General features: G+C 39.6%; 3 protein-coding genes across 9 annotated transcripts; 2 read left to right on the plus strand and 1 right to left on the minus strand.

Moving 5' to 3' along the window:
* The first annotated feature begins 4,017 nt into the window (after positions 1–4,017).
* On the plus strand, positions 4,018–185,835 carry LOC121959634 (membrane-associated guanylate kinase, WW and PDZ domain-containing protein 3). The gene is given in 22 exon segments (XM_042509055.1): positions 4,018–4,885; positions 123,720–123,836; positions 138,079–138,198; positions 145,879–146,085; positions 150,475–150,643; positions 153,668–153,747; positions 155,299–155,356; positions 156,894–157,000; positions 164,316–164,507; positions 166,986–167,633; positions 170,177–170,208; positions 170,873–171,038; positions 171,142–171,236; positions 172,151–172,358; positions 173,073–173,239; positions 173,241–173,256; positions 174,421–174,606; positions 175,388–175,484; positions 176,864–176,969; positions 177,525–177,662; positions 180,398–180,536; positions 181,828–185,835. Coding segments are annotated over 22 exon segments (4,443 nt in total). The 5' UTR covers positions 4,018–4,578; the 3' UTR covers positions 182,916–185,835.
* Positions 185,836–191,580: 5,745 nt separating this feature from the next.
* Positions 191,581–204,125, plus strand: im:7151449 (complement decay-accelerating factor, GPI-anchored). 7 transcript variants are annotated; one of them, XM_042509092.1, is made up of 13 exons: positions 191,582–191,790; positions 193,115–193,300; positions 194,884–194,983; positions 195,501–195,571; positions 196,511–196,693; positions 199,164–199,244; positions 199,553–199,651; positions 199,851–199,925; positions 201,779–201,817; positions 201,898–201,939; positions 202,025–202,076; positions 202,925–203,000; positions 203,814–203,900. In XM_042509092.1, exons 1-12 carry the CDS (start codon positions 191,709–191,711, stop codon positions 202,980–202,982), a joined length of 1,068 nt encoding a protein of 355 aa, XP_042365026.1. In that variant the 5' UTR covers positions 191,582–191,708; the 3' UTR covers positions 202,983–203,000; positions 203,814–203,900. The 7 variants fall into 7 exon arrangements, with proteins under 7 accessions (XP_042365010.1, XP_042365046.1, XP_042365026.1 ...); XM_042509068.1 differs by lacking the exon at positions 202,925–203,000 and having other exon boundaries at positions 202,069–202,076; positions 203,814–204,125; XM_042509102.1 differs by lacking the exon at positions 202,925–203,000 and having other exon boundaries at positions 203,814–203,932.
* A 29,087-nt stretch (positions 204,126–233,212) lies between these two features.
* On the minus strand, positions 233,213–260,143 carry si:ch211-286o17.1 (hematopoietic progenitor cell antigen CD34). The gene is made up of 8 exons (XM_042496938.1): positions 259,961–260,143; positions 245,198–245,305; positions 244,482–244,729; positions 243,610–243,699; positions 241,181–241,301; positions 239,786–239,838; positions 238,082–238,231; positions 233,213–235,597 (listed from the first exon to the last, which is right to left on the minus strand). The coding sequence occupies exons 1-8, from the start codon at positions 260,037–260,039 to the stop codon at positions 235,409–235,411; spliced, it is 1,038 nt and encodes a 345-aa protein (XP_042352872.1). The 5' UTR covers positions 260,040–260,143; the 3' UTR covers positions 233,213–235,408.
* Positions 260,144–274,813: the final 14,670 nt, after the last annotated feature.

The raw sequence follows: 274,813 nt of genomic DNA on the forward strand, positions 1-274,813 counted from the left end.
TAAGCTGGGTAGAGCAATGGTCGTCCTGCAGTGTTTTTATTGGTAAAATGACCAAAATGTTTCCTCGTTCATCAAAAAAATCAAGTTCTCTGCCAAAGAGTGATTGTTTCAAATTTCTATGACAGTGTGTGTTTTTACTGACAGCAGGAGGGCTTAAAGAAAAATGAGATAAAATGTTCTTGCAGGATTTGATTTAGGTTGCATGTAATTCCAGGCACCAGTGACCTTAACCACAACATGATTTCTGGGCACACCATGGGAGCGATTTAAAAGGCCAAGCCATCTATAATCTGGATTTGGTCATGTCAAGCCAACACAAAGCCGGCTAATATGGGCCTTAAAAAACTGTTAGTCCATCATCAGTCTTGACGTTAAGAAAAAGACCTCATTTTTAAAAATCCCTCCTACATAAATCCAGCAGAATCCCAGGAAACATCAGATATGAGCTGAATCTGACTGTGCTTCAGCCTTTTAAAGTCTGCAGTTTGTTTGGGTCCCCGCTCCACTCCCCACTTCCCATCAAAGACATGATAGCATTGTTAATCATCCTCTACAAGGCGATGAATTATTCAGCGCGGCGTCCAGGGTGGCGACTGTGTATTTAAAAACAGACTTCTAATGCATCACAGCCAGAGAACAGAAACTACTGCTGCTTCATAAATACTACAGAAGGTGTGTTCCCCGCTTCCAGATATAAAGTTAATTAACTCGACGACATGGCGTTGACGTATGACTGTCCTGTGAGTCAGCACGCCCCAAATTGTCAAAATCCATCATGCTGCAATGGAGAGGTTTTTGCGACAGCAAACTGTGCGTCGTTTGTAACGTGCTGTGAAACACGATCAGTAATCTCCAGAGATGAGGTGACATTCACAAAGTTTAATTAACTTTCAAAGCTACTCTTTAAAACACCTCTTCAGTTTTGCATCATCTTAAATTTCCCATTGAGCTCCAGCAACTCTTAGCATGAAACCAACAAGACATAGAAGTAAAGGAGCTAGACAGGGCCGTAATCACTTACTTAACATTCGGGGGGGCCGTTTCCAATTGACACATTCTTTGATCCCACCTTTCAAGTTGGTCTAGGGGGAATTTTCCCCAGGGATACATTTTAGAAATCAAGAGCTAAAATGACTATTTTAGAGCATTTTGAAACAAAAATCCTCAATTGGTGTTCTCAACATTTTGTTCGGTGTTGTTTCACAGGGCCAGCATATGATTAAGGGCTGATCAAGTGCACACACTATGGCATTTTTAGCGGCTTTTTTCAATTACCAATTCAATTCTTCACTACATTTTTTATGGCGTACTCATGGGTGGCTAATGACACAATGGGCAAGACACACAGGCTTTACAGTGATTTAACATCTTTTTGTTGTTGTTTTGTGTCTTTTTGTTGTCAATTTGCATATTTTTGTTGTTGTTTTGTGACTTTTTGAGGTTATTTTGAGACTCTTTGCAGTGGTTTAAGTATATTTGTAGTCATTTGGTGTCTCTTTTTAGTTGTTTTTTTGTCTCTTTGAGGTCATTTTGAATCTTTGCAGTTGCTTTGTGTATCTTTAAAGTCATTTTTAATAGTTGTTTTTGCTTGTTTTGAATTGAATTGTTATCATCCTGAGTTTTATTGTAGTTTCTCTACATCTCTTTGTGGCCTTTCATCTCTCTGTGGTCATTCTGAATCTCATTTCAGCTGTTTTGTGTCTCTAATCTTATTTATTTGCCCACGTTCATATTCGTTTTAAGTCTCTTTGTTGTTGCTTTCGGTCTCTTTGAAATAGTTTTGAATATCTTAGCTTTTTTGTATCTCTTTGTAGTTGTTTTAACCCTTTTCTTTGCTGTTTTGAGTCTCTTTGTAGTTTCTTTCGGTCTCATTGTTGTAATTTTGAATCTCACTGCAGTTGTTCTGTGTCTCTGTAGTAATCATGCACCTCCTTTTGATTGTTTTCTGTCTCTCTGAGGTCATCTTGAGTCTCTGTAGATGCTTTGTGTCTCTTTCAGGTCATTTTGTGTTTCTTCATAGTTGTTTGTGCCTCTTTATAGTAATTTTATGTCTCTTAAGTTCTTTTGCTCCTTTTTGAAGTGTCTATGAGACTCGTTGCAGCTGTTTTGTAACTCGTAAATGTTTTGTGTCTCTTTGTGATCATAATAAGTCTCTTCCAGGCCTGTACGTGTCTCTAGAGAGACATTTTGCAGGTTATGGCTGGGATGTCCCTGACACTTTGGGCCTTTGCCAGGTAGGAAAATTAGTAGGTAATTCTTCCATAGATATACTAACACTTAAAACAAACTTGACAGACAGAGACATTGCTCAAGTTTTTTATGCCCTTTTCTGTAATGCATGAAAGTGATGAAATAAAGAGACAGTACAGTGTTTGACATTGACTGTACCACAGCAGTCGAGCAGCTTCTGCTCAGTTACTGCGACACCACTTGCACAAACCACAAGCACACCTGCAGAACGCCATAACAATAGAACCAGTATTAATAATAATGACAATTTGTTTAGTTTATTTATGATTATGATTACATTTGCTGATTATTATTTTTGGAGCATGGTGCATGGTTGCCTGTTGTAGCAAAGCAAAAAATGTATTTTCTTTTTGTTTTTATCAATGTTTTGGGGACCTCTTGAGCATAATTTAACATCCCCTCCTAATATATATTATAAACACTGCTTCGAGCTGTTGTAACTCATAAATAGCATGAAACCAACACACATAAGTTATGTAAATATTTGCGCTCATTCAAAAACCTGTGCTCTGAGGCCATGAAGTTTGTAGGCTTTGCATGTAGGTGGAGTTTCCCCTGGAATAAAATGTCAGATTTTTTGCATTGGACCCACTTAATTGATGATAATATATGCATGGACACAGCACTGCGGCGAAGCTTTTTCTGCGTAAACAATTGGAAAATAAAGCTGTAGCTTACAGTCTAATGATAACCAGTGATCAAAGCAACTCGTCTTATAGGTCATGTTTAGAGAAATGCAGTTAGATGCACTTGAGCATGAAGGTATGCAGGTATGCATAACTGTAAATCAGAGACCTGAGGGACGGATGAACTGGAGCAGTAAATTGCTTTGATGTCTCTGAGTGTATCGGTAGGTGGCGCTGTGGAGACACTTATTATGCTCAACCCGGATGTCCTCCCAAAGAGTACTTACCTAACTCTGTACAAATTAAGAGTCTTAATTAGGTGTAATTTGCTCTGCACGCTTAATATTAGGATTACATGCTCTGTGTATTTTTAGTTAGACATTTATTCCACCTAATATCCAAGACATGTCCTGCAAATGTTTTAAAAAAAACAACAACTTCAGATTCACACAGATGGAATATATTTTAGACAGGGACTTAAATGATAATAAGTAACAATATTTGTAACAATATGGAAGAAAAATTAAAAAAACTTATTTATTCAGTGTGTACATGTAATGATCCTCTGGACTGATTTTTAGTCGAATCACTAAAGACATATTGGCAAGAACATATCACTCAAAGAGCCCGATTTATTACTAATTTTCAAAAATCCAAATGTCTCCAAGAATGAATAGTATAAATTGAATTTGCTGTTATTTTAGCTAAATTATACTTTCAGAAAATTACATTTTTAAAGAAATTACCCCATATATAAAAAAACAGATCTAAATACATAGCTCTTTCTGTTTGTTTTATTTATTTTATTTTATTTTTGCCTGTCTTGTTTGTACTTACTTGTCTCATTATTTTAATATTTTGAATTGACCACTGAATGTACTATTTTCAAAAGTATTAATATATTTTCAAAAATATTAAGAAAATGTTAAGAAAAAAGTTAGTGAGCTTTAGAGGATTCATACAATATGTTTATTTTTATCTTTCTTTTTTTTTCATTTAGTACCTCAACCCACCGGAGGGTGGAGCCAGCATGAGCATCTACTAAACACTCCTGCTGCTGCTGAGCGTAAAAGGGGCGTTACGGAGCTTGGCAACATCTCTCTTGGCGGTGCCAGGTGTGTTCAAACCTGTAGCAGACAAACGCTCGTAGTGTCTCTCAGCACAGTCACCATGGGCTGGATCTCACCCGCATAAACCGCCAAACGGTGCTCGCTGCCGCTCGTCTTCTATTTTCAGCCTGCCCACAGGTATATGAGGGATTTCTCGTTGACGCACTACATTTCAGCGACAGACGGTCTACCGCCGTGCGAGTAAAATACACTCTGTTTACATTTAGTTTGGACTGCTCGGCGTCGGGAGGCGACACGAGGCGAAGCGAGGCGCGGACGTGGTTTCAGAGTGGCCATGGAGAGCGTGAAATCCCCTTTTTAACAACCTCGCCGCTATCAACTCTCCTGTTTTACGCACAAGGAGCGTTTGGAATTATTGCAACCCAGGGTAGCTGTGCGCACAAACCCGTGGCATGACAGACCTGCGCGGGGGTGAAAATCATCCTCCTAAATGTCAAGAAGATGAAATCTCCAGCAGCAGGTCGGGAGAATAACTCAGGAGGGTTTATTAGGCCGCGTCACTTCGCGTTCATTTAACAACAGCAAACCGAGGCGACTGTAACCAGTTTTCAAAATAAAAAAAGGGAGTAACCATGTCCAGGACACTGAAGAAGAAGAAACACTGGTCCAGTAAAGTGGTGGAGTGCGCGGTGTCATGGGGGAACCTGGGGGACTTTGGCTCCGTGGTGGAGGTCCTCGGGGGAGCAGAGCTGGGACAGTTCCCGTACCTGGGCCAGATGAAGCTGGACGTGCTGGTGTGCCACGTCGGGAAGCTGCCCTACTACGGGGACGTTTTGCTGGAGGTGAACGGGACGCCCGTGAGTGGACTTACAAACCGCGACACCCTGGCCGTCATCCGCCACTTTCGGGAGCCGATTCGCTTGAAGACCGTCAAACCAGGTGCGCCCCCTTCCTCCACCCCCTCTGCTTTCTTTTCCCACCGCTGCTGTGTGTCACCTGAGCTGTGTTTGTAAGACGAGCGTTTTGATATGTTGCATCCACTACACACAACACCCCTCATGATCATACAAGCACACAACATCCTCAAATTAATATTCAAATAACATTACCTTATACAGACTCCCTCCTCATATAACTTGCATTATATCACTGTGATATATGCACGGATGGATTATGAGACGGTGGGCCCCTGGGCACAGACATGCAAGAGGCCCCACCACCTCTCCTCCATAGGCAACATACACAGACTTTGTATATGTTTTGAAAACACATCTTTCTGTGGTTTTGTTTCATTTTTTTGTGTCTGTGATTGTTTTGCCCCCCATTTTAGTCATTTTGAGTCTCTGTAGATATTTTCTGTCTCTTTAAAGTCGTTTGAAACCCTGCTGTCGTCATTCTGAATATTTTTGAATTAGTTTTACCTCTTTTTTTAGCCATTTATCTCTGAGTGGTCATTTTGTGTCCTTGTAGTTGTTTGGAGTCTCTTTGTAGTTGCTTTCAATCTCTTTGAGTCATTCTGAATCTGGTTATTGTCATTTTGAGTGTGTTTTTTGTTGCTTTGACTCTCTTTGCAGCCATTTATGTTTCTGTGGTCATTTTGAATCTCTCAGCTGTTTTGCGTCTCTTTGTGGTTGTTCTCTGTCTCTTTGAAGACATTTTGAACCCCCTTGTAGTCATTTCAAGAAAGTGTGTGGTTGCTTTGTCTCCCTCTGTAGCCATTTATCTCCTATTTTGCAGTCATTTTGTGTCTCTTTGTGGTTGTTTTCCCCCATTTTAGTCATTTTTGGAGTTGATTTCCATCTCTTTGAAGTCATTTTTTAATCTTATAGTATTTGTGGGTATGTTTGTAGTAGCTTTGCCTCTTTTTGTACCCACGTATGTCTTTGTGGCCAATTTAAATCTCTTTGCAGCTGTTTTGTGTCTTTTTGTAGTCGTTTTACGTTTCTTTGTGCGATACACAAAGCGACCCCCTCCATTAGTAATCATGTTGAGTCTCTACGTAGTTACTTTTAAGTAGTTTCCTTACTTATCTGTGTAGCCATTCACCTATTTGTGGTCAGTTTTAATCATTTGAAAGTTGCTTTCTGTCTCTTTAAAGTCATTCTGAATTTGGCTTAGATTAGGCTTAGGGTGTTTGTGGTCGCTTTGCCTCTTTGTAGCCATTTATGTCTTTGGTCATTTTGAATCTCTTTGCAGCTGTTTTGCTTCTTTTTTTGGTTGTTTTGCCTCCCTTTTTAGTCATTTTCTACCTCTTTATAGTTTCTTTCCATCTCTTCAGAGTCATTTTGAATCTGGTTATTGTAATTTTGAGTATGTTTGTAGTTGCTTTGCCTCTCTTTGCAGTCATATGTTTATTTATGGTCATTTTGAATCTCTTTGCAGCTGTTTTGCATCTCTTTTTGGTCATTTTGTGTATCTTTGTGGTTGTTTCTACCCATTCATGCAAAGAGGAATGCATACATGTCAGCTAAAGCTGACAAAACCGCTGCAAAAATAGTATGAAAAATGTGCATAATGTGAGTTCTACCCACTGCTACATCCCTGCACACTTCCCAGAGGACATCCCAGACTTCCACTGTAAACCACTACTGTCCCATAACATCTAATTGGCCAGTTCTCTCACCACTTTCTCGGGGAGATCGAATAGTGATAATGGTGATAAGGGCATGTAGCCCAGTTGGAGCCATCTCGGCTAAGTGCACTTACATGCATAGAAATAAGGCCTAATTACATCCTCCATTATTCAGGCTACTCTGCTGCCCATTGGCCACAGAAGCCAGAGTGGTTAGCTGTGCTGTACGCTGTCGTCCTATCACTCCAGCTCTCCAAGTGTGCTGGCTGCAACATCCAATCACTCTGACAATGAGACACTGCGACGGCTTGGCGACACTGAGGTCCTCAGGTTGGGGGTTTTACAGCTCTAGAGATCCAGTTGTGTGTTTACTGATAAGGGAGATGGCTGTACTTTGCTTGTATGCTGAAGCTGGAATGTCTAAACAACAACTGAGACTGTTCAAAAGGTTACATCAGCAGCGGCAGCAGCTGAGCCCCAGGACCTCAGGCCAGGATCCCTGAAGATCATCTGTGTGTGTGCACATGCCCACTTATGGTGTGTGTCTCGTGTGCAGTCATTCCTTGGAGTTTTCCTGCGTTTTTTTAAATGAATATTTTATTGATTTGTCTATCTTTTATAAGCAAACAAGAGATGAAAGCAAAAATGTTTTCCCAGATTTATGAGTCCTGCGCCTATTGTGTGTGCATGAAGGTGTGCGTATTTCATGGCTCTAAACTCCCCAGAGCTCCTAACACCACACTCTCTGCCCCACTAACCAAGGATGATTAATAAAGGGCAGGGAGGAAGGAGAGAGAGAAAGAGACACAAAGAAACAAGAGGGAGAGCGAGAGGCATGGGGGGAGAGAGACATAAAGAGAGATGGGGAGAAAATCGGCTCTGCCTTTGGCTGCAGGCTTAACTCCCACACACGGCTCTTTTTTTCCCTTTAAAGCTCACAGGGAAGTAAAAGGTGGCGAAGATGGCAAAATTCCTCATCACCTATTTCTTCACTGTCACTCTTACCTGTCTGGCCTATTTGTCCATATTCTATTTTAGTCATATGTGATGTTACAAGCAGCGTGGATCAGCTTTTTGGTGTTCTGCACTTAAAAAAAAAAAAGGCCTCACAAATCGCCCCCTGGCGTCAGCGTACAGATGGGGTTGTTACATTGTATTATTACATATTGTGCATGTGTGTACGTCTGCTGCGCTGTGTGTGTATACATTCCTGTGTGGTAGCCTCATGTTTTAATTCACACCTCTTGCATAATTGAGTTAGCGAGTGGATTTTCTCCACTCTGATGGAGGCAGTGGGCCTAGAGGATCAGCTGTTAGCAGGAAGCCCGGGAATCTGCGATGACATGACGGCGGCCGGCAGCGACGGACAGCCTCGCTGGGTCTACCAGATGTTCCCTCTGTGCTCTTTCTGAGATCCTCTTGTGCTCTGCTTGCCTTGCCCTCTGGAGCTGGTGTGCTTCCCATGCTGCTGCTCCTGCTGCTGACAGCTGGGGAGGAGCTAGGAGGGGAGAGTGTGCAGAGATGCAAAAGCAGAGATGGGGATTCGAGGATAGAGCGAGACAGGATGCAAGTCTCTATGGAAGCTATTATCTATCTCAGCCATTGATCGAATGGAATGTGAGAGTTGCACACAGCACTTCACTTACTTTTCTGCTGCTTCTGGTGCATCATATATTCTCCAGGGACTGCCAAGAGGCGTCTCTCAAATGCATACATCCTCACATACTTAGAGCTTTGAAATGATGATGTTCACACCAAGCCTACGCCAAGACTTCACAATGTACCATGAGGTGAATGTGCCTATTTCCTTGGTATCTTTGATTAAGCTGGAAGATGCCTCTATTAAAAGCTCAGTGGCTCTGTGCTCGGTACAGCGATCTATTTCTGCCGGATCCTCCAGCTAAGGATCGGAAAAGATGCCTGATGAAAAGGTTCATGAATGGCATCGCAGAATTTCCGTTTTCGCTTCTCAGTTATTTTCTGCTGTGCCTCTATATGTTTCCATGTCAATCACTTTGCAATCAAAACATACATACAACCTGTAGCCCTTTATATGCAGCTGAATGGATGATGGCGCTAACATCAAATGAATAATTTGCCAGTGCAGTGCCGGAGCCAGTGAAGCAAGCTCTCTTTCGTCTTTGCGATGATTATTATTAGCTGTGTGACTGTATGAAGCTCATGAATACAAGCCCTCTCAACCCAGTCAAAAGTATAATTGTTGGCAATGTATGTTTATCAAAGTCAAAGTCAAAGTCAGCTTTATTGTCAATTCTGCAGTATGTACAAGACAAACAGAGGATTGAAATTGCGTTACTCTCAACTCTCTGTGACAGAGAGTAGACATAAATATATATATATTTAAAAAGAGATAAATAAAAACTGTACAATACAAACAATGACACATTAAAAAATAGTTATAGTAGTGCAAATGTATATGGTAGTGCAATTAGAAAGAAAGAATTTAGCTTATCGGCTGGTGGTGATTAAAGTGACTGTGTGTTGTTTTCCTGAGGGGAGGAGTTCACTTCGGTGAGAAACATACAAACATGTATGTATGCAAACATACAGAAGAGCAGTTGTTAAATTTGTACTTTTATAACAGATATGTTGAATCTCTATGTTTCAGTTTTTAATTTTATTTGTGACAACTCTGTGGTTAGACAGGCACAAAAAACACTTGGTTATGGTTAGGAAAACGGCATGTTTTGGCTTAAAATAACTGCTTTTGTTACCTCAAACATGGCTGGTAATGGCTAGAAATGTCACGTTCTTGAAAAAAATTAGCTGACTTTGTCACTACAAACATGGCTGAACATGTCCTGAACTCCCAGAAAACACCCTCTTTTGATGCCAAATAAAGCTGGAAATATTCTGAACTTTCATTATAAAAACACCTACTTTTGTCATATAAATACGGATGGAAATGTCTTGAAATCTTTGTAAAAAGCACCCGCTTTTGTCACTGCAAACACAGATGGAAATCTCCCGACCTCTTATTAACAAATACCTATATTTGTCGGCCTTGAACGAATCCACCATGCCGTTCTCCTGATGAGAAATTCCTCTGATATACATGCCATCTGATTTACGTACAGCCTCATATGATTTTGGAAATGTTACATATCCATGGTTTGCAGAACCTACAATGCTTAACATTTTATTCTAGTGTCTGGGCTGACCCTTAAAAATTAACAGTTTTAAATGGTTTTATGATATTAAATCTAGTCCTAAAATGTAAATGCAGTCACCAGATTTCAGGTATGTGTGAATGAAATGGTTAGTAATTGAAATACTCCAACACCTTTGGGGTGCTGGAATAACAGCATTTTTATCGGAAGTCATTTTTCTTTATTGATTTTAATGGTCGATAATTGCTGATGTGCTAATGAGAACATATTAAGTCTGCACAATGGCATAATTCATCCGTTTCTGTAAGGTACTGAGTTTCCGAGGCAAATTCTGCTCTTAATTACCTTTGAATTTTGAAGTGATATTGCATGACTGAATTTGCATAAAGCCACAGTGGATTCTGCAATTGGTAGCAATTTGTTTTGAGTTGCCTGCTTCTGCTAACGCATCATCATATTTTCTATTACCTGCTGATCATGCCAATAGAGAAGAATACAGAGTGACATGAGCCCCTAAGCCCCTGTATCAAACGGCAATAGTGTGTGTGGGTTAATCACATTAATGCACCTCTCATATCAGGAAGTGCCTCTCAATGGAATCATCCTCTTGACAGGCGATGCTTTGTCACTGCAAAGAGATTTGTAGTCGGGCGCAAAAAAAAAATGGGGATTGAGAGCGAGAGTGGGAATACAGCAGCCCAGAGAGCCTGGTCAAATAACTAGAGACATCTGTTCTCGCCTTAGAGATGCTTCTGACAATCAGCTGAATAGAGCAGGAGAGCCATCATGTACACTGAGCCTTTGGCACGGAACTCATAACAAAGTAATTTAAGGCTGAATGAGCTCTTCACGTACTGATTATGAGTGTTTTTTATGCAGATTCAATCAGAACAAGAGCCAGATATTCGACTATTCGCATATTTGTTAATTGTGTAGGTATTAGGATATTTTATATATATATATAAATAAATATATATATATATTTTTTTTTTTTTTCACAGCGCTCTGTCACACGTTGTCTCTGATTCAGAGTTGATTAATATATGAGCATTTATGTAGGTCCATAATTATATTATTTTTCCATGATAAAAAAAGCTGAGCATATCAGGGTTTCCCACGCATAAATTTAGTTGTATATTTTAGGTGTCAAATAATTGGTCGTTGAGAATATAATCAAATGGGAAATTTAATCAGTCAATTGACAGGCTATGCAATGCTGTTAAAGTTTATGCAATATGTCCCTGTGAGCTTTGATTTCATTTTATTTTAGTGTTGTCCATCATTTTTCCAACCTACCTTAGATGAAACCAGCTGTGCGCCATTGAAACTACACACCCTGCGGTCAAGCGCTGGGTCTAAAAGTTTGCTTTCACTGGCCTCTGCAGCAGCTGCTCCTCTAATCTGATCCATTGATCTCACCTTATCAGCTCTGATCGATCCAACCTCAAACTGATTGGTTGATCCAAACTCAACAAACTGCTGCTGAGAGGAAAAAAACTCATGAAGAGTTCCACCTGTGCGGCGTTTGCCGAAGAATCTCCAAATATAGAGAACTGACACAGAATAATCACAAAGGGACATACACACAAAAAAAGTTGAGAGATTTTATTTCTGTGGAAAACACTGCATAGATAGAACCTCTGTCAACCAAACCTCTTGAGATCACAAACATGTATTAAACAACACCAAACATTAACAATACAACAATAATCCTGTCAAAGAAACAGGATCCTTAAAAATGAATGATATTGTTTATTTGAACTGAAAGACACGTGTTGCAGTGCTATGTCATTCATCTCATCCACAAATGGAAAAAATGCCTGGCAGAGTCCTTCTCGAGTATTTGGGCCAGCCCTAGATTCAATAAGACACCAGCTATGTTTTGTTTTTCTAAGATCTGTTTAGGCTTGGGCACTGATCCTGCTGCTCTGCGACTGGATTATCGACTGTTTGGTGCTTACGAGGCTACTTTTGCGCCTCTTTGTGATTTTAATTGCACTGTTGCCTTGTATGCATGTTACTGTATGTTGTCTGCAAATGTCTTGATAATGTTTTCTAGGCCAGGTGTCCCTTGGAAAAAGAACATTGTTAATCTCATTGGTGCCAACTGGCAAGATAAAGGATGAATGGGGAAACGAGACACGCAGACAAAATGATTATAGTACACACAATAAACTGTAGGTGGTAGTGAATCCTCGTGTGCCTCATTAATAATTTACACTCTAGGTAACACAGAGTTTAAAAATGAAACTTTGCAAACCTCTACTAGACGTTCATATGAAATTTAAGCAGAAGATTGCGTCAGGCGCTCCTCTGCAACTGTATTTATTAAAACACCACAGCTCAGATGTGCCTCTATTGTATTTGGAAGAGCTTAAAGGACCATACTGCTGTTTTTGAATGTTTCAGTCTATTAACTGCAAATATGTATACTCTATATTGCTGCTGACCGTTTTCTAAAGCACACTGCAGTGTTTTAGATTGCTCAGTGTGTTTTTCTTACCTTCTATGCCTCTAAAGTTTTCACTTCATTTCACTGCCAAAATGAAAATCAGCCAGCAGAAACCCTTATTTAGGTGAATACAATATCTGCTTTTATTGTTGTCATAGTTATTATTGTGTAGCAATAGCATCGATTTTTTTCATTCACAGCTGCACTTCCACACAATCACAATCTAACTTTGAGGAAAATAAAGCAGACATTATGTTCACGCTGATGGATTATTTAACTCATGAAAGTTTGAGGTCTGTGCAAGCTGATATTTAATAATAAATAGCTACCTGAAACGAAAACAAAAAAAGTTAGAATCTACCACTTTAAAGATTAGTCCATGCAGGTGCAGGAGATACGACCCAATCGTGAGAGTAAATATTGGCAACGTACATTTATGCAAACCAAGCATGGCTTGAAACACTTGGTTTTGTTAGCACTCTCATAGCAACCACTCTCTGTAACGCTGTTCCTGCAGGAAATATCTCGGTTAAAAAAAAAAAAGCCCTTAGCACAATCCCAGCAGGATATACATTGATGTCTCAAAAAAAGCAATTGCTTTTTGTAGCATTATCCTAGCCGGAAATGCAGTGATGTTTCTGTAAAAAGTAACCACTTTTTTTTTTTGCAAAAAACCACTCATGTTTGGTGGCCAAAAAGCTACTGGAAACAACCAGTTTTGGTGGCACCACACCATCTGGATGCATTGATGTCTAAGCAAAAACAAATGCCTTTTTGTGCATCAGAAAATGCAGCAATGTCTTGGTAAAAAAAACAAAAAAAACAACAGATTTTCTTGGCTCTGTGCTCAGTGGGAACACAGTGACAGATTGCTAAAAACCTTGTTTGGTGGCATGCTGCAGATTTTTAAAAAACAACTGGTTCTGTTGTCTGCTCGTCACAAACAGTGCTCTGCTGGTGTCAAAACCATCCACCATCCCCTCCATCGCCCGATGACAAAGTCAGCTCATATACTACGTGATTTTAAAAACGTTAATCTGATACATATGAAACTTACAAACTGTTACTTCTGGCGACTGGGCTGGGTGATTCTACAGTCATTATACTTAAAACCTCATCCAGTTTTTTGATACAAGAAGCACAGCAGCAAACACGTGATCACCCCCCCGTTTTGTTAACATCACCATGCCACTGGCATGTCACTACTCTCATCAGCCAGCGTGGGTTGTTTGTGCTGCACAGGGATGCTTGAGTAAGACTGTCAAACCCTAAATCCAAGACGGTTGCCACAGCACCGGAGCATGACAATTAGCAGAAGTGTCGCTCCAGCGCTGGATTGTCTCAGCCTCCAAACCTCGCCTCATTATTGTCTTACTAACTTTCATAGCTGTCTCTCTGCACGCTCCTTCCACTGTTCACTTTGAATCCAAAAAACAATGCTATTAGGGGAGGTAAAATCTTCAACTGAATATTGTCATTCTTGTCTTGGCTATGAAGCATTTTGATTACATATTTATTGTTTACCTTTACCAAATCCTATGAAAACACATTTGTCATAATAGGCAAATACCATAAAAACTTGGGTCACACTTTTTTTAAATACTCATATGAGACTCTAATAGGTGGAAAGATGGATACATCTGTTTTCCTGTCCATTTTATTTCTTTCTTTGTAACCACTTCATGCTTTTTGTATCTGTTTGGCCTTCCACTGTATCATCCTACAAAGCATTTTGTTGATATACAGCTTGTTTGTCCTCTGTGACTCCCATCAAGCATCTCCCGTGTGTGCCTGAGGCAGCTGTCAGACTTGTAGTGAAGTGCTGCCGCCTTACCACACACACACACACACACACACACACACACACACACACACACACACACACACACATACACACACATACACACACATCTAAAAGTACACTGTGCAAAATGTCCATCTTGACACATAATTTAATTTAAAACTGAGACCTGAAATCATGTTTTGTACATAAGGCTGAAATTGATTACGTTTTGGTGTTTGCGGACAAAACACAATTAACAAAGGTGAAGGAGTCAATTTAGATAATTAAATTTTATCCCATATGTTGATCTGCATCAGAAACAACTCTTACTTTTCTATTTTTTTTTTCCTTGAGGGAATTTCTGTAAATTAGGCACAAATATCCACTTGGACTCAAGGATCACCTGATTAGATTTTGGTGGTTGTAGGTCAAAGGTCAAGGTTACTTTGACCTTGCATCCTTGTCATTCTTGTAAATGTTGTATCTCATGAACACCTGGAGAGAATTTCTTAAAATACGGCACAAATTTTTAACCTGACACAAGAATCAGCTCATTAGATTTTGGTCATCAAAGGTCAAGGTCACACTGACCTTGCATTCTTGTGAAAGTGATATGTCAAGAACACCTTCAGGGAGTTTCTTCAAATTTGACACAAATGTTCACCTGGAGTCAGCAGTAAACTGATAACAATCTGGTCATTGAAGGTCAAAGATCAAGGTCATGGTGACCTCAAAAAATGTGTTTTTGGCCAGAAATCAGGAATTCATATGCTCAAATTCCACACAAATTTCTAAAAGGATGTCATAATGAAGTGCTAAAATGTTATATCCAAGAGGTCAAAGGTCAACTGTGACATCATAATGTCCATTACTCAATGTCATAAGTCAGGAACAGAAGGGGAGACATTTGGTCCAACAATAAATTACTGACACTAATCTTCTGTGCTGCCAGGGGGAAGATGTGTGTGAAGCATCTGTGTTTTCACAGACATGGATGTTACCTGGAAGCACGACTTGACTGGTGGGCGGACGCATACAACCGTGTGGCGATATATCTAGTTTTTAAGATATCAAGACTCCTGGGATTAATTAGTTTTTTAGCAGGGCGATACTGCACCAGTTTCTCATCCCACTGTTGCATAGCAGAGCTGCCAACATCCCATAGCATCCTGTTTGAGAACCCACTCTCTCTCATGCCTCGCAGTGTGTTTGTGGGGGCAGGGGAGGAGGGGGGGGGTCAGTGGGAGGAGGTGTAATGCGACTGCAAAACAAACAAGCGTAAAGTTGCTCCCAACCCTACTCCAAGTCCTCAATAATTCATCTATACTAGAGCTGGATACTCCATTGATGTGAATGTGTCTGTGTGTGCATGGTAACTGGTGATTTTAGAGTAAAGAGGTAGGCTACAGTCAAAAAGCATAGCATGACTCCCGGTTCCCGGCACACTCTCATTATTCCGACTTTAATCAAATTGGTGCTGCTCTTCTCACACACTCCAGCGGCACCTGCAACAATCGCAACATAAATAGCATGCTTGATGAGATGATTTGGAGTTGGAAGTCTATATTTTGAAGTTGATTACAAGTGTGTTTCACCATGATTGCCTTGTGCAGATGTAAAATGTATGCGCAGTTTTGCTTCATGGATGTCGGTTCAGCTTATATTATGTATTATTATGGTACAGAGGTGGGTAGAACAGCTGGCAAACCACGATTTCTAGTTGATTTTAGCATACTGGCAAACCAGCATCCTAAGACACTATGAATCGCATTTTCTGATAAGCATTAACTTCTTTTTGTCATACACCGTGTCTGCCTATAATCACGTCAGTTTGTCGCTGCTGGATTCTGCTAACAAAAGGGGAAAAAAAGGGTGGTAAAACTGAGCGTAAATGTGTTTATCCACCAAAACCCTTGTTTATATGCACTGAACTAGAAGGAAATCCTCGTCATTTTGTCCTGAGGCCATCTATAGAAGGAAGTGTTTTCAGCATGCAACAAAAAGAAAAGCTTCTATCACAGAGCGCAGACTGGGAATTGCGAGACGTCAGTGAAGAGCATGCTACGGTGGTCGCAGGAAGCTGAGAGTGGTGGACACAAGTCATCATGGCAGTCTTTAATGAGCAATGAGATTGTGTGTGTGTGTGTGTGTGTGTGTGAGAGTGAGAGAGAGACAGAGAGAGGGGGTGGTGAGAGGTCATTTTAGTGCAAGCAAACAGCACAAGCTATGTTCATAGGCTTAATGCTCAATTTTGATTATTTCATTTATCCAGTTCTCTGATTTGATTGGACCCATATGTAACATCAGTGTGAGCGATCTCACATGCAACCAATAACACACGTGCGCATTGGAGCACCAAAAACGTCATTTGGAAGATGAATTACATGGTGGTACAAGGCATATCTCTTGAATGATCACTATAATAGAAAGGTCCAATAATGTCACTCCGAATAATAATAAAAATAATCCATGTGCCTCTTTTTGGGAGTTTGTAGTATATTTGTGGATAAACGGGACCCTTAGAGCAATAGGCAGTTTTTGGAGGGTTATGGGCTTTTGGTCAACTTCCTCTTTTAGCAGCTATTGCTGGTACTTCTGGAAAGAGAGGTGTGGGTGTAGCCATGAGACGAGTCAGGAGTAGTGTGGTCACAGTGTGACAATGAAAGGACTCATACAGTAGGCAGGCTGTCCCCATCAGAGAGCTTCTGGCATTTGGGCTTCTCTGTGGATAGCCGTCTTTGGATTGGAGAGAATTACGGCTTCAAGTAAAAATCCTAGGATGCCGAAGGAATGACCCACCTTACTGTGACTCTGATTGGCTTAATCTGACATTCGCACCCAAACTTAAACTAATTTCACTTCTCTTGCCAAAATCGAACCAATCCAATCAATGAAGGCAACGAGTAGCCACTCATAGTGAGACAAGGGCAGGTCAATCCTTCGCTATCCTAGGATTCGCAAATTTGCGCCCCTGCCTCCCTGTCCTTGGATAGGTTGATGAAAATGGATGGATGGCTCTATTGGTTCTATTGACGTAATTCTATTTACAGCCGCCTTGGTCTGCGCAGTGAAGTATGATGTGGAAAAAACACCAGTGTTTGGCATAAACATGAATTCCAATCCGACCGTTCGCACAGAGGTCGCATCTCACATGACCAGTGATCAAATATGTGCTGGATTAAGGATTTCTGTGTCCAAACTACTACGAAAAAAACATCAGTAACACGTGGTAGCAAAATAATCAGAGTTGGGCAACATTTATTTCTAATGTGAATAGAGCCTTAATCTCTCCATTTCGAAAGTAGGCTACATGGCCCATTATGGGGAAGATGCATCTTAAAATGGGAGAATTAATTCTTTAATTGCATTGTCTATAGTAGCTTACAGTAGCATAAAGCATGTAAAGCATACAAACAGCAATTGGGTGCTTACAGTATGTTGAATTTCCTGTGGGATGTATTTGTTGTAATCAGTGGGAGGTTCTAGGGGATTTCAGTTCCTCAGTGCCTTCACTCGCTGTTCCAATTAAAGGCAGCGTTGTCATCTTAAATGCCTGTTAGCGCTCATATTGCAATATAATGACTCATTCTAATCCTGTCCCAGTAAATATGTATTTATTAGGGTGGTCATAAAATCGTTTATTACATTTTAGTTGTATCTAGGGCTCTGGAAGATTTGCAGTTGGGGGTGGGTTTCACTGAATAGACGAGGAGTAATGGCTACAGAAAGTGGTTATTTTTGCTTTGACCTGCATCCTGTTTGCCCTCATTACCCACTGTTCTTTCCGCTCGCTTTGTGGAGGCCGCTTCTTTTTCTCCACTCCCATCCGCCCATCACTGTCAGATATCCACCGTACCTGAGATACAAATTTGTCATTCATCACTCTTTTCTAAAATGTCTCGCATATCTATAATAGAGTTGTGCTTCCATACAGTACTTGTCCAGATACTCGGTGTACAACCCCTGAAGCTGCTCGTATCATAAAAATGGATTTAGTGTTATCACTTTATCCCCTTGAAAGCACAGAACCCCCTAAATATGTAATCGGCAAAATGGGATCATAACAGGTGCTCAAAAATCCCCCAAAAGATGTCTATACGTGATAGAGCTACAATCTGATCTGAAAATACGGGTTTTTGTCCCTAATGCGATTTTTTTTTCTGCTCTTTTCCTGCCGTCTCGCTCCAGAGTGCATCAGTCACATCCTGTAACTGTGAATTGTGGTGTGTGAGTGTGTGTGTTTGTCGTCTTTTTGTGGGTCGTCTTTTTGTCGAGTGTCGTCTCTGTCAGTGTCTGAGAGGAGATTGGAAGGGACGGCTGGTGAGGAGTCACTCCTCCGAGAGCCTTGTTTATTTTACCACAGGCGCAGCAGCCATACGGCGGCTGACTGACCCAGGACTGTCATGAAGGACGTTATCTTTATGCAACGATGATTGCTACACGTCTCTGCTCCTCGGCTGCGTTCAGCGATTGTACACTTGGCCGGCGTGTCACTCCCCCACTTTCCTATTATCCAGATGTGCATTATCCTCCAACTGGTGTTTATCACTGCAAGATAGGGGCTCAGGTCACCTCTAGACAGCTCACAGGTAATGGGCCCTGACATCTGAATTAGTCTGCTCTTTCAAAGGGTGATTAGCAAGCAGCTTAGGATTCTGGGAGGGTGTTGATAGGCAGACATAAACAGGCGGGGCGATGGGCCGGCGGGGGTGCTGCTTCTCCGCGGGTGATGATGGGAGGCTGGCTAGTAATACAGCTCATCATGAGGTGGTCACGGTGTGGTTCTGCGGAAGACAGAGGGTGGGGTGGAGGGGGTAACACGGGCCCGTGCGATTATGCTTTTGCACTGGTGATTTAACCACTTGAAAGTATCTTATTTTCATTAGCTGATATTGCAGTGTGAACAGTGCTGCCCTCATAAATGTTATGAATAGCAGAGCTTTCAAATTTTACACCAAAAGCTTCCTCTGTGTCTTGCCTGTGTGATGGGCTGGCCCAGCTGTTCTGCTTACCCCCCTCTCTTCCCCGGCTCTTTTATTATTCCTTGGCCGTGTGATTCTCTGTGTGCTTGTGGCGGCAGGGGAACGGCTGGCTTTGTAGAATCTTAATAGCGGCGAGCGAGCGCCAAGCTTTCCATTCGCTGCTTGCTGCAGGCGTGTGACTGAATGCCAATGAGACATTAGGGTTGAGGCGGGATGGATCGGGCCAGGCTATGGCAGGCGGGATCTGAGAGGCTTGTAGAGCCCTTTACCAGGTGAGGAGCGCCTGTGTCTGCTCCCAGAGGCTGCACAGCGAGATGCGCTCCGTGTCCCGGGGTTATCTCAGCGCACCTAATCGCCAGGATGCGCCCTCTCTTGTGCTTTTCTGTCAAGAGGGAGATAATCTAAGTGCAGTCTGTTCGACTTTGACTTTGCGCCGCTTCCCCTGTAACATACTGCCCCAGAAAGAGAGGCTGTTAGATTAGACCTGTTAGATTCTGATTCAGTAATGACACAATGATAAATGACACAGAAGCACTCTGTTCCACACAGTCTGTGCTAAAGCTACAGAGATATTATATATCAGTGCTTCCCTTATTCTTCAGGGACCCCTTTTTTATCACAGAGTCAACTGACAACCTCTGACTAAGTGATGACATATTTTATTGATATTTCATATCATATTACATAGGGCTGCCCCCTGGAAGTCAAAGATTCACATAATCTGTTGGAAACCCCTCAGTTGACTGAGATTCTTCAAGTTGTTTTTGTTCAAGGTTTTTTGTCAGTCAGTGTGTGGTGTACTTCTGGTGACAATTTGGTCCTCCGATTTAGCAGCAGAGTGAGCTCTCCTCACTTTCATGTTTCTTTCTGTTAAAGGCATCTGCGGACTCAGACCCAGTGTGAGTCTGAGTGAGACAGGGACAAGACTTTTGGTCAATATCTAGTGCACTGTAAAATCTGACAAGTTGATTTAATGTGCTATATATCTGTATTCTGCTGCTTGCAAACCAGTCAGTCATGTTTGTATTCTCCTAAAGAAAACAGATCTTCTGACTTCATTACCAGCAAAATCCTCTTTGTCATGATCAAGCCAGACTAACTTGGTTTACTGAAGTTGCTGACACTCAAAAATAGGGTTGACCGATATTTTTTTTTCAGGGTTGATATCAATATTATCAGTCAATGAGACTTATAACCGATATTTGGAACCGATATGCATTTACAATGAAAATGAAAATCTTTGTAAATATTTAGAATATCGAATATAGCAAACTCCAACACAAAACTTTGTTTAAATGCCTTTAACAAATGTTTCAACAAAACTAAACATTTCAACATCATATACAGCTAGTTCCCAGCAGCTTTTTATATAAAGTCAAGTGAAAATTTAAACAAAAAACAAATACATAAAAATAGCTCGTAGTGAAAGTAAGTTACTAAAAGTTCCTGCTGACACATTCAGTGCACTTTTTAATTAATTTTATCAGTGATCATTAGAATAAAACGCCAATACAGATAATCAGGTGACCCCTCCCTCCCCAGGTGACCATATACTTCTCCTCTCTTCGATGATGTTATTTGCACCTCCCCTTTGGGTCAGGCTGGCTGTTAAATTATGATATTTTTCTCAATTTTCAGTTTACAACAGCATCTAATATTTGCCCATTTCTGTCTAATATTCACCCATGTGATGTTTTATTAAAGCCTTCTTTGTAATAACACTGTTTGATACTGCAGCTTTTATTCAGATATAATCGCCTCTTGTTTGTTGATCACCACAAATAATTTATTATTGCCTGTGTATGATTTTATGATGACTGAATAAACAATCCATCACTGGAGATGGCATTATAAAACCTAATAACTTTTTCATACCTCATATATCATACATTGCCTCGCCTGGCTGCTAGGTTGCAGTGCAGTACGAATCCTGAATCACCTGCATCAGGCAGACGATGACTGAAGTGTGTGTCTGAGTGCGTGTGTGTACGTGTCTGTGTCTGTGTCTGTGTCTGTGTCTGTGTGTGTGTGTGTGTGTGTGTGTGTGTGTGTGTGGATATGTGTGTTATGTCACATCTTGAACATGACATCTCCTTAATTATGAAGGTTACACAAAGAACACAGGCTGTTGACAACACACTACCTGTTAGTGTACGATGAATGGAGAGCTGCAAGGCACACACGTGCCACACACACACACACACACACACACACACACACACACACACACACACACAGACATCAGCACATTAATCTGTCTCTTTTCACAGCATGCACATGGTTCTCCACATGACGCAGATGTTGCTAACAGTGGGATGGAGTGATGGGTGGATGCAGAAGCCCCAGTCACCCAGTCACTGCCTAATCTGATTACAGACGGCTTCACACAGTCGTCCCGACTGACGAAGCGAGGGCATCAGGGAATGGACAGATGGACGAGCCATGGCTGTTAACAGCTGTGGTTAACTCTGTGTTGTGTAATGTACAGTTGTGTTGTTCAGGAAGAGGAGGGCGTGTGATGGCATTCCACTGAATTATATTATAACCGCACTTTCACCAGGACTGTGCGGCATTACAGTTTTGAGCTTTTTGTGGCAGAATTTATCCTACGAGTTCTGCACCCTAATATCTTATTTCAATGTTATTACTTCAAACTTGGCTTCTCTAAACCACATTTCCCATCATTTGTTTATGCAGCAGGTGTAGTAGGCGATCATCTTTATTTACAATGTGACACTGATATTTAAAGGTACACTATGCAGGATTTGTCGGTTTGTGTTTGTAAACAACATTCAGACTTGGCCCCTCCTCCTTACACTGGTTGTGTGTATGCTGCGGGCTACGGTTGAAGGAACGTAACATCTGCATTTTTGCCTTTAATTGATAGGACAGTATGAGTGGGAAAGGGGGAGACAGAGGGGATGACATGCAGCAAAGGGGCAAGGCTGGAATTGAACTGGCGGCCACTGTGGCGAGTACACAGCCTCTAAACATGGGGCACCTGCTCGACCCACTGAGCCACAGGCGCCCCAGGAAATGAGTTAAAATGAGATATTTAAACTAAACTCAGTGCTTATTGTAAGTGTCACAATGGTCAAGTTATTGTTCATTACAGTAATTTTGGAGTTATTGATCGTACATCGTACAGAGGGAAAATACGTACAAATACGATAATTATCGTGCATCTGGTAACACTGATCTTGCATATTATAATCATATCTCTCTCCTATGTTTCTATCAGACTGCATACAGCAAGTTTCACCATTGATTAATTAAACTAAACAAAATCAAGAAGCAGCGGGGCTCGTGCTGACTCACATCAGGTCCATTATGTTCCTTAGCCTCTCTAAAATAAGACCTTGCAGCAGTTTGTAAGAGTAGCAAGCAGAGCTGAGTGTTCGCAGCTGGTGCTGGAGGAGCTCGCTGTCAGATTTGAAATAACTAGTCGATTACTGCAGCAGACTGATTAAGATGTTTAAACAATTCATAGCAGCATTTTCACAGTTATCACACAAACAATATTAGTCTTAAAGTGACATTTGTAATATGTACTTCGATTTTGTGCTGCTATGCTCACACACTGTTACTAGCTGCAGCATGAATCCAACACAGCCTTTTGCAATAAAGCAGCAAAAGCTAGCAATGCTCTACTCTGATCTGCTCACTTGCTAACTCTGCTGTAACACTGAACCATGTAGTGCAACTGCTCACCTGCTGACAGACCAATCATGTCTTCAGGAGTGCTTCTTTTGACTAAATAAACGTGCTCGGGCCTCAAGCCTGCGCTTCAGGCTGGAAGCAGGAGTCTCCTGTTGTTGGCAGCTCGGAACCACAGCGTCTATTCCCAAAGGGGCTCATTCCCCTGAGAGTACAGATGCCGGGAATTACTGCTTCACTTTATCAAATTAAAAAGACTCGCTGCGCGCACTAATATACATAATGTAAGCTGATGTCTTGGATTTGTTCAGTCAGTGTTTGTGTGCTCGGCAATATCAGTTTGCTAACATTACGAGGTTGGTAGCTGGTCTTGCGGGTCATGTGAAAGCTGTCTGCTGATTCTGATGTTATGCCGTTAGTGCTACAACGTGAAATCAATTTTCATTGATAGTAATTATGAATTAACTCTTGCTGAGGAATAGCTTATTTTTATTTTGTTATGTGATGTACATTATGAGGCTTTGCATGCTTTTAATGTAGATTGTGATGGAATAGAAATATTTTATTGTTAAGGGCGGATTATGAGACAGTGGGCCCCTGTGTAACAGATATGCAAAGGGCCCCACCACCTCTCATACATAGTAGTTAGACATACAAACTTTGTGATGATTTTGTGGTCAGTTTGTTTTTGTAGTTGTTATGCATCTTGTCACATATTTGTGATACTCTGTGGTCATTTTGGTAGTTTTGTATCTTTCGGGGTAATTTTGTGTCTGTGTTTTTGTCATCTTGTGCCTTTTATAGTTTATTTTGTGTCTCTTTGTGTTTGTGGTACCAATTTTTGTAGTCATTTTCTGTCTTTTTGTGGTTGTTTTGTGTCTCTTTAAGGTTATTTTGTGTCTTTCTTGTGTTGCTTGATAGTTGTTTTGCATTTGTTTTGCACTTTTTTATAGTAATTTTGTGTCTCTGAGGTAATTTTATGTCTTATTGGGGTGAAATGTGTCTTCCTGAGGTAATTGTGTTTTTTGGGGTCATCTTGTGATGCTTTGTAGTCATTTTTTGTCTCTTTGTGCTTATTTTATTGCTTTTTATAGTTATTTTGTGTATCTAATGTGCCGCTTTATAGTAATTTTGTGTTCGTTCTGCTGTTTTTTTTTTGTAGTTTTATGTCTGAGGTGATTTTGTGTCTTATTGAGGTAGTTCTGTTTCTTTTGAGGTAATATGTTATGTTTTTGGTTATCTTGTGTTGTTATGTAGTTATTTTGTTTTACCTATGTTTGTTATTATTTCTAATGGCTGAGATAATTTTTGTGTGTCTTTGAAGTTATATTTAGTCAGTGTTCATTTTGCCCTTTTTTGTAGTTATTTTGTGTCTCTTTGAGGTAATTCTGTTTTTCTTTGGGGTAATTTTGTTCTTTTTTTGGTTGTCTTGTGTTGCTTTGTGGTCTTTTTGTGGTTATTTTAAGTCTCCTCCTGTTCAGAATGTGTCCATTTGAGTGACATTTTGCAGGTGAAGGCCAGGGGGCCCCCTGACACTTTGGGCCCCTTGGCTTTGCCCCGTAGGCTCGTTTAGTAATCCATCCATCTTTCTATGTATAAGGGGAATTCGTCTCAAGACATTTTTCTATCCAGGTTGTTTTTCTTATTTTACAGATTTCCTGTTCTCTTGCTGAAAACTCAGCAGCTCTTCTCCCTAAAAAAGTGAAATTATACCAGCCCGCTATGATAAAACTGATTCCCTCCTCTTTGATTGCGGCTTTTAGGGTTGAGGTCGATTCCCTGCAGTCTGTTTAAAATGCTATGTTAAACTGTGATTCATTTCTTATGTATAAAGCATTCATTCTTTATTAGTTCATTAGGATGACGAGCTTTTTGCTCATCATTTGATTTTTTTGCTCTGAGTGATTTTGAAAGAAAATAATTCTATGTGAAGTTGTCCAGCGAAATCATGATAATGCTGCTCAAAGCACTAATTTCTCAAATGAATCTGCAAGTGTTAAACGATGAAGTAAAAAATGCATTGCAGTGGACAGAGAGAGACCTACGGATGTGATATAACTGCTTTAAAAGCAAACAGTCTCTAATACCAATCTTCATTAAATGTGACAGTCATGACCACTTCTCTGGGGATCGTGAAAGCTTTCTTGCCGTGTTTAAGCTTTAAAGACAGTCAGCAACAATGAATTCTGGGACTCAGACTATCTTAAGCACCACATTTCTGACTAATTCAGACTCATAAATATGAAGGAAGCTTTCCCAAAGTGGCCTTTATAAATAATGATATAGCAGTGACTAAGCCTACGCATGTCCGCAGAAGCAGACCGGCCTCAGCATGCAAGGTACAATGATGAGTCAGGAATTTACTTTTTTGGAAAATTTTTATCTCAGAGCATGGAAATAAACAATGGCTGACATCTACAGGATCTGAGCTGATGCAAACAAATTCACATAATCAAGTAAAACAGGTTTTTTTGGGGGGGAAACCTGCAGTATTTATTTGTTCCCAGACTCAACATAAAAGTTTGTTTCTGAGGTAAAACCCTACAATAAGCCTTTGAAAAAAAGTTTTCACAGAGTGGATTAAAAGAGAGACAGTCATCAATTAAAATCCAGTTTGACACCACACTGCTGCTGCTTCCCTTTTGTGTGCTTACAATATGTGAGAGCTTTGAAGGTTTGTTTCTCACTGTGGAGTACAACTTCTTTGATTCATCTGCATTTCAAATAAGATCGCTGCAGTATTACTAAATATCAAATGTCTGTTGCATGTATGCATTCAGTGCGGGTGCAGACGAAAATTTGTCAGCATGACTAAATTTAAACGTGTCTGTGTGCAGGCGTCGCTGACAGGCTTTTATCCCGCCTTAGCTGCAAAGTGGCCAAGAAAATTCAACAATTGAACGCTCTCCTCCGTCAACTTTTCCTCCATTGTTCAAGGTCTTGCTGTCCTGTGCTCCGTTGCACTTTAGTCTGTCTGCAACTTCATACGCATCACCAGTGATGCGTTCACAAATTGTGGTTTTACCTTTGAAATTTTGATACAGATCCGTCTGTGTTTCTTTCCTTTTGTCTGACCTTGTGTCGTCTGTACAAGTCGAGGCCTGTTGTGTTACATGGAGTTTTGTCAGTTAACCTTATTGTAAGTTACACGTTTTTTTAGGTCTGAAATATACAGTTTTTTAATACAGTTTTATCACAGTTAACTTACAGATAATCTTATTGATTCTGTCTATTTACTGTTACTATTTTTAAAAAATCCATCACAATTTTTCTAAAATGACATCTTCAACTAGGGATGTACCGAATAATTCAAAGCTTTAGTCATAAATTAATGTTGACATTGTAATCCTAGATGAGCATTTGAATGCAGTTTTTTTGGCTAGTCTAATCCGTCTGTTCAAATCCAGTATTTCTGCACATTTACCGATAAAGATTAGGTCCCACTAATGATGTTAATATAATACTGTTTGATTACACTATCAAGAAAGAAAGTGTATTTTTATTTCCTTTTAGGGTGGTGACATTGGAAAATATGATGACAAACATTCAAAGCTTCATTTGGAAACATTAGGAGAAGCCTCAAATGTCACAAAAAAATCCCCAAAACTAAAAATGACATTTGGTATTGCCCTACAGCCAACAGTCCAAAACACAAAGGTATCCAGGTTATCACCACCAAAGATAAAGATAACAAAATATTATAAGAAAATATTGAGATTTGACAAGCTGAAGCACATAGATTGTTGATATTTTTGTTATAAAAATACTGAGCAAATAATATTCAACAAAATAACTTAGTTTGAAGTTCATGAATTTACAAATACTAATCACAAAATAAACAGATATGCAACTAAGGCTAGGTAATATATTTCTATGATGTCTATATTATGATGTGAGACATGATATCATCTTAGATTTTGTTTTTAAAGGCTGCACTACAGTAAAATGAGGCAATTTATTTTTTAACTTCCCAAACTGTTCTGTTATTTTTCTTTAACCACTTAGTCATTATATTCACATTATGTTTCTGAATGCAGACTGTGTTCATTTTAATGTGAATTAAGTGTTTTTTTTTAACAATATGGGAAGTTTTAAGTTTTAGCTTTTCTCATAAGTTTTTATAAAAGTTCTATTAAAAGGCACAATATCTCAACACATTTTTGTGCCTTTCTTGTGAAAGCTGAACTTTGTAAAACCTATAACATAGTTATCTACCATCTCAACTGATTTTGTTCGTTTTCATACGGGGGGTTAAGGCTGTGCTTTGGCGCTTGGGGCCAGATGATGCAGCGTGGCATCATGATCTCTCCTCTGATTCATTACAGACTCAGCCAGTTTGTGTTTTGACATGGCTGACTCTGACCCTGAGCCCCGGTCTGTCTGGATGGCTGTTTTTATACCTGGCTGAGCAGCCATTGGCGTTCACCCACACATAAATGTACCTACAAACAAATCCAAAAAGACACACTTGCATGCGCACACGCAAACGTGTACATACGCATTTACAGAGCTGTTGGGTTGGACGAGGTGAAGGTCGAAGTCGGTAAAAGGCGTTCCGGCTGTCCATCAAGTAGAAGTTTATTTCCAGGTAATTAGTGTCGGACGATGGGTGAGTTGACTTTGAAATTAGCATCAAAGTCTGACATTAGCTATATTAATTTTGTCACGGTGGATGTGATTGTGGCTGTCTGCAGGTTGACATTTGAACAGTTAATAAAAGCCGAAAAGGCAAACCCTAATACGGAGGCCGGCCGAGACAGTGCTTCTAAAAGTTAATTTAAAATATGGAATGGAATGGAGATGATGAAAATGACATTTTTAGTTCCCTCCAATATTGTATAATGGATGTTCATACCCATCCTCTCCTTGTTTGGCGCTGTCATTTTTAATAATGCATAGAATCACTTATGAGGATACATTTTTGCACATTATTAAATTAAGGGAAATAGAATCTTGCATGCTAGTGAATCACGAATTACAGACTCTCCCCTCCATTGTATTTTACACTTCATATGATATCCAATTAACAAAAAAGAATGAGTTGGAAGCTCATATTGTTTACACACTCCTCAAAACAGCAGCAGCAGCCTTGCTTGAGGAGCCCCGCTGTCTATTGTATGACACTGTTGTTCTCATAAATGTACTTAAAATTACATCATTGTTGTCTGCAGACAAAGTTAATTATACAAACTCCCGCTCGCTTAACAAATGCAATTTGTGTGTTGAATGTGCCAGGAGATGCACATGTCCACTATGACTCCTGAAGCACCAGAACTCATCCACAGAACAAAACATTTTACTTGTGGAGAGATTTGTGAGCAGTAAAAAAAAATTATATTGATAAAAATCCCATTTATGGTCCAGCGTCGCAGATATATATTTCTTTTTTTTGTGAGTCAGATGCCCTGGAAAGACCTCTGCTGTTTGAATTTTTTTGATTGTATTAACAGTAAAAGGATGCCAGATTGAGAGAACAATGCGGCCCGGGAAAATAGTCTGTTTGGCAAGCTCTCTCACACAATGTCCCCGGCTCACAGCCACGTACCAAACCAATTTTGTTACTCCTGCACATAGAAACAAAAATTGATCTGTGTGAATAGACTGGATTGCTGTTGCACTGGAGGGGCCTAACGGGGGGAACACGGGCGAATATATCCACTTATCTGTCCATCTGTCCATCTATCCATCTGTCCGTTCACCCATCCAGCCAGACATCGGTTTCCCTGACAGGGATGTTGCTCACTATGACAGGCTTATTGACAGGCCAGAGAGGAGCTCGGGATTATGGGACTAGAGGACGACACGAGTGCTTGTCAGGCTGATGTGGTGAGGGTGGCTTACACGCTGTCAACAGGCCGAACACACCTCTGTGGCATGTGTGGAATCCATGCGGCTGCACCTCGACGGAGATGGTGTTTTTTGATGAAAACCAGTCGAACCAGTAGCGCCTTTCTTTGGAAGGTCGCTGCCTGCTTTTTATTTATCTGTCTTGCTCAGGACAAGGATAGATGTGTGTGAGTTGGTTTAATTGCATCGCTGACCTTTAAAAAGGGAAGAAAAAGCTATTGAATTAATTAATTTCATGGTCTAGCTGGTAAGCCACTGAGGGAAAAAAAGACACCCTCCTCTGTACATAAAGTGTCTGTTGTAAATTCATCTTGAAGGCCTCGTCAGTAAAGCTCTTATTTAAATAGCAACAAAATTGGCTCATTCTATATTAAGGCAAATTCACATGGAGCGACATGTAGTTTTTTTATTTATTTTTTTAATTAATTGCAGTGTGATTTAAAGGAGTGGCGTTTCAGAAGTACCTGCAGACCATTTCACAGTTTGAAACATACGCATTATAAAGTGGACATGTTGTTTTAAGGAGAACAGGAAGGGATGAAAGACAGAGGGATGGTCTCCGCTGTCACATTAAATGAGCTCTTCCAGTCACACTCAAGATTAATGGCACCTTATTTTCATTTTTATTTTTTCCAACACAATTCTGTGGTTTTTGTTTTGCTTACTCCTTCATTTTTCTCTGCAAGACACAACTCTATATTTGTGTAAGGAGTTTTATGTTAACTTCTCCCACTGCTACTGTCTAACTGATCCTTCTCTTTTATAGTTGTAGACTTTGAAAATACTTTAGTCTGACACACTCTTACATCTAAGAACAGTGTGAGTTTTTAGCCACACACTGTAAGATTTTTGACTGAGACTGGGGCTCTTGTAGGGTCACTATTTGCAAGACTGCAACTAGATTCCTTTTGATATTATTTCCCATGCTGCTCCCAGTGGAAAAGATGACACCAAACTCCCTTTAGAAAATATGACATATTAACAAATTCTCACGTGTCCGCAAAAACACAAAACTCTAGAAACACAGGATAAAAGGAGTCATATAATGACAGTATTCTTGTCAATTCAGCAATATATAATACTATATATGTATATATATGTGTGTGTGTGTGTGTGTGTGTGTGTGTATGTGTGTGTGGTAAACACAGCGCAGGCGAAGCTCTTTTTTTCCTCAGCAGTAGTGTGTGACTCACAGGGTGGATTATTGATCTGTTGATCTGTTCAGAGCTAAGATAAGATGAAATTTTATTGTCCGTTTTCACGGAAATTCATCTTGCATCCACAAGCTCTCAACAATCAACAGAATAGCATAAAAAACACATAAAAACATTGGTAAGGTTGCCCTCCAGCAGTCATCCAAAAGACGATACCGTAAGCGACCATATGCCCCTGCGACAAACACTTCTGATCAGATCAGATTGATGGATGAGAGGAGCAGCTGCTGTGAGTGAAAGCAAACTTTTTGATCCAGCAGAGTGAAGTTTCACTTTCAATGCACCTGATGTTCTTCGGCTTCATCTGTGCACAGAGTATACTCTGAATAACGGAAAAGCGCTCCCAAATGAACAGATCAGCTCCAAAAATAGCGAATGTATTTGTGGCAGCAGACATTTTAATCGTGGTGGGCCGCCATAAATAAATGGATGTGTGGGAAACCCTGACCTTTGCATATTTGCATGAGCCAAGACTAAAAAGTTATGATTATATTAAACATGCTTAATTTTATCAGAACGTCAAGACGAGAAAAAGACTGACTTAAGACCGATCTGACTTTTATGATCTCCTTACACCAAGTGATCGAGATCACAGGAGCCACAACCACAACTCCAATCAAACTGTTATTCCAACAGTGGAAATTTTTGCCTGCAACAGTAAAATTGGATGAAAAGTCATTTATTGTATGGCAATTCTTTGCTACTACTGAACTGTATTATGCATTATGTAAAGCTACTTATGCATCCTCCTAAAAATACCTGCATCTTGACAAACATACTGTCTTATATAGTTAGACGTTTCATGCATGTTGTTGCCCAAAACATGGATGAGTGATCACGTAATTTTTCATCTCCAGCTCCAGGACATGAGCTCCAACCTGACTCTACATATGACTTGCAACACTGAGGGCAGATTTAGCCCCTGGTTATTTGTCAATTCTAATGTTCATTCATGCGAGGACACTAATGCACATTTTGAATGTTGCAGAAGCATTGGCTAATGTCTGTGCCGCTGGTGTTTTAACAGGATTTATGTCTTAATTTGTGTCGCTAATTTGTGTAATTCTTGAGAAAACACCATTTTAAGCGGGCAAGACGGAGACGCAGGTGTGTGTAAATAGAGTGGATTTGTTTGCGGACCGTTTATCCTGAAAGTCGAATTCCACGACATGTCTGAATCACAGGTGTGGAGAAGAACAAGCTGCCTCTACAAGGCCCTGCCTGCCTTTGTGCACAGAATGGGTTGAATCATCTTGTTTTGTAAAGCCCGTGATTAAGGCATTGGTATTCAGATCCACCCAGCCACACCGGCGATGTTTCCCAGCTTCATATTCAAACTGCACCCTCGTACAACAGGTTTAAATCCCTCCTGAATCGTCTTCCCCTCAAACATAAACATGCTAAAAGCTTCCGAACAACATAGTATCCAAAAACAACATAATTTTGATGTATTCGAGGCCCCATTCAGCAGGGTGTGAATATGTAAAGCTAATTCTACAGTCATATTGTGGTAGTGGATTTCACACTGTGAGGCTTCCAGTTTATGTCTGAAAAGCAATTGCAGCAGCGATAGAGCTGGATTTCATTTTGCAGCGGCAGCCAATGCCCTCTTATCGCTCCTTTCACTTTGACGCCTATTATAATAGCTTTACACAGACATGGGAAGAATCCCAGCAGCCTATTACCCCTACCTGCATTCAATTTACGTCAGCTCTGCCTCAAACGCTAACCCCACCCTGCCCCACACCACATCACACACTTTTTTCTTTTATCTGTTTTATAAGATGAAAGGTGGAAAAGGAGAAAAAATCTGAAAAGCAGTGAGTATACATACATATATGTATAATTTATGATGAGATGTTACTTTGATAGCATAGATCAAACATATAAATGCTGCAGATGGCATTTCTTAGAATATAAATATCCAGTATATCCAATACCAAAACCCTGGAGAGATTACAGTATGAGACAGTGAACACCTGAGCGCAGGAAAGTTTGAGGATCCATCGTGGGAAGAGCCACACTGCTTGCAGTACTTGTATTTTGACATTTTTAGGTTAACTGTAACTATAAAGTGTTGTTATTGGTTGAAAACTGCTCCCCAGCTTTGGTATTTTGCTCATGCTGCAGATGACAAATAGAGAGAGACTCTCCAAACTCTGCTGCCACAACATCCTCTTCACAGATAATATACTCAATACTATTCACTGTGCAAATCATTGTGAACCACACTGTAAAATCTGACAAGTCGATCCTAATTAGAAAATAATCCAGTAAACCAACTGCCTTAAAAAAGGTAAGTATTAGGGTTTAGTACCATTAGCATCAGAACAGATACCGGTAGTGGTGCCATCACCTAAAATTCAGACTGAAACTGATTGCCTTAGAGAAATGTAAAATACATATTTTGCGTCATGATAAAGAGGATTTTGCATGTGGTGGATTGAGGATCCATATTATGTATGTAAGTTGGCTAAAGCTTGACTGAATGTTGGTATTTGGGATAAACTGCTATGGGGTCTTGAAATTATAAAGTCAGAGAGAGAAATTCAGCCTGAATATCTCTAGATTAAAAAAAAAACAAAAAACTGTTCAGTTTAAATAGACTAACTTAGTTTACTTAAGTTGCTGTCACTTAATTTCAGTTGTCAGTTTGAAGTTACAACAATTTGAAAAAATGAAGTAAATACAACTCAGTTTAAGGTAAACTAAACCCTCAGATAAAAAGTAAACTTAACTTAAGACAAATAGTTACAGTTACTTACCTTTTTCAAGACAATGGGTTTCTTCAAATTTTTAAAAGTTTGATCAGCTGGTCAGATTTTACAGTGTTACTATCTAAAGTTTGTTGACTTTAGTAAACATTATCCACCATAAGCTACGGCTCATTTAAGTGAGGTTGTAACAGGAAACTCCCCCTGAGCGCTATAAAATGAGTGAGGGCAACTTTTTATTTTCAAGAGGAGGATTGTGTTCTTACCCTCTTTCAGAAGTTTCAGTCTCACCTTTAAGGTACCTTTTAAAGGATTTTGTGGCAGTAATGTGCTGAGCAATGTGCCAATAAAGGCAGTAGAGAGGAAGACTGCTAGCAGGTACACACAAATGTGAACAATCCAGGTTAAAAATGTTCAAGATAATGGCTTTACAGTGTTTTATGAGGAAGGAAATGCACTCGGCATGTTTGTTTGACCTCCAGGATACGCACAAATCATTTTGATGAGTGACACTGACTGTAAACATAAGAGGAAGCCTTTAAAGCAGAGCTGCTCTTCTGTCATTAAGTTTTAAAGTGCTTTACCAATTGTAATGCAGGCCTTGTGTTGCCTAATTATGCACGACGTAACTGTCTTATGAAGCATTACACTTTCAGTAAATCGTTCTTCATTTCAAATGAGTTTCTCAGGATAGATTCTTACATAAAACTTGCAGATTTTAATAGTAGAGTGTAGGACAGAAGAGAATTGACCTTTTTACACAGAGATTCTGCCGATAGCTGTCGTCCACAACACCGCCAGCTCGGCTTCTGTCGCCAGCTGACGCTAGGTCTTCATGAGGAATTTCGAGAGGTTAATAAAGCTCCCGTTTCAACATCATCGAAGTCTTAAACATTGATCCTTAACCTGGCTGGCGGCACACAATTGTTTTTTTTGTTTGTTTTTGATAAACAAGCTTTATTATGTTGCTTTTTATGCACTCTGGCACCTTATTTACATTCAAATTATACATCTTAATCATTGACACTCAAAAAGTGTCAAAACTCTGCAAAACTGCTATCATTAAACATGTATTTTACATAAACAGTGTTGGAGTATAACAACAAGTTATACTTGACAGTACAGTACTTGAGTATTTTCATTTTATACCAGTTTGTAGGCTGCTTCTACTCCTCTTCATTTCAGAGGCAAATATTGTACATTTTACAGCACTTCATTTATGTGACAGCTTTAGTTACTTTCCAGGTTCAGATTATTAATACAGTTATGATTTGTTATTATAGATTAATCTACCCAGCAGCAGACCCATGTTTAAAATGAGCTTTACCTTTACCAGCTGCTACATTAAAGTGATGAACACGTAAGTGCATCAATAATTATGATATATAGATGATATTACTCTGAAATGTGCATAATTTGCATAATGAATATTTTTACTTTACTTTTTTAATTCTAAAACTTTTGCTTGAATGATATTTTGAATGCAGGACTGTTACTTAAAACAGAGTATTTTTACACTGATGCTACTTTTACTTCAGTAAAAGCTCTTGAGTACTTATTCTGCAACTGTATGTTAGTGTATTGGAATATGAAATGGCCTTTTTTAACTCAAAGAGCCTGTTTTCAGACAGCTGATGCAGTGTGGTGTGTGCTCTGTTCACCTCTCCATCATCTGCAGCTGCCTGTCTGTCCCTCTCTGTCTCCGCTCTCACTTTGAGAGGAAAATCCATTTTAACCGAATATGTGTCCCGTGTTAGTTCGTTTTTGATCCACACTGTAACATTATGTGACTTAAGACAACAGCAGCGGCAACACACACACAAAAAATTATTATGCTTCTTTATTTTTTAAAATCCTGTATAATCCATCCTTTACCTAAACAGATATTTAGATATCAATAAATATCAGATCAGATGTTCAAGTTATCATGTTCTGATGGGAAATGTAGCACGGTGGTCATGGACACTGCTGAAAGCTGTCGCAGGTCAAAGACATTTTGATAATGTGGCCTTTTAAACTGCTCTCACATCAGATATCCTTATTTTAGAAACACTTTGTCTGTGGTTCTCTGCAGTTGCAGGAGCACAATAAAAGAAACTGGGCAAATGGGTAAAATTAGCCATCTTGGATAATAAATCCAGGCTCAAGTTTCCATGGTAACAGCAGTGAAGCGTGCTCTGTGAAACCAAAAAGTGAACCAGTCTTATTGAGATAAATCAGACCTCATGCAGGTTTTTACCCGGTGCTGCTCCGTGTTTGTAGCAGCAAGCTGAGATGGGTAGCTGTCGTTGAGACGGCTGACCCCTGGCTTCCCCCTGCCATTCTTACGCATCAGCTTGCACGCAGGAGCTCCTCCCCTTCGTCCGGGTGTTTATGCCCCAGCATTTCTATGGGCTCTCCTGCATTCATCTGTCAGTGGATGCTCTGTGATACGAGGTGGCAGGCCGCAGAGGCACTGAAGCATTTCCGCTCCAAGTGCCCTCTCTCCCCATTTCACCTCTTCTTCTTCTTCTCTTTTCTCTGCAATCATCCTTTTTTATACAGCTCTGTTCTTCTTTTTTACCCATCTGGCCCTTTAACAGACAAGTGCATGCGAACACACATACAGTACACAAATGTATTGTTCTCCGTCTCACACACACACAAACACACACTTTGCATTGCCACGAGGAGCTGTGCTTAGGTATGTGTGTCGAACCACTTGCCCTAGAGTCAAGGAGTGGATCGCTCAAGCATTGCCTGTAAAAGGAAAACAGTATTTCCTTTTCACTTGTAGCTCTTAATGCATGCTTACATTGTGCTCACACAGATGGAACCAAGTGGTGTGCGCATGCATGTGTGTGTGTGTGTGTGTGTGTGTGTGTGTGTGTGTTTGCTGTGTGTAGGTGGGTGAATGAACATGCCCACATGTGTCCTGGGAGCTGACAGAAAGAGAGGGTTGAGGTAAATAGTCCATTGTCTGCTGCGGAGCTGGACGGCAGTGCACTGCTCTTGTCGAAGGAACAGAGAGCCGAGGCGGATAACTGGATGTGCCTCTACCCTACTGTTGATTTAGAGGGAGGCTGTGAGCCACCTCTGGCTAGTTTCTCCTCCTCTCTGAGCCTGTATTTCCAGATCCGAGGTGTGTCATTTCCCAGAACATGTGAGCACCCATCTGCTATGTTTGTGTACTTAGGAGCAGTGGTGGAAGAATTCAGTTAGTTAAAGGGCAGCACCACCTAAATTAAGAATTCCAATATGTTATTTCCATGATTTATAGTTCAATTAGTATTTGGAATTGGAAGAGAGTTGCTCATATTTAATTAATAATTGGCCTCTAGGGATGTGTCATATCATATCATTCACGATAATACTGGTATAACTTTTAACAGAAATTCATATTGTGATAATGGCAATATCCCAAATTGTTGACATAATGTTGTAATACTATTACACATGGCAACAGCAAGCATGGCTGAAGGCATATTTGCTACTGGTTACTGTTGTCGTTTACAAACTAAAGAAATGAGAAATACATTTTTTTTAGTTTTCACTGAATATTTCACTGAAGGCAAACTGTTAAGTTTATGCTGACATGTAACACTATACACTTGTTTTGTTGCATTTTCATGTTCTTGAAAATGATTTTTAAAAAATTCAAATATTTTCCAGTATATTGTCATACCTTAAAGAATATCATAATCACAAAAATCCCCTTAAAAATTTTGTTATTATTTTAGGGAAATGTTGCCCACCCCTATTGGCCTGTCTTGGACCATAGGAATAACGTATGAATTTGGAAAATGGCCCTAGTTTCCCTTCACAGCTATAGAAGGGTTTCCTACAGATTCATTAATTTGTTGCAGCCCGCCATGATCAAAACATCTGCTGCAACATATTGATTTTATATTTATATTTTTTCTTTTTTTTTTAACTGGACCATTAGGACCGCTATTTCAATGTATATATCGTTCAGTTGTACATTGCACCACACTGTGAGTGCAGAGCGTACTCTGGGCACAGATGGAGCGGTAGAATGCCAGGCATAGTGAAAGTGAAACTTAATTGTTAATTGCATTGTGTCTAAAGGTTTGCACCCATATCTTTCCCACTACTATAAAAAGAAGACGCTTTTTCCATATTTGCTGGTACTGTCACTATATTGACAGAGCACAGACTGTGTGTTCCAATACCAATACTATCATACGATATAGTATGGCAAAAAAATATTTAGTATGTCCCAATACAAAGCCAGCCAGATTTTGCAGTATGCAGACCAGCATGCTTTTCTGGCTATTCTGACCCACAATCCCCTGCACATCGTAAGAAGTACTGGGTCGCAAACAGAGGACAGCTGATTAACAAATGATTGACAGCTGTCAGAGGCTGCATTAATGTATGACAGCGCATTACAGTGACTGATGACGAGGAGTCAAATAGTAATATAATTGTATTATGTATTAGGCCTAATTGTTTAAGTGAACGAAATAATCACAGAGATTGAAAAAAAATGACCAAAGCATTAATAGAGAAATGCATATCCAGGCTAATTTTAGTAATATACAATGTTTGAATCCATAATTTATGCAGTTATAACTAAAGGGTTTAACTATAAACATTGCAAAGTAGCAACAGCAGAGCTCTCCTTGATTTCCATTTCTGACGAGCTCAGCAAATGGTGTTTTCTTTGAACTCCATGGAAACGGATGAGCAAGAGGATCAAAGTTCAGGGTGCAGTGTTAGTGCAGTGCTAAAGGACTACAGTTGAAAATAGCTAGATGGCTAACAGTGGCACATTTACATAAATGTTGATGAATGTGTTTTGTCCTTATAAATAAAATATATGAAATGAAAATGAAGTGAAAGAAGTAGTATGTCCCGATTGTGTGCATACTGCATGCAACAGTACATACTATGTAAGGGCAGCCATAGTAGCGACTACAAGTAAATAGAATTAGTGATTCAGAAAGAACCCTAAGTTTGTGTTCTGGCCGCTATGTTTGAAATGGTCAAACAAAAATTACGCATCATCCACCAGCTAGATCACACATTTTCTCATTTTACAGCTGAACAGTACACTAAGATATGTTCCTGAGAACATCTGAGATGAGAAATAAGCAATGAAGTGACAGAATCTTGATTTATATTTAATCAGCGCTGCCTAGTTTGACAGTTTGACTGCAGTTCATGAGCATTGGTTGAAAAGATTGACAGTATTACAGACTCCTCAGCTCTGATTGGTTGTATTCTGTGAGCTGCAATGGATTTTCGCTAATGCCATTCGAAGCAGTAGGAGAGGAGGAGGCACAGATTATCCGTCTTATGTGTTACTGTGTGAATATAGTGACAGTTTCAGCAAATATAACAAAAAGATATTTTCATAAAAGGTACCAACTGTAGCTTTAAGTAAAGTACAAGTACCTTAAAGTTGCACTTAAGTACTGTGTGTATTTACGTACTCTCCACGACTATTTATTACAACCAAATGTCCTTACAAGGGTCAAGAAATTTACATTGCCTCTAGCAGTATTTGCATTCATGTTTAAGGTCAGAATCAGGTTACGCTCAGGCCTCAGTGAATACACTCAATTGATATAGCAGTTATATAACGCTGTGAGTATGTATGCATGTTTAGATGTGCGTGTTGCCGCTGGCGGAGTGAGATCTAACATCTGAAAGCTTTACGTGTTCCCCTGATGGATGACAGAGAGGGAGATGACTCCATCACTTCCACGTTCAGGTCAGTAGTCAGGGGTCGGACTGCGCTTCTCTGAGCTTATACATTAAATAATTTGATGCAGCTCAGTTGTTCAGGAGCCACATCGAGTAACAAGACCTGAGTGAAATGTATTTGAAAATATATGTAGAGTTTTATTTTTAGACAGCTTTGTCGCTGCACTGAAGGTTTCCTGTTATGAGGGAGACAAATGTATTCCAGGAAGTGTAGAAAATCAGATGTGCATTTCCACTGTGGCGTAGCAGAAAATGGCCCATAGTAACAGGGTTAAAACCTGGAAAAGTCATGGAATTTGCAAACAAAAAAGTCATTTGACAGTAAAAATCATGAAAGGTTTTGGTTTTTGTTTTGTGTAATATTTTGTTTTGGTACAATAACCTTCAACGGATAACCATCTGCATAATGAAACGTAATGGCACATATATTTTCTGTAGCTGTCCATGTATCATAGCTCTGATATGCGTCGATGTGTGACAACGTTTTGTTAACATCACATAGTTTTATTTATTTTCTCCCCATTAATTACAGTTCCTTAAAAAGTCATGAAAAAGATTTGAAATTTTGTCCTTAAATATGTCTGGGAACCCATAATACTTGTGTGATGTGACAGATTGAGGTTCGATAGTATCGTATTAAATCTGGTTATCAGAATCCCCTTCATTCTTATATCAAGTCTTTTCAAATTAAGCTGTTAAAATTTTTAAATTGCAAGTTTTAAATTTGGAAAAATCAGATTGACATTCAAAGAATTTGAATAAGAGAAGAGGAGGTAAAAGATAAGGGATTTGTTAGATTTTCAGTTTTTTGTTTTTTTTTTCGGCTTAATGAAGCCGTGAATTTTACCAGCTTGGAAATGTATGCAGAATTTAACTGAAGGTAACCCTGGAGATATGACTGTCAAACACTAGCAGAGGGTCCTGATATTTCTGGCTTTAAAGAAGAAGTTAGAAGTTTTTCTTTTTTAATAAATAAATAAAAAATATGCATTTTTACATGACACAGTGCAAGTAGTTTTCTGGATCCATTTTGTATTCCAAACAAAACTGCAAAAAACATTTTAAATACGTGACCCATTTTTGATGCATGCATCATAAAATGCTCTCAAATGTCAGCCTCAGTTTTTTTTTCACAAAGTTTGTTAGTTATCAAATATATATCCTTCAGTGATGAAAAATCTCATTTCCATCTGCTCTGTCAGGCTGCTCAGATCCTGCTGTAGATTTCACGTCACGTACAATCAGCATGCTTTGAGCCACCGGCTCACATTCAGTCTTTGAAGTAGTCTGCTTTTCCCTTCCCTGGTCCCTTCTCCCAAGCCGATACTTTACCTCCCTCAAAGCTGTGTTCCCATCAGTTCCTGCTCATAACTGGGGCACGGCTGCAATTGTTGTGCAGCATTTTACACTGAATAATGCTGAGTTTGGTAATAAATGCACACATCAGGATTTCCTCTTATGTATGCGCTTTTGAGTCCTGCCATCATGTCTGTGTGTGTGTGTGAGTGTGTGTGAGTGTGTGTATGTGTGTGTGTGTATATATGCAGGCCCAGAGAGAGAAACAAACACACATACTCGCTGCTCTTACCACACAGAAAGATGTCAATGAAAGAAGTCGTGAATTTTTTTTTTTGTCCAGCTCTTGAGAGGGGCTTCTCCCGTGAGGTGCTTGAACGCTGAATCGATCTGTTTACTTCGCTCTCAGACACAGGACTGGTTCAAGTGGAGCTCGAGCTGATGGGAGATCTTTAAGTCAATTGCACCAAACTGAAAATCACTAACTAGTTACGTTAGTTCACTCTCTATGGATGATTGGATGACCTCATTTGAAAACCTTTTAATGTTGAATCATTTCCCTTGCAGAGCATTCAGAATTAGTATATATTTAGTCGGTTCTTTTTTTTTTTTTTTTTTTTATAAAACTATGAGTTATTGCACAACATTTATTGAGCAAAAATGCGAAATACTTCCTTAGTCTAGTCTGGAATGTGAGGCTGCCTCTCTCTGTTATATTCAATGTCAATGAAACTCTTTTTGGTTTTGTTGGCCAGATGAAAAAAGTAATATGACGATGTTACCCTTGGCATTTAGAATTTATGACGGCCTTTTTTTTCTTTTTATTGTTTTTATAAGACATTTAAATGTGTATTATGCAGTAGAGGTGTAATGATAAATCAGTATGATTCAGCAGCCTAGATCCAGGCAGATTATTGTAAGCAGCCAAGAAAAAAAAAAACCTGATGAGGATATTTACTGATATCGTCTCATAACAAAAACAGACTGCTGAATTGTCGCCTAAACATAAGGAGGCACACCGTAAACTAAGTTTCTTACCAAAATTTCCAATGCAGAAAGATTTTTATGCATGTAACAAGCGTAAATTGACACCCTGTCCAAAACTGATGCATGATGGGAACCTAGCACGTCATATTTTGTCGTGAGGGGCCACTTAGTTGGGAATGAGAATGTGTCGCCCTTCAACGAAGAGTTTATTCCTTCAATATCCTCGTAATTACTGCATATTACAGTAAATAAGAAAGTTGTTGTCCATGAATTATGTCTTGCTCAGTAGGGACTTTATCAGGTGGTAAGAATAGTCATTGTCCCTTAATATCACTCAATAAATATGGTCTATTCTTTTATAACAAAAAACAAAATCACAAGTATTAAAAGTGTCCAAATAAGTCTTTAATATGGTCCTTTTTAAAAGTGAAATCCTTCTCATAACTACCTAATTAGAAGTTTGACATTCATTAACCCATGCAAGTTCCCCATACTAATCATATTAAGATATCATAATTCATGTACAATTTCCTTACTTCCTATCAATAAGCAGTAATAAGGTTATTGAAGGAAAACTTTGTTGATGGCCCAGTAGGTGCAGAATATGATCATGCAAAAATAAGTGCCTTTTGAGGACTAATACACTAAAAAGCTATTTAACTGTGTACCTGAATATAAAGTGTTACCAAAAAAACAGAGTTTGCAGAATAATCAATAGTGAAAATAATCTTTAATTGCAGCTCTAACTATTTTTATGTAACGGTGAATGAGCATGCCTTCAGTCCATTGATTAGTTCAGCAGCAGGTATAAATCTTTCCCAAATATGTGAGTGAATATCGGTTCACTGCAGTAACACAACAGCCTTAATCAGACCAGATTTAAGGTTTTACCAATTTTAATCTTGCCATCTAAATCACAGCTGGCCTGTTAGAGCTGCTCATCTGTCCTGGTGGACGCTCTGCTTATTGACTTGTGAGACTCCGTACATGACTCGCATAGCATACGTGTCTAATAGATTTGCAAGGAATCATTTCCAGCTCCGGCTGAAATAATTAAGTTGACATTCTCTCCCCAATGCAATTAACAATGAGCGCTGTCCAATCTGTGACCTGTTAGATGTTTGATTTCATGGACTGCGTCTTACATTACAAACCCGAGATGCAGAGCACTTTCTAACAGGAGGCAGCATGTGAAACTCATCAGGGATACATGGTGTTAAGATGACGCTGCCTGTGAGGCATATCTGGTTCACTTAGCTAATTTTCTTGAGGTGTTGTGAGCTCTGCTTGCTTGTGTACAAATTGCTGTCACATTGCACCGCTGCTGGTGTAAATTTGCAGGCCTGCACGATAGATTGGTTTTTTTGCATTTTTATCGGACTTGACTTGGAGTGAATGTTAGACAAGTTTTTTTAATTAAATCCTGTAATTTATCGTAAAAACAATCAAATGTATGAATGTTCTTTCTTTGTTGTTTTGATCAAATGTACGCATGACTCAGTGACATTTTGTGTGTGTGTGTGTGTGTGTGTGTGTGTGTGTGTGTGTGCGCATGCGTTACCTTGATGTACAGTAGATCAAGCAGCTCCTCAGATCAGATTGAGCGGCTGAGAGCAGGATGCTGTGAAATTCAGATGCACCATGTGCTGGAAGGGAGGCTGCCTCTGATGTATTTTTAGACGGGCTAAATAATGAATGCCTGAAAAGACTGCTAGGACCCCAGCTGCCAAACCTTCCCCCTTTCCTCTGTGCTCACCTGTTCTTTATTTTACGCACCTTGAGAGGGAGGGTAAGGAGGAGGGCGTCTTCAACTCCTCCAAAGCAGCCTCTGTCACCGGCTGTCACTGGGAATGGCAAAAGATCACCAGCACGTCTCATCTGGATTCAGTTTCACTGCTCTCAGAGATCGGGGAATATGTGAGAACTGCCCTCAGTGCAGCTTTAACTCTTTTTGTTTGTATATGTTGGCAGATTTTAGAATTAGCCAATTAAGGCAGTTGACCATCTGGCTAAACTCCCTTCAGTTAAGAAAATCCCTCACCGAAGTTAAGTTTTATTGGTAATAAGTGAAGCCATTTACTTTTCTTGTTTTTTTTGTTTTTCAGTGTTTTAAAAAACAAGAAACACAAAGAGAAAAGTTTTTAAGATGAGCAGATTTATTCGCACAAAAGATGTGATTTTGTGACATTTTGATAATTGATTAATTGTTTAAAACATTTAATCACTGAAGATGCCAAATATTGACATCAGGTACTCACATTTGTGGATTTTCTTCAATTTTATATCCTTATAAATCGAATATCTTTGGATTTTTGACTGTTGATCAGACAAAATAAGTCATTTGAAGACAGGTCGTTGGTTGATTAGAAATTCAGATAGATATTTTCTGTAAGGGTTTACCAAAATTGTTTTTTTTGGGCCGATACCAGTACTGATTATTAATAGTTATAGATATTTAGAACCCATATGCATTCACAAGGAAAATGTAAATCTTTGTAAATTTTTAGAATTTAGAATACAACAAACTCCAACACAAAACTTTAGCAAATTTTTAATCGAAACTGAAACGTTCAACATCATATACAGCAAGTTCCCAGCAACTTTTTCTTATAAAATCAAGTGAAAATTTAAATATTAAATAAATAAATAAAAATAGCTTCCTTAGGGTTTACAAAGTAAAATTTCATCCCATGCTTTTTGCACTTCAATAATTTATCGTATTGGCGAACATTAAAATAAAATACCGATACAGATAATCTGCAAAATGCCAAATATTGGCCCTGATAATCAGCCCGGCCGATAAGTTGTCGACCCCAAATTATCTGAAATTTTATACACTAAACAATCAGCACAGTTGCCAGAAGAAAATGTTGGCATTGTAGGTTTTTACCATTCAAACTGTATGTTATATTAGTATGTTTTATATGTAGGATATCAGCATTTCTGAAATGTTGCAGTATATGAGCTGACTTTTGGCTTTGTTTCCAGCCTGATAGTGACATATAGAGGGGTTGTTTTTTACGGAGACATTGCTTTGTTTCCGGCCATATATAGTGTCATGGCAGAGGGTGTTTATGAGACATTGCTGTTTTTACAGCTGCTGGTATTGTGCCACTAAAATGGAGTACTGTAAGCCAAAGCATGATCGTTTTATAACCATAAGCAAGCGTTTTTTTGTGCCTAAACATAACCACATCATTGTTAAAAGGTAACATTTTAATATATCCACTACATAATAATGTGCAAGTGTAACATATCTATGGTTTGCAGAAATGCACAATGTCAACATTTAGTCAAGTGATTAGACTGAGGTGAAAAAATAATTAAGATCTATCACGAATGAAAATAAGCATGAGCTGCAGCCCTGTTTTTATTCATCAGGCTGATGCAGTAATCGTTTCTCTCCTGCACTGTGTTATTGCACCATTCATACCATTTCAGATCTGTTCTCCCACCCTCCGCTCCACGCATACTCCTCTTTAAAACAGCCCTGGGAGGGATAAGCTGTTTTTACTGAGTAATTGTGATGTTTTTTTTCCCCCCTTCGACATGGATGTGACTAGTTTTTCTGTATCAGCAGAGCTATTTTTAAATAAAAAGTCAAGTAATTCCAATCAATCAAGCTGCACCGCCCCCTCGCACACAGACCAGCCACGGAGTGATGGAGGATCAGATTATAAAGATGCCGTAGGCCTCTGGGCAAGGCGAGGGAAGATCCATGAAGAGAGATGATTAAGAAAGAATGGATGGAAGAATGGGAGATACAGTACTGTGTGTGTGTGTGTGTGTGTGTGTGTGTGTGTGTGCGTGCGTGCGTGCGTGCGTGCCCGCGCAGTATGTGTGTGTGAGGCAAGTGGCAAAGCTGGGCCCTTAGAGGAGGAACCAGGCTGAGCTTCTTCACAAACTAAATGTCTTAAATTCCACTCCATAAATGCTGTGGGGCAGATTAAAGAGATGATTACATAGGCAGCAGGGCACTCATTAAAATATACCACGGATAACAATGGCAGTGTCACCATCTATATTTCAACTGCCATATCACCACCAATTTAGGGTTAAATATAGAAAATGTGAACCTGCTGGTGTGTGGAAAAATATCCTAAGCTGATGAAATTTCTTTTTTTTTATGTATGACATCACCAGAAGACTGTGTTTTTCCTCTTCTTCTGTAATGTGTGAATGGATTTGAAAAAGCCCTGGTTGGGGGCTTCAAACCCTGATTTCTCCGCTGCAAAAGACAAGCTGAGATTCGGTAAATCTCTCATCATGAGCTCATTAGTCAGTGTTGGAGACGAGAGATCAGACATGGTTGCACTGGCTCTGTGGGAGCCCCGGAGGTGTGTGTGTGTGTGTGTGTGTGTGTGTTGCTTGCATGTCAATCACAGTGACTTTCCTCATTTTGATATTCTGTGCAAAGAATCTGTCTCTGTTTTCCTCTGAAAGTAACACTAAACTGTAGTTTGATGGATTTGTCGTTGTTGCCATGGCACCAAGTGGCCAAATAAGGTCAGTCAGGCAGGTTTGAGTCTCTCCACACCTTCATACTGTACCTGTGATGATGTAATAGATGGACAAAATCCACAGCCCTCATTCTGCAGGTCAGACTGCTCTTCAGAGTTCAAGCTGAGCTGATATGAGGCTTCAACAGTCTGATTCAGTCATAACAAGTGGGTTTCCTCTGAAGTTACAGCCTTTTTAGTCCAATGATGGATTGCATACACTGTAGAATAACAGTAGGATGCTGGCAACTACAGCTGCCAGTCGTTAACCGTAATTTTACGTGAATATTTGTTACCCTGAAATTGCTGTAAAAATGCAGCCAAATCCAAACAGTAATGCACATGTAGGAAACACTATCTGGCGTAGTTTACCTTTTAATTATTTTATTTGTGTTTGGTAGTCGTTAAACAATTTCTTTTTATATGTTTGGGTTTTTTTTGTTCACCTTCTTCAGTCTTACTGATACTAATCTGTCTAACTGTTTGTCGTTCTTCTTTTCCCTCTGATTGTCTGAAGTGCTAAATACAGAAATAGTTTTATCAAAATATAATCACTAACACAGACTCAGAAGTATTGGTACAGACACGAAAATGACAAAAAGGAATTCTGTGCCGCTATCATCTAATGATATTTCTCACTTTCATTTTAAATAAACCCTCCAGTTTTCTATCCATATCTTTAAAACGTTGTTTTTCAAAATACAGTATTCTAGTATTATTGTTCTGAATACACTTGACAAGGACTTTTCTATCATTATTTTCTAACCCTGAGGTGTATTTGAGATGTATCTATTCTGCTAAAAATGAAAGGAAACAAACATTGTATTAAAAATATATATGATAGAGGAAAAAAAAGAATATTCACACTCAACCAGGGCATTTTCACAAAACTCCCACAACATCATTATATTCAAAAATAATGAAATCATTATAATGGGACCTACACAATACAACATAAGCCTGTCTGCATCTGCATTTATTAGAATAACAAACAAACACTCCCACAAACAAACAAATGCCCAGATGTCATTACAGTCATGGTCAATCACCACAGTTGTGTTTCATTCTTCAGAGCTTATTAGAATGCATCATGAATCAGTGCAGGAAATCCATACAGTGAACGTTCAAAAGCAGCAATATGTAGCTTGTGTAGTTAGTGAGAAATACTGTGCATGTTGGATAACAGTTTGAACAACCTGCAAACACAAAATTAAACCACTAATGTGCATAAAACCTAAATGAGGCTGAGGGGAGCGATGAACTCAGTAGAAGAGGCTCGTGCTGGGAGACAGCCTGGGCGGGATACCATATAAAAAAACATAATACTAGTACTCTTAAAGTGATACCAATACCAATGGAGTAGTATATATGATGCCTTTTTTCTACTTTATTCTAAACCCATCATGTGAATGGAGTGACATGTACCTTCAAATGTTTTCGTGGCCAACTCCTAGCAGCTCTGACTTCATCACACCACAGATAGTAATGGATTGTAGCTGCTGTTGTAGTGGGCCAGTTACAAGTCACGTTAAATCCAAGAATGCATGTGGTGATAGGCAGCAAGCAAAATTATGCAAACAGTCTTTTTTAAAAGATCAAGTGCTGGGTATTATGTTGTCAGAATAATGTTGAAATATTTTTTGGCTATTGCAATACACAGTTTATATGTCGATATTTTGAAATCTCTAAAATATTGTAGGCTACTTAAATAAAAATTACTAAATGAAGTTAGAGTAGTTAAGTTAAATAAAGTAGCCATGTCATATAATAAAGTTAATTAAAGGTAACTTTATAACAAAGTTCAATAATACACTGTTTAGGGGTTGATGGATTATCGCCCTGGTTGATTATTTTGACCGATATTTGGCATTATCTGTATGGGTATTTTATTTTAATGAACATCAGTAAAGTTTGTTAATTGAAAAATGCAAAGAAAGTATCAGCATGGGAGGAACTTTTACTTTATAAAACCTCAGAGAGCTATTTTCTTTTAAATTTTGGCTTAACTTTATTAAAAAAAAAGTTGCTGGGAACTTGCTCTATGTGTTGTTGAATGTCTCAGGTTTGATTTAACATTTGCTAAAGGCATTAAACAAAGTTTTGTGTTGGAGTTTGTTACGTTCCAAATTCTAAATATTGACAGAAAGATTTACATTTTCATTGTAAATCCATATCATTTCTAAATGTCAGTTGTCAGTCTGATTAACTACTAATAATCAGTATCAGTATTGGCCCTGAAAAACCAGTACCAGCGGACCCCTAATAATGTTATAATAAAGTTTAATAAAGTATTGTTACAATTTAATTAACCAAACCTTAACCTATGGTACTTTTACCTTGAAGGACCCGTCTCATCTTGGGACAGTGTTTTTGCTGCAAGGCTTCCGTTCAGCAGTTAGATTTTAGCAGTTTGCAGAAAGTTAAACTGTTACAACTGCACCTTCAAACGTAAGGAATATTCACTAACTGGAAACAGACTAACAGCTCTTCATTTCATATTCAAGTCACATCGGTGCTCCTTGGTTGCAAAATAGGACTAAATAGTCACAGTCTGGAGCTCTGCAAAAGCCCTGCTTTTTGTGTGTGTCTGTGAGAGGCAGAGAGCGTCAGGAGAGAGCGAGAGAACCAAAACACTAAAGTGAGTCTCAAAAAGTTATGTGAAAATTTATACTCAATGTTCACATTTTGAGCAAGTCGTGATCATTAACCACATTTGATATATTGCCCACCCCGTCTTTAAAAATGTCAGATGAAGCATATGTTGATCAGAAAGCCTTCAGGGAACGTCACAGCGTCTCTCTGGATCAATAGCTACAGTGATTGTTGTGTTTTCTTTGCTCGTAGCAAAGAGAAATCATCAGCTGCTCTTTTCCTCGTTTCACTTTTATCAGCATGACTCCTTTGATCTTTGTTTTTTCCGGATCCATATCTCTGAGGTCAGCTTTTCTCCTTATTATCTCAGTGTCAGCACTTCTCTTGATGTAGTCGAGGAGGCCTGTACGTGTCCTGAGGGCTCTGCCCAACTTTCCAGCCTCACTAGTCAAAGCTAAACACCTGTCACTTCGACACCCGACTTCTGTCCCCTTGTCACCAACAGCACACGTTTTTTTTTGATGGGCCTTGTCCCGGCTATTTAGTGTCAAAGTGTATGAAATGGAAAAGACTTTCCCCTTCCTTTTGCTTTAAATACAAGAACATACAAATGAAGCAGACAATCTTGGATATTTTTCCCATGTCACTTAAGGATCTGTTCAGTTTGGATGTCTTGAATACATTTTTGCTGTGTGATTTATTTAGTGAGGTAATCAAGAAACCTTAATTGTCTTAAAGAAATTAGCTTTAAGTGAGCAGACGAAGCAAACTCTCATCAGACGGTGGTGAGCTCTACAGCTGTTCTGCAGTGATTGGTCTGAAGACAGTTTCAGCTGTAAGAAAATGCATCATGAAAATAGCCACCTTGTACGGTGCATGCTTTAATGCACAAGGGGATATTTGGGGCTATAATCTGCTTATCCCATGATAACATCCCAGAGCTGGCTACTAAGTTAACGTCCTAATACCATAAGAGGAGATTTGCTCGGCTTGGTTACAGTGACCAGCTTTTAGCTCCAAAACCTCTTTACTCTGGCTACAGAATCTTAAGAGTGAGGAGGGAAAACATTTTTGTTTGTGCTAAATATTACTGCATGTCTCCCTAGTGTTTGACTTAGTGCAGCGGAAAACCCAGAGCTCCAAGCCAAAATATTGTACTCTGGGTAAATTCGAAAAGACAGAAGCAGGGAATTGTAAAACAGGCGAGACCAAATTATTATTATTCAAGAACAAGAGCTTGCTTACATTCAACAAAGAGCAAAATAACAAACATCATAATATTCTCAAGACTGGAAAACACATGTCATCATCACAAAGAGCGAGCGGGGTACGGGAAAGTGTAATTGTCTCTTTGTTTTCAGGGCTACATCTCCTTTAATGGTGTCCTTAAATTTAGCTTAAAAAAAAAAACCTGCAGTGTTCTTGTCCCTGCTGCGGTTGCCATAGATACCCAACATGCCCTACAGGACGGAGACATTCACAGAAATATTTAGACACCAGACTGGTTCTATAAGAGCAGAATAAGAGCACACGGATGAAAACACTAAAGAAACGGCGAAGTAGAGACCAAACACCAAAAAACTGAGAGGCTCTCATACTTTAATTACATCATATTTTTGGCATTTTTGTGTTTGTCTTCCAGAGCAGCTAAAAGTGTTCAAGGCTCAGCAAACCTGAAAAAGCTTATGTTAAAAGAAAACTGTATACAGGAGTAGACTTCACTTAGTGCAACAAGTTCAACTAATCCCTGCTCCTTCCACCTTTTCTGTGGACAAGTCTCGCTTTTTCCATCTTGACGAAAGCTTTGCTCATCATTAGCCAACACTGAAATCACAACACTCTTCAGCTTTTCAACCAAAACAGTCATTTCCAGATTTATTGTCAGTACTTTCTATAATTGAATGAAAGGAAAACAGTATTTGGAGATGGATCCCCCCCCCCCAGCCGCTGAGTGGGCATGCAGGACTCCCACATGTTTGATTGACAGCTGAGCCGGCAGCAGCACCAAAACGCAAAGTAAACAAACTTCTGCAAGTAACTGCAGCTTAGAGCCAAGCAGAAACAGTGTTTTTGTTAGCAGCTGTGCAAGCCAAGAAAACACACAAACAGTAGGTGAGTCAATACAACTCCATATTTCCACGGCACATTTCTGCAAAGTAAGAATACACAATGTGGGCATTATTATACAGCACATATGTTGAAACTTTACATTTCACTACATTTCAACAGTTCTGTGGTTAATATTTATGTAAATGTTTTGGTGATATTGGAAATACATTCTAAAGTAGATAAGTTACTGTTAATAGTAGAAAGTATTGGTATCGATATTGAAGATTTTGGCCTTTGCATTACTTTGTATTTCATTAGCAGTGCTATTGAAAAACAGAAAGAACATATTGACATTTGTGCTTCAGCTGAGCAGCTATATGCTCTCCGCCTGCCAGTGAGCTTAAGGCAGGCACTTTTCCCTGGTGGATATTTTGTGTGGTGTTTCGTTCAGCGAGTCAGGATGCAGGAGCAGACATGCTTGTAGATAAGAAAAGGACATTATAAACTCAAATTGTGTTATGTAGAAGGCTGCAGTCTGGCTGTTTGTCACCGTCACCCTGTAACAGAGCGGTCATGTCACTGTTTTATGCAAAAACGGTTAGAATGAACTGATTTGACTATCTGTATTCACAGTTTCTCTGTCTGCATAAAGAAACAAAAGCATTCTGACTAATTTATACACAGGCAGGGAGCATGTCATCAAAACCCCCAAAATATTAAATATAAATTACACCCAAATAGAATTTTTTTTTAGTATCACCATGATATGTACTTCCATTTATTTTGCATTGTTACCTGTTTTAAAACTAAAGAGTTTGTTTTTAAATTGTCATTGTATCTTCTTTATATGAGATCAACTCTCATATTTGCATCTATCTGTTTATATATGTGATTATTTCCTAAAATTTGATCTACTTTGTATGAGCTTATGAGCTTCTCTTATTAACATTTCACCTATTCATATATTAATTCAAAAATATATATATATATTCAAATTTATTTTATTTTTTTTTTACACATGTACCTTCATCTGTTTGTACTGTTATATGAGTCTGATTTAAAAATAAAAAATAATTATCTTTTTTTTTTTTTAATTAAAAACTAATTTCTAAAAATTATTCAGTTTTTAGATTTTTTAATTTATGAAGCACTTTGTGCCTAAGCTTTAAATGTGCTATACATATTATTATTATTATTATTAGTAGTAGTAGTAGTAATAGTAGTAGTAGTATTTATGCAATAAAATATATTTTCAGTCATGATTATTAATTTACTGATATTCAAGTAAAACATAAACCTACTGTGTATTAAAACAAACATTATTTTTATTACATGAATGCTTTAAATTATTATTTTTTTTATTTGCCATTACTGTCAGTCCCACTCTCTGACAGGATCAGGGCTGAATTCAGTCGACTCTGACTTTCATCATAATTCCAGCAGCTCCGTGCTGGCGTACGTCACAGAGGCAGCAGCAGTAGCAGTGGCGGTGTTGTGTCAGGCTATCTGTCTCTTCCAGACAGACTAGCCATGCATGCGGCTCAGAATAGAGCAGCTGGGCTGGCTCTTAGACTGGGCCAGTGAGTGCTGTCTGTGGTCAAAGAAGAGCAGGCAGAGATATACCCTGTTAAGCTGAAGCCAGACACGGCCCTGCTGAGAGCCTGTATCAGCTATTCAGCAAAGCCAGGGCTGTGAGCAGTGGAGAGGCACCGCAGTAATGGGAGACAGATAGAGACAGTCACCAAATAGACAAACTGGATGGAGGACATGACTGGCAGCTCTGGTAGTTTTGAAGGTAGTTGGATAAAGTGGTGGGCGATATATCGGATATACTCGATGTTTTGCAGGGTGTTCCATATATATAAAATGACTATATCCCAAACATCGAGTGTAAAGTGTTATTTTTTTTAAGCCACTTGTGACTTGCTTTGGCTCTCGCTTTCTCCTGTGGCTCCCTTTCCTTTCACAGACACACACACAAAAAGAAAGTCTCACAAACAGGACACGTTGCACACACTCCTCCGCCCATCCAGACCACTTTGTCCTGAGCTATCGTGTGTGAGCAGGCGAGATGTGTTTTTGTATCAGCTGGGCTCCAGACTGCAAGTATTTCGTCACATTTTGCGACCATGGAGCACCAATGCGACTTGCAAATAGAATTATTAAATTAACTGGAGAGCTGTTAGTTTGTTTGCAGCTCTCAGGGAATAAATCTGTTCCACGTTTAAAGGTGCTGCAGCAACATTTTAACTGCTAACATCTAAATGTTGACCGGAAGCTCCAAGTCCACAGCAAAAAAAACTTTCAACCCGAGATGAGGCGGGCGCTTTGAAAAAAAGCACCAGGTTCAGTTTTATTTATCCAACCAACCTGGTCTCTTTGTAAAGCCATCAAATACTGCCGTTTGGTCAGGCATTTCCATATCAGACACAGATAAAAAAGGCATCATCTTGCATTGGTATGGTAGGCCGTTGGACTATGTAATAAAATATAATTAGAATAAAATATAATTAGAATTAGAATAAAATATAATTAGTGTTTGTAGCAAAAGGAAATAAATGTGAATAAGAGTTGTTTTAACATTGTTGTACGTTTATTTGAAAAAGAATAGCGCCGAAACTGAGCCGAAACTGATAATTTCCCATGAAAACTTTTATTTTGAAAAGCCACAATGCATTTAACACGTGTAAATTACAACACAGTCCTGAAATATCAACATATCAACCCAGGACGCCAGGCACATCATATGAGACGTCAAAAGTCCACTGACCAATGCGGTGATATGTGACAAGTTGGGGGTGAGAATGTGTTGATTTATTATTGTATCTATCGACTTTATTTAACGTTATTTTAACAGAAGGCTATAAGTATAAAAGCACTTTATTAAACTTTTTATGACAGTAGCTACTTTATTTAATTTTTGTACCTGTAGTTCATTTTATAATTTTGTATTTTAGTAGTCTACAGTAGTTCAGAGGAGATTTCAAAATATTGAGAAATACATTGTGACTTGCGATATCGCCTAAAAATATCGCCATATTATATTTTAGCCGTATCACCCTTTATTGGATAATCACATAAACAAGAGGAGTTTACAGAAAAATGTGCACACATTCACAGCATACTCATCATTTTTTATTTTTTTATGGCACACAACAACACACACTCATTCTACTCCCACTGTGCATCCTGCAGTGTGTCTTTATGGAGGTTTGAGTTTGAATCTCTGTTGGAGTCTGGACATGCTCGCCGCACCGCAGCGCAGGGCCACAGGTGTCCTGACAGCCATGCCGGCTGATCGATCAATTAGGGGAATAAATAAACTCTGTCCCAGCTTGCTCACTCTATGATTGATTCTCTGCATGCTGCAGATACTTAGAAGAGATTATTGGCTGATTATTTGAGGAGCCACAAACTTGTGTTCCACAAATCTTGTAAAAGCCACCTCTTTATCCAAAATAACATGTGGAAGAAGTGAGGATATTGATCGGTGTGCTGTAATTCAGTCTGATAGTTATTAAAGTGGAGTTGAGTTATGACGGAACTGCCGGTGAACGGAAGAGTCTTCGACATTTCCCTTTGATCTGTGAATCTTTATTCTCCTCGCGTCTCTCTTCCACACGTCCTGATGACTTTTGCACTCTCTGTCTTTCCTTTTCGGTCCTTATCTGTCACATCTATTCCTGTTTATAATCATCTCTTTGTTTCAATTTGGCAACTCAACATAACTGGAATTGAAAAGCTTCACAATGTTTTCTCCCAAAACATTTAAATACCTCAGATAGGAGCTTATCTATGTGACAGAGCCACCCAAATCTGTCTTTGTCACGGAGAAAGGGACGGGGGGAGTTTAAAAACTTTTTCAATTACAGAATTGATTGGTGCTACCTATTTGACTCCAAATGTTCAATGATTTGCTAATTGCCTCCAAACTGATGTGGCTTTGTTTGTCCTAGCTTTATGTATGAGGCACCGTTCTGGACAAAAGTCAAGCCAAATTTATGCGTGGGAGCGATGTGAAGTGGAAGCAGCATGTGAGGGGGTGAAATGTGTAGAGAAAAAGCTTCTGCAAACAAATGAAAGAATCTGTTTTGTACAGTATTTGTTCAATGGAAGTGCATGAGCGCTTGCACGTATATCAGACATGAAAGGAGGAGAGGTTAAATGCTCACACATAGTTACTCAAAGATATTGATGCACCTAGTGCAAATTTTCACCCCCAAATTGCTGATTCCAATACTCAGGTGTCTTATACAATGGTGTGAGACAAGTCGTCTTTTCTTTTTCAAATGAAAATGTACAATAACTTTTTGAACTCATTAGACAACATTTATGCAGAAACATTTAACCCTATCACCAAAGTCCAACGGCAACTTTTTTTTTTTTTTTTAAATCATTACTCATTGTCCTGCAATAATGGTGACTAAAACTTGGTTAAGCTTCATGGCAAAGCTCTAGGACTGTCCTGTATACCATTTTCTGGGCTCCAGAGCTTTGGTAATAATAAACAGCAAATAATCGGAACTTCTGTTGGCGTGAGTGGAGATGTGGTGACAGACACCATGCCGACACCTTGCATCCCTGAGCTTCACAATCAGGTGAGGGAGAATCTTGCACTTAAGGGGTTCACTGTCTGTTGAGAGAGAGACCGTGTGCTTCATGGATTCACTGCCAGGTGAGGGAGAGATGGGATCCCAACCCCCAAAAGTTTTAGCATCAGGTGAGAGAGAGACACTGTATGCCATGGAGCTTCAGTGTAAGTTGAGAGAGACCCTGGTGTACCTCTGACTGCTTGTCAGCAGTTGTGACACTTGTTTGTAAAGTTAAAAAAACACTCTGACAGTTAAGCAATACAGTTATCTGTGTCCAGTGTTCTAAATTAGTCTGTTAAATTTTGTTGTGCATCTGCACCAATGAGTGTCCTCACTATGGAAGACATTGAAATTCACCTCCTCTGTGCTGCAGGACAGAGCTCCACTCAGGATGAGCTGCTGGGTGGAGCTTATTTGTTTGCGTTCGGTGCTGCTCACATCGACATCGTATTTCTCGACTCATGAATAAACCCGTTAATAACCGTTGAGTTAGATGATCATTCCTGTCACTGTGTGTGTGACAGGCGCAGCAGCAGTATCACCAACACTGAAATGGCATTCATACACTTCAAAAAACAAACAAAGCCTAAATTGAAAACCAAATACCTACCCAATTGCCAAATACTCGAATGGCCAAATATTTGGGTCCAGCCCTAGAAAGTTAAGTACTCTTCAAGTTGGGCATTTCCTATGTTTAAGTGACTGATGGGAACAACAGTTTTTGAAAGTGGTCTGGTATTGGGCGAGTGGGCTGCAGACAGCAGCTGGGAAACATTGTGCATCTATATTGTAACTAAGGGCAATTATGCATCGTCAATGTACACCCACTTAAAAGTAAAGTAATTGTTTTTGTCACTGTCAGGCTCAGATTATTATTTAAAGTGTCTGCCTACCTTTCACCTGATCCAGCCTATTTGTTATTTTGTCTAGTCTCGCTCCAAGAGAAATCTTGTTGTTCCAGAAAGATAATAAACAGACTGGATCGAGAGACAGAGGAAGAAAAAAAGATTTATTTTTTGTCAGATACTTATAATAACAGTCTGAGACTGTCAATGGTAAGCATCTATTGAAGATGCACTCGTATGTTGATGCACTTTAAATTACCCCTTAAGATTAGCACGCTACGTGGCTACAACACTGTTACTCAATACAGGACCATTTTCAAAAACTGTCGCTCCCATTTGTCACTTAGACACAGAAGGATGGGAAACGAGGTGGAAAAATGCAGAAGACATTTCGCTTCTTTAAGTGAAGACAGAGGTTGTGGCTAGTCTGACTCTGTCAAGTATTTCTTAAAGAACCTTTTATCCAGGTGCCCAGCACTGGTTACGTGGCTGTCAACATGCTACGCCGATTGTATCTTCAACACACAGATATGAGAGTGATGTAAATTTTCTCATCTAACTCTTAAAAAGGCAGCAAAAAGGCACATTTCCTTTACATTGATATTTAAATTTTCTTTAAATAGTTTTTGTGCAAGCTTTAATCAGATACTTCTATTCTGTGTCTGACAATAATGTCATAAATATTTCACCATAACACAATTTGGATTGCTTTTTTCATAATACACACCTGTGTTGGTCTGCTGTCCAAAAAATACTTGCATTGAAAAATTTCCCTTTTTACTGACTTGTCAGGTCTGAATTGGTAAACCTTGGGTTCCCTGTAAACTTTGATTTTACCACTTCATGCTTTAAATGTGTTTGCTCCACAGGACTGGCAGAAAAGCTATTTCTCTGTATTTTGGCTCATTGGTCAGGCAGGTTGAGTGTGCCACAACCTGCAGATCAAATGTGGTCTGCCACTGTTTATTGCTCTTGACTCTACACAAGTGGAGTCTCTTTATACAACCTTTCATTACATTAACAGAAATAGGACCAAGCGCTCTCTCCTGTAACCTTGACCACGCTGACCAGTCACATCGTAAACAAGCTCTCTCCTGTTTTTTAAGGCATGTTTGTTATTGCTTTGGAGGCTCACACACTCAAGTAATAACATCAGAGCTTTGGCGATTGTCTCTCTTTGGGGCAGACGGCAGACTAATTGGTCCCATCTCCTCTTGAGTAGATGTTCCAGGAGACGGGTGTAATCTCATTAGGCAGAGGCGAGTAGCGACCGCCGGGCTGTCGGGAGAAAAAGGAAGTCCCCTTGTCCATGTTGAGCCGGCCAGAGGCAAATATCCTCCTATGGAGACTGCTAGGGATATGAAAATGGTGTCAGTGAGGAATTGTCAGGCTGACAGCTCAGTGTGTGCGTGCGTGCGTGCGTGCGTGCGTATTCACATGAATCTAAGAACCAGAAATAGATGTTGTTAAACTTTCTGGGCAAAAGCATATCTTTATGATAAACACAGTTGCAGCTAAGGCCTGCTGTCGCCAAAGTGACTTTAACTTCGTGCGACGACCGTTTCTGTCAGGAAACATGCCGAAATCTAAGCTTAAAGTAATAATATTTCATCCAAATCCCTTTATCTTACATGTCTCATTTCACCAAAAATAAACATTTCGCACAAATCACATCATGTAAAAAAACACATTAAATCCTAAACTCCTGCATACATAACAGTAGTGAAGAACCAAGGCTTTTTTTTCGACTTCAGGATTTCATTTTTAACTTTTAGCCTTTAACTTTGAAACTTCAAAGAGTCGGTTTTTAAAATCTAATAACGTCCGCCGGGCCAAGTTACTCATATTATTACTCATGTTCTGGCCGGGCTGCTGCCACTGTTGTGTAGAGTCTATTTGAGAAAACGATTATTATGCCTATATGTACATGTTGCTAATGCTTGTTGTGTGCTGTCTGTGATGATGAGTGTGTGTGTGTGTGTGTGTGTGTGTGTGTTATGTTTAGGCTTTTGTTGAATTTGTTGGTTTTGTGTGATAGGACCAATGACGGGTGGCTGTCATGCGCCAATATTCTGCTGAAGTGCACACACAGCTTGTGTGATGATGCGATTTGTTAGGAGGATTTGCATTTTGCTTAAAATATCAGCTGTTTGTTTTGGTGATTAATAGCACGTCCATGCTGTTTGCTTGTGCATTGGCTTCAATATCCACATTTGGTGTAAATAGAAAAAAAAATGTTATGTATGATGGAGGTGGGGTGATGCATTTTCCCCGAGTCACTCAGAGAGGTTCAGGGAGGGGCAAGATGAAAAAAATCAAATTCACACCCAAGCCCACCCCTCTCCTCTGATAAATAAAAACTAGTCCCTAACTATTTCCATCTTAAGTAAAACTACAGGTGCCAGGAGGCTGAGTAAAGCACAACATTTCTGACAGCATTATTTATGAATCAGCTGTCCAAAGGCTAGTCTCCCAGCTTCGCCAAATTTCTCCTTACCATAATTGTACTTGAAAAACAACCTGCTAAAAGGCTCGTTTACTTGGCAACATTTTAGCTGGAACATTTCATTAGAGTTAAGATGTGACAGGCTATTTTGGTCAGCAAGTTTAATTAAGGCAAAGAGTTTTTTAAAGGAGAAAGTAAAAACAAAACATTAAAATTCCTGGTCTTGCTGCAAACTCATGAATCAAATACTGTGGGGGGAAAAAATGGCCACAATGTGAATATAGAAAGATCGCAGTCTGCGGTGACACTAACTGCATGCAGACTTACAACTAAAGTTGACAACTCTCGTTTCTCATGCGTTTTAAAGTCAGTCTGGAAATGCATTATGCCAATATAAATTACATGCTGCTATGTACGTCTTTGCTGTTTCTTCTACGTGTTTGCACAGGAGATAAAGCAAAAATAGACTTGAGTTGCAAATACTTTCACCATTGAGACATCACTGAGAAAAAGATCCGACTGACACAACTGCATCTCGACAGTTCCTCAATGTAGAGTGAAGAGATTTCACTGAGCCCAAGAACTGCTTTGCAAAAATTCCCCCTTTCCTAAGTACTTTATTTCCTCCAAAATGTGAAGTGTATTCATTGTTGGTTCTACCTCTACAAACACGCTCTTGGTTTTTCCATCAATTATTAATAAATGTGTTTTGCAAAGAGCATACTCCTCAATTTTCTACCGCGGGTCCTGTCGCCACCAATCACTTAGAGATATAGTGTGATCTCCCATTCTTATTTCTAATAAAGCTCCTCTGCATCCCCCTATGTCTGAAGTTATTGCAATGTCAGGGAACCATCATCATCACTAATCATTCTCTCAGCCAGCAGGTCTGACTAAGTACTCGGTTGAAGCTATTAAGGTACTTGTCAACAGCACTTTCCAGAGTGTGCTGCCTTTGGCTTTCAATCTAATCAGTCCTGATAAGAGCCTGCTGACACCACGCAGGATATCTCCTCTTCACCTCCAGCTCATCATACGAGGGCATTAAATGTCTGTTTATCATCACCCACCCGCACGATTAGGCATGACTCCAGTTTTTCTTTTTCATCTCAGTTTTAATTGATTGGGCTCTTATAGGAGGAGGTGTTAATAACCCGCTACCTGTGTTGCTCAGGCACTGAAGAGCCGTGGCTTCATTATAGCGAGCCAAGGACTCCACCAGTGACGTATCTACCTCATTAGACTTCTATCAATCTGACAACAAGGATGGACAGGTGCTGTCTGCTCTGTTTCAGCTGAGATGAAAAGGCAACTAGCATCAGATTACAAACAGGATTTCCTGCAGTCCTTCTCTCTTGGCCTTTTCTCCAAGCTCCTGCCAAAATGATGGCACTTTAATGCCTTTTATCAATCTCATAGCAAATGATAGACGAGTTCAGTCAGGTTCTTCTGTGCTGCTGTTACCTCTTTGACTCCCTGTCTATCTCTTAATCCTTCCAAAATCATTGCATTGGAATACATATAAGCAACCAGACTGGCTCCAAGAAGCCTGTGGCATTTGGTTTTATTTGGAGGCAGAGCTCTTCCAAGTTATTTTCGTCGTATTTGTTTCAGTGTGTTATTTGTCTGTCTGCTAAATACTAGTAGTTAAAATGTAACAGCCAAGTTGTGAAATACAGTTATTTAATGGCTTCATTTGGCAATAGAAGTGGCAAGATAGCCATGGTTGAATGCAGTTTTGTTGGGAAAAGAGAAACAAAACACTTTTGGGTAATATTCATGAAACAGAGCAGAGTGCACGACTGCATGTTGCCAATGGTAACTGGCAGAGACCACTCAGCCTATTAGAGAAGGTACACTAAAATGCCAACAATGCTTTCTACAAGATTCTGGTGCTTATAATAATACACAAGGACTCTAACTACTCTGTGAAGTCAGATTTTACTGCCATGTGGAAATTTTCTTCCAAATGGGAAAAAGTAACCTCTGAATACGCCTTGAATAAGACAAGAATTCGAGAGGTGTTTATCACTCGTCTGCATAAATCAGATATACTCTTTACATACTGTAAAAAAATCTTACTTAAAAACAGTTTTAAAGCTCAGTGCATAACATTTATATTAAAAGGATGTGCATGCAACATTCAGAGCATTAATATAGCAGCATGCGCTATGTAAAGATGTACTGGAGTAATGGCGTCCTAAACAGATTATAAGGTCACACTCCCTCTGTGTGTGTGTGTGTGTGTGTGTGTGTGTGTCTGTGTGTGTGTGTGTGTGTGTGTGTGTGTGCGTGTGTGTGTGTGTGTGTGTGTGTTGAAATTCGAGCTTCTCTGTTGTTTGTTGAAAAAAGATTTAGCTTTTCATTGGTCTACAACTGGGTCCATAAAAAAACAAAACAAAACAAAAAAAAGTACTAACTAACAGCAGAGCAAGAATATGCAGAGTTTGACTAAACTTCTGAAACTCTGAGAATCGGTGAAAATGAATCCTGCTATCTTATCTGCTATCACATGTGTGTCAGCTCAGTTAAAGCAAGAAAACAACCACATCCAAACCATATTAACACCATTTGGAACATGTTTTTCAATACAGTTTGTGGCGTCATTAGGTGCATCAAAGTTACATCTCGCTAAAAAGCTAATGCTAGATGTTACTTGCAGGTCTAAAAGAAATTTTGGGAGTTCAGCATCAATCCTCATCTCTGTACTCACCAAGAGCCGTCTCCAGTGGCAGAAAACACCAATGTTGACTCTTGTTTAGCTTACCTTTTTTCTTTGCAGCCCAATGTGGTTTCTTGGTAGAAGCGGGTGGTTGGGATGGTGATAAAGGTAATTTGCCAAAAGCTTCAGCCATCTTTTGTGATGTAAATAGTTATTTCCTTTAAAAAAAAAAAAAATTCATGAAGATGCACCCCTTGTTTACCGTGCCATTAATCAGGGCGGGGATTCAGGGCAGCTCTACTCCCTATTGCTTCTAAGGTTCAAGAGGTATTATAAGACCAGATGAGCCACAGCTAGCTGGTTAGCATGCTCATTTCAGTAGATATCTCTGCAACAAATATACAATATTTGTCCTTTATCTAACATCAAAACTGATGCTACTCTTGAATGCTAAATGTGCAAAAATGTGAAAACACGAATGACCCTAAACAGCCAGTGTTTGATTTGTCCATTCTAGGCTACTGTAGAGCAACATGGCGGACTCTGTCGAAGAGGACCCACTCTGTGTGTAAATAAAAAAGGCTCATTCTAATGAAATGCAACAATTTTTATTTTCAGGTGATTATAAACTGATGAAAACATACCATAATAAAGCATTTCTGCCAACACATGGCCCTAAATCCTACACACTGGTGCTTTAAATTGAAATTCTGGCCGAATTTTACACATTATACCTTTTAATGAATAATATGCATATTCTCATTAGGCTTAACGACTCATAATATTGTCATAACAGATGAGCATTGATTTAATACATGAGACCCAGCAGTCTGATTCTTTACCATTTACTAAAACCATCATTCAAGTGAACACTCAGTGGTTAATGTGCCAACTTTTTGTGTCTCACATTATCCACACGCATTAATCAGCCAGTCAGTATTATTAAACCTCTATATATGAGCTGCACTTCTTTTACCATAAGAGGTTACTATCATACACTGGGATGGACCTTCCTCCCTCCGCTCCACATCTGAAGAAATGTGTTGTTACCATGGCAACCGCAGCCTTATCACACTTACATGAGCATAATTTAAGCTGCCAACGTTTATTAGAAAATCGCAGAGTTTAAAAGTGCAAGAGGAAACTTGTTGAGGCATCTTATACATTTCTTAACTGGTAATTACTTGTCTGCATAATTATGTGTATGTGTGTACATCACTTACTAATTAGAAGACCACAGCTGAAACCATTAAATACAAGAAAGAATGAATTAAATGGGGTGTGCAATATGCAATTTCAACTGTTTAAGATATAAATGTAAATAATGTTTGAATTAAAAATAATCATGAAATAATGTATAAGTTATATAATTATGAGAACAGCTATGCACAAAACATGAGTGGAATATGATTATCTTAGAAGAAATATATCTGAGGCTTTAACACATGCAAAATTATGAAGGACAGATTTCTAGTGGCACATAAAATATTTTTACACATAACAGTGAACTCAAGTCACATGACTTGGACTCGAGTCAGACCTTAGTCACAAATCTGATGACTTTAAAGGGGACTTGACAAAAACAAAAAATGACAACTGTACTTGGACTTGAGCTTTTTTTTATAAATACTTGAAACATTCCTCCAAACCTAAAGACTGGGGTGTGCCCTGAATCAGTTAATTTACCCCAATCTCCTGAAACATTAACACCATTTATTTCCAGCAAGTTGACATATAATTACGGGATTGACTCGCTTTTGGAGCCAGCCCCGAGTGGCCATTTGAGGAACTGCAGTTTTTGGCATTTCCACATTGGCTTCATTTCTCAGCCTATGAGGTTGCAGCTTGATATCTTCATATGAACAATATCTAATAGAGTAACCATACTGTACAAAACAGTAACCGTTGCTGCTTATAGACTCAAATTAATATTTGTTTCAGCCATGTTTTCATGAAAACCTCAATCCTGTCTATTCTCATTATCACTGTGATAATCAGAACATGTTTGCTATCAAATAAGTATTGACTGATCATAAGTGTTTTGAACTCAGTGCTGTATATTGCTGTATATAAATGGTACAAAGTCATGGAAGACAATACAGATGCCGTGATCTAACACAGTGTCTGTTTGCCGAGGCTTTGACTGTTTGTTCTGGAAATATTGCTCAATCTGACAGTTGCTGTTGGCACAAATAAAGCAGAGCTCAGTATTGCACTTTTGAGGAATGAGGCTGAAGGAGCTGCTTCAGCGAGCTGTGGAGCTGCTGGATTTCCTCGCGTTCAGAACCGAGTTAAGTCCTCACCATCTTCTCTGTTCCTGCCTCCTGGGTGTTCACACCAGATCACATGATTTACCGTACTCATTCTCTCCAGTTTATTCATCCCGCCTGCTGCCTCCACCTCGGTGCTGCTCCTCTACAACAAACTGATCACACACACAGCTGTAAATATTGTAAAACCTGAGCCACCTGAAGACAAATATATGAGTGCTTATGTGTAATAAATCTCAGGTGTTTGCGGATCGGTCACCCTGCTTGGTGACAGGTGTCGGTAGTTTTCTATTCTGTCAGCAGCAAAACTCATTAGAGTCTCTGCAAAAACCCAACAAAAGCCTCCCATAGACTCTTACACTCCACCTCCTGAGCTGCGACTTCTTTTCTTATTTGTATAATAGGCCCACAGGCAATTGTCTCGAGGCACACACACAGCTATTGATTGAAAATTATGTCATTGTTCGGCAGCATTACTGCAAGATTCTCACTGAGCACATGTGCCGAGTTGTGAGGAATTACACTAAAATGGTTATTGCAGTGTTTTTTGGCCCAGATTAGTCCTGTGGAGAAAATAAATCCTTAAAAACAACTTTTTTTTTCCTTTTGCGTCGATGATGTCTTAGCAGTCTTAGGAATTTACTGTAATTCAAATATTATTTAAGGTAGGAATTATAATGCATAGCTCAAATATGAAATTAGTCATCAAGCGAGGTAATTCCTAGGAGAGCTAATAAAAAGATGGCCCTTCTTGCTGGTGAGACATGAGCGTCTGATGGTTATTATTTCCTGTTACTGTTAGAATTAATAAACTTAATTATTGCGTGCAAGAGCATGGCTTTTCCAGTTTAGTGATTTAATTTCACAAGAAAGCAGCTTGCTGCACACACATCCACTACACAAAGCAAAAAGAGAAGCATACCTACACCTGGTGAGTCGATAACCTGCAAGGGTTATGGATTTGGAGGTAATATGAACAGTTGACAGATGGAATGAACTTTACCGGAGCAGCGGTGAATCAAATCAGCAGCACACCAACTCGAGGATTAATTGCCAATTTAGGTTGCGAGTTACTGAAAGCTCCAGTTTCAGAAAGTTATTAGACGGTTTACGAGGATGCTTGTGTACACCCTGGGGACTCTTCTCGGGTGTGATGTGCAGCTCGTGATTCTGCAGGAGTCTTGACAGTTTTGTTTCAAGGAGAGAGCCTGACGAGGCCAAGTGGGCTCGTGTGAGTGGAGTCCACTTTTTGGCTTTCTCGGGTGAGGAAGTTTTTGTAATGATTTGGCCCCAGACGATGTGTTCTGGCCAATCATGAGGATTGTAATGTTCTCAGCAGTGAGTCACCCCCTCCACTTTTGATTGCACATTTTGGAGCAGAGGTCTGGCATGTTGAGACTAAAATGTGCAGAAAACACTGAACTTTTAATTTGCTCATAATAGCCCTGAACATTATTAATTGCTTTTCTCTGTTTGTGTGTGTTTGGGTCCAAACCGTGTGTTTATCTCGTATTTTACTGAAAGTTGTTGTTGTTTGTGTGTCTGTGTGTCACTGGGACATAGACTTTGTTATGCAGCGAGTTTGGATGCCGTTTTCCCTTGACTAATTGTTGCAAGGCTGCATTCTTGGGCCCGGTACTGACTTGTTCATGCCCGTGCTGCTGCTTGTACTCGTTTGTGTGATGATCCACATCGGCTCTTTTCCAGCGTTCGAATTCCACTGAAACATAATTCAGCTAATGTTTGAATATTGGCAGCAGCTGACTCGTGCGCTCGGCTCGTTTGGAGGTGCTGGTGAGAGCAAGCGTTGAGCAGGTGTTTACCAGGTTACAGCAGGCTGATCAGCTCGCAGTGTGAGGAGAACTGAATTGTTAAAGGTGGCTGAGTTGAGGTTTGGCTTCTGTATTTGCCCCGTGTACTATTTATTGCTTGAAAACTTTAACTCTTGTATCGAAAGGCATTATAAATGAAGTTTACTTACTGACCCCATATGAGCCAGTTTGCAGCCTTGGATCCTCATGTGGGGCCCCTCTGGCCTTTCCAAAAGCGAGGCTTAAAACTAAAGGTGACTGTGCTTTTGCCATCAGGGCCCCTCGGCTTTGGAGCGACCTGCCTGAGGAGATAAGGCTCGCAGAGTCAGTGACTTCTTTTAAATCACCTCTTAAAATCCATTTTCATCCATTTATTATGTGATGGCATGTTTTTATTTTTATTTACTTATTATACTATAATTGGTCCTTTTGTTTTAATTTTATCTTAATTCCAACCTAGTTTCGCTTTCTTTTGTTGTATTGCCTTCTAAGTATCCCATTTCTGTTTTTGCTTTGGTTTTCAAAGCACTTTTTAAACTCTGTTCTTAAAGGTGCTTTTAAAAGTTATTATTATTATTATTATTTTATTTTATTTTATTTTTATTATCATCATTATTTACTTGCTTACTTACTAAATTATTTTATCAAATAAATCCAGATTTTTTAAATTTTATATAATATGTTTAAATTGCAGTTTAAACTTAGACAAGTCAACTAGTCCAAAAGAAAGAAAAGACTCAGAAAATAGTCAAAGTTTTAAGGAGTTTTATCTGCAAGGGTAAAAATTGTCTCAAAATCATAATAAACATATCAAAATAAAAAGACCCATTTAAAATTGTTTAACCCATTTCTTTCAATGTCCACATCTTCTTTCAAAAACTGCTGTAATGTGTGACACTTTGCACTGAGCCTCATAAACACTTGACATTTGTAGTTTTAGTGCCGCCTTGTGAAGGTTGCAATATTTAATAATGAGTTTGATCGTGTTTGAATATCTGCAGCAGCTGATTTGTGCCCTCAGCTCATTCAGACGTGCTGGTGAGATGTTGAACAACGTGTTTACAGCAGGCTGATCAGCTCGCAGTGATAGGAGAGTTGTTAAAGGTGGCTGGGTAATCACCAGAGGAGGTCTGCAAACCAAACATGGCTCTGCCTGCTGACTTAGGAGCTGACAAGAATCTTGTCTGTAGCAAAGTTTCATAATGAAGGAGCGTCTTTTTTTCTGTCTTTCTTTCTGGCACGTCTCCTCATTCTGTTGAAATCTTGTATTTCTGCACAGGTGATAAAGCTACAGTTATATTATTAGTGTTACACTCTTTGTAAAATTAGTGGTAGCAGTCTGAATTTCTGAACATTTCAGTCACATTTCCACTCTTGAACTTTAAAAAAGTCCAAAAGTCAAAATTTCTTGAAAAATTCATGTTTTATTAAACACAATATTGTGCTTGAGTCGATAGTTGTTGGCATTTTGCCAGTAGCGCAGTACAGAGAAATTAATAACAGCATAATGCAATTCAATTTGAAGTGAGAAATAAGTTATTTCAAGGTTAAAAATGGCATAATTCAAAGTTAAAAATAGAATAATTCAAAGTAAAAAAATAATATAATTCAAAGTCACAACAATATAATTCAAAAATGAGAGGGATAGAAAGTAACATCAAAATAATAAGCAAAAAATAATAATACAAGTAATTAAAAAGATGAAAAATTATGTCCTAATAACAAGACCCTGGGTTTTAAAAGATGGTTAGTTAAAAGCACTTGTGGATATTAATGTTTTCACTTTACCGAGTCGCCAAGCCCTAATAACTGTTTTCATAATCTACTCTGAATCCTAATCACTGTAGGTTGAAGTTACTCCTCATGGCACCACTTTCAGCCGCAGCGTCAGACCGTAATTCAGCATTGGGTTTGACAGGACCTCTTGCAGTATGTTCCTTAATGTCGTATCTCTCTATATTAGCCTGGAGATCCTCTGCTCCCCCTCTGGGCCTGTACGAGTGCCTTGTCAGGCATCCGTTTTAGCTGCTTGTTGGACCAATTTGTGGCCAGCATTAGGCTTTCATTACAGGCTTCCCAGTGCACGCACACCTTGTAAGATGGGACTTAATTAAGTTTATGCTTTCCCTGGCAGACCCAGGGGCTGGCTGCTTGCTTCTGCTGCCGATTGTTGATTTATGTGGAGTCCTCAAGGACAATCTGCTTCCTCTGCCACAGAGCAGTCCAGAAAACAAACGCTAGTTCATCGCCAGCTGTTTGGGGATCATATCTCCCAAATACTGTCACAATATTCAATGTTTCTTCTTGTCTGGCTTCTTGTTTCCCCCTCCTTTCAAGAGAGTTTACTGAAAAACTTAATCATTCAGTGGAAACACTTGATCCTCTGGTCGCTGGTAAGTATTCTCTGCCTTTAACTCTCAAGTGTTTGTTTTTTTTTTTTTTAAGAAGCCACAGTCAGCCAGTTCCCGTCGTCTTCTCTTGTATCTGAGTTGAGTAGGTAGTATGCAAATGCAGTTTATGTATCTCCGTTTCAGTGTTAAGTGCATGTCATAGCTGTCGTGAACCAGACATACAGAGAGTGATTTCAGATTTTTCTCTGAGCCTGGAGGTCATTGAACTCTTGAGACAGGAAACTCAACCTGATCTTAGCCAGAGTCAAACTTTCACACGGTATATTCTCTGGTGTCAGTATCTGGGAAACATGAATGCAACGCAGCAAACAGATGTGGTGCCGTTCTGATTGACACAGAGTCTCACAAAAAAATTACATCCACAGTCAGAGTGTGAAAGGTTTGGCCTCTGTGTAGATCATGGATGTATTATTACCCTTTAAGTTCTGGGCAAATTGACTCCTTAAGAAGAAATGACCATAAAATTGGCAAGAAATTAGCAAATAAAAAAAAAGTACAAGAAAATTACCTGAAAATCACCACACACAAAAAAAGGAAAACAAAACAAGCAAACAGCAAAACAAAAAAATAATAATAATTGAAAAGTAAAAACAAAAAAAAAAAAAAAAAAAAAAAAACAAAAAAAAAATTTCCGGAAAAAAGTGCTTAAAATTAATTCTGTAAAATAATTTGAAATATATAATTATGTTGATTAGAATTATATTTTTCTGGCAATTTTTCCTCACAAAAAAAATAATTTTCTAAATCTACTAATTTCTTGCAATTTGCAGGACATTCCTTGCCATGTTGCTCATTTCCGTTTTCCCCATATTTTTGACAGAAAATGAAACAAAATTTTAAAAAAAAGACAAAAGACATCTGAAAAAGACATCTGTGAAAGACATCTAAAAACAGCACAAAATGTTGCTCAATGTTGCATGAAGCCAAAAAAGCTTTACTTCTGAGGTATGAAATGACCTGGATCTTCTGCATTATAGAGCAAGTGCACTGGAGACTTATGACGGTTGAGTTCGGCCAAACGGCAAACACCTGCTGACCGAATGGCTAACTTCAAATTAGGTGCTTTGCTAACTTGACTAAGGATAAAATGCTTTAATCTTGCAGATTGTCTAGATTTAAGAAATGTTTGCTGACCAAATGGATCAAATCCCAATATTGAAACAAGTCATTTTGCAGGGGTTGTGATGCTCAGAATAATGCATCCACTGATTTTATTTTTTGTTTTCTTACTCTTTAAAGGCAACTTGGGTACCTGAAAAAGTGCATTATGAATCCAAATTATTATCATTAGTAGAAGTAGTATTATTTTTAATACTATTATTATTATTATTATTATTATTATTATTATTATTATTATTATTACTTTTATTAAAATAAATACAGCAGATGTGTCAGAACAGTGTATTTAACTATTTCTTTAAACAATACAGTTATGGCTGCCAATTTCACATATCTATCAGCAATTTAAATCAACTCCCCAGAATAATTGTTTTGTCGTTGTTTTTCGCATGATGTCACAGTGATTTAGTCTATAAGATTGCATCATATGGAAAGAATAAAGCATTAATCTTTAAAATCAGTTTTAAAGGTACAGTGTTTTTTTCCGTTTTTGTGAATGTGCTGTCTTGTATCTACTTGGCTTCAGCTTTTCCACAAGAGGACCTGCTCCTCGTTCATTATAAAGAAAAAGACATTTGTCCGTGCTGGACTCCTCTTTGATGTGCACTTCCCTTGCTGTCAGCCACAATAAATGAGATTCATCTGAGAAGCCGAGCAAGACAAATAAATCCAATAAGGTTTTGTCACTCACTCTACGTGTCCTTTAGTGACATCCTCTCCTCCTCTTTTCTCCTGCACTCTGTCGCTTTTTGTTCCTCAGTCTCTCTCATTCCTTTTCTCTTCATATCTGCTTCTTTTTATGCACTCGTTGCCACTCCCAAGCAGCAGTTGTTTACCTTTTCAGATGGAAAAACGGTGCTCGGTTTAATAAACAAATGTAGCCCTGCGCCACCCTGCCACCTTGGGGAGTCTTAAAGAGAGCCTGGCTGCTTAGCATTTTTGTGTATTTTGGAAGGTGCTGATGTTTTTGCAGTGCAAAGCCCCAAAAGAGTGACAGAGTAGCAGGATAAGGTCTGCCAGGTGCTGCATGCCTGAAACAACAGCACATCCATCAGCAGCCTTTCTGGCACGTCTGCGGTGCCCTGGTTTGTACTCTGAAGCCTGGCAGGCTGCGAGCTCCTTGCAGGTTGTTGATTTGCCTCATGATGCTGGGCACAAGGTACAAAAGACGCTGGCTTTAAATGCATAGCTGCATCCGATTCAACCATGACATGCCCATGCGACGTTCAAGCACAACCTTGGCATAGGCTCAAGGAGCAGGAACAAACCTGTAGATGAACGAGGGAACACAACAATAAGGAGAGAGTTGGGTCTGTGCCCAAAAGACTCTTTATTCCTTTCGCAGGGTCAATGGCACAACACGTGTTTCCTCACACACAAAAAAAAGGGACTGAGAGGGAGAGGGTAGAGTGCGACAGTTTACAAGTATCGGTGTACAAACTTTGAGCCCATCTGTGATTAAACTGCTTTTCTACACTAATTAGATGTGCTGATGATAACGCAGCTGGGATAAGACTTGAAGGAGTGGAACTCTTTGCAGGCAAGTTAGCTGCTGCTGGTGCAGCTGAGAGGTGAACTGAGAGGAGCTTGTCGTACCTCACTGTGCACTAACATCCCCTAAACACATCTGCAGGAGTCTGGCTGGCCTGTGTCCTCCTCCAGCAGAGATTTCATCTCACTAATTGGCTCTGATGCTCAGGCAGAGTGTCAGAGCTGCTTTTTAGCTGTTAAGGGCTGGTGTTTGATGTCACTAAGGCTGGCGCTGGGCTACATCATACAAATACATTGCACACATTATTGTTTTGAAAATGTTTTTTTTTCACTCTGGCCCACTCATGTGTGACTAACTGATGTCATTTGTTAGTATGGAATGATAATGAAAGTGTTGCAAAATTGGGATATTATAGATGCGTTAACAATATGATTCCTGCTGTAGTACTTGCAATGTTGAAACAATACACTGACATATTCAGCTTTCGCACAGATGCTTTTGTAATAGGCAGGGTGTTAAACATCAATCTTTTGCCAGAAAAAAATGTTGACACCCCTGTTTGGAGCCCAAAAGCCCATGAAATATAACACAGACTGGTTGCTACAAAACACAGATGCTTAGAGCCTAAAAAGCCATCCAAACACCCATGTTTGGAGCCTAAGAACCAGATGAAATATGACAGACTGATCGCTACAAAGCACCAATGTTTGGAGCCTAAAAAGCAGATGGAAAAATACAGATGGATCACTACATAACACCCACATTTACAGCCTAAAAAGCTGATGGAATGAGACTAACGGGTTGCTACAAAACACCCATGTTTTGAGCCCTAAAAGCAGATGGAAAAATACCCTCGGGTTGCCTTAGAGCACTCACATTTGGAGCCGAAAAAGCTGATGAAATCCAACATTAACTGGTCGCTACAAAACACCTGTGTATGGAGCCTTAAAAAGCCACTTGAAACACAGCAATGACTCGCTAAAACACTACAGGTTTTGTTTATTGGACTCAAACAGTGGTCTGCAGTTTGACAGGTGTCTCCTATACTGCATCACTTTAGAAATGTTGATATGATACATATGAAGTGTGCAAATGTATTTGTGCTAGCAGAAACATACAATACCAATACAAAGGAGGTATTTACATTGTAAATCTACTTCAGACAATTGGGCTGTAAACACAAAATCCTAGTGTTAATGCTTAACATTCCTTTAATCATTTTACATCCATTTCCAAAACCTCATTTTAGTTAACATGTCCAAATGTTTTTCTACAAAAAAATCATAATCATAAGAAATAATATAAAAAAATAAGAAAATAGTGTGTACAAGGCATTGAATTGTGCAATGAATCAAAATCTCTATGTTGTGTGATCTCTGGGAGCTTTGCAAAACTTAGTGTAATGAGCCTAACACGTTTTTTTTAGGTGAAAACACTGTAGGCTATAATGATATAAGAATTATAAAAAAAATCTCAATTGAAACAGCAGAAAGTTCTTCAAGCGTGTGTGCACAGGGAAACCACATTGATTTTGTGATTAGCTGCGAGTGTAGAATGTGGATTTAGCTTCCCTCCGCCGGCTCATTGAATAAACCTGATGCGCCGCCTTGCATCTTGGTAAAACAGTAAGAATGTCTCTGAACATATCAAGAGACGCAACACCCACAGAATTTGGAACCATTAATCAGACTGATGAATATGCAAGAGGGGGTGCTGGGATGCAGCCTGCTGCCTGTCTGGCTAACAAGGCTGGCATCCTGCAGCTTCTCTCTGAAAGAAAGATATATCTTTTTCAATGGGCTGAGCTCTGAGCAGCAGGCGTATGTGCTGTCGCTCCCTGTTAGCTGTCTCCCTCACTTCCTCCCGCCTGCTTCTCTCATTCCTCCTCTTTAACGCATGCTGATGCTCGCACTGGCTCGTTCATTCACTCACACCCACTCTCACTCACTCACCAGCAGCGTCACTGGCTATCAATAGTCAGCTATTCTTTGGTTTTACAAGACAGGGATTATGTTGGTGTTTACATGCTCTGCTGTGCAGAGGACCGGTTGCATGAGCACAAAGAAAACTGTGTGTTTGAATGAAGAGAATTGAAAGGACCAAACCACCAGTGGCTTTTCAGGCTTTATTTAATACAGATCACACACACAGAAGATTATTTTTCATACCATGCTGCCATGTTTTACATTATTAAGCATTTTTCCCCCCGACATGCCACACAGCCATTAGTTTCCATTAATTTCCACACAACATGAAAACAAAATATTGCAGCTGACTGTTGAAACTTGCTTGAGTTGTATCATCCATCAAAGTGATCATTAAATCTGCATTCATTTTTCAGGCTTCCCACGGTCATGAATTCCTGGAAAAGTTATGAAATTAGAAAAACTGTTTAACTGTTTTACGTAAAAATCCTAAAGCATGTCTAACATTGCACAAAATAGGTTCCTCGTATTGCTCATTTCATTTTAGAATCTAGTGGTGCTCTGCATGACCATTAAAACGTCACTAGCATCATGTGATACACATAGACCAGACTGGCACTGAGTCATCACCAAGGGGAAAGAAAAACGCTGTCACATCAGGAGATTAAAAAAAAAAAAAAAGGAAAATGCAGAAATCTGTGGTGTAGCGGGAAAGGCTTTCACACTGAGATCTGAGGCACAAAAAATGCTGAATAATCACATAATAATCACTGTCAGTGTGGTACATGTTCAGGATCTTTGGGTTTCAGCCCCCCACAGCAGGGTGCATCCTGGACATTTTACAAAGTACCTTTATGTGTCAGTCTGGTTTACTGGTCTGCAGCTAGTTGGTGGCCACAATTTTTAACAAGTGAATAAAATTAGCAAATGCTAACAATTTGCTTATCTGCAAATACCTAGTTTTATTTGATCAAAGAACAATGCGAAAATTTTGCTGATTCGAGATTCTAAAGTTGTGAGGACTTACTGCTTTTCTGCGTTTGAGTTGGCCAAAAAGACAGAAAGAGTTGACTGTTTGAAAAGGTTGAAAAATTGTGTGCGGAAATTTCTGGATTTTGTGATATTACTTAAAAAAACTAAAGGTTGACTGATAATGTTTTTTCAGGGCCAATGCTGATATTGATTATTAACGATATTTTTGTCAATATTTAAAATTTGAAATAAAACAAACTCCAATACAAGACTTTGTTTAAATACCTTTTAGCAAATGTTTAATCAAAACTGAAACGTTCAACATCAAATACAGCAATTTCCCTGCAACTTTTTTTTAGAATAAAGTCAAGTAAAATTTTGCAAAAAAAATGAATGAATAAAAAAGCACGCCCCTTCTTTCTTTCTTTGCACTATTTATTAAATAATTTCATTGGTGATCATTAAAAAAAATGCAGATGCAGATAAGGAACGATAATCTGTCAACCCCTAAAAAAACAACCAAAAGATGAATCTATGACAATCATTGTTAGGTGCAGCTTTTAAAACTGCACAGCATGCATTCGAAAATTGTCAAAAATGTGTCAGCTATCATTAATGCGTAGTCATCCAAAACCCCTGTGTGGCACTTTAAATGTTAAGTGCCCGACCCATTTTTTCCCCCTCTTCCAACTCCTCCTTGTTAACACTTGTTCTTTTTTTCCAAAAAAAATGACCGAATTCAAATGAACTGCAATCTAACCTTAAATGAATTGAATAGAGCCTTGCTACAAGATGATCAGACTTCATACCAAAGCTCTGTTGCAGCCCTTCCTTCAGGCTACAGTGTGCACATGATGCCTCTGTAGATGCCGATGACCTTTCTGCCCTTAATGTGCTAGTTGTCCAGACAGATAACAGTCATTCCACATCAGCTACATCTGTTGCAACAGTTGCAGATGTAATGTGGAGAGGGCCAGGGAGGGGTCGCCACTGTGTAATAATAAACGTTAGATATGGCTTTAATTGCCGGCATCAGTCAGGGCAGTGTTAACCTGGTTAGAGGGAACAGTCATAAAGCAGATTCATACACCAGCCAATAAGAACTCGGTCCCCCGGGTTCTCCGAGGAATGCTCTTTCTCAGCCGCAGGGCTTTTCTGTGTTATGGACTCCAAAACCTGTGTTATTGAAAACACTATCATCTCCCCTCTGCCTCTGGAGTGTGAGTCACATTAAGACACGTCCTGTAAGCCCGGCTTTCCATGTAAATCACTGAGGATTACATTCAAAGTGACAGAGGGATGATCAATATGCCTGTGTTGTCCTCCTCCCAACCTCACAACATGGCTCTTGTAAGTTCATTGCTTCACATTCTGCAGGAAAAAAAAAACTGACCTACTTAAAGTTGACTCTGTATTTTCTCACTCTTTCTGTGAGGAAGAAGGGGAATCTGGGGGTGGGCAACTGCAGAGCTCATCTCCGATGCATTTGTGTTTCAAACTTGTAACTGGCACATTTTTTTTCTGTGCACGCTCTGTGATGTGTGCATGCCTCCAAATGAAATGAATCACGCTTAAACCAGATGGTACTTTTTTTTTTTTCACCTTCATACAGCTTTTTCTTACTTTTAGTTAAAATCAGCTTATTTACTTCACACGATGTTCATCTTTGACCACGCTCACTTTGAAAGTGTGCCAAGAGAACTTGTTTCTTTCTCAGAACGGGAGATGATAGTGGTTGCGATTCTCTTTGTGGGAGCCAACTGATTTTGATCTATGCCGTCATTGTTTCATCACGATCCGCCAGATGGGCGACCGCAGAGTTGGAATAGCAGCAGGCAGGTGACAGGAGCACCCATTAGTCCCCAATCTTCCTCGACTCGCCACGGCATGAGGGACAGCGCTGTCACCGGGGAGTAAGATCATGTCATAATAGAGAGGCTTTCCTTATAAAAACTGAGCTATCACGAAGTCTGACATGCAGCCTTTAGATGCAGGCTTGAGACGTCATCCATTATGTTGCTGAATGTCCAACATGGATGTAAGGTTGCTCATGCAGACGTCGTGTACACATTCAATCACATAGACTAGAATAAAACCTGTTCGTACATCCGCACACACACACACACACACACACACACACACACACACACACACAGGCATTCATCACTACAGTAGATCCCATTTATTATGGCAGATGGAGTGCCTCTCACTATCTCCACAGACATCTGCTATAGGGAGGAACTGTGTGAAATCTAATGCATCCTCGGGCTGTGATGAATGAGATGGCGAAGAATGTGTTGGTCAGTGCAGAGACAACAGGTTTTAACCCTGCCCTGCATCAGAACCACCACAGGGACAGTGAGCCATCCATCTACATTATATTGCAACCGCTGTGGCTGAGTGCTGAAGTTGAGCTGCAGGTCCTCTACAGATTGGCTCCAAGAAAAATGATCATTGTTGTAAGTTATCTTTAATGTCACTTGTCCTTTCAGCATCTGTCTTGGTGGAAATTTTGAGACTGTAAGGCAGTAATACTCAACTCATGGCCCATGGGACAAATCTGGCCCCCAGCCATTTTTTAATTCACAGTAAAGTGAGGAAGGCAATGTACTGCTGTGAATGGGGGTTAGCAGCAAAACATATTTTAGCTACCTAAAAAAGCTCAACCTAAAAATACATCTGTAAAATATTAAGAGCACACAATATTGAAAGTAATTTTTACTGCTTTATCCTTCTGTCAGACAACTCTTTCTTTTGGCACTACGATTTCTCAACTAGAATTTTTAGGGTTTTCCACACATTAACTTATTTGCGGCAGCCCAACACGATTAAAACATCTGCTGCCACATATTGATTTTATATTTTTGGAGCTGGTGCGTTCATTTGGAGTGCTGCTAAAATGTGCTGTTCTGTTATTATTTCACCACGCTCTCGGAACGCAGAGTGTACTCTGGGCAGACGGAGTAGCAGAATGTTCGGCACAGTGAAAGTGACTTAACTGTTTATTTCACTGGGCCTTTCAGTCATCTCTGCAGAAGCTGCTCCTTTTGTCTATCAGTCTGATTAGCTCTGACGGGATCGACAAATTAATTATCCATCCCAAGACTCAAACTTCTCAAACTGCTGCTGAGGATCTTAATGTATTTATGGATGCCCAAGAACATCCAAATTTTGAGAGGGGACACAGAATGATAAAAAAAAGGGGGACACACCCGCACACGCACACAAGATAAAAAATGACTACAGAATGTTGTTCACTGCGGAGACAAACGATACAATGTTGAATTGTTGTACACAGAAAAAGAACATTTTTAGACAGAGGCTGAACAGGCCCCAAAAAGAGAGCGATAACAGGAAAACAGAAGTTTTATGGTTGAGAAAATGTAGTGCCAAAGCAAACGGCTGTCTGACAGCAAGGTACAGCGCCGAAAATGTTCTCCATATAGCATACACTTGAACTGATATTGATTTTTTTAGGTGGGACATTTTTCAAGGGGTTAAAATAAATTTTGACCCCCACAGCATTCATTTCTTAGCCTCTGTGGTGGTAATCCTGCCTGCTTTACCAAACAGGGATTGTGCAGACTATCTATAGCCATCTACTATGGATTATATACTGGCTACAGATAAGTACCTTATACAGCCCCACTTCAAAAGATCCAAGCTATTTCTTTAAGCAGCTTTACAGCTGGAAAAAATCCTACACTTTATCTTAACATTGATATGAACAACTGCTTCCTGCCAAATGTAGGTAACAGTTAATTGCAGCGAGCACCAGTGACAAGTTTCAAGTCAGTTTGGCAGGTGCAAAATCACAGGCTCTATTTTAAGGGTTTAATCGCAACAACCAGCACCAGCACTTTGTGCAAAAGGACAGTAGTGAGCAGTGAACAAAAGGTTCAGGTTAATTGGGACAAAAAGTGGAGGGTGAAATGATTCATAATTATCTCTTCACCCAGTCACATTACTCTAATACCGTTTAAACAGTTGTACTGAGAGAGGAAAGTCCAGATCAGCTTGTCCTGCTAGAAAAATAAGGTGTTAATATACGAACCTCACATATGCAGAATGCAGTGAAACACACCTTTTACAGCTGAACTTTAGTTTTTGGAGAGACTGAAAAGCTGGACATAATGTTCTCTCTGCATGCTGTACTGATTTCATAGCACCACAGCTAGTTACAGTTTCGGGGTGCTAATTAAGATAAAGGGTTTTATTTGTTGCAAATAACTAAATGTATGTGGCACCAAATGTTGAGTCAACAGAACTATTTTAGAAACTAATTGTGGCTTGTCATTTTTATTTTTAGTAACCACTTTGCCTGATGGTCCTTGATCCAAAAGCTCTTTTGGAAATTTGTTTGTTCTGCACTTCATTGAGGCAATTTGTTGTTTATATTGAGTGAAGCATTCAGTCCAAAAAGAAATACTCTAGACAATAACATATGCATAATTTTCAAACCTAATAATGCAACACTGACACATTGTATTTCATTATGAGTGGAAACCCTGTGGTCTTGACTTGAATATATGGTGATGTATTCTGTTGGTTGTAATTGTGCAGTTGTCATTTGTAGCTGTTTAGGATGGAGGAAAGAGAAGTTTTGGAATATTTTTGAAACTGCATATCCAAGTCCTCTAAATATTGCTTCAGAAGACCATGCGTGGTCAGTGGTCCACCCTGACTAGAGCTGCAATCATCAGTAATGCCAAACTTATCTATTTAACAAAATTAATAATCAATTAATGAAAAATTCACTGATTCCAGCTTCTTAAGTGTGATTATTTTCTGTTTTTTCACTCCACCGTGACACTAAACTGAGTATCTCTGGGTTATGGTGAAAAAAAGCAAACATTTTAGGATGTTGTCTTGGTAAGTAAGTAATTTGATTAAACAAGAAAATAATCAAAAGTGAAAGAGCCTCTTGTAGCCCCTTGTTATGAAACAGGAATTTCTAATTTTGACACAATACCTTGAAAACTATCAATATATATATACATATATATTGATATATATATATATATATATATATATATATATATATATATATATATATATATATATATATATATATATAATATTTATATACCATTTTCAGTACAGGCTTGATGTTTAGGGCATAAAATTAAAAAATTTAAGCTAAAGACAAATATAACAACAATAAACATTGACAATAATTTATCATTTTTACATGAATGAAAACAATATTCTTCTTGTGCACGTTTAGGCCTTAAAGATAGTCACACATTAAAAATACAATTGAGTTCAGTAAAGCAATACCGCGCCGCCTATATGCAACTGGAGCGAAACGGGACGAGTGACGAGAAGACAGCGCTGTGAGTGATTGACAGGGGGCGGGGCTTTGGGACACAGTGGTGCATGTGTCAACCTGCAGCTGGAGAGAAGAGAAGGCTAGAAAATATTATCAATAATACCGATACTGGTGAAGATGAGTATGGAAACCATTTGAAATTTTCGGAACGTATATGTATAAATAAACCATTATTTTTGACTAACCTCTCAGCTTGCGTCTGAGAGGTTAGTGCTTGAGTTCCAAATTGTGGTCGCCAAGTCAATGTCAATTTAACTCTGATCGGGGGCTTTTGTCAAGGGGCTTCAAAAACTGACGCGAGTGGAAAACGGTTTAAGTCGTGCAGTGTGTGAACCAGGCTTCTGCTGTCTGCACAGAAAACCCACATTTGACCATTACAACTTTCTGATCTGTTTTAACCCAACGTATCTCATATCTGGCTTTGTCAGCCACACAGCCAGAAGTCAACATTATTCCACTGCTGCGAAGGGTTGAGTTTGGAGGTTGTTCTGGGCCTTTTGAAACAGGAATGACCACCGGCCAGATTTCAGCTGACCTTAACCTCTTTATGTCTGTTCCTCTGGCGAGGCTGCTAAAACCATAAAAGCGCACAGAGACTCGCAAGTGTTGGCCGGCAAAATTTGTGAATTTGCAGGCTTCATTGCTTGTTAGTTAGTTACGAGATGAGTGTGAGAGGTGCCGTTTCAGTTTAGTCAGCCATGACAGCACTCTCCTTTTCTTTTGCTTAGTACAAATAGACAGCACTCATTTTGTTCTTGTCATTTCTCCATTTGTAGGAGACATTCAGCAAAAAAAGTAATGGAGTCCCTGTGGAGACAGGCAGCCGATATGGCTCTCCTGTGGGGCGAGTTGTACTGGATGGATAATGTCACGGACCGCTGCTTAGAGAGAGGGGGGGGGGGCGATAAGAGGGGCTGTGGGGGTTGAAGAGAGAAAGGGAGATAGAGATGGAAGGAAATGAGAGGGTGCAGGAGTGTGGGACTGCAGGTAGCAATCAAAAGAAAAGAAGAGCGTGAAGCAGCAATGCCATACGTACTGTACATTCACATGCAATTCCTCCCTCGTTTACTTGTTCAGTACTCCACAGTGTTAAGGTGCGTGTATTAAATTAAGCAGAACTGTCAGTGTCACATGCACAGACTGTGCTTATTAACCTTCATGTGCATTTATCGCCGCCTCAAAATGATTTTCTGTCAAATCAGTGATGAGGGGATTTTCCTTGCAGATTGAAACATTTTTCTTTCAACTAAACACCCTAAATCAAAGAGCTGTGTCACAGCTAATGATGTTTCAAATCGCACAATGCATGCATGACTCAATGTTGCACTGGCGCTCATTTTAGAGTCCGAGGTCAAAGACAAAATGTTCACTTTGAATTCCTCTTTTCATTCTGTTTTTTTTTTTTTTTTTTGTCAGCCACAAGAAGGCCCTGAATTCATCATAACGATTTTTTAGCGAGTGAGGAAAAGTGTGGGTGACAGGCAAGCAAGAAACGCTTTGATGACAATATCCGGCGCTCGTTTTGCACCCTTAAAATGTGTGTGCGTTATGTGGCAATATGTGTGTGCATGTGTATTAGTCCCGGGAGAGGCCTTGCAGCAGCGACATACCTCCCAGGCAGCACGTAGAAACGGGGGCGGCATGTGTGTACTTGTTCTCTATTTTCACAGATGGGAAAACATCACTTTACAGGTGACGCACACACACATGCGCACACACACAGTAATGCCTTGCCTTACTGTAGTGGCAGTTAGGGTGTCTATGTGTGTGTGTTTGTGTGTGTGAATAAGTAGGTCATGCATCCAGAGTGAGAAAATAATAGATTCACATTCAACTTAAGTCACAGAAAATGAGTTGGGATTCTATCCCCACTACGAGAAATGTTTTTGAATTACCACAAAGAGCGAGTTGCACGGCACACTCACTGGGACTCAGCTTTGAGCCTACGTCCACGTGCAGTTATTTGTGTGTAACTTCCCGTGTACATGTGGTGATATTGCTGTCTTGTATGTATGGAGTATACGATTATTTCTTGACCTGTGGTCAGAGCTTGTTTTGTGGTTTCTAGGCACCGATTGTTGAGAGGTGAAGGGAGGACAGGGTATGAAGCTCTGATTTGACAGGCTCCATTTTCAAATAAAACGAGTTGCTGGAAATCACAGATTTACAGGGCTGAGCAGAGGAGACATCAGAGTAGGCATTACCTTTTAAGGCACTGTAGTTATGATGAGGACTAAAGAATATTGCAGTGTGTGTGTGTGTGTGTGTGTGTGTGTGTGTGTGTGTGTGTGTGTGTGTGCGTGTGCGTGTGCGTGCGTGCGTGCGTGCATGTGTGTGTGTATGTGTGTGTGTGTTGCATGTGTGCTTTTGTGTAAGAGAGAGAAAGGAGGAAAGAAAGTCAGACGGGCCACAAAGTATGCAAATACCACACATATTTTAATTTGCTTGTAGTGATGAACAGGGGTAGGATAATTAATCAATATTGCAGAATACTATGATGATTTTTTGTAATTTGTGCCTGATACATTGGCCCCAATGTTGTTAAATACTCTCTTGTGATATTTAGGCCGAAAAAGTTCTTCTCTTTTAAGACATTTGAACTCGGCTTATTGCCATTTTATTGCTATTTGACAGTCGTATAATGACATGCATTTTAATGTGTGTCACTGCTGAAGCACTTTGCACTTTATTGCCTCTCAGTTCTTTGTCATACGTTAATGCTTTCCTCACACTACAAGCCACAACAGCATGAACAGCATGATCAGCTACATTACTGCGAATCAGTTTGTAGCATCATGTCACTGGCTTCTAATAAAAAAGACCCATAGGGGAAACTCAGCATAAGGCCTAGTCAAGACATGCATGGGTATTTTTGATGGGTTTGACAGTTTTTTTTTTTTTTTTTTATAGGTGATATAAAACAACTGAAATAAACCGACAGTCAGTCAGACTTCTGTCTTTCAATGCCAAAGTAGAGAGAGACCTAAATAATAATAATAATATGAGCAGTGTCAATGAGGTTTGCATAGAACTGAATAATAATAATAATAATACATTTTTATAGAGTGCTTTTCAAGAGTAACTCAATGACACTTTACAGAAGTAAAAAAAAAATCATAAAATAGAATACATTAAAATACATAATAAAATACACACAACATTAAAATTCATGTGACATTAATTTGGTCTCAGTATGACACCCTGTCAAAATTTGGATTATACAATTTGTACATAATGAGCAGTGTCAATGAGGTTTGCATAGAACTATGAACAGCACACGCTGCAGGCAGTTAAAGCACGCGATTTGGCTCACGCTCCTCAGGGCATACTGGTATGTGACAGGAGGAGCAAACATTTGCCTTTCTTTCTGTATTTGGGAGCAAAAGCAACACAATTTTCAAGAGGAATTTCCATCTAGACATCCACAGCAGCAGGAGGATTTTTTTTTGAATTGGTGAATTGAATTTGTTAGTCATACAACATTTTATGATGGAATGATGTGATGTATTTGTGACTTTGAACATTTTCCTATACCTCAGAGAATTTAGGGTTGTAGACAGAGTGCATGAGGAAATCTGTGTCTGTCTCCTTAAAAATGACAACTTGAACTGACTGATAAGTGCCCCCACCTCACCTGACAGTGTGTGATACATTAAATTAGGACCCTTGACAAACATGAACTCAATAAATCATTCCATCTACTAAAACTGCAGAGGCAGAATTGGGTGCTTTAAAACAGAAAAAAGAAAAAAAAATGGTGTAAAGTCATTAGGAACAAACTTTTATAGTTTTTTCCTAATTAATTCTAAAAAATCATTCAGTGGGTACACATGCATACATATATCACTTTCTAAATGTACGCAAAAGCTCCATAAGTACAGTGTTTTGCAATATAACTGCACCCAATGATAAATGCATGAGGGGTCCACCGATATTGGTTTTTCAGGGCCAATACGATACCCATTATTAGTACTTAATGATACCAATGAGTGATATTTAGAACCAATATGCATTTACAAAAAAAATTTGAATATTTCTGTCAAAGTTTATTATTAAGAATATAACAAACTCCAACACAAAACTTTGAATTAAATTTAAATTCCTTTTAGCAAATGTTTAATCAAAACTGAACCTTTCAAGGTCATATACAGAAAGTTACCAGCACCTTTTTTAATAACTTTAAGTGAAAATTTATATTAAAATCTGTCGACCCTGAAAATACACCCCTTTAAAATGAAACCCAAGTGGTCTGAGACTCTTTCTTGAGCTGCTATGAAGGGTCAGCACATCACAGCTGGACGATGTGACCTGTGCAGACAACTGACCACACACATCATACCTGCGTGCTGTCAGAAGACACTTTTTCAAACCTTGCAACAATGTCACCACACAACATTCAGTGCAGAGTTGCTCTTTTAGAGCTGTGTGTTCGGGCTCCACACACTGATCCTTACAAACACTGTCAAGCTGCTCAGTTGAAGTCTCAGTGAGAGAGACAGCTCTTAAGAGTTTGAAACTGCAGAGGAGCCTGCCAGACCTGATATTCTGTGATTGGCATGGCATTCAGCTACAGAGCCTGAAATATTCTATAGGTGAATGAGAAATTTGTGCTAAAGATGTGCACCGGCTAGCAGAAGTCATTACTTAAGTTTTAACGCCATGGTAAAGATTTTTTTATGCTGTCATGGCCCATATAGGAATAAATTCCAAATGTAAGAGTCCCTTGTTATGGGAAGTGGTAGAGAGTAAAAGACAGCAAAAATTGTAATGTGTCAAACAGTGACAATACACTGTTAAATGAGTTTTCTCTGTCAAAGTAGCGTTGTAGTATTGTTAGAAAATGCCTCTAGGCACCGCCAAATATATCCTGTGATTTTATGCAGTTATTTTGTCAAGTTCACCCAGAAGCGATTGCACCTTAACAAGAACCAGGGTGTGTGTTGAAACTGATCGTGTTGAAGCAGTACGTGCTCACCTTGTATTAAAATGCATAAGGATTCAACTAACAGCTACTCATGTTTGATTATACAGTGTAGGCGAGGATTTCAATTAAAATGCATCTAATTGCATGTGCATACCAGTGGTGGAAAATCAAAGGACTGAAAAAAGAAAGTGTGTGGGAGACAGTTAAAAATTTCCTATAGTGGAGTTTAAAAGCTTCGCTCCTGTAGCGATGCTCCGGGATTGTTAAAAAATAAAAATAAAACATTACAGGAAAGAGGAGTCAAACAGTGGCATTCATTCCCCCTCTACTGCTGCAACTGCTGCGTTATGTTTCATAAATATTTTTTGTATTTTTCTTTGTACTTGAGTTTTCCAGGTGCTTTTTTTTTACTTTCAAGCTGCCAGCAGAGTCTCAGTTGAACCATCCCATATGCAATTATTAGCAAAAAATATACGCATTTTTTCTAATTAGGGTACAAAATGTAATGCAGCTCATTCGTGGCCCTTTCCCGCTTGATATATAGTTAAACAAGTATTTCACTGCTGGGAAGATGTTCTTTTCATAAACTGGGCTGTCTATGCAGAGGAAAGATGTAAATACTTTTGCAATGGGTGCTACATGACCAGACAACCCAGTCTAACTCCCAACTCGTAAAATACTGATGCTTGGTCATTGGCACTCTGCATCAAGCACCTACACAACAAGGCAACCTTTAGCATGAGATGCACTGCGCTGCAGCATTTTTGGTGATCTATGGCAACTAAGGCAGTATAAAGAACAATGAACTATGGGCAAACATACTCCGGACTTCCACCCAAGAGACCACTGTTTGTGTCCAGAGAGAAACCAAAAGTCAATCGAGTTATTTCAAGAACAGTGTGGTGCTTTAATGCATCTAGCATACTATGCTTTTGCGAATATCATCTGACTTATATGACCAATGTTACATAACGAACGTAACTCAAAGTATTGCTTTGAGCAAAGGTTAAATAATTATGTTGGGTTTTTTTTGTTTTAGAGACTGAACTATTGTCTGTTTAAACAGTTTTGTCTCCATTCTTTTAGTGTTTTATTGGCACTACTCATTGGAAAGAGATATGTTTAGGCAAATGTGGTGCGTTATTGGGAATACATTATACATGCAACTCTTTATGTCTCCCCGATTCCATTTAATTAGATAGAAAATCACACAGTGTTGTTGCTTCCCTTTGTTCAAGTTTGATTTTCTCTGAGTTATGATAAATGTTGTTTTGAGTTAGTCAATACCTCCGCTGTGAGCCAGATCAGCTTGTTCTAGTAGAGACTTCTTTTGGAGGGAAAAAGATTTTCTCTCAGCTTTTATCCATACTGTCCTCTGTGTTCTGAGGCAGACAGGTGTAATTGATTGAGAGCTTGGCGTGCTAGACAGAAACTGCGTGTACAGTCCTCTAAAGACTACTTTAAAAAGTTTTAGTTGCTTCACGCTGAAATGACATTTCTCCGTCTCAACGGAGCAGCATCATTATGTAGTGGGCACCATATCTGCAACATAAAGCCTGTATAGCAATGGTTCCCAACTGGTCCAGCCACTGGGTCCAGATTTCTCCTTAGACATTAGTTTAAGAAATGATCACATATTCAATTATATTTGACAAAATGGAAATAGCACATGGGCTTAAAATAAAACATATTGCAAGAATAAAGTGCACATAGTTAAAACCAGGGGTGTTTTAGCATTTCAAGACACTGGGGGCTCAGCCAAACCTTTGCAGAGAAAAAAAAATCATCTTTTTTTTCTTAGAAAACAGGCATGTTTTCTTTTCTTTTTTGAAGTTGTATTTTTGGCAGTGTTTTTTTGCAGTAATTTTTCTAAAAAAAAAAATTGGTGAATATGAAAGAACACATGCCTATCAAACTGCAGGCCTGCTGAAATAAAAATCGTCAGAATGACACCGTTTATCAGAGCCAGAAACTTTAAAAAGAGAAATTATCATTGGATCATCAAATTTACGACGGTCCTTGAACACGTAATGCATTTTCCCCGAGTTACTCAGGGAGGCTAAAGGAAAAATATTTGTAGATTTGGGGAGGGTCAAAAAAAAGAAAAAAGAAACCCACACAGCCGGGTTTTCACAAACTTGGCGTGGTCGCCAGTTGCTTGCCTTCCATACAGAATGGACCCGCAACCCACCAGTTGGGAACCACTGCTGTATAGAATACTTGTTTATGCAACTTGCCAAAAGCCATAAATCATTTCTTTTGTTCTTCCGTAGTTGTTTTGTCCACCGGCAAATAAAATGTCATGTGAGATGTGGAGGCAGTGGGTCCCGGCCCATTTCAGCCAGTATCAGACAGTTAACACCTTAGTCGGACTTAAAGGTCACCTTCCTTACAAATCTCCTCATACATATTCATCCCTGCTCCTCTTGGAGACTTTACCGAGTGAGAGCTTAAGCGTTTCTTTTATCCCCTCATTCCGCCCCCTTAACTGGAGGAAACCAGCCTCTAGTTCACATCCTCGTTCTTCTGGGCTCTCGTCTCTGCTCCTCTGCCAGCCAGCTCCTCCGAGGAGGCTGAGTTAGCACCCTTGGATCGTAAAGCGCCTATTTGGCCTTCAGGAAGAGTGAAGTGAGGAAAGTGGGCTGCCGAGCTCGCTGGCAAAGCGATCTACTCTTCCTCTCCTCTCTCTGCCCTCCACATTACTTTAGCACCGGCAAACTATCCCCTAATTAGCAACTAATCTATTATGGATGAACCTCTAATGCATCTGTAGAAATAACTACACGGCCGTGCCTGCGTGGGTGTTTGTGGGTTTCTGTGCAGATACTCAATCACGCTGCATCAACCATGCATGCACGTTGGTGGTCGTGCGGGCTCTGTGTGCAACGCCAGCATCCGGGGAACGTGTGTGTTATCATGTTTGCACGCATGCGGTTCCAAGCTGTTGGATATCGCCGTCAGCGTCAGTATCTGGTGCTGCCCAGCTCATTAAAAGCACCCTGCACTCAAACCACAGGCAAGAACAGAACAGTAGTGGATAATCTCATGAAAAATGTAGGGGAGCAGCAGCCTTATCTCCCGGGCCCTGTGCTGGGGTGGTTTGTGTGCTGCTCCAGCCCTTTGATGTAGTCCATTGATCTCCCCTTGCTGACATGTTCTCCGGGCCCGTGGCTGCACCAGCCAGAGGGGTGATTAGCCTTATTAGTGTAATGGAGGGGAGTAAAGGGCTTTAGAGGTGGAAAGGATGGAGGAGAGAGCGAAGGAGGAGGAGGAGGGATGTTTGGCCATTGCAGAAGATGATGATCAAGCTCTAGCCCATAAGTTTCTCTTCCTGTAATCAACGTGAGAGAGAGAGAGAGAGAGGAAGGGAGGAGGCCGGCTACAGCACGCCGCTTTGTGACTGGGCTGGGTTAAAGTGCAGCACTGCGGTCCTTTGTTGTGCTGCATTCTTCACTGCCGTGATTTATCTTCTGTCTCGGAGGATGAGTGCTACTGTAGAATGCAGAATTGGTTTTGACTTTCAAGGTGGGGTCGAAGGGATTTGGCCACGTTTGTGCTGAAAACGATGATAAACGCTGGAGCGCTGTGGGTTCAGGCTTAGCTGCCAGCTGGTGCTTCTGAGAGCAGCATGCCACAGCAGACATCATTTAATATGAGGAGAAAGGTCAGCAGCAGGAAACCAAGAAACTGACAGCAGAACGCCACAAGGGGTTTGCTAGTGGACCTGTGGTGACGTCAGTCTTACGTTGGCAGTTCTGTTGAGACATATGGAGAGAAGCATAAGGTTTGGGCGGTATCACTGTATTACGGTGTACCAAAGTATTTAGAAATCCCAAAAGTATGTTTTGCAATAAATTCAGGCACTCTTCTCTTATTAAACTCATTTAGTGCTTCATCCAATAAAACCAAAATGTCTCTCTTCCATGATGAGAGAAAGGTGAATACAAAAGGTGTACAGTTGTATGTCTCCATTTAAAAAGGAAAATTGGTGTAAGAATGTTAGTTTTCTTAACATTTTGTTGGTTTCTATTGTGTATTTATTAGTCTGAAAAGCTTGAAGTAAGTAGCGCACTTGCCTTCGGGCGGGAGGGGGTTGTTAGTGCCACATATACTGTATATCCCGGTGAAATTTCAGGGAGGCTTGGAGGTAGGGATGCACTATGTTATGGGCACATCATCCGAATCGAGAATATACATGTATCAGCATCAGCTAAAATGTGAGTGTGAACATGTACAAAACATCACCCGTAACTTTGAGTATTTTTCTTATTTTGCACAATGGCTGAATAATACATACATTGAATAGCATTGTATGTTATGTCTCCATCTGCTGGAGAGGCATCATTATAAGAGTATGCAGAATATGATGTTAATTCCACGACAGAATGAGGTGGGGATTACAGTGGATATATTAGTTATCAGCCAAATCGGTTGTTGTCATGCATCCCTGTAGGAAGGTATAAATACTACATACTGTTCAAGCCTAAAAAGTATCATGATCTGCTGTACATTGCAGCCTGACACGCACAGTATCACATATTACAGAGATAAACTGTTAACGGCCAATTTAGGCAGATTATTTCAGATAAGCGACTACTGACTGTGTCCTTCTCTCTCTCAAGCAAGAGCCCATTTTGAACCATATCATTTCCTCTGGGCCGTGACCAGCCCGACCACTCCTTCCCTATGACTTTCCCATCATTCACTGCACAAGAACGTGGACAATGAATGTGATTTACTGCCGTGCATTACACTGGCAATCCAGCCAGAGTAGCCGGTCTTAGTGAATTACATTAAGGCGCTTTGGTTACAGTGAGCAAGCTGAGCAGTTCGATATCCCTGCTTTTCAGGCGCTGCACACAGACGCTCCATCAGCCGCCATGAAGCCACACATCTGCCCGGCAGTGGAGACAGTGGCTTGAGAGAGAAGGTCACGGTGGAGTGAAGGAGCAAAGGCTTTAAGGGGAAAAGGAGGGGTTGTTAGCGGTCACAGTCTAGAGGGGATGGGGGACGTCGAAGTTTGACAGACAACCGAGTCGTATCGTCCTTTCCTCTGCTGTCATGTCCCTCTTCGTCCACAGCCATGTTTTTTGGCAGCTGCTCGGGGCTTTTGTGTGCGTGCAGTGTCCTACGAGCGGACATGGTCGTGCCACAGTGCCAAGAGGAAGGGGAGCATCCGGCAGCAGAGAAACACAGCGCATGTCTGTAAGAGTAAAGCAGCCTGTCGCTCATACCTTCAGCATTCTCACCAAAGTTGGCCTCAGGCTTGTTCAGCCTCACAGCGCAGATCGGCACGATCCCCCTGTCCAAACAGTGGAATCGTTGCACAAGTGTGAAAAAAGCCTTCCCAACTGGTGACATCAAACCCTGGGATTGCTTAGTATTATGTGTTGCAGGTAAAACATCATCTTGACATTGTTAAATTATGATATTTTGGGTATTTGTCCACTTGAATAAGACAATTCTCCTTTTTCTTTTTTTAGAATAAATAGCATTTTAATTAATTGAAGACAGACAAATGTATGCACAGTGGAGTGGTAGTTGATAAAGTGTGTGCACTACTATATGGATATGTAGGTTAGCCAAATGGCTTTTTGGCTGATAGGTGGGTATACTTTAAACGGCCAGAAAAAGAGTTGGGTATAACCAGTATACCTGTATATATTCTCCATTACACCGCTGTTAAGGCACATTTAAAGGAGTTTTTGACCACTGGTGGAGCTATGGGGCAACATGTTAACCATAGACTGTATACAGTAATGGATGTAGCTACTGTGATGTCACAAACTAGTTTGTGGACTCCTTTTTGTGAAGCCCTTAGTCTGGCATTTCAGCCGTCGCCATGTTGGTTTTCAGAGCCAGATGTGACCATATTTAGACAAGAGGGTGGAGCTGTGTAGGAGCGGGGAGAAGTCCCTTGATTTTGTTTGTTATTTGCACTTTTACCTGCCTCACCAAGAAGCCCCTGTTGGCATAGGTAGAGATTTGAGGGGGACTGCAGGAGACACCCTCAATATAAGAATGAAAATAGTGGATTACTTAGATTCTGACAAAATTAAAGACCTTTAAACCATAAATTGATGGAGAAAATGCACAAATTAATGCATAAAAAATCACCAAAATGCAGGAAATTAAGTGCTTGATGCTTAACATTTTCTTTCCAAGGACTCCCAAACCCCTTGTTTCATGTGTGTCCCTTAATGTTCAAATGAAACCTATGCCCTTGTCTGTCTGACCAGCCATCAAGACCAAGCAACACTTTCAGCTGTAATCCATAAAATAATAATTTTTAAAATCCCAGCTATCTACTAGTAACTAAGATACAGTGAACACATCAATCTACAGCCTCCTGGTATTTTTAATTCGATTTTACTACATCAAAGAGAATCAACATTAAATGGTGCATTGAGCTGTTTGGCTATTTTCAAAGCTTTTGGGTCAATAATGGGTCTAGTCAGAGGGGTTCGTTTATTCAGTCACATACTTCCACATTCCTCAGTCAAGGTCTGTTTTGGGACCATGAAAAAGATTTCATTTTAAGTTCTATTTTCAGTCTTCTTTGGCTTAACATCTTCCAACGTGACATTTTGTGATACCAATATTTTCAGTCGCTTGACAGAGGACTCTGTAACGATCCATTTCAGGAGGAGCTTTCAACTCATTAGAAAAGCAGATCTCACGAACCAGATTACTCTAGTTCTCATTTAAACCTACTCGAGATGGACTGTTTAAAGGAGAAAGGAAAGACATGACGCATGCACTGTTCAAAAAGAACATCTGTTATCGTGTTGCCATTAAATGCAATTTGATTGCCCGTTTTACCAAATGTACTTTCTAGGGATTAAAAAAAATGTATATTCTGGCCAGTGCGTTATGATCAACCCCCCTCTATCTGCTTTATGTGCTCATGAGCAAAGCCTCTTTTTTTTTTCTCTGTCACTTTCTGTGTCTGCCTCATTCTCACAACCGCATATTCACAGATGATGACACAGTGTGAGAATAAACAAGTCTTCTTCTCTCAGTTGTTTTCACTCTTTCGCTTTGCCCAGTCATGCCCCCACTAACACACACACGCACGCACACACACACACAAACACACATCTCTTTGCCTGTGTTGCTTTATCACCAATAGACCGTGAAGAGAGACCCTTTTTTTAATGAACACAGTAAACACTAACAGGACGACAATCTGTCTCTGCTGGGGACCTTTTCTTTTTTCCAGCAGGCTGCCAACCCCTCGCTGCATCACACCTCAATAATCTCAGGTCAATTGCTTTGACCACAGCACCTGCTGGCTGCGAGATTGCCCGCTATCATTTTAATGGATCGCCACTCTAGATACACTTTAATTACCCCTCACTGCTGACACATTGCGCAGAATGACAGTCTTTTTTAAATGGTTAAAGTGCAAGATAAAGGAAGTTAAAAAGGAGGCCCTCGCTCTTCCGCTTCCGCTTTAAATCTGCATCTGACCGATAGCACGGGGAGTAAATAATTTCTAAAGCATGACATCTTGTTTCTTCTCCCGCAGCACTTTTCTCAGGGCAGCCACACTTGTGCTGTGACAAGATGACAAGCTGTGTCATGGCCCTGTAGCAGGCCATGATTTACACACACACACACACACACACACACACACACACACACACACACACTCACGAGGACATGCAGAGGCCACATGGTAGAAATGTTCACACACTACATGCATACATAGATAAAGATAAACACATAAAGACCTCATGCCCTCGAGCTGTAGACCAGTATCACATACCAGTTTCTGGTACAACACACCCACAAGTGTCAGTGACACACATTGGGCACCGTGGCAACCCCATCTGTCTGGCAGCATCAGCACCACAGTAGGGGAAACATGGGTGGTCTTTTTGCTCTGAACTCAACTGGTCTGTCCCTCCTCCTACCCCCCTCTTGTCCAAAAGAGACGCTTCAATCCGACACTCTGGAGCACTGACTCATTTGGTTTTATTGTACAAGACTGTGTGTTGTTGATGTCACCGCAGGGTGACACAAGTTCAAGTGCCAATAATCTGCTTTTATTTATGAGGTTGACAGACAGACAGGATATTTTATTCTAACAGTATTTCGATTGTGTTCCATACCACCTCCCCCTTTAGGTTTATATTTATAACAGTGTTTACTAGATTTTTTAATGCTGCACTATCAATGCTAAGTCAACTGTAAAAAAGACAGAGATGTGCTTTATGAGACACGATGTGTAATGAATCCTGAAGCCATTTACATGCTGTCGGGTGCTGAACAGAATGGGCAGAGTGGAGAAGAGCTCTGAAGTGTCTCGGAGGAAATTTACTGTTATAACATCGAAGACAAAACACTGAAGGGGCAGGACGTCTTGATAACAGCAGATCATCACTCCACCCTGAACAATGCTTGAGGATCATCCAGCCGTAGCTGCAGCGACAGTATTATTTCCGTGTCGTTGAGGAGTTTGCATGTCAGTGGTGGTGCTGAATAATGAGCGAGTGATGCCAAAGTTGTGTTTTTGTGTGGAAGAGGGAAGAGTTGACATAAGGGAGCAGTCTGTGTTGTGGTGATATGCGCTCATATCGTATTCTGCCTGCGGGAACGTCATCCAAGGCAGATCAGGAAGACTAATTCAAAGGGCTTATGCATGCTTAACAGCACTCTGCTTGGTTTTTAGCAGTTTATTTACACACTGTATCTGTGTGCATAAAACTCTTTTTCCTTTTTCAAGCCGACCTTCAGACCGTTTGTGGGGGACGTTGTTGTCAACATGTTCTTCTTAAACACTTTATTTTCCTTTCAGAACATTTATTTTTATTGGAATTAAGTTGAAAGGGACATTCAGGATTTAAAGTTATACATTTTGAGTCTTTAGAGCAATGAGTGAGCTGGTAATGTGAAGTTGCTCAGGACCCCAAGGACACTCATATGAAACACATTGTCCGTGGTGGAAATCTGAATTGTGCCTGTTTTTATGGGCTGGTCCCTGCTGAATTTTCAACAGCAGCTATAATTTGACTGATGCTGTAAGCAGAGTCAAACAGATTTCTTTAGTAAAATAAAGTATGTGAAGTGCATACTGAATAGCATCCTGCCTCTTCTGGTTCATTAGCACAACATGCTGCCTCCTCAGTAGCTCTACAAGATGCAAATCACACACTTCTCCACCTTGGTTGCCAGATCACAGCACAGTGCTCGCTAAGCTTAAACAAGAAAACTCATCGTTACTGTTCTTCTTGATCCTATTCTTCAGTATTCATTGGTGGTTGAAAGCAAACCTCCAGATGACTTTCGTTTTGGACGGAGCCTCGTCTGCTTGGACTTTTGCCCGGCTGGGCTCCAGATATTCGGCGTTGTGTCCGCCACCGCTTTTGTCTGCACACTGAGAAATGTTTAGTAAAATTAACAGGCCATAAGTGAAGGAGCTCTACGCAATATTCTGAACATATGTTTGATTCAGAGGTTGTCTGCACACAGGTCTAAATATCAGTGCAAGCAGTGCTTACAATAGCAATGGTGCCAGCAGTGTTAGCCGGGGTGAGACGGAGGGTTGGCACTACACATAGATGGGTTACTGAGCTGGTCTGTTGGGTGCAGGCCCAGGGGCCCAAAGTGTCAGGGGGTCACCTTGTTTTCACTTACAAAATGTCACTCAAAGAGACACATATTGTCACAACCTGTAGAGACTCAAACTGACCACAACAAGGCTCAAAACGACTACAAAGACGTGCAAAACATCTGCAAAGAGACATAAAAAACTCACAATCCCAAATACACTCAAAATGACTACAAAGACATGCAAGAATGATTACAAAGACAATCAAAATGACTGCAAAGGGACCCGAAATGACTACAAAGAAACAAAAAAGACTACAAAGACACAAAAATGACTGCAGAATGACACAAAGGGACTCCCAAAGACCGCTAAAAGTAGAAAACAACCATATAGAGACACAAAATTACTACAAAAACATGACTGCAAAAAGTTACAAAATGACTACCAAGAAAGGGAAAATGATTACAGGGATTAATGTAAATGATTACAAATAGATGAAAAGTATCTACAGAGAGACTCAAAGTGACTACAAACAGACAGAAAACAACTACAGTGTACCACAATAAAGAACCCAGAAGCTTGGAGTACAACACACACAGAGGTAGCACGACTTCATTCTCTGCTCAGGACACTGTTACTCCACCATTAAATAAGAGATTTGAGATTTAAAATTTAATTAGTCACATGAAAATGTTGTATTCCTGCATCCCACACACCAAAAATACCAATATGAAGGCTGAGTTGGAGGCACAAATCGAGTCTTCTCTACATTATAGTGTAACCTTGAATGTTTTAGCCCCACAAAGCCTTCACAGTGAGTGTGATGGGTTCTGAAGGTGTGAATTGGAACTTTTAAGGCGACGCCTCACGGGGCGTGATAAATGAGCCTGTATGACATGCAACACCCCAGGGACAATCAGATCCTTAATTGTGTAGAGGGAACGCTGTGCTGGCATGCAAAAACCTGAGTGGTGTTGATTGCACAATACACCACATGCAATCATGTGACACAGAGATCATTATCTTAGCATATTATAATTAATTATAACCAGCAAAATTCATTATGGTCCTGCTTTAGGTGGCTAAATAAATCAAATAACCCTCCCGAAATCCTGAATGTAATCCCTTCCTGAGCTGTATTCACTCCTCTGTGACCCTTGTTGACTTTCTAATTCGTTGTGTAGTGATTTTCTCCACTTGTCATTTCCCTTGAAATTGAAAGAAGCTGTGCTAAGGCTCTGCTGGATGGATAGAAAGAGAAAGCAGTCGAAGGGAGGGGTTGTGGCCGGAGAGTGCCCTGGCATGGGAGGACGGCGATTTGGCAACATCGGCGTTGAGCTGCCTCCCTCTGATCCCCTCTCTCTAATTCTGTCTTCCCACGACAGAGAGCGCCCAGCCCCTGTCTCCCATCCATTATGCATGGATGAGCTTTATTGCATTATGTTTTTTTAGGCTAACACACTTAGCAAGCTTGTAGCATGCACAACCCTTCTCCACCAACTCGGTGAATAATTCAAGGCCAGGGCATTAGGCTTGGAATAGAGGAGCTTAATCAAAGGCTACAGCTTTCAGTGCGGCTCAGCGCCGCCCCATTGGCAGTTGTAACCTCGAGCTTGGCGCAACATAGATTTTTAATAGGAAGTTGAATTAGCAGGCCAGAGGCGGACTTTGTAGGGCTGTGTGAGCTTTGAGGGACTCTTGAGATTGTAGCGCTGTTCAGAAACCTTAGTTTCAGCAAACCTCCTTAGTTTTTATTGTGAGCAGTAAGGAAACCTCGTGCTGCTGAAGCTGCCGTAACGACAATTCAGCTCAGCTCCACCCTCTTTCTATTTCAACTTTAATCCTCAATTCCGATTTATGCTGCATTTTTTTTCAAAGATCATTTGCCTATAAGCACTCTGTGGGAATATTTGCCTACTATTGTGGGTTTATTTAATATGGCTTCATTTCATCTCTTCTTTTCATACAGCTTCTGGGCTGTGGAATGTAATGTTGCAGTAAGATGAAAAAACAAAATGTCAGCTTTTCAGGAATTTCCAAGAACTACCTAGTTTTCAGATTGTAAAGCTTTTTTTTTTTTTTTTTTTTGGTTCAACGAGGGTTTATAAAAATGTTTCTACAAGCTCTCGGGACATGAAAATCTCCCCACCTCAATGGAAGAACTTTGGGATCAAGTCAAAATACACCAAAACACAAAACTGAATTTAAGACACATTTTTCCAGAACAGCAGATGTATAAATCCTTCTTGTCTGTCATATGTCTGACCCAATCTGGCCTATAAGTCTCCGAGGAGAGGGCTGAAACACTTTGCCGTTAGGGCTCTGATTCTCAGTCTGAGCTGGACTGGGCCCAAGCGGACCCGCTGTGTTTGGGCTGGGCTGCGCTGGGCTGCGCTGTGATTTCTCCTTATTTCCCAGAGCTTGAATCGGGGTCAGGTTCTCACCGATTTACCTTTCTTGTTTAGTTGCTTTTTTTCTGACTTAAAAAGAAGGCCATTCGCAAGCATAAATGTCAGGAGCTTTAATGGACGAGAGGGAAAGAGAAATGAAGAGGGAGAGAGACGGCTGAGAGAGGGAAAGTGACGGATCAATCGAGCAATATAACATGACTTATAATAACATGATTTACAGTGCAGTTACACTCAAAATATAATAAGAGATAAGTTTAACCAGAGGAAACAGAGGACCAAGAAGAAGCAGAAGTTGTGTGAGGAAATGTGTTCAGTTTGTAATAAATCTTTTTTTTTTTAACTGGGTTAAAAAAAATTGCGTTTCTAACCAGGCCAGGGTATATGCATGTCCTTAAAAAAATCTTAAAATGTCGTGATTCAGTTTTTATAAATATTAGGCTGTAAAAATCATTAAATAGTCTTGAATCTGAATCTGTGATATCTTAATTGCCACAAACATTTTATCTAATCTAATTTATCCATCTTATAATTTCTTTTTTACAAAATGAGTCAAGCTCTTCTGCATTAAAACTCCACATTTCTGATGTTACAAATCTTTAACACTGAAACTGCTTCTTTGTTGCAAATCTGCGTCTATCAGTTGTCAAAATGTAGATTAACTTATCTCACTTTTATAACCGTATTCTCACATTTAAAAAAAACTATCTCTGCATGGGGGGTACATACAACATTAACCTCCAATACTTGAATAAGAATAGATAATTTCTAAAAAAAAATCTGCTTTAAATTTGGTTAAAAAGTATCCTGAATAGGACTTAGAAAGCATTAAATTAAGTGTCTCATACCTGTAGTGTGGTGAAAACAAAATTAAACCCTGGCGATTTTCAGATCCTTTTCTGGAACATCTCCGTTGCTACCTACTAAAAATAATTTTATTGCTTGCACAAAGCGTCTATAATCAGATCAGTGTCCTTAGCAATCGTCTGCCATTCATAGCAGTGGTCTGCTATTCAAAAATATCAGATAGTGTGGCGTTAAAACACAATTTACAGCGCAGATTGTCATTTAAGGCCTAATAAGCAATAGTTTAAGCTACCTGAGTGGTACAGCATCTGCACTGGCAACACTGCTCTGGTAACTGTCACCTAATGAGCCCGCCTGGCACTCGTAGTGTCACCTGCTGAGAAGTTGTCATGTCGCCCGTCCTCAGCAGACCTCCTCGTCTTGACCCTGACCTGTAACGTGACTCCGTGACTGGTATGAGCCAGCATGCAGCATCAGCCTCAAGTACTCTTTTCCTTTGTCTCTGACCTTTTCTGCTCCACCTTTTCGCTCCTTTATCCATCTAATTTGTATTTTCATTCCTCTTACTCTGCTCCTCTGTCTTGATGTCATTTATTTCCCACTTGACCTCTGACATTACACTTGAAGGCGAGGGGGGAGGTGATAACGGCCCCTAGCACTGCGCCTGCCACACAGTATAGGTAGGGTTTTGACAGTTTGGGACTGCCTTGAAAAAAGATAGTAAACGTAACTGTTATTCTTAATTTATGTTTACTTTAAATTTGCTTAAAATTAGCTTTATTTACTTAATTTTGAGAATTTGTTGCAACTCAAAAATAACATTTGAAATGACCTTGTTCTTTCAAAGTATTTGCTACGTAAGGAAACTAAATTTGTCTGACTTGACTTGATCATGTTTTGCCAACAGTGAAGTCAGTCATATTTGTATTTTCTTAAACATGTTAACTGAACAGAACATTTCCTGACTAGTTTGCAACCAGCAGAATACTGTAAGGCTGCCTTCTTCCAGCCTGAAACTTTAAAGGTTAAACACATAAAATAAGATTATCTACCAAATCAAATTAAAAACTTGACAAAAATAAATCTCAACTTACAAAACAGATATATAGCACTGTAAACTTTGCTAAAACTTGGAAAGATTGGCCTTTTTTAAGTAGCTACAACATCACACAATTAAGTAAATATTATATTTTAAGTAAACTTTACAATTAAATATAAAGTAGACATAAATAATAGTTGTATGTACATACTTTTTTTCAAGGCAATCAGTTTCCAGATTTTTTCAAGTAAAATCAACTTGTCAGATTTTACAGTGCACAAAAACATGTTTATTTATTTATTTATTTATTTTTTACAATTTTTTTCCATCATTGCATGCCTTGTGGCCAAAAAGGTGACCCATCGGGTATTCTCCAGAACTGCCTGCTTAACGGTTCACACAAGCACACAGCTGACCAGTGCTTCTGCTGGGGGGAAGTGAGCAGTTAACTGGTCAGATTGACAAGAAGCTAATGAGCAAATGGTTTTACTTAGTCATTCGCCCGCCCAGATATGACCTCATCCCACAGCAGACTTTTAACGCATGAGTAAGAATTTCTTATTTTCTGTCAGCGTCCATCCATCACTTCTCCCTTTTCCATCTCTTTTACCTTGTATCTACTCCAACCATTTAAAACTAAATCTATCTTGATACTTATATATTTTATTTTTCCAGCCATGTCTTTATCTTCTCCCCCAACCTTTCCCTCTATGCTGCCTCTATCTCTCTCCATCTCCATCTGTCTTTCTCCTCTCTCCCTCTTCTTTTCTCCATTTATTTCCTTTCTCTCTCTCTTGCTTCCTCTGCCTCTCTCTCTCTCTTTCTCTCCTGTAAAACGCATCCAGGCTTCCCTCGGGGGCTAATCCTGTTGGAAACGTTTCAGGGAAAGCGGATTATCTGTCGGAGCGGCATGATTTTTGGAGAAAGTTCACTCACACTTGATTAAATTAATCATTGTCCTCCAAAACCCCTTATGGTCTTTCCTTGTGGATATTGGTGGAGATAAATAACCGTCCTCAAACAGCATAATTCAGCTCTAATTGATTGTGGGGTGGCGTGCGCTCTCTCTCGGTGGAGGGGTGGGTCGTGTGGTCGTTGCGGTGCTGTTGGAGCTAGGGAGTGGGAGGCAGAGCTGTCTGGAGACTATTGGCGAAGCCTTTGTAGGCACAGGGACTATTTTAATCTGGCAGTTTGCAGGTCGATGCAAAATCTTTGACAGCTTGATTTATCCTTGCTTTTTAATTCACCATCGGATTGCTTGAAGGTGGCCCCAGTGTGCTTTTGTTAGAGCTAGACAGAGACTAATGCCTGATTTGGTCTATGCTTTCATAATTTATATAGAGGTGTCAGCATGCGTCATGCTGCCACCGCGGAGATTTGCTGCAGAGCACATTAGAGGGAGGAATTAGTGTATGAATACAGGTGTGTGTGTGTGTGGGGGGGGGGAGCGGGCAATTGTTAGTTTGTTGTTTATAGCCCATGAAGAGCGATGTGGTCAATGAAGCTTCACAGGTAGGAGAGGATACACCACAACCTTGAAATGACAATAAACTTTCCACTTCCTTGCCTACAGCCATCCCTCCCACCCTCCTATAATCTTTCTCTCTCTCTCTCTATCTCTCTCTATCTCTCTCTCTCCTCACACACTCTTTCAAACCAGTACCAGCCTTTCAAAGGGAAGCCTGCCGAGGCTCCATTTAACAAGAATATCCCCTCATTACACAACTGCAGAACCTTAAAAGTTACCATCCGCTAAGTGGTTTCATTTAAGGCAATGAAAAATTCCCTTTCAAAGGAAATAATTACAGCTGGTTCTTCAGGGGGGCATGTAGCAACAGTGTTTATGGTGGATAATTACTATGCAGAGCAATTACTCTACAGCAACAATTGGTAGCTTTACCCCACATGAGTATGGGGATTAGAGCTGTGATCATCCTGGGTGTCGAGCACTCGTCTGGATGTGATTATTGGAAAGGTCTAAGGTTTGGAGTGAATCAGGAGTGAGGATTTTCTGTCTGCCCTCCGTGTGCTGCAGCTATAGTACGAGGAAGGTGTGTGTGTATGTGTTGGCTTTGTGTGTGGCTGTTGCTGAAAATATCTGCTGGTGTAAGCTTTAAAATATAATTTAGTATCATCTATGATATTGGATTTTTTTTCCCTATATCCAATATGCCAGTATATGATGACTCAATATTGATACCAATATCGAGTCTTCTGTAGTGGAATTTTTTATATTATGCATACACTTATCATGATGGTGCACCAGGAGGTGGAGACATAAAAGACAATACTTTTTAATGTATGTTCATATTCATGTTCATTCGTTTTGCAAAGTAAGAAAAATACTTCAGCTTAGGGTTGATTTTTGTACATGTTCACTTTGTCAATAAAATAATAATACTAATAATAAATCGGTTTGTTATATTGGCAGAAATCAGCATGTTAGTCGATTCTGATATTTCATTTTCAAGCCAATATCGGCCAATACGGGTGACGTGCCGATATTATCGTGCATCCTTAAATGCTGCATTCACTAGATCAGGCATAAGGTAGACGCCAGATGGGAAACAGCTTTTGAACAGCACAGGAAAAACAAACAAATAAACAGTCCAAATTGCCCGTCAGTGCATTAGTTGCATTAGTTGCATGATTGCGAAGCATTGCTGGTGGCCTAGTAATGAAGCAGTGATCTTTTTTTTATTATTTGTTGTGACCAAATTGTGAGCATCCATGCGTTTCTATCTCCATCAGACAAATTGCAAACGTCATTGAGATAGTATCATTATTGCCACTGTTTATGCAATCAGCAACAACTGGTGCCATATCAAGGTCATGAAGGATTTCAGCCTTTATTACTCTGCTCCAAGGGGCAAAGGCTCACTATTAAGCAAGGGGTACGGGAAAAAATAAAAAAATAAAAATAAGAAATGGGATTTCTTCAAGAACAGTATCAAAAATGCCCATTTTATGAACCTCTAGGGAAAAAAAATACTTATGCACTCACAACAGCTCTCTGATATGTAGACGTTGATGTATTTGCATGCAAGTGTGTCTGTCACGTTTGTCATGCTTCCCTGCTGCAGCTCAGGTTGCTCTCTGAAAAAGCGGCAGCCCCGAACATCCTTACTCCGCGTCTCCCTGGAGATTCATCACGTTACATCATGATCCACTTGCTCAGCAGACATCCTGCCTGAAATGCCTTTCAGGTTTGGCTCCTCAGGTCTGGATACCATCGTCTGTCTGTTGCATAATTTGTCTGCAGGAAAGATGTTGTCCCTTTTTTTTTTTTTTTTTACTCCCTGCTGATTTCAGCTCCACGCACATACCTGAGGTTGTCTGTCTTCAAGAATCAATGTATCCGCTGCAGATTTACTGTAGACTGCAGAGAAGGGATTCAGACTGCAAAGGATTTGCATGCTTTTTGAACTGGGCCATGTGCAAATGGGGGAGAAAAAATACATTCCGGTGTGTTGTGCACAGCTGCTGATTTACAGAGGTTATGAAAACGCATTGTTTCTACTTCACAGACCACTGCTGCATGCTGCTGCATGCTGCAATGTGGTTTGTGCAGGAATTTTGTGCACATGTATAAAACATAAACGTATATATTTTATATACTTAAACTTGTACTATAGGGATAAATGATTAAATAAAGTTCAGTTCTCAACTTTTGGGAATTCAGTTAAACTATTTACTTTGTGAGGGGGTCAGAAATCTACTCAGCCAGAGTCATTTTTTACCTGCTCTCATGCAAATTATTTTATTTGCAGTTATCAAATTACAAAAGTGACTAAAGGCTGCACAATATGCAAAAAAGATGATATTGTTATTGGGCTGCTCCTCGCTCCCTTACACTTTGGGGCCCTGGGCCTGTGCTCGGTGGGATGTTCAGTAATCCCTGCATGACTAAAACAGTTGGTCATTTAGAAAAGAAGATCAACAGAAAAATAATTATACATTTAGATTATTTTTAAAGCAAAAAATGTGTCAAACCAGCTGCTTTTCTTTTGTTTTTATTGTTGCAACTTAAATTAGACTGTTGATATATTGGACAAAACAAGCAATCTGGTGACAGATATGGGCCTTTTTTTGTTATATTTATAGATCAATCAATTGATAAGTCTGAGAAATGATCAACAGATTAAGGACCAGTGAAAATATTTATGTTGCCTGTATTTATCAACTGGACATTTGCCAGAGGAATATGCAGTGAAGTGAAAAGCAATAATAAATAAATTATGGGCTGCATTTGTTGACTATTTCACTTCTGTATTTCTAAGTTTACTATCCGATATTTACTATCCTCTTATATTCCGTTATTGTCATATTTGATAATAAAGTTGATCAGCCACTAGCATCTTTATCACAGCTCTTTGCTTGCCAAAATTTTTTGTTTTTGATTTATCTGAGTTAGACACGGTTATCTGCGTCTGAGCTTTTCATGCTCATGCAGTCTCTCCCCTCTTTGTAGTGAACAACCTATGTGAGATTATTAACAGGTCACGGCACACACCTGAGCCAGGTTGTCATGGGGTCGTCATGGGGACTGTCGACATCCCCGGCCACCACTAACAGCTTCTCCTCACGTGTTACCTCCTCGTCCATTCAGCTCCAGGCCGTGCTGAATCATTCTCCCTCCTGTCCTGACGGCACGTGTGTGTTTGTGTCTGAGAGCTAACTTTCCCCTAAGCCACAGACATGTCAAAGCTTACCCTCCATGCTTGTCTCCATTGACTTCTCGCCCAGTAAGTGTCAACACAACTGGCAGAAATCCCTCGGCCTCTGCAGCACACTCTCGCCTTCTCTGGCCACTCTCTGTCCTTCTCCCCTCTCGTCCCGCCTCGAAGCACATGACTGATTTCCCTGTGCTCCTCGTCAGAAACACAAAATCTCACGAAATGTCACGTGAGTCAGCCCCAGAACCTTTGGTACAGGCATCTTAACAGCACTTTGTTTGTGTGCTGCAGGTTAACCCTTTGAAACCTGGATTGACATCAGATTTTCTTGTGTTGCATTCAGACACCCTTTGACAAGTATTTAAACCTGAGCGAAGGGTTAATTTTCTTGAAAAACATGAGAAAAGGCAATATGAAAATTGCATGACATTGTTGAGATTTTCAGAGAGAGAGAGAGAATAATGTTTGAAAATCCCCCCCCCAAAATTCTTAAATTTTTACTAATTTTTGTAAATTTTAGGTAATTTCTTGTTAACTAGCTCATTATTTTCCTCCCATGTTTTTGAAAGGATTCCTTCTTCCCTCTCATTTGTCTCCTTCATCTACTGTCTCTTTCTCCCTGCTGGTTCTTCTCTTGCTTTGCTTGTTATAGTATCCATGCCATCCATCCACCCTTTGCAGATGGTTTGGGTTGTTTTAGTATATTCTGTGATTCAATTCAATTAACCCTTTGGAACCTGACAAAATTGGCTTGTTTCTTTAAAAAACATGGGAAGAAGGCAGTAAGCAACTACAGAGGAAATGACCCAACAATTAGTAAGAAATTTGTAAAAAAAAAAAAGTACAAGAAAATTACTGGGAATTTGTATTCCAAAACAATAACATACAACAACCTGTGACCTGCAAAAATATTGTAATAATTTTATAATGTCATTTTAAATGTGTAATTATGATAATTATTAATAGTTTTCTCTAGCCTTTTCCTTTTTCTCTTTTTCTTTTTTTTTTTTTAAATCATTGATTCATTGTTGAATCAATGCTCATTGTTTTTTTCCCCATGTTTTTGAAAGAAATTGCACCAATTTTCTTTGGGTTCAAAAGCTCCAGTAACTGCCTTGTACAGCAGGAAAGCAAATTTGTTTGGATTTTGGATTGTTTGGATTTTGGATTGACCAAACCGACCCTCACCCATTTTAGATACCTCTTAAACCAAAGTTTAACTCACACTATGTCTGCACAGTCACTGGTGAATACAGTTAAATCTTGTCCCTACATAAATACACACATAAAGCAACATTTCTTGTCTGGAGGACTTGGGACAGTCTGGCAGTCCCAGCTGTTTGGCTGCTTTTTGGTTCACAGAAACAATTTTTCGGAGAGCCACCAACAGAGCCTCCATCCCTCAGCACCCAAATCCTGCAATCCCTCAAACTCCCTCAGCCTTTTGCCAATTAGGAGTGCAGCACATTCTGTTTCCAACTGTTTCCCTGCAGACTCCCCAGCTGTAAACGGTAGTTATAGCCAATATGGCCTCATGATGGGGGTGAGCAGTTAATCCCCAACTGCAGAGACAAAAACACACCTCCACAGTCTAATCAGCAGGGGCTGTTTTCACCTGTGACAAAGTTTTTCTGTCACTTTCTCACTCTGTCTAATGTCCTGGCGTAAGGCCGACACGGTCATCCATTCACAGTGTAGGAGGTCAAGGTCTAGATGAATGTCTCACTGTAATTTGTGTGGAAGACTGAGACTAAAATACGGACATCCATGAAGCAGAGATTGATGCAGAGCCTCAATGGCAGCTTGTAACATGAAGCAACAAGACCTGGCATAAATGTTGCGCTTTAGTTATTTTCCCCCAAGTCAGAGCTGATGTAATCTGGGTGTCCTGTCATAAACACCGTGGAGATTTATTTGTGCCATTGTCTTTATTACTTGCATTGTTATAAATGGCTCTCTGGGTCCTCTCAGTCAGCAGGATTAGAGCCCAGGATTAAGATTCTGCACAGTGAGCGAGGGGGTGTGCAGCCAGCGAGAAGAGTTATTGGAATTGCCATCATTATCCTCTGGATATCTCATCATGAACTTCTCACCTCAGTGCTCCTTCAGCTGCACATTACGCTGCATTTGCTGAATGCACACAGCTGCAGAACATTAAATGTACAGATGTTCAAAAGTTCCACTTTTCTCTGCGTTGTTGCTGAACTATAGTTTTTATTGTTTGTTTGTTTTTTAAGAAATTTGGTTTTCTGTTTGCAAAATCTGACTTTTTTTGTTTGCAAAGGGCTGGGCGATATAGAGAGGATCAAATATTTTTGATAAATACTCGATATCGATATTGCAAGCATTGTGGGGTTGACTATTGTTGCTTTCACAAAATATTTAAACAATGCAGTTTTTTGATAAACAAAATGTGAGTGTAATGACTGAGTGGGTAGAGGCTGCTCAGACAGAGCACTTTTTGCAGCTTGCAGCATCTTTTTTTTCTGTTCTTGCGAGGCAACCACTGACTCACCTTAGCATAACTGCTATTTTGATTTAAAGTAAATTCATAAATCTGTGCCTTAATATCAGAATAAGAAATGGGCAGGTTGAGGGCACTGGGGGACTGCTCACAGGGAAACACAGATCCATGTGGTTTATATGAGACCCTCAGAAAGAGGAGAAATCACAGCACCAGCTGGTCTAGGAGCTTTGACTGGATAATGGTCGGTTTAATGCTCATTTTAGGATGAGTCAGGGACAGTTTGACAATCTGCTGTGTATCCTTAGACCTAATTACGGTAATGGTAAAACCTTTGAAAGTAGTTGAGACTGCAGTTTGTTCAGATATGTCTTGTAGGTTGTGTGGGGCAGAAGTGAGCTGACGTTAGCTAAACACTGAATGCTGCCTCTTGGTGTCATCGGTACGACAGAAGGGACACATCTCAATTCAGCTGATTGTACTATTGCAAAAAATGCAAAAAAATGCAAAAAAAATTTTTTCAATTTGAGGCATTCCTACACACACAAGGCACATAGAGGACAACAATATGTGGCGTTCAGAAATGCAAAAGGAGAAAAATGCTTCAGTCTCATTGAATAGAATTACAGAGACCTGCTCCACACCTCTAACAGACAGAGCACTTTTTAGGATCAGGGCCTTACAATATTATGATATCCAGTAACTAACATGCAATCTAGTCTCATATCGCTATATACAATTCTGTTCACCATTCCTAATTCTGAATAATTTTGATTTAAAAATGCATGAATTTGGATGGATGTACATTACAGTACTGCAATAAAATCAACATAGCAGAGACATATAGGGCATTGTCTGTAGTATGTTTTGTTAAAGCTATGGTTTATAACCACAAAGTTCCCACAGATCCTTAAAAGTCTTATAAGACATTAGGTTCTCTAATCTAAATCTAAGGCCTTAATTTTATTAGAATGTCTGAAATCTTTAAAAAAAAGTCTGAGAATTGCTAAGACAGTGGAATTTTATTAAATGTATTTTAATGGTGTTGCATATTAAAATCTTAAAATAATAGGTAATGAGTTATTAATTTAAAGTGGTCTGTGTTGTTGGATAGCGGAACCAACAACAATCAGATTTTGTTTCCGGATTCTCTGAGCAGAGGATGTACTGTCTGTTAGCTGTCGCTTCTTTCTGGATGACATGGGGAAGTGCAAATTCTGCAAAAAAAGTTTTTTCAACTTTGCATGATGGGAGTCAAGAAAGTGGAATGGCACATGCAGAACAAGACACTCAAAATGACCAAGTCAACTGTAACAATAAATGGCAAAATTGTCCAGTAATTAAGTAATTGATGTTGTTTGTTTGTTTGTTTTTTTATTTAATTTTTGTTATTGTAAAATTAGTCTTGAATTTCATTCAAAGCATTAGACTAAAAAGTCCTAAAAAGTTTTTAATCTAACTTGCCTTAAGCAGGAACCCTGCTGTAGTATGTTTTGCACTTTGCCAGAGGTGCTTTTGTGCTCCAAAACTGTGGTTCACAACCAGAGCTCTCACAGAAAATATGCTTTTCAGATTTTGGTCAGTGGAACATTTGAGGATAGTGGATTTACCAAAATTGTAAATATATGACATAGTATAATCATTAAATTAAATCTTCGAATGCAGTCAGCAACGCTTACACTGTGAATGAAATTTCTTCTTCTACAGCCATATCACAATACCTGAGTATGTGTTGTAACTGATGCTGTAGTTTCAGTGGGAGCGTGCGTAAGAGCTGAAATATTTGTGTGGCCCTGCTCTCTCAGCACAATGCACTTTCATAAGATGCCCTGTTGCCCCCAGGATGCTCTTTGCTCACTCAACAATAAAATGCATGGTATTGGAGGCGATGGACTGGCATTTCAGGCGGCACGGAAACGGCGACCTTCGCCTTCCACAAGAAGCCGCAATGATAAAAGAGAAAGTGGTCGCGGAGCTGTAGCCTGGAGAGTAGAATTAGACGGTGTGCTGCACCTTTTATTCACCGCCTAGTCTTTGTATGACGATAAACTCATCCAGATTGACTCGTCCTTCAGTCCAGACCTTGGGAAGTTACTTTTAATGATAGCATGGTGTAATGATCTACAGAACAGAGGAGCTGAGAGTGCTGAGTGACACACAGACTCTCTGTGCACACACACACACACACACACACACACACACACCGTCTTGCTCTCTTTCTTCCTCTGCAAAATCTGGCGAGGCGGCTGCTTTCTGAAAACAAGGGGGCTAGCACATCTCATCACCACAGCAACAATTACGGTTCTATTTCAAGCTTATCTTTGCTTGGGTGTGCATGTCGTTGAATTAATAATATGATCCTCCTCTGTCAATCTGTCAGTCACCTAAACGGCTCACGGAGAGAGGGAGAAACAGAGAGCCAGAGATTTCCCCGATTCCCGTCCTCTGCGCTGCGATGGCCTGCATTAACGAGCACTTTGTAGTTTCACTCTTATCTCCTGCCATTGAGGAAGATGTCTGCGATAGCCCATATTTCTCTCATCATTCCCTGATGGCTGGCAGGATTAATGGCAAAGCTGCATACTCCGGCACTCGACAGCCATCTTGGGTTAAGGATGACTCAGCCCTTTTTCGCCCATTGTAGACTCATTAAACATCAAAAGGAATTCCTGATGAGCTCTGTAGCAGCAATAATGCACAGAATTTGTAACACGGCGTTGGGTAAACAGCATTCAAAGCGGTCCTTAGTGCCTGTTTAAGGCCTTGCTGCTGCATTTCCCACTTAGTGCATCTGCAAGTGTGTTCCCCTGCATGAGACGCTTGTGTTTACGGTGCCTTGGTGGGACATTTTAAGGCAAAAAACAGACTGTGCCATTAGGTCCGAGGCAGATGTAAGCAGCAATATGAGATTAGGATCCAGGCTTTAGTCTCGTGTTCCTGACTGCCTGAGCATGTTGGTCTGCTTCCACCTCATTTCAGTGGCTAATACATTCTCTTTCTTACTGTTTTCTCTCGCTTTCAATAATTGAACACGTCTGGCCGAGTTCTTGCTCCACAAAAAAAAAAAAAAACATGACTTCACTTTTATGGAGACATGATTTGACAACAAGCTTGGGATTAGACAGACCCTCCCACAAGCGGAGAACAACACAGCTCACTTGAGTCACACTTGTTTTTTATTTTAAGATGTAACTTGAAAACTTGTTTCTCTCGAGCAGAAGCAGTGTTTGCATGCATTTGTGCCGCATGTAGTTTTGCATGTGAAACAGGTAGGAGTGGAGAGAGAGACGGGGGTGAATATGAAATGCACACCGTTTACAGCAGCCGTATTTCCAAACCGAGTGGCGTAGAGCCGAGAGGACGTGCATGACCAGAGGGAAAAGCGTGGATTTGAATAAAAGCTGAATGAATCTGATTCATTTGGGAACAATAAACAAACAAGAGCACTCTGATGCCAGTGAGGCTGTCAAGATTCACTTTGGCAAGATTATTAAGAAATCAAAACAACATGTATAGTACAAGATGGATGGATTGTTTTGACTGGAAGAAAAAAAATGGTGGTGCTTATCGATCAAACATGTCACTCAAATCCAAAATATGAAAACGCTTATCTTGCCTGCTGTCAATATCGAAGGGGAAGCCTGTGTGTTGTCTAAAACTTCTGGCAGTGGAAGTTTTAACTCATTTTTTAGCCATGCTAGTGACAGAGATATCCTAACAACTATTGGCTGGATTGCTAATACATTTTGTACAAGCATTCATGGTCCCCTGAAGATGACTCTTACCAAGTTTGGTAATCCTCTGACTCTTTTTCTAGTGTCACCATGAGGTTTACATTTGTGGTGTTAAGTAAATTTTCTTAACAACTGTGGGACAGATTGCCATCAAATTTGATACACACATTCAATCGTTGTTTTTTTGCTGACATTCCTAATCTTTTCCTAACCAACAAAGCAGTTTTGTTGCCCAAACTTAACCACTGACTCCTTCTGAAAAAACATACAACACAGTAGGCTTCCCCAGGAGTCATTTTAGTAACGCCTGGAGCATCTGCCCAAGCCCCAGAATATGTTTAGGTTTAGTTTATTTAAGAAGAGAGCAAATTATTAAATACACAAGGTATAAAAATGCCAGAATTAGGCCAGGAGGCTGTGTTTTTAATCTGTACTCCCTTGGCCAAGGTGTTACACAAGTCTTCTTAAAATAAAACAAAGCAAAAGAACAAAGATATAGAGCATACCGTTTAAAAGACTTCTTTAAACACATCAATAAGAGACAGAAAGAGAATAAAACAAACAATCAGACAAAAAAAAGTCGAGTTGAGATTAGATCAAGTCAGAATATAAGAATTGGCTTTGGACGCCTGTTTGGAGGCCTTGAGTTTGGCATTTTGGCCATCACCATCTTCTTTTGGAGTTAGAAGTGACCATATGTGGGTGTGAGGGTGGAGCTGTGGAGGTGCGAGGGGTAGATCTGACTTATAGACTCTGGTGACACCTCACAGACAGCCTGACACTCAAAGCAGCCCTGCCCTTAAATATGCAATAACTTTAAGCCCTAATAACATTGAAACACGTGAGTTATGTAAAAATTCACCCCCTTACAGCGTAGAGGTACTGCAGTTTTTGGCACTTTAGCGTTGCCTTCATTTTTCAGCCAGGAGGTTGTTGGTTGTGAAATACTTGAAAAACTACTTTCCCATCAGTTGAGTTGCACTTTGAGTTAAATGCTAATTGGAAGTGTTATCATGACTTTGGTGCCTAATCCCAAACCATCATGACAGTCTGTGATGTTGTGTGAACATAGGGATTGTGCTGCTTCATCCCACCACACGTGCATTTGTTGATATAACTGTAACGACATGCTGAAACATCACTGGTTGGCAAGGATTCCTAAAACAACATAGGTTGACGCAGAAGGTCAGTGAGCGACCATCACCATGTAACGAGTTCAGAGTGAAAAGGTGTTTGTGTGGGAGTGAGGGGCAATGGATGAGTCAAACACACACTGGACTTTCACCTAGGAGATCTGTGTTTGTGATACAAAAGTCACTTTGAGTTTTTTCAACCATGTAAAGAAGTTTCTTCCATACTTCACATGACAAAGTCGTCAAGTGACATTGTCGTTAAGATACTGTAAGAAACGTTTTAACCCTTACCATGATTGTTTTTCTACTTCTATAACTATGTAGTTTTGTTGCCGAAATATAAGGCAGTTTTGTTGGCAAAACATATGTTTCCTGTGAAGACAGAAGTTTATTTTTAAAGGCACTGCAGCATGTAAGGGGCAGACATGTACCCGTCCAAATTTGACACGAGAGGGGTACAGAGCCAAGCACAGGGCTTCTGACTAAGCAGCTTTATTTGACGTGTTGGGAGTGAGAACATGTAGACATAACATCTGTTTAACATCAGGATGATTGCAGTTAGTTAGAATTCAGCTGATTTACATGTCAGGAATGTGACATGTGAGTAACTGTCAACTTCACACATACACACCCACAGAGCAAGGGAGAGCACATTTCAGATTTTACTATCAGTGCGGTGCAAACTTTGGTTAGACGGATTAAACGCTCTCTTATTATGAGGTTTTTGCAGACATGTTGTCTGAGCCAGATGCTAAGTGAGGACCCACATGGGATGTAAAGTGTGTTTGTGTGCCTGTGTCTGCGAGTTCATCTTGCAGCTGTCTCATCCTGCACAGACCACATTAATGATAGAACAGAGGCATGGGCCATAGACTGCTCATTAAAGAGAGAGTAGAGGCAGAAAATTTGAAGTGCAGAGGAGCCAGACTGTAGAGGAGTATGAGACAGCAAAAAAAGGGAGATCTAGAGTCTGAAGATTTTAGAGACAAAAACCAGTGAAGTTACGCAAAAAAAACAGCGCAAAATGGAGCAACAACATGACTCAGCACCTGCAGGGCAACACTCCTTCCTCCTTCCTTTCTCTTTCCTCCCCCCACCCTCGGCTCTCTGTCTCTAAGGGACCACGACTTTTTCTTTCCTCTCACATTATCACAGCAGCTCTGGCACTCCTGCTGTTGATGCTGCTAATTCGCACACCCCCGGCTCCCCCACACACCACCTCTGCAGTTCTGCTGAGCTGGGCTGATCTCCTCTTTACCTTAAAGGAGGAAGGTCATCCCTCCATCTCCTGAGTGGTGATGGACAGAGCAGAGGGGGTGGAGGGCAGACGAGAGGAGAGCATATGGTTAGTTAACTTTAATGTTGGAGGCAGATGTCTGTGTACTTGCGAGATCATTGGGCTGGAAATGTGTCATGCTATGATCATACGAGGGGATATTTGTAGTCTTTATTGTCGGGGGGGTTGCGGCTCTGACCTGTGTGGCTTACAGCGTTGGTGGGAAGGGATTTCAGCTTTTTTCCGCTGTTGCCTTTATTGTGATGAAAGAGAACACTCACTGCACATTTAAAATCTCTTCACTAAAATAGCCACAAATCCAATTAAATTCACATTATTTCCACTCCAAAATGCCATTACATATGAGGTTTGTGGACATTTATGGACATATTCAATCAACTGTACAGTGTAGCATAATGCTGAATTAACCCATTTCAGCTAAAACAGCTATATTGTACATATTTGTTATATTATAATATTTTGGAAGTATGTTTTCATTTTTTATCGTAATCTTTCTATTCTATATTGTTGTTCTTGACTCTGCAGCAGCATACTTATTTGTTTCCCTCTTCATTTGTTTATTCTATGTTTATATACACCAAACATCAAGGTTTATTTTTTTGTAATTGAAAATTTATGTTATAATTTTTATTCTAGTTCTAGCTGCTACAACCATGGAAACCACTATTAACATGCTAACAACATTTTGTGTCATGTTCCTAACATAAAACAACATGCTATTTATTTGTTATTCATTATTCTTTTGTGCCAAGGAAACAAATACATGTACACTATAAAAATATAACTGCTTTAAAGTAGCTTATTCAGGCCTCCATTACTCTGCCTTTGAGTGATACACATTTATAAAACAACCTTTATTAATGTAACTTTTCACATGAAAAATTTGACTTTACCCATCACGGATAACATTGCACATTGTTCAGACTGTGATGACTCACTTGAACTTTTTCTGGGCGAAATACTAGCGTTCCCTCTGAGATGGCGCCCGAGGCGGCTGCTTACATGGCCTATGGCAAGCGCCGCCACTGAGAGTTAGACAGGACTGTGTGTACAGCTGTTTTAATGAGACACAAATAAGACTGAAGTGCTGATAAACAGTGTATTATTGTCGATGTGCAGAGCCGTCATCTTGGATTTTGAGGTTCGGGTTGGTGAGGTTCCTTCGACTTTGCGAAACAGAAATATGACTTCAGGGGACATTCCAGTTGAGATGTGCGATTTTAATAATTGCCAATAAAACTAATTTATTAAAAAGTGCAAAGAAAGTGTGTGCATGGGAGGAACTTTTACTTTTTAAAAACCTCACGGAGCTATTTTTATTTATTCATTTTTTATTTAAATTTACACTTAAATTTACAAAAAAGTTGTGGGTGTGTAACTAGTAAATGCATATCTGTTCTATTTAGGAGTTACTGGTCACATTAACTGACCTGAAAAAACAGTATCATTCAACCCCTACCCATAATCCACAGAATTCCCCAAAAAAATGTCAGCCTCTAGTCTGGACTGTAACTAAAGGTGCAACAGTAATCCACACTCTTAATGTCTACTGTCCACACACTGCCTCTGTGTGATTGTGTGTGTCTCTCACACAGAGACAAACAGTCAGAAATAACTGAACATTGTCTCGGAATATAATTTGCCGAAGTCACTCCAGCATCAAAAAATCTAACACAACAAATCTAATCACCTCACTGGATTTTTTTTTTTTTGTTTTGTTGTTTCTTCTCCTCCTTTTTAGTTCATCCGTCTAAGCTGCTTATAGCAGATCTCTGTCCCACTGCTAAAATGAGGTGAAATGACAGAGTGCGTAGAGGGAGAGAGGTTTGGGCGTGTTTGCTGCCTGTTTAACTTTGCATAGCTCTGTAGCCAGCCAGCCAAGCAGACAGACCGGAAACACGGCTGCATGGTGGCCCATCAGGCGTGCTGCTCCGCTCCTCCAATGCTGAATCCCCCAGCTGTTGGAACACTACACATGCCAGTTATATAAGTAGAGGGAATCTAACTGACAGTACTGCATGAGGTGTGAGGTTATAAACCAGGTTTATGGCACACCACTCGCCGTCTTTGCTTCCCTCAGCAGAGTTGGCGAGATGCCCCATGATCCCGGCCTCACGTATCTGAAAAATTGAGCGAAGGTGCTGCTGTAAACTCTCCGCTCAAAGGTGCCCTGAGGCAGTTTTGTCCCCTGAAATGGCAACGGGAAGCTGCAAGGTGAGAGCAGGATGGAGGAGGTTGGGGGAGTGGAGTGGAGGGGAGGAAGGTGTCGGTGCTGACAGGAGAGGAGAGTGATGAGAGGAGCCAGAGCAGAGGTCTTGCAGGTGTTGGTGCCTTAGCAGGGTTCCCGTTTGACTGAGTGCCACAGGGGGAAGAGGAGAGCCTGATGAAGAGGATGTTGGTGAACTGTCATACACCACATGAATGTTGGAGAGGGAGGCCAAGATTTTAGAGTGTGAGGAGGGGGTGGGGGGGCTACAGTAGCATCTTCCTGCCTGCGAGTGTGAGTGAAGCCAAGAGAGAGGGATTTAAAAGCACAGAGTATAAGAGGCACCTCAGGTTAAAATCTCAGAATGTAGAAACAAACAGAAGAAGAACACGCAAAAACAAACTGCCCTGTTATTTTGGGAAATGCTACAATTCTGTGATAACATATTTACCGTGAGAATTCACATAATAGCTCAGTTTCAGTTCTTTTGTCATATTTCTGTAATGTCTGTAATTGTATAGTTGTAACTAATATAAATGCTGAATCAGAGCAATAGTAGTTTTGAAAACAGTATTGACACATGCACAGTGCTATTTCACATAATTATAAATTGATAAAGAAACTACATGTAAATAACTTTATTTAAGCCATTAATTTAGGCTTCTCTTTCCATTTTTTTCTTTTTTTAATTAGTTTCAGTGCTTAAACAATTAAATGTGCAAATTTGCCTGCAGGTTTGTTTGTTTTTATGTCTCCACTGCATTCAGATAACCCATAGATCATTTTACAATAATGAGATAAGAATCAGTTAATAATAATTTTAAAATAGTATATAATAAATATAGAAACAAAAACAAAAATTGAACAAACACACAATACAAAAACATTTTTTGAAAACCGTTGGATATAGGTTAGGTTGGTTATAGGGGTCCGGTGACTTAATTGGAAAAAATCCACACTGTCATTCATTCATTCTTCCATTTTTTTTTAGAAATTTAAGTGTCATATCTTTTTTGGTACACTCGACATGAGATTACAAGTAAGGCTTATTTTGTGACCATAATGTACAAAACAACACGTGGAAAAAGGAAAAGAAAAGAAACAAAAGGAACGCCAACAATCAAAACTAAACATAACATAAAACAATATCCCCTATAAACTGTTCACATCAGAAACTAGACGTTTACAGATTATCTTGTGCTGTATTTCTTTTCTTTCCCCTGACAGTATTGTATATTAAATATCAGCTTCTACTAATTAGTTATGAAAGCAAGTGTTCAAGCAATGTGGATTAATCCTCTATTTTCTAATTACATTAGGCTGTATCACAATATTGTGACTGTCCCCTTGACATGCATTTCCTGCAGCAGCCTGGTGGTTGTCAGGGTTACTCAGCTCACCTGCACTGATTGGCTACTCCACATAAACTGGTGGCAGTCACTCTTTCTTTCTCCTCTGGTCTCACACCTGTTAGAATTTGTTGAATTTACTTTGTCTTTATTTTTTTCTCTTTTAGTCATGTAAAGTTATAGTTAAAACTCATGTGTGGTCAGTTTTGGGAAAACTACTTTGAAAGAATAGCTTTGCTTTGCTTTTCTGGCTAATATAGGAATAATTACCCAAAAAATCAAAGTATACTTTATCACAATAGCGCAAAAGATCCAAAATTGTCATAAATTCATGCAGTTCACTGATTTGCAATTTTGCAGTGATCTATACAACCAGGGGTATTAAAGGGAAGTCAACCGCTGTATAAACAGTATAGAAATATCTCTGCCATTTGACAAATTTATGTAGTTTTAAGGTATATAGTGTCATATTGTCCACCTCTAATTGAAGCTATATGATAATGATGATTCAAACCCACAAGACTCCATGTTCAAATAATGTAATACACATTTCCCACAATTCAGTCAGATATATTTGGTGCTTTTAAAACTTTGATAGTTCTACTAAAATTTAAAATACAGATCTGTTGGTTTGCACAATATTCAGAGACTGTGTTTTCATGAAGAACGGCTGCATCAGCCCAGAGAACGACATGCTCACATTTAAGTGACAAAGCCCTCTACTGGTTGTAGGGATTATGACTCTTGGACGTGGGAGGCAAAGGAAGAAACATTGTGAAGTTGTCATGGAGCCACAAAGTCTGCAGAGGCAGGCGGTAGGGACGGTCGGATGAGTAAACAAAACATCAAACACAGACCACTGTTCATTTCTTGTTTCCTGGTCACTGTTGACGTTGGTTTCTTTTAACCACAACAGCAGTCACAGTTATGTAACCCAGAGAATTATCTTTTGAATTAGATTTGAAAGTCCTTGTGTGCGTCAGTCTGAAGGACAATTAAAAAGAATGTATTTGGAGGACTTGTTGAAGTGTGCAATGGCTGATTCACCAATAGGTCAGAGAGGTTTAGTTCAGAAGTAATGACTTTGTAAAATAAGTCGCTATTTTTATCAGCAAATAAAGTCTGTTTTTCTTCAAATGCTCCACTCGTTACACAATAAAGGTCTTTGAATTAAAGCATACTGTATGTAGCATTACAGCAATTGTCTGGAGGTCCTATGGGTATTTATTAGAGAGTGAAGAAAAGGGAACATGTTCAGCTTAATAAATGTGAGAGAAAGAGATTGCAGTATTTTGCATAAACATTCCAGGCATACACGTACTTTCGAAACGTCTTTGAGCAGAAATGTCTAGAATTCCTGCTGTTGGTATTTCTATGAACTGACCTGCTGCACTGGGAGAGGTATCAGGGAACCGCTTCAACCTGGTGACGTATTCCCTATTTAGAAGACTGTTAATTAAGTGACAGTCAGACAACAGAGATAATGACATCCCCATGGACGTCCCACATGCCTCGGGGAGAATGCCTCAGAATGAAATGTCGCAATAGGAACAAGGCGTATGCTCACATTTTTTCTGTGTTTGGAAAAACACCAATCAATAGAGGAGAAAAATATTCCATACACAGCCATGCCCTTTAAAGAAATAATTTTCGGAAATATATATATATATTTGATTCCTTTCAAAGAGTTAGATTAGAGGACTATTCTCATATATTTGTCAGGTAAATATGAAGCTATACAGCCAGGAGAAGGTTAGCTCCGCTTAGCTTTAAGACTGGAAAAACTGGAAACCGTCTTTATACAAGTTACCACTCCAGGCCAAAAAATAGTCCAGCACACAACCCCCCGTGAAACCGCAACATGTTCTCTTTCAAGGTGCTCTCATGCACTGTTTGTGTGTATACCTACAAAAAAAAAAGATAATGCAGCATTATTTATATTTAACCAATGCAATCATGAGCTAGTAATTTGTGTATCATTAGTGTAATTAAAAAGACTAGTATGAGTATGAGAAGCAAAAGTCCATGTAAGGAGGCAGATTCTGGTGGTGGCTGGACCAAATAAACAGGCTTTACCCTAGAAGTCCAGTGTTTGTGTCCCATGTGAAACCAATTGAACTCTGAGTTATTTCAATGTACATCATCACCATATTTCTTTTTCTTAACATAACTTAACGTTATGTAACTTAACTAACCTAAACCTAACCTATTTAAATTTATGTTAAGTACATTGCTTTGCAGAAGGTACATAACATTACAACGCCAAACCATGTGTCTTTTCTTAAACCTAACTCACCACAGACCTGTGCAACTTAACTTTCCTCAACGTAAGTTAAATTGCATTGAGTATATAGCCTGACATTATGTACATGCTGATGCCAAACCATGTTTCTTTTCCTAAACCTAACCTATATAACTTAAGTTTCCTAAACCTAACCTACATAGCTTTAAGATAAGTATGTAATTTGTTAAATATTTTACAGACTATTGTATAAGGTTACGTCGCCTCTGTGTGCTTTATCACTTATACAGATTCAACAAGATGCGGTATGTTGATAACAAATTTTAAATGACATCTATCTCAGCAAGAAAGCGAAACAGTGTGAGCCATTTCCAAAAATGTGTAAGTGTCCCTTTTAGACTTCTGGGTCTTGATGTTTTGGGTATCAAAACATTCAGATTCAATTTTGTGCAATCATAAAACCTCTAGCTTGCAGTCAAATGATTACATCAGAATGGAAAATAAGCGGTTAGACCACACTGTTTAGATGAATAAGATTTAAACTGATTTGCACCTATTACATTTAGTAATATTAAAAATGCAAAACATGTAATTGACAGCAGCAAGTTTAAACCTCTTCTCATGAGTTCTGTTAAACCTAAAAAAATGACTAACTGATTTAGGAGTACATAAAACAAATTGAGAGAAAGTTGGAGCAGCACCCAAGAAATAAAACTCTCACAAATGAGCTAATGTAATGACACAAACTAAAATTGCTGATGGCAGATTTCTTTTTCCTTCCTTCCTTGCTTAGAGTGATGTGAGTACTTCAGTTTAAAAGTGGCATGATGTGTTTTCAGTCTTACATAATCATTTTCACAAAGTGAATGAGAGCATTTTTTAATGACGCTCACAGAACAACTCTCTTCAAACGGATGCTTGACATGTGCTTGTGTGTGAGAGAGGGCTGTGTCTTGAGCTTGGAGTGTTAATCTAATTCTGTGGCTTCTGAGAGAGGTGTTGGTCTAAGTGAGGATGTTAACAGTCTGTCGCTTCATGAGGGGTGCCAGGCAGGCGCTGCTTCCATCTCTGTAGCTATTTTTTCTCAGAGCCTCCAGTTCTTGAGAAGTTCTGCTGATGCCAGGTGAAGCAGTGCTGGAAGATTCCTGTGGGTGACCTTGGGCTTTTCTGGCGCATCCCTTGCTGTCACTTCATGTAGAAATGACACGGTAGCAGAGGAGAGCAAAGGGTCTTTGGATGAGATGAATCTGAATCAACAGCTTCATATAAAGGTTCAAAGTGTGGCATCTAGTGGTGAGGTTGCAGATTGCAACCAACTGACACTTCTGTGTGCCAGGAACAATGGTGGCCAACTTAAAAACGTAAACGGCCCCATCTAGAGCCAGTGTTTGGTTTGTCTGTTCCAGGGTACGGTTGCATGGCAGAGGACTGGCTCTCTATGTAGATATAAACTAATATATAAATATGAAACGTTTTTTGGTCGATTTCTTTTAAAGCGTGATTTGATATGATTCAAAAATGGAGGTGGGTAGAAGTTGCCACTTTTTTGTGGTAATCTACAAAGTAAACTGAAGTAATATCCAGTTCAAAAAAGCAAGAAAGCAAACAACAGTCCAAACATGGACCTCAAGCTGCTTGAATAACAATATGAATTCAGCCAGACCAGCTCAATCTCCCCGACTGATCAGCAAACTTTTTCTTGCTACAGTTACACAGATAAGACCGCCGGCTGAATTTGATGTGCTACAGCCTCGACTTTGAACTCTGTCTCCGGAGCTCGCTTCTTCACCTGCGATTGTGCTGTGCAACAACCTTTTACCTATTTTAAATTATTAAAAATAAATACATTTTTTAAAAAAGCGCAACATGGCCGTCAATGTCAAAACTGTGGCAGCTGCGACAAATAAATAAATGTATGGGGAAAACTGCAGGGACAGCTATGTGTAGCCAAATAAGTTTACCGCAAAAGGTAGATATTTTTTATTCATTCTTTTGTACAGGCAACATAATGCATTTTAGTAAGTAAGAAAGTAATGTTATTTAATGTAGCACCTTTCACAAAGCAAGGTCACAAAGTGCTTCACTGGAATAAAGTTGTTAAAAATAAGAAAACATCCATTAGTTTGTTTACCACTTTTCTATGCATTGTTTGACGCTGCTGAAATAACAGAAAGATTTACTGACATGTGATGTGCATTGCTTCTGGAAATATGTCTTGTGAAATTCAGTCTCCAGGAGCATATATTTTAACTTTTTTCCCATGCTCTACAGTAAAAAACAAAATAATAATAATCTTAATATTGAATTGCAATACTTAAAAATCACACTACCTATCAAAATATTGAATTGGTAGATAAGCATATTTTCCCAGCCCTAATGAAAATATACATATTGAAATTATATTCCATTTCTGCCAGTATATCTCCCTAAATCCTGCACATTGAACCTTTAAAGAACACCATTTGTTTGATGCATCTAATCCCATCCTACTTGGAGGAAGCCTGGTAATATACTGAAGCCTTATGATGCAACTGACAAGAAATAAATTAGGGACAATATTCTGCCAGCAAATTGATTGCAGTTATAGTGGAATGAAATTAATAATGGAGAAAAAAAAGGAAAAGTTGAGAAAAGAGAGAAAATTAACAGAATTTTAAAGGAAAGTGTAACAGAAAATGTAACAGAAATGAGACCAAATTATGATTTTCCCTTATGAAAGACAGCTATGTTCACCTTCCTTGCTACCTATCAAAATATTGAATTGGTTGAGTGGACGGCTGATGCGGCACAATAGTCCATTTAGTCCCCATCACAGAAAAAATGAGGCCTGCAACAATAGCCGCGTTATCTGTTGGGGGGGGGGGGGGTCTGATGTGACAGCCTCACTAACAGTCTCTGACAGGACCCAGGAAGCCACAAAGGCCGCACTGTAGCTCTGTACTTGTACCGCAATCAACAGATCAGAGCAGTGTGTGTGTGTGTGTGTGTGTGTGTGTGTGTGTGTGTGTGTGTGTGTGTGTGTGTGTGTGTGTGTGTGTGTGCTTTCTCTCCTTTATTTATCCAGTGAAGTGTGACTGAGCATGCTCGCTCTACTGTCTTACAGTCAGACACATCCACACCTGGAAGCTCTACTGTACAGCAACAAACATCCACTGATGGTTGAGGCATGATGTGCGCTTGTGTGTGAGTCACAGAGAGCCCCTGACAACTGTGCGAGGATGTAACCATTCTTTCATCCATCAAAGACAGAGTTTCATCATCACAAATGCATAGTTTTAATCCTACAATTAAGGGTTCGATGTGTAGAGTAATATTTGATGTGAGTGGCTCGTGCTGAGGGAGATTTTAAGAACGGGAAAAGATCAAAAACCAGTCACATCAAGTTTATTTGTAAAGGTCCAATATTACATGCAAAGTCTCAATGGGATTTACATGCCCGCGACATCAATGATTCCTGACCCAGCCCGAGCTTTCAAAGAAAACGAGGAGAACAGCTAAAAAGGAAATTCTAGGACTTTAGGAAGAAAACATAATTTGGAGACACCTCAGGGAGGACATTGAAAGAAGAAGAACTGACACATAGAAATGAAAAAGACATTTGCAAAAGGGAAATAATGATAACCAAGCCGTTCAAAGGATATAGTTTCAGAATATTATCAGCCCGCATGGCAGGGGTTACTTTCTGAATGAGATTCATTCTCTGGGGCTAAAAAATGAAGCCAATGCGTCACAAGAACTGCAGTTCCTTTAATGGCCACTTGAGGCTGACTCCAGAGACCATAACACTTATATTAAACTACACAACTTTACAACTGAAATAAACATGTTTAAAGCGTGGTACAATCAACAGTTTTGGTCTCTCGCTGACTTCAGCATTCAGGGCAACTGTACGGAGGTGAATGTTTAGGTAACTAACATTTTGTCAAGACTTAAAGTTATGCATAATTAAGGGTCCGTGAGTCAGATCCACAGCTCCAGCCTTTCGTCCAAATTTGGTCACTTCTGGCCCCAAAAAACAAAATGGCAATGACCAAAAGGACAAACTGAGCCTTTAAAACAGGAATCGACAAACCATTGGGTCTTTTCACTGTGAGGACATCCATTATCTTTATGCAGTCTATGCACAGGTAGATAATGAGACAATGGACCCTTGGGCAAAGGCCCCACCACCTCTTCTTTACAGGAGTAAGACTCAAAGACTGCGAGGTGCTTTTGCTTCTTTGTTGTTGTTTTGTGACTCCCTGAGGTCATTTCATGTCTTTTTTGCCATTTTGTGTATTTTCACAGTTCATTTGCATCTTTTTGTGGTCATGTTGAGTCTCTTCCTGGCCAATACATGTCAGTGTGTATGACGTTTTGCAGGTTAAGGCCTGGGAAGGGTGCTGACACTTGGTTACCCTGTGTCTGGTAGACCCGTTCAGTCATCCATCCATGAGTCTGTGGTATTTTGTCAGAAACCAAAGTCTTGGAAAATGCAAAAATATTGATCTGCTAGTAGTGCTGCTGAAAGCTATAGAAAATACAACAGATCAAAGTAACAGTCTACAATTCATCCTCTGGGGTACCAAAATGTGTGTACCAAATTTCCTGGCAATCCATCCGATTGTTGAGACTTTTTACTCACTTTGCATGACATCAATGAGAAGAAACAGCGTTCTTAAAAGGATCCAATGGAGATAGGAGTTTTAGTCATAAGCTTTTTAAAATACATTTCATTGGTTGAGAAATAACAAAACCAACTGATTAGATGTTTAGATTAGTGACGCTGTATTTCTGATTTCCTGAGGCTGATGCATCTGCATCCATCCAAGACGCCCATACAGAAAAAGAAAAAGGCACTTATCTAATCACTCATCTTTGGTGGTCTTGCTGTTGCAATTATTGACCATCACAGATGGCAAAATTGACAGCAAATACTTTGCCCCAAAACAGTCTGAGCATCACTGTAAGGCCATTTAACATGCCACAGATATTGGTATTTAGCTTTGGGTAAACTCAGGATAACAAACAGATGGATGATGTAAAATGTTGTTTATGTTTTGTGGCCAAACAGTTGGCACGTTTTTGCTTGAAGACAAGGCTGCTTCACAGATTTAAAGCTAAAGTTTGTTGAATCCTCCTTTGAATGCCACGTCACTAGCTTTTAAGAGAGCATATGGAGCACATGTAGTTTGTTGAAACGGCCATGTTTCCCTATTAATTCCCTTGTGTGCGAGCTGAATGTGAACAACAAGGAAATTCTGGGACAGTTTTGAGATGAAGGTGCCAGATTGGGCCTTGGTTCCCCAGTCTCAGTCTGTTTGCCGGCTCGACCAGCTGTGATGCAGCCCTCTTTGGAGAGGCAGACGGAGAACGGTGCAACCTTTTATTCTGAAAAGCCAGGCCCGCCGGGATGACTGCTCCTAAAACGGCGTCAGATGGCAGCAAGGCCTGTGGACATGAGGGGCATTTTGATGTGAGTCAACAGTGGCCCCCAAAACTTGGAGCGAGAGTAAGTTTAGAACAGGAAAATAATGGGATCTCTGTGGTGTCACAATGATGGCCCATGTTGGTTTCCGTTGTGAATTGAGCAGGAAAAGAGGATTTGAGGGCTGAGAAAGCTTGAAATATTCCCACAGCTCATCATTATTCTATCACCCCTCCGTTGTCAAGTACATCTCCCCTCTCTATTAGCTCATACAGTACATCTACAGTAGCTAGATCCCATCTTTAGTCCTGCCGATTGGTATTCATAGCAATGCAGAAAGGAGTCATGCTGAGCAGAGTTTGGTCTATGTGTGCAACAGAAAGAGAAAAGGAGAATAGGGGCGAGAGATGGGAAAAAAAGTGATTACTTCTGTGTAGTCAAACTGTTTCAAAGCCTACTCTCCCCCGTCTGTCAAGAGATGAGGCTCACGCTGAAGCTGAGGGCAGGCAGACACCGAAGATCTCTTCCTGTTTTCCAAACCCCTCATCATGTTCTCTCAGAGAAAAACTTTTTTCCCGGCTTGTGTATGACGACTATGAAGTCTTCCTCTGCCTCAAACTTTGCATGAACTTGCTTTGTTTTTACAAAGGCTTCTGGGAGTTGAGAGCAAAGGCGAAATCTTTTCAGATATTCTTATGAAAATCTCTGGCGCCTCACTTTTGAGGTTGTGGCATTGCGCATCTTTGGTGAAAAGTTTTTTGAGGCTTGTGTGAGATTGTTCAAACTGTAAAGACAGTCGAGCGTATGGCATCCATCATCTGTCACTTAGCAGTTTGGATTTCAGATTTGTTGCTTCAGATGAGTGAAGGCGGTGATGGCAATGAATTCGGCTCAGTCCGGTTTGTTCTCGGTATTTTTAACAAGCTGTCTTCACTCAGTATGCAAAATAATCAGAAAAGCACTCGAGCACGGTGTTGTGCCGCTCCCTCTACCGCAGCACATTTCTGTTTCTAGGCCAAATATCCTGCTCTAACCTCTCTCGTACCCTAAATCTCCATTTACTCTTAATGATTGAAGTGGATCTAACAGAAGAGATCAGAGTTTAAAAATCTGTTTAACCTTCATCCTGCCCCTCAGCTACAATCTCCCTTCAGTGATCAAACTGGAATTAAAAGGTGAATCAACAAGGATTTAAGCTCTCAGTTGGACAGAGCAGGTGGTCATACATACTGTACAAACAGGCATATACTGCATGTATAATGCTGTGGATAATACTGCAGCCAGGGGCGACAACCCTGTGTGCCAAAAAAATGTTTTCTGATCACTGAGTTTATCCAGGGCTTTGAGAGGGTTATTTATTATATGACCTGCTTACGAGTAACTCGGCGTCACACAATCTGAACAAATACACCTGTACCCGGAGCAACACATTTTTGATTAGATTAGTGCTGGATAACTGTGGCCTACTAAAGCTGACTGCAGACCTCTGCACTGTTAAAATATGAATTGACCAACCATTTATTTGATAATGTTTAGAGATTTCAGTTTTGGTTTATTTTGCTTTCAATAGCACAACACCCATCTAGCCAGAAACTAACTGGCTTATTTTTTTATTATTATTATTTTTTACGATGATTTTTGGGGAGTTTTTTCCTTTAATACAGTACAGCTAAAGAATGACAGGAAAGTGGGTTTGAGAATTAGGATGACACGTTGAACCCGGGCCGCTGCAAAGGACTCGGCCGCTATGGAGCGCACCCTTTACCAGTTTAGTCAGAAGTCGCCCCAAATGATTGATTTTTGAGAAAAAAACGACACAAATCTCATGAAATTTAAGAGCTGTCAGGACTTGAAATTAATACTTGCCCAGGAAGTAAACTCTAAGTTTAGGCGTTCAAGTGTTAATGCCTCATGCTGTTGTCTGATCAGGCAAGTGAAATATATATGTGATGTCTGATATAACTTTTCCAGCCAAACTGTGTGCATGAATCTATCTCATCACCAAGCCTTTAAAAAAGGGCTGATAAGAAAAATCTGACATTTGAAAACTCTGGGATCCAAAAGGTATATGACATAACAATACAATCATGAAATATGTCTAGAAAGCTGTATAGGAGAGACTTACTTTTTTTTTTTTTTTTTTTTTGCCCAGAAGTTAACGCTAACTGGTCTGCAGTTTTTCATTTTGGACAAGTAAGTTTGGTTGTCGGGGAAGCAAAGGGCTAGTGGTTGAGACACAGACGCAGACGCAGACGCAGCCAGCAGCAGGTGTCTCTCAGGCTGTTAGCAGAGTGTGTGTGTGTGTGTGTGTGTGTGTGTGTGTGTGTGTATGCAACTTAGCCAATACACCAACATGCATGTGTATCTGGTAAAAAACACTGTCTGCCATTGCTGCTAATGTTACCCTCATGCACCAGTTTGTACTCACATGGCCATTTTTTTCACATTTAAACTACAGTTTGTATCTTCTATTAAAATGATGTTATGTCAGATTTGCTGAAACTGTCACTATACCGAAAGAAGTGCATGAGACAATTGATATGTGAAAAAAACAATCAAACAGAGCTGAGGAGTTTGTAATGCAGAAACATATTTTAGTGTACCGTTTAACTGTAAAATGAGAAAGTTTGTACCCCCAGCTGCCATGTTGGAAATAGATAATTTTACAGCTAAACGGTGCATTAAATTATGTTTCTGAAAATATTTGAAATACTAGATTTTTCACAGATTATCTGGTTCTTTTATTTAATGCAGTGGGAATATAGTGACAGTTTCAAAAAATATGATAGAAGTTCATTTTTATAGGGTACAAGAGAGGTTACCAACTCCAGCTTTAATGTCGTTTGCACTGCCTTTAATAGGCCCTCACAGAGTTAATAAAATTGTATTGAACTAAATTTAACTGAATATATTTATTTAGGATTTAGGATATTCAGTTTAATTCATCAGAAAATAATCTTTTATATGACATTAGGCACTTATTATCTGTAAAAATACCCGATAATTAAACATCTATTCTGAAAAAGGGGTAACCTTTTGTCAAGTAGAAAAACAGTTTGGTGTATTTGTGAGGGTACACGTCACTTTGATAGATTTCCTTTTGGACATTACCCATTCAGAGAGAGCTCTGGCATTGACCCTCCCCACCTCTCCCTCTGTTTTGGCAGGTAAAGTATTGAACACGGACCTGCGCCACTACCTCAGTCTGCAGTTTCAGAAGGGCTCGCTGGACCACAAGCTCCAACAGATTATACGCGACAACCTCTACCTACGCACCATCCCCTGTAAGTACACCAGACGGGACTGCACACGTAACCCACTCTCAGTGCACTCAAAAACACCTGCAAGCACAAAGCAAACCTGGAACGTACAGTACAGTAACCTACTCTCAGTGCACATATGTGTTTTTGTCTGAAGCATCTTATGGGAATGATGAGGATGTTTTGTATGCAGCTGGAAATCTACTAGATGCAGCGTTAATGCGTTTCTCTTTTTATTACGCCACAGAGGACTGTATAAACAGACACGCACTCACTGCACTCACACATTTCCGTCCTCTCAGCTCTCTGTCACACACTCTAGAAAACATACACGCTTCAATGTCACCATAGCAACCCCATCAAGGACATCACTCTAACCCCCATGCAACTTATTTACTTCTATGCCATATCATCAGAGTGATCAAAGCCATATTCTTTCCATAAATAACCCTGCGTTTTCCCTTGGCTGCTCCGCTCTCCCTCACTGACATTGTGCTCAGCGGGGCCGTCACCGACTATTATTCTTTGCTGAAATCAGTAATGGAATGGTAAATAAAAAGGTTGGTACTGTGGACTGCCAAAAACACTGCAAAAAACAGCATCTGTGTACATTTTCAGAGTAAGAGTAAATCATAACTAATGTAAATGTCAATTGATTGCAATAATCTTCTTAAAATTTTATCATAATATTGCAAAACCACTGTTACCGTCATATATACTATATACTTGTATTACAGGTGTCTACTAGAACATGTTTACATGTTTAATGGTGATGTTTACATGTTGAAAGGCTCCTGAAAAAGCCCAATCTGCTCTTATTGGTCAGAGTTTCCAGTTTTTTGGATGTATTAATAGACCTGGATACACCATTTGAAGCGGGGCCCCGTTCATATCTATGAAAGTTGCTCAGTTGCGCATGAAGCCAAAAAAGTTCTTTAGACATATTACCTGTGTCTTCCACAGTACGGGGCCCTAGAGACTTGGGTCACCTGAGCACAGCTAACTTCTGCCGGCCACATAGCTAACTTTAGGTTTAGTGCCCTGTTTACTTGAATGGGGAGAAAATGATTTAATCTTTCAGCTCTTCTAGACTTATGAAATGTTATCGGACAGAGTAGATCAAACCCCAACAGTCTGATTTACAGATATCTCTTTCACCGTGTAAGTCTATGGGGAAATGTATTTTTGGACACCATGGCATCATGTGATTCCACTTCTGCCCACTATTTAAAATTGGCTTAAAAGCCTGACGCTGTTCCTGGGGGCTTAAATTTTCCATATCCTAATGTCTCTGTACCATCCTTGCAGCCGAGGAATAACTGTAACAGAAAATAGCAGCACTTGCCACTGTGGAAACTCATTCAATAACAGCTTTTAAACACAGCAGGACATGTTCCAGCAGGTATATGATCCAAAAGAGTGGAGAAAATAACCTCATGAGCAGCCAAAATTACATGTGTTCTTGATGGTAGCTACATGTGTACTTATAGCCGAGGAATAACGGTAACAGAAATAGCGGCACTTTATCCTGCTTTAAGAGATTACGTGTTTCACTAACATTAGCATGCAGCTACTCAGTGTACTTGCAGCCGGGGACTGACTACAACAGAGAAAAGTGGGACTTTATTTCATTAAAGCTACCCATCAAAAGCATCTAAATACAACTGAACATGTTCCAGCAGGAATATAATCCCTAATCAGGGAGATATTATAAACATCAGCAACCAAAATCACATGTTTCCCTGATATTAGCATGTAGCTACATGTAGCAGTGTCGTGCAGTAAAGAATGTATGTGACAGAGAAAAGCAGCACTTTTTGAAGTTCAAAATCACCAGTAAAAGCTTAAAATACAATTAAGACATGTCCCTGCAGTATTATGGACCAAAATCTGGGAGACATTTACGACATTGGCAACCAAGGTTAAATGTTTTCCAGGTGTTAGCTTGTAACTACATTTAGCAGTGTACTTGCAACTGGGAAATGGCTGCAATGGAGAACAGTGGCACTATTTCTAAGTTAAAAATCTCTGGACAAACTTATGCAAAACGCGGCATGTTCCAACAGGAATATGATTGGAAATTGGGGAACAATTTACAACATTGTCAATTAGCCTACATGTTTCTGTGATGTGGAGCATGTAGCAGCATAGGCTACATACTGTAAACACTTGCAGTAGACCTACTGCCTAGAGCAGATGACCATATAAATAAATGTTAAATTCAAACATCATCTTTTAGCCACAGTAAGAAAAGAACTGAGAATCTAGAATGGTCTGAAACCTGAAGTTTCTGCTTCAGAGGTTACTTTTTCATACTTACACGTTCAGTATTTCAAAATTTCGCCACATTTAATATGAACATCAGATATTGTAACATTATATAGCCGAGACTATGTGACAGAAAATAAGGAAAATCATATTAGGTCTTCTTTAAAGGAACTGTATATGACATTCAGAACATAGAGATGGCAACAAACAACAATTTATAAAGATATGGTTGAATTATGGCGTCTAAAGTAGAGCATGAAGCATGCTCCTTCTGTGTGTGCTGTAACTTGAGCTTCTCGGTTTTTTGTTATGGTAGCTGGTCCAGCCATGTGTACATGTTAGTGCATGTGAGTTCCTGTGTATCATTTAAATTGTATCTGATATTAATATTGCAAAACAGCTGTTGATCTAATAGTCTGTATAATTACCGGATAGAATTAATTTGGACTGGATAAGTAATTTACAATTTATTTTTGCCTTGCCGACAAAATCATCTGCATCTTCGAAATGTCACTTTCCAGGAGATCTGGGGAAAAAAAAAAAAAACACATTTCACATCACAGCCTGACGTCTCTGTATTTGCTTGGGTTGGGTTTTATATCTGGTTCAATATTGTAATTTTTTTAATGAAAGCATGGAAATTACCAAAATTAGAGTGACACGGCTGTTAGTACAGTAAAGGTGGAAATTAATATCCAGATTAAGGTTTGTGTGGGTTGTGGAAATGCAGGTTATTTGGCACAATGATGCAAAAGCCTCAAAATTTAATTTTCTTGGAAATCCTTTTTTTGTTTTTCAAGTAAACAGCATCTGTCTGCTGCTACTGTTGCTGCTTTACACTCCGACTTTCCATTTATACACAAAGATGATTATCAGCTTAGAAAGGCTAGGTAATTTATATTCCATTTATTATGAGGGGCTGAGCAGCTAACTGAATTTAAGCCGTCTCCTCTCTGACACACTCTGCTGATGTTCAAAGAGATATTGCGATGCGTTTGTAAAGCGCTAGATGACGTGTGGAAAAGAAATTGCCTCAACAGGAGACACGACTGTGATGCAGGATCTGTAATCCTGAAACTGTGATGATGTTCACACAGATATTTCGGCCTAAATATTTCCCATGTCCTGTTGAAGACTGCTCAGAGGAGCGCCATAATTGAGTGTAGTCAAGGTTTTAGTCACATGCAGAGCGACTGCTCCTGAGGCGATGACAGACTCTTAGGCACAGCACTGTCACAAACAAGCAGCATCTCTGCTCTCCACTCCCCAAAGGCTGGAAGTTGCTCTCTGTCTTGTTCGGAGGAGACTCGGATGCACAAGTGTGAAATTTTTTAGGAAGTAAGCTGCTTACCTTTCATGTATATTTAATTTCTTTGGGTTTTTTTTTTCTTCTCATCTTGGAAGGGAAGGAATATCTTGCTTACAGCCCCCCCACCAATTCCTCTTTTTTTCCTTCACTCACTCTCCGTCTTTCTTTCATATACCTGTCAGTTACCTTGTGAGCTTTGCTGTTTCCTGGGCCATCGAGTTCAATTTGAAGTGTTATTGAATTTTTCTTTTCAAAGCTGAGTTGCGCTTGGAGTATCTCAGGGCAGTTTGAGTGGATGGACAAAAGATGATTATAGAGTTTTTCAAAACTCATCAGTGATTTCTCTTCCTAAGGATAATATGGTGGAGTAGTGTTGTCCTGAGCAGAGAAAGAAGTCACTCTCCATTTGTGCTTGTTGTAATCTGAGCTTCTCTGTTCTTTGTCGTGGTAGACGGCAGGCGACGCGTGTAGTCATGTCCCTGTGTGTGTTTCCTACTGACTAATTGCTGCTGCTTTACACTGCGCTTACATGACAGCTACAATTGTTTTATTTTTTAGTTTTTCTACTTATTGCTGCTGCTTTGCACTGCACCTATACAGCAGTTACAGCTATTTGTACTATTGTTATTATTACTGTTATTTTCATTATTATTTTTTTAAATTGTTATTATATTATTTTTCATCATTTTAGTCTTTTTTTTTTTTAATCTCATTGTTTTTCTCCTTTAACACAAATGTAATCACATACATAAACAGTGGTGCCAAAGTTTTCCATATTAAACAAAATTTTCTAAATGTAACTGCTTTTGTAAGATATAATTATTTGACTTATTGGATCCTTATTTTACCCCTTTTTCTTTTGCCTTTTTTTTCATTTGTTGTTGTTGCTCCTCCTTGTTTTCCTTTGATAATTTCTCCAAATCATACCATGGTTTTACCAGTTAATCCACCAATATTTTACACTTTCTGTTTTGTCGTTTGCACCAACAAAATTAAAAATATTGGCAGAGCATCACAGCTGGGTACGCCACCCCCCACCCAGTTTTGTTTTATGGGTAGCAGATATATTGAAACTTTAATTAAATTTCCAATTTTATGTTTTACTAAGGCATTGGTTAAATATGCAGTTGGTACCTTTTAGAAAAATTACTTCTCGTCATTTTCGCTGAAATGATCACTTTATCCACACATAGGTGCAGATAGTCTATTTAAAAAGTCATGCTCCTTGCTCCCATCATCGTGCTTTTAACTGCTAGAGTCCACTGCAGCTGAACAAAAACAACCAGTCAGAGCCAAGGAGTCACTAATGCAGCTGATGATAATAATAATGCATTTATTTATGGGCACCTTTCTAAGTATTCAAGGACATATAATAAGACACAGTTAAAAAAAACAACCCTCAGCAGTGGATTTATAAATCAGAAATTCAAACAAATCAGTAATACACAATGATAAGTTTAGAAAATAACAAGACGAAATTGTAATCATAATAGCTAGGTATAAAATCTTCATTGAAAAGTCATCATCGGTGCAAATATGTGTATCACCACTAGATTGGACTGAATATGCCAAAAATGGGGCAAAACGGCCAAAGGCTCTAGACCCCATGGTAGTCGAGTAGGCAGATGGCGATGTGAGTTGGATTGTACGGGAAGGTGTGAAGATATGGAGGAGCTCAGACAGATACAAAGGAGCTAAGTTATAAAGGGCCTTAAAGGTGAGAAGCAAAATCTTGAAATCGATATTTAACAGGAAGCCAGTGAAGGTGCTGAAGAACAGGACTAATATGATCTATGGAGGGAGCTGAGCTAACGATACAGGCGGCTGAATTCTGGACCAATTGGAATTTATGAAGACACTTGAGGTGGACCAAAGATGACAGAACTGCAAGACTGTGGAACTGTGTTCAAACTGTCAAACAAGGCAGTGCTGAAATATAATCAAGATCGTTTTACTGCTTTGCTCATTTCTCACCTCAGATGTTTCTAGAAACATGTTTTAGCGTACTGTTTAGTAGGATGGCCTGCTCTGGTGACACCTTCATATTTAAGACAATTCTTGGTCTGCTCCCACAGTACCTTTGTGTTTTTATCATGCGAAGAAGTACAGGACAGTACTCATTGCGTTCTTAGGACCTCTTTTTTAGGGCTTTTAGGTATTCTGCATCCTCAGCCTGGAATTTGTTGCAGGATAACTTGAAACTGAGAGAGCTGGTGTCGTTAAATGTCTTTAAATCTAAAATGAAGGTCCTAAAAATAGAGTCTATTGGATGTCGATATTTTTGCCTGCCTGGTTGTACAACTGACTCCTAGATTGTTCTCTTTTAATGCAAATTTTAGTGCTTGTGAATTGTATTTTGTCTGCCTTTGTGTCTCTATCTGCAACTCTGTCTTTTCACTGCTGACTGTCTTGGCCAGGTCTCCCTTGAAAAAGAAATTCTTAATCTCAATAGGACCAACCTGTGGTTAAATAAATGTTAAATAAATACAAAGTTGGTCTGACTGGTGGGTGATGCTTAGTTGTGTCATGACTGTTGTGTCACGGTGTGCAAAAACTCTCAGCAACATTTTACAGCTAAACAGTCACCAACATGTCTTTCTTAAAACGTGAAATAGGCAGTGCAGTAACAAAATCTTGATTTGTATTCGATCAAATTTTTGATTTTTTTTCTTTAATATAGCTAATATAGTCACTTAAAACACAGCTGGACATTGTCACAGTGTCATTAAAAAACACCTGCATTTTTTTACTCATTTAACAGACATCTGCTGCTGTCTGCTGCTTGCCAGCTGACTGTAGGTGACACACCATCAACAATTTCCTCCTCCTGATGAGAAATTCAACTCATACATGTGATCTGGACAACATCATCGAATGAATCATACAAATGTAATAAATCCATGGTCTGCAAAAACCTACTAAGCCAACATTTTTTCCTGGTGATTGGACTGCTGTTAACACTCTTGCCGCTGTTAACAATATTCATGCTGTTACCACCATTAGCTGCTAGCCACCGGCTCAGCCACCTCAATGGTGAGAGCTACGTGCAGACAATCCCAGCTCAGACTCATAGATATGCTCTAAATGTCTCAACTCTTTTAACTACCACCATGCAAACATGACTTCTTTTTTTTCATGTACGATACTGGCATTCGTTGAGGTTTTACGGCCCGCACCCACCATTCATCATCAGCAGCCAGTGGGCTCGCTGCATGAGTCTGACTCTCTAATCCCCGGCTTGAATTACTGTCTTAATGAGCAAGAGACCAGGACTCGCACAGTGACGGCACCTCCATCATTCACTCGCTCGCTTTCAGTCTCCCATCTTTCACCCTCTCTGTTTCACTTTGGCTCTTTCTCTGTTTCAATTACCCCTGCCTGCTTTTATTTTTTTATTTATTTTTTTTATCTTGGTTCACCCTAATTTTCTTTTCTTCCTGTTTGCAGCCTTCATCATGTTTTCAAGTTGGTTTTCCTTCCATGACAAGTGTAAAAATAGAAGAAAATAGAAATTTTAGCCAAGCAAAAGCAATTTAAGGGTATTGGCCTCTGCAAAAAGCAGCAGACAAAACAGATGAAGTAATAGAATAAATCTGCAGGTCTGTTTATTTTACCATTTAAATGAAAAATCTCTCTGTTTAGTAGTCACATTTAAATATAAGGTGCATTAAGATGGCATAAAATTAAGCCCTGCTTTTAGCATCAACACACAAAATATACACATATTTCCCCAAAAATATTTAGAATATTTACTTAATCCAATGATGTTAATGACAGTTAACCTTCTGGGTTTTGGTTTTTGTTTTAAATGCACGTGTGTCCCTTTTTATTATTCTGTGTCCCCTCCAGCTCCAAAAATAAAAAAATCAATTTGTGGCAGTAGGTATTTTAATTGTGACTGCCTCATATAAATCATTGTGTGGGAAACCCAGGCCTTGCTCAAGAATTGTACATACAAATGTAAGATGTGCCTACACTGCCAGCTCAATTTTGTATTATACTCCTGCAGACAACCTTCCAGACTGACATTCACCACAGTGGACCGCAGTGAAAATCAGGCACAAGACAAGGTGTTTGCTGAGTAATGAGCTTGTCTGTTGCTTTTTCTCAACTCCCAAAACTCACTCTTCATCTCCCTGCTCTTACCGCAGTTATTTTGCTCTCTCGCCCTTGATCGTGGTGCACATGTTTGACTTTTCATCTTCTTGGCACCAGAACTTGAGAAATGATTTTCTCATTGTGGAAAATCAATATTTTGGGTCGAAGTGTACAAGGCAGGTTATAGTGGTTTGCCACAAAATTACAATACAAAACAGTTTTGACGGTGTTGAATATCACAAATTATGATAATAAGATATGCTAATATGATAAATACGCAAATCTGAAGTTGGATTGGTATACCCAGAATGTGTGCGACAATCAGGCAGACACCAAAAGGATTAGCAGAGGCGGTTTGTGTCGCTGTGCCAACGCGCCACTTCACTTAACTAGCATCCACGCTGCTGTACTCTCATACAACTGCAGCTGATCTGTCTTGTTTGTGTGTCCGAGCAGCGCCACAGGGTCACTCCTGCTGAGCCGCCGCACTTTGGTGCCATAATGAAAGTATTAGTTTCTACTTTTAGGCCAGTTATGAAACTGAAACGATCAAGTTAAAATAAAAGAGAGAGAGCAAGAGAGAGAGAAGAAAGACAGGCAGCGAGTATGGTGTGTAATGGAGGGATAGGAGAGGAAAGTGAGGAGCAGAGAGACAAAGAGCTCTTTTCTGTCTGTGTGTGTTAAATCCCTGAGTCTCCATCGCTGGGTCTTGGGACGGGCTACGTGTCATCTGGACTCTTACGAAAACGCTGGAGGAGGCTCTCAAGAGCTCAGTGGAGGACAAAAGGAGGGGGATTTTTCTAAGAGGACGGAGAGCTCAGGGTCACATGAAGTCCCTCGGCTCCCCGCTTAGATCAGAGATGGGCAACAAGAGTTTGATCTCACACACAGACTCTCTTTCTCACTAATGCGTGCACACACACACACACACACACCCACACTGCACTGTAGGTACACAGTCATAGAAATGCAGTGATGAAATGATATGAATGATGGGGTGTGCCATATCATATCATTGATGATACCGGTATAGTTTTTATTTTTGATGAAAAAAATTTCACATTGTAATGACGGCAAAATTTTTACATGTTGACATCATATTACTACATATGGCAACAACAAGCTTGGCTGAATGCAAAATGGCCACCGGCCAGGAGATGTGTCATTTTTGATCAATTTTATTTTATGGTCGGTTAATATTACATTTTAGGTTTAAAAAAATGATTTTTTTTGTTAAATGTTTATTACTATTCTCTATTTTACAACATGACAACAGCAGAGTGAGTCAAATGACAGAGTGAGCCTCAGTATCTAAAAAGCAAGCACTTCACAAAAGGACCAAAAGACTTTGTAGTGATCCTCTTTCCTCTCTTGTTCCCTCTTTTCTTTCTCACCATTTCGACAGCAGAGCCCTAAGCCTTTTTTTTTGTTTCTTTTTTTTTGAAGTGCCAACATAAAACTATGCACGAAATCACCATGTTAAATTTATGGCCTGCCATTTCTGACTGACTACCTCTGATGTTCCCATCATGACATCCTCTCAGTCCAGACGGTTGGAAAAATAGGTCTCAGCAGTGCACAGGCGTAAGACCTTGCAAGACTAAAGTGACAATTTGTTTCAGTCCAGGAGAGAAAGACACACTCGCACCACACACACACAGACACATGTAAACACATGGCTTTCACCACTGTGCGTGGCCATAACATTAAAGAAATAGTTTTGATATTTTGGGGAATAGGCTTATTTGCTTTCTTGCAGTTAGATAAGCAGTTTGATGTCTGGCCCCTAAATACAAAGCTACGACCAGCAGCTGGAAAACTTAGGTTAGCATAAAGATGGAAACATGCTCTGTCGAGAAATTCACAGAGCACATTTAAAGCTCGTTTATATCTAAAATTGTTGCAGCCTAGGGAGTTTGAAAGTGAAGCCAGTGTTGAAGCGCAAAAAAACAGCAGTTCCTCCAATGGCCACATGAGGCTGGCTCCAGAAAATGCCCAAACTTTACAACAGAAATAAACATGTTTACAGTCTGATACAAAAAACTGTTTTGGTCTCTAGAGCTAGGGAAAAATACTAAGAAAACTATATGTATAATGATTATAATTACATATTTATTTATTATTATTATTTATTTTTTAATTTTTATTTTAGCTCTTTTTTTTCAGGTCATTTTCTGCTTTTGTTCTGTTACTTCACATTCTTTTTTTTTTTTTTTTTTTTTATTTCCAGCAGGTAATATTTTGTTACTTCTTGCTTATTTCTTGTTTCTTTTTTGGGTTGTTTATTTTTTTAAGTTGCCTTAAATTGCCATTGCCTTTCCATGTTTTTGAAAGAAATCATGCCGATTTGCTCAGGTTTTAAAGGGGGCTAAAAATAGCCCATTAACCCAGATGTTGTGTTTCCATGAATGCAGATCGAAGTCAGAGGCGGTAAAAACCTGTGACTACTGCACAGTCATTTGAGTTGGGTGTGAATGCCGATTATAACCTCTCGCATTACGTTAAAAAGCCAGGTGTTAGCAGTTTCTTTGACTTACTTCTCATCATTGTGAGGTTGCTGGGCAACCAGCGGAAACTCTGGATTGCTTTAAAGGTGCTAGTAGTCAGGTTTTTTTCTTGTTTCCTGTCTTAATGCTAAGCCAAGCACACCAGCTGCTGACTGTAGCCTCATATTTATTTACTTAGACATGAGTGTGGTATTAATTCTTTGATCTTACTCTTGGAAAGAAAACGATTGAGTGTATTCCCAAAAATCTTGAAATATTCCTCACACTGTAACACACACTGCACAATGCAAAAACATCCCCTGCTGTATTAACCAACACTGTGTTTAACTTTGTATTCTGACAGAAAGTCTTTGTTTTATTTGATGAAGCCTCTCTATATTCACACCCCTCTCTTGTCTGGTTTAATTAAGTGCAGTGTTTTCAGCTGCACCTTTTTTCGACATACACTGAGCATTTTGTTTGAACCACCAGTCTCCAACGGTTTATTTGAAGCCATATCCAAATTGTAACGCCTGTTCTGAAAAAAGGAAAGTACGACAGGATGATACAAAGTCCTGCTATAAAGGATTTGCTGCTTTTAGGCGGATGTACCCTCAAAGCTCAGGAAGCCCTCATTATATTGTCAGCGACTGATCCCCAATAGGGGTCTTATGGTATACTGTACAACGGTGTGACATCCAGGATGATGGCTCGGGGAGATGCTTGGCAGGTACATAACTGTGGCTCAAGTAATTGGGCTACAGGGGACATTTTTAGTGACCAAAGCCAGTGCGGGCAGGCAAACAAGTTAGTAATGAGAAGCAGCAGAGGCTGGCATTCTCACACACGATGCAATGTCAACTGCTTTTGGTAACACAAAGTGTGGTATCAAGGCGCACTGTGGAAGGAAGCTCCTCTGATGTATTTTTTCTTTTTTAAACTGCTTTTACTCCCCTGCTCGGGTGCAGAGGAGCTGTCACAGTCCAATTAGCGAGAAAATATAAGAGCGGAAAAACAAAAGGGAATGGCAACATAAAGTTACTTAATAGGCCATTGGGCCACCGCAATCTGTACAGCGGCTTCACAGCTAATTGGTGCAGACTCCACAAGTGTCAAGAAATCTGCTTTAGAAGATGCAACAACATGTTTCAATGAGATGCTGTACTAAGTGTACCAGAATGGGCTATTTAAGGTTTCAGTGCAACATATGTATACTGTCACCAAACAGATTAGCAAATTCCCTTAATGTATAATCAATACAAAACACAGCTGGTGTTTGTTGCCATGCAGGTACACTGAGGGTCAGATTACTTAAATTTGTGAAGAAGTGTTCAGTCATTAAACTCTGATTCTGTTGCGGAGGAGTCTGACTCATCTCACAGGAAAATATTCCTGGCTTCAGTTGATAATTTTTTTTCTGTGTAGAGTTTGCGTCTCCTCTCCCTGCTGCTGTAGGGCTCCTCGGTGTGCTTTGATTTTCTCCGACACTGACGTCAAGTTGATTTGAAGTTTTAGATTGCCTGTTTTTTGTTGTTTTTTTTCTGAGCATAAAATGAGTATTTATGTTAGCTCATGCAAGCGGCTGGTAGTTTGCGCGGGTGTATCTCAGCCTTCTACGGAGCTAGAACAGTGACAGCAATTGTTGGCATCAAACATAAAATTTGGCATTGAAAAAGGAAAAATTAGCACTGAGAAAAGTCCACTGAAACAAACTATTAAGAATTATTTTATTTTGGGTACTTTTTTTAGAATTCTGATCTGTTTTTCAATGGCAGTCCTCTTATGTTTTTTTGTCATGTCGCTCTGACGGTTTGTGTGTTCAAAGGAGTCGTTTTCTCTTTAGCATGCAGACTCTGTGTAAATCACATTGTGCTTGCCCCTCCACACCAAAAAACGAATCAGTAATAAATTGAAAGGAATTTTCCGTCCACGTCACAATGTATTTGATGGCGTCACAAACTACCACCATTAGCTAACTAATTATTCATTTATTTATTTTATTTTATTTAAAAGGGACTATGTACAGTTTGAAACATACATGTTGCCATTTGAGCCACCGTACCAGATTATAGCTTGGAGCTATTTTGCACCTGCAGTCCCTCGGCAGGTCAGAGCAAAGACACAGCACAATGACATGATAATTTAAAGTTGTACAAGACGAAGAGAAGAAGAAAAGACACACATATCAGAATGCAAAACATGCAACAAAAAACACCCTACTGTTATTGTTCCAGCTCCATAGTTTCCTCCAATTCTCTCCCAAATGTCCTACCAACGACCCTGAAAAGGATTCACCAGGCCCAGTGAATGAATGAATCTGCCCCATAACCATGGGCGACAGTAAATTAAGGTGACAGAGATTGCCATGGAATGTAGCACTGATGATTGGTTCACACTGTGCGCTTTGTTCAGCCTCCCATGCAATAAATAACTGTGCTGTCCTGCCTCCCATCCAGCTGAGGTTATTTCTATGGGCTTTACAAGTTTGGTGACACGCCACCTAATTAGCCTTGAGTGCAATAGTAGCGCGGTCCTGCTTATTTATTCATGGAATATGGTTTACATAATCCTCATGCTAATGTAATCATTTGGTGTCCATTTGTGCCTTGTGGATATTCATCCTGGAAGGAAAAAAATACTCCCATCAGTATTGAAATAGACTGAGGCTTCACCACAGGAGCAAAATCTGCACTCGGAGTGGCCTCGTGTCATTTGCATTGACGCTTCCCACTGTGGGACTGAGTGAACCTAAACCACTCCGGGAGGTTACACAACCCATTGCCTCCATCATATTTCAAATCCCCAATTTACTCGGCTGCTTTCTTCATTTCAGCTGTAGCCACTACATACATCAAGAACCTCCCAATAATAACTTGTTAGCAGAAGCTGCAGTTGCTCATCGAGGATTAAATGAATTATGCCACAGGCCCTCATCAATTATCCATCTTTCGCAGGATGGCACAAAGGTCTTTTTGGGGTTTTTTGTTCCAAAATGAGATATTCAGCCTTTCGAGAAATGTGCTGCAGTCTTGTTCAGAGATAGAGCACAAAAACACTGTTACGGGCAGTGAAATAAAATAAACTAAATAAAACTATTTATGTACTGCAGCCACTTGTATACACATCTTGATGCTACACTGAGACAGGAAGAGAGAGTTTAATTAAAAAAGAGGACTGAATGTCCTTTTCTTTAGTTGTGTGGAAACCATGAATTTACCTGTGAGAGTTCTTAGAGCTCTTTTGAAAAAATACCTTGCATGATGTAACATAGTTAACCAAAAGCACTTATGCCTCTTTTCAAAAACATGTAATCTTTATGCTTTTCATGGCTCGACACCGGGAATAGCTGTGGCCCAAAGGCATTTTGTTTCCAAGTTATCCGTCCATCCACCTGTCCAAATATTGTCTACGTGATATCTTAAGAACACCTTGAGGGAATTTCTTCAAATTTGGCACAAACGTCACTAGACTCAGTAATAAACGGATCAGAATTTAGTGGTCAAAGGTCATACTTCAAGGTCACTATGACCTTGTCCATCTCATTCTTGTGAATGCATTATCTCAATAAGGCAATGAAAGAATTTTTCAAATTTGGCACCAACATCCCTTCTCAAGGGAGAACTGATTAGATTTTAGTGATCACAGTTCGAATGTCAAGGTCTCTGTGACCTAATTTGTCTCATTTTCAAGAGCTTGACATCTCAAGAATTCCTCAAGGAAATTTCTTCAAATTTGGTGCAAACATCCAATTGGATTCAAGGATGAATTTTTTTTAAATTTAGTGGTCACAGGTCAAGATCTCTGTAATCTCGTCCACATCATTCTCATGAATACGATATCTCAAGGATGCCTGGAGGGAATTTCTACAAACGTGGCACAAACTTCAGGATGAACTGATCAGAACTTTGTAGTCACCAGTCAGACGTCAAGGCCACTGAGACCTTGCAACATTCATAGCCTATTTGAAGCATTTTCTACTGTCATAGCTACATATAAGTGTGGACAGACATGGATCTAAACTGTAACCTCACTGGTTGGCGAAGGCATCCAACCTTAAGGCGCTAAATCTAGTCTCCTCTTTTTCTTCTCTTTTTTTTGTCTCCAGGCACCACACGGCTTCCTCGCGACGGGGAGGTTCCCGGTGTGGACTACAACTTCATCAGTGTAGGAGACTTCAGGATCCTGGAGGAGAGTGGACTTCTCCTGGAGAGTGGGACCTATGACGGTAGGTGTCAACTCAGTGTTAAGAATATGAGTTACCTTCATATGTGTGTGTGGCTGCATGCATTTCTGTGCACGATTCACATCGACAGCTCTGTATAATGGAGTGAGTGTAAGCTCGATATTCACAGCCAGTGTGACTTACAGCCTGCCTTAGTAAAATGTGACAAGCGGGACAAAATGTATTGATCAGTGAAACATGATTAAAGACTTGTTGGAAGTGACAGTCAGATTAGCAGCGATACTTGCAGCCCTTCAGATGAACTCCAGTATTCTGTTTCTCCACACTGTGTGGAGACACAACGGGCCACTGAGAGATGAAGAAGGCAGAGTTTATATTAAATCTACATGAAAATACCGTCGAAATCAGGACAATGCTGTAACTTTTTTTGTCAGCAGGGATTAAAATAAACCTTACATTTACCAAAGAGTAAATGTTTTGAAGGTCAGCTTTTAAGGACCAGAAATAACCAGCAGATAATGACAGATGTTGTATGCAGGTGCAGATTAGGCACTCTGCTTGTTGTGCTCAAACGCCAAAAAATACATTTGAAAAACTCAACAGCAATGTCTTTTTTCAGTAATTATAACCCGGTTACTCAACATAATAACCAGACCTTGTTGTGAGCAATTGCATGTAGGAACTATTTGCTTTTGACCGGACTACACAGGCCAACTGTATCATAGTGCAGAAGGAAAAGTGAATCTACTGCTAGCTCACCTAGCACCACCGAGCTAGCTAACGTTACAGCTCAGCTGAGGAGGACACCATTATTGTTCATCTCTCATGCTGTCACAAGCATGAGCTTCTCGTCCATGAATAGTTGCTCGTTTCCTTTTGCAGTGTAATACAGTTGGCAGGTAAAGCTCCTTTGGAAGAAAAAAGTTCCTACGTGAAACTGCTCTAAACAAGCTCTGTGGATTATTTGACTAACTGGCTCATGATTTCTAGATGGAGACATCGCTGCTGAGGTTTTCAGATGCACTGTTTTGGTGTTTTTAAACACCACAAGCCGAGTGCCATCTAGTTCTATTATATTGAATAGAAGGCTGACATCTCTACAGCTGATATCACCAACACTCGACAACTCACACCAAGACAATCTATGCTGATAAATAGCACTACAGGTAAGAGGTAAAATATGTTCTTTCGGTTTTGGGGTGAACTGTCCCTTTAAGTCTCTTGAAATTCTCTAGTGTGCTGCAAATAGGGAGCAAAAATCCAATAACGTTGCAAATTTTCCTCTACATTGTAAATTCTAGTAAACCATTAGCACAGACAAATCTCACAAGTTGCCTTCCAAAATTTGGGAGTGTTTGCCCTATAAGTGATTTCAGTACACATGCACATTTATGGTGCGTGTCTTTGACTTTGCAATATGCATGTGTGTAGTTTAAGGTTTTCTTTGTGCACATCCATGTGTGTAATGCAATCTTAATTCATTTTTTAATCAATGCAGAGAATGTACTTCCCTCTGTGACTGAATATGTCTATGGCGACATGTCTTTGTCCATTCTTGTACAGTAGATATTCATACAATAGGATGTGAGCATGCAGGCAGCTTTAGCACCTGATAGTGACCTCATGTAAACCTGTCAAATAAACCAGCCTCCTCATTTTTCCTCCTTCTCTACTCTCACAATGAGCTTTGGCTCATCACAGGCATCCAAAACTTGAATTTTTCAGAGCTATTTCAAGCACCCCCCTCCTCTCCACTCCTTAAAAACCGCTTTTATAAATGTTCATTTGAACTGCACCTGTCTGCAGTAAACATGTCAGTGGCAACTGCTATTTTGCAACAAGTAGACAAGCCCAGTCATGTTCTTTTCAGTGAGACGTTTATGCAAGGAGGAGGGATATTTCAGCTTTGAGAACAGCTGAATGGCCAAGTATTTACCATTTCTAACATCTCACACTACAATGGAGCATTAGCACTTGCCCTGCATAGAAAGGTCTTGGAAAGTCAGACGGTCGCAGTGTATTTGTGTCATGAGGGGATTGGAGCGGAGGATTTCTCTCACATTGCGCAATGATTATAGCAATAACATGATAATCTTCCTCTCTCTTTAAGCTCATTCTTTCTTACCACAAATCCGCGCTGCTGTGAAATGGGAGGGGATTTTTCTAAATGCTTGAGAGGCAACCTCTGGTTGCGTGAATGGACCTTCTCCGCGCCATTTTTCTCGCCCCTATTCAGCTGCGTCTCGTGCTTCCTATAGGGTGGAGAATTAAAAGATAAAGTCAAATCCACATCCAGTGAGCAAGCGCCTTAAGTCTGAGAGTAGCTTCCTCTGGGTGTGCACAAGTGTGTCTCTGCCTCAGTGTATTTGTCGAAGTGCATATTCTAACGTGTGACGGGCCTGTTGAAGCAGGATCCTCCAACCGTCTTTGATCCCCTTGATAAGGTGTCAGTCCCCCTTCCCACCCCTCATCCGTGTAGCACAGTGGCAGCGGTGACATAAAACACGCACACAGAGATGCAGGTACACACACACACTTCCTCGCGCACAGAATAAATCCCATCCTTCCTTGTGTCGGGATAGATCATCTAAGAATTGTAAGATCAGTTTTCAGGAGCTGCCAAGTCGCCCACGAGCTGTCCTTCATCTTTGAGCTGGAGCCAGGCAGGATTTACACCTTTATAAAGAGGTTGACCGTGGGTAGAGAGGGAGAAACGGAGAGCAAACTGAGGAAGAGCATATAACAGAGAGCGAGAGAGTTGATATGGAGACGTGCTGAGCCCCTCAGCTCCCAGTGGAAAAACCCCCTTTGCAGTGGAAGCATGGCTGCCTTGGCTGCGTGCAGATGTGTGGATTAGCTTCTCAAAAGTTGGATGGTTTGAGCGTACTATCCCTGACAGAGAAGTGAACACTCTGATAGCGACAGCCCCCCCTCTCCTCTTCCTCTCTCCCTCTAAAACCCAGTCAGCACAAGAGTTGCATGGCTACTGTGGCAGGGTGTTGATCTCTGAGCGGCACAGTGAACTCAAAGAGGAGCTTGCAGTAATTGGATCGAGGAATGGGATTTACTCCATTTGGTTGAAGTGCAGCCTTTCTTTTTCTTTGAAAAGAGGGAAAATAAACAAGGTCAGGTGTTCTCTTGCGCAGGTCGCACGGCTTGCACGTCTCCCGTTAAGAGCTTATGAATTACCCGCAGTTCCTAAGCGAACAGCTCCTGAGTTGTACTCAAGGTACTGAGCTAATGGGATTCTTAGCTAATCATAATGTTCTCACTAATAGTCCCAAATGACTTGCCTGAATGCTCGTTATGTTAATGGTTCATGTATAACGTCTTTTCTCTACCTAGAAATATTTTATGGGAGTCGTTTAATGCTTTGTACACATCATTTCAACTTAAACACCCTCTGCTCGACTCTCATCAGTCACCCTGCCATACATGAGCATGCAAATCTCTCAGAACAGGAGGGTCAGGCTCATTTTAGGTAATGGGCCACATACAGACTTTGACTTCAGCTGGGCGGATCAGTAACCATGGCATTATAATCTATAAATAACAAAACCTCCAAATGTAACCCTTTCTTTCTGGGAATGTTTGTTATTTATGCAGCAAAACGGGAAGGGGATGTCAAATATTTTTTAAGGAAATGGGGAAAAACTTATTTTTCTTAATTTGGCTTAGAAGAGAGAGACATATAAAGTTAAATGGTTGTATTTTGTTTTATTTAAATACCATCTGAACCTCAAAGTCCATCAGCAGATTTGAAAAGCATGTTATCCTTAAAAATCAGCAAAATAACCCCATTTATCATGTCCAGAAACTCTTAAATCACAAATTATCGTCAGATTTTTACATTTCTGTTGTCCCCTGAATGGACAAAAGTTTTAGCTGTGCTTTAGCGATAGGGTTCCACCAACAGTGTTTTAAGATAAAGGTCTGATACAGATTATTTTGTACTGAATCTGATGATTGGTAATATTTTGCACAATGTGCAATATCTTTGAATATAACAACAGTATTCTGGTCAGGGTGGAAAAAGCCTCTAAAGCAACATTTTATATGACTCCTCACTGTTTAACTTGCTCCTGAAACCTGTCACCTCTCAGCCAGAAAGTGCATCAATATTAGATGTACAATCATCCAGCGGGTTGGGTTGGCCCCTTTGGTGGGCCAGTTCTGGCCCCTGGGCCACATGTTTGACACCCCTGCCTTACATCCTCTCAAGAAAGGCTGATCAGAGGTCAGGACACATCTCGCATGCACACTAGCCAGGGTGAGACTGTTTCTGTGGGTCCAGGCTGCTCTGTGATTGGTAGGGTACATGCTGGCTGCTCCATGTAGGTCCGGAGGGTCCCAGGTTGCCTGCCAAGCAGACACATCAGCCATCTGCGCCAGGCGCCCAGAGCAAGTCTTTCTGGGCTCTCTGTCCCTCCTCAGTCTCGGCGCCTCTGAGGTTCAGGTTGGGTCACTCTCTCAGAGCAGAGCAACAGGATGAGAACTGAATAGTCCGGTGCAGTGAAGTGCAAGAGTTGAGGGAGAGCTGCCAGGAAAATAAAAATTCTGCACATAGAGGTTTTTTTTTCTGGTAAATGACATTTCTAATCTGCTACCAGGGAATGCTAAATTCTGCCAAATGGAGATCCACGTCAAATCTGTTGTTTTGGGATCCCCATTGTGATAATGAGTCGGATTTTAACGAGGAAGGAAAACAGACCTGGAGATTAAATTGAATGGGAGTGCAGAGCTCATGCATTAGTAGCAATGTGTGGTACCCTGGGTGCTTGGTTGTGTGGCTCCGTGTCTGTGTCGCTGTCTGCTTGGGATCTTGCCGTGATGCAAGTGTGCTCATGACCTTGTGCAGCTTATGCATAGTGCCCTTGACAACAGGAGTCTTTTCATTACTGGCAGCTGATTCCATCACCATGAAATTGCTCGCACGCACTTTGAAAGAGGAGGCTCACTCTTCCCGGCTCATCAACCCCCGTGACATGAGGATCACAAGTAACGTCGGACAAGCTCCCCTGCTCATCAGCTTATGAGGCTTCCCTCCATTTATACTGGCAAATGGTGCCACAAATCTTCACTGACGTGCTGCTTTCACACACCTCTATATCTGCGACACACATTTATCAGGGGCCAAGAGACATGTTTGTAAGTAATTAATCACAGACGTGGCGTCTGGCTGATGAATGTCAGCATGCGGCAGGAGACAGGCGGGGATTAGCCGGCAGACCCAATCTCTCCTTGCTATCGTTGTGCCACCCCTGTTAATGAAGCCATCTTTGACAAATGCGGATGAGTGTCGCTTAGTAAACACAGAGTCGAGCGACAAAGGGGGAGGGGCGGGCTTTCATCCATCCTCCTTCTCCTCCTCAACCTTCCCACTGCTTTGAGGAAGATGAGCATAGCTGCATTAACCCAGTTTGCTGTGTATTGTAGTTGGCACGCCTGAGGAGAAGAGGCCACACTTGCAATGGGCTCACTTATCAAAAAAGCTGTTGTGGTGTAACTGTATCGTGCTGTAAAGCTGCTGGAATGACTGTGATGTGTTCCTCAGAGCCCTCTGTTCTTCCTGGCATGCATGCTGTTGTTTGCTCCCCCTCTTTGTACTGAGCTATAAAAAGATCTGCAGTTGATAAATATTGCTTTTACATTACAGCATTTGTGATGTCTGCATGTTCATGCTTTAACTACATCAAAGGTTCATAATATCATGGTCCAACTGAAAATAAGATGGCGTTATGGAGGGTAATTAAATAGCTGAAAATCCCCTTTTCCCAGCGGTATCTCCGTATTCTTTAATTAATCTAATTATAAATCCTGATTTAGCTGAGTAGGCTCAATCTGATGATCACTTATTGTAAGAGCCGAGTAAATATTTGACCTAACAAATGGCTTGCCAAAATATTAATTTGATATTGTTGCATAAACACGTCTGACAGAGCAGCATTTAGCAAACAAATACTCATAATAAATGGTGGGGATATAAATTAGCATGCACATTATTTATAATCCTAATGGAGGTTGAATAATTACTTATTCTACGCCTAAATTGAGTTCCACATACTGCTCACCAGCCATACATAGATGGATCACCCCATGAGCTAAATGAGCAAATAATTTAACAAAGTTTTGCACTCTCTCCCCTCTCTTTACGGAGCGCAGTTATCCCACTGAATATTTATAATCCGTAACACAAGGTTTTTCTTCATTACGGGAAAAAAAAGAGGCAAGCTGAGAGATAGATAATTGCTGTATTCAATGATCAGTGTAATTAGTTGCTGGCAAATTCCAAGAGAAGTGATTTTAATGTTACATGAGTCATGACAGCCCTGCGGTGCAGTTATCGAGGGAAAACAAAGCGGGGGGTTAAGAGACGTGAAAAATCATGCAGAGGAAGCAGACCTCTGAAACTTGTAAATAGTCAACCTTGAGTGCTGGTGTGTGACATTTGGAGAATTAAATTTTTAACCTGATTTAATCAGATGGAGTCATGTACGGCATGGTGGATGATCTCTCTGCCTGAGTCTTCTTCCTTCACATGAAATCCATGAATATTGTACAGTTTATGGTACACTACTGTATTTTTTATGCCTCTATGATGGAGACAGCCCAATGGCCAGAGGTATTGTGTTTTTAGGTTGTCATATGTAAGTCCATACTATTCTCATGAACAAGATATCTCATGAACACCTTGAGGGAATTTCTTCAAATTTGGCACAAACCTCCACTTGTACTCAGTGATAAACTGATTAGATTTTGGTGGTCAAAGGTCGAGATCCCTGTGACTGGAGGCATGATGTTTTTGGGTTGTTTTACGTGTGTCATTCCCATTATTGTGAACACGATATCTCAAGAACACCTTCAGGAAATTTCTTCAAATTTGGCACAAACCTCCTCTTGTATTCTCCAATAAAGTGATTAGAATTTGGTGGTTCAAGGCCACTATGACTTCATCTGTCTTATTTTTGTGAAAGTGCCTTTTAGAAACCTTTGCAAACTTGACATTTACTTCACTTGGACTCAGTGATGAACTGATTAGATTTTGTAGGTCATAGGTCAAAGGCCGCAGTCATTGTGATCTTGCATCCTTCTCATTTTTGTGGACACAATATTTCAATAACACTTGAATGAATTCCTACAGATTTGGCACAAACATTAACTTGGACGTAAGAATGAACTGATTAGTATTTGGTGGTCAAAGGGCAAGGTTGCTGTGACCTTGCAGCCCTCTCATTCTCCGTGCGATATCTCAAGACGGCCTTGTGGGAGTTTCCTTAAGTTTGTCACAAATTACCATTTAGACTCCTAAAATTTTGTTGGTTGAAGGTCAAGGGTTACTGTGACCTCCCATGACATTTTTTTAACCATAACTCATGCATTTATGCCCTTATTATCATAACATTTTACACAAATGTCTAATAAGATACTCAAAGTCAAAATCTCAGGAACAGAAAGGAAGAGATTTAGCCAGATGCTAAATTTATCTTGGGTGCCGACCTTGAAACTGTGCTGATTGTATAAATCTTCTGTGCTGCATTCATATTATCACAAACATGGATGTAAACTGTAAGTGCAACTTGTCAGGTTTGCAGAGTTATACAACCACGAGGCAGTAATTCTAGCTGCTTTGGTGTTGCACTCTAGCTGCCTTTTCTGTGGCTCCTTCTGTTTGTTGTTGTATTATTCTAAGACTTAGCCTCCTTCCATCCTTTTCTCTTTTAGGTAACTACTATGGGACTCCGAAGCCTCCAGCGGAGCCCAACCTGGTGCAGCCTGACCTGGTGGACCAAGTTCTGTTTGATGAAGACTACGGCGGCGAGGTCCCCAGGAAACGCACCACCTCTGTCAGTAAGATGGACAGGAAGGACAGCGCAGTCCCTGAGGAGGAAGATGATGATGAGAGGCCACCGCTGGTCAATGGATTGCCCGGTCAGTAAATGTCAGAGCACAAAATGTCATGTTAAGTAGCAGAGATTCTGCCGGTTGTGGAACTGCCACATTAGGTCGCTCTCTCATGTGAGACATAAAGACTTTGGCTTGTTGCAGATTGTATACCGTTTGATGGGCCCAGTGGGTATTTAAGGACTCTACAGTACAAGCATTTCTCAATCTGTCACATAAAACGGCATTAAAGGATCCTTTTACTACATCCTCCAGAGCAGTCTGGTTGTCCCACGTGTCACTCAGTGTTTTCCAACCCAGATCAGATTGTATTTAGACTAATTTCCTAATTAGATTCCAGGGGAAGATAATTAGTTACACAGGAAGATGTAACTACAGGTGCAAACTCTTAAAAAATATATTTTTGGTGTGTGTTTAAGAACATGAGACTGAAATGTTTTGACCTGCAAGGACTGTTCAACCAAATTACAAAATTACTACTACATACTACTACATACTACATACTGAAACATAACACTGATATCTAGCAATGCAGATAGTTTTTAAATATATGTCTGTGTCTGATATTTCTGACACCACTGCAATAATAAAACCAGATTAATGTGCTGCAATAGTGGAATCTCTAACTTTGGTAAAGTGCGATACCTTGAAAAATGTCGATATTCAATATTCAATTTTCTATATTACAGGCAAAACTTGACATTGCATACAATTTAAAAAATGTATTCTTAAATATATATGAAAAAGGTTATAACATTGCAATGAAAACTTTTCTTCTCTTGGTTAGGAGCAGAGGACAGCAGAATGACTTCAGTAGACATTAAAAGTAAGAGAGAGCAGAAAAAAGTGATGCTGGTGCCGTATATTTTGACCACATTACAACAGAGGTGTGTAGATTTTGTGTTGTTTTGGGCCTGATCTGAAACAAAACCATGAAAAAAACTATCTGAAGCCAATGTCTATAAATGAGTTTCCCAAACAAAGAAAGGGACCCGAGGACAGCCAGAACTAATCCAGATGCAGTTGACCTAAACAGACCTAAAATAGACAGAGGACAATGGCTCTGACTCGTTTTTCAATTTTGCAATTTGGATATTAGATCCACTCATGTTTTAGACATATTGGCACTGAGACCTGCGGCAATAGAACAAGACCCTCCATGACCGAAGTGGATTGAATATAATTAGGCTCCGGCCCGATATGTGTCCCCAGGTCGTCTCTCGGTTAATAGGAACCAGGCTTCACATAAAGACCTCTCGCTTTAAAAAACTCCAAAAACTTAACATCAGCAGAAACAGTGCTCCCTTTATTTCTGGATTAAACTTAAACTTAAATGATTAGTTGATTTATTTTGCAACATAAAATTAATTAATTAACAGTTTTTGATAATCAGTTACCCACTTTTCATTTTTAAAGCAAAAACATAATTTGATGGGTCCATTTTTTAAGGCTTTGAAACCTGGATCGACATTAGTTTTCTTGTGCTCTGTTCAGACACCTTTCACAAGCTATTTAACCCTTTGAAACATGGCTTATACAACCATTTATATATATGTATACAGCATTTACATCCCGTGAACAGTCAGAATGGTATACTCATATACCTGCGTGTACCCTCCATTACACCACTACATTACACCACTACATATACAGAACCTTTAAATGTGAGGACTTTATGCTTTTCTTGCTTATATTATGGAAAAGTCTACTAATGTAAAAGGCATCTTTGACTCTCAAAACTTCTGATGGACATTGTTTTTGCTTTACTGTTATTTTACAGACTAAATGATGAATGGAATAATCAGGAAAATAGTCAACAGATTAGACAATAATCGCATCTCCTCTGTGGATAATCCACAGGCCCGACTGTCAACAGTTATATCTTGAAACCTGAGTAAATAAAACCAAAATCATATCCCCATGTCTAGATATCACAAAAGCTAAGTGAGAAAAAAAATGTTTTTTGGTAATTTGGGTAAACAAGCCATTTAATACTGATCTGCTGCTAAGCCCTATTAAGTGACTAAATGCGTCTGACATGCTGTCTCCAACATTACATTATTCACACACATTTTTAAATGCGCTGTGGCTACACGGTTGGCAGAGCCGTTACTGTTACCTTCTAATACCGCAGGTCACCTTGAGAAAGTCTCATCCAGAGAGCAGGACACTGTGAGTGCGATCAATCAGGACAACTCCTCGGCTCTCGGAGGAACAAATCTGTCCTTAATGCTCAGAGCAGCCAACAGAAATAGGTTACATACTGTGCACCATACCTGGGATTTTACAGCGGAGAGAATTGGGGTTAACACTGAGGCAAGTCCGGGCTGAAAATGGTATTTTTCTTTACAGAATGAAACATTGTTTTGACAGTCACGGCTCAAACTCTGCTTGCTCAGCTGTACAAAGGATTCACCGAAATCCAAAGTCTGTTTACCCAACTGCTCTGTCATATTGAAATCAAACACAAAACGGTGCCCAGACATCCAGGAGTTCTTTTTATGGAAAGAAACCAGTCACAAATGACTGCTCTGCTACAGCCCGCAGCTGTGGCGGGGAGGTCTCAGACCGGCCATAGATGGGCAGAGTTATGGTCGAATGAAAAAAGAGCTTAATGGAAAATATGAGCTTTCCCTCCATCTTTGCTTGGACTCTCCTTATCACACTCACCCTCTCCACTGCAGTCCCTCTATACAGAGTTCCTACGGTCATGAAAAACCTGGAAAAGTCATGGAATTTGCAGTCACGTTTTCCAGGCCCTGTAAAGTTGTGGAACTAGTAAAAATTATGGAAATGTGCTGTGGAAAATAAATTCAACTGCATTAATGTAACATAACAGTTAATATATTTTCTGTAGTTGATGACGTAACATAGCTCTAGTATGTGTTGTTGTGTGACAATGTTTTGGTTATGTTATGTTTTTGTTTATTTGTTCATCATGAAAGTTCTCCCCATGTTTCAGCTCTCCCTTCATGTATGCCCACTAGGCACATCAAATGATTTTTTTAAGAAATGTTGGCTGTAAAGGAGGTGTATTAACCTTTAAATTGCTGTATTTTGCATTTGTTTTACCACCAGTTTTTTAAAGTATGCATGTTTTCTTTTTAAAAATGCTGGTGATTTTGTCTTCTTTTTCAGAATTTGACGTTTTTTATTGAAAACTTTAAAATTTTAGGAGTTTTTTTTTTTTTTTGAAGAAAACAGGTTGGAGGCACGTTTCCATAAAAAGTTTTTGGTAATTTTTTTTCTTTTCTTGTTTAAATTTTTGTCATTTTTGTTTTCTTTCCGGTGTTTATTGAGGAAACTTCACATTTTTGGCACTTTTTTATGTTTTGGGTTATTTTTATTATTTTAATTTTTATGGTTGCTTGGTTTTTCAATTTTTCGACAGCCCTTGAACACATCAGATGGGTTGCTTAAATTATGTTTGAAAGGAGTTTGAATCTTATATGTTTTAAAAACGCCCAGGCTAGTGGGGCAAGAAAAATAAAATTGGGGTCTTTGAAAACTTATGGGAAAAATTTAGAAATTTTGTCCATGACAATGTGTGGGAGCCCTGTCTATAACCTAACTGACTGGTATCATCAAGTGGGCCTTCTCCCCGCTGTGAACCTGATGACCTCGGCTCAGGCTGCTCCTCCAAATGTTTTCATGCTGCACTCTCTTCTCTTTACTCTGTGTGTTTGTGCTTTTAAATGTGAAGCACAAATGTGTGTTTTTTGATCAGAGAGGCAAAAGATGAAAGTGTTTAAGATGCTGTGAGTAACTGAAATGCTGCTGATTGGCTCCCTGTTTGGATGTTTAGCAATTACATTTTCAATTTTAAAATTCAGGTGGAATTATCTTCAGGAAATACATCCCCCAGAAACATCTTCAGGCATCATGCGCTGTTGTGAGTTAGCTGCACATAAAAAGAAGGGGATGAAAAGCACTTGTGCTTCATCCTTTTTATAACCATCTTCTGAGGGGAGGTATGAAATGCTAAGTGAATTAGAGAAGGCCTTTGTTGTGTGGTTCACGTTCATTGTAGAGCAGCCTCTCATTAATAGGCGTCCACGAGTGCAATGGTACATTGTGTAGGTGAAGAGCAGCTGTGAAGTATTATTGTACAGAAGGCGCCTTTGGCTCAGAAGGCCCTTTCTAATGTGAATCCTTGTTTCTATCATTACAACCCACAGGGAATGTATATATATATTCATACACATGTGCACAAACATTAACACTGTGTGCACATGCAAATGCAAAACAGCCCTTTGGCTAACACACACACACACACACATGCAAATACTGTGAGCGACATCTCTCCACTCCCCTGCAGCAAGCAGCAAACAGGAGGGCAGAGGTGTTACTGCAGGCTAACCATCCACTCTGTCTGCTCCCTGTCTTTCTTTCCTGACGCTGTCTCGCTCTCTGCAGAGCACAAAGAGGGGGCAGACTGGAGGAAAGCGGTGCCCAGCTACACCCAGTCCAGCAGCACCATTGACTTCCGCACATGGAGCTCTCTTCCCCGCGATGACAGCCTGGAGCCGCTGCCTCTTAACTGGGAGATGGCTTACACTGAGACTGGCATGGTCTACTTCATCGAGTAAGTGAAAGACACAACCCACAGGTCATGTGACCATTTAGTGCTGAAATCATTTGAAATCCATCAATATTTTCGTAAATGAATTTATTTTTAGAGATTTATCAAATGAAAGTGTCAGTTTTTTTGTAGGTTCAGGTTGTATCTTCTATTATTATAAATCATTTTTTAAAATGAATTAGAAAAATTTGTTTAAAAAATTAAATAAAAAAAGGATTTAAAAAACAAGCAAGCAAGACGTGACCTGGAAAAGTGCTTAAAAGAGTTTTGCAACATAATTTTAAATATGTAATAATGATATCTACAAATATATATATATTTCCAGCCTTTTCCCCCAAGATATTTTCCCTTGCCTTTTAAAAGTAAATTTCTAAATCTACCAATTTCTTGCAATTTGTGACACACTTATTACTAAGTGGCTCATTGCCTTTCCCCGTGTTTTTGAAAGAAATTGCACTAGTTTGCTCAAGGTTTAAAGGTTTAAATATGTGTGAAAGCCGTCTTAAAGCGCCACCAGAAAAGTTATGTCCCTACAGCTTTCAAAGGGTTGAAAAGTTTCATCTCAAACTTATCGGAAACTGAGATTTAGTGCAAGACAGATAGACATGCTGTACTGATCCTAAATTGGAAAAATGGTATAGCAGAGGGTTATTTAAGCATTGAACTGGAGCAGTAAAAACATATTAATGTACATATCACATTAGAAGATACATATATACAATATCTATAGATTATAAAAAAATAATAATAATAATGGCTGTGTTGCCAAAGCCTGTTAGTTTTCTGCCAAAAACTATTAAAAACGCACCAATGAGCCTCAACATTGCACTGGGTGAAAACTTTCTTTATTTGCATGAACATGTCAGTCCTGCATGCTGCCATAAATACATGTTAGCACAACAAATGTGTACTAATGTGCAGACAAATGCAAAGTACTCCTGTGGAGTGAAGCCTTTTTTATTTTTTATTACAGTATATGTTTGTGAGCTTAAGCTTAAAGGGTAAGTGTTTTGTTTTCCAACCTGTACCCTATTTTTCCATGTTTTTTGTCTAAATGACTAATAGAAACAACCATTTTTGAAACTGGTCCAGTACTGAGTGAGAGTGCTGCAGCTGGCAGTGGTGACACAGGCTGCAATGTAACCACTTGCAGCATTTGTGCACACTCAATTTATGTCCACAACAAGTGTTTATTTTAACATTTTAACATGAGGGGTTTAAGGGGATTGACTTTGTTTTGCAGCCAGCCCTAAGTGGCCATTCAAAGAACTGCCATTTTTGGTGCCTCTGCTTCATTTTTCAGCCTCAGCGCTTGATATTTTTACATGCAGCTTGGCTTATTTCAGCTAAACCTTAATAAGTGATTGTTGCAACAGTGGAAAGACAAAAGAAGATGTTTTCTGCGAGTATAGTATTTATCTCTATAGGGATCCTTTCATTAAAACGTTATACACTTTGAATAATAATCTGAGCCTGTCAGCGGCAAAAGCAAACACTTAAAGTGGACATAAATTGATGGAGCTAACATGGTCCGGGTGTTGTTTTGCTCAGAACTGGTCCAATTTCAAAAATTGTTGCCATTAGTCACTAAGACTCAAAAACATTGGTTGAAAATAACCAAACTTACTCTTTGATATGTCTGTTGTTGAGGGAACCAGTGGGCTTTTGGGCTTTTCATGCAGTTTGGTGACATTAAAAGAAATAAAGAATAAGCAGTGGTTGGCATTGTCTCCACACATGTTTAAATCCACCAACCGGCTGGTGCCCTTTTGTGGGGAGTTTGCATTTTCTCCAACATTATATGTCCAAAGACATAGGTTGACGGTGACTTTAAATTGCTCATAGGTGTGAATGTGAGCAGGAACGGTCTTCTGTCTCTATATGTCAGCCCTATGATGGTCTGGCAAGCTGTCAGGGGTGTAGCCCACTTTTCACCCAGTGTCACCTGGGATAGCCTCCTCGACCCTGAACAGAGTAAATGAAGCTGTAACAGTCAGATGAGGCTGCACTTAAACAAGATATTAGCTTGATCCTGGCTGGATGATGAAGGATGAAATTTAGGGCAACTGACGACTCGAGTGTTGTTACTTATGTAAATCTTGTCCTCTTGCAGCTGCAGTGGGCTCTGTTGCAAGATGTGATGTTAAAAATGAAAGTGTTGTTTGTATAACTGATGTAATACAGCATTTTATTTATTGCTGTCTTCTTTATGCATAATGAAACACACATGAATGTTTCTGTTTATCAAATCAGTGTGTAATCAGCCTTACAGTCAGGGTAGGTTTGATCCTTGGTGTGTAATGATGGGTTTGTGATCTGCACTGAGTGATCGGAAAGTAGCAGCTGAATGACAACATGTTTAAATACATGGGGAGGAAAGATTGAACTGAATAAAACATACACTTACTAATCCTTTTTATGATAACATACTTGCCGATTCTCAGCCCCACACTTGAAACACTCAGATTTATTCCCTTTAACTGCCACTGTGGTTTCTTTACCGTACATAATGATGTGAAGCTCTTACACCGAACCAATCAATACTTTGATTGCAGAACAATCGAGTAAACAAGCCCCTCTCACAGGGCCCGTGTGTGGGTGTACATACGTGCAAGCATGTGTGTGCGTGCAAGCCCATGTGTTTTATTCATATTTGGCTCTAAGCCACTTGTCTCTAAAGATATCAGAAGACCATTGTGATTTTCCTCCTGATTACACACCCCAGTTGTTTAACACATTTGAGGATAAACGAGTTTGTCGTGTTTCACATTCAGAGGGTTTTTTTTTCTCCCCTCTGAAAAAGGCCACCTAACCGTAAACAGGGTAAAGTGACAGCTGAACGTAAACCAATGGATCACATGTTTCATGATTAATCCGGTGACTATTATGCAGGAAAGCATATTACACAGAAGAATACGGTTACCGTTTTTTAGTCGTGGCAAATCCTTTTTGTCGGCTACTTGTGCCTCTGCAGCGGTTTCTCTGCTTCATAGTTGATATTTTCTGGCTGCTCTTTGTGCTCCGCAGTCACAATACCAAGACGACCACGTGGTTGGACCCCCGCTTGGCGAAGAAGGCGAAGCCCCCTGAGAAGTGTGAAGATGGAGGTATGTAGGCTGCACTACTCAGCCGGTGTACTCAAGCATGCAGTCATTCCATTAACTACTGCACATGTTTTTGCACAAGGGCACACCTCTATTGTGCATGACCCACATTACCTGATCCATTTTTTACACGTCTTTACCAATGACCGTATATAAAGATGGACTCCACTTCCTCCTTCTGTACAAAAATCAAGCCAAAATATTCACAATATGCCTGCTGCCATGCTGCACTGGCGAAGTTCTCACCCATCCATCCAATCACAGGCAGCGCCATGGATCGACACACAGCTGACAATCCTAACCTCAGCCCCCGTTTAATAGCATCAAACAACTAGTTATCACCAGGGATGGATTATCAGACAGCGGGCCCCTGGGCACAGATATATAAAAGGTCAACCTAACCTCTCCTACATAGGAGCAAGACACACACACTTAATAACCGCTGAGCTTCGTTTTGTGTGATTGTTTTGCATCTCTTTGTAATCATAATGCATCTTTTTGTGGTTATGTGTCTCTTTGAGGTAATTTAATGTCTTTTGTGTCTCTCTATAGTTGTTGTCTCTTTGAAGTAATGTATTGTCCTATTTGGTCATTTTGGTCTCTTTTGTGGTTGTTTTGTGTCTCTTTGAGGTAACTTAGTACCTTTTCGGTCATTTTCTGTCTCTTTGGGGTAATTTAATGTCTTTTTTGGTCGTTTTGTGTCTGTTTGCAGTTCCTTTGCATTACATCTCATCATCAGCGGCAAATACTGGCTTCAGATAGGGCCATTTACGTTTTTGCATCAGCCACCACAGTTCTCCTACACGCTTGGCACGCCCGAGAAATTTAAATTCTGCAAACCTTGCTCATAGATGCCATTAAATCCTACCCACTGGATCCTAAATCAAATAACCAGCCAGAGTAAATTATGACTGTATGACTTGTCTTTGACTTGACACGTCACCTAAGAGTAACCCTCGGCACATCATGGTCACGTGGCCTAATTTACCTAGAGCTGAGGTCTACTTAAAGGAACTCCAGACATGCCTTTGTATCCCCAGGATGCTAATGTGGGCTTAAGTGCAGGCAGAGACAGAGAGTGGCCACGGCTGAAAGAGTGGGACCCTTGCAGCCGGGTTTTAATGGATTTTTACAGGCGGACAGAAAGCTAGTTGGTGTGTTGCTTCTGAAAAGCTACTCCAAAGCTCTCTCTTGCGTAAAGAGCTCTTTTCTTTCTCCCTTTCTCTTTCTCTCTCTTTTCTCTCCCTCTGCCTGATATGTTCATCAGGGCATGACGTACATCAGCCATTCCAGCCGGCCTGCTTGTTGAAACCACAGAAATATTCACCAAATTATTGTAGGCTATTTTCATGGCTACTTTCTTATGCTAAATGTCCCAGTCAAGGGTAAAAGAAATACACTGTTGTTGTAGCTCACCACAATGTTGAATGGTTTACAACTCCCAGATGATTGTCTGCTTAACATGTGTGCTCTTCCTCCTCATCCCTTCATTCTGCTATCTTTACACGTGCTCCCTATTTGCATCTTCACACAAACCCTGTGTTCTGCTTGCAGAGTTACCTTACGGCTGGGAGGAAATTGACGACCCACAGTACGGCACATACTACGTCGAGTAAGTTTTATTGATTTATTGATATGTGTAATTTCCAAGCACTCCAGCTGCCATTATCACAAACACTGCAAATTGCTCTATCAAGCTTGCTCCTTGCAAATGCACACAACACACATTTCACCAGCGGGATCAGAGCACAAGTGCATATTACACTGCTTAGTGTACATTAGCAGTGGACCGGCATAAATCAATACTGTCTAAAAATAAACAAATGGATCGAGCACACGGCTCATTTTGCTCATCTCGGAGTGAGGAGAACAGTTGGAGAATCTGATCAGGATTTTCCCGTTGTTTTATCAGTGGGTGGCAAAATGAAACTCCGCGGGCAACTCTGCGGTGACCTGTGCCTGCACACAACTCTGATTGCACCAGTGTTTGTGCAACAAGCGTGTGTGCAGGATACATCTCTGCATATTGTTTGTGCAAAATGTGTTTTTGTGCTCACCAGCCCAGCAGGAAATCAGTGGAACACAGCCATTGTAACAGCAGTGGAGAGAAGTGGGGGAGACTTTCAACTAGAAGCATGGAGGGAGGCGAGAGAGGGGAAGGAAGGGGAGGTAGCAATCTGTTGTGATGAAAAGAAAATGGGAATGCTCGCGTTGTTTTATTACTCAGACTGCAGAGGGATCCCTCCTAGGGAGAAGTGATACAAGAGGAAAGGTCTTACTGTTTGGACAAGGAGAGTCAATGGCATATAGATGGAGCTTATAGCTGCCAGTGTTTTAGCTTGAAATGAGCTCACTGTGATACAATGGCTGTGGTTTTGTATGCCGGGGGTACAACAGGCTGTTTACCTTGTTGTAGAGGAACAGGATGTTGTTGGCAGTCGGGGGGTTCATTTCCTACAATGTTAAATTGCTAAAAGCCACGGTGGCTCCCCCACATAAAGAGGAGGCAAGCAAGCCTTTACTGTATGTGTGCCGCGTTTATGAATGTATTCATAATGGCGCCACTATAGCATCCCTCTATTAGAAAATCATGGTTCCTTTATAGGGAAGGTGCATACATAATTAATCGCAGAAAAGTGGCACAGTAAGCTCAAAAATCTGAGTCCTGTGTGTGTGTGTCGTTCTGTGTCTGTGTGTACACTGTAAAATCTGACAAGCTGATTTTACTTGAAAAAAATCCAGGAAACTGATTGTCTTGAAAATGCAATACTTAATATCTAATTGTATTCTGCTGGTTGCAAACTAGTCAATCATATTTATATTTTCTTAAACATGTTAACAAAACAGAACTTGCAATTATCCTAACTTGATCATTGGCAAAATCCTCTTTATGATGATCAAGTTAAGTCAGACTAAGTTGGTTTGCTGAAGTTGCTAATACACATGACTAAGTAAATACAGCTAAATTTTGAGTAAACTTTACAATTAGGTATAAATTAGATATTAATTAAGACTAATAGTTATATTGACTTTTCTCTTTCAAGGCGATCTGTTTCCAAGATTATTTTAAGTAAAATCAACTTGTCCAATTTTTTAAGTGTGTAACTATTGTGTCTCTTCTCCTAAATCTGAGCTTGTTTATGTTGCAGCCACATCAACCAGAAAACCCAGTTTGAGAACCCGGTCCTGGAGGCAAAGAAGAAGCTGAGCCAGGAGACGGCTGCGATCCAACAAGCCGCAGCAGCACCTTCCCAAGGTAACGACAGCACTGCAGAGCCTGTCCCCCTCTTCTACTTCCTTTCCATTTGGATTGTTAAAAGATAGAAAAAAAACCTTTCAGTGTTTCATAACTGCAGAGGAGTTGAGTAAAGGACGCACAGAATTAGATTTTGCACACATGGAAATCCGCCACGCTGCTGTGGCAACACACAGGATGGTGACCTTTAGAAACACAAGATATTGCACCCTGCCTCATGTGTTGTGACATCTCCCTCAGGTTCAAAGACATGCGAATACATGTATAACTATAATTACTTCCACCAGCTTTCTGACATTCACATTCGTCATTGTCTGTCTGTGTAAAAACAATACTACAAGAAATTCCAGTAATACTGAAGTCATCTAAAATGATGAATCTCTTTGTTGCTGCTGCTTGTAAGATCGCTCTTCCCTTATCAGGGCCTGAGCACTCCACAGTGTGAGGACTTTGTCGCGAGGACCATATTTTATTTGCTTTTTTTTTTTTATTATTATTTTGTGAAAATGATTTCACTTTTGAGGGGTTAAAGGTGCTGGGAAACTCACAAAAATTTGCAAGTGCATCAGAATTTGATCATTTATGGGTCTCAATTTTAGATGTGACAAATAAAAGTCTCAATAGCAACACATAGAAAATTTCAACAAAGCAGCAGCCGCGTATGTTTAACCAAGAGGTACAAAAATTAGGAGACATATATAACATCCCAAGACTTAAAAAAAGTCTTTTGGAAACATACACTAAGCCCAACAAGAAGTCAGATATTTTTAATCAACTTTCCACATTTAGGGCTTTTTTTCCCCCATTTCCAGGCATTGCACTTTAACAAATTCCTCGTAGAGATTTTGCTGGATCGTCTTCAAATTTGGGCAGTGCAATCTCAAGACTTTGACGATGCACAATCACAAAGCTATTGAGTTTTCTCTAGATAGTGAGGCTGTGGCAGGGCATTACATTTCCATATTTTGCCATGAAACAGGATGTGGTTTGTAACTCTACTGTTACATGGTCAGATTCACTTCACATTTGTTAAGAATTGTAGCCTGAAGACGTCATCATGCAAATACAGAGTACCCAAGTAAAAACCTGAAACTTTGAAGCTTTAATTTGTTTTAAAAAAGGCGGTTGCTAACACGTGGCTAAAGGAGATGACAGAAAGTCATCATGCCAAGCTGTGTTTGGCACGGCTTTACAGCCTTAATTTGGTGGCAACGTTAAGTCATGCGATTTGTGGTATAGTTCATTTATAGCCTATAATTAGCTTTTTACCTCTGGCGAATACATTAAGGCTTCAAAGTCCAAAAGTTTGTGTTCATTTGTGAAGATTATCTCGCTGAACAAAATGTGTAAGTATCATAAATGTTTGTTTACCACAGAGCTTTTTTTCTGCAATAATTTAAAATGCAATGGAAAAAAAGGGCGGCACGGTGGCTTTGTGGTTAGCACTGTTGCCTCACAGCAAGAGGGTCCCTGGTTCAAATCCCAGTTGGAACGGGGTTCGGTCCGGGCGGGAGCCCTTCTGTGCGGAGTTTGCATGTTCTCCCCATGTCCGCGTGGGTTCTCTCCAGGGTCTCCGGCTTCCTCCCATGGTCCAAAGACCTGCAGCTCAGGTTAATTAAGGCAGCGGTTACAGAAAATGACATGACTGGCAATGGAAAAATCCCACAAGCTTTTGAGGAGGGAACCAGTGTGAGGTTAACCTCTGTGCCTGCCGGCAAAAAAATGTCATCCCTGTAGCACTCTAGCAAGTTATAGTCACAGCGCAACCTACGGGTAACAGAAAATTACATGTTTTATACTTTGATGAAATGCTCCTTGCAGGTTGACCAGATCAACCTCAGAGTTTGGCAGAAAAATCTGATATCTTTGATTATGCGTAATATGTGAAGATTTGGGGTTTTCATTGCATGGTGTTTCTGTGGCAGCATGGCAAATTTTAATGTTTCGACATGACACCGTAAGCTGTTGTAACTTGACTTTACATAGTCCAATCTGCTCCAAATTTAACATGCTGGATAAGAGTGCAGGTCTGAAGAGACCGTCGTGCCCATATTGATTTAGAGTTATACCGCAACCTACTGACAACAGGAAGTGCGCTTCATGTGACAAAGATCCTCCAATTTACACAAAATTTACATGATGTGGTCTAGACACGATATATAGCAATGTGTAATCAGTGCGTGTTCTCCAGCTCTACATAGTAACCACAGAAAGAGGTACACAATTTGCAGAACGTCATTTCCAGCACCACACACTGCATGCAAAAAATAAGATCTACGTAAGTCGTGCAAGCATTGTTCAGTGATCACAGAAATGCCTGTTCATCGCTGCTTGCGGCTTTAAATGTCTTCTTATGTTTTGACCTAGTACTTATATAACTTCACTGTGACGTTGTGATATCCAAGAACAACAGATGTGTTTTGGGCTTTTTTGGAGCTATGTAACAGCTCCACTGAACTTCTTCTATTTCTGTACTCACTTTAAATCACTCTTGACATAAGCATCAGCTAATTGTCCAAAATATAATTGTAGTTTAATTACTTTGGCTTATACTCTGTACTGAGGCCAACCTTTCTGACCCCAGTCAGTGTTCTGTGATAAATGTTTTCTGGGAATAGAAAGCAGCAGGAATGTCATCGTTTCATGCGAGGTCAGCTGAACATGTCAACTTTCAAATAGCCTCAGACTATAATAGATTGTCAAAATGAACCAGTTCTTCTGTGGTTGGCTCATATAACACAAGTTTGCATCAGTGCTTTATTAAAGTGTGTTCTTCAGGTTGACAAGCCATTTTTCTCCTGCAATAAACATTATGAATTAAGTATGTTTTCATTACAATGGATGTATAATAGATTACGGTGCAGCAGCAGTGGAGATAGACAGGCTCGTAGCGCTGGCAGGGTTTCAGGGAGTGCGAGAGGGAATGCAGGGGAGGAGGCCGGCTTTTAGCGGTGCATGTGGCAACAGCTGGTGGAACAGCACGTCAGAGAGGCCAAGCATAATCAGACATTTCTCTGCTCAGGTGTGTGGGGACTGAGGAACCCGCCATCGCAGCCCTGATTACCGATTACACACCATAGTGAGCTGTCAGATGGTTGCTATAATGAAAGCAAAGCATCCGTTGGCAGTTACACCTCAGGCTACAATTCAGATTTTTACTGATTCCCAGGAAATTTTATATCATGGAAATTACTGCTATTATAACATTAATAAGACATTTGAATACAGATGGCCTACCTATAGTATATTAGTGAACCTCTATATAGTAAAATCATTAAATAGATTATGCAATCTTACCTCATTTGTATTAGATGTTATTTCGTCATTCTTATTTTCACAATGGCTTTACCTGACATACTTTTGTTTTCTTTGCCATTATAGTGTAGCAGTGATTTAAACCATGATTACTTGTACCCTAGGGGGTAGCCTATTTCTGCAGCTACCAGGGGTAACCAGGGATAATAAATATGTGATGCAAAAGAGTGCCCCAGGAATGAGTCCTAAAACCCAGAAATGTGTTAAGAGATAAGATAAGGGAAAAATTAGACAGGAAATTTGTCTTGGGCTCATTGTGCATAAAGCTGCATCGATACATGGCATCACAGTCAACAACAGATAACACAACCATAGTCAACAATAGACAACGCATCATAAAAAGATAACACCTACTGAGGCAGAATAGAAATAGCAGCTTTACTAATGAATATTTAGATAAATAAAGTTGATATTGCACCTGCCCTAGCAATAACATTAGAGAGTAACGGTATAAAAATAGAAAAAAATAGAAGAATTAATCTAATAAATAAACAATTAATCTAAGGGGCCTGTCACACTGCACAAGGTACGACGGCTCAATGATTCCAGGCCTTGAGGGGAAAAGTTAAAAATATTTTAACGTTTATGCGCACTGAAAAACCTACTTTTATAGCAACAGTCCTCGGTTTGATCGGCCCTTAACATTAGCCATTTACCTCTGGCTATGCAAAAATCCTAAAAGTGGTGTTCATTTATGAAGATAAACTTGCTGGGCAAAATGTGTACTTATCATAAAACTTGTTTACCACAGAGCTTGTTTTCTGCAATGATCTAGAAATCCAGTGGAAAAAATCCTATAGGCTTTTTTTACGATGCAACCAGGGCGTCGTTAGCTTCTGGTTGACCTACAGAAAAATGACATCCGTGGGACACTCTTCGGACTGCGTGAGGGGTGGATCTCACAGACTGAAGCAAGGCCTCGAAGACATCCTTGCACTTAAGCGGTCCGTTCATTAAATATGCTTAAGCCGTAATAAAATGTAAACAGATGAGTTATGAAATAATTTACCCCCCCATACAGTTGTCATGAATATCAAAATTAGCTATAAAGACCAAAATCGTTTTTGTATCAGGCTGTAAATGTTTGGGGGTTTTTTTGGCTATGAGATTGGGCATTTTAACATGGGGGTCTGTGTTTTAGAGCCAGCCACAAGTGGCCTTTCGATGAACTGCAGTTTTTGGCACTTCCCAATTAGCTTGAAAGGTTACCACTTAAATGTTGTCAGCCAGGCTTTGTGTCCATGTGTCGCTTTGCTCTAAGAAGTTGTCTTCATTGTTTAAGTGGTACTTTCCCTATTAGTCAACTCTTGGCCTTGAAGTTCTTTAATATTCTGATGTTCAAGGTGAATTCTTGGAAACAGCTACCTACTGTCGCTCCACTGATGTAGTGAGAAAGTTGTCCTCCCAATTATGCTGAATAATGCTGCTGGAGATTTACAATACAACTGAGTCACACACGAGAAATCAAAAACCATGGCTGTTTGATGCGCTGGATCTGATGTTTTTGTCTGTCTGTAGCTTTCAAAGTCTGCCCACAAACATTGGCACAGAGACCTTCCTTGGACTCTCCCACACAAGAGCAAGCTCGCACACGCCGCACTCACTTCCTCCCTCTGTTTCATTCTCTCTCCATTTCCCCTGTCTCTTTGTTCACGCACAAACATGCAGTCAAATGGTTATTTCGGCACTCACAGGCGGGAAGAAGAAAAAACATCCCATGTTGAGTTTATCAAGCAATTTGAATGTGATTATGTAAATGAGCTTTGCTTGATCCATGCGACAGCGCGGACATCTGCAGTCCACACCGACTGTGATAAGTTACACTAACTTGCAGCCGTTCATGTCTGCGGTGGATGTTTATGACTGCTGAACCATTTGATAGAATGAAAGTGCCTGCATTTAAATTCCCCACACACGTCTCTGAAAGTTAGTGTTTTTAAAACTGTAGGAAATGAGAGGGGAAATGTACAGTTGTTACTTTCCAGTCACACTAAAGACTGCCGTTGTCATCTTAAAATGATATGGAAATAAGAACATTGTAACTGTCCAAATGTGCAACAGAGACGGATAAAGAGGTAGAATTGGAAAAAGATATGCTGCTTTAGATTTACATGCACATAAGAGTTGTTTTCAGAGGAGACAAACGCATGCGTTGATGCAGTTTACTCAAATCCCAAATGAGCTGTGGATCTCAAAAGTCACATAAAATGTCAGGTGTGAGTGCACATTTTCAAGCATGATTACTAATCTTATAAATAAACCTTTTTTTCCTGACAGATTCACATCTTCAGTACAAATAAATTGGCTCGGGAAAAAAAGATTGAAGTATTGTTGGTTTTGGTCTTTTTATGGGAGTTGTTGAGAATTAGAAAAGAGAGAAAAGAAAGAAGTATAACAGCTGCCTCATGGAAAAGGGACTTTTATAGCACTTTTCTTGTTGTTCAACCACTCAGGGAGATTAACACATTCATTCATTCATTCATACACTGGTGGCAAAGGCTACTGTGCAAAGTACCACCTGCTACTCAGTTTTCACATTCATACACAGTCACACAAAAATGGAACAGCCATCAGGAGCCATTTTGGGTTCAGTATCTTGCCGTAGGATACTGAAGCATGTTGATTGGAGGGGCCAGGGATCGATTCGCCAACCTCTGATTAGAGAATGCCCTGCTCTGCTTCATGAGCCTCAGCCTGAGCCTCGTCCTTTAACTATTTTTGGTGATTTTTACAAACTCTAATTAAGAGAGCTGTCTAACCACATCTTTAACCACCAAAGTGGCAGTGAAATTCAGTTTTGGGTATAGTTCTTGTCAACTGTCATTGTTGTTTTCAGAAATACATGTTTAAAAATGTCTAAAATCTCTCTCTCTCTATATATATATATATATAAAAATATGTATAATAGATAGCTTTAATCATGTTTTTTTTTTTTTTTCTTTTAAATAAAATGCATTAATTGTTGTTGATGAAACGCAGATATAATGAGTAATTCCTTGTAGAATCAAGTACAATGGTTCACTGCGTAGTTGTCCTTTAGGTACTGTCGGGTCGTTTTGCTGCAGTTCATTCAACTTTAAATACCAACCAAACCACCGTATCTAAAAGTATAATGATATTTATGATGTACAGCCACATCGCATACTCTCAGTATACAGCACAGCCGCTGGAATGTGCATCATTTGTCACCGGCTGGCTTCACTTTTAGTGTTTTTGAGCCGAAGCTATAAGGCATCCCAGGCCAGAGACCATCAGGCAGCCAGGGAAAAATGGTGTCCATGATCTGAAGTGCTGATACGACAGTAATGCCAGATAGGGGAGGCTGCTCAGTTTAATTCGGTGTGACCCTGACAGGTGGTTATCTAGTGTATAGCGTATGCCAGAGCCAAGCTGCTGGTTCATATTGATGTTGCCACTGACCTTAAGTTGTTCCTTACTCAAGTTATAAAAAGTCCACACTGACAAACCTCTTTTTTTCTGAGTCACTGACTGCAGTGTGAAGGGGAGAAGAGAGGACACTATGCTAAATTGGATACTGTCAGGGGTGTTATATCACTGTTCTGCTCTGCCGTTTTGTAATATGTGCAAGCACATAACAGTTAATAAGTAAATTAGCATCTGAGGCTAACATTTTATATCATTTCATCTGTGTGTTTGTGCTCCTCTCTGCAGGGTTGCACAGAAAGGTCTTCATTGATGTGTTTATCTAGTTTGGGCATGTACATCACGCCTGTTAATTAGAAATGACTAATTACTATGTTGATCCTCAGCACATAATGCGTGTCATCGACATTCAATGCAGACATGGGTGGATTTTGTCTTTCAAGAGGGATATGAATTTATTAATCAGTGTTGCTGCGTTTGATGTCGACCTCTGTTTGGAGATTTCATTTGTCATTCACTCAGGCATTCTTTCCACATTGCACCTACCTCTACAAATGCTCGTTACACGCACAAGCATTTTACACACATTATGCTCACATGTGGACATTGTCTGCAGGTAAAGGAGGTGCGTTTGGCTTCACTTCAGACCCCAGCGAACTGAAGGGTGAGATGTACCACACAGCACTGAAGAAGAGCGCCCAGGGATTTGGATTCACCATCATCGGAGGCGACCGCACGGATGAGTTTCTGCAGGTGAAAAACGTGCTCAGCGACGGCCCTGCTGCCCACGACAACAAGATGGCGTCTGGTGAGCAAAATCTGTGCACATCAAATAAACAGATGAGGAGCGGTGTGTAGGATTGAGGGGGATATGCTGGCAAAAATGCAATCTAATATACTAAGCATGTTTTCTTTGGTGCATAGTCACCCAAAAATAAGAATTGTTGTGTGTTTGTTACCATAGATTGAGCATTTTATATCGAATAGGGACTGGGTCCTCGTCCACAGAGATTGCCATGTTGCACGCCATGTTTCTATAGTAACCCAGAACGAATACAAACTGGATCTAGAGGGGCCATTCGAATCTGCGTCGGCCACCATTTTTAGCAGTCCCTCAGGGATGAGGGGCACTGGAAAAACTGTTGGTTTTTTTTTGTTTTTATGTGAAACTGCTTTGTTTTAAAGTATTTTATTGGTTTAAACCACCTGGTTCATCTGTTCTGGAGCGGAAGAGACCTTTGTGGATAATTTGGCTCCCTCTAGATCTTAAGTTATCAGAGAAAATTGGTGAGCACAGATTAGCAGGTGCTGGCCTGCTAAACACTGATTTGGAACATGAAACTGCTTCATTCAGTGTTTCTACTGGTTTGAATGACGGGTCCTTCTGTTCTGGAGAGGAAGAGACCTCCGTGTATAACTGAGCTCCTGGTAAAAACCTCCTAAACAATGAACAAGTTTCAGCTGGGTGCAATCTGCAATCCTCCATATTCTCCTAAATCTTACACACTGGACCTTTAAAGGAGCACTGTGTAAGGTTTAAGGGGAATTAGTGGCCTCTCTGCTGGGGTGGATTGCAGATTACAACCAGAAGTAGCTTCTTTCAGTGTTAATTGTTCAGGGAGTTTTTATGGAAGCTGAATTATTCACAGAGGTCTCCTCCTCATCACAGGCCGGCCGCTAGCCCACCAACTGCTAATGTGTGCTGAACTTTTTCCTCTGATAACTTAAGATGCAGACATTAAGGATATCAGGTGATACCCGAAACCAGTAAAAAATACCAAATAAAGCTGTTTCATGACACTCTTTGTGGAGGTGCTGCTGACTATGGTGCCCAACGTGAAATCTCAAAGGCCCTATCTAGAGTCAGTGTTTGTCAGGGATACTATAGAAACATGGAAGTATAACATGGGAGACTCCATGGTCATTCTCTCGTTCTCTTTGTAAGTATAAACGGCTCATTGTAAGGGAACAAAAACGACTATTCGTATTTCCTAGTGACTATACACTAGAAAAAACACTTACTTATTGTGTTATATTCCATTACAACCAATATATTTCCCCTCAGTGTTGCCAACTCTTTTCTTAGCACTTAGCTACAGAAGTCACTGAAAGAAGCCAGATGGGGTCACATGGTCATTTTCATTTTGATTATGCCATTGTGTGCAATAATGGAAGAATGAATGCATCACAGAGTTACATTCAGTAGGCAAATACTCAAGAAAACACTTACACGGCATGAGAGCTATTATGACTTATGCTATAGTGCACCACTTTCTCCTGCTTCCAATCTACAGAGCAAGAGCGTCAGTGTTACCATAGAAACTCACTACATCTGAACTCCCATGGCAAGGAGAGGAGAGAGAGGAAAAGACCACCAGCTAATAGTGAAAGAAATGTGGACTGCATTCAGCACCATGAATGGGAGTGACTCAAAATATCAATCTCTCTTTTCCTGATTGTCTGAATAAGTAGCTACATTTTTCATGAGTAGCTTTTTAGAATTAAAGTCACTAAAAAGGTCGGAAAATCTAAATCTAGCAAGAAAGTTGCAGAAAGTTTGCAACACTGATCCCCCTAAATCCTACACACTGGACTTTTAAATCGCATTTAGCTGGCTGTGTGAGTTTATAGCTTCTATATTCTATGATATTACAAAAAATAAATATTTGCGGCCAACTTGTACTTGCTGTGCTGCTACCAATGATGCACCTGGAGGTATTAATTTTACCTCTGTAGTGCTCACTTAACCGTACACTGTCCCATGAGGTCAACAAGGCAATAACAACAACTCTGGATCTGTCAAGGGTATAGTTTATAGCAGACAGTGTGATTATGGTGGGTGTGAAGCCATGTAACGTCTTTGTTGTTTAGTTTCTGATCTTGCCACTGCCTCGCGGCGGCCTACATAAACCAACAGCTGTGAGCTCTGTATGTGTGTGTGATGGTTTCAATGGTGCGATGTGATGGAAATCTACACCCATCTCCCCTCCGTGTTGTTGTGGCAGAGAGTGCTGTTCAGGTCTGTTCTACAATGGCACGATGTGAAGGAGGAATGAAGCAGGAATGAGTGGTAGACTGAGGATAAAAGGGAAAGGAACGAGTACAGGGAACTGCCAAAATAAAAATATGAGAGAGCAGTGAAAAGGAAAGGGACATTTTAGAAGTAACATCCATCTGACAGAAGGAGTAAGCTCTTCCCACAGAAATGTAGCGATGTGATGTCAAGATTAAATACCAGAAGAGAAACTCCCCCTGTCACTTTCTTTCTTTTCTCCCTCCGTTTTAGGTGATGTGATTGTTGAGATTAATGGGATGTCTGTGCTGGGGAAAACCCATCCAGAGGTGGTGCAGATGTTCCAGTCCATTCCCATCAACCAGTATGTGGACATGGTTCTCTGCCGAGGCTACCCGCTCCCTCCAGATGTGGATCTAGACAGCGACGACCCTCTCCCGCCTCCTCCTCCGCCACCGGCCACCCAGCCTCCGCAGGCTCTGCACGGCGGAGAGGTTGTGACAGCCGTGCCCCTCATCAACGGGCAGCCGCTGCTCGTGAAAGGCGACGTCCTGCACGGCTCCTCTCAGGAGCTCCACTACGTCACTACGGATGCCAGCGGCCGGCCTGTCGTGGCGGCTTTGCCCAATGGGAGGCAGGGGGAGCGAGGAGAGGTGGCTGCAGGGATGCTGCAGCCAGAGCTGGTGAGCGTGCCGCTGGTCAAGGGACCTGGAGGATTCGGGTTTGCCATTGCTGACTGCCCGCTGGGCCAGAAGGTGAAGATGATCCTGGATGCTCAGTGGTGCCGTGGCCTACAGAAAGGAGATGTCATTAAGGAGATAAACAGGCAAAATGTCCAAACGCTGAGCCATGCCCAGGTGGTGGACATCCTCAAAGACTTACCAGTGGGCAGCGAGGTCAACGTGCTGGTGCTGAGAGGAGGTGAGACAGAACAATATATCTTCTCGTGTGTCTGTTGATTTGTGTATCTCATTGACCTATCTTCCTCTCTGTCTGTCTTTCTGTGCAACATTTTACCAAAATGCACATGCAGTTGTTCATGTGATATCTAACGTATTGGCGTCCAACAAGTGGCATCATCACATTACGTATTTAACTTAAAGTTACGTAGGCTAGGTTCAGGAAAAGAATCAGCGTTGGATGTCATCGTGTTACCTACTTAACTTCAGTTACATAGGTAAGGTTTCGGACAAGAAACATGATTAAGTGTTGTCACGTTACCTTCGTAAAGTAAAGTTACGTACTCAAGGTAAAGTTGTGTAGTTAACTTTGGTTACATAAGTCTCAGTTTTTTTAGGGTTTGGAAAAACAGACATGGTTGAGTGTTTTTAAGTTTCCTACTTGACATAAAGTTATGTAGTCAAGATAAAATTACATAGTTTAGGTTTCAGACAGTAATGTTACGTAGCTTTAATAAAAGAAATCTCACTGGGTGTTGTCACGTTACCTACTTATCATAAATATCCATACTTAATGTCAAGTTATGTAGGCTAGATTTAGGAACTGAAACAAACACAGTTAAGTTACGTACTTACCCAAAGTTTCATACAGCTGCTCAGGACAACTGAAGTTACACAGGTTAGGTTAAGAGCTTTGATTGGGTACAGAAAATCAGGACCAACCCTACATGAACCCATACAGTTTCTGTGTTTACTCTTTGTGGGTATACATACACTGCATGAAAACAGCCTGGTCTATGTGTCTGTCTGTATATCTGGCAGCTGAATGGCTGTATATTCATGTCGTTTTTCTCTCTGTTTGTGTATCTTAATCTTGAACCTGTCATTTAATCCATCCTTTATTCTCATTCGTTGCCTTCTCTTGTATGACATAATTTTGCTATTGCTGTCAATACAACTTTAACAGTTCCCCTGGGAGGTGAGGTCAGCGTGCTGATACTGACAGGAGGTGAGGGGGGTGTTTTGGCTGGTTGGGGGGCCTTGACTGACCACACACTGTTGTTGTGTAGAAGCCTGGGTGATGCCACTGTGTCTGCGATCCGTATGAGGTCACCACATTAGAGACTTCACCCGCCCTATTTCTACCAATCACATGCAGCTTCTTCATGTTTACAGACTGTGCATCCAGAATATTTTTCGAGCATTCCCCTCCGTGTGTCTCCACTCAGCCCTGCTCTGTTTATGACGACTCCCATTGAGGCGTAATGCAGTCTGTTACAAGTCAGAGAGCGAGAATTACATAAGTGTGGGGCTCGATTCCAAAGAGGAGAGGGAGGAGGGTAGGCATCCTTCAAATGTCTCCTACATCATCTCCAGCCGCCCGGGGGATTCGCTGCGTAAGTCGATGAACCCCGGATTGGCTTTGATCATCGGCAGAGCGTAGGGCACTTCTGCACGCCTCTACATCCATGGCCCCTTAAAGAGCCATGGCTAAACGTCTATAGAGGGAACGTCCCCAGGGGCCTCCTCTCCGCGGCCGCGCCCCAGCCCTCCTCTCTCTTCTCCCAAACACCCACACAACTCACCGTCGCCACTGTGCCACCACCACCATGTCCTACTCCACTGATGCACCGCATGACCCCACAGGCAAGGCAGAGCAGGGCTGAGCTTCACCCAGCCTGCCCAATTGAAGAGCTAATGCCAGCTTTAACCCTCATTAGACAATGGCCTTTGGCTTGGAAGAGGATCCCTGTGTGTGTGTGTGTGTGTGTGTGTGTGTGTGTGTGTGTGTGTGTGTGTGTGTGTGTGTGTGTGTGTGTGTGTGTGTGTGTGTGTGTGCATCACTGAGCAGAAGAACAGCAGAGCTTAGAGAGAGGATGCGAGGAAAAAGAGTGATGTGAGTGGGCGTGATTCAGGTGTGCGCATAGCGTCTTTTTATCTGACTCTGATGCTGAATTGGGAATTTTGCAGCAAAGTGGAAAAATGCCGCTGCGTCTCCCCTTTTTTTTTACATCAGGCTCCATTAACCCCTCATCAAGCCAAGTGTTGGTCCAGCCCCACAGGGCTGCAGGCTCCAGAGGAGTGTTTGTTAATCCAGTTAATGCGGGGAGTCAATGGGAGGGGAAGAGATGGGGGGCTGTAAGAGAGGATCTGTAGGGAACAATCTGAGCGTTTGAGATGGAGCATGTGGGTGTACTGTACGGCGAAGAGAGAGAATTATCGGTCATTGAATTATATGCATGAATCTCTAATGCTCTCACCCGCTTCCCTTCGCCCTGCTGTGAGCTTCCACCATGTAGTCAGCACTCCGGTACATGTTCTACCTTTATATTCCCTATGTGTCTTTAATCGCACATGGATGCATATTCCCTGATGGAGCATTCTTTAGTGAGTACACCTCTTGAGTTTAGAGCTGGTTTATTTTTATGCTCACTGCTGCTGCCGTCGTTTCTCACTCAGAGAGGCAGTGCCATCTGGTGGACAACAGCTCGGCTACTGTTGTTGGGCCAAATCATATCTGCATTTCTCACCATATTCCTGTTGTCTATCTCTGTCTCTCCAAAGGTCAAACTTCCCCTGTGAAGAGTCTAAAGCCTGTGAGTAAAGAACATATCTTCCCCTATTTCCTCACGATTGTTTCCCTTCGGGGACTTATCCTTCAATTTAATTTCAAAGCTTTTTTGTCCTTCAGCTTAACCAGTAAGCCTCTGTTGCATCGAATTAAATGATAGCAATAAATTTGAATATTGATTATGTTTCTGGGCGCCTCCCTTTGTTTGCGCTGAAAAACGGTCTTAATTACTTCCTTTCAGTATTCGTATTCTTAGGGCTATTGTCTGGGGATTGCAATGGTAATGAAGCTTGGATGAGCCTCTTTAGATATGGTGGTATTATTAATACAACAGTTTTAGATAAAGAAGTTGCCCTTTCTGCCTGAATGGGCCTGTCGTAGCCACGGGGAAATCTTTAGTTTTTCACATTACATTCAAATCTCATTGCTTAGCCTTCAAAACATTGCAGGAATGTATTGTTAAACAATCTATTTTGTAAAAAAAAAAAAAAGAGCCAGTGACCTTTCTTGCTTTTGGTAATCTATCACCATCAGATGCTCAGCCATTTGTCTGAGATAATGAGCTGAGACTATCAATAAAATGTGGTGTCCTTCACAGGTGAACACAAAGGGATGTGTGATTTAATTCCAGTCTAACTTTAAAATGTTCAAAAATATGTGGTGATGATGGTATATGTGTGTCCTCTCAGAGACAGGAAATGACGGCCAGCACGGAGACTCTTGACGGTATCGTAGATTCGACCCCCCAGGCCCTGCCTTACCACTCCAACACGAGCACCCTGCGCTCCGCCGACTCCCCCAAACGAGACGTCACAGAGATGTACCTGAAGTCCAAAGCCCTGCTGGAGAGCAGACGTAAGTTTGACGCGCCATCAGTTGTTTTCAGACGTTGCTTGTTGACCTTGTGTCCAGTCCGACTCGAAAACACGATCCCTGACTCAGTGTTACTCATCCACAGAGCCTTACACCAAAGATATCGATGTTTTTCTAAAGAGAGACATCGAAACAGGCTTTGGCTTCCGTGTTCTGGGAGGAGAGGGTCCACAGCAGCCAGTAAGTATATATAACACACATATTTTAAACACTTAACGTCTTTATAGACCAATAAAATTCTACTACATTATGGAATTAATAACGCATGGTAGTGTGTAATGAGTCAAATCAGCTACTTTGTCATGAATTAGAAGGTGCTAACACTACACCAACTGATGAGGTACATTATAAGTGAATTCACTTATATTTGACTTTACTCATAATTTCACCAACATATATATATACACCTATACATATACATACATGTTACATATATACATATATGTGTATATATACATATAAATGTGTGTGTGTGTGTTTACGAGCTGCTTTCCCGTTCTTTTTTGTGGCATCTTTTTGGTTGTTATGTATAAAGTACTTTATGTTTATAGTGTATTTTTAAAATGTTTTTCTAAATGTCTATAATTTTTTAATTTACATTTAAAAAATAATAATAAAAAATATTTTTTCGTATTCAGTAATATTTAGTCTGACACAAGAGTCATCATTTTTCTGATGTCAAATTGATATCATGATGTTGATTCATTTTACAGGTAAATAGTGCACTAAAATATATTTCCAACAACATCTGAGGAGAGAAACAGGCAAAGCAGTAACAGAAGCTTGATTCATGTTTGATCAGCGCTGCCTAGTTTTGACAGTTTGACAGCATTCAAGAACACTGATTGATGTGATTGACAGCTGTGTTTGAGACCCCTCGGCTCTGATTGTTTTTTTTTATTTCGTTCACGTTTAGTTATGCTGTTTGAAGCAATATGAAGAGGCAGAATATGATGATTTTTTTTCACAGACTATCACTCTCATGTAGTTCTCTCAGGATATACTGGCATTTAAAGTAAATATAGAAAATAATTTTCATAATGATTAAATGATATATTTCCTAAAAGGTCAGTTCTCCACTAACCCTCTATCAGAATGTGTTCCCTCAGGTGTACATTGGGGCCATCGTGCCCAACGGAGCTGCAGAGAAAGACGGTCGTCTGAGAGCGGGAGATGAGCTCATTGGCATCGACGGTGTGATGGTGAAAGGTCGTTCGCACAAGCAGGTGCTGGATCTGATGACCAACGCTGCCCGCAACGGTCAAGTTATGTTGACTGTGCGCAGGAAGGTCATCTACAGAGGTGAGTAACAAGCAGAACATCACAATATAGATGATTTAATCTGACATTTTTATGTTAATAAATGGAAGCTGTGTTTTGCTGTTTTCTGTTCAAATAAACAGCGTGCCGTCCTACATTTTGTCTAAATCACAACAACTTTGTCGTTCTAACCACTTGGTGTCTCGTAGGGCTTTCCTGAGAAAAATATTCTGGCACACAAGAAGTGATGCATTTTATATTTTACAGAAACAACAGCTGTTTGGTTAAAAATAGATGTATGCTCTAAAAATAGATGATGAACTCGGTAGTTAGTGTTAGCAGACAGCCGGTGTGGCTGACTAAAGAAAGAGCACAAAACCTCAGTAATCAGGGGAAAATCCAGAGAAACAGTTTGAGCACCGGACACGCTGTTTGTTTTAGTGATCACAGCCTCCGTTATGGATTCAGGGAACAGAGGCCTTGCACTGAATGTTTGAGTAGTTATCTCCCAGCCAACGTAGTCACCGGTAGCCATTGGCAACCACTTTCAACATCCACAATCTGTAGATTAAACTGCTGCATTGTGACTTTGTTTATAATATTCAGTTACTTTTATTTGCATATTCTTTGTACATGAACACACAATAAACTCCAGACCGCTCTGTAAAAAACCCTCAGGAATGCACACGCCCACACACGAAAAGACAAACAGAGCCAAACACAAACACATTCAAATCTGTATCCTTTTTATTTCAGATGCGACAGAGGAAGAGGTTCAGGAAATGGCTCCAGTGCTGGTGAACGGGTCCCCCAAGCTACCTCGCCTACCGATGCCCAGCGCTCTGGACCACGAGTCTTTTGACATCACGCTCCACCGCAAAGACTCGGAGGGCTTCGGCTTTGTCATCCTCACCTCCAAGAGTAAAACCGCCGCATGGAGGTGAGAGTCCAGTCTCTCAAGTCATTAATATTTTAAGATTTTCGTCATCTACGTTTAATGGTTGGCTGGGCCCGTCTTTGTGGGGTTCTTCAGCTTCCTGCCACAGTCTAAAGTCATACAGGTTAACTTTTAACCCTTTAACAGTTCTCATGTGCTGCATTGAGACACCTTTAAAAGAATTTTAACCTCTGAAACCTGGGAAAATTTGGTTTGATTTCTATCAAAACACAGAAAAAATTTAATGAGCAACGCAGCAAGAAATATCCAAACTGAAAAAAAGTAAAAGGTGACAAGAAAGAGATTAGAGAAAAATGTCCAGATAATAATATTCACATTTCCTTTAATTATATATTTAAAATTATGTTACAGAAAGAAAGGAAAGGGGGGAAAAAATAAAATAAGCGATGGAGACCTGTTCAGGGTTTATTCCACCTCACACCCAGCGTCAGCAGATAATGAATGAATTAATGAATGAATGAATCATCTGTGTTTCAGCTAAGCTCACAAACTGTATAGATAGGGAAGAAAACTTGGCACTTTCTGTGACTGAAGAGCTAATGAAAAAACAACTCAAATAAAACCCATACACCCAAAATAAACAACTTAGCTAACAAACAATAATAATAAATAAACAATCTTTTTTTTTTCATTTTATACTGCACCTTGGTTGTTTTTTTGCCTTTTCGTTTTCTTTTATTCAGAGCATCACTGAAGGAGGAGACTCCCCTGGGTTTTTGTTAGCTGCTGTGTATTTAATGATATAAGCCAATTAGAGGACACATTGAAGAAACAGTGAGGTGTTTCTTTTTTTTTTTTTTGTCTCTTATACACACTCTCAGTCTTTGTTGAAATAATTCAAGGCATTAAACCTTTGAAAACTGGGCAAATTGGTTTGATTTCTGTCAACAGAAGAAGACAGTGAGCAACTTTACAAGACATGGCCCAAAAAATTTGAGAAAGAAATAAATTAGCTAAAAAGTTACAAGAACATTACATGAAAAGTTAAAAAAAAAAAAAAAAAAGAAAAGAAATGAAATGACCCTAAAAAAACTTGACTGACTGTGGAATCTTATGTAATTTTTCTAGATGTTTTTTAACGTTTTCACGGCGGCCCCTCTATTTCAGGTCTTCATGTCTCGTTTCTCTTCACATCTGCTGTTTCAGTTATTCCCCACAAAATTGGCCGAATCATTGAAGGCAGTCCGACCGACCGCTGCGGCCTCCTGCACGTTGGAGATCGTATCTCAGCGGTCAATGGGCGCTCCATCATTGAGCTCTCTCACAATGACATTGTTCAGCTGATCAAGGAAGCCGGCAACGTTGTCACCCTCACTGTGGTTCCTGAGGACGGTGAGAGTCTCAGTTTCTCTCTCTGTATCACTGACTATAGTGGTATGTTGGTCTCGTGATCAATTAAATTTAGGTCATTCTTTGAACTTTATAGTCTGCAAGGGAGAAATAAATTTTCTGGCCAGGTAATCAAAGCAACCAACCGTGCTCATAATAAGAAGATATGAATATTTTAGTATCAGCCTTAAGAATTTAGTTCTGAAGTGAGGTATGCTAAAATTGAAAAAGGGGAACCCAGAATCTCTGAATGGGTTTAATGAATGAAAATGAAACAAATTACATCTCAATGTCACTGTATTGCTGAATAGAATATCTATGTCTGATAATAATGTTTATAATTTTTCAGGCTACATTTTCTTCATTTTTAAATTATGAATATTTGTAGCCTAAAATCAACGTGACACATGTTGTAGAGGGGTTCCATATATCGAGGGCATAATTGACCAGAATTTGCCCCAACTTTGATTATTGATTTTAATCTTTAGTATTAAAATTTCATAAAAATGTGACAGTATACTTAATGAACAATGTTTCAACAGCTACTGAAAGAAATTTTGTGCATTGATGCACATGTTCAGTGTGTCCAGTGTTGTTGGTTTTTGTTGAATAACTCTGGATGGTTTATAATTCACATGTATCTGTTTAGCAATTGAAAAAAAAAACTCATTAGGAGCTTTCATTTGATGTAAACAACTCATTTTTGCCGAAAGTGTCGCACTCTGCTTCTCACCCTCCTAAGGCATTTTTACACTAATCACTGTAATATGCAAATGTGTTTTAGAATACAAAGGCCCTCCATCTGGAGCAAGTTCAGCTAAACAGAGTCCAGCTCTTCAGCACAGAGCCGTGGGTCAAAGGTCAGCGCTACAGGACGAACGGTAAGAATCTGCTTTCGCACTCAAGAAAAGAATAAAGTAAAACCACAAAAAGCTTAAAGTCACTGTAGCGACTGGAGCCCTATACTTTACCTGCCACTGGCTGCTAAATTGTTTGAGCTCATTTGACGTTTTGCTCAGTAAACGATTTCCAGTCTCTGCTCGTGCTTATATCATATATGTTTATTTTCTCACAAGCGTCTGGCATGTCCGTATAACTCTCAATAAGCTTCATCACCATCACAATTATTAAAAACAAACGTGGCCAAACAAAAAACATCTGTGCACAGTCAAAAACTATTTGCTTCCCTAAATCAGCAACACCTGAGATGAATTTAAATCTCTGCTGGCCAACAATACCGAGTACAATAAACCCCCTAGTGGCTAGAAGGAATATTACACTTAAACGAAAATTAAATATGGCTCCTACGGTCACCAAACTGTCCAAACATTTCACACCAACTAACTGTACTCTGACTATACTAACTACCTGCCCGGTGCGTTGCTGTCCCTGTGTCAGTGCCCTATATAAAGGAAATAAAAGTATATACTACTATATACATATATTATATATATATATATATATATATATATTTCTAATGATAAATCGAGATTGTTTTGGTGTGAGTTGTAACATGTTGGAGATATTAGGCGTAAAGATTTCTGCCTTCTCTCTGATATAGTGGAACTAAATGGCACTCGGCTTGTGATTCTCAAAAGGCTAAAAAAAATACATTTGAAAAAAAAAAAAAAAAACACAAAAAAACTATCTTTTCATGAATCATGACCCGCTTACTCAAGATAATACACAAACCTTGTTGCGAGCAGTTTCATGTAGGAACTATTTTCTTTCTACCAAACTGCACCCACCAATCGTTTCCCTGCACTGAAGGATGCGTGCAGCTTCTCAAGGCAGCGCGAGATGTGAACATTAACGGCGTCCTCCTCCGCTGTAACGTTAGCTGGCTCAAAGGTTCCAGGTGAGCAGTAGATGAATGCCTCTTTCTGCACGGTGATACAGCTGACAGGTTTAGGGTGGTAGAAAAAAGTGTCCCTCCATCAAACTGCTCACAAAAAGGTTTGTGAATTAATTTGAGTAACTGGGTCATGATTTCAGGAAAGAGACATTGCTGTTGAGGTTTTTTTGGCGCTTTAAGCACCGCAAGTCATGTGCCATTTAGTTCTGTTATTTTGGAGAGAAGGCAGACATCTCTACAGCATCTCTTTTTTTGTGCTTATTTTTAGGTAATTTTCTTATAACTTTGTGCAAATTTCTTGCCAATTCAAGCCAATTTGCTCAGGTTTCAAAGGGTTAATATCCAGCATTAAATACGATTTTAATGCACGTGTTACTGAATAAATAAATGTGTTGTTTGTTTTAGTTATAACCTGGACATTGAAGAGAAAAGGGAGGGAGTCAACTGGTCCGACCACAAAACTCTTCCGCTTAGTGAGCAGGGAACACTGTGTGTGACCGGACCCAACCAGGTAAGAATAATCCTCTTATTCCTTCCCCTTTATGTTACCTTAGCAACTTCCTGAGCGTTAAAGGCTCATATTCTTATGCATATAAGCTCCAACCTTTATGACTGTATAAAAAAGACACATTAAAGCGTATTGTTTGCTCACAATAGCCTGCTGTTCACATCACATGAAGCTCTTGGCTCCTCTTTGTTCATTACGCTGCACAGGTGCACTGAGTTCATGCATACGACGTTCATTATAGTCTCAAATAATGTTGCTTTCCGATCAATATAGAAAAAGAAACAAGCCACTCAAAGAGGAGCAAGGATCATTAATGATATCTGTAATCAATAGAAAATTCTACAGAGTCTGACGAGACATCACTTATCTCGAGGCAACTTCGGGCTTAATAAATGCAGACGATTTAAAACCAGGCAATCGTTAAACAACAGCGGGTTTGACATCTTCAATCGAAATGAAAACTGCACTCCTAATGTGTATATCTATTTTTTGCATGTTGCTGCATGTCTTTGTGTGTCTGTGAGTGTGTTAATGACTGAGTTTATCTTGATGCTGCAGGGTTGTCTGACAGTGGAGCTGGAGAGGGGTCCCAGGGGTTTTGGTTTTAGTCTGCGAGGGGGAACGGAGTACAACATGGGTCTGTACATCCTGAGACTGGCTGAGGATGGACCAGCTCAGCTGGACGGAAGAATTCATGTGAGTGCTCCTTTTTGTTAAAACGTTTATAATTAAAATGCTTTTTTTTCTACCTAAAAATATACTCATATGTACTCTGACCAAGGTTTTTGGTAATACTGGAATAGAATTTAAAAAGCAGTTCTACTTTTTATAACTTGTTTTATATCAATTAACCTCTTTACCTGTGCAAAGTTCAAGTTGCCCCTGTGGCCAGATAATACTGACTCAAAACGTTACATCCCACAGTACTCACACAACATAGTGTTGGATGGAGAGAACAACATAATGCTAATTTTGCTATTCTTAGAAACTTAACAGTGGTGGAGCTGAGAGCGTAACGTTTGCCCTCAGGGTGGTGCGAGAAGAAAGGTCATGAGGTCATTAAAGGTTACGTTCAGTATTTTTCAGCCTGGAACATATTTGCCCATTTGCTGGTTTCAAGTAACTAATGGGAACAACAATTTTAGAAATAGGTCCAGTGTTGAACAACACTGCTGCAGATGGCAGTGGCAAACAGGCTGCAATGTGACCATATGGGGCATTTTTGCGTCTACTAAAAGCACTTGTTTGTGCCATGGTCATGTTCCGATAATTAGGTAAAATAAGGCACTCTATTTGTCATCGTAGATGTTCAATGAATTAATGTGTTGTTTCTCTCAGGCTGACAGCTGCACACAAACAAATAAAACATGAAATGAAAGATACATTTAAATGTTAAGATAAAACCACAGACAATGATGTGATGAAACTGTGACAAATAACTCTAAGCCATAATAATAATAATAATAATAATAATAATAATAAGACTGCAATATTTGTTACATACCACAATACTCAGTGTTGGATGGAGAGAACAATATATTATTAATTTTGCTTTTTGACAGTGGCAGGGCTAAAAGTTCGCCCTCAGGGTGGTGCCATAAGAAAGGTCATGGGGTCACTTATATCTGGTTCGGTATACCAAATGGTTAATGAATGTGTCAGGGTATTTTATAGAAGTTAGAATATCAGATATGAGATATCTTTAGCCAAAGGGAAGCACTAGGAAACTCTACAAACTATACTAGTAATGATGGTAAAAGAAAGGTCAGAGGTCACCAAAATCATTAAAATTCATTCTCCCTGGACAATGAAGTTTTGCAGTAAATGTCATGGGCATTTAGCCAGTCGTGTTGAGACGTCTCGCTCTGGACCAAAGTTGTGGCGCATAGACCAGATAGCCAACAGACAGACAGAGCTGTCCGCATAGCCCTCAGCTAACAAGACGTATCTAGAAAACAACTTGATTCACTAAAGGGAATGCGTTCAGCTCGTTTTGTTACACTCAGTGTTGTTAGATACAGTTTAATGTGTTATTATATAGAGTATTACACTGCTGAAATCTAATTTTGCACATTTACAAGTTTATGCAGGAGAGAGGTAAATCAGAAAAATATCATTTCTGTGGCTGTGTGCTGAATGCACCAGAGATTAAACTAATGAATTGTGTTTCAACAACTGCCAGTTACAGTGTCGAGGGTATAAAGCTGCTTTCAGCTGAGATGTGTTTGCAGTTTTTTTGCTTTCATTTAGCAAAGTAATTTAAACTCCCCACACAGCAAACAGAGAGTGCTGGGACGGTCTTTAGGACTCAGAATTGATTTGATTTTTGTTTGTTTGTTATTCATGTATTTTTATCGTGTTCGTTTCTTTCTGACTGTACGTGCTTGAGTGTCTGTCCATCCATCCAAATGTTTTGTCTGTTCGTCCATCCATCCATCCATCCATCCATCCATCCATCCAAATGTTTCGTCTGTCCGTCCATCCATCCATCCATCCATCCATTTCACCTGTCCGTCGGTCGATCCATTAATTCGTCCATCCATCCATCATCTTTCCATCTGTCCGTCCATCTATCCATGCATCCATCTGTTTGTCTGTCTGTCCATCGGTCTGCCATCCATTGTCCGTCCATCCACCCATTCATCCATCCATCCATCTTTCCATCCTTCCATCCATTTTTTCTGTCCATCCATCCATCATCCACTATCCATCTGTTTGTCCATCTGTCCATCCATCATCCACCATCCATCCATCCATCAATCCATCATCTGTCCATCTGTCCGTCCATCTATCCATCCATCCACCATCCATCTGTTTGTCCGTCTGTCCATCCGTCCTCCCATCCATCCATCCATCCTTAGTGCCCTCCTGTCCGTCAGTGTCCATTTCCAGGAAGGTCACACTGTTACTGACCCGGTACTTTTTCTGTCTGTGGAGGAGTTACAACAGAATTAGAAATTCCCCGTGGGGCTGATATTATCACACTATTATTATTAGGCTGAGAGGGGAGATGGTGCAGTGAGGGAACAGAACAGAAGCTCCGAGCGAAAATCAATCTTAGGCTTGCCAGGCTCTGATCTCCGGGCTTAACTTTGCCTATCGAAGGGTGGAGAGGAATGTCAACACTGATTAGATCCTAACAGACTGACATGTTTACACGCTTTATCATGAGTTATTTTGTCATTTCCAATAATAGACGATACCTCTAAGGTATTGAATTGCTGTGTGTGTGTGTGTGTGGGGAGGGGGGTGTGTGTGGGTGTGTGGGTGTGTGTGTGTCACACAATTTACATTTATTGGTGTGTATGGGTGTGAAAGCATGCCCTTTCTGTATGCTTGAGTGAAAGTGTGAATGCATGCACAGCAAAGTATGCTAAGCTTTTATCATATGTGTTTCTGCATAATAATTGCATTTTCTGTGTTACTGGCAGGTTGGAGATGAGATAGTGGAGATTAACGGGGAGGCAGCACGTGGAATTTCCCACACACGGGCTATTGAACTGATCCAGGCTGGAGGAAACAAAGTGGTACTGCTGCTGAGACCTGGGGCGGGCCTGGCTCAAGATGGCAGTAAGTACTGTGTATACACACAATTTATTCAACGAGAGTTTCAGCATGTAGTGCAGAGTTGAAGTTGAAGTTTTCGTCTTAACTTTTAGTTTACCATTTGAAACAGGCTGCCTTTGTGTCTAGACAGTAATTGCAAGTGCTCACCTTAAAAACTGTTTTGGTACACTGTGAAAAATAGTATTGCAGGCAACTTTGGTGCTTAGGTGCTACAATTTCAAAATTTCTAAATGACATATGTCTATTTCTTTCCTCCAAGATTTTCAGTGTTTGTATTATAAACTTCTTGAAGGAATAGCTTGGGAAATATGCTTATCCAGTTCTTGCAGAAGGTCCGCTGAGAAGATCATATCATTCTCTTACTGTTAAATATGACTCTATAGCCAGCAGCCTAGCATAAAGGCTGAGAGCACTAAAAAAAAAAGCTTGTTTGGCTCTGTCGAAAAGCTTTAAAAAAGTAAAAACAAGTTGTAGTTCCACAAAAATTACACATTACAATGGAGTTTGATAGAGAGCATAGATAAGTTTCACTTTTAGGTAAGTTACCAGTCAGAAAGGGCTGTCTGATGCTGAAGTACTAAACATACAGCTGGATAAATAAGGCTTACACTGCACCAGTTGTGTGAGAGTTCGTAAATGTGTGATTTGAGATAGGATTGCTGTTGTTAAATGTGGACCTCTCTTACTTAATTCGTCAAGAATTAATTCCATTTTTGAATAATTTATTCACTGCAAAGAGAAAACAATTTTCTTCACAAAAAATAGTGTTGCACAGGGTGAGTAAATGAGTAAATGGTCATTTAGGTGCTAAAGTATTCCATTAAGTTAGAAACTGGACTGGATTTATTTGTGTTTACAGGGAGCGGACACTAACAGTTAAATACGTGTTGAATCCATCCACCTAATGTTTAGCTAATTAAAATGACTCCAGTCTGTTTGAATTGATGGAGCCTTTTTTGGAATGCCGCTTGTATTGATTTGAGCATACTTTTCCTTTACGTTTATTCATTAAATCTCTAACCATCTGCTTTCTTTTGGCTCTTCTTCTCTTGCTCCCGATGCAGGTAGTACAGCTTCTTCTACTGTGTGCTACTACACTGAGCACCAACACTAACATCCTCACTGCTTTTACTGGCCTCCTCTCTTTAACCTTGGTAATTCTTCACATATTTTCCCACTTTTAACCTCTCAGTATAATCAGTTTTTTCTTCCTTTTCTCTCTAAATTTCAGTATTTTGTGTGCACCTTCTAATAATAGTGGTGTCTCCATGTAAAACGTGTGCTTCTCTCACAGGTCAACATGATCAAAAACTCATTTCACCCGCAAGCTATTCCTCAGAGGTGTTTTTCTCTGACACATCACCCCTGTCCTCTCCATATCCCACCGGGGCTTCCACCTTTGTTTCCTCTCCCTTCTCCGGCAAACTGAGACATTCCCACAGCTGGAGCAGCATCTCCCCGCAAGGCCTCAAGCCCCGCGCCAGCAGGGGTTTAAGCTCAGTGGAGGAGATCAGTGAGTGGGCAGACAAAGAGGTAGGAAGGCTCTCTCCCACCTCCCCTGAGCATATGAAGTTCTACAAGAGGACCAGGCCCCCAAAGGACTCCAGAGAGCTAAGTAGCCCAAAGAAAACAGGGGAGACATTTCTTAAAGCCAAAGAGCAACATCACGGTCCCAAAAAGACGGAGAGTCAGGCGCAAGAAGAAATACCAAGCAGGAACAGGATGGCAAAAACACGATCCACAAGCCCTAGGAAGTCTTCTCAAGCTGGGCAGCAAGTGGCTCCGACCCTGCAGCGTGCAGAGCATCAACAAGGCCCTCAGAGGAGATTAAAAGACTCTTCCAGCAGAGAGAGCTTGGATCATGAAAAGAAAAATGGCAAAGGGGGGAATCTCGAGATCAGAGGATGCTCGCAAACGCGGGAGATAGAAGGGAGAGGAGAAAGGACAAGGCCCGGCCGCGAGGAAGCAAGTTTCAAAAGGAGGGTGGGAAGAGAATCTCACCACCACAGGACGTCTCCACATCCAGTCAAAGAGGGCGAGAAAAGTACAGGTAAAGACTCAGGGCAGAGAGATGCTAATGCAAAGTCTAAATCCTCAGAAGACAGGAATACAAGCAAAGAAACCGTCAACAAAAGAGATTCACTGCAATCTTTTAAAGATTTGTGGAGCAGGAAAGCTTCTGTAGTTTCACCGAGAGAGGCGAAAGGAAGAGAAGACACATTTTCCAAAGAAGTCGGTAGTAAGGAAGACTTTGTGGCCTCTATAAACAGTTCTCCAGGGACGCCGCAGAGCCCAAAGGGACCTATTAGCCCTGGCCCTTGGAAAGTGCCCAGCTCAGCCAAAATCCTCTCCCAGGCAGAGGTCCTTCGTGACCCTTTGTGATAGAATATTGAATCAAATCTCAGACTTGAGAATATTTAACAGCACCCTCAGCGGATTGTTTTTCTGAGTTCTTCCATAAAACAGAGACATGGTGCCACTTTTATTACCTTCAGACCATGTCCAGATTTGTCTTTCGACTCTGTCTTTTTCGGGAGTCCTGTGAAATCACTTGTTGGCATGTAGCAGCTCCCCTTCCGCCTTGACCGCTGCTTCAGCATCTTCGATGTGGGACTTAAGCATGTGCGGCATGCTCGGGGCCTCACCAGACGAGACATTTTGAAATGTGAATATGTGCCAATCCTGGGAGCCTCCTGTGGAACGACGACCACCAACAGCGCTTCACCCATTACAATGCAATGACCCATATGCAAAGAAAGGCCTCTCGCCTGTAGTATACACCAAGTGTGACTGTCATCGAGGGTTTCGTTTAGCTCTCGGCCTCATTGTGGGATATTTTGACTGTCTTTTTCTTACTCGTTTGCTCAACTGCATGCAGTCGGTCCTTCTGTTTGTTTTACTGCACGTGTTCTGCACATCACTGAGGATGATCCTGTTTCTTGTTTATAATTCTCATTCTCAACACCAGGCAGATTTCTAACAAAATCCAGCAAGCGTTCACTTTACCGGGGACTCTAGACTGTTCTATGATTATAGACATGGCTCTCCTCCATACAAACACTATCACTGAAAAGACCAGAAACTTGTGGTTTGAGATCTTGTTTACCATGTGTACGATAACCAACCAGTGTGCAATTTATTGAGACGATAGATTAATATGTGTATATGTAGCCGTACCAAGTCATTCCACATTTTGATATAGACTTCAAAGATTTGTCCCATGTCATTTGAGCTTTCACCTTCCCTCTGATGTACTTCAGTGGTAGGAATAACCATGGAATCTTGTAGTTCATGAAATGTATAGGTAACGTGCAAACCGCTGTACCAAATGTTTGCAATCGCTCAAAACGTGTCTCATTGTGAAATATAATATATATATTTGAATGTGTCATGTTTTGCAGATTATAACTTTTAAATATCTATTGAATTTCATTGCACTGCATCTGCCCTTGTAGCATAACAGACTGACCATGAGTTGTATTTAATTTGTGATGTTGACTTGCTACCAATGCCATTTTATTATTATTATTATCGTTATCATTTTATAAAGCTATTTCATTTTTTCTAAAAAAAAAAAAAAATTATATCACTGTTTAAGGCCAAAATGGCAATTTATATAATAATGTGCAAGTTCTGAGTCATGTCCCTGATGGTTTTACCTTTGCCTACTGAGAAAAGAAAAACGAGGGGTTTTAATGTATATGTCGATCCTGCTGTATAATTATCTGCCAGGGTAGCGTGAAGGATAATGGATCTTAGAGAATGATGTGGTGGGTTACAGAGATATTGAACATGCTGCTGATGTAAGACAGGTATACAAATATCCCACCTTCTTACATATTTTAAGGGTTGTCAAGCTGATAGCTGTAAGATAAACTGTTGGTTCCTAACATGGGGCCAATCAATTTGATCTCACTCCCAACTAGTCAAATACTTGGTCAGTGGTTCTCAGCGTCAGAGAGGCGGTATGAGATGCATCGTGTGGCAGCATTTTTTTTTTTGTTTTGTTTTGTCATAGGTTTTTTTTAGGGGGGATGGGGGTTAAGTCTTTATTGATAGTGCATCTAGAGAATGACAGGAAAAGGGGAGGAGAAAGAGGATGACATGCCGTAAAGGCTGCACATCGGATACAAACCTGAGCTGTTGCCAGGGGCTCATCTTTTATGGGGCTCATGCTCTACCAAGTGAGCGAGGACTCTCCCCACTGATCTCACCGCTGATCATCTGCAAAAAAACAAGTGCTCATAATAATAGGCTCCATGTCCGTGACAGCATTGCAACTACTTTAACAATATCATAGCAAGAAATGCCTAAAATCCTTGCAACATGAATCACATTTTTTGAGAAGAGCTGTTGTGAAATATGACATTTCAGGTCACAGCAATCCCAAGAACAGCCTGCAAAATCCTGGAGGGACTGCAAAATCCTGCAGGGACTGTAACAAATGTAAATCTACACACAGTCCCTGAGCCTCTAAAACTGACGCAGGAGGGGTACCAAAAGCATCATATTTTGACGTGTAGGGCCACTTACCATGCGGCATTTGACAAGTTGGGAGTGAGAATGCGTGGCACATTTAATTGTTGAAGCTTCAGCTGTAAATCCAGAGAAAAAAAATATACTCAGTATACCTGCTAATACAATGTATGAGAGTAAGACATATTTTGATGAGCTCAGGGAACACAGTATAGTAGCATATGTGTGATAGAGTCAGTGATAGTGATAGTGGAATGATGGTTATGGACTGTAGTTGACTGTGATAAGAGCTTGTGATTGTATAAGGGGGTTTTCAGGTAACGAAATTACTCGAGGATGTGCTGTGAACCAATCAGTGGTAGGTCTTTGTGCAATAGTTTGGTTGGTAGAGTGAGTAAATCCAACCTTGAGTGTCAGGTATAGGCAGTTCACTCTGGTGAGACAGATAATACCCTTTTTATTGTATGTCCCCTGCACTGTTGTACTCCTTTTTGCTTTTATTTTGACCTTTTTTGTTTTTTAATCTCATCTCTGTATCATACTGTGGCCTTGCATTGCTTCATTAGAAAAACAATCCTTGTGGTATCTTCTACATTCTGTAGGGACAGTAGATGTAAATGTTTGTACATTGTACAGCACCTTTATAAATACTTGCTGAGTGCTCTTTCGGGGAGAAAAAACAATAGAGGTATATTAAATCGCTCCATTATTTTTTTATGTAAAAAAACAAAAAAAGAAAATATTTAAAAAGAATTGAAAAGGATAGACTATGACCTTGACATGGTGTTCCGTTCATGCACTGAGAAATAAAGTTTTACTGAAAACACCTTTTGGGTCTCTTGTACTGAAAATAAAATACACATACATTATACATTTTTAATTAAAACAATGCTATTCTATTTCAGCATAGTTGGCAGAATGATCATTTAGGTGTCATATTTATATTCATTTATTTCTCATCGATATCCAACAATGCTGTCCTTTTATATGACAAAGCAGCAAAATCCACTGTTACTATGGCAGATTTCCAGTTGTCATGGTAGCCGACTGCTTTTCTTGGATAAGCTTCACTGCACGACATAGATGCTTTCTCAATTAGGAGAAAGCTCAGAGGCATCTTATGTCATGTATGCATCACAACCATTAAATATCCATATTTGAGAAGCGGACATGAATCACGAGGCCGTATTTGAAATGAGAACACAAATGAAGCCTCAGAACATGAATTAATAGTCAATACTGAATAACTAAAACAGGTGTAACTGCAAAACCTTAATTAAAAGCTGTTTGCCAGAGGCTCTGTGGTACATGTTTGTTCTTGTCAGTTTATCTTGTGCAGGATCTTTAAAGTTGGTGCAAATTAAATTGGATTAGCTGCAGGGAACTCCAAATCAATGTCCCTGACTGATACATTTTATTCATTTAGATCAAAGATTCATTTTTTAATCTTACGGTTAGTGCCTCTTCTGACTGAAAACTATCCCATTCTGTTGCATTAATGTGTGTGTGAGGGGGACAGATTTTCTTACAAAACAAAAATAAGTATGTTTTTTTTGTTAAGAAAAAGGTAAGAAGCTGATATCTGTAGCTTATGTATGTAGAGAGTTAGAGATTTGAATACATATAAATAGATATTCTTCTCTTTTTCTGATTTGTATCTTAATCAGCACTTCTTCACCACTGGCGTTCCTTCACAACCTGACAAATTAAAATGTATTTTAATTTTGTTTAAAACTGGTGTAGCACCAATTTATCATGTGGCTTAGAGGGGAACTGCTGGTATTTTCAAAATTCATGTAATCTCTATGGTCTAATACCGTCTAAAAATATTAGTAAATATGAACAACTCTTCCCTAAATCCAAAAGCTCGAGTTTGTGATGTATAAAGTCTAACTGCAGAGGAAACCACTGAATCACGCTTCACACAGGAAGAAAACAAGATGTGGTTTTGTCTTGGTGCATCATGTTTATCATACTGATACCTCCAGTAGTCACTTTTGCATTTCAGTGTAGTTCATGTTTAACACCACTAGATGTCCCCAGTCACGTTGAAGTCTTTAGTGGACATGGTTGAGGATATTTTAATGTGAAGAAAATGTCTCAGTATATCTTTCTTTCTGAGAAGCTGTTTTCTGAAGAGATCAACATCACATGAACAGAATATGAACCATTCGAGCTTTCTTTTGTGACAGATATTTCTGGCAGCAGGAAAGGCTTATTTATGAGTCGACTGAAAGCGGTTTTGTGGAATATCAAACACAAAGTTTTGCTAAATGACAGCCTTTGTATGGTAACAGATATGCTGTATTTGTATTAGGATAAATATGAAGTATGAGCGGAGTAAAAAGTCATGATTCTGCTTCTCTTTACATCACAGCTTTGGTATGTCTGAGCATGAGACAGGCAGGTGAACTATGCAGCAGTGGACAGATACTAATGTTTGGGTAGCGACCTCTTTTCTCCGTTATCAGACGTGAAGAGAAGCAGATGCATTCTTCCAAGAAGCTGGTTATTGAGAAGGGAGGTGTCTCAACTTTCCTCTTTGAAAACATGTTTGAAGAGATAAGCAAAGCTGGCTCAGTTATTGGAGGCTTTGAGAAGTTGCTCGACAGACGAGCATTAGTTACCTACTAATGTTGGTTTTTGAAAGCCTTAAAAGGGCCTGAGGCGCACCACAGGTTTCCTTTTATTGGCTTCACACCAGTGCAGATCAGCAAGACCTCAAGTTTCTTTTAATATCCTGCTTTTTAGTGACATATTGTGCATAATCAGAATGAACTTCTATCCGGGTGTTTCTCACTGAGCCAGAAAACACTCACTAAGGATTGCAGACATGCTACTAAACGTCATTAACTTTGTTGCCAGGTTTCTGGGTAATCAGTGTTTCTTAGGCAACTCTGGGTGGAGGACGTAGATGGCCCCTGTCAACAAACTTGTGTGGTTAAAAATGGGTGGTGGAGTGAACTCCTTGGAATTCACCCCAGTGAGTGTGTGAGGCAATGAGGCACAGCCCCCTTTGTTTGAGAAACATGTGGAATGTATCCATGACAATAAAAAAACCCCAGAAAGTGGCTTAGCGTTTTTAATGTTGGGTAAACTGCCACAAAAACATCCGAGTCCTCTTTATCACAATGGCTGACGTATTTCTTGCGTATTTGTCTGATTATCATTAGCAGTATTATTTATCAAGACAACGTGATTGAAATTGTATTTTTTACATATTTATCATGTTTTATCAGTGAGACTTTACACTTACAGGCCTGTAGAATAGAATAGAATAGAATAGAATAGAATAGAATAGAATAGAGGTTTTCCCTCTTGGAGGACCCGTGGAGGGAATACCCCCTTTTTTCCAGGACACACCCATAATATTTCCACTTCATTCCTGTTCAACACATGGGGAGACGTCCCCACTTCTTACAGGAGGAGGGACTACAGAGCTGCTGCTCTAACTGGTGAACATACCGGGAGCTTGTGTTCTTTTACTGGTCACCAAAATAACAATTATGTTTTTTAACTAAGTTGTTCAGATGTCATTGTTCTTATTTACAGGTTTTTGTCCACCCTGAGACCTCTGTCTGTGGGTCTGTGCCTGTTGTCTATTCTGACACTGACAGCTATTAAAAGTCAAGATGAAGCATTTTAAAAGCAAAACTTCCTGTTGTGCCTCTCAAAATAAGACATTTGTTATTTGTTTTTTGAATAGAACAGAAGGACACACAGAGGTAGATGAGAAATCAACAAAAAGATGAAAAATCAAAAATCTTAGCTCAGCTTTATTCATATGGGCCAAGCACCTTTCATAAAAACATGCAGCCCAAAGTGCTTTACTTGGCAAAATTGAAATAAAATAGCCACTTTTTAAAAGAAAACACAAACAATTGAAGTTTTGCAAGACTAGAAAAGAAATTACAAAAACAAGACAATCAAATATTTTTTAAAAAGCATACAAAACAAAAAACAGACAGGCAAACAAAAAAACATAAATGAAAGTGTATAGAAAAAAATAAATAAAACAGAATGAAAATAAACAACAGGCATAAAATACAGTAAAAACCAATGACAAAAACTTAGAATTAAGTCTGTAACATTACTCCAAATTCAAAATCCAGATAAAAAAGACAGATATTTTATTTACTTTTTGAAAATATTGAGAGAGACTGCCATTAAAATATCCAGAGGCAGTGCGTTCCACCATTTAGAGCCTAAAAAACAGAAGGCACACTCATCAGTATTTTTATGGGACACATGAGGAAACTTTAAAAGCAAAGCAGTGGAGGATCGTGATGATCTAGTGGGCTATCCAATGGGCAGGAGGCAATTACCAGACAGACTTCTATTTTATATTTTCAAACCTAGAGTTTCAAAATAGCTTTGCAGGGGCAATTGTTGACCCCTGGCAAAGTCTCCTTATTTTACAAATACCTGTGTATAAAATTGTTTTGGATAGATTTTAAATATTTTAAGACATTGACTGGTTTAGTTATTCACTTGGAAAGAACAGACTTTTTATGATAAGAAAGATAATGATTGCAAAAAAAGTTTATTTTGAACATCTTAATTTTACTATATGGAAAAATTTACATTAACAATGGACTTAAATGATACCACACACGCAAAAACTGAAAACAGAAATCATGCACTACATTGAAACACGACATTATGTTGATGTCTTTATTGCTTGCTAAATGATACCCTATTGTTTAGAGCTTTTTGTTAGTTTTATTGTCCAACTGTATAACTTTCTTTGTTTAAATGCAGTTGCATGGATTAAACACATAGACTGTATTTTTGTCTATGATTGAACACAATACAATATAAAAAATTTTGTATAAAATTTTGTAAAATATCATTTGATTTTGTGAAAAACGCTGCCAAAGTTGGCAGTATGATGGCCACAAATACGCAACACCAAAGCACGTTGGCCTTCAAAACTCGGAGCGCATGCTGTACTCACTGGGCTGTCCCGGAGTGTAATGTCTACAGACAACCTGTGGGATACTTATTTTGAGGCCAACGAGGTGACAAAAACAAGCGTACCCAACAGGAAGTGAAATGTCCGAATAACTGCCGCTCGATAATAACATTAGCATACACAATTAGCAATGGACTTCACCTGGTAATATCCACAACTTGGATTAATTTTTAATGTAAACCCCTTCTGACTGATTTTTTGAGCCTTGTGGACTAAAGGAATATTAATAACCGAGGACTGAACACATATTTGGGCTTTTGGACCGTTTTAAATGGAGGTGAGTCAACCGATTATTTTATTTTAACGTTTGCTTCCTTGTTTACTATACCGCAGCACCGGTAAATTTGAATTGGATTTGGTGTCCTTTTCGTCTGGAAACAAAACTTAGCGATTAAACTATGGTGAATTTAACCGAGCTAACGATGTGTAGTGTGTCCGCACCAAACAAAACTTTAGCGATATTTTTCCAGCGGGATGCTAATCAGCTCAAGCTAGTGCAGGTGGGTTTTAAGAGCTTCTTCCATCCTGAAAGCTAGGACTTTGTTTCTTCGAAATCAAACGACCTCGTCTGCCTCGTTACTACGATGTTAAGTCTTTTATTCATAAATTCAGAGGGACATAGTGTCAGTGAGAGCTGCTGAGTGTGACTGTTGTGGTTGACAAGTGTTAGCTGTTAGCTTCACAAGTGTGTTTGTCTTTGAATTTACCGAAAAAAAGAGGATAATGTGAAAGCCAAGACTTTTTTTTTTAGATCAATTAAAACCCCAACTCGACATGTTTCCAGGTATTTAAGTTAATTTAGAAATTGTTTGAAGAATAAAAGGCTACAGGTATGTCACAACTAAGGGACTGTTTCTTATTTTTGAGAGGGTAGGGTGTTGTCCAAAATCGGGGAAACGCTTCAAATAATGTGTATAAGTTATGATTGCTCTCCCAACCCCAAAAGCCACAAGTAAGTTTGAAAGGTATGTTTTCAAACAGTGACACCATCTATTATAGCCAGAAACTGTGAAATGTTGTTATTTATAATGGAGGGAGGGTCACCCCCCACCCCCAAGTCACTCAGAGAAACCCAAGGAAAATACATTTATAACTCCAGTTTGGTTAGGTGGTTTTATTTTTGCGTATTTGGCCTGCTTCTTCACTTGCTCAGAATTTCTTTTGTGGCCATGCTTTCCGAACTCCTACATGCACATAACATATTATATGAACGATACATATGTATAATGACAAATAATATACCTATCTATCTATCTGTATGTGTGTGTATATATATATACTATGTAACTTTCCTTTCTCACCCCCCCCCCCCCCCCCCAAGTAATGCTTTAGAGTAACGGTAGATATCTGTAATCTTCAATATCTGACATTTAAAACATTCAGCAAGCAATCCAATAATAGTTTATTTAAAAATAGAGACAGAACCATCAAAAACAACGATAATAGCAATGTGTGTGTGTGTGTATATATATATATATACTGTAGATGTACTATGTTTCATAGGGGCATATGCTTTTATTGTGAAGGTATTTTTCCCCACTTCCTGTCATTCTGGCTCGTGAAGTTAACTTGACCGCATATAAAATAGATAGTAGTTGTGCGTTCAGAGGAGGATTACTGTTCACCGGCGGCGGAGCGACTCGCGTCTCTTAACTTTTACGCCACCTCTCTGAAGACTGAAAGAGACAGAATCCGGATCTTTAAGTCCCCTTCTGCAGCCCGACATGGACGTTTCCGTGGACACCTGTGGACAGCGCGGAGTCAAGTGTTTGCTGTTGCTGCACCTCTTTGTCCTGAAGGCAGCAGGTCAGTAAAACATAACAGCCTCGCGGTCAGCTTAATGAGATAATATTTATCAGCGTACCAAGTCACATGAGACTTCTAGCAAGAATAGCCAGGACTGTATTTTCTGTCGACTCCACAGAATGAGAAATGTCACCTATTTAAATTTAAGTTTTTGTAGAATTATCATCCCATTGCTGACTGAAAAACTTTTATTTTATATATAAATATATATATATCAAAGAAGTCTGCAGTAACTTCACTGTATAAACAGAACATAAAAAAATGAATATACACTCTGTGGCAACTTTATTAGGCACACGCATACACAATATGCAGATTTTATGGTGCCTATAATTTTTAGTTTTTATTGATACTGTCATAGAGGGGTTTTAATTACATAAGATAATCCTTATGAAGTTTGCATAATATTTGCAGCAATTTGAGTTGTGTAAACAAGAAGCATCAGTATATGAAAAAAAACCCCAATATATTATGTATGCACAGGTAAAAACCAACCAACCAAACAAAAAAAGATCTGTTTAATAAGTAAACAGTAAAAACACAGAGAAACTAAGACAAGTAAACAAAAAAAAAAAAAAAACCAGTAAGAGTAACAAGCACAGTAAAAGTAAAAAGCACAGGACAATATAATAATTAAACAGTGAAATAGCAAAATATATTAAACTGACAGGTTGATGAATCTACAGGTATTGCATGTTTACGTGTTTGGGACCATAGTCGAACCACAGTTAGTTGTTATATTAAATGGGAAAGACAAAAATGTGAAAGATTTTTAAATATAATGTAGTCCAGTACAAAACTACTTTTAGCTATGACATCAGTAATAATCATATTGCTGAATTCATATTGAACTAGATGTTATGGCTGTGTATCTAATAATAAAGTGGCCAGCCACTGCATATACAAGATAGTGAATTCAATGATGACTACCATTACACTCTTGTCTCTGTAGGAGTATTCTAGCACTGCTTTTGTAAGACGAACTGTCAAGAGGAGATAAATCATATAAAGCGCACTCCTCTGAATATTTTAGAAATGTTTCAGACAGACCACTGATGTCTTTTTGGAAGAGAAGCTACGTGCTCTTTTGCAGTTGCCTATCCTTTTACAATGAGCTGTTCTTTATAAAGGCTTTATTAGTTGTTACTTATGTTTTTATTATTTGTTTAAAAATAATGCTTTTTAGATCCGTTATTAAGAAAACTCAGATTGGGAGGTTATGTATAGAGAACCTCTTGGACCAAAGTCCACTCATTGAAAACTTAATTTACATGTATAACTGCAGACTTGATGACTTTAAGTTTCCTCTCTCTTCTTCCTCCAGCTGACTGTCCTAAACCACAGGGAGGGGAAAATACTGTCTTAACCAACGACGCACTTCTAATGAACAATTTTCTGGAGGGTTCTGACGTCACGCTGGAGTGTACCAATGGGTATACTAAAGACAGTGGCTCTGGGGTCATAACCTGTGTTGATGACAAGTGGACTGAACCAGACCTCATCTGCAAAAGTGAGTCCAGTCGACTTTTAAGGTTGCAGTGTGTAGGATTTAGGGGGATATGTTGACAGAAATGGAATATAATCAATCAGCCTTGTATATCTACACAGGGAACAGGTTCTCATCATAGATGTCCTAAGAAAACCTGGATACAGCATGGAAGTGGGGGCCCGTTCATAGATGAAGAAAAAAATGCTCTATTTCCGTGTGATAAAACAAAAAATGCTCTTTTACTGCAGTATGAAAGTTCCCGGATCCTCTGTGTTATGGGGCCCATAGAGCATGCGTATTAGAGACTTCCAGCGGCTGAGCATAGCAGAGTGCGCCAGAGCGTGTAAATTCTGGTATGGCGCCCTGCCAGCTTGAATAGCAATCAGATAATTTAACCTTGCAGCTCTTGTAGACTTTCCAAATGTTATCAAACTGAATAGATTAAATTGTGATCGCGAAATGATTAGTTTCGCAGTTTATTACGTTCACAAAAATGTATCCACTGTTTTTAGACGTCTCCTTTAGGGGTCAACTGATATTGTTTTTTCAGGGCCAATACCAGTTATTATTATTAACATGATCACTAACCAATATTTGGAACCTATATGCTTTTACAATAAAAATTAATATCTTTCTGTCAGTGTTTAGAATTTGGAATATCACAAAGTCCATCACAAAACTTTGTTTAAATGCCTTTAGCAAATGTTTAATCAAAACTGAAATGTTCAACATCATATACAGAATGTTCACAGCAACTTTTTTTTTTTGAAAAGTTGTGTGAAAATTTAAATTAAAAAATGAATTAAAAAAAATAGCTCCCTGAGGTTTTACATAGTAAAAGTTCCTCCCATGCTGCCACTTTCTTTGCTTTTTAAAATTAATTAGTTTTATTGTCAATCATTAAAATAAAATACTGACACAAATACTTGGCAAAACGCCAAGTATCGGTTCCAATAATCGGCCAGGCCGATAATCTGTCGACCCGTGGTCTTTTTCACAATGTCAGTCCAAAAAAGTCTTTCTGGGCCCCATGGCATCATGTGAGGGACCTTGGTGGTGTAATTTCATTTTTGGCCGCTATTTAAAATTGGCCTCAAAGCCAGGTGCTCTTCCTGGGAGGTTGGTTCTCGCCCACAGAGATCGCTATGTTGCAACACTGTGTTCCTACAGACAAACTAAACACTGGCTCTAAATGGGGTCGCTCATATTTTTACATTTTTGGTTAGCAGCCCCTCCTCAATGAGCAGTATTGCTAACTTTTTTTTTTTTTTAACAAAAAACTGCTTTATTCAGTGTTGTACCATTTTAAATCGCCAGGTGTGTTTGTTTTTATGAGGCAGATACCTCTGCAGAAAATCTTGCTCCTAAACAATGAACACTGAAGTAACTCTAACTGGAAGAAGTTTCATCTGATTTTAAATCTGCAGTCCTCACCGCTAGATGCTACTAAATCCCCCTAAATCTCATGTGCTGTTCCTTTAATTCTAACTCTGCCGACATCAAACACAGCCTTCTATTGTTGACAAACACTCTGTCATTTTGGGGTTAATGTCCTGAGTTAAGAGTCCAGCAGCAATGTTGTGTTGTTTGTATTTATGTTACAGGGAAGGACTGCGGTCGCCCTAATCCTCAGCCGCATATGAGCTTTAACATCAGCGCCGGTACCCTGTTTGGTGATTCAATAAAAGTAATTTGTGCTAAAGGGTGAGTATAAGTGTATAAATGAACCATCTAATGGCTCTCTTGTTGAACTTCAACTGAAAATAAATAGTCATGTCTTTATGAATTTAGAGAAACAAGCGTCGGCATGGAGCAGCTCCAGTGACAACACAAAGGGTGCCTTCAGTAGACAGTCATGTTCATTTACATACGTACAAAGTATCTCTTTTTGCTGTACTGCCAACAGTTGTTAAGCAGAAAGTGCTGCTGGCAAATAGACCCAAAGACTGAAGTCAAGGTGGATTTGCTAATGGAAACAATCTCTAAAGAAAACAAAATCATCTTGAAAGACAAATAAAGCTGTTGCCAGAAAGTGTTTCATTACGGTTTCACTGATTAGAAACTTGGCTCTCCTGTTCCTAACTTTGGGATTCAAGTTGTTTATACATACTTCTCAATGAAACTCTGTAAGAATGTAGTTTCAGAATTAAAATCACCTTTACAAAGCCAGGGCTCTATAATATCAGTTCCTCCTGCTTTATTTTCCTCTATCTTTCTACAGTTACCGGATCGCTGGAGTAAGCTACAAACGGTGCTTTGCGACAGGGTGGAGTGGAAGATCCACGTGTGAAAGTAAGTGTCTTTTGGATTTCATAAAGCCACAACAAGAAGCAGTAAAACAAGATTTTGGTACATTCTCACAACAAAAGCGGTTTTTTCTTTTTCAAAAGACTGTTTCTTTCCTCTTATATTTTATCATATCATATACTTATCATTTTGATGTGTGGCTTACGCAGCTTTGGTTTTGTTTTTCCTCCCTTAGTTTAGATCTTCTTCCTCTCTCTCCAATTTTTTTATGTTATCTATGCCAGTCAACAAGTTACACAGTTTATGACAACATTATGGATTTTTTAAAATAAAATTTTCTTTTTTTTTACCACAATTTTTTATGTAAGTATTTAATTTTCAGTGTCATAAAATACAGCCTTTTACATTCATATCATACATAACATTAAATTGCTGATACAGAACAAAGAGAGAGAAAGAAAAAAAAAGAGTTCTCATTCTGTGTTAATAACTGGTAATCTATGCAAAATGATTTACTTGATAATCTGATAATCTGTATCCTCGACATAATGTGTGAAGGGCATCCATGTATTCCAAATAAGCCTTTACTATTAAAGTTATGATTTCTAATGGAAGGCTTAATAACAGCTGTCTTATCTATTGGGTAGTTTGTGGTCTGTAAGAGTTTTTCCTTAAACTTGCAGCACATTTTTGGTGTAAAGCAAGTTGAGGTCTATAAATGCTAATTAACTTTTACAATAATATAGTTTCCCTGGATATAAGCCTAAGGCAAATCTCTTACTTCTTCCCACCAAATATTGTTCATTTTAATGTTCCTCTGGTTTCTGCACATTTCTTGCATATATCTGTTATGTTTTTGTTGTATCTGTTTAATTAAAGCTTTCTTTCCAGGCATTCAAGCTATACTGGGAATTTCTGGTGGATTATTGTTTGTTTTTATTCTAAACTGTGTTGTTTGTTAACCCTGTTTGTCTCATATCTCAGTTGTAACATGCGACATACCTGGGAAAGTGACCAATGGCAGAAGCACATGGGATTCTCAAGATGAACCAAAATATGGAGAAACCATACAGTACATCTGTGACGATGGATACACCCTTATTGGGAAAGATACCATTATGTGCAGCGAAACTGGTTTATACGACTCTCAGCCTCCTGAATGCAAAGGTAAGCATGCTCCATCAATGTGTTTGACTTATGTACTGTTTACGCTAATGAGAAGGACAAAGCTTCATGCTTAACAAGTGTTGTATAAATTGTCTCAGGACCCAGAGATAGTTTTGGATGTTTTAACCCATTAATTACAAATCCTCTTTACATTACTGCAGACCATTAACACACCATTAACAGTAAGTTTGTAGATATAATTCATGTCTTTGCAATATGAAAGTCAGCTTGCAGGCACTGATTTGAGATGTAAACAGTCACACGGAAAATGTGTGACTTTTTATTTTTTGTTACGTTAACTATATGATGAAGCAGTGAGAAAACTGTTCCCAGGTTTGTGTGTTTTGAGGACATTCAGAACTACAGAATATGTGAGTTTGAGACTGAAAAGCATTTCATTCACCAGCTTAAAGACATTGTCTGAGAGATGAAACCAAGAACAACTTGCTAACAAAAAAATTATAATGTGAATTTAGACATTTCTGAGATTAAAACCTTGCAGTTCACTCTCAAGTCTCAGATGGCTGAGTGTTGTTAATGGCCTGACAAGCCAAGTCTCAAAGGGACAATTCACCCTAAAATCAAAAGTACATGCAAAGTTACGACCACGACTGTGGTTTTACATGTTTTAAAGTCAAATCATTCACACATTACACGACAGGTCCAAGCATAACAGAGGTTTTTCGACTGATTTATTATATTCGAGGCAGCCACCGTTTTAAATATACTTCACCACAGTGTGAAAATCAACAACGAGGGCTTTGAAACTTGCTTAACTTGCACTTGTTGTGACAGATTTATCTCTGTGAACTGTGGGTGGGGCAGATGAATCTGTAGAATTGGAAGGTTCTGTGGGAAACGATAGTTGTCTCAAAATACCTGATGGGCTATTTATCAATCTAGATTGTTTGGCTGTGAGTAACCGAGTGTTGAAGATATCGGCTATAGAGATGTCTGCCTTCTCTGAAATATAATGGAACTACAATTTGAATCACTCGGCAACAGTGTCTTTTTCTGAAAATTATGACCCAATTTATCAAAATAATCCACTGACCTTTTTGTGAGCAGATTCATGTAGGGACTATTTTCTTTCTACCAAACTACAACCGCCATCAGTATCACTGCGCAGAAGGAAGCATGCATCTACTCATGGGAAAGGTCTGTGCTCGTGACAACTCAGGTTGTCAACATTAATGACATCCTCTTTGGCTGAGGTGTTAGCCAGCAGTGGTTGCACACTTCCTTGTGCGTGGTGATACGGTTGGCGGGTGTAGTTTGATAGAAAGAAAATAGTTCTCATATGAAACTGCTCACAAGAAGGTGTCTGGGTTATCTTCAGTCACTGAAGAAGGTCTCTGGGTTATCTTCAGTCACTGAAGAAGGTGTCTGGGTTATCTTCAGTCACTGAAGAAGGTGTCTGGGTTATCTTCAGTCACTGGGTATTGATCTCTGGAAACACACAAAGCTGTTGAGTTTTTCAAACATATCTTTTGGCACTTTTAGCACCACAACCTGAGTGACATCTTGTTCCATTATTTTGAAGAGAAAGCAGATATCTCTACAGCTGATATTTTCAACACTTGGTAACTTACACAAAACAATCTAAACTGATAAATACTAGTGCAGGTCAGAAGAAAAATATGCTTTTTTTTAAATTTGGGGTGAACTGTTGCTTTAAGCAAGTTTCAAAGCTCTGCTTAAAACGGTTGCTGCCTGGAATGTCATAAATCAGTTAGAAAACCTCTGTAATGCCTTGACATGTTGTCGTGTAATGTGTGTATGACTTGTACAGTTAATAGGCTAAATCATGTGAAACCACAGGCGGGGTCATAACTTTCTAGTCCTCAAGAGGCATAAACAGGCTTGCAAGATCAGTTGTCAGTTTGCAGTGTACTTTCAAGTCCCCAAATGTTTTTATCTATAATATACTGTATTCAATTAAGTACAGCACACTCACTGTCGGTGTTGCCATGGTGTCTCTGACGACACTCGGCATTTAACACACTGCTTTCCATTTTAAACATCTTTACTCAGACACTCTCCCTGGACCCCCTTATCATAACTCTTTCATGGTCTGAAGCAGTATTCAAGCTTTACAACATTATTCTAGTCACCATTCATGTCTGTGCTATCTCCAAGTTGGGTGTTTACCAACTGCCACACCCGAACTCTTCATAACTGCTTAAGAGTATTGACTAAAGAGCAAAGTTTCTTGAAGGAGTTGGTCTTTGTCCAAGACATAACACAACATTGAATACAGTTTTCTATTAGAGGCTGGTTAAGCATTGCAAAGCACAAGAAGTACAACAAGAAGCATGTTAGTGTTGCATGACTATCATTTGTAGGCATTGCACATTCTGCATGTACACAGAGATTTACAGTATATGCATGCTCTACTACCAATCTGAATGATGAATGGCTGAGGAACAATTTTAACCACAGATAAATTTAGTAGTTTTTTCATTTATAGGTGTGATTACAGAAGCTACATTTACAACAAACATGATATCATCAACATCGATATCATCAACATTGACACCTCCAGCACAAGGTATAGAAATATATAAAAGACAATATTTGATACATGTTCAAGCATTTTCACTCTATTTCCATCCCTACAAGAAATCCAGTATATTAAAGGGACAGTTCACCCTAAATCAAAAAAGCACATTTTCCCTTTCAACTGCATTTTCAGTCTGAGATTGTTTTGGTGTGAGTTGTCGAGTGTTGGAGATAGGCCATAGAGATGTCTGCCTTGTTTTAATTTGGGGGTGAACAGTCCCAGGTAGAGGTAGAGGTAGAGGTAGAGGTAAGGTAAGGTAGAAAAAACATTTTGACAACAATTATTATTTTCCACAGAAGTGTACACCTTTACAGATCCATCTGCCACATCTACAGCTCACAGAGATACATCTCTAGCATCCAGTTCAACACCAACTGTTTCACCTTCACTTCAAGGTACAGGAAAAAATGTCTCCAAACAAGCGCATTGGCATGCAATTAAGCTGAAAACCTTTTAGCCACAGCACTTGGCAGGATGAATGGATTATGTGCATGCATCATGCCTCTCAGAAATTGCTTCACAGCTTGACAAATCACTTTTATCCTGTCAAAGCTTGAAAAGAACTAAGAATCACTGCGATTGCTGTGTTCAAAGGTGGCAGAGAAATTTTGACAGCTGAGGGTGAAGCTGCTACAACCAGTGTAGCATCGGTGACGTCTCCATTTCAAGGTATTGAACAATTTAATGAAAGAGCTGTCAAATTTGAATGTTGGATTTGTACTGTGCCTTTCATGAGCAAGCAATCCTCAGAGGACTGAAGTTTGATTATAATGTACCTCCAAAATTTAGACAACTGTAGACTTCTAAAATGTGTGTTTTTATGTCTGCTTGGTTTGTTATTTCAGTTAAATTACCTGGTTGTTACAGTGGAGGGTAGAAAGTTTAATTGTTACGGATATATATATATATAATAGTTTATGGCAACTAAACAGGATCTGTAAGTCAAACATAACATAAGACTTAGTACTTTGAAACTTGTTACAATGGTAAAATTTACATTTACAAAAGGATGAATGTCTCAATCAGTGTGGTCAGCTGACCCAAAACCATCAGACAGGTCAGCTGTGCTCACAGCTCACTGAATGGGAATCTTAAGCCCCTTTCCCACTGCACAAAAAAACCCCAAACACTAACACCCGCTATAATCTGGGGTTTGTATGTAATGGGAAGGTTTAAAATCAGCATTCACACCTTAGTCACGAGTATTTATCGGCTCCGGCTCCTATTGGCATTGATGGTAATATAACATTGTTGAACATGCTTGTTTTAGCCCCTTTACTGGGGAGATGTAATGGCGCTGAGACAAAATACTGTCCATCTCCTCCCAAGTAACACTCAAACACCATTCCAAATTAGTCTGCACAAAGTTTAATTGCGACTGAAAAGAGTTATACAAAAGAAGAAACCACCACTTCATTTTTAACCCTGTTTTCCGGCCCGTCTGTGTGGAAAAAAAACCCCTCAAAACCCCCCACAAAAACAGAAGGCATACTGGCCTGCTGCAAAGCTGTGTACATAGCTCCAGTCTACTGGAAATGGGAAAGAAGTCTATTGACTCTTCTTTATGGGTTTCCTGTGTTCAAAAAAACCTACATACATGTGCTAATTTTGGTGAAAAAAAAGGGGGTATAAGTTATTTGGTCCCAGACATTTCTTGAAATTCTTGAACGAACAAGTTTAACATTAAAGAATAATTTGACATTTTGGAATTAGCTTATTCACTTTTTTGGCAGACACTTACAGGGGATGAACTGAAACGAATACCAGCAATTCACCATTTTATTTGCAGGTAATGTGCTGGGCTACTTTTTGGCTCTGAGCAGTTGCCAGGCAACCAGCAAAGACTCCAGGAAGCTGCTTCTCACAGCCAAGATATAATCCAGCACATAACCCCCAATGAGTGGGAAATTGTGTTTTTCTTAAACAAACAAGATGTTAATTACTGAGTTTTGAAGGTGCTGGTAGGGGGCTGGCTGTTTCCCCATGGTTTCAGTCTTTAAGCTACACTCAGATAAGCTGACATGTTGTTGGTTACAGTTTTAAACACAGCTACGGCTATCAAACTTCTCATTTAACTCTCCCCAAAGTTCAAATGATTCCTTTAACTGTTTAAATTTGCCTCATAATTATCATTGTTTGCAATGTGTAAAACAATGGTTTTAATTTACTGACTGAGGATAAATGTCATTTAATTTTCACAGACTTGTCTCCCTCCCTCAGTCACTGTGCCAGTTAATATATCAATGATTATGGACTTAATTTTCCACCTCACTGATCGGACATGGAGGCACTGAGATAAATGAGCTGAAAGCTACAAAACCTTTTCTACAAACAAAAACATATATCAGCAAAATCATTTGAAAGGATCATCTAAAAACTTTAGTGGCTTTAAATCAGTAAATGAGATACTCAGTTTGTAACAGACTTCCATGTGTGTTTATAAAGTTTGTGTTGTAGCCTGATTCACTGCTGTTGTATATTAATGATGTTTGCATGCTAATGATTTTGTTTTATACTTGCAGACATGCATGATGGGACTGTAGATACTAACAAGGATACTGGTAAGTTACTGAGCCCCGGTACTATCATGATCATGGAAATATTTTCATGCTGTGCATTTAACTTTGCTTGTGTCTTTCAGGATATTTGCCAGTTATAGTCAGTGTGATATGCGTGTCATTAGGTAATGTACAATTTTTGTGTTTTCGTTTTTCACACTTTTTGCTAATTTTGTAGTTGAAATACAAAACGTATTTTTTTATTTACAGCTGTGTGTATATCTGCTCTGATTTTACACATGTTTCTTCTGAAGAGAAAGGGGTAAGATCCACTGTTTTACACTTAATGCATGACTCATACTTGATTATGTTTTTTATCCTTATGTTACGTCTTCTCTTTGCCTGCTCTTTTCACTCATGAGATTTACACATAATTTGTGCGTAAATGCACCACAGTGCACAGGTCAGTATAAGGACATTTCTGTGCTGTATGCAGGAAAGTGATATGCAGTAACTTTTAATGAGCCAACACAGCAGCAAGTTCAGATTCTTTTACTTTCTGAACTGTTTAAGGAAATCTTAGATGTCTGTGTTTCCGGACTTGTGCTGAAGAATGAGGGAAGTCAACAGGAAATCCTTTAATATAACCAGCTGTGACATAGAAATCAGTATCAGGAAAAAAACATTCCCCTCAGGTTGGAATGAATCAGGATGTCTTTAATAATTTACTTTAGTAAAATGGAGAGGAAACATGCTTTGATATTTTGCAACCTTTTTATTAAGCAGTCATGTGACCTAAATTTGATAATAAAAAATATCCCTAGACTGAGGCACTTAAAGCTTTTTACTAGAAAAAAAATCAACTTTATAGTCATATTGTGGAATTCACTTTGATAAATCAAACCAGCTCAGACAGAAAAACTTTCCTTAAACATGAATCTCTCATATAATCACATGCATGCCTTAATATTTTGCATTATGTCAAAATCAAAGCTTTTTTTTCAAAAAACTATCGTTATTGTCTCAAAGTTGCAATGACTAACACTAACATTTCAGAATACTAATTAAGTATGCAATAAAACACCGTTTGGTGAACTAATAAATTTAACGTTAAATTAAATTAACATAAAAACTCAACAATTCTGACATCCTTATTTGATGACACCATAGCTCATATGACACCAGAGAAGACCTGAAGCCGGAGTTATTACAGTTCCAAAATCTTTAGATTGCCTGCCTGACCGAGGTACCTTTCAATTCATTTGTATTTACTGTTATTGATTAAGTGCTGTAGAGTGCCCCAGAATTGAGTCCTAAAACATGGAAATGAGTTAGCATATTTTCACTTCTGGCTGCCTATATGCCTAAAATAAGGACTGGTTAACACAAGCTTAAGAGACTTCCATGTTTTGTTCTAAGACATAAAATACATCAGTAAATACACCACTTCTGAATTTTGAGGCTTTTGTGTGTCTTTTAAAAGGTGGTTGCTAACAAGTGACGAAATAGACTGCAGAATGTCATCACGCCAGACACAGCTTTAAAGCCTTGTTGTGGTGGCGAGATTAAGTCATGTGACTGTTTATAGCCCAACTTTAGCTTTATTATTGGAATTAGCATAACTTCTGTTTATCCTTCCAAAATCATTGATGTGGTGTTCATTTGTGAAGATTATGTTGCTGAACAAAATATGTAAGTATCTTAAATGTTTATTTGCCACAGATCTTATTTTCTGCAACAATCCAAAATCCATTGGAAAAATCCTGTTGGCTTTTCAATAAGGGCATCAGGATGATGCTAACTTCCACATGGGCCTACAGAAAAACGTTATCCCTGGAGCACTCTATAGCCTTAAAACAACCAAAATATTCTAAAACCATTTTGATGAATGGTTTTCTTGTTTTCTTGCTAACATTCAGTTTTAAGTTGGAAAATGGACTAATTAGAGCACATGAAACCCAAAAAAAGCTTGAATGATATGCCGTTTTCATTTTTTTGCACCCCTGTGTGAATGAAGCTCAAACTAAACAGTTCTCTGTTTATTTCTCGTCAACTCCAGCTCTGCAAATGGAATTGTCTATTAAGGAGCATCTGTGACCGAGGAGGGACGGGCCAAAAATCTGTAGCAGTCTCTCTGAGTCAATGGGGAAAAAAGATAACTCACTTTAATTTTATTGCACTTCAAATGGCAAATAATCAAATCTGTAAAAAGTATCTTAATTTAATTCAACATCAACTGATGGTAAGCACTTTTTGTAATTTTTTTTTTATTGCCACATTGTTTTCACAATTGTAAATATTTCATGCCACTATAGTATTGTTATTTTGTACTTTATTTATGTTATAAACTGGAATAAACTCTTTAACAGTGCCTCCATGTGTTATGAAATACATCATTTTAGTTTGGAGTTAATGCGAAATCTGCAGGCCAGAAGTTTATTGATGTGCTGTTTTGTTAGGAGAGGGCTCATGAAAAGGTGATTCAAGAAGGCACACAATGTGGTTACTTTAGTTTGCAGACAGAAATGGCGATTGATAAAGATACAATCAGCTGCATTCTTCGCCCCCCGACTTTGTTTTTTCATTGTCTATTGTGTTTTTTGCTGTACAAAAGAATGGGAAACCTTTCATGAGAAAAGAATCCAATAGAGCACCTATAAACCATGTAATACCATATTAGGTGTGAGAGGAAATGCTCAGGAAAGTGGTCAAAATGTTTTTTGACCTGGAATGTGTAACTGGATGAATAGGCTCATTGTGTCAATGGAGCAGAAACATGTAAAAGCTTGTTAACATTTTTGTGATTTGTGAAGAGTGCTTTTGTTACTAATGCAGCCAAAAAACTGTTTCATATCAAACCATATCTTCATATCTGAAAAAATATTTTACAAAGAAAATATCAGATCCAATTCATTTTTGTGCTGCATTGCAAAGCATTGCAATATTATTTAAAATGTGAAAAGCTTCTATTCAAAAACAATATTGAAACTGATGTTGAAGACATTAGTTCACATTTTACAAAGTAACATTATTTTTTTCACAAAGAAGCAGTTTTTGTGTCTTAAAGGAAACGCTCAATGGTTGCATTCATGGCCATGGCAGCAGTGAAGGACCAAGCTGTTATCCTGGCAGGGGTGTGGACCAGCACAGAGAAAAGCCCCTTAATAAAAAAATGTGGTTTCACTGTTTCATTGTGCCCTGGTCTGTTGTAGGGCCACAGGCTTGAACTGTCACTTTTCCCGTGGGATCAGAAAAGGGGATTTCTTCTGTCTACTTCAAAAGAAGTTAAAGTCTTGAGTCAATCATTTTTTGGTTGGATATTACAGCGTACTTCAGTGTATATGACTGAGCTTAAACTGGACTGAAAAGATGTTTTGATGAACTTGTGGAAATCCTGTGGAGCAGAAAGCACTGTCATAAACAGGATATGTACTCATCGTAGTTATTCATCTTAGTTATGTGGAGAGACAGTGTATTACCAGAGAGGAGGGGTTTGCCGTTTTTTCTCAGAGAAACCGTGACAACAGTGGTGGTCTTTGTAAAAGTCATGGACCATCCTCCAAACCCAGGCTCCCACAGAGTATTTATGGTGTTGCTTTATGTTGGAGTTGCATACGTTTGTCTGTGGACTTTAAAAAAATATTTTGGTTTAAAATCTTGTAATATTCTATTTTTTTGTTTCTTGTCAACGAATCACTTAAAGACCAAAACCAGCTATGAATTTAGGTATTTTATATGGTGTCCTTGAAAGCATTTACATTGTAAATTAAAAAAAAAAAAAAAAAAAAAACACATGCAAATTGAGGGCTCAAGGGATGACATTTTTTCTGTAGGCTGACGCAGAAGTTAGCATTGCTCTGGTTCCCTTGTCAAAAAAGCTGATGGGATTTTTCCATTGGGTTTTGGATTATTGCATAAAAAAAGATTTGTGGCAAACAAAGGTGTATTATACGTACACATTATATTCAGGAAGATAATCTACACAAATGAACACCACTTTAAGGATTTTTGAAGCATAAATGCAATCAAGTTAAGACGCTAACATTAGGCTTTAAAGAAACGGCACCACGGTCGCATGACTTTGCGTGGCCACATCAACAAGGCTGTAATGCTGTGTTTGGTATGATGACATTCTGCAGTGTCATTTAGTCACTTGTTAGCAACCGCCTTTTTTAAGACATATATGGGGTATTTACTGATGCATTTTATGTCATAGAACAAAACATGAAAGTCTCTTAAGCTCATAAGAAAGTAAAGCTTAATTTATATAGCACTTTTTAAAGCACACAGTTACTAAGTGCTTAATACTCACATATACACACACTAAATAAACTAGCGAATGAATGAATTAATCAAGTTGGCTGGGACATGCTTGTAATTTCTCATGATTTTGATGAAGTGACCGAAGTGTCCATCTTTGTGATCACATGATTCAGATATAGTCATAAGCAAAAATGCTAATGCTATTTTAACAGCAGATATCTGCAATAATACCTGAATTATATGAACGCAATGTTTAAATATGCCCCAAACTTAAATTTTAGGTAATTTTCCAGCATCACTGATGGATAGCCTTGAGCTCTTAGGGCCACCATAACTTAACGTGTGTTTTTGTGAAGCCATTGTTGTCTGAATACCATAAAAAACGCTTCACTGAGCCACACTGATGCATTTGATGACATATTCCTTAACTGCAATAACCACAGTAGTAGACACAGTATTTTTAATTTTAATTTTATTTTTCTGTGTGTTAGTCAAGCTATCGTCTCGGTGCAGTGCCAAATATTGTGATGAATCCACAGCTGAAAGTAGTTACCCCGCAAAAACACAATTAACTTAAGTTTGACTAATGTTTGCTAAATACTAGGGGTCGTACAATATTGTTTTTTTAGGACAGATACCAATACTGATTATTAGTAGTTAATGAGACCGATAACCAATACTTAGAATTGAAATGGATTCACAATAAAAATGAAATCTTCCTGGCAATATTTAGAATTGGAATACAAGGTACAAGGGAGATTTATTAGTTATAAAAAAACAATCAAAATGTGTCCTTAAGTCCTGCAACACCTTTTGGAGTAGAAGGAGGGATTCAGGACTCAACAAACTCCAACACAAAACTTTCTTTAAATGCCCTTAACTAATGTTTAATAAAAAACTGACACACTCAACATCATATACAGCAAGTCCCCAGCATTTTTTTATAAAGTCAAGTGAAAATTGAATAAAAAATGAATAAATAAAATTAGCTTTACAAATAGTTTTACAAAGTAAAAGTCCCATGCTGTCACTTTCTTTGCACTTTTGAATTTATTAATTTTATTGCCGATTATTTAAATATAATAGCAATACAAAATACCAAATATCAGCCCCAGTAATTGGTCAGGCCGATAATCTGTTGATCCCGACTAAATACCGAAGTGCCCAACTGTTTGGGAAATAATTTTGCCTTTTTTTTAAAAAAAAGACAATGTATGTAAAATCCCATTTAGCATGTTTTCATAAAATGGTGTCATGGATAACCAGCTTAACTGGTTGTTTTCTGTAGCTTCAAAGCGTCAACAGTCCTCCGGTCAGATTTGGGCTCACCACAGGATGTGGATGTGGATGAGATAAAAAAAAAAAAAAAAACGGAAAAAAACTGACAGTAGGAAATCTGCTGGATACCCTCTGTCTCCCAGCAAGTTTTCCACTCAGAAATTCAGAAGCATTGATTCCTCCTCCTCTTTCAAACCCTGTTTTTCCACTGCGAGTAGTAGGCGACACCACCACACCCATCCTGGCACACTCTGTATCATCACTGTCAGTAAACCTTGTATCAGCCAAGCACCACATTTTCAGGAACTTGTTGACAACACCATTTGGAAATTTTCAAAAGTATCCAATTGTCTATAAAAAGGGTTCCATGAAACCCAAGCATCTGTAAAAAAAAAAAAAAAAAATGTTATGTAATCCTTCAATTCAAAATTAAAGTATGGAAATCACCAAAACTTAAATTATGAGACTCTCAGATGAAAACAACAATCAGTCACTCAGCACCTGCAGTCTGTTGGACCTCTGTGAGCCCGTATCCTGGGTTTGTGAAGCTAATGACATGCCTGTCCATCCTCTTTGTGTGGAAACTATTACAGCAGTTCACTTTATCCTCATATGTAAAAAAAAAAACTTCAAATATGATAAGGACATGGTGCTGAACTTTTTTTACACTGAAAAAAAATTAGTCATTAAAAAAGACATAATAGTTCTTAATGAAAATCAAGATCAAAGTGATTTTTACACACACATTTAGAAACAATTATGGCGCTTCATATAAAGCTCTATTTAGCCACGTATTATTTTAATTTTTTTTATATTTGTAGTGTGTTTATTAATTTGATGTATACACAGCTGCATGCTTCATATAGTTTTTCCACAAATTTATAAAGAATTGTAACCCCTCCCATTGAACATTTTATTCATAAATAAGCACAGAAATTAACTGTCCTGAATGTTTATAATTTGGGGTCGACAGATTATCGGCCTGGCCGATTATTGGGGCCGTTATTTGGCATTTTGCCAATTATCTTTATGTGCATTTTATTTTAATGATTGTCGATTTAATTAGTTAAAAAGTACAAAATAAGTGTTAGGAGGAAGTTTTACTTTGTAAAACCTCAGCGAGATATTTTGATTTATTCATTATTTCTTTTAGATCTTCACTTGACTATAAAAAAAGTTGCTGGGAACTTGCTGCATATGTTATTAAAAGTTTCAGTTTTGATCACATATTTGCTAAATGCAGTTTAACAAAAGTTTTGTGATGAAGTTTGTTATATTCCAAATTCTAAATATTGATAGAAATTCTAAATATTGATAGAAAGATGCATATCAGTTCCAAATATCAGTTATCGGTTTCATTAACTACTAATAATTGGTATCGGTAATGGCCCTGAAAAACCAATATAGCTTGAGCCCTGGTATTTATAATGAACAACAGCTTCTGTGAATTTGTTTTGACATAAGCTAAATCACTGGAGAGGGACTTTGATGCAAGAGGACCAGATTTGGCTGGAGGGGAGCTAGAAGCTCATCATGAACAGTAACAGAGCACTGAGGGCTAGCTCATCAAAATGTTTTATATAAGACCATGCGGCATTATATCTAATGCTTAATGCTTTTCCTATTAAATAAATCTCTATCTCGTCTGTTAATGTCAAGCCCCCTATAAACTATGTCACTTTAATAGGATGAATATGGCTATGGACTTTTTGTGTGTCGTAAAACATTCACACACTATACACTCTATAAATGTATTAATAGTAAGACAAAAGATATAATTAAATGTGCTTATGACATGTTACTGTGTTTCAAAACATATACTGACAGTATATATACACATTGATATATACTTACTTGACTGAGCTGAATACATTTGAAGTCATTCAAGTCTCATAAATCATTCTCTTTTAGGAAGTTTGAAATCAGATATAATGCATTGCAGCTGGACTTTCTAGAGGCTCCCATTAACATTAACCTCTCAAGATCAGGATCCCATGATCAGTCTTTATAGTGCAGTGTTGGATGAAGTATCCAAAAGCCAAACTTGAGTAAAAGTATAGATATATTACTGGAAAATGACCATGGTAGAGGTAATAGTCACCAATAAGAATATGATCTGACCTGTTGTTTACTGTACTTGGGTATTAAAAGTTTTTTTGTTTTTTTTTTACTATACCTCATCTCTTCTTAAAGTATACACGACCTTAGAAATTGAGTCCATATTTCACTTTAAAAAAAACCGCCAAAAATCAATGTCCTTTTCAAAACTTAAAGATTTAAAGAAAACCTTTGACTATCCAGGGCTGGCACACTACAGTTGAGCCGTCACCATGGTTTCCTGTCAAAAATCTCTATCTCCTTAAATCATTACTTCTCCCTTTTCCGATCTTGAAATTATAGTTAAGAATCAGTTCATCCAGGGTGAGCAAAACTGCACCAACTGCATCTGATCTGGCAGGCAGCCTGGGCTTAACTGGAAATCAAAACTTTACTGCGGCTTTGAGAGCACTTGTTTGGACTTGCCGTTCTATGATTAACCTCTGAAACTAGGATCACTGTTTCGCCTAACCTTCTGGTTTTATTTTGTAGTAAGAAAGTAATGAAAATGCTTTGAGGAAATGTATCAGAAAAGTAGGGGAAACTGGGAATAGTTGTAACATTACTCCAACGCAAAACAAGCTACGAATCACCTCATTCACTCTGCACATGCTCAGTTTAGTGCTTATTCCTTGTGAGGAATTAGCCCCCTGTGGCAGACACAGCCAAACAAAACCTGCCCAACTTTTAGATAAGAATTTTTTTTAATGTTATTTATTTTCATGGTAGCATTTCCTACTTTGTAGTTAGATTTATCAATAAAACACAATAAAATGTATATAATAATAAAGAAAGAAAGAAAGAATAAAAATTAATAAACTTTTTTATGTTTCTATATATCTTTATAGACATCTTTAATGCAGATTGTTAGTGAAAGTGTTTTACCTTACCTACAGCTGGTAGCTTTAAGGTAGGCTAGTTCCTGGCTACAAGAATCTGGGTTAGTTTTAATATGTTAGTTGTAATGGTCAGTTAATGTAAGTATAATGTATATGACCTAACATCAGCTTTTCACTTCTGGCGCTTGCATTTACGCTACAAAAAACCCTAAAAGTGTTGTTCATTTGTGAAGATTAAATCGCTGAAATTGCTCAATTTCTGCAAAAACCCAAATGCGATGGAAAAATCCCATATGCTTTTTTATGAGAAAACTAGAGCCATGTTAACTTCCATTTAAACATAAAATAAATATAACACATGAAGCCCCAAAAAGCATAAATAATGAGCTGTTTTCTATTTTCATGATTTCATTTCATAATGTTACGTTTAACTCGAGGCTCTTTTACAACCAACTTTGACTATTAGGTGAACTGTAACGTTTCACTCCTGCCTTATAGACTAAACCATGCATTTTCCATTTGTGCTACAGAGATAACAGCTGCACCATTTAATAGCAGACACATGCAACTAATTTGTATCACAGTTTGAACCCAGTAGCTAACAGAGCTCCAAGTTGCAGACAAATATGTTATAAATATAACAACCATTCCTGGTTCCCCTACAAATCTTATTAGGAAATGTATTTGAATAAAAGTGAAAGTTTACAGAAAAATAAAACTCAAATAAAGTACAGAGTCTCAAAAATACTTAAGTACCATAACAAAGTATTATTACTTTGTTATATTACACCATTGTTATATTGTGTGAGGACATAAGGAGGAGAAAATCCACCCTTCAGTCCTGCATGAGACCCTCCACTTAACCCAGGTCCAGCCACGTAATCAAACAGGGCTAGTGGGGGGGGGGGGGGGTCTCACCACAGAGGAAGTGATGCAAGTTTACACATGTGCTTTAAACAAGAAAAGGAATTACACCTCACACTCGCTCAGGCCCGCTCATGTTGCTGTGGCAATGCCGAGTAAACCTGGAAACCTGGCAGCGTGCCTGGAGCAAGTTCTATGGACTATGTAGCTTTGTTTATGATTCATGTAACTTTAGTGAGTCACTTACATGGTTACGCATAATGCGGTGAGTGTGGTGAGAGTGGTTATGGCGCAACACACTTTGCTGTGGGGGAGAAAAGAAGAATGAAACAGGATAAAGACTTGTTGGTAAAAAACATGAAGCTCCTCTTTAAAGTTGCTCTCATGATTAGGGCGGATGGACATATTTAAAGTTTAGACAAACAAGACTAAAATGGTTCCCACTGAGGCCTTGGCTTTAGACCAGAAACAGATGTTAAACGTGGATACCCTGCCGTCAGTGTGGCAGTGATCTCAAAGTAAATGTTTACATGCTTTTAATAGAGCAGCTCTTAGTGTAAGCACCTTCAACAATATGGATTATTAGTTTTACTTGAGCAGCCTGCATCCACTTGTATTTCAGTAAGAAGTGAACACAAAGCCATGGACAGCAGCTGTATTACAAACACTGTTTGTTATATAGGCCCTTATGTCACACAGTACTGAACTTTATGATGTATACATGTTGATTACTAACAAAATGTATTGACAGAAATGTCAGTGTTGAGCTTGGTGTTTCTAAATTTTCAAGGACCAGACTGAAAGTCATGCACACCTGTAAGGATCTATCACAGAATAATATAAAGTGTAGCGTAAAGCAGATACTTGAACAAAAGAGCTTGTCAAACAGTTAAACCGCATCTGAAACTCCCTCCCTACACCGGAAACTGGCAATCAGAAATTCACCCTCACTTTACACGGCCATTGACCAGGTGAGAAAGTGAGGAGGGTTTAAACTTTTCGTCAAAGCAGTCTTTTTTTTTCATTACCAATCTGTTTCTCTCAGTCTTTGCATGTAAGAGAGACCACATATAGTTGTAAAACAGGAATGATTGTTGCAGCACCACTATCAACAAGACAACCGCTTTTGCACTTATTTTTAGTTGAAAGAGGGTAATACTCTTTTTCACAGCGCGTCAGGAGAGCTAGTGAGAAAAACTGATAAGGGCGTGCCTGCACACATACTAAAATTGCATCAGATGATGAGGTGAAAGGTGCAAGGAAGGATAGCACTTTTTACACAGAGATCACATTGAAGGCCTGCTATAAAGTCCCGTCATTAAAACGCCTTTGCTTTTTTGCACAGAACCAGTGTTGGCAGCACTTTCTAAACAATAACAATGGCATAACATGGCAATAAAAATCATTTAGCGTCCCTGTTATGAGGCGCTTGATCTCGTCCTCTGCTTGAAGGTCAAATAGCTCCTGAATGCAATAACTAGGGAATTATAGGTGATGGGACAAAAATGTTATAACCATTCCCTGTCTCCCTCACACCTGTGATTAACATTACAAATGCCTTCAGGGACAGACCATATTTAAACGATTAATGCATCTTGCCTTCTCTATGAAAACCGGCTATTCACTTGGCCTTTTAATTGGTTCCAGGCCGATCAGTTATAAACACTTAAACCCTTCAATGTGGGCTGACAACATGCTATATATGAACAAGTTAAATATATCCCAACCGTAACAGAAACTGACTCAGTAATGTCTATCTGCAGTTTAATAGCGTTAGCTACCGTAAGCTTCTGATCATATGAGACTTATTAAGGCTAAACTCTGGGAGTATCAAGAGAAGAGCGAGGGGTGTTTTAATGCTTATAAATTCGGCTTTTCATTTGTCAAGGAATGATCACGCTTTTTCTTCTTTCAGAAGTCACAGAGTCCCACTCTAAATCTTCAATCTTCATGTCTACTATAACCAATCTGTCATTTTAACCATCGGCCCTCCTCCCACATCTGCTGAGGTCAAGGGAAAATCATGAGTGCAACTTTATGCAACCAAGGATACCAGTCACGCTTAACCACATCACAGTGAAGCAGGCTGGGCAAGTCAAAGCAGAGCAGGGTGGAAGCGAACACTGGTGATGCTGATGATGTCGTCATATTTAATGTGGACACTCCTCATGACTCACTTTCGCTCCAAAGTAAAGAGGTTTGTTAATGTTCCTGTTTATTGTTGATATAGCAACACACTCTCCTCAGAATATCTCCTTACCTTGGCTCCTTGCAGACACCAGAGATAAAAATAAGGTCATGTTAGTCATTCAGTATTTTAAGACTTTTCAATTTAGCTTTGACTGAGCTCCACAGCACTTATCACTCTGTGAAAGAAGGTCAGTAGGTGTTAGGAGTCATTAAAAAAAGCTGCGGTGGACGACTACTTCGCAGTTAAGCATTTGGGCATTTTTGCTGTCATTGGTAGAGAAAATGTCAGAGGACTGAGTGGCTGTAAAGGTTGGTGGTTCAACAGTGTTGTAGATGCGAAAAATAATGGCAGATTGTATCAGTTGAGTAGCAAAATGCTCGAAGTAGCAACTGAAATAGGATTTGGGCGGTACAGCGGCTATAACTGCTGATTTTATTTGTCAATTATACACATGTGTATGTTCAGTTATATCGTGGGACACTTCAGTGGGTGTTTCTGTTACTTGGTTTCCACTCATTGATGTAAGTTGGGTGAACAAAGCAATAGAAATACCTGTCAGCTAGGGCTGGGCAATATACAGATATTATCGAGATGTGAGACTACATATCCTCATAGATATTGGATATTGTTATATCCTGATATGGAATAATATATTTTTTCTGATTTTGAAGGTTGCATTACAGTAAAGTGATTACCTTTTTTAAACAGATCAGTCAGTCACAGACAAATTACTTATAGTCATACCTACAGTAGTATCACATCAAAGAAGGTATTTAGTAAAAAAAAAAAAAAAAAAATATTTGATTATTGATTATTAAAAGATTATTGATTCTTTGTAGTCTTTGTGTAGCACTTTGCATTGAGTACCTTGATTGGCTGTTTAACATTACAGGAAACAGTTGCGTCAACGCTAAAATACGACAACAAATACTCTCTCTGTAGCTGCACATGTAGATAAACCTGCCACAATAAAAGCAGAATTAAATGTTTTCTAAAAATCTGATTTTGCAGTTGACACCTCTCTAAAACAGTTTAAACAAAAACGTAATATTATAACCTTAAGATGTCATGCTAATTGTGGGACTGTTGGATTACACTGCATTAGTTTTAGCTAAGTGTACCTAATAAACTAACAACTGAGCATAGCTTCATAATTTCTTTTTCTGTAAACGTCCTGTTAATCCTTATAGTGTAGGTTAAAGGCAGGCATGTATTAAATGATTACATGCTATAATTAAATTGAATTTAAAGTGGAAATAATTGCCTCTGTGATCGGGGGTCGGGGAAGTGTCAGATTATAATTAGAAAGGGTTTAATGACAGTCGACAGAGTTGATGTCAAACTTCTGTCTGTCTTCTGTAAAACTGAGGAGATGAATTAAAGAATGCCTTAACATATGAAACTTGGATATTAATTAATTAAAACAATGAACTTGTTTGTCAAATGTCTTAAAAATAGAATGGTAACACTTAATTTGGATAGTCAACCCACAAGTGGCGAATAAACTTAGATTCAACAATTCAACTGTTTTACTTTCTCTGTAAATAATTATATAGTATTTGGGAGTAAGCTACATACTCCCAATTTTTTACCAGACTTTTCACAGATTCAGAAAATACTTCACATTCAACTATAATTTTCTGAGAATATGAAGGTATGTTCATGAATTGTCACACATACTGTATAGATGATATGTTAAACATCATCAGGTGAAAAAGTTGAATCTTAACTAATAGGCTGTCTAAATGTTAAAAAATACTTAAAGTATCTGCATATGATCTATCCAAATAAAGTGTTTCCAGTAAATTCAAATAACTTCATCAGTTCAAAACTCCTTCCTGTAATGAAACTTGATAAATGAAACACTGCACAGTTTTGAGTGAGCCCAGTTTCTCTTTATTAATGGATATACAGCGTGTACCTACGGACAGCACATGCTCATTTATCAAAAAAACTCATGTAACTTAACAGCACTGCACTGGGCGGATACATAAGCTTTGACTCACTGAAGCATTTAACCAGATAATCTCTGTTTATTATCTGTTCCTGGAGGAAAAGTACAGAACCAGATATCTGTCGCTGGAATGTGCTCACACCCCGACTGAGTGACGGTAATTTTATTACAATAGAAACTGAATTCTAAAAGCGCAAATAGACCAACAAAAAGGTCTGGATGACACAGGTCATGCACCATCAGGGTCATTCACTAGAACCTTCTCTGCTTCAGTGATATTAAAAAAAAAAAAACTTTGGTTTTGAATGGTAGTGTGTGTAGCAGCCCAATGCTGCCATCTTCTGGTACTTTAAGAGAAGTTTATGATGCAGCTGCTGAAGTAAAAGCTTTAGAGTTTTTGGGAATATTTTATTTTATTTTCATTTTTTCAAAATATACAAACAACACAGACACAATTGACAGCACAAAAACACCCATTTACATTATGAATAACTACAAAAATGAATTAACAGACAAAATAAATTCACAAAAAAAAGTAACTAATAAAATTAAGTACAACAATACAATAAAAGTTAAAAAGGATGAGAGACAGGATAATATTAACCATAATGACATGGTCTATTATAACATTAGTGTGAAAATAGGGAAGTCGTTATTCAGTTAAATGGGATGGGAGATTCTCCATGCAGTTAATAAAAGGTAACCAAAAGATGCATCTTATTCCTAAGTGAGCACGTTATCTTCTCTAGAGGAATACAACTGTTCACTTCTGAGATCCACAGCCCGACAGGCAATGGGAGATCTGACTTCCACCTCACTGCAATGCATGTTTTGGCAATATCCAGTAGTGAAAGCGTTGATGATTGTCCCTCCACATTGTAACCGATTTCAAATGGTGCTAGACATGATGGAAACTCTGAACACCAGACGAAAACGGTCAGCCTTGGTGAGAGGGTGGTAAGCTAGGTCAGGAGACTGGATTCATCCAACAACTTATTTTCTTCTGGTCACTTGACTGCAAACTGACTGATCCAGACAACCGATGGTATAAACTGATTCAACTAAATGCATGATAAATCCAGAATGGTGTGTAAAAATTTGGATGAAAATAATGTCTCCAAGCTGCAATCCTAACCTTGGCGAATGAAGCGGTCACTGTCGTCATCCCTGAAGTCTGTTCCCGCTCAAGGACACCGATTTCAAATGGTGCTAGATGGGATTTTATACTCTAAGACACCATCTGAAACCAGTTCCCTGGGGGGGATGCCTTTAATAAAACCCACATTCAGATGCCATGTCGCCTTCTGCAATTAGAACAAAAGAAATGTACTGTCATCACTTTTGAACATATTTTTTAATAAGTGCTTGGCATTATGAGGATTAAGACACACAATCAAAGTACTGCGCCACGCTCGCTTTCAGTATCAGATTATGACTCAACAACATGTTGAACATATTTTAACAACTAAATTATTATAATACCATCAATTAAAGAGCCTCATCTTATTACTGAGTACACAGAGGTACATCCATGTGTGAAGGAATATCATTAAAATTATCACTAATTTAATTTTCCATTAGTCAGATGCTCATTTCTAAACTGTTTAATATCGTCACTGCTTTGCTTTGAATGATAGACATATTTTAGTGGATACTGTTCTTTTAGATCTGCGAGGACAGTGTTTCAATAAAGATAAATAAACACGGTATGGTAATAGCTGCCCCTGGACAAATGGACCAAGATAGAAAACAATGCTCTGCAGGCAGTTTGTTGAATAACCTATTTGTTTTTGTTATGGCTGCATTTACAGAGGTAATACCAGTCCAACTCCTTGGGGCATAGATTTGTTCTTCTCGTGGTTATTTGATATGGAAAACTGAATCCTTCGACACAAACTAAAATCCTTCTCTTTTTTGCCTATAAAACTCTGCAGATTATCTGAAATGCTGCCCTTAAGTTTAGCCGTGCTAAAAAACGAAATAAACGAATGTTTGATAACCATCATCTCAACTTTTAGTTATTTAATGGGAAACAGAGGGCCAACCTGTTTAGTCACACGCGAACACACACTATGTGAATTAAAATATTTGTACCAATTACTTATTATTTAATATAAATATAAATTTGAGATATTTCCATGGGATGGGAATCTCCAGAGCCCCCCCCCCCCCCCAGATATATATTAGAGATATTTTGGTTATGATATAATATTGCAATTTTAAATGTTTTGCATTATGCTGAGTATTGTGATAAAATATATTGTGATAGATTGTGATTTATTACCCTTTTTCAACTTCAAAACACGTCAAAGTTTTTACTCTGTTCATCTTACTTTTATTACATTTCTAATTCTAGTAGGCTTCCAAGTTATTATGTATTTGCAATAAAAAAATATTAAATATTATATATAAAAGACGTGAGCGCCTTAACATTAAATATTATATATCAAATACATACTTTGCGTATGTGTATTGATACAATATTGCCACGCAAAGGATCGCAATACTATGCTATATCAGTCTTTCCCCCAACCCCTAATATTTCCGAAGGCCTGTGTTTAAGCTGAATTCTAGCTCTTTCCAAAGAGAGAATCAGACAGCAGTGCAACCGCAAACTCAGGGAGATGCAGACTCTTTTCTGGCATCGTGACCAAACAGAAGAACCACTGAGTCACGACCAGCTCCTCTAAGAGTGACACTGCAGCTCAATTCCTAGCATTAGAAGTGCATCAGATGACCAACATCTCGGTGTAAGAAAGGGCACGGCAGCAGGCTGGCACCAGAGATGAACCCCAACAAAAACTGTGTATGAATCATACTGTGGAAAAATAGATCTCTGCGGCTCCCTGTAGACTTCTTTGTAATGCACAATAGGTACTGTGTCCTCTCCTGGGTCGGCCTTGGGCATCCAGTCCCACTCCTGGTGATTGCGGTGCGAGATAGAAAAACTGGGCCCTGAAATAGGTAACGATTCGTTAGTATGAACCCCTGTTGTCCATGGCTAAGAGGCATGCAGCACAGTACGTCGAAGGAGAGCTCATTTGAGACTTTTTCTGTCAATATTACGTTTCATTTTTTTCTTTTGAAGTGACAGCACAATAACAAGATGATTAAAAACTCACTGGATTTTATTTGTAGGTCTGGCATTAAAAGAACTGCCGTTATCTGCCTCGTCAGTGTCTCAGGCGCTGTTGTCCTGTTGATGGGAAAAGGTGACGTAGCAACTAATCCAAAACCCTCATGTGTCTTTCGGGGACAATTTCCCTGTCTGCCACTCCCTAATCCTCTTCACTGCTACTTTAGTGTTTTGGCTTGTAAAACAACAGCAGTTGTACTGATTGGCTATATTTGTACTACTGATGATCAAACTTTGGCATTTATGATAGCCATCCGTCTTCCGAGCTTGTACTTTGACCCCGACAAAAGATTAAAATACCCTCGATTTCGACAAGCGCTCCCAGTATTTACAACACGCAGCGTTGAGAATAACTCAGACAGTGTAGTATAAAGGCCACAACACTGCTCTCATCCGTCCTCTGTTTGTTTGCTTTTGTGACTCCTCCCATGTAACGCAGCTATTTGTGAACTCTCTATCTACCTCTCTCTTGCTCTTTTTTACTACAAGCTCTTTTCCCCAGACTATTGTGTGTGCAGAGGCTGCTTTCTGCATCGAAGCACTTTTTTTCCTGCCGAGTCACCTGACATCTACTGCTTGTTAAAGGCGCATCGGCCCCTTTTAAAACAAAACAACAATGAATAAAACAGCTGCTGGTTTTCATTTAGGGACTGTACTTAATATATCAGAGTAGGGGGGTGGCTGGGATCTGACTTTTTTTATTATTATTATATGACCCTCCCTGAAGCAACAAATATTTCTCATTGAGCTTCCCTGACTGGGGGAAATCAGACTGTATAAATAACTGACATAGCTACCTGATGTCACTCATTGGTTTTTGGACTGCTGTTGTAAGCCCAGAGTTCGGTATTTCGGCTGTTGCTATCTTGGTATTTGAAGCCACAAGTGACCAAATTGAAGGGTGAATCTGACTGGAAGCTGCGGACTTTTAGGACTTTAATAAAATGTAATTGGGGGAGTTATATAAAAACTAGCCCCCCGTACAGTTGTTGTGAATGCTGAAATTAGAGACCAAAACTGTTGTTTTTTTTGTACCACGCTGTAAACATGTTAATTTCTGCTATAAAGTAGGGCACTGTAACATGAAGGTCTATGGGGATTAACTCAATCATGGAGCCAGCCTCTACCTCCACCATAAATAACCATATTTCACAGTTCTGGCTCCAATAAATGATGTTATTTTGGAGATTTTTTAAAATAAAACAGTCCTTTCAAGTCCACCTGTAGGTTTTGGGGTTCTGAGGTAAAATAAATACAAAATATAAAACCATTTAAAGTTGAATGTTCCTCCTCTAAGCCAAATCAAAAAACATAACTCCCAAACATAAAATTTAAGTGCCTCCTTTGTTTTCTCTCACCTCTCATAAATAACGAACAGTCCCTTAGAGCCACTTTATCAAACTGTGTGCACAGTCCATCTTTAGCAAACAACGCAGGAACCGATGCAACAAAAAAAATCAACTAAAAATGGAACAAATGTGTCTGACTAACAACATAATAAAATATCACATCCGTTCGGTTTACAAGAATGAGATAAGCACCGAGCGCATACTGCTGGAGGCCAAACTGTGTCATGGGAAGAGCCAGTGGGTTGGGTCAGAGCAAGTGACGTAAAGTGAACACTGAATGACCGTAAGACGGAGTGTGTGCGTAACAGTGGGGGTGTGGTTGTGTGCATGTGTAAACAGGGTAGGTGGTTAATCCTCTTACAGATTAGAGGTCCTAATTTATCAGGAGTGAGAGGGGCAAACTCATCGGGGTGATATGCTTTAAATCACGTCTCAACATTTGCGCAATCAGGGAAAACTCCAGAATATCTTGGCTTAGATTTCTTAAAATATTAATACTTTATTTCTATTTCTATATCATTTGAATTGTATGAACGTTTTTTTTAAAAAAGTTTTCATTAATGTGTTTCTGACTGGACCAATCAGAGACAAAGTTGGCACAAACTTCCTACTGACTTTGCCTGCACAAACAGTCCTAAAAGTACCAATTGTTTTTGGACATGTAATTGGATATCTCCTACGTTGCATCATCTCCTCTTCAGAGCAACAAATTGCGAAATGTGTGGAGACGTGAGACCCAAATACGTTCAGAGGAGCCTGACACTTTGTTTGTTCTATCTGCTGCACGATGGGGTGGAAATAGATGGGAAGGCCACAGATGGAAGAGTTGATTTACACTTTGTCACCCTCTTCTGGCTCCCACTTTGCCTGTTGGGAAATATCAGATGTCTGGCTGATAACAGGATCAGCCTTATGGGTTAAATAACTCGAGATAAAAGCGTACATAAAGATTTAAAAATGCGTCTGCAAGGTGTCTGGTCGAAGCAGATCGGGTTTCCTGGAAGACTAAGAAATCCTGGCCGGTGTTCACTATTGATTAGCAGTCATTCTGGACAAAAACAGTAAAGCTATCTCACTATTTCACCAGTCCTGTGTGCTGTATATCTTAAAGAAATATTTACAGAGCTCGCTGCACAGAGAAAAATAAAGGCCATTAATAATACCAGCAAGGAGTGGTGCCTTCTGGATGCCAGCACAGTTTTTTCTCCTCATTTTGCAGCATGTTAGGTGTCTAACTGCTAATGATAGCTGCAAATGAATGCTGCCTCACACTTGTCTATTAATGCATCATCATCCAGCGAGGCCGGCAGTGCTCCGAGTTTAATTTTAGCACCGTCATCTCTTGGCTCCGTGCCACCTCCTATTCTATAATCTGTGTGTGGGAGGGATTTGTTTTAAAAGGCAGTGGGTCGCTCAGCATTTTCTCTGAAGTTTTATGTGGGCTACAGGTGATGCTGCCCCCCCCCCTCCCTGCTGTAAACATATCCATCAGTGGATTCATACAGCCTCTCCTCAGCTTTAAAAGTGCCTGTTTGCATCTAGTTTTGGCCCCGATAGCATCTGCTGAATTGCATTTGCTTGAGCTGAAAAAGCAGGGTAACGGCATTATTGTGAAATGTCTCGAGGAAACTCTAAATAATACGAGGCTGGACACATCACATTTAGCCCACTTGTGCCGGGCTCTTGTGTTTGTTTGACTTGAGAGGCAGCGCCCCTCCCTGAAAGAATGGCAAAATAACTATTGAGGTCACGTTTTCTTGTCTGGGAAAGTGGGTCACTTGTTCTAGTGGTCGGCCTCAGAAGGCATGGTAAACATCACGACAGCACGGGACATGATGTTCCCAAAAAATGTTCTGATAAACATCTGATATTGAGTTGATTTATCATTTTCATATTTTCGGAATGATGCAAATAGGGATGTTATTGCTGCTGACACCCTTTGAGTGATCAGCTTGTACTTCCTCCTGTGACCTTTACCTGTTTGTTTCAAAACTACCATAGTGACATTCCCTCAGGGAGTCAAGTTTCTTTTCAGTACACATAATTAAACTTCTAAAGCTCCCCTCCCCTTCGCTTTTCTCTCTGTCCCTCTCTTTCCATTTCCTTGCCAGTGGTTTAACAACTCATGAGGTCTGCTGCTGATTCACCCATTGACCGAACAAATCCACTTGGCAGGAAGGAGACTGCTCCTCCTGTGTGTCTCATTTTCACCTCAGAAGCTGCGAGAGAGACGAGGAGCCTCTTTATCTCCCGTCCCTCTGGCAGGTAAAAGCGGCAGGAGGCCTTCTTCACTAGGATCATTAGCAAGGTACAAGAGGCCGTCGACCTTGGTGTCAACAGCAACAGAGTGTCATCACAACAGGCGTGGCGGCGTCCTATTGTGTGTTGGCAGGTGTGCATTACAGGGGCTCATAAAGGGAGACAAAACCCCTAAATGGTTTGACAACAGTTTGTACAAAACTACAAGAAAGCTGAAGGCTTTTTAGTTACATAATCACATTATATATGTCCATGTAATCAGGACAAAATGAGTAAAAAAAGGCCCAACAGATTTAAAAAAAAACCTGTCTGGTATTCAGGTTGGAGATGACATACCTGTATGTCAACATCCCTGTTCAGCAGATGATACAACTGAAGGATTGTGGTGCTCTACAGCACCCTCTATGTTTGGGAAATAGAGCTTGTTTTCATCATATCAAGTGCGCACTAAAAAGCCAGATTACTATTAAGGACCTCCTGGGATCTCTGTGACGCAGCAATTGTTGTTTGGCATCTGAAAATTAGAAAAAAAAAAAAAAAAAAAAAAGCTGCGTCACTATTGTGCTCCTCACTTGAAGTTTTTCTCTCCTTCGAAATTACGCAAACAAAAGAACAAGCTGTCCGTGCGTCACTGCCTGAGCACGTTTGGAAAGAATCTTAACCCAGCTTTCTGGACAAAACTCTCTTCATGTGTTATTTATGATAACATTTAAGAGAAAAGACCACGAAGGCCACGGGGTGTTAAATGATCGTGCCAATACGAACTGCGTAACACCGTCCTCTCTCCCACAACAGGATTACGCACTATCCATCTCTTGCGCAGCATCCTATTCCGAGCTCTTCCTTCACACGCCATCCGCCGCCGATTCCACGCTTTGTTTACATCTTCGTTTTATCATTGAATTCAGAAACTAAAGTTTCACAGCGAGCACAACTCCGCTGTCACGCCGTCGCAGCGTGTTCCTCCATCTCAGCGGAAATTCCCACTGGATTTCATGTGGCTTGTCGGTCCTCCGCGCTGACGCAGTTTAATTTACCTGTTGTCATGTAGATGATGAAACACTCGTGATTTTAAAAGTGTTTAAATCAAGGCATCATCAGCAAGACTTCGCGTCTTATCCACCTCAAACACGCTGCTTTCATTTTCTTTCTTCCATTATTCTTTACACTTTCACAACAGCGCCTCCGGGCTTTTATTATTACCTATTCACCCACGAGAGGTTATGGATTACATAGTGGTATTCTCTACGCAACATACGTATCATTTTGTTGCTCTCGCCCTGTAAAAACATAAATAACTTACGTGTTTATCCCAAGCATGTTTCCCTTTCGTGCCGGATGAGTCTCATCCGTTTCCCGGCCGGCTCGACTCACACCCCCGGTCTTCGGTGAATAGTCAGTTCATCAGGTCCCAGTTTCAGCCTTTTTGTCGTTATTATCAATCTCGGAGCGCACGTTTATCACTGTGTATCCCCCTAATGATTTTCCATAGCGCAACACGGGAACCCCGCCCCTGACACTCCCCCGGCCGCTGGTTGGCCGGGCGGCTGGAGAGTCTTTCCTCATCGCCAGAATCACATGTGGCTGACGCATGTTTACAAACATCGGTGAAATCACATGGTAATGGGCGCCGTTTTACCGTAAACGACTTCCTTTTGACGCAGCTACCAGATGTCGTGCCGAGAGCCTATTATCCTTTTCTTTTTTTTCCAATGACGGGGTAAAAAATGGAATAGGCTATTTTTATGCATAGGCAATATATCAATAATAGCTATTTCTAAGGACACTGGAAAGGGACACAAGGTACAAACGTATGAGAGTGCAAGATATATATGGGTTATTATATAAGCTATAACATATAGGGCTTAAGAGAGGAGGAACCGCAGCATCACATGCTCCTATAGGCCAGTGAGACCACACCTATATAAATAAGGATGAATAAGGAATAAAATCTGATATAGAAAATGTATTACTTTTACTTTACAATGCCTTCTTTTTATCTTGGGGCATAGCTTTCACTTCTACAGGCATTTACAAATCCTGATAATTAAAATTAAAATTAATAAATAGGCCCAAATAATAAAATAACAAGGAAAATGATTGAATTACTTGTGAAGGACCACAAGTAATTAATTCATTTGAAACTGGTCAAAGACCAAAATAATTGGGAACCACTGCCCTTTATTCCACATTTACACGTCTTTTGTTATCCATTCTTACATATGACCTCTTGCTATAGCTCTGGGTTATTTTTAGTTGTCATATTATCCACAAAATATTCCAGGATATGAACTTTTGTGGCCTTATTTGTCTAGTATCTTCATAAGGTGCACAGGAATGCTTTGCGTTGTAAAACAGGTTCTGTAATCCATTAATCAAGCAGTAATTTGTGAGGTGACAAGACAAAAAGAAAATATCGCCTAAATTGTAATGTTATTTTTGTTGCAGCAGATGGCAGTGTAAGACTCAAAAATGGCCAGGGAGAGTGAGCATGTTGTGGCTTTATGCTTTTTCAATGCCCTTTGGCATCACTAAATTTTTAACTGGGAAGAGTATCATTGAAGCCTTAATTCTTAATATTTGTGCTTTTGACAATTGCCTACTTGGAGAACAGCCAGTGAGGAATATAAGTAGTTTTTAGCAATTAGTACTGATGAAATTAGTGTGTGTGTGTGTGTGTGTGTGTGTAACCTTTATATTTATGAAACATTCAGGGCTAAATTTTATGTACTGTTCTTCTCAAATGCAAAGTATGCGATTTTTTCAGACCATAGACTGTATAGAAAGAAAGACCTTCAGTATAGATTCTAAGTGGGTTATAGGCTGACTTAAAATAGGCTATGTGTTTTGTTCTGTATGGTGGGGAACAGCTGCTTTAAGAGGGCACAGGGTGCTTGCGGAGGCTATATTATATTAACACATTTTCTGACTCAAACATGCACTTCTGAGAAGAAACATACACCAAGGCACACTGAATGTATTGAGGCTACATCCTGCTATTATTTTTCTTTTATTCTTTAACTCCATGCCCATGTTGTCATTCTTGGTAGTCTATAGGCAAAAAAGCCATAAATGGAAGTGTTTCACTATGCCATCTGTAAGCAGTGCCTCCCTGCGTTACATGAGTGTAATTTACGGTAACTGACGTGCCATGACTCACTGCTCTGCTTTACTGTCTCTTACGGTAATTGGAACGTTACGTCATTCATATATTGGCGGGATAAAAATGAAGCGCCCCTAGAATCAAACAACCTGACCACGCTGTTTAAATGGCATTTGTGCTCGTCCCTTGACACAGCTTTCAGCTAGCTTTCAAGTAAGTACAGGATGTTTAAACTGCCTCGACAAGTGTGGGCCTGGCATTTTTTCAAACACAGTTTTAAAAGTAGTTTTGATTAACATGCAAAAAAAAAAAAAAAACCCAAACGCCATAAAACAGGAACAGTGTTTGAAAAAAAGAACAAGCTAACATCTGTTTAAGTAGTGGCCCAGTAACAATGTTCTCATGACGTAAACCATTAAGTTGTAAACCCACATAAACAGCGAGCATGCAAAGCCGACTCTCCGCGTGGACAACAACATCACGTGAGTTAAATTTTAAGCTTGGCAGCACACCATTACAGGCACTAATCTGGAAAACGTTTAAGCATAAGCTTCTGTAATAGCTGAAAAGACTACGGGCTCCCAGTAGGTGGAGATGTTTACTCTCGGTTGTGTTTTGTTTGAAACACAATGTGGATCAAGCTTTGCTTAACCCAAATCATCCCCTTCACAGGTGGTTTTTCCATGTAGTCATATTATTAGTGACCATTAGCCTTATTTCTCTTTTGCATCAGTGCACATATGTCCTGAAATGCACGTGAGTAGGCTTCTCTTAGGCTGTAGGGAGAATTGTATTAACGCTGTCTATCTAAGGGAATGTTGTTTATTTATGAAAGGGTAAGGGGTGGTGCAAAACAAGGGAGGCAGTTCAAATTATTTTTAAACACACAATTTTGTTTTTGCTTTAGTTGGGGGGTTGAAAAGGCATGTTTTCTTTAAAAATCCCCCAAATAATATTAGAACCAGAAACTTTGAAGTATGTTCATTTAAAGTGGAGAGTGGGTCATGCATTTTCCTTCAGTCAGAAAGGAATAAAATATTTGGGAGAGGGTCATATATATATAGGGTTTATATATATATATATATATATATATATATATATATATATATATATATCAAGAAAAAGAAAAATGAATTCACACATCACATCAGCCACCTCCCCAATCTGATAAAAAAAAGCACAATCCCTAGATAATTCTTAATTTTTCTTTGTTTCTTAGGAAATATTGTACTTTTATACTTCAATGCATAATTTTAGAACTATAGTTACTATTTTGGAGATTTCATTTAGTATTACCATTGTTGGTTAAACTATACACTAGATTTTAGAATATAAAGTGGTTTAGCTCCACTCTGATTAAAATGCAAAAGAGTCTGTAATATAAATCCAATAATATAGTGTAGCCTATACTACCTCAGAATTTATATTTTGTCCGACATTCGAAAGAAATCATGTTGTAAGTTTAGTTTTTGCCACAATGGAAAACTATATAAAAGAAGAAAGGTCAGTGACAGGGTTTAAATTTTGCATTGGAGCCTGCATTGGAGTTTGGTGCCACTTCTACTGAATTTAGTGGATCTGGAAATGGCAAATCACATTATAACCCATTGTATCTGTGTTATTTAATCTTTGACTTCCATACAAAAAAATGTTTGACTGACATTTTTGTAATCTAAATGTGCACTTTTTCGTCCCTTGCTGTTGGTCTCCACGCAGCTCTTTTCCATCAGCTGCATCTCAATCCTCTGCTGGGTCCAAGACAGCTATCTGCTGTTAGAGGGTACATGGATTTGATTATTAATAACTAACCAAACTCTAAACTGTTAATGGTGCTTAAAAATCAAAACACATCTGTTTAAAATTGCATATTCAGTTTGATCCCTAGTCAGCTTAATCCGGTCACATTAAACTTTTGTACAGATGATTTTATATACTGCAAATTTGTCTTTTTAGTTTAATTGATCTGTTATACTGTTGTTGGTTTTTTTAACTCTGCATGTAAGGTGACCTTGAGTGTTTTGAAAGTTGCCTACAAATAAAATGTACTATTGTTATTATTATTTATATAAATATTCAGGAGGGCTAACATTGGGTAATGTCTCCTGTTATTATCAGGAGGTGGCGCTAGTCACCAAATTATCATTACTAAACTTCATTATAGTTTGCTTGCGACAACAGATGAAATGCCATACCTATTTCTAATACCATTTACAAGTCATAGGATAGAACTGGAGACAAAATGTACATAGCTATTGTGAAGAAGAAGTCTGTACTGTTAAAGTATTTAAAATATATATTTTTATCAACATAATTAAGTGGGCTTATTTGGAGCATCAATGGGCTGATGGGTATGTTAGGTACTCATTAAACCCATGGCAGACTTTTAAATGTTTTGAAATGAATCAATAAAACATTAGAAATTGGTACAAATGATTTATTGAAACTTCAAATTAGAAATTAGATTTTCATTTTAACCAAACCAGTATATATTAAAAAAGGGACGTTTACTGTACTTTTCCCACCACTGCTCATAGATAAGACTGCTTGTCTTATGTTGGACATCTTGGGATTGTTTGACAGATTCACCTGATCTTTTCCATGTCGTGTCAAGTTCGTGGTTGTAGCTCAGGGGGTGATTGTTCTCCTGTCCACATGTTGAAGTTTCCTTAGAGATATACAATGCAGGATTGTTGGTAACCACTTGTAAATAAACTTGGTCCCTCCCTTTCAACCTCACCTGAGCGCTGTGGGGGCACACGCCCATAAATATCCCTAACACAAAAAATAGGAAGAAAATAATGAAATACAGGGAAAGGGCCGAGTCTCTACAGAAAAATACACCCCCACACACTGAGGTTGCAGCGGTATACTGGTTTTAAGGTATACCGTGATATTAAAGTTTACTATTATCATACCGTGGTGATTTTCTTATGCACGATTTTGAAAAAAAAAAATGCAACTGGACGAAGAATCTCACCTTTATTTCAGGTATTTTTAACGCAGAATTTTTACACATACTTCCATTAAATTCCACTCGGAGGGCAAGAGTTTCGGCTCCTGCCATCACGGAGGAGGTAAACTTTTCCAATCAGGCCAAATCATGCAGATACTTGAGATCATTAGTTCCTTCGGCTTCTGGATTCTTGAACAAACTGTAGACCTAGTTGCCCTGCACTAAACAAGGACCGAATGAACTCTTCGAACTTGTGATGACTTCCTGTGCATGTATAATGTGTTTTACTATTGTATTATTTATGATGATGTTGTTGGTTGTGCTGACTACTGCTGTTAACCAAGTTGCCCCTCTGGGACTTACATACTAAAACAAAAAACTAAAAATAAAATACATTCAAGTCTTAATTATAGTATTAACAAATATTTGTTGAACCAACCATTCTGACTGTTAATAATAATTATTCTGTAATATAGTGAAACCGCAATATTTTAAGTAAACCGTTATTGTCCTGTGAAATTACCGTTGCAACCCTACCACACACTGAGAGTGGGTCATAAGAGGTGACTGGGAGATATTAGCTTTGCTTGTCTATTCTTTATTTCTTTATGAAAATCCTGCAAAGTGTATCTTTAAGTAAGATGTCAAACGAATGAAAAACTAATAGCACAAGTAGTAAAAAACAAGGACTATGAACTGTAACCCTGATTGTGTGATAATAAGTGATGTGATGTTGATGTAAAACCACTGACACTTCCCATGTTGTTATATTTGTTGCAGGAATAATCTTCAGCGATGGAGTGATACGGCCTTGTTCAGAGTCACTGCCGAGCTGCTATCAGCAAACACCACGCTGCCCTTTGCACCCGCTCAGATTTACAGCAGACAGCGGTAGCCTCTAGCCCAGTGGGCTTGGTAAGTGAACCGTTACAGCAGGCATGTATAGGCTCTCAGAGTGTAACAACAAGGGTTGAAAAAGGTCACATCAGCTCGAATGACAGCGGTGGTTAATTTGTTGTGGCTACATCAGCTGCACTCACAAACAGGGTCAGGCTTTGCACACACGCATACTCCCTCTTCAAAGTGTCCACACCCTGAAGGACATGTGACCTTGTGGTGACCATGTGTTGTGTGACTGGATCTTTACAGCCAATACTTTTTAACCAACAGTGTAGTACTTTTATAATAAAGAGATCCAAATATTACCTAAGAAGAAATGAGAAACTGTGGGGGAGATTAATTTGCATTTGGAATAGTCTAACAATGTAAACGATTAGGTGTCATATCAGTCTATCGGTGAAGGAGTCAGTCTAATATTTTTTCATTTTGTTTGAAAGTGAGAACATATTTGCTTTTATGAATATTGAAAGGAGCACTATGCGAAACTTAAGGGGCGGGGTTTGTTAGAGGCGTCTAGCAGGGCTACAGTAGAAACCCGGCAGTGCATTGCCACAGTGGAGCTGCTCCTTTTATAGATATAAACAGCTCAATGTAAGGTAAAAAAAATAAAACACAGCAATTCTTAATGTCATGTTATTATATACTGTATTCAATTTCTGCCAATATATCCCCCTAAATCCTACACACTGGACCTTTAAAATAATACAACTGAATGTGTCTCTAGAAATAAATGTACATGATTTGAGTGGTAAGCATGTAATTATCCAGAAAAAAGCCATTTAATTATTTAAATAGCAAATAATTAACCAGTAAACATGCATAACATGTGGTTATAAAAACCAACTCAGAATCACATCACAACTATTTCAGCTCTTTTGTGTTTCTCAGACATGGATATTTACAGCATTCATGTGGATTATTGTACAAATCAATTTTGCAAATACAGTAGCTCAGGGAAATAATTAGTACATTATTAGTTTCCTGTCTTCCTGTCACATCTACATTCTACTACATTTTTCCAACGAAGTGGCAAATACTAACACATCATTAGCACAAGAACATTCTCTATTATCTGTCATGAAATTCAAGACATACTCAAGTTTTTTTATAGCAGACAAAGTTGAGTTTGTCTGCACAATCCTGGCTTTCCCAGTGCTGTCCCTCCAGTGACAGGGCCCCACAGCGGTGACTCCAGGCGGGGCACTGTGGCATCTCTTCTTGGCTCCAGGCCTGGTTACTTTTATTGCCTTTTTTTAGCCACAGCCACCTGTCAGCCAGGTAGCGCAGGCCGATCCACACGTGGTCTGTCTGAGCTTCCCTGCTAATCTGCAGGGCTTCAGCCAGAGCAGACTCAGAGCGCAGACTGACTAGGTCAACGTGCTGGCGGCGACAACGCTCCATCGCCTCCTCCCAAGTCTGGTTTTCCTTCACCAAAACCAACTGGCTATCTTGACAGTAGAAGTGTGATCTCTCCTCACAGTTCGTTTTCTTCCAGCCACCTCTATGTTGCGTCACACATCTACCATCTTCACTGTTGTTCTGTTTATCTGGCCAGTTGAAATACGATGTATTTTCCCCGCCAGACCACTTCCACATATCATCAGCATCTTTGTAGAGACCGATCCAGCCTCTAACACGGACGTTCGGTCCGTTAACTGTGAAGAAGTTTTTATTTTCTTCCTGGTTGCTGATTGAAGACAGATCATGGTGATGTCTTCTGCAGTATTCTCTGGCCTCTGACCACGTCACTCTGTCTCTGACATAAATATTCAACCAACACAGCGCCACCTTAAAGAGGCATGTGAGAATGAGAAACCTGAGCGCCCAATTCCTCATAATGAATGGACGTTGAGGTGCCCTCATGGGGAATGATCTCATCCTGTCAGGGGTCTTTAGTACACCTGAAGGAGCAGCAAGCACCCAATCACAGTGCATCCAAGGCTGTTATGAAAATACAAAGGAAGGCTTGCACAGGTGTGCTGATACAAAATGAGCGCATTCAAATGCTCACAAATAAGGCTTCACGGGAAGTATTGATTGCCTTAAATTTGTTTGCAAATACTCAGATAATCTTGGATGAATCCATTTAGACCAGACTTCGAGGACAGTAGGACAAGGTAGTGACACAACGCTCTAAAATTATGTATTTCTTAGCACTCCGGTTTTTTGTTTTTGGATATTCTGTATGTACTGTCTAGTAATGCACAGATCTGATTTGCTGGAATTATGTTGATACTGGCCTTATTAAAGTTAGGGTGGGTAGTTTTACTTTAGCATCATTGGGCATATATCCCATAATAACCTTACATCACATTGTAATTCAAGTGGTTTGGGAGAACACTAGATTTTTGCACCTCCTCTTCGCTCTGTTTTCAAGCTTTAGAAAATCTAGCCCGTGATGGGACACAGTTGATTTTATTGGCTGTTCATTCCCTTAAGTGAACCCAGATTTAATGACGGAGAATCCTGCAGAGAGAGTTGCTATTCCCCTATTGGCAACAGGGGCCTACACCGCAAAACAATCCTAAAAAGAAAGACAGAGTTATCAAACACAGAGACTAAAAAGCCTTTTATACGCAGACATCGTGCTATAGAGCTGCTACAGACTCCCCTCATCACCCCCTGTTGTATTCCTACTGAGTACTTCAGACTGTATTCCTACTGAGTACTTCAGATTGTATTCCTACTGAGTACTTCAGACTGTATTCCTACTGAGTACTTCAGATTGTATTCCTACTGAGTACTTCAGATTGTCAGTACTTAAAATTGTGTGTGTGTGTGTGTTTGCTGGGAGAGTCTCTTCTGTCTCCTGTAACTCATATCCAACTCTGGGATCATCACTAATCCACAGACTTCACTAAAGCATGTTGCTAATGGTATGCTTTGAATAGCAAATTTACTTTTTCATGATGAACATTCAAACTACAGGATTTAGTTCTTTCTGCAATATTCAGCTCTGTCTTTGTTGAAATTTGCATTTAATTTGAAACTACAACTCAAAACCTTGCATAACCTTGTAGAATAGTTTCCCCTACCAGTGTTAAATACTTTTATCCTTTAAATTGTCTCTGATGTTTGCTTCATGTTACAGTCTTTGGTGCTGGTCAAGTTCAATTGCCTGTTTTAAAATTGGCTCATTTAATTTGTGATTTGCTTTGGTGGAGATTTAATCAAGAATAGTTTGCTTGCAATTTACTTAATTTGATTGCAAGGATCAAGAGCTGACTGCTTTGCATGATAGTTTTGTGAAGTGAACGGTTTAACCCTTTGAAACCTGGATCTACATCACTTTTCTTGTGCTCCTTTCAGATGCCTTTCACAAGTTTGCTTTGATTTCTTTCAAAAATATGGGAAAAGGGCAATTAACAACTTGGCAAGAAATGTCCCACAAACTGCAAGGAATTATAAGATTTAAAAAAATGCAATGGGAAAAATGTCCAGAGAACTATATTTATCGTTATAAGAATTATATATTAGAAATTACTGTATAGATTTAATAGAGTTTAATCAGTATTTTCCAAGTCATTTCCATTTTTGTTGTTTCTTTTATTATTTTTTTAAATCAATTTTCTTGTACTTTTTAAAAAAATAATGCTTTGTTTTTGTCATTTCTTCTGAAGTTGCTTATTGCCCTCTTCCAGTGTTTTTTGCCCAGGTTTCAAGGGCTTAAAGCAGCCAGAGACTTATGCTGTTTCACTGGTCATTTAGGTTAATGACTACAAGTCTGTTTAGATGGTGGTGACCGATAATGAGTAGCAGTGTGACCTTGAATAAAGAGTATGACTGTTTTATGCTGTGTATTCCTGTGTACAGCTATCAATGTTTCTGTGATAAATCAAGTAAGCACATCAGAAGTAAGCTGAAGACGACCCACACAGATATTGTCAACAGTCACAGTTTATGAATCAGGCACAGGCACTACTAACAGAGAAAGCAGGCTTATTTACACATGCAGTACATCGTGAAAGCAGCCAGTTGTTTGAAAGAAAAGCTAAAAAATGTGTACCATTGATGTAAAAAAAAAAAAAAAAAAGTTTTATATCAACAAGGAGATAAAGGCGTTCTTGGGAATGCTGTACAGAGAGTTTTGTTTACAAGCTCAGCAACTTGAAGACTCCCACTTTGTTGAACTTTTTTTTTGTCTTTTTTTATTTTTTATCTGAATTTTTTTAAAAATGCTGCTACTCTTCACTATGTCAAAAAAAACAGTGGTGAGAGAAGTAAAATCTGCATTTATTTGAAAAAAAAAAACAACAAAAAAACTGTACACTAATGTCATCATGAAAATCACCAGGCTATCAAAAAAAAAAAGAAATAGAAATATAGTTAGCAACCTATCCCAATTTTGACCAAAGGTCAGTGGTTGTCAAGGTTTAGTTGTTCATAATGCTCAGTCCAAAGCACTGAGGCAAATACCAATAGTTTTCAGATGATATTCCCATGTTATGAAAGTTTGTAGGGCTGGGTACTCGATACTTTTAAGGGGTCTACTGAAATAACAGTACCAAGTAGTATTGGAACTTCGCTAGTCAAATAGTACCTGCATTTGAACCTTTTTGTATATAGAAAATAAGACTTTTTGTATGTTTTTTTTCTGCAGCCAACCACCACAAGCATTCTTTGATTTAATGCTGCGTGCAATTGGCCCATGGCCACAGCAGCTACAACCCAGTCTGGTGTGGTGAAGATGAGTGCAGTGTACTACCACCAAAACATTGTGAAGTACTGCTATACTACAGGCTTGTGGCGTCTGGTATTTATGCACCTGAATGCCTGAAAAAAGGTATCGGTATCACTTTTAGGGTACAGGTATTGGTACTGGTATCTTATTTTTTAAATGATACCAGCTCTAATAACTTGGTAGCATTATTGCATTCTTCAGTAAAAACCAAAGAACATGTTGCTACTTTCTACCTTATCAATCTATTTTGGACGGTGCTACTGCCATATAATCTGGTCTTTGGTTTTTATGCAGAATTTTAACAATGGTAACAAGCAATAATTATACAAATATGGCAACTTTTTGACAATCTTTGAGAAAATATAGCTAACTTTAAGTAAATTGGATTTCTTTCCCAGCCAACATTTGTCTGTGGGACCTGTTTGAGTTGAAAATGGGACAATATTTTTGGTTGTCCATGGGTTCCATAATGGCCCAATGGCAGTTGCTCACATGAGTGGCTTTACCAAAGAGGGCCCTACATTGGTTATGCTAGGGCTAACTGGGTACCAACTGGGTATGGGCCCAAAATGAGCATTAGGCTAGGTATCATGGCATACGTTGTACCCGGGTATTTGGAAGATATGTACTATCATAAATAGAGGCAGTCTGTTTTCTATTAAAATCATTATATCTAGTGCGCAGCATGCACCAGCAGAGCTTAGTCTCTTTTCTCTACTGATGGAACAGGCAGCTGAGCTGAAAGACAGAGCAACACCTTGTGGTAGATAGATAAGTCACGTGACTATAAACAGCCGTTAAGCAACAGCAGAGACCGTGGGGAATAACGGTATGTTTTTAAAATTGTACTTGGTGAATTAAGGATTTATTTTGACCAGACCAGAGCTGCTGATTGTTGAAACAGTGGACTTAGCGCCGCACACTTTTACCGTCATATACCATATACCCCAGTGAAATTTTAGGAAGGTATGAAGGCACGAAAAAATGGATACCACCAAAGCCTAAAGGGCATCTTATCAGGGGCCCATGGGTAAACCCATCCATGTGGGCAATTGGCATGGTGCCATTATGGAACTTGTGGACAGTCCAATATATGGCCCATTTTTCAACCCGTTTACTACCCACATGGGCCCCATATACAGTGTTGGCTGGGTTTCATTCACTTCTTTTTTGGCCAGTCTCACACTTTATAGGTCTGAACAAGTTAAGGCAAAAAGATGAAGGCTACGAAAACAAACATTTTCTGAATCCAATAGAAAAAGAAAACTCTCAAGCAGTGAGTGTCAGTCCTTTTAAAAACAGTATAAAAGCTGGTCTTTTTTCAACTGCCTGGTTTCATTGGTTTCATTGCACCACAATCGTGGATTGAAATAATAGAGCTTACGCTTCTTCTCCGTTGGGAATCAACAGAACATATTTGGCATTATTTGGGGATTCTACAATGACTGTTACAACTAGACTGAAGTCAGGGCAGCTAACAAATCCCAGTCAGTGCCCTGCTGAGCAGTCTCAGTCCCAAACACAGCGAGTGTAGGCTCCTCTTGACACCAGCAAAGGCCAGTGATCCCAAACTTTTCACATTACAGGCATTGTCATTATCTTATAACCATTGTTGTTGTTGTTGTCATCATCGTCCCGAGAGATGCAGCAGAGGAAGAGGGGAGTATTTGATGGATTCATGTTGAATTTGTCTCAGTGTGTGGACAGTCTCTGAGGCAGCAGAGGGGCTTGTGGGTAGTGTGTCCCAGTGGGTGATGGGCAGAACAGGAGGTTTGAGGTGTCAAGATTCACATCTCCGTGTCAGCCACTGGGGTCTGGGTGGCAGAGTGTCCATTAGTGGTGGGGGCAGGGCTGGTCCCATTTTCTGGTGGAGACTCACCGTTGATGGTCGGCTTGTCGACAGGCTCCTGGGGTAGAGGAGCCACAGACACCAGGGTGTTGGCCTGGTTCTCCTCATCCACCTGGAAGGATTCAGCCTGGGAAAAACACACAGATAATACTAACATCAGAGCCTATACAAGTCTAAAGCCTCATTCCCACTGCACAAAAAACCCACTAACAGGGCTGGGCAATATATAGACATGATACTGTATCAAGATATGAGACTGTATCGTTTTAGACAGTGGATATATTGTGATATTGAATTGATGTACTTTTCTCTACTTATCAAACAGTTGTACTTGTTTTGATACTTGCCTTTACCCACATAGTCGTTAAATTTACGTTACTTATTGATAACTGTTCAAAAATAAAATTGTGTCAATATTTTTTCCAAGTACAAATAGTCATTCCCACAATATTTTGACAGCAAAAAAGGCATTGAAATTGTGACGTCCAATATGTTTCCCACTTCTACCATTGATTAAGTGCTTTTGAGGAGATTGAAAAAAAAAATCGAGATACGTATTGTTTATCAAGATATAGCCTAAAATTACTGCCATAGAATTTTCAGCCCATTTTGCCCAGCCCTGCCCACTAAAAAAAACACTAACATCTCACTTTTCAATGCGATGGGAATGCGTGCAAGCGGCATTCACACCTGGGTGAAATGACTCTGCAGTCGACTTGGGTATTTATATCCTCCAGGTCTGATTGGCATTGATAGGAACACAACATCCAGGTGAATGCCCTAATTTCAGCTCCTTAACTGCTGAGGTGTAATAAAGCGGCACCACTTATTACCCTCTGCCTCCTCCTAAGCAGCGCTCTAATTTCAATCCAAGTTGGTCCACTGGCAAGGGGAAAGGAGTCTATAGCCTTTTTTTTAGCTCGTTTACCTGTGCATGTTCTAATTTTGGTGGGAAATGGTTATGAGATACACATCTAGCACCAACAACTTTAATTTTAATGTTCAAATATGACATGCAAACAAGCAAGGAAGTGTGTAGTTGAAAAACTGATTTGATTTTGTGGGCGTTGTTAAAAATAAATGCATTTTTAGTTAATGTAGGGTTTATGGGTTTGAGATGCGTGTAAACTTAGAAGGGTTTTAGTAATAGTTTTTCTGTTGGGAGGTTAACAGTATCTGTGCATGCTTGTTGTTTTTCTTTGCCTCCGGCTGAAAATATGAACGCTTTGTAGGAGCCTTCATTTAAGTTTGGTGAGGTGCATTAGCTGTCGGCAAGAACCTTGAGGATGATATTTGATGCCTGTGGCAGACACTTACTTAGTAAATAAGAAACCAAACAAAGGCAATTCAGCAATCTGTTCAATCCAAACTATCATGTGGGAGTGCCTCCATATGTAAACGCTTTGAGAAATGATGTCATGAGCTTGAAAAAAAAAATCAACTAAAACCATCTGTAGCCCCCTGGCAGGGGATTGAGGTAGAGAAAGCAGAAAGCACTCAGTGCTGCTTTGAGTTAAAAGACGTGAGTCAAGCATGTCCTCCCTTGAGTGAGGAGTTGACGGGAGGATAACCATAGATGTAACCTCAAATCCATATGTATTTTGCTTTCAAATAAATTGTTGCAGTTTACAATTTCATAGGTAAACTGCATATGGTGTTGCCAAATTATCTTTACTTAGGCGAGTAAAGGTGGTCGGTTCATTGCCAGCTCATGATGCCTTTTATAATGTTGTCCTTTAAAGGGAAACTTTGATATCTTTCAACCTGGACTATTTTTTTAATGATTTTGTGTGACTAAAGTGACTAACGGAGACAGCGTTTTTGTAAATTGGTCCAGTAGAGACTGCAGCAGCCACAATGTCAATTTATATCCACTAAAAGTGATTGTTTTTGCCACCGACGTGTTTAGATTGTTAGAAGTGGCTAACAGTATGATGAAAAACACCCGCTAGAGAAATTAATATCGGGAAGAATTTACTGAGTACAGAAAGCGTAGCATAGTGTTATCTAAAAGATTTTCAGTGCCATGAATATTTAGCTGATTCAGACAGTGTGGAAAGGTCTGTGAGATTTTAGGTAGGTAGGTAGACCTCAAAGATGAACATTTTTAGATTTCTGCTTGAACGAGACTTAACTATTACAAACCGACCTGATTAAGTGAACTGTACAGCAAAAGTTTAATCTCTCTGTAGGTCCTCCCTGTAATGTAACCAGACAACTGTAACAACAATCTGAGCCTGTCAGTGGCAAAAAAACAAGCACTGGATATAACTTGAGTGGTGCACAATTGCCTGTAAGGATTACAGTGTAGCCTGTTATACCGCTGTGACTGCAGTGGTCTCTCTTGATACTGGACCAACTTCAAAAACGGTTGTTTCTATCAGTTACTTAGACACAAAACCTGGTATAATGGACCCAGGTTCAAAAATATCTGAGTTTTCCTTTAAGCACTAACAAGGGGCAAGGTCTTGACCTCATGATTGCAGTTAAATGCAACTCAAACAAGATGATTACAGTATGATGTGAAAGACAACTCCCTTTGTACAGACAACAAAAGATTTTAGGCTCAGTAGGCATTTATAATGTGAAACGCCTCTTATAATCTGCTCACCAGTCTGACTCCTTTGGAGTTCTTGCGATGGGTCTTTAGATAATAACCAGCTACCAGCAGTGCAGCCAGCAACAGGCCAGTCAGCAGCAGGGAAACCAGGACCAACTTAGAGTTCTTCCCCCAACGAGGAACAGCCTCCACCACATCAGTCTGATCACAAAAAAGAGAACAAAATAACATGAGTCAGGTGTTCACACTGTCTATACCAAGTCAGACTGACACAGCCTCTAGCAAACCAAACAAATAATCAAACACTGTACAGACTGAATCTGGCACACCTGAAAACAGATGTTAAATAGTGTACATTATATGTACTTGTTATCCTGGCAGATGGAGATTTTTATTATCTGGTTATTGTTGTCTGTTATGACTGAAAGTTTGATAAGAAATGATCCCACCCAGAGCCTTTGTTTATTGAGAGATACCTACAGAACTGGCAGTGTTTCCTGAGGCTTCGAGGCCGTGTCAAAACAAAAAGATGCCAGTGAGCAGACAGTATAATGAAGAGTGGCTGTTTGGCTGAAACACTGGTAAATTACTAATACAGTTATTCGGTATATGGTGGAGTGAGATGGGAGATGTAGTGTATGTTGAATGCAAAGAGACAGAGGGGTGTGACTGACACACCCATAACCCCAGATTGCTCCCTAGGTAGTAGAAAAAATGTTTTGCAGCTGACAAGTGGATTGTTTGTGGGCTTTTTGTTTGTCACACAAACTGACAGGCTGGCAGCTTGAAGCCTTTGGAAAAGTCTACACACTCAGGCAGTGTTTTGCTTCTCCCCAGTGTATTCTGCCGTCTACTTTCATTATGAGTCAACTAGCAAATTTATGGTGGCTGAGTCTAGTGGATGTCACTTTTTGCTGTTGAATGTGTATTTTGCTGGTCCTTGCACCATGCATAGTGTGATGCTAAGCTGGACATGTGACATTAAGTGTCCATGTCTTGGTCATGCCGTTGGAACAGATATAAACATTATGCATTTAGAGGAGACTCGCAATCACACATGTAATCATGACTCTTCAGTTCCCAACTAAACTGAATCATTTAAAATACATATAGATAATGCAATACTACTACTTTAATACTATTATAGTGTAAACAGTACACACTTATATTACTGGTAGATACGAAAAGATGAATATACTTGTGAAGAGTGGTTCTACAGTAGGCTTGGGGTGATTGGAAAATTTCATGTAATGATTTTCCTGGCCAAAATAATTGCAGTTCACATTATTATACTGATAATCATCAAAATATCCACAAAAACTCTTAAAATGGCATTAAACTATGCTAGAATCCCTTTATATTTTGTTGAAAAGTATTGCAGATGCTACACACAAATTGATGGAACTGATGTTACATATTACTGAAATTAAGTATGTATGATTTGACAAAATGATTGATTTAAGATAGAGCACAAAACCTTTTATGTGAACATCCTTTTTTATTGAAAAACAAAACAACTATTTGAAATGGCATGTCATTCTGTCAAAAACATGCCAATGCTTCATCAAGATTTTTTGCATTTTTTGAGGCTGCGTTAACCGGTCTTCGCAGTCTCTTTTATTACTGGTTGTCCAGCTGTCGGTTTGGGTGTTACTTGACACAGTATTCTTACAATGGAAATTTTGAGTGTTTTTATTGATAAACTCATATATAGTCCCATCCAGTTTCTACAATACAATATGCGTGTTACTGTACCTTATCTTTGATGTTGTCATTGTTAAACTTGTTGGCCATGCCTGCCACATCATCTGCAAATTAAGGGAAAAGTTATTATTTTTACTGATACATTTATTTTCACAGAGAAGTGAAAAGAGAAGCACCCTAAATTGATGAAAAAGACAATCCATCATAACTGCCATGAAAGTCAATTTTCAGTGGAGTCAATATGAATGCAAGTTTAGAGGGAACTAAGTATTGTTACTTTCAAACTTACAAAGCAGCTTCGTAATGGCTGCTCAGCTGAGACTTAAACACAGAATATCATCTTAAGTCTTATGAGGTTTAAAGGCCCTGACACAACAAGCCGACAGTTGGTCGTCAGTCGATGTTGGGCTGTCGATGAGCGTCTGTCGCCCTAGTCTTTGCGGTGTGTCCTGCACTGTTGGCCCTCACCGGTACTTGCTGGCTCTATTTGGCATTGAAGAGGGTGGAGCCCGGCGGTGAATGAAATCACTCTGATTGGCAGCTAAGCTCGGCACACAAGAAGCACAACCGAAGTGAGGAAAATAAACAGCTAAAGTCCGAGGGTGTCAGATTGAAACGGTCTCGTTTCATATGGTAAAATTATGTTTCTTTGGTAATTGAGCTCTTTAAACGTTTTGCTTGTCAGTGCACAGCAAATATGCTTTGTTCTTTGTAACATTTGTTCTTTTAACATTAGATTGTGAAGTTGATGTGCTAACTGGCTAACCAGCCTTATAACAGTCTTCTGGTTTCCCTTTTTGAATGATGATTACAGACTACTGCCGTCTGCTGTTATGGAGAGTTATTTCCCCTCAAGCAGAAGGCGCAATGGGCCTTAAGCAACGAGTGCACACTTAGAAGATATGACAGCAACCCCAAAGTGAAGCCAAAACATCTCCATCACCCCCTGGTGGCTGGCTGCAGTATAGGTCAAAAACCCCACCTCCTCTATGTTAGTGAATGGGACATGAACCAAACTAAAAAGTAAAAGTACACATCAAACAAAGATGATTTCTGTCATTTCAGGTAGTTATCATCACTCTGATAATATATGTTCAAGTGTTTGTATTTCTGACAAGTTTGATTTTAATTAGTTATTTGATGCTATCAAAAGGGGATGTTACGTCATGATTGACGGCTGTGTCAATCAGTGTTTTTGCGATAAATGGCACTGCATGTGGATGGATCAGATGGGTGTAACTCGATACTGTGGCTTCGTATCTGATAGCTACTGTGCACTCTGACTCCAAAAGCGCAAGACTGCAGTACCCTAGTCTGGGATATTTTGGCTTTATTTTTGTACAGAAGGAAGAAGTAGGAGACATGTTGTCCACGTATTCTTTGTGTATAACGGTTTTCTTTGACCATCTTCCTTATTGTATTGATTACCACAAGAATGTTACTGACCTTCCACATATTTTCCAGATACAATGATTTCATCTGAGTTGTCCTCCTGGTAGATATCGAGCTTACAGTCTTCACCACACAGCTCCTGCCGAACACTTGCAATCTTCTTTTTGGTGTCTTCCTGCAAGGAGACCAAAATGAGAGATAATCATTTTTTTATTTTTTAAAAATTTTATTTTAACATTGGAACAGTTTAATTGATCAAATTCTAGATTTCATAATGTGATGTTCAACTCTAATCCCTACTTATTAACTCTCTACAAAATCACAACACCTGCCTTCAGTATCACCTTGAATCCATCACACCTCTAATCCTCTCACCTTCTCTTCTTCATCTTTCTCTGTGTTTAATCCAATAAGGGCTATCACTACACTGTGCACAACCTTTTCCCTGATGTCTGCCACACTGCAGGAGTGCTTGATCCCACTTCAGGACTGCAGAGATGGTTAGATGTGTAGCTATGTGCAGGACACGGTGACCTCTGTCTGGAAATCTTTGCCTTAAGACGCTATGACATTTTATATCTGCTGTTTTGTTGGTACATTCTGACATTTAGCCTTACCATTTTCTCTGCTATGGCACCAAAATTGCAGACACTGTGACACTAGACGATCTTCTCCATTACTGGGCTGGATGTAAGATGTCAGCCTGACCTGCTTTATTTACAACTCCATCATCCTTTCACACAGTATCTCAGATCAAGAATATCATATGGTGTAATTGTAAATTACAAGTAAATAAAACGGACAACAATGAATTTAATTTTCTATAAATAAAAATTACAACAATAAACAAATAGAATAAATAGACTCATGAGATAGAGCATAGTAGAAAAGACCAAAGCCAAGCCATAAAAAATAAGTCTTAAAGGAGCAGTGTGTAGGATTTAGTGGCATCTATTGGTGAGGATTGCAGATTGCAACAAGCTGAAACTTCTTCTATGTGCCTAGCATGAACTCCCCGTAACGATTCCTTCATTGTTCATTGTTCAGGAGGCTTTTACCAGGATATGGATTATCTGCAGAATTTGCTTTGTCTCCAAAACAAATGGACCAGATAATTAAAACCAGTCAAAACACAGAATAAAGCAGTTTCACGTTAAAACAATAGGTCTTTCTGCGATGCCGTGTAGCAAGTTGGAGGCGTGTCACTAGCCCAGCACCTGTGCTCACCTTTCTTCTCTGATAATTTAAGATCCAGACGTTCAGGAGCTCAGTTATCTGCAGAGGTCTTTTCATCTCAAAAAAATAACCTGTTGTTTTAAGCCGGTAAAAACACTGAATAAATCAGTTTTATGTAAAAAAATTTTCCCATGCTACTTGTTTACGGGAGGGCTGCAAACTACAGTGGCTCATGCAAAAATGTGAATGGTCCTATCTAGAGCCAGTGTTTGGTTTATCCATTCTGAGCTACCGCAGAAATATGTCAGTTCAAAGACCCACTCCCTTGATACAAGTGGCTCATTCTAAGTAACAAAAACACATTTATTCTTATTTTCGGGTGATTAAACACTAAAGGAAACATACTTTTATTTAATTTCTGCCAGTTTATCCCCCTAAATCCTATACACTGGATCTTTACAGGAGGGCAAAATGGACTCAGAATTACTATAAAATATGGCTGCATTGTCTGAGTATTGTGGATGTCTTTGTCTGAGTACACAAGGACCACTCTGCTGTATCTTCTGCTGCTTACAGCGGTTTATGCATTCTTTAAATGTTAAATAATGCATCTGCTGCTGAGGCTACAGAGCCATAGCCAGCTGAAATCCCATCTAGTGGGTGCAGACCTACACATTGGCGCTGCTGCACTGTGATTCCTGTAGACCTCAAAGCTGTTATCCTGAGACACTGAAGAATTTGTGTTTCCAAACACAAACACACCCACGCTGCTGCTTCGGGCATCTATACATCACACATTCTACAGCAGCGGGGAGCCCACCCATCATGCCTCGCTCCCTCTGCCCTTACAGCATGCCCTGGCTTACAGGCATCACAGATCTCATGGACTTTCCATAAGAAGAAGAAGTTAAAAAGGATGGGCACAGTTTTTCTCTAGCTTTGCTGATTTATGGGCATTGCTGATGTAACAATCACTGCCTCTTAAATAAGGACAAATTTCCAGATGAGTTAATGTTTGGCGAGCTGATAGCCAACTGGGACTGACATCAAAACCAAGCGACCAAACCAAGAGACTATTTTCCTTTTTAGTGCAGTTTGCTGGTTTATGTGTAAATGTGCATAAATATTTTGTACCCCTGCAGGATTGTTTGCTACTCACACTCTGCTGTAGCATCAATGCCACTGAAATGTTACCTTCAAGCAAAAACGTATCTTTTTGTCTTTCTCTTCAGCCGCACAGACATGTATTCTATAGTACATAGAAGTAGATACGTTGGCAGACAGAAGGAGGTGTTTCCTGAACTTACACAGTTGGAGGAGGCCTTGAGTTTTAGATTGACTGCGTTTTTGTCCTGGACCGCCTCTTTGCTGACACAAACAATATCATCCGGTACCACCTGCAAAGAGAAACCAAAATGCCTTAATTATTCCATGACTTACCATACTGCTAATGACTGCTTTATGTCGTAGACAGTTCACAGAATTATGCAACGGTATGAGAGTTTCTTGGAATGATTTCAAAGTATGACGGTACAGTATGACACTGTTGTTATTATACTACTACTATAAAATGAAAAACCCTCTGTTCAATCTTTTTGGCCTTTCCGCTGTCCTGAGGGTGTCTCTGTCCATTTAAGAGAGTATACTCTAGTCGTTGTTGCTTCGGTGCAGGCGGTGTCTGAGTAATATGTATGAAATGTTTTTCGTTGAGTGTTTATTTCCATCATCTTCACAGCTTTTTAGCGGATTGAGTTTCATGTTAGGATTTTTCTTGCAGGGCTTTCATAGCACTTGCAGTGGTGTGGTGAGTGTGGTTGTAGCAAGCTCTGCACTGCTCTCCTCTCCTTCTCTCTCCTCCAGGCAGGATGCAGAAACACCATGCGCTATAGTTTAAGGCAAAACACAAAAACCTCACACTGAGCTAGATTTAAATGAGTGCTCAGAAAATCTTTAAATAACGTAAATAAACAGTCGCATACTGCTTTTTTTGTTTATAAATGGATAAAACAGCTGACTTTAAAGAGGATTTTTATCATGTCTTTTATCAGTTTCTATCAGATAACGTTTCTCTCAATGTGACCCTACAGATCCAACCAGACTGCAAATTACAAACCAGAAACCTTAAATCTACATTACTTTCTGACAGACTGAGTGATCTAAAGGGATTTCTTTATCTTACCTGTGGTTTGTTGTTGGGACCATCGCCTCTTGAAGGTATAGGTGCTGGGGTTTCTGGTTCCGCAACTTTGGGTGCCTCAGTATGTACCTCGACTGTGAACTCCTCTGGAGCTGCAGGGCCGCTGTCATTACTGTCTCCTGCGTCCACTGTAGCTGTTGCTGTTGTTGGTGCTGCTGTACTTTGTTCAGTCGGGTTTAGAGGTCCCACAGAAGGGAAAACCTGGATTTGTGGATCCTCTGGCTCTTCAGCTGCAGATGCAATTCAAGAAGATTTGTTAGATATTGGAATAGTGCATTGTAGTATTGTTTTGTTGTATGCGGTGTTTTATGTGAAAACCTAAAAACCTTAGCATTGGAGTCTGGCTTTGAAGAGACCATAGATAAGTTTTAAATAGTATGGGGTAAGTGAAAATGCAGGTGTTTGGGAAATACTGAGCATAAGACTTGAGACTTGGGTTATACTGCGTAGGCTGCTTGAGAGTTTGTTAACACATGTTTTGATACAGATTTACTGATGTCAAATGGTCACATGACATGACCAATTAATTAACAGATGATCATTTTGTGAATTTAGTATTCCTTGATTTCATTAATTTTGTAAGTGAAGTTAATTCAGTCACAAGTAAAACAAACATATAGTGCTGATAAATCAATGCATCAAGTAAATTTGCAAAATATTTCTATAAATGTGTGGTAGTGCCAGTCAGCGTTTCTCACCAGGAGCCTCAGTTGCGCTTGGAATCATGTCTCCTCGTACGTATGCATCTGCTACCACAGCTGGCGCCGTCGCTGCAAGAACTTCCTCTTCCTGTGCCTTGACTCCAGCTGTAAAGACAGAATAAGACTTAGTGTAATTGACACAATAAACATTATAAATGATATTGCCTTATAGGTACAATGTCATATTGTTAGATGTGAAAGAACACAATGACATTATAGCATACTTGGAAACAAAAGATTTTTTCAAAACAAATTTAAGATATTGGTCCAAAGATTCCCCATCTAAAACCAACACATTTGCTCATGTGTTACTAGGCTTAGAGTTGCCAAATAGTTACAAATGTTCCTTTTTTCAATGATATGCTGTGTTCAGAGGGGTGCAGTTTACACCTCATAGACTGAAATGAACCGTCAATCACAAAAAAAAAGAGTTTGATTTAGTTTTCGTATGCACTTGTCTCCACAACTCTGGATATTTCTGTGCTAAAACCTGTTAAACACAGCATCATTAAAAACCTATGCTATTGATGTGCAGTTGTGGCAGTAATTGAATAAGTTTATGCTTCTAAAAAATTCACAGAGCAGCTCTGCATTTAAATGGCAGTAAATGTTGGTCTGACATAATTTAATGAACATTTTCAGATTTAGTATCAGGAGATTTTACACTAAAGAAAACATACTTTATTACATTCCATTTCTGCCAATATAAATCCTTCACAATGACCTTTAAAAGATGTTCTAGTGTCTGTAGTTTCTACAGATTTTTATGATATAATTTGCTTTTCAGATTATGGATGGGTCCAATACTGCCTTCTTAAAAAGTGAAGAAATCATGCTCCTGAATGTTAATAACTTACACACAGCAAGCTCACAGGTACCAAAGTGGACAATGTGTGATCACATTATTACAGGTGCATAATGGACCCAGCAAAAAATTTAAAAAGGTGAGCTCTACTGTCACTCTACTGGAGTGCTCACTTAAGCTACTTAAGTCCAACTACTCAGAAGAATCAGAGCTATTATCCTTCATCAACTCATTGTAGTTCTGCCGCTATGATTCGATTAGGTTGTAATGTGAGGTATAGTTCAGAGCTCAGATGGTCGGTAGTTTTCACTAGTGCACTTGAACGTTTAGTATCATCCTAATGCATGAGCTCATGCAGTGTGTGTGAGCTCACAGTTAGAGGTCTATGTGTCCCTAGGGGCCACTACAGAGATGGAAGATTAGCTAAAAGATCTGATTGCAGTAGATAACTGATGTGCTCAGATCCATGGATCATGAAGTCATTCACTTTGAAATGTAATCTTCCTCACTGAGGTTTTTCTAAAGATATTGTGGTCACAGTGACTTGCTGCAGGTTCGGCACGGATTGGACACACAAAATAAGTAAGTGAAGTGTATTAATGTGAGGGGACTGATTTTCCATCTCCTCTGTTCAACAGTTGAATGCCCTGATTAAATGTGCTGCTGGAAGGTGCCAGGTAATGATGCCATTGAAAACATCACTTTTTCCAAATGTTTGAATTATGTAACAGGCCATTATATACCATTTTCCATTTGCAGGGATCTGCATGACTTTGGGGTGAGAGTCCTTGATAAATTGCAACACTTAATCAAAGTCTTAATGGGATATTTCTTCTCAGGTTCTTTCAGCTGTAAATGACTTAAACTGCAAAGTTATAATAACCTGGACAACTTTCAGGGCACGTTTTTATCCTCTGTGCAAATTAGTCAAATATGCTGCCACACCCTGCAGTCACTGAGCTTATGAGCTGAAGCCTTAAATGATCAGGTCGAATTGCAAGGGTAAGATCCAAGAGTCAAACCAGAATACCCAGCATGCATTCCTTTTACGCAGGTTTCCCTCTCTCTGTCTAACAACAACAGCATTACCTCACGCTCAAAACATTCCCGTAATGCCTTACCTCTGCTGCAGATCTCATTACTTCTCACTCTCTCACTGTCATTCCTCACTGTTCACTAAAACATAATCTTAACATATGTTGTTAGATGTGTGAGCGCTGTAATATTTTTTACCATGTACTGTAAATTACAGGTATATTTAAATTTATTGAGCTCATTTAATTGGACAGTTTGAAGTGTGGAAAAAAATAGCATGATCTGTGTTTTAAAGGTCCATTGTGTAGGAATTAAGGATATATACTGGCAGAAATGGAATAGTATGAGAAGTATGTTACCATCAGTGTATCATGAACCTGTTACCATGAGCAGTGTATCACTACATAGGGTTAGCAGGTAGAGATTGCTGTTGCACCACCATGTTTCTACCGTAGCCCAGAGCAGACAAAACAAACAGTGGCTCATGATAGAGCCAATCTCATTGTTGTTTTTTTGCATTTTCACTTCAGCCATTGTAGTTTGCAGCCCTTTCTCTCCCAGAACATTGGAAAAACACACATTTTTAAAATGGAAAACTGCTTTTTTTTAAAAAATGTTTTTACCCGTTTTAATCACTGGGTCTATTTATTCTAGATATAAAGAAACCTCAGCATATAATTCAGCTGCTGGTAAAAAGCTCCTGAAGGTCTGCATCCTAGGTTATCTAGGAAAAAGGTGAGCACACATTTAGCAGGTGCTGGACTAGTAAATAGCATAGAGAAACACTGATTTGTAATGTGAAACTGCCTTATTCAGTGTTTTTACTGGTTTAAATCACTGGGTCAGTTTGTTTATTTTGACCATAAAAACAAAAACATGTTGCATGATAAACACTTAAGGTAATTTAATCTGGCGTTACAGCTGGTTGCATTCTGCAATCCGTACCACTAAATGCCTCTAAAGTGCTCTAAATTTTATGCACCTTTCCTTTGAACCGATATTTGCTTTTGAGTTTAGAAATAAGATTAATGTAAACAAATATTTTACAGGATAACTTTTTTTTTTAACTTAATCCCCTTTCCCACTGCACATGAAGCAGACCTGCAAACCATACTATTATAATGGGAATTTAATGGGAAAGGTTACAACCAGTACTCACTTCTTGGATAAATGATTCCTCTGCTGCGGTGAGCAGTGAAAGAAATACAACACCAGGATAGACATGCTAATTTTAGCCTCTTTTCTGGTGTGATACAATAATGCCACGCTGCATAATACTGTCCGTCTCCATCCTAGCAGGGCTCAAACATTGTAAAAAATTATTTATTTTGCACTGACCTTACAATAGAGACTGAATGAGAAAAAATGAGTAACCACCACAACATTTTCACTGGCCTCCATGCTGCTCTCTATTGTTAAATACTTTTTTTTCCCGGCGAATCTGTGACATCAAATCTGGTTCACCAGGGAAAATATTTTTTTTAAAAAGGCATACTTGTCTACTATAGAGTTGTAATAATGGCTCAGGTCTACTGGCAATGTGAAAGGAGTCTGTCACCTATTTTAAGTGGGTTTCGGTGTGTCAAAAAACTAGCATATGAGCAGATTTTTGTGGAAAAGGGATATTAATCTTTTTTGCCTCCTTTTCCCTTCCTAGTACAGCATGAGTTGTTTTCCAACCTCTGTTACACCCTCTTGTCTCCTCATGTTTGTCTCTAGTCACTACTTGAGATTTTCACACATTATATTCACACAGTGGTGGCTCTGTGTCACACGTCCGCTGACTTCCTCAGATAAATCACTGTGACAGACAGGTGCCACAAATACAGAGTAAACACTGTGTGTGCCGGCCAGAGCTAGCAGGTGGGGCAGTCATCTCCAAGGAGGTCTTCAGTTTTGGCATGCTTAGTGCTAGCAACTGTCCTCTGCAGCTGTCTGTCATACCGTGCATATAATTCTACACTTTTTAAATAGTTCAATGAGAAACCACTATTCACTGAAGGCAGTTTTGCACTTTCCTTACCCTTGTCGAACCTACAATAAAAGGCTCTCTTGTAGACGAGCTCAAGTTTCACAATGGAGCCAGAACGTTGCTCGTCTCCCTATCCTCCCCATCTATAGTTTACCATTAGGAGCATTAGCGTGGGTGTGGCGCAGCGACAGGTCAAGGACTCCCTAACCTTGTTAAGTCTGTCTGTTAGACCCCCCGATCTGCAGCTTGTAGCCTCCAGCTGCCATCCCTCACCCGTCTCTGTGTGGTCTGTCTGTTTATTTTCCTGGAAAGGACGAGGTTCAAAATGGGTGAGATGTTTGGGCGTAAATCAGGTCATCTCATACAAATGTGACATACAGGAGTGTGAACATGCAGAGGCTGAAATGTGTTGTTTCTGCTCTGTGATGACTTTCTGTCATCAGGTGATTTGTAGTGGACTGCAGGGTAAAAAACTGTGTTGTTGCAAAATGAAAAAGTCTAAAGAATGATGGTGTGGCTGATGGGTTTGTTTAGTTTTCAGTCACAGTTCGGGGTTTTGGGCATTCTCTGATGGGATATTGGGGAGACATTGTGGTGAGTGAGTGGAAGTTAAATCACATTTCTCTTTTAAAATTAAAAGAACCACACTGGTATTAACACAATTTCCCTTTTCATGGCCCAGCATACATTTAAGGATTAGGGAGGATTTTAAAACCATTCTGTAAAAGCATTTGTGTTTTACTAGTCTTGTGCTAATGATGGCATGGCACCTTAAGCGCACTTGTAAAACTTGGCTGCTACATTTTCATATAGCAAAACATGCTGCTTCAGACACAATAACACACAGCCTGTTTTTCTTTTGCAAAACAACCAGTAAATTGTGTCCAGCTCTCTGACCAGACATCACTCACTACAAGCAAACAAACATCCCTGACAGACCAGATGGAATGAAATTTTTGCATATAATTGCCACTTATGACCAACATTTACAGAAACAATACTGCATGATCTGAGTGGCCGCCTTTTTTATTGTTGTATTTTCATTAGAAGCTTCAAGTCTGGTTTGTATTAATTTCAAGCAAACACTGGTCCTGTTACAGAACAACCATAAGTTTTTGCTGCTTTGCTAATATTTTTTACTGTGTATTAAGAGGAACTGCAAGTAGCATTCTTGTTTCGTTTTAGATGAAACTGTAGCTTTGACCTGAACCTTTTGTGCTGTAATTGATACAGTGGCGTCCCCGGTGTTTGCTGCAGTCCTGCTTCCTGCAAGAAGTCGCCACACTTCCTGACAGTGTGACCTCTGAGCCTGTCACCACCTCAAGGCCACCACAGGACACACTCAACAGGAGCCACTGCTAAAGCTGATTATTCACTCTTGTGACTAAGGCAGGTACTGTTCACTTTTGAAATGGTACCAGTTCCTAAAAGAACTTTTTTTCCTGTACTTTATTCTTTCTCTTATAACAAAAATGTATTTTCAGTTGGCCAAAAGTGAAGGGAGATTCTGGGATTACAAATTACTGAGCAAGCTTTGATCCTCATGGGTTGCAGAATGCAAAAATATATTTATTCAGTGCCTCTTTAATGGGCAGCAGCCTTGCATTTGAGACAATTTTGTTGAAAAAACCCCCACAAAAAACAGACTTCAAACATAAATACATGCTTCAGATTAGGATGCATGATAATATCGGCATGTCATTGGTTTACATTACTTTAGTATTTTTCTTATTTAGCACAATGAATGGATCTTACATACATTAAAAGCATTGTATTTAATGTCTCCATCTGCTGGTTGGCCATCACAATAAGAGTATGCATAATACTGATGAGAAATGGTGATCTCTAGTTTAGTTGTTGAAAAAAGTGGACATATGGATATATAAAATAATATATAAATAATATATAAATATATAGATATCGTTTATCGGCCAAGTGAGTTCTTATATATCAACATATTGCAAATAATCCAATATCGTGTGTCCCTACTGCAGATTGAGGTGAAACACAGTTGAGACTTGAGTTTGCAGTGAGCTGGTGTTTTTGTTACTTGCACACATGAGTAACACTGATCCAGTCTTGGGGTTCAGATTTCGCTTAGTTATTAGTTGTAGTCCCATTCTTTATATATTACCACATATTTGATTTTGTTTAGCAAAATGCAAGCAACATATTGGCGCTGCACACAAAGAAATAAAACATATTGCCAGAATAAAGAGGAACTTCACTTCAAAAGCCCTGTGCCGTAAATTCATTGTACTTCAAAATAAACACTATACTTGTACTTTGACACATTAATTAGTCACTTGCAGTCCAGTGACTCACCTTTGGACCTCAATGGACCAGTATGGAACCACTTGCCTTAATTATCTGGATTGGCCATGATCAGCTCTCATTACCCGCAATGCCAAAACGCACTCTTTCACCTAGACGAGCTTTCAGGTATTGAAATGTGGAACAGATGATTAAATGAGAGTCTGTACGCTGTAATAATGATCTAATTGGGCCGGCACCCTTAAAAAGTACTGATTTTGGTGCCCAAATGTACTTGTGACTGAGCCATTCCTCTCACACATGCTGTACGTGAGAGATGCTCACAGCCCCCGACCCTGACACCACCGCTGATACACACGCAGACTTGTCTTTCATTCCTGCTTTTTGTGTCATGCGAAGAAGCGTGCCAAGATATCAGTCATCAGGCGTGTGTCTTGCTATCATTGCACAAACACGACAAACCTAATCAGCCCTGACTCCATATGTTCTGCAGCCGGGGCCCTGACTCCATTCCTCTCTTGAAGATTTTCCCACCAGATTCCTCTGAGTGACGGCTGCGGTCTCGAAACGCTCCACCCTGCACCCCCCATCTCTTGGGACTCCGGATGGAGGAATGTAGCGAGCTCTGGAGGAGGACAAGGCTGCAGCTCAGCGCCCTCCTTCCTCCCCACCCTCCCTGTCTGCTCACCCCCCTTCTAGTCACGCACGCCAATCCCAAGCATGTATCGAGGTAAGATGTAAACTTCAGCCTGAATACCTCCTACAATATATAGTGTAATGTAAAGCAACATGCCAAGAGCCATATGGTAACAGCTACTCTCTGCACTGCCTCAGAGCTATGCCTGCTTTCAGTGTCTTTAAGCTTGATTCATGTAACAACTAAATGTGTCTTCTTTGCACATCTTTGCATTTATGCCTCTTAAGCCCCTATAATGACTTCAAGCATAAAAACTCTGCAAGTAGAGTACCTCACTGACTGGTTTTGTTCCTCAGATGGGCAGAAAATTTCACTGTTTCAAGATGTTGTGTAACTTTGCATGCCCACTTCTAAATGCAACCAATGCCCCCATTAATTTGCGGCTACTGTACACCTTCTGTTGTGCACCCTCTATTGTGCCTCCTGTACATGAAACATGAACCAGCTGTTGGATGTTTGAAATGGGCACACCCCCACATGACTTTGAACTCCAGTCCCAGCCTGGCTTCCAGAGAAGTCCTGAGGTACATGTTCACCAGGGACAGACACCAAACATATGGCCTAACACCCCTGGGCCCCCAAGCTCTCCTTGCTTTTGTTGGGGAAAATTTTGTATAGTGTAATGGGGCATGGTGAGGTGATAATGGGCGACGCACGTTTGTAGACCACCGTGTCAAAAGCGTAGTTTCCAGTTCCCAGTCCAGTTCAGTTTGTTACACATTAGAGCGGTAATTTTTGTGATTCTGCTATCAAAAGTTGCTGATGGTATCGACAGAAGTTTTTCATTCTGTCATGTTTTTTCAACACCCCTCTGTTTAGGTACCTAGCACACTGATCCAATACTCTAAGGTAGATTTAGAAACACCACTGTCTGTTGATTGGTTAGGGCAGAATCATTACTCTGGCTCAAAAAAGACTCAGTGCACAAACCCGCTATTTTTAAGTATCCAATGGATTGCAACAAAGACTCTTCACACTCCAGCCTGTTCTTCTTTGTTCTGAAAATGCTGGCACACAGCATTGTTCTGTGGACAAACAACGAGGTGCAGACGTTCCTCTGCATCATTAGTGAAGAGGAAATACAGTTAGAGCTGGGTGGAGCAGTGACGTAAAAAAGGCTGTCCTGAATACCATTTTTTTGGCATCGAAGCTTCAGTGAAAAATGTCTGTGATTGATGGATTTATTAGTTAATTTGGGACTTAACTTGCATTCAGGTTGCAGCAACATTAATCAAAATGGCTAGGAAAAAAAGCAACTTCGCAAGATGACTGAGATCTCAATAACAGATGTGGCGTGATTTGCCACGCTCGTTGTAGATTTGTGATATGTCGATTTGATTTGGCATATCTGGCACTTGACTTTTTGGGGGTCATCTTCACAGATTTTGAAACCATTCCAGGCACTTGACATTTTCCACATCTTGCTAGCATATCTGAAGCCTGTCACATGTGGTCACTGGTCCAGTTTCAGTCGTGCTGGTCTGCGGATAACTGACATTAGCTGAGAGTGAGTGGGAGTCACAGATGTCTGTCACTAAGTTTAAACGTCCTTGTCCGAGAATAACTAATAATTAATTCTGATGCATAATAAATAGTGTTGGATTACTATTTTTTAGTTTATCGGCTATTTTTTAGGTAATGCATATATTAGTGGGTTGACCAATATTTTTTTTTTTTCAGGGCCAATCATCGGTAGTTAATGAGACCAGTCATCGATATTAGGAACTGATATGCGTTTACAGTAAAAAAAACGTAAATCTTTCTGTCAATATTTTGAATTTGGAATGTAACACGAAACTTTTTAAAATGCCTAGTTACATGTCCGTACGGGTTACGGGTTCATTTATACTGAAAATGTTTGGAAACGCTCCTTAAGTTTCAATGATTGAGGTACTAGCACCCCTGCTGCCACTTGCAGCATGCAGTAGTTACCAAAAGACATCTTTTCATTATAAATCTGAAGCTGTTTTAACTGAGAGTGTGAGTCTGTCCAGCCATGAGAAGCTTCTGTAAACACCTAAGACATAAAATCTCCTTTCTTCCAGGGTTTTTCCCAGGGAAATATTCCTTATCTTTCCGTCTACAGGGTATTGTATTTATGACTTTCTTGCACATATCAGATTGAGTGGGGTCTGCGGGAAGGGGTAGTACAGCTGGCCCACCATGTGAGTCTTAAACGACCCACCCTGGGACCTGCATGGTGGTTGATCACCATCAGGTCAACAACCAGCAATATAAATCACTTACAAAACATAATGCTTTCAGAGTAGTATTCAAGTAGGATTGAGTTCTTTTAAAAGAGACTGTATTCCTTCTATACAGTCTAAGACATCACATACAATTATTCAAGCATTTCTGAGTGATTGTGATACTGAAGAAATATTGCAAAAGCGCCTAACTGAACTATCATCAAGTGTAATTTTCCTTTCTCTGCTGCTGGACGTGCCTCAAATTTGTAATGTCAAAGTGCCTCTTTAGAGGTTCACTGACGAAACTCTGGCATCCATTGGATAGAAATTTGATCCAAGTGTGCACACCCCCTCCGCCCCACCCCGGCCCTCCCGCACTCACCCCAACATGGATTTTCAAAGTAGAGCTGAAGGTGGAGACAAAACAATTAGTGCAATCATCAACGTTGTTCTGCCCCCCCATAATTATACTATTATTTGAACCATATCATTTTCTAAATGATATGAAAATGCACCACAAGAACTGGCAGAAAAATAATTATTGGGTTTCATTTCTTTCAAATGCAGCTCCAGGAGTTAATCAGTTCATATTGTGAAATTGTGCAAGTATATTGCAAAAAAAAAATGTGCTGTGATATTTTTTTCCTTCTTGTTTAGTTCTGTATGTGGTTCCCTCTTATTTTGGTTTTCCTGGTTAATGGAAACATCATTCATTCAGTGATTTCATAATTTAATATCTTAGTTTTATCTTTAACAATCTGAATGTGAGAGTTAAGAGCGTGCCGAGGAATGTGACATTGGAGCCGAGTCCCTCAGGGTTAAACATGCTCTGCAACTCTACCCTCTTTGAAACAACAGACTGCTGACCCCACTATCTTGACCCCCCCCCCTGCGGCCCCCCTCCCCAGTCGTTCCTGTCACAGCGATTAATAGCAGAACCCAGCCCATTCTTCTCTCTTGGCAGAAAAGCAACTGGAACTCATGGTTTCAATCAGGCCCGTGGAAGCAGCACTTACTTCACCCAGCATTGCCCAGCTGCAGCGCTCAACCCAGCCCCACCCCGAGGCCACTGCAGCCCCTTATCGAAAGCATGATGCCTGTTTCTGGGGAACCACAATCAGGAAACATGGCATCTGCTTTCAATTGAGAGCATTATATCACCCCCCACACACGCTCACAACTGCCCACTACAGTCTCACTGCCTTGTGTCTTACCTTGAATGAGCCTGTCTGGTTTGAGTGTGCGCAGGTAGACCGTTAGGAGATCCTGTTGCAGAGTGAGGCAGATATGGGCGTCAATAGCTCAGAGGCTCAACATTGATTTTGTCCAGAGAGAATTTGAGACACGCTGTATCTTTCAAAAAATCTACCCGTGTAATTACTTACACACATCCAGCAGTGGTAGTGAAAAACAACCATAATGGCCCATTTAGACACTTAAGAGTGCACTTTGTCAATATGCAACACTTAAGACCAATTGATTTCATATTTTTAGACATGTTTGTTGTTTTTGAGCGCCACCTTGCCTCTCTGAACAGTGTAATAAGGGGTAGTGGTTGGAAACTTCCCTTATGAAACCGAACATCCATACAAGACCCTTTCATGTCATCAGTACGCTGGAGTTTACGTAAACAGACACAAGTGTTACAGTGATCTTGCCAAAATGCCATCATCTATTACTGTGGTGATTTCTCTTGCATGGGCTACAGGCAGCCTTTGCAGTTGTCAGGACGCTCGTGATTTGTTCACAATTGAAGTTTTACGCTATCACTTGATCAAACAAGTCATCTAATAAAATAGGAACACATCGTCATTACCAAGCCACTAGGGGTGCTCTGTAGGCTAAAATTAGCAAACCGTGCTCTTGAACTGCAAGTTTGTGCTGATACAGGAGGAGTGGTAACAAGTGCAGAATATTCACTGCGGGCTTAAGTTAAATTTGGGGCCTCATATGTCATTAAATCATTAATCGGAATAGTCTTGACCAGATACGCATAGGCCTGTTGGTTAAATTTGCTACACTTAATTTTCCTGCTCTGCGCATCACCTGGGTCTGATAGAGAACTAGTGATGCCACACATTTGGCGTTTACAGCTAGTAACGCTATCCTGCTGTGGAAACATTGTGCCCATTCTCCAACTCCCCCTTAGCATGCCCGGGCGAGTAAGTGGCTCAGTTTTGAGCCGTCAAACCCCTGTAGCACTGTTGACAATGTTATCACTGTGAGCTCAGTTTGCACTGTAAGCAGGATTAGCACAGCGAGTGTTTTGGAACATTGTCAACAATGCTAAAGGGGATTTGCAGTCAAAATTAAGCCGCGTGCTCACTTGGACAACCTGGAGGTGGACTGGAAGGTGGGCACAATGTTTACCCAGCAACACGTTCTACCGCTGGAAGGCATAACCAGCTCAGTCAGCAAAGCCAACAAAAATAATGCCTTGAAATGCAGCGCTAAAGCTAACTGGGGAAATGGAGCGTCAAAGTTAAAAGGACAGGCCTCTTGCGTTGCACAGCCATTTTTTTCCCCCTAAAACTTACCCAGTTATTTACCAGTTAATGGGTGTCAGTGTATCGAAAGCAAACCTAACTGACATCCCAAGTCAAAATGTGGTAGTGTCATGCATAAATCAGCAATAACAATGTAACGCTAGCTAGCTAGTCAGCTACAGAGACACTGGCATATTGGCAGTTTCTTTTGTTATGCTTCTTATGAAAGGAACATAAATACATTGAAAGAACATTAAACTGAGATAATACAATGGTCGACATAGTTTTTAAATCTTTATTAAATTAGAAATTACATTTGTGGGTTTCATTTGTTTCTCGTGCAGCCATAACGCGGGTGGTTTCTCAGAGCACTGGGTTGGCAGTGTGCCTCTGGCTGTTACACTTTGCTCCATCCCTCTATCCCGACAAGAATTCACCTATCCCCCCAGACGTGAACGTGCAAAGCAGATGGGTAAGGGCTAAACGGTAGTTGTAAAGTATGTTTTGGGACTGTGCCTCGTACTCTGCTTTTGAGCATCAGTTGCTTTTAAGTTTTTACAGTACATGTTGCCATCTGATACTCTGGCTTTGACTTCCCTTCCATGTATCTAATTTATATATCAGGGGACATACCCGCACCGTCTGGTTGTTTGACAAAGCAGCTTGTTTGGCTATACCATGTCATCGCTTACTGTGTTTGAATACATGTGAAGTAAATAGAGTCTAAAAGTACAGAGGCTGGAACCAGTTCAAAGACAGAGACACTAAGAGCTGAGTGAAAAAGCAGCCTTTCTCCTATTAAGTACGGATGAAAGACACTATCCCAAGTGAATGAGGATCTTGTGTGTGTGTGTGTGTGTGTGTGCGTGCGTGCACGCACGCCCAGATGTCTACTTGCCACCGCTGGCTCACTTGACACTGGGATTTGACTTGGCTCACTCTGTGCCACTTTCTTCATGAGAGGAATGAACGCTCTGTTGTTGACATTCTTTGGTGCATCCGTTACTTCAATGGGCACTGCGCAAACAATGATTTACATAATTACATGCTCTGAGGTTGGCAGTGAGATCGGGCAGGGTTTGTTGCTTAACCAGAGAGCCTCCTAAAACCACTTCACAGTGCAGGCAGGGCTTAAGCTATATCACGAAAATTGTTCATAAGTGTAGTTTTCATATATTTGAACTGCAATCTTCCTGGAACGAGACATTCCAGTCAAATCGCTGCCAGCAAAGAAGCATCTTTCTGTCCCTGTGCATGTGACCATCTTTTCCAAAAGAAGTCTGTTAAACTTTCTCGACAGGGGTTTTCCCCTCGATCATCTCCTGTTTAGCCTTTGCTACCAAGACCCCCCTCCTGGTTGTCTGGGCAACCGTTACGCTCTCTAACATCTGTGAATCTGCTCTGACCTCATCACAGTCAAGTTGTACAGTTTGCCCATCTTTCCTCAACTTACATAACTGCCCTGCTCCCATCACCCGGGTTGACAACACAATTCTGCAAGAGGGAATTTTTCTCTGACACAGGAGACAGGTGGTTTATCCTGCAGCTGAAATATTGTTAAACTTTAGTGGTCTTCTTTGTCTTTGCTCTGTTTCCCATCTGTATTACATCTGATATCCGCTCCATTGCTGTTCATCTTTTCTGACAGGCGCATTTGGCCCAACTGCGTTTCGTCACATGTTTCGAGTTGTTTTGTTTCAACAAGATGTGATTTCCTTGGAAGATAAACACTGCAAGAGAAGGTTTGCAGAACAGAAAGTTTTGCAGCCTCTGGTTCAGAATCTATAGGTCGAAATCAAGGCAGTTTTGTTTTCCAAAGCAGATGCAGCAGCGGCCTCTCAATGCTGATGATCTCATTCCCATAAGCTATATATCCCATGAACAAGACAGAAGGTTTGAGTTAAGCAATTCAGAGTGTGGTTCATTTCCAGCCACAACAGAGAGCGCTGCAGATGACGGTAAAGCTTTAGTTCATTCTTTTGACATCGCAGTCTTGCTGAATGTTTATTTTGATTTAAACTTGGCTCAGCCACTATGGGAGGATGAAGCTGCTCATCCATCTAAAAAGTTTCACAGATAGTTCTCTTCTCCACATGATCCATCTCTTAATTTTCTGCTTGCCACTGCAGACAATTAATGGGGTAAATCTTGAGTCATGCGCAGTCACACGCTGGGATTGATCTTTATCTCAATGCTTAAGCAAATTACTAAAGCAGTGTTGCATTCAGAAAAACAGATTTTCATTGCTTTGTTTGCTCTTTGTTTTGCATAGATCTTGATTGCCTCTCACCAGCTTTAAACTTCACTCAGTTTGAACTAAAGTGGACTTAAATATTGGCTTTGATTTGGGGGGAAATAATTTTAAAAGTTGAAAAAAAAGTGTTTGCCTTTGTGCAAAATTTGCACGCAAAAGCAGAACTTAAGTCTGAATTGGCCACACCCCATTGTTTTGTTAAGAATAAAATCATGTGAAGGTATTGATTTTTTTTTTCTAACAAGGACAATAGATAAAGTTTCATTCCAGATAAATAATTTGAAGTCAGTTCTTTCTGTGTATCAGCTCAGCCATGTGAGACACATGCCGTCTTTAGTTACACAGCATCAGTCCTGCGATGCCTCAATAAAGCCGCTACTATATCGGCCACACAACCATGTATGAAATGCACGTTTACAACCAAACTCCACACCCTCTTCTCACGCACGCTCACTTCAACTGGCCTCACATTGCAAAGCTAAATATAAATACACACATTTCTCAAAGTTGTGGGAATCGGGTCAGTGAAATAGCAAACATAGCAGCAGAGGGAGGTCCACAAATAAGTAAAACTTACAAAAGAGTGACAGGCATGAAAGAAATTAATGAGATAATGTAAAAAGTTATCTTTTGGCTGCATTTTGTGAAGTTCAGAAAAGACATTCTAACTCCAAATCATCATTTTAGACTTCCCTATGCATGTAAGTAAAACCTTTCTCTCTAAAACGATTCCTTTGTTTGCCAAGGTATTTTCAACAGTAGTGTTTTCCTGTCTGTGTCTAGGAGTAAAAACATCATCAAACCTTTTTCAAAACATTTAAAGACTCAAATGTTATAGATTTGTTTTAAGCCCGCAGATAGTGTGTTAGCATTCCAGAGAATATAAAGGTTGTAGGGTTAAAACCTGGATTCAACTCAAAGACCATTCAAACAAACACTCCCTCCACTCCAACCCCACCCCTCCTGGCCCTCCCTCACTCCCTCCTTGTAGTTGGCCATACAATCTCAGAGACCTCTTTGCATTAAGCTTTTTTTTTTTACTACTTACCGTTTAAGACTGAGGCGATGAGAAGCAAAGCCAACATTTTGCAGGGCCCGTTAACTCTCTGTGCAGATGATGCTGCCATTCTCGTCCTGAGCGTGCACACGTCCCGACGGGTGTGAGTGAAAATGCACAGAAAAGAAAAGGGTGAAGCTGGTGGAGCCAGAGCAGTTAAGGGTTTCCTCTTACCCAGAGCGGGACAGGGTGGATAAAGCACCACTTGTGTTCTGTCAGTTTTTATACAGCCCCCCCTCCTCCCGTCCTGAGGCCCAGCCCTACACCCTGTCTTCCACTGGCTACTTTAACCCTTCCTCTGTGCCCCCACCCCTCGAAGACGGAGGGAAGGAAGGAGAATGGGGTCTTGTTGGGATGTTGTGTATTTCAAAAAAAAATTTAAGTGCAGCATTCTTCAAATGCCACTCGATGTTTATACTTACATTTCATTTATTAGGTTCCCTATTAGTTTTAGCCAATGCTGCAGCTGCTCTTTATGGGGTCCACACCAAACGCAACATCTGATACATGACATCACATACTCACAAAAAAAAAAAGCAAAAAATCAAAACACGTCCCAACCACAACAACAACAAAACACCTCACAGGAGCAAGCTCTAATTATTCAAATGAGCAAATGGGAGATTTAAAATTAAAGATATTTCATCATTGAGTTGTGGCTATTGGGCAGATCATGACTTCTCTTAAATAAAAATAAAAATAGCCCCCACAAATATCATCATGGTGCTCAAAAACTACTATATTTCTAAAAAAGTGTTATGGTACTTCCATTGTTCTACAGTACTATCATCAATAAAGTAACCCACATCAATATTTGACAATAAAAAGAAACAACAAACAAACATCTAACTATTAATACCCACTATATATGACCCCCTAGACCTATACTTACACTACTACACTAAATTTACCATGATTTGGCTACAGTGTGTGTGTTGTGTGTGTTGTTGCACTACAGACTAAGTTTTGGCGATCATTATTTTGTCCTTCCTTGAGCTGTGAACCCTGTCTGGACGGGAGTGGTAATCCACTCCACAATGAAAGGTGATAGCTCACAATAGGGTGACACTCCGGTCCTTAATAGGCTTATGGAGATAGACCGCGGAGCAGAATATCATACTGGAAACAAAAAGCGCGATCCACTGTTATGCTAATGGTATTAATCCATTTCAGTGGCCCCGAGCCCCCACCAGTCAGCTGGGCCATCAATCAACAGTCCCAAGTGAAGACACCACAGGATACCTTTACACTTCTATGGAGTCCCAAAAGCCCCCCGCCCCCCCTGCCTCTGCAATTTGGGGATCTTTGCTTTTTTGCTAGCTGTTCTCATGCTCTTTGTAAAACACACATCTGGAAACACTGGTGAAGGTATGCTAAGTGAGTTGTTAAAAAAAAAAAAAAACAGCCTCTCCCTCGGAGACAGAGAAAAAAAGTCCCAACAACAGCGAGTCAAGAAGAGTAAACTGAAACACAGCCTCATCGTACATACTTGAGAAATGCTCGTGTAATTTGATACCAGTCCCAGTGCCTGTAGTCTCCCCTGTCCCTGTTTTGGCCCCATCCTTCCCCCACATCACCCCATTTCCTCCCAGTTACCCCCTCCTCCTTCTTGCCAGACCCCTATCAAACATTCAGCTCAAACAGTAGGGCGTTGAGGTGGGCAATTGGCCCCTCACTGTGACTCAAGATGAGCTTTGCCGAAAACCTGAAGAGAATAATCAGTGGCGTGCCCATTACAGCAGCCACAGCTGGACAGCAGCAGTCATGTCACCCCAGTAAAACATTCATTAGACTGTTAGCTTGTTAAGTATTTCTGCTACTTGAGGCCTCGTGAATCACAGCTTCCTGTCAGATGGTAGCAAGGCGGCAAAAGGCAGCAGGACAAACACTGGCAATTTCACTTTCTTTTTCTTTGGTGTATTTTCCCTCATGCCTCTTTTTCTTTCATTATTTCAGAAAGCGTAGTACTTTTATTTTTACTTAGATTTTGTGACTTAAAGTAATACTTTACCCCACAAATAACCATTTGTATATCAGTTATTCACCTAATGCTACGTTGAATCCAGGGGTCGACAGATTATTGGCCTGGACAATTATCAGGGCCGATATTTGGCATTTTGCTGATTATCTGTGTCTGCGTTTTATTTTAATAATCGCAGAAAAAAATAATAAAATAAAAAGTGAAAAGAAGGTGTCAGCATGGGAAGAGCTTTTACTTTGTAAAAACTCAAGGAGCTATGTTTTTCAGTCATTTTTCATTTAAATTTTTACTTGACTTTATTTAAAAAAAAAAGTTGCTGGGAACTTGTTGTATATGTTGTTGAAAGTTTCAGTTTTGATTGAACATTTGTTAAAGGCATTTAAACAAGGTTTTGTGTTGGAGTTTGTTATATTTCAAATTCTAAGTATTGACAGAAAGATTTTCAATTTTATCGTAAATGCATATTGGTTCCAAATATCTGTTATCGGTCTCATTAAGTACTCATAATCGGTATCAGTCCTGAAAAACCAATATCAGTCGACTCCTAGTTGAATTTGTAAAAAAAATGTTGTCTTTCTCGCATGCCTGCAGTGAACGAAGAATCCAAAAACCCTGACACTGATGAACACAGGTCAAAGCTTGTGATTCAGTAGGCGTTGTGTCCGCTGTGTCCAACGCCGTCTCCGATGCCGATTGAACATGTTGAACAGCTGCAGTGTTCAGAGAGGTAAAATTACTTTTTTTTGTCAATGGAGACTGGCTTTGTGGTTTTAGTAAAATCTCATGTTTGGGAAGTACTGAGTGTACAGCTGGATAAATGAGACTTGGATTATTCTGCACAGGTTGTGTGAGAGTTTGTAAACGGATGATTTTTTAAAGTTTTGCTGTTGTGTAATGAGGACCCTAATGACTTCAAGTATTTTCTCCATTGTTGGATTCAATAACAAAGTTTTCTTCACAAATTCAGTGTAACACGATTTGAGTAACTGATATACAAATTATCATTTGGGAGGTGGAGTTTTCCTTCCAGTGAAGGAAATGTGTGTTTTCATTCTACATTGATTCTTGCTTTTCCCGGCATTGTAAATTAGGTTCAGTAATAATGAAACTTTGTGTGGGAATACAGTCAGAGCTCCTTTGCACTTAGTCACTGAACAAAAGAGGATGGAGGTAAGGAAATCTGTCCTCCTGTGTGACAGCGTTTGGTGTAAAGTGTCACAGAGTAGCTCGTCATGGTTACACAGCAGGAAACCAGCACAGACAGCGCGGGCATTCTTCCTACAACCTAACAGAAAACGAATCTGGAAAACATTTCTACCGCCGGCGTCCTGTGATTTAGAGCCTATAGACCCAGCTTCAAGTGGCTTTATTTGTTTATAGTATATTGACTGTTCTGCACATCTGTTGCATCTTATGGAATTTAAAAACATATCCCCCATTTTCCTTTTAGCCGCTGCACTGTTTCTTCAGCAACAGCATGTTGCACTCATCATATATCTGCTGGTGTTGTAGATTATTCCTGACAGCAGTGTGTTTTCTGGTTTAGCTTACAAGTGTGTCTCAACCAGATTTGAGGGTTTTGCGTCTTTTCGCCTCCATGCGTTGTGTGTATACACATCGGAGCATGTGTGTTACATGTTTCTGAAATGTATGATGGAGTGTCTCAGGAGGATTTAAGAAACCAGATTCAATATCAAAAGACAAGTGTTGTGCTTTTGTGCTTCTGCTTTCTCACGAGGAGTCCCCTTTAGCTTTACCCTATACTTTAAAGACCACAAAAATCCTGTGCTGTTGCCAAACATTTTGTGAACATGCTATTCTTTTTACTTGCATGCATGCTTTCTTTTTTATTTATTTTTTTTCCTCTTCTTTTGTGCAGTCAAAGCATGAGAATTCACTCATGCACATCTGTTTCTGATCTCAAACACAAAACAACAAAACAAAGCTTATTGTCTGTCATTTAGTGATACGCGGGTCGACCCACAGCCCGCGGATCCCACGGCTTGACCCGCGGTTTGGGTAAGCTTGTTAGAAATATGATGGGTTTTGGGCAGGCGCGTCAAAAAGTGACAAGGCAGCATTCTAAATAAGTTATTAATAACTTTCAGGACTGAGTAATAATCCTCTCTGTCACTCACACACAGCAAGCAGCTTTATCATCAGCGCTGCTGCGCTCAGGCTTTCCATTATTTGATTTTTGATTTTTCTGTTGAGGTTGGATTTATTTAAATCTCTCTGGTCATAATGTCTAGAAAAAACACTTTCCTCTGCTAATATATAGGCCTGACAGCAGCACCTCAGTTACGTGAAGCAAACAAACCAGGGAGAATATCAGCTGTGTGTTCAAGATCACACTAAAATGCAACCACTTAAAAAATGGGTGAGTTCTTGATGTCTTCCTGCATTTAAACTTTTCAGGCATAAAACGCATATTTTATATTTTGATATATCCTGGAAATGACATAGAATAGAGCCAGCAGCAAGTAGGTTGTCATTAGCGATTGTCATTTCCAGAAAAGTTTGCCTCTGATTTGCAAGTTTGCACGTCGGGTTCAGGTCTTTAATTAATCAATTACTTTATAATTTGGGTGGGGTATATTGGTTCTCATAATGGGCTGGTTTGGTACGGGCTTTTAAATAACCCTGACTAACATATCACTACCATCATTAGCTTTGAGGACAGACTGCTGAAAAAGACACATTGATGTTGAAAGTGGTTTTCTGAGAGCAGGGGCCATTTAAGCTGTAGTCGGTAACTTAAAAGTAATATTTTTTTTTGTCATGACAGTAGTACATAAGACAGATAATATGAAAAAAGTCATGCTCCTCGTCATAGTGCTCATAATGGCATTTGCAAGAAGCCACTGTGTGTGAACAAAAAACAACCAATCAGAGCAGAGGAGTCTTAAAAGCTCGTGAACCGCGCTGATCAAATATGAATCACGATTTTGATACTGCAATGCCTGTGTAGCTAAAACGAACAAATTTGCAACCCAGCTGCCCTGTTGGAAACAGTCGAGCTGAAACGAAGCACCACCCACAGCATTCCCATTAAAGGTCGAGTGTATTGGACTTTGGGAATATACTGGCAGAAATTGATTATATTCTAATACAATTCTAAAATAAGTTTTCTTTAGTGTATAATCACCTAAAAATAAGAATCATTGTGTTTTTGTAACCTGAAAACAAACCATTTATATCCACAGAGAGAGCAGGTCCTCATTTATTGAGATTGCCATGATCTCCACCATGTTTCTACAGTAGCCCAGAGTGGACAAACCAAACACTGATTCCAGATAGGCCTGTTTGCTTTTTTTGCGTCGACCAGTTTAGTCAGAAGCCCATCAACAGGGAGCAGCATCTGAAATCAACCGGTTTATATCATTAAAGTGATTTTTTTAAAGGTTTAAATCACCTGGTATGTTTGTTTTTGAGAGGGAGAGACATTCATCTTCTGATAAAACCTCCTAACAATGAAAACATTGCGGGAGAAGTTTCAGCTGATCACGTTGTGTGATTCTAGAGAGTTAGAAGCCAGAATTTAGAAACCCATCAACAACGAGCAGCATTTGAAAACCACAGATTTGTTTTTTCATTATTTCTCTCATGTCTCACTGAAGAAGACAGTCACAGAAATATGACAAACTGACAAAAAGTTACCAACTGAATCTTCAAAACAGATGTGCACAACAACCAGCTTCTCCAGGACAGCGGTTAGACTCCAGCATATGTGATGGCAATTTAGTGCATTTGGTTAAAGTACAGAAATATTTAAAACTACAATATTTTACTTTTTGGATGTGCTTTTTGGCAGTAGATCACTGGTGTTTTATCCAAGAAACCGTATTTTGTGATATTGGAAGTTTAAGCTGCTAATTGGACACCCTGAGGATCACTGAGGCTTGGCTGGCGAACCAGTCGGCTACTTTAAATGGCAGCTCTCTCACAACTAGAGAGCTAATTAGCAGAATATGTCTTGGATTATATTTTCAGAAGGTTTATTTTTTAAATTTTCCAGAATTTAAAAGAATTTAAAGCTTTATGAGACAAATGTAAGTTCAGTATCTGAGAGAGACAGTGAGTTCTTAATGGCTTGGTTTGAGATGTAAATCTTCAAAATGTTTTGCAGCACCATCAGTGTCGGCTGTTTATTCTGTCTGAGAGCAAGAGTTCACCAGAAGAGGATTATTTGTAAGCCCCAGGCAGAGCGTTGAACAGGAAGTTGTAAAAAGGCGACTCTCCTAATGTGACGATCTTTTGTGGGAAGGGAAATTCTTTGCCACTCGTTCATAATTACCAAAATAACTTCAGAGCTTCATGGTTCTGTTTTGACTTGAGGAACAGACAAAAAGCAAATGACATGCTCTGCTAAAGTAATTCTGAGGACATTTTTTTTCCTTAATTCAATTTCTGTTAATATATTTGTGCATGTGGACACAAACAATCGCAGAAAAACACATGCACACATTTCATGGCACTTTGAAAATGCGTGCCACAAATCCCACAAAGCTCACCGATTGGCTACATAGGAGGGGAGCCTGTCTTGAAGTGATTTCTCAAGAGAGAGAGAGAGACGCTGAGAAGGAGGGAAAGAGAGGGAAGGTTTGGGCGGAGGTGGAGGAGGAGTAGTGGGAGGGGATTTAAATTCAAACTGCAGCACATGCTGACCGTTACCTCTCCGGGCTTGGCAGCTAAGGTCTCTTCCCTGGGAGTGAGCGGGAAGGAGACAAAAGAAATTCGAAGGAAAGGAAGTGCTGTGTTGATGAAGTCACCTCTTCCCAAAACAAAATGTGCTTCAAGGGCGTCCCCGGTGTGGGTTCTCCTCAGTCTTTGGGACTGTGTCATGACCTACAGGACCACCGCATGGCTCTGCATATGTTGTACAGAAACACACACACGCACACACACACACACACACACACACGCACACACACCCTCGGGCAGCAGTGCTAAAACAGGCAGTTTTTGTCACAGACACATGCTTACCCTTTGACCTCTCCCTGCATCACATTTTCACAGCCTCTCACATGATTTTTCTCTCTTCATCCCAGTTTGTCCTCGACATGAATGAATAAAGAATACTCTTCTCTCTTTTTTTAATTTTTATTTTTTTTAAACTTTATTCAATACAAGAAAATATACAGACCAAATCAAGGAATACATAAACAAATACAAAATATAGAGATTAACAGTAATGGTGGAAATAATGCTACAATGTGACACAATACAAAGGTACAAAAAGAAAGAAATTAAAAAGAGTAATGGTAGCAATATATTGGAAGAAAAATCAAAAGATATAATTAAATTTTAAACAGAAGGGCAATAAAAAAAACACATTGGAGAAACAATAAGGGAAACAAATAAGGAGCACAAAAGAACAAGATAGGAGACATTAGAAGAGCAAGGACCTGGATACACATGTATACAGTTTTTGGCTTTACTATTTTTTCCATATGTTTTAGCAGCTTGAAGTAGTTAAGATTCAGGTTACTTTATTTTTCCCTGTAGGTAGATTTGGTTTGCAGTATGAAGTGGAAGGCATCCGTTAACACAGTTTAAGACAACATATAGGATAAAGAATGGTAAGAAAATAAAAGATAAAACAACTAAAGTGCCCCATCACTGATCAAAATCTTAAAAACCTATGAATAAATAAATAATAAATACAGTCTCCAAAATGATCTTGCGCAATGTGCAATTTTGTGCAATTCTTGTTCCCTAGTGTGACGGCAGCTGAAACAAAACTGCTTTTATAGCACTTGTTTTGGCAAAGTAATTTATAAACCTTTCCAACCTTTCCACTTACACGTATGAATGAGATATTTACCCAAAATAATCACAAGATTAACAGTGCCTCAAATGTTTGCCTCCAGGTTTGCCATAAAATAAATTATTTCTAAGTAACTAAATGAAGGTATATTATCAATTTTTAATCACAGCCAGTTATGAATGAGACCAAAACAATTTTACAGATGGAAAATATGCTCCTCTCTCTGTCTGCCTTTTTCAAATTCAAGCTTGTGATAATAACTTTGGCCAGAAGATGGCACCACTAGACTGATGTGCTGTCCAGATCAACCTGCTGGACATTACCTTCATCAGTGCATCAATAAACCCCAAATATGTCATTCCATAGCGAATGTTTTTGCAGAACTGAAAGCATTTCTACCTGCATGCGTTTAAAGAATCCAGCTATTGGTGTTAGTCAGTGAGTAATGAGGACAGTTATGACCACAGTCTGCAAGTGACTGTGTCGTTGCTAGTGGACAAAAGAGAAATTACCAGCAAACTGGGGAAATAACATGCCGTCATGGATTACCTCATCCAATAAATCCTGATACAAGTTGTTCCTGATAGAGGCTGAGCTGTGGTCATTAGAGATTTATTTCTATACGGTCATCAGGGATTTTTTTGTTCCTGGTTTGGACAGCTGTCTTTTGTCCTTGGCAAGAACAAACATATCAGTGCCTGTTTGATTGTGTGCACTGTGATAATGCACTGTGCATTTAATTAAAGCAGCAGGAGTCTGATGCTCGCAGACCTCAATAGCCCAGAGGCTGCGTTCCAGGCGGGCTTCAGGGAATTTGAGGCTTGTAGTGGGAGTGTACACTATGGAAGGGAAAAACAAAAGTATGACACATTTGGTATCTGTACCTGCTGATAGTGGCTGCTTGTTTTCTTCCCAGCTGAAAGAAACCACGACCCCTAAAGAAAAGCATCTGTATACCGTATATCAAAAGATGTATGTGTGCGCAGTTATCAGGCACTCCACAGTCATTACATCGCTACTGACTTGAGCAACACCCCTCATCATCATATGCTGTATATGTGTTGGTCCCTCCAAGATGTCATAGGCTTTTTTTTGTAATGGCTGCAGCCAAAAATGCCTGATCCTGATTTCATGGCAGTTTTTCTAAATTAAAAAAAAATTGATGCATGTTGCAGTGTTTTAAAGGCGTGTTTTTTTTTTGGTTTTTTTTGTTTTTTTTTTTGCTGTGAAACCTTTGGAGCGAGTCAAAATGACAAAAAATAGTTGCAATTTTCAATTTGTGTAATTCATTTTTTATTCATTCATGAGTTTGTGATTTATTCTATCTGCTATTTAACTCGCCTTGACCCTTTCAGCATGTGCAGTAGATGTTGATTCAACAGATTCTCTCATGTTGATTTGTCTTATCCGTAGTCCACAGATTTCAGTCATTCTCCTGGTATGTTTTGTGGTAGAAAAGTGTTTGTCAGTCGATGTCCTTTGCATTCCACCACAATGTTTAGCACGGGGCAAACAGTTTTGCCTTTTTTTTTTGCAGTACATTAGGGGAATTTCCTTGGCCTTTAGCAATAATTTTTGTTGGTAAAAATGATTGCTAATTTTTGTGTTGCACATATGTTCATTTAGAACCAATAACAAGGAAGTGAGTTTGTGGGGGACTGCTATGATTGGTGAAACTCAAGAAACTACAATCGTTGGTCAAATTTGCGGAAATGCTGCGGGACAAATTTGCAAGGTGGCCCAGAATTCCCAAGGATTCAAATAATATGCGTCAATTGTTGTGATTGCGGCATCTCACCATCCTGGAGAAGCTGATGGATGGATGGATGGATGGATGGATGGATGGATAGATAGACACACTGTATATATACTGTACATATACAAGCTTTTGGTCAGGTTCTGTTTGATGTCAAGCTATTTTCACTGTATTTTTGTATTTGGTACATGACCTACGTTTGTAAGTCGGATGGGATAAGATAACCCACCCCGTGTCACCCTGTAGTGTCCAGCCTTGTTACTAAATAGATGTATTATGAACTATGCCAAAGAGGTGCTGTTTCGGGCTCGGTTTGTTTGTCTCGTTGTCTTGATTGTCAGCAGGATTACAGAAAAAGCACAGGCCTTATTTTCATTCAAACTCAAAGAAGTATGGGCCAAAGAACAGCCCAATAGATTATGGTGCAGATCTGAATCATAGGGCGGATACACAAGGAGAACACACATTGCGAGAAGGGGCTTCTGGTATTAGTGGAGGTTTGTGCACTCTGAGTGACCTTCTTGTTTAATGCATGTAATGATATGATAACAAAGCTCGCGCCACTCACCACTCTGTGCTTAAGGACATTGAAGCAAAGCCTTGTCCATTGACTATTGAAAAAACTCTGCTGGGCTGTTCAAGGTGCGTAGAAAGTCCAAGGCCTCTTTTTTTTTTTTTTTTTTTTAACCATTCAGCATTCATTCTTTCCACAGTATGAGCCATAGTGTGAATTATTCTTCAAGATCTGCGGCCTGTGCAGAACGTCCATTTTCCCCCGTATCAAATACTCTTAGCAGCAGGAGAAGGATCTGTTATACCATTGATTTCACAGCAATGAAGTTTTGCACCGTCATTTTACTGCACGTTACAATATGGTGTCATCAATCATGGACCAAAGCATGATTGAGATATTACGACAACTGTCAGGAATTTACGGGAGAATAATGCGTTTCCAATGGTTGGAGCAGCTCCCTAAACCTGTTTGCTTCCATCCAACCACACAGTCTATCAGAGAGATATCCTGCGGCTCGCTCAGCTGTCAGTAGAGGAGGTTTGAGTCCTAATGATCCTCCTTCTAGTGTGTGTGAGTGTGTGGGTGAAGTAAATGAGTTGGATTCGCTGGCTGCTGAGTGTAGGCACTCTGACAAGCAACGTGAGAAGAGAGGAAAGACGAGGGGTTAGAGCCTGGCAGGTGTACACAGGACCCTTCGATATGCTGATGACACCCCCACCTGGATCTGACAGGTGTAGGTTGGGAGGCCTGGATGTTCATGCAGCCGTCCTCCTCCTCCTCCCCCTCCCCCCTCCTATGCTCTGCTTGCCCAGAGCCCCGAGGGTTAAACATGAATAATGAATTCTGGCTCCTTATGGCAAGTGCTCAGGAGCCCCTATATGCAGCTCACCTGCCATACTGCATACTGTCACAGTATGACGGCAGCGCAAACTATTCTTCATTCCGAGAGGCTGTTCATCACACGGTGTTGTGTGTTTTTATAAAATTCAAAGGGAAGCTAAATTTCTTCAGGATATTTCTTTGTTGTTTTGCAAAGCTCAAGTCCTCTTTGATATCAAAAGTGCTATTCTCGCCAGACAAGGTGTGTTTAAACGGTGCTGTTTACGGCATTTGCAAACATCAGATTTGCTGTGTCTCCCCGTCTCCTAGAAATTGCATTTCTGTAACAATATATTTCACTAAAATATTTTTATAATTATGCTATGCTGACAATCATTGCTGGATTATGCTCGAAAACAACGTTACTTGTAGCCAATGAAAGACTACATTTCCCCAAATCCCCAGTTTGTGACCAGATTGCTGTCTGTGGTTAGATTTAGACAACGAAAGCACACTGCTTTGTAGGGTAGTAATGATGCATCGATCGCATGGATTATCAATTAAATGAGCAACGATCATGTAACATCGATGCAAAGTGTAAACCGATCCATATCATCCTCCTTCAGGCGCGCCCTTATTTTGAAAGTGTGTCACATCACACAGCGTCCAGCAGATGATGGCGAGCAGCTGAGAGAAAGATAATGAGGATAACGCTGTTTACACAGGAATAAATCATCGGAGATGTTTCGTTTTTTGGAGAAACTGCGAGTCAACAGACAGCGCACGTCATATGTAAACGAACGGGAAGTTCCTGCTGGGCCACCTTACTGACTTCTTGCTAACGTTACTTTAGCTGCTCTATTTCAACAATGTTGACTGAAAAAATGTGCATTTAAGACTGAAACTCATCAGTGCTGTTCGGTCGGGACATGCAGGGACTTAAACCAGCAGTGAGTAAGTCAAAGCAAAAATAATACTAAACTGGTTTAAGTTATGAGTAGAGGAGAAGTCCACTAGCCGCTAAGCTAATTCGTGCAATGTGAAATGCCATGGGCTTATGCTAATAACTTTAGCATGTTGTATATGTGGGGGTAATGTGACCTACAAAAGACAGTTGTTTTGTCAGTGATCCTTAACAGTTATGATTGAGTTTTATACTGTAGTGAGACGGTCTTGTTGTTAATCCACATTTTGAGGATGTTTGGAGAGGTTTGTCCTCATGTCAGATAGCGCTGAAGTCTTAGGACAAAAGATCATGATTTAAATTGAAATAATTTTTTTTGCAGAGAGCGTTATCAAACAGAATGAACCAGTTTGAATCATTTCCAATTATTTATGTTGTTTTTTATCTTTTCTGGCCAAAAGCAAAGAAAGGGGTGGCAGCTTCTTCTGTAACCGACTGTGTTAATTGAGCATATAATATCAGCCAATATTGATCGCAGGTTCCTAAAATGAAATCGAAATAGTATCGTGCTAGACTTTGTAATATCGGCAAATATCATTTGTTGTCCAAAACATCAATATAATTTTGTATTGTGATGAAACCGGTGATTTTTACACCCCTTCTGGTTGGGGTAAAAAGAAGTTTTTTTTATTTTGGTTAAATGTCAGTTTAAAAAAACTAATTTTAAATACTAGTACTACTACTACTACTACTACTAATTATAATAACAATGATAATAATAATAATTATGATAAAAATCATTGTTATCATCATCATCATCATCTAGACAATAGGAGTGGATACTGTATTGTAAGATTGCCCATATTGGCTAAAAACAACTGAAATATGTGGTCAGTGAAAATTTTGCTGAAGTCCAGTATCAACATTTTTGCAACTTGCCAGATATGTTTATTTGCAGTATTTCATCATTATGTTAAAAGAAGGGATAAGCGAATACACCATTATCTGAATCTGTATCTGTTCAACCAACTACATTTCTGTATTTGAATCTACAGAATGGGTCGAGTTTAAACTTGAAGTGGGTGGGAGTGAAGCCAAAAATAGATGAGACATAACTAGAAGTTGTAATGTGAAGCCTGAAAGTGATATGGGTTGACCAGAAGTTGCTATATTTATTATTTATTAGAAAGATATTAACAGAACAAGTTCACATTGAGCTTCAGATAATCTCTGATCACAAGATCAAGAGATTGAACACAGCTAACCAAATGAGGATTTTACTTTTGACATATTTTACTCTGATTATACTCCTATTATATGTACTAAAGATTCATTTCATCCAAATGATGATCCAGCCCTAGTTAATAGGCTTGTTTGCTCGGGATTACTTTTCCCTCCAAAACTTATTTGGTTTTTCAAAACAGCTGTATATAAAAGTCTGGCAGACAAGACTGTGCAATAAATAGTTTATGCCACTGTCAAAATTATTGGCTATATTTGACAAAATTCAGAACTATATTTCCCACAAATCATGTTACTTCCTGATATGAGGTTAAGAGCATATTTTTTTTGAGGAAGAAAAACAATCTTGAAGTTATTGTTCTTTTGGTGCTTCTTCTGTGGACACCAGACTGAAAGTTTTAGCTATATATTGTGGAAATACAGCCCCGTCCCTTGTGTAGCACTGCAGAGCAATCCAACAGACATACATGTAAACCCAACAATCACATTGCTGAATGTCTGCCAAAAGGTACATTGTGTGTCATTTTCTCAACAAATATAAATCTTATTTTTTTAAGCAATTATACTTATATACTATACTAAATTGTCCCAAAATATGATCTCAATTCATGTTAAAATGTCACATTTTTAACATCTTTTCAAACAGGCATTATGATAGGTATTTTACTTAAAAAAATTGAAATTAAATATTAATACCTGAGTTCCCCCATTTACAACTGTAACTAAAATGAGAATAATGCACTTATGTAGAGGGAAAGTCAAACTAAAAGCAAACCTTCACTCTCATTTCGGAATGAGCTATGTCCATTTGGTGTTTCGCCGCTCTATATCTGCGCTTTTTCGGCACTGTGACGATTATTTTTCGGTGCTTTCTCCTGGATGTGTGCTGCTTCTGTCTGGTCCCTTGCTTTTCATGAACTTCGAACTTCACTTTCACGTTGTTATTGGCTGAGGGCTACACACAACTGTCCAGAACAACACAAAATAAAAAGAAAATAAGAAAACACCGGCAGAGAGCACACACAGTTCTAGTGAGTTTAAAAGTGATGATTGAGAGGGATTACTTCTGTGCAAGTCTATAAATTTACACAAAATCCTGCATTGTATATGCACTACCTCAACTAATCACCGTAATTGTAGTTCTAACACATTAAAGAAGAACATACTTTGTATTTTTTAAATCTGGCTTAGTATGTCTTTAAAAGCTGATGGTGCTGAAATGTTAAAATGCTAAAAATCATATACAAATGTAGTATCAGTGATGTTGTAACTATCCCGGGTAACTATTGTGTTATTGTGTCAGATAATGAATTGACACAAAGCCGGCACACAGCTTGTGTGGGGCCGGCTAATGTCATTTGTGTATGTGTCCAACAGTTATGTAAATTTAGACGTACAAAGCTGAATGATAGACGTACCCTTGGGATTTTGGTTGATCTCTGACATCACCGTCTTGGCTTTTAGAGCCCTTTAATGAAAACACAGTAATAGTTTTAGTGTCAAATTAGAGTGCTAGCGCTCCACTAACATAATAAGAATTGATTATCCAGTCGTGTGTGTGGCAGGTTTCAAAATGGATTGGCAATGACGCCATCTCAAAGAGCATTTTGGCTTAAAAAAACAACACAAAACATAGAAAACCAGAGGCCATTAATTATGACTCATATCATGATTCTTCTTTCTTCTTCTCTCTTTTTTTATTGTTTAAATATTTCAGTATAATTAGAGAACGCTTCATGGACTGAAATAGAAATGCACTTTTTATATGAATGTCAATGATGAATGAGATTTTTATCGACCAGGGCTTTATGTTTGTAATCAGCGCTAATAAATATGGAGGAATTATGATCATCACAAA

This window comes from Plectropomus leopardus, chromosome 2 (genome assembly GCF_008729295.1).
Source record: "Plectropomus leopardus isolate mb chromosome 2, YSFRI_Pleo_2.0, whole genome shotgun sequence".
In the NCBI taxonomy this organism is placed as follows: Eukaryota; Metazoa; Chordata; class Actinopteri; order Perciformes; family Serranidae; genus Plectropomus; species Plectropomus leopardus.

Bases quoted from the DNA above. Each gene is read 5' to 3' on its own strand.
- si:ch211-286o17.1 (XM_042496938.1), bottom strand. From the start codon at position 260,039: ATGGCAGCATCATCTGCACAGAGAGTTAACGGGCCCTGCAAAATGTTG. The intron at 241,302-243,609 runs GTAAGTTCAGGA...GTCTCCTTGCAG, and splicing joins TCAAGGCCTCCTCCAACTGT to GAAGACACCAAAAAGAAGAT. The intron at 238,232-239,785 runs GTACAGTAACAC...TTTTGTGATCAG, and splicing joins ATGACAACATCAAAGATAAG to ACTGATGTGGTGGAGGCTGT.
- im:7151449 (XM_042509068.1), top strand. From the start codon at position 191,709: ATGGACGTTTCCGTGGACACCTGTGGACAGCGCGGAGTCAAGTGTTTG. The intron at 191,791-193,114 runs GTCAGTAAAACA...TTCTTCCTCCAG, and splicing joins CTTTGTCCTGAAGGCAGCAG to CTGACTGTCCTAAACCACAG. The intron at 199,926-201,778 runs GTATTGAACAAT...TTATACTTGCAG, and splicing joins GGTGACGTCTCCATTTCAAG to ACATGCATGATGGGACTGTA.